General features: G+C 37.6%; 4 protein-coding genes and 1 pseudogene across 7 annotated transcripts; 1 reads left to right on the top strand and 4 right to left on the bottom strand.

Moving 5' to 3' along the window:
• Nucleotides 1-14095: 14095 nt before the first annotated feature.
• Nucleotides 14096-14722, bottom strand: LOC116859537 (annotated as a pseudogene).
• Nucleotides 14723-15176: 454 nt separating this feature from the next.
• Nucleotides 15177-64354, bottom strand: EFCAB7 (EF-hand calcium binding domain 7). 2 transcript variants are annotated; one of them, XM_032844861.1, is made up of 14 exons: nucleotides 64277-64354; nucleotides 61851-62038; nucleotides 57527-57738; nucleotides 56812-56898; nucleotides 56066-56261; nucleotides 55514-55635; nucleotides 39481-39622; nucleotides 36053-36162; nucleotides 33388-33545; nucleotides 32641-32774; nucleotides 23798-23946; nucleotides 18503-18712; nucleotides 16431-16538; nucleotides 15177-15438 (listed from the first exon to the last, which is right to left on the bottom strand). In XM_032844861.1, the coding sequence occupies exons 2-14, from the start codon at nucleotides 62035-62037 to the stop codon at nucleotides 15364-15366; spliced, it is 1890 nt and encodes a 629-aa protein (XP_032700752.1). In that variant the 5' UTR covers nucleotide 62038; nucleotides 64277-64354; the 3' UTR covers nucleotides 15177-15363. The 2 variants fall into 2 exon arrangements, with proteins under 2 accessions (XP_032700752.1, XP_032700751.1); XM_032844860.1 differs by having other exon boundaries at nucleotides 64282-64346.
• A 298-nt stretch (nucleotides 64355-64652) lies between these two features.
• On the top strand, nucleotides 64653-130014 carry ITGB3BP (integrin subunit beta 3 binding protein). Of its 2 annotated transcripts, XM_032844895.1 has the most exons (9): nucleotides 64655-64789; nucleotides 83337-83379; nucleotides 96636-96771; nucleotides 105604-105673; nucleotides 116747-116825; nucleotides 117214-117307; nucleotides 117814-117873; nucleotides 124584-124634; nucleotides 129031-130014. In XM_032844895.1, the coding sequence occupies exons 1-9, from the start codon at nucleotides 64785-64787 to the stop codon at nucleotides 129036-129038; spliced, it is 546 nt and encodes a 181-aa protein (XP_032700786.1). In that variant the 5' UTR covers nucleotides 64655-64784; the 3' UTR covers nucleotides 129039-130014. The 2 variants fall into 2 exon arrangements, with proteins under 2 accessions (XP_032700787.1, XP_032700786.1); XM_032844896.1 differs by lacking the exon at nucleotides 117814-117873 and having other exon boundaries at nucleotides 64653-64789.
• Nucleotides 130015-132894: 2880 nt separating this feature from the next.
• On the bottom strand, nucleotides 132895-201870 carry ALG6 (ALG6 alpha-1,3-glucosyltransferase). 2 transcript variants are annotated; one of them, XM_032844893.1, is made up of 15 exons: nucleotides 201766-201870; nucleotides 197050-197319; nucleotides 175378-175462; nucleotides 165273-165362; nucleotides 163921-164009; nucleotides 160890-160972; nucleotides 159734-159798; nucleotides 154834-155019; nucleotides 154121-154256; nucleotides 151980-152065; nucleotides 150529-150613; nucleotides 147379-147449; nucleotides 137221-137289; nucleotides 136894-137092; nucleotides 132895-133130 (listed from the first exon to the last, which is right to left on the bottom strand). In XM_032844893.1, exons 2-15 carry the CDS (start codon nucleotides 197129-197131, stop codon nucleotides 132933-132935), a joined length of 1524 nt encoding a protein of 507 aa, XP_032700784.1. In that variant the 5' UTR covers nucleotides 197132-197319; nucleotides 201766-201870; the 3' UTR covers nucleotides 132895-132932. The 2 variants fall into 2 exon arrangements, with proteins under 2 accessions (XP_032700784.1, XP_032700785.1); XM_032844894.1 differs by lacking the exon at nucleotides 165273-165362.
• A 29141-nt stretch (nucleotides 201871-231011) lies between these two features.
• On the bottom strand, nucleotides 231012-232939 carry FOXD3 (forkhead box D3). The gene has a single exon (XM_032844874.1). The coding sequence runs from the start codon at nucleotides 232908-232910 to the stop codon at nucleotides 231465-231467; it is 1446 nt and encodes a 481-aa protein (XP_032700765.1). The 5' UTR covers nucleotides 232911-232939; the 3' UTR covers nucleotides 231012-231464.
• Between the last annotated feature and the right edge of the window lie 2463 nt (nucleotides 232940-235402).

Genomic DNA, 235402 nt, shown 5'->3' with positions numbered 1-235402 from the left:
TCCAAATTAAAACTCTACACCCGTTAAAACAATAACACCCATTTCTCTTTCACCTTGCTCTTGGAAACCACTATTCTACTTTCTGTCTCTGTGAGTTTGACTATTCTATTCCCATATATGTCCTTTTGGTCTGGCTTATTTCACTTAGCATAGTGTCTTCAAGGTTCATCCCTATTGTAGCATTTCAAAAGGGTTTTAAACAGAGGAATATTGCAGTCACAATAACTTTTTTAAGCAATCACTCTGGCTGCCTTGTGAATGAATGAAAGGAAAAAATGAAGTGAAACCGGATGGGTGGAAATGGTAGACTGTACTAGGTCAAAGTCAATGGAGATGGACAGAAGTGAATAAACTCAAGATATCTTCAGAAAATGGAGTCAGCAGCACTTGCTAATAGAGTATATGTATAGGGTGAGTGAAAAGGAGCAGTGTCTCCTGGCAATTTGAGTCTGGGTCTACTATAAGAAATGTGGAGTTGGAGGGTGGTACAGTATGATCATGACTTGTTTGGTATGCATAAAGTTTGAGGTTTCTGCCATGCATCCAAAAGGAGGGACAGAAGTAAGTGTTAGATACAGAGTTCTAGAGTTTAGAAAAGACATGTGGCAGAGTGATATGAATGTATAAGCCATTAGCACATAGATAGCATTTGAAAACTTGAGAATGAATGAGATCATTAGGGAGAAAATACAGAGTACAAAAGAAAAAAAAAAAAAGAAATGAAAGAAGTCTGTCACTGAGGTCTGAGAAACTCCAACATTTAAAGGCCAGTAACTACCATGTGCAAAATTAGGCTTTTCTACCTCTGAAAGAGAATTTCTTTAGGAACATCAAACCAGCAGGAAGATTTAGATTCTTCTATAAGCCATCCAGCTTTCCATAAACCTGAGCTCAAATCTACTAGGTTACATTCAAAGGCAAGGAAGATCTACTTCTTCAGTAAGTTATTAATATGCCATTTGGGAGTCTTCCTACGAGTCCAGAATTTTGTCATGTTTCACCAAGATTAAGGGGGGGGGGGGAAGCAGTTGGCAATTCTGTGAAAAGCTTTAATGATTTCTCTGTTTATATATAGAATACATATAAATGAGAGGTAGGTTAAGTCCTGGCTAGATAAATATACAATGCTTGGTCAATCCCATTTCCGAATTTTACAGTGTTCATTGAAGACAGCTTTACCTTCACCATTTATAAATCATTTGCATTCCAACAACAATTTAAAGAAATGTGTTTATCATAGGATATCAATCTCTGATAAATGCAACAAATAACAAATGGCTTGCATATGCAATTTATAATGAGAAAAGACATGGAATTTGAAATGGAAACATTGGATGGTGACATGGTGATCTAATGCCATTAGGCATTAGCAGTTATTAGTTACATGGCTCATACAGAAATTGATAATTAAAATATATTGAAAAGTGGGACACCTGGGTGGCTCAGTCAGTTAAGCATCTGCCTTTGGCTCAAGTCATGATCCCAAGGTCCTGGGATTGAGCCCTCCTTCAGGTTCCCTGCTCCACGGGAGACTGCTTCTCCCTCTGCTCTGCCTGCTGCTCCCCCTGCTTGTGCTCTCTCTCTCAAATAAAATCTTTAAAGAAAAATTTAAAAATTAAAAATATGCTGAAAAGTAATTCATTAACATGTAGACAAATGCTTAGAAAGCACGTACATTGTTAAAAACAAAACAAAACAAAACACAATGCTGTATTTGTGTACACTCAACTTCCTGTCTGGTGGTGCCAAGCGATGGTTGAAGAATCTGTACTGAGGAATCTTTATTTTATTTATTTTTTTTTTTGGTGGGGGGGACAGACAGAGATCACAAGTAGGCAGACAGGCAGGCAGGAGGGTGGGGGAAGCAGGCTCCCCACCAAGCAGAGAGCCCAATGCAGGGCTCGATCTCAGGACCTTGAGGATCATGACCTGGAGGATCAAGACCTGAGCCGAAGGCAGAGGCTTTAACCCACTGAGCAACCCAGGTGCCCCAGCACTGAGGAATCTGTATTGGGATAGTCTCTAGTTTAGGCCAAGAATGGTGGCCCAGATCTCTCTCCTCTTTTTTTTTCTTTAATTTTAGGATTTTATTTATTTGTCAGAGAGAGAGAAAGAGAGCACACACAGGGGGGTTATCAGGCAGAGGAAGAAGCAGGCTCCTCGCTGAGCAAGGAGCCTAATGTGGGACTCGATCCCAGGACCCCAGGTTCACGACCTGAGCTAAAGCCAGACGCTTAACCACCCAGGCATCCCCCAAATCTCTCTTCTACCCAAGACTTCTACTAGGCCTGAAAGGTGGTCTCGCAATTAAAAGAGCTCTGACAGAATGGGTAAATTTTAGATAATCTCTTATACGAATTTTCAATTATTTGTAGCTGGCAAGTAATTGATGATTCCATATGAATCCATACAAATTAATGCTGAGCAACACTGCAAATGTTATGTTAGTTCATTTGTTAAACCCAAATCACAGATTCTTCCTGGCTGCAGATGTTTTCATTATGTTAAATTTTGATTTATTTGTAACTTGCTGAAACGAAAACAATACGAAACCATTTAATGTCTTCTTTTTGTATCCAGAAGTTATTCAGGTGCTTAAAACTTTTATTTGAATAAAAGTTCATGGATATCTGAAGTCTCTGATTCTGAATTAAGTTTGTTCCTGTGCCAAAATAATAATAGTTTCTGAACTCATGTTTCAGTGTCAAATGGTTATTAATGAAGCTCTATGTGAAAAAGATTGATATATAATAAATTGGGCTTTTCCCTTAGAATTCATTTTTGGAATCTACTATAAAGGATATTGGTCTGAATTAATTTATATTACTATTTTATATGCAAATATTAATATTTCAAATGGCAAAAAGATAAGATTTTTAAAAATACAGATTATGAAGGACATTTTTTAAGAGATAATGAATGTCTTCTGTTACCCCATTTCACCATTGTTCTTGACTAAGGAATCAAGATGGTGTGGGAGGTTCAAAAATGGCTGCCTAAGAGCAATCCACATCCTAACCCCTGCAACCTATGAATCATATGGCAAGAAAAGGACTTTGCAGATAAAATTAAGGATCGTGAGATGGGGAGATTATCCCAGATTATTCAAATGAGTTCTAAATGCAAAAGTGCAAAGGAACATAAGTGTTCTTCAGATGGGGAGATTATCCCAGATTATTCAAATGAGTTCTAAATGCAAAAGTGCAAAGGAACATAAGTGTTCTTCTAAGAGGGAAGCCAAGGGAGATTTTATTACAGAAGAGAAGACAGTATGACCAGTGAAGTAGCGACTGGGGTGATGCAGCCACAAACTATGAAATGCCAGCAGCCATCAAAAGGAAGAAGCAGGAAATATAGTTTCTTCTAGAACCTCTAACGAGAGCACAGCCCTCATGACACCTTGGTGTTAACTCAGTGATACTTATTTTGGACTTACCAGAACTGTAGGAAAATTCATGTTGTTTTAAGCATGGTAAATTTTTGGCAATTCGTTACAGCAGCCATAGGAAACTAATACAAATGCTTTAATTTTCTGGAGGAGTATGAGTCAGGAAGCTCAAACTCATCTCCTGATTCCCTAAAGTGTGACATCAGAAGGTCAGTAAGAGAATAAGAAAAAGAAGACTATATTCTAAGTGTCTACCAGTGAATAAAAAATAGAGGAAAGTATATCAGATACAACATAAGTAAAACAGGGAATCAAGAAATCATGGAGGTAATTATTTCCAAATTATTTTGTTCAAATTATATGAATAAGTTAAAAAAAATTTTTTTTTCTTGAATTGGCTAGAAAAGTTTCATTCACTGTGTAGGATTGGATGTAACAGACTGAGTGTTCTGTATACCACCTTGAGGTTTTGAATACTCCCTATCAAAACTAGCTTTAATGGGTGTTAGCAATTTTTCATAATGAGTGAATTTTTGTTTCTTTCCTTTGACATTACTGACTCTTGTAGCTCCTGTTATATATTTTTCTTAATTCTGAAGATATCTTTGAAATAATTTATATTCATTGCCCTCACTCTCCTTTTATCCATCTATCCCTCCATTCAAATAATCTATAAAATACTAAACACATAGTGCAAAGTACTTAGGTTCAGATTAGTCATCTCAGATAAGATCCTGTAATGAAGGAGTTAAAAATAGAATAGTGCAGGGGCACCTGGGTGGCTCAGTGGGTTAAGCCTCTGCCTTCAGCTCAAGTCATGATCTCAGGGTCCTGGGATCAAGCCGGTAGTTTCAGGCTCTCTGCTCAGCAGGGAGCCTGCTTCCCCCCTCTCTCTCTGCCTGCCTCTCTGCCTACTTGTGATCTCTCTCTGTCAACTAAATAAATAAAATCTTAAAAAAAAAAAAATAGAACAGTGCAGACACATGTAAGAAACAAAGTATGAGACACAAAAAGGTATTGATTTTTAAAGCTAGTATTAGAATTAAAAAATCTAATCAATAATCGAAACTTCTACCTTAACAAACTAGGAAAAGAACAAATAAGCCCAAGGCAAATAAAAAGAATAAAATAATAAAGATAAGAGCAGAAATCAATGAAATTGAAAACAAAAATAAAGAAAAAGAAATGAAACTAAAAGTTGGTTCTTGGAAAAGATCGATAAAATTGATAAACTTCTAGCGAGACTGACAAAGAAAAAAAGATACATCTTATTACTATCAGGAATGACAGAAGAAATATCACTACAGACCCCATAAACAATAAAACTCTCTACACATAAATTTGACAACTTGGATTAAATGGACCAATTCCTCAAAACCCACACACTATCAAACCCTCCCCCACCAGATGAAATAGATAAAGTGAATGGCCCCATAACTGTTAAAAAAATTGAATTAATACTTCAAAACCCCCCAAATTCTCCACACTCAGATGTATATTTAAATATTTAAAGAAGAAATAACACCCAATTCCATACAGTCTCTTTAGAAAATAAAAGGAAGAAACATGCTTGACTCATTTATGAAGTCAGTATTGCCCTGATACACAAACCAGACAAAGACATTATAAATCAAGAAAACTAGAGAGGAAAAAGAAGAAGAAGAAGGAGGAGGAGGAGGAGGAGGGGGAGGGGGAGGAGGAGAAGGAGAAGAAAAAGAAAACTAGAGAGGGGTGCCTGGGTGGTTCAGTTAGTTAAGCAGCTGGCTTTTGGTTTTGGCTCAGGTCATGATCTCAGGGTCCTGGGATTGAGCCCCTTGCTCAGTAGGGAGTCTGCTGCAGTATTTTCTTCTCTCTCTCCCTCTGTCCTTCTCCCCGCTCTCACATGCACTCTCTCTCTCCCCCTCAGGAAAAAAAACTGGAGACCAATATTCCTCATATACATAATCACAAAAATGCCCAACAATGTACTAGCCAGTTGAATTCACAATATATACTGTAAAAATAGCATATCACAACCAAGGGGGCTTTATCCTGGGAATTAAAGGCTGGTTCAATATTTGAAAATCAATCAGTGTAATCCATCATATTAATAGTCTAAAGAAGAAAAATAATATAATGACAAAGAAAAATATTCAACATTTCTGCATCCATTCCTGATTTTTAAAAAATTTCAGCAATTCAGGAAAAGAAGGCAACTTTCCCTACTTAATAAAGGGCATTTTGGGGGTGGGGGTGGGGCAGACAGAGATCACAAATAGGCAGAAAGGGGGAAGCAGACTCCCTGCTGAACAGAAAGCCTGATGCATAGCTCGATCCCAGGACCCTGAGATCATGACCTGAGCCGAAGGCAGAGCCTTAACCCACTGAGCCACCCAGGGGCCCTAAAGCGCACCTACAAAAACATCTTCAACTAACTTCATATTAATGGTGAAGGACTGAATGCTTTCCTTCCTAAGATTGGGAGCGAGGTAGGGAGATCCACCTTCATCATTCTGACTCCACATCATTACAGAAGTCTTAGTACAGAAGCCAGTACAATAAGGCAAGAAAAAAGAAAAGATATATACATTGGAAAGAAAGAAATGAAACTGTCATTATTTGCAGATGACATGTTTTTCTTTTTTTTTTTTTAAGATTTTATTTATTTATTTGATAGAGAGAGATCACAAGTAGGCAGGGAGGCAGGCAGAGAGGGGGAAGCAGGCTCCCTGCTGAGCAGAGAGCCTGATATGGGACTCAATCCCAGGACCCTGAGATCATGACCTGAGCCGAAGGCAGAGGCTTAACCCACTGAGCCACCCAGGTGCCCCAACATGTTTTTCTATGAAAATCTCAAGGGATCTACAAAGAAAAAACTCCTAGCACTAATAAATGAGTTTAGCAAGTCTCAGGATACAAGAGTAACATGCAAAATTTGATTATGTTTTTTGTATAGGAGCAATTTATAACTGGAAATTGAAATTTAAAAAATAATACCATTTGCAATAGCTCATAAAAATAAAATATTTAGATACAAATCTTATAAAGGATGTACAAGATTTGCAAGCTGAAAACTGTAAGATGATTTTTAAAGAAATAAAGGAAAACCTAAATAAGTGGAGAAATATACCATGTTCGTGGATTGGGAGCAACACAAGAAACATGTCAATTCCCCAAAATGATCAGTACATTTAACACAATAGCAACCAAATCCCAGCAAGAGTTTTTTATAGACAACTAGTTTTAAAATTCATTTGGAAAGGGAAAGAAACTAGAACAGCTAAGATAATTTTGAAAAAGAACAATAAAATTGAAGGAATCACATTACCTGATTACAGACTTATTATATATAAACTATACAATGAAGACAGCATAGTATTGGTGAAAAGAAAGACACATAGATCAATAAGATAAAATAGAGTCCAGAATATAGCCACACAAGTATACAAGTCTATACAATCAGTTGATTTTCAGCAAATACACAAGAGCAATTTAAAGGAGAAAGAATAATCTTTTTAGGAACTGGTGCTGGGACCACTGACATCCATATGAAAAAAAAATGAACCTCACCCCAAACCTCAAAACTCATACAAAGATTAACTCAGAATAGATCATAGATCTGACTGTAGAAAGTGAAATTATAAAACTTATAAAAGAAAATAGAAATTTTTTGGTGACATGGGATTAGGTAACAATTTCTTAGACTTGACACCAAACACATGACCCAATAAAGAAAAAATTGATAAACCGGACTTCATCAAAATTAAAAACTTTGCTCTCCATATGATAGTTAAGACAATGAAAAGATAAGCTACAGACTCAGAGAAAATATTTACAATTCACATCTCCAACAAAAGGCATATCCAGAATTTATTAAAAAAAAAAAATCTTCAAATCTCAAAAGTAAGAAAATAACTCAATTTCAATGGGTAAAATAGGGCACCTGGTGGCTCAGTTGGTTAAGCGACTGCTTTCGGCTCAGGTCATGATCCTGGAGTCCCAGAATCGAATCCCACATCAGGCTCCCTGCTCAGCAAGGAGTCTGCTTCTCCCTCTGACCTTTCCTCCTCTCATGCTCTCTCTCTGTCTCTCTGTCAAATAAATAAATAAAATCTTTTTGAGAAAATTTAAAAAAATGGGTAAAAGACTTGGAGAGATGTCTCACTGAGGAGGATATATACAGATGGTAAATAAGCATTTGAAAAGTTGCTCAGCATCACTAGCCATTAGGGAAACGCAAACTAAAACCACTGTAAGATACCACTGCACATTTATTAGAATGGTTAAAATAAAAAATACTGACAATATCAAGTGTTAAGGAGGATGAAGAGAAACTGAAACTCTCATACATTGCTGATGGAAATGCAAAATGGTACAGCCACTCTGGAAAACACTTCGGCACTGTGATAGTTTCTTAAAAAGTCAAATACACACGTACCGTATGATCCAGCAATATCACTTCTGCCTATCTATCCTAGAAAAATGAGAACTTATGTTCACACAAAAAATCTGTAATTGTGCATGAATGTTTATAGCAGCTCAATTAATATTGCCAAAAACTGGACACAGCCTAGCAAATGAATCAATAAACAAATTGTGGTACATCCATATAAAAAAATACTACTCAGGGTTGCCTGGCTGGCTCAGTCAGTAGAGCATGCAACTCTTGATCTCAGGGTTGTATGTATCTTGACCAGCTCTTTCTCTTACAAGTCTTATAATCTGTCTTAACTAGGCTGTGCCCATATTAGGAAGAAGTAGATAATATTTAAGTTTCTTAGATTCCTTAATTTGTCTTTATTTTTCTTATTGACAGAATGATGCTTGTGGAGGCAATTCAGCCAAAGACTCAGAGAACCTCATCTGTAATAAATGTCCAGGCCTTAGCTTTTATAAGGAGAGCCATAAAGAAAGTGAGGCTCTACTTCAGTGGTTCTCAAAGTGTGGTTCATGGAATCCCATAGCCTAAACCTGTTTAGGGGTTCCAAAAAGGCAAATTTTTTTTTTTTAGAATTTATTAATTTAGGGCACCTGGGTGGCTCAGTCGTTAAGTGTCTGCCTTCGGCTCAGGTCATGATCCCAGAATCCTGGGACTGAGGCCCACTTTGGGCTCACTGCTGGGTGGAAAGCCTTCTTCTCCCTCTCCCACTCCCCCTGGTGGTGTTCCCCCTGTGTGTGTGTGTGTGTGTGTGTGTGTGTGTGTGTGTGTGTGTGTCTCCGTCAAATAAATAAATAAATAAATCTTTTTTAAAAATTTATTTATTTGAAAGAGAAAGCACAAGCACGGGTGGGGAGGGGGCCCGCGGGAGGGTGTGGAGGGGAGGTTGAAGAAAAAGCAGACTACCCACTGAGCAGGGAGCCCAAAATGGAGCTCAATCCCAGGACCCTGGGATCATGACCTGAACTGAAGGCAGATGCTTAACTGCCTGAGCCACCCAGATGCCCCAGCAAACTATTTTTTTTTAATGCAAGATTTTTTTTTTTCCTTTTTACTGATAGTGCAAAAGCAATGGTGGGTAAGTCACCTTAGCATGAATCAAGATAGAGGCAACATACTGCATTGTAAAGATTGTATTCTTCACTGGCACACACTACTTAACTTAAAAACAAATGCCAGTTTCACTTTAATTCTCAACCCTTGGCAACATATTATATTATATATTGGCAACATATATATGGCAACATATTATATTAATATACTGTGTGATGAAGAGAAAGAACATAAAAAGCACTTCTACACATTCCTAAGTACAGCTGGTGTTTCAAGGGAAGGTCTTTATTTGAATTGAAAGTTGAATGAACGACCTTATCATTTATACCATTTTTACTTGAATAAAGCAAGACAAAATAAAACAAAAAAGGCTCACAGGGAAAAAAAGTATTAGATTTAAAATAGAAGCTCAAGAAGTAGAATAATTTCTTCTGGATTGGAGAAAGGATTAAAGGCTTCATGAAGGATGAGGCATTTAAAAATATATGTTAAACGTACAGAATGTTAGTACTTGTCACAATCTATCTTCTCTGACAAAGCAGGGCTCTATACATTTTTGGCACTCAACAAATATGTGATTGACTTATTGCGTATGATATTAATAGTCAGGGACACAATACAGGAAATTCTAGGAAAAGTGAAAGACGTGAGAAAATGCCTGATACTTCTTTCTATCCTTTTCGAAATCCCACTTATCCCTTCAAGTTCATTTAAAGTTCTAGCTCATTCCTATTCTTTCAGCCCACACTAGTTTTTCCAACTTCCCCAAACTTGTTCTATCAAACTTAGTCTAATGCCTTAGTGTAGTACTTCTCTAGATTTTAAAACTCATGCTTCATTTCCTTTAATAGTTATTAAAATGTGCTTTATATTATTTAAATTTTAAAATACATTGTACTGTATGACTAAAAACAAAGCACTATTTAGCTTCAAACTACCCTTCTTTCATTCCTTCAATCTTCTGGGAGTCTTATTCCCATCAAAAAAATTGCACAAGCCTTCCCCTCCTTTTTTGTTCCCATGCCTTCACCTGTATTTTATGCTTAATGATCAGTGCTTACTAATTTAAGACTTAATATTATTCCTTAATAGGCAAATATGTAACATTTTCTCAGCTTTTCCTTTTCTGAGGTCAGAGATCATGTCTACTACTTCTTTATTATAACTAATGCAATATGTAATAGAAACTTGCTAATTGGATATCCCCGCATACCATTTACCAGCCTAGTCATCTAAATTTTTATTCCCTTGTAAGAAAACAATTCAAAAGATAAATCCAACTTTTTGCAACAGATATTTAGAAAAAGGCACAGAGAAATTTACTTTTTAGCAATGCTGCATACTCATGTCTGAAATTCTTAGAAAGCTTACAGCACTGGAATTCTATAACCAGCAGTACTGTATTAACCTTAGCCTCATTCACATGACTGAACTTAAGCTGGCAATGAATTTAAGTTGGTTGATCTTGTGTTAAATTGTAAAGGAAAGAATAAAATTAAGAATATGTATAAAATGTTGGATATTTATCAATTATGTCTAAAACAGGGGCACCTGGGTGGCTCAGTGGGCTAAAGCCTCTGCCTTCGGTTCAGGTCATGATTCCAGGGTCCTGGGATCAAGCCGTGCAATCAGGCTCTCTGCTCGGCAGGGAGCCTGCTTCCTCCTCTCTCTCTCTCTCTGCCTGCCTCTTTGCCTACTTGTGATCTCTGTCAAATAAATGAATAAAATCTTTAAAAAAAATTGTGTCTAAAAGAAACTGAAAAATATATATTTTTTTAATTTTGGGAGAATGGAACCATACCTCTAACCTCTTTATAATATGCAGGTCTTCTTTTTAACATTAATATCTCTCTCTTTTTTTTTCTTTTGAGACTTATTTATTTTTAGAGGGTGAGTACACACGAACGCAGGGTTGGGGGTAAGAAGGGGCAGAGGGAGAGAGAAAAGAGAGGATCTTAAGTAGATGCTCCACAAGGCACAGAGACCCATGCAGGTCTTGATCTTACCTCCCAAGATCATGACCTGAGCCAAAAAATCAAGTCAGATGCCTAACTGGCTGAGCCGCCTAGGTGCCCCTTAATATATAACTTTAGAACTGTTAATATTTTTTAAAAATAAGAGAACTTATTTCTTATTATTCATGTTATATAAAACAAGTACAGATTTTTTTTTTTTTAAGTAGTCTCCATGCCCAAGGTGGGGCTTCAACTCATTACTCTGAGGTCAAGAGTCACATGCTCTAAGGACTGAGCCAGCCAGGTGCCCCAAGAATCCATTTTTTAAAGTACAAATTAACTTTGGTCAAATATCACAAATATAAGCCACTGTGAATAAGTGGCATAAGAACTGAGAATCCTATTCTTCATCTTCCTTAGACAAAACTAGCCATAGTTAACAAGTACAGATACTTTTAAGCAGCCAAAATCCTTTACCTCTTCAACTTTAAGCAACCATTCCCAGTCCTGCCCCTCAAACTATCTCTCACATTAATTTCATCTGCTTTCCCTAATTTATTTCCACGATTTGCAATCTTTCTCCTCCAATCATTATGGTTTTTTGGTTTATTTGTTTTTGTTTTACTCAAGCTAAGCTGAGTAGCAAACATAGGTTTTATACTTCTAGGTAAAGCTAGCAGGGCCATCTTAATATGTCCTTATACTTGTAACTTCACAAAGAAGTGAGTCAGTATCTTTTTAAGAGCAGAAGACTTAGTATCTACCTCACAAGTTAGAAATAATTTTCATATATTCTCTAATAGGGTGGGTGCATATGTCTCTTATAGATAGATCCTTAATATACAATATATTTCACCAAAGCAGTCTTGGAAGTCATAAAGGACTTAACCCAGTGCTGAGAAATATTATCAGTCGGTCTCTCTCTTTCATTTTCTCTCTCTCCCTCTAATGAATATTATGAATAATAAGTAATATGCTCACCCTCTGGTGGCCAAAATCAGAAACATATTTTCATTTTCCTGGATTATATCCAAAATATGATTAGTGTGGTGTATTAAATTTCTGTATCATATTCAACCTACACCAAAAATAGATCTAAAAGAAGGCTTCTGGTTTAAAAAAACAAAAAAAAAAAACAAAAAAAAAAAACCAGACCTACTAGAGTGTCTAATGAAAAATCAACAAAACTATTAAATGTAGTTGTCTTAATCTGTTAGTTAATGACATGAAAAACAAAATCTGGGTAAGTAGAAATTAATAGTAATGAGCCAATTTTTCTTACGTGTCTATTTGTTTTTTAAATATTTTATTTATTTATTTGACACAGGGAGATTACAAGTAGGCAGAGAGGCAGGCAGAGAGAGAGAGGGAAGCAGGCTCCCTGCTGAGCAGAGAGCCCGATGCGGGCCCTATCCCAGGACCCCGAGATCATGACCTGAGCCAAAGGCAGAGGCCCAACCCACTGAGCCACCCAGGCGCTGCTTAGGTGTCTATTTTTAATATGTCCTAATAATTAGGAAAAGTTCATACTGCAGGTAAGTTTAGTTTAATTTTTCGCCCACTTTATTCTACTGTCCAGCAAATATTTATTGCATATCTATTGTGATTCTATGCTATATACTGGAATTATAACTGTCCTTGCTTTCAGCCTTTTACCTTTACAGGTAAAACTAAACAGTTTTTCCCATACAGTATGACGAGTGCTACAACAAAGAATAAACATGAACTTTTGGGGCCACCAAAGTAGTCGTTGTAGGGCCTTAATCAGGGAAGGATCCTTAGAAAAAATGACATATTCACTGAGACCTGAAGGAAGAAGAGGGAATAGGGAGACAGTTACTATTCTTTTTTTTTTTTTTTAAAGATTTTGTTTATTTATTTGACAGAGATATAAAGCACAAGTAAGCAGAGTGGCAGGCAGAGGGAGAGAAGCAGGCTCTCTGCTGAGCAGGGAGCCCGAAGCAGGGCTTGATCCCAGGGTCCTGGAATCATGACCTGAGCCGAAGGCAGCTGCTTAACCAACTGAGCCACCCAGGCACTCCGATAATTACTATTCTATAGGCAGAAAGAAACATTGCATCCAAATGGCCTGAAGAGAGAGACAATGTGGAAACTGGAAGAAGCTACAGAAGTGTGGGTGAAAAGAAATGTCAGAGGTGAGAAGAAAATCTGAAGAATATCAGAGAGAAGACTTTAAAATATACACTATAGGGTGTCTGGGTTCCTCAGTAGGTTAAGCATCTGACTCTTGATTTCGGGACAGGGCATGATCTCAGGCTGCTGTCGATGACACAGATGGAACCAAGATGGGACCCATAGCCACCTTTTATCAAAGGTATTGAGAGTAGCAGAATCTGCCACCTCAAAACGTGCTCCTTTAACATGTGGATTGTTTTCAGCTGAAGGCAGTTAAGACCCACCAACTTGGGAAAAGCTTATTACCTCTCACTTAACTTCCTAAAAGAATTTAGATAGATGGCCTGTAACAGACAGCTATTACTAGAGATAGGGTTTTTTTTTGTTTTTGTTTTTTTTTTTTTTTTAAATCAGAAAGACTTATCTCCATGGCATGGCAAACATTTGTTTAGCTAACATTCACTCTTCTCATCTTCCTGTAAATTGTCTTCTTCCCCTTTGAAGCCCCGGACTCCTATCCTCTCTCCTCTGCTCAGGATGGTATACAAGCCTCAACTGGCTGACTGCCTGTGAGTCTCATGTCTTTCTTGGTCTCCCATATGTACATAATGAAATTTCTTTTTCTCCTGTTAATGTCTAATGTCTATTTGACTCTTAGACCAGCCAATGACTCTAGAAAGTGAGGCTAGATACTTGGTTCCTAGACCTGTTTTGAAAGCAGAGGCAGAACTATAGTTATATTAGTTGCATTAACTTAGCTCCACATTCTATTTTGTTCCCTACTTATGTTTTATGCATCTCTTAACTTCATACATGATCAATCGCTACTACTCCCTATTTACCCACTGACTGTAGAAACCTAATGGGGAACATTTGTCTTGAAATTATCTGATGTACTAGATCATACCAGGTTCCAAACGGCCCCTCATTGTCTGGAAGAACGCATACCTTCAGCTTTTTTCAAGGCCTCTCTCTTCATGGTTCAAGAAACTCTTCACCCTCCTCTCATGTATTCACCTCCTTTCCCAAACATATACAAACTGTCCTTAGGCTCAAAAGGGCAAGGCAGCTTTGGGAACGATCTCCTGCCTTCTTCTTGTGCTGCTTTTCTGATAATAAAGCTCCCTTTGCTTAAAAACCGGGCTCTCAGACATACTGTGTATCAGGTGCTCGGACAAGCTTGAGTTCAGTAACAAAAGAAAGAAGGGAAAAATTTTCCTCAGTGATAACTTGAACGCCTTTAGCTAACCACTTCTTTGAGTAGTTCAGGGATACAACATCATTTTGCATGAGGAAAGCTGAAATTCCATACAGGTACCACAAGATACTATGCATGCTCTAATCCAGTAAAATGTCTATTGCCACAAGAATGAACTGAAACACATGTAACACAATGTGCTTTCCCATCTCCTGGATGGCTAAGGCCCCAGGTTCTGTGAATTAATGCTATTATATTACATTCTGATCTGTCTCATCTTATAGATCATTTTTGGCAAGAAAGGACAGATGATACCAGAGCAGACTGTATCGTTGAAGAAACTGCATATACATTTTCTTTAGAGCACCAGCATTATATTTGCATGGCCTCTGACATCTAAGAGGGTTATGAGATTATGGTTCGGGTTAAAGATCCTCTCATCAGGGAAAACATCCCTGAATTTGTGATTTGCTGCAGTTTAAGCTTTCTCATTTGTTCAAATGTCAAATCACTCACCAACCACTACCATCAGTTGTCATGTCTACTGTGCTATGGTACATTAAGACAAGAATCCCCTCAGAAGTAAATTCAACACCCCACCCCAGACCTGTTGCTCCAATCATACTGCCTGCCAAATGGCTGCCAGTATGGACGATGGTGGAATAGCTTCCAGGGCTTGAATACCTACAGGGCCAGAAGGGACTGGAGGAAGAAGCATCAGTTCAAAGCTTAACTGTAATTTTATTTATTTTTTTAAAGATTTTATTTATTTTACAGAGAGAGAAATCACAAGTAGGCAGAGAGGCAGGCAGAGAGAAGGGGGAAGCAGGCTCCCCACCAAGCAGAGAGCCCAATGCAGGGTTCGATCCCAGGACCCCGAGATCATGACATGAGCCTAAGGCAGAGGCTCAACCCACTGAGCCACCTGGGTGCCCCTACTGGTAATTTTATTTTGATTTACTATTGGTAGATGAAATATGCCCAGATTTCTCATTAAATTAATAAGAAAGTCACATATTAAAAACATTATTATTTCTATTTTATATCTATACTTTAATCATAAAGTATATAACATGGGTATAAAATATAAACACATACAAATTAAATAGATTGTTTATGTACATCAGTTAAATTGATTAGCATTTAGTTTAACAACAAATAACAGACTAAACCTGGAAGAATTCTTAGCTTGACAGCCTCAAGTAGAAAACAATATTTAAGATACAAGGGAATATACACAATGATATATCCATTCTTGTCGTTCATTCAGAGGCATTACATGTTGACAAACCTGCATATAAAAACAGAAAACTTTTACTATCCTTTTACATATTGTTATTTTTGGCTACTTTTTAAACAGGGTAACATTTCTAGGCCCTATGCAAAAAATATCCCTGTGCGGATAAAATTCTATACCATTTGTCCTTAGTGGATACCTACAATCTATGATTTGATGTCTAACACAATAATCCAGCATAAGTTCTACTCAAATATAGTAGTTGATATTTGGTGTATATAAATGTGAGGTAGGAGTAGTAGAAAAGGGAGTAGTGGAAAGGGAAGTGTCATTTTTTCGCTAAACCTAGAGCATTTTCTTAAAATTCTCTTTGGGATTCTGTAGACTCTCTCCTCTTTATTCAGTTCTAGAACGTTTTAGGATTTCATGGACAGAATGAAGAAAGGGTAAGAACAGAAGGCTTTTCTTTTATCCCTTCACTAGACAGTTTCAGAGTCCCTGCCTTTGAACCCCTAGCTAAATTAGAAACCCACAGCTCTGCTAACACTAGAAACTACAGCTGTTCCTGGCTCTTGACTTAGATAAGTTATCTAAAACTTAAGAGGCCTTTTCTCTCTCAGGTTACTTTGGAAAATCTTAATAATGTAGATAAAAATATTTTGGATTAGCAAAATTCCCATTTATTATAAACATTACTTTGTCTTTCTATATGATGTTGCAGAGTGTTTTCATGTACACCATTTTATTTTTATCCTTACATTAACCTTGTGAACTACCTAACACTAGTAATATTACATTAATTTTACATTTAAAGAGACAGGAACAGAGTGGGTAAGTGAATCTCTCATAATCACTGGACCAAATAGTGAGAACTGAACTAGAACAAAAATCTCCTAATATAGGATGATAATAATATGAATATCATATTTAGAATAATTTTCTACTTTATTTCATACTTCCACTTATTCATAGTATTATTAGTAAAAATGTTTTTTCAAACAATAAAACAAAAAGCTTTAATTAGAAATTAGAAAACAATACATTACCATTGTAGATTTTGATGCCACTTCTACTGCAAATATGTTGAGTCCTCTGTTATTTACGCAGTTTTTACTTAGCTCATTGTTGATGTGAATAATCACTTTATTATCTGACTATAAAAAAAATTTCATAAGTTGTCAGTCCTTTCTTTAATAAATACAAACAAATAAAATGATTATTATAAACATTTTGTAAGTCTTGTGATAGAGGTATTCACAGGGTCTACAGAAACATAGAAAATACCATAGAAACACAGAAACATTAGATCAGACTGGGTTAGCAAGGAAGACCTTAAGGAAGAAGCAATACTTGAGATAATAGATCATAGATATTAGATAGCCTCTGAAGCTGGTGAATGAAAGAAATGTAGGCACCAAAGTATTCCCCTGCTAAGAAAGCTACAAGCACTCCCTACTGACTACAAGGGGGCAGTATAACATTATACTACCTGGATTCATTTCTCAGCTCTACTACTCAGCATGTGACCTTCTGCAAGTTATTTAACGTCCCCACGCTTCAGTTTCTTTGTGTGTAAAATGTGGTTAGTACTTACCTCATTGGGTTGTTGTGAGAAGTAAATGCGTTAATAAATGTAAAGTGACTGACAAATGGGAAACTCTAAAATATTATTATTACATCATTTTGGTGCAGGGAAGTTTAATCTTCCTTGAGGGAAGGGAAGAAGATGGAGGGTTGAGAAATGATAGCTAACTACAGAACACAGAAACTGTGGTTAAGATAGTGACTCCCATCCACCCTCTAGTTTTAATAAAACATAGAGCAGAAGGGAAGGCATGCTGGATCTTAGGAATCACCCTCCAAAGCTTTATGATCCACTTGAAGACTGGAATCTCCTAGCTGGGGACCCTAACTGTTTTTATGAAGTCCAAGTCCTCTACCTCATTTCCAAGATAATATATATAATCTGTACCCATACCACCTGTTATTTATCTTTGTAGTACTCCTCCAAATAAAGTTCTCTGTTTCTACATAGAAGATATTCCCACTATTTCCTCTACTCTCCATATTAACCCTCTTACATATTACTCTGTACACTGTTTCTCTGCTTCTAATGGCTGTCTCTGCATAGCTAATCCTAGTTTGTCTCCAATCGCATACCACTGTCCCCCTCCCCTCATCACAAGTCTTTCCCTATCTTCTATAGTCCAAATTAACATCAAGCACAAGAGATGGAAATACAGTAAAACTACTGCACAAGTAAGCAGTACTAGACAATTTAATTATTCTCTGATCTATTTTGAGAGTATTAATTTTGTCTTCCCAACTAGGCCAAAACTCCTTGAAAGCAGAGACCATTTTACAACTGATAGTGGTCTCTATTGTGACTAGAAGAGTTAGTTACATAGTATATATTCACATTGACTCAATACTTAGCCAAACTTTAAGCACTTTAAGAAATTCATGGTAAGCATAAAAATAATGTTAAGTATCACCAGGAACTAAAAGAAATAGCCAATAGTCCTAAAAATCCAGCCATCTTGAGTAAGATTTTATGAAAATTTATGTTTCTGGAAAGCTGAGTATCTCTAAGCATTTATATTCTCTTGGCCTGCAATATCAGTAGTAGCAGGATGGTAGCTAGAGTTAGCAATAATTGGCTTGATAAAAATAGGTCCTGGGCAGTGGAATATATTAGATAAAATGATGATAGTCTATAGAATTTCTAATATTTCAAAGTGTGGAAGAAGTAGGTCTAAATTTTTTCTTTACTTTGTCTTATTTCTTTAAAACCCAATGTCTGTTATTTGAAATAGTTATGTATGTGTGAAGATTTTTAATAACAAACTAAATAAAATACTTTGTAGCCATATTATGCTCTATCTTCAGAGATCTCCAGATATTTAGTTTTCATAATACAATTATCTCAAACTTTAAAAATGTGTAAAAATTATCATGCTCAGTTTGAATTAGAAGCCTGAAAAGAAGAATTGCCCATTATAAGTATTATTAATATAATATGATATTAATTATTGTGCAAGAATAGAGTAAGAACGAAGATGGAACATGTTAGTAAACAATGCAGTTAGTTACGAGGAGAACACCTCATAAATAATACCTTGTTTTCAATAACTGATGTTATCCAGGTGTCACGCTTATAAGTATGTACAATTATATTTTCATAGCCATCCATTACCCTGGCATCGCCTTTATTAAGGACAGATTTACAAATGGCCTTCTCAAGTTGCCCACTGCATGCCTCCATATGGACAGCTTTAATTCTTGGCTTGCATTTGTCTGCATAGATATTGATGATAAATGGGCATGCCTGATAGGAAAGAAAAAGCGAAACTTGTTTTAGCTTTCTGATAAAATTAAAAATAATCTGTTATTAATATGTTTACCATGTGGTTTAAGAAGACATACTGTACCTTCTAGTTTGTCCTTCTCATATACCTTTAAAAGATTTTAGTAGTATGAATTCAATAATAAAAAAGCATAAATTATTTTTTGTTAGCATATAAACTGACAATGTTCACAAAAAAGGAAAGAAAACTATAATCTCAAGCAAATCAGTAATCTTCCTATCAGCCACAGCACCATCCCTCCATTTGGTTTAAAATTAAATATATAGCATATTAGTTATTTAATTTCCTATTCTAACTTTAAGACTACAGAAAGAAATCCTCAACGGACTGTAAAAAAAAAAAAATCTATTTACAATTGAAACTTAAATCATGGATATAGAGCACCAAAAAGAATGTAGAAAACAAATTCACAGTTCAAAGTTAGTGTAAAAGCACCTTTAAAATCTGAGATCTAAATGACATTCTGTATTTGGAAATGGATCTTTCTAATGTCTACCTTTTAGTCTTTACCAGAGCCAACATGATGATGCACACAGGAGCCTTTGTCTCTCTATCCAACCAAGTCTTCCTGCCTTGCTATACTTTTGCTACTCTGATCATCCAGATCCTAGAACAAATAAAGCTCTTTCCCATGTCAGAGACTTTGTGTATAGTATTCTATCTGCTTGGAAGGTTCTTTCACATCTTTTTACATGTGTACCATGTTCTCCTCCTTCAGGTTAAGGCTTAAGGGTCACGTCTACAGAGAGAGTTGCTTGGATCTCCCAGTCTCCTTCCTGCCTATACTATTCTTCTCTAGTTTGGTCTATGGCTTGTTTCTTTCAAAGTGTTTTTTAAATGATTTTATTTATTTTCCATTTAATTAATCATTCTCCTTTGTGGAACGTAAATTCCATAAAGGCAGGAATTCTGACTATTCTATTCACCATTTATCCTCAGTGCCTCTTTGTTACAGACTCACCACATGGTAGGCATCCAATAAATATTTGTTGAATAAATAGTGAATTTATACATATTGATGGTCACCTTTTTATTTGGGGGACAAAATATAAAAGCCTGAAATTAGGAAAACATGATCAGAAATTTTTATTTTTAAAGAAGTTTTTGATGATTCTAACCTTTGGCAATAATAAAGTCATTTTTATAAGAGAGACAGTAGAGTGAAACATCACTGGACTAGAAAACAGAAGATCTAGGTTTGTAATTGGATTTTGCCATTTGCTAGCTATGTAGTCACTTAACTTTTATGAAGTTTAGTTTCTTTAAAGGAAAAGTGGGAATAATTAATATATATTCTGCCAAGAGTTGTTGGAAATATCTAAGAGGTAATATGTGTGAAAATATCTTACAATGTAGAATTCTAAAAAAAGAAAAGATTTGTGATAGTTACAAGAATATATAAATATATAAATCCTTTGTCTTTATATTTATTTTATTTTAATTCCAGTATAGTTAACATAAAGTGTTATGTTTCCGGTATACAATACAGTGATTCAACAATTCCACACATCACCCAGCGCTCATCTCAAGTGCCCTCCTTAATCACCATTACCTATTTTCACACATCCCTCCCACCTACCTACCCTTACATGAATCCTTTAAATCAAATATTACCACATATATACATCCCTATCACTAACAGAAACTATCCAACATATTTATACCAATTTGTTGATTATGAGTTGTTATTTTCTCCTTCTTATGTTACTGTTTGCTGGTGTAACATTCTCAGTCCAACAACTCTATAACCCTTATTGAATGAGGACAATGTTTTCACTGTTATTCTGTTAATCAAAAGTATCCATGCCAAGAACAGATTTTTTGGATGCCCCCGTACCAAATCCTGACTTGTTTGTGGATGAGTCTTATATTAAAGAAAGAAACAAAAAACAAAACCAGGCTTCACATACAGTAGTCTCTCATAAAATCTGTTTCCTTACCATGAAATATATTCAAATGACTAAACTGTGGCTTTTTCTCAGACATAAGATAGTAAAATATATAAACTAATAGCTAGTACGCTTTTAGAATAACTAACTTTTCAAAAATGCTGTAGAAAAAAGGAGGATTTTCCCCCTCTGATCAAGTACCCCTTAAAAATGAAGAAGGAGGGAGTGCCTGGGTGGCTCAGAAGGTTAAGGGTCTGCCTTCGGATCAGATCATGATCCCAGGGTCCTGGGATCAAGTCCTGCATTGGGTTTCCAGCTCTGCTTCTCCCTCTCCCACTTGTCTTGCTATGTCTCTCTCTGTCAAATAAACAAATAAAATCTTTAAAAAATTTTTTTAAAAAATGAAGAAAGGGAAAGAAAAAAACAAAAATAAAATAAAAATGAACAAGGGGTGCCTCACTGGCCCAGTCAGTACAGCATGCAACTCTTGATCTCAGGGTCATCAGTTCAAGTCCCACATTGGGTATAGAGCTTACTTAAAAAAAAAAAAAAGAAGAAGAAGAACAAATACATTATTTGATACCTAAAATAATGGCCATAAAGGAGGAGACTCAAAGTAAAAGAAATTCCATAAAAGCTAATATAGTATATTATAGATACTATACAAGTAGTTTAAAAGTACTATAGAAACACTTTAGAAATATTAAAGTCTTTACATAAAACAACAAAATAGAACAAATCCATGGAGAAGTTTAAGGATTCCATCACAGACATGCAAAACCTGGACTGCTAAATTCTGAAACACTGTGTATGATTGTGTTCTAAAAAAAAAATGAGGGTAAGATCTGGCAAAACCAGAATGGCCACCTAGTTACTAGATAAAATCCTCCATGAAACAACTCATTCCAATAGGGATAAACTGGCTATAATATTAATCATTGGGGAAAAACTTTCCTAAGATAATGAAGGATGTGGTTAGTCCATGCTTTATCGGTAGGTAAATTGACCTGGAAAAATTGTGGTATATGAACTGAGACTGTGCTCCAGAAGACTCTCTAAGTATTTCCAAATTGATTTTATACAGTTGAATCTTTCTCTATGATTTATGAATATGTACTATTAATAACAGTACAGTTATTTTCAGGATGGGTCAAAATATTTCACTGTTGAAAAGCCACAACCAGGGCACCTGGCTGTTTGGCAGAACTCTTGATCTTGGGGTTATGTTTGAGCAGCATGTTGGGTGTAGAGATTACTTAAAACCTTTACTGGGACGCCTGCGTGTCTCAGTCCGTTAAGCGGCTGCCTTCAGCTCAGGTCATGATCCTGGGACCCTGAGATGGAGTCCCACATTGGGCTTCCTGCTTCTCCCTCTCCCTTAGCCCATACCTCTGCTCTTCTCTCTCTCAAATAAATATATAAAACATTTTTTAAAAACTTTATTTATTTTAATTTAAAAGTTTTTAAAAAGATTTTATTTATTTATTTTTTATTTGAGAGAGAGCGCTGCACAAGTGGGGCGAGGGGCAGAGGGAGAGGAAGAAACAGACTAAGCAGGGAGCTGGATGCGGGACTTGATCCCAGCACCCTAAGAACATGACCTGAGCTTCAGCTTAAGTCAGACGCTTAACCGACTGAGCCACCTAGCTGCCCCCAAAATAAAACCTTTAAAAAACAAAACAGGGGTGCCTGGTTGGCTCAGTCAGTTAAGCCAGTTAGTTAAGCCACTCGGTTAAGTCAGTTAAGTCCAATTCTTGGTTTCAGCTCAGGTGGTGATCTCATGGGTGTGGGATGGATCCCTGTGTTGGGCTCTGGGCTCATCAAGGAGTCTGCTGAAGATCTCTCTCCCTCTCCTGCTCCTTCCTGTGCACGTTTTCTCTTCCTCTCTCAAATAAATAAATAAATCTTAAAAAAACTTCTTTTAATCTCAGAAATCCTTCTTGCCTATGGCTTCAAAGGTTAATGACATCAGTAAATGCTATAGAATATCTTATATTGCTTTTCACTAATTTCTCTTATTAACTGAAGACATGTATAGTAGATACAATATTATTCATAGATTAGATGCTGATTTTGCACCATAGGCAGAATGTGGGATTCACTAAACATTAGGTAAGTAGGATGTAAAAAGTAATTATAACTACTCACCTCTTATTTTTAAAAATGGCAAAAAAGTTATAGAAAACTTTTCAGTAAAGAGGTTTATGAGGGATGTTGAATGATGTCAAGGCTAGGACTTAAACCAAAGTCTCCACACACACAAAATTTAAAGCTTGTTGATGTTAGTGTTACCCTCCTGAGCTGATTTATTTAGAGAAAGGACAGATACTATTTTTAAGAATATGAATGACAAACGTACTGTTATCTGATGCATGGCCCGAAACTCATAATTTATTTATTTTACACCTGACTCAAAAATATAGAAGTTAAGAAGTCCTCATTTTTATTATTTCTCTGGTTTACTGCAAATCTTAATAATGATAGCAAGTACATACGCAATGCTATATATAAGCCAAGTACCATCCCAAGTGTTTTACAGATATTAACCCAAGAATCAGAATTCCAATTCTCATATAGACACATTCTCCTTATTTGCAGGCTTTATTCTGTTAGGACAAAGAGTTCCCTATAGACATGAAACTTTAGCAACTAAAACAGCCATTGTCAATTAAAAAATATAATTTTTTTTTAAAGATTTTATTTATTTATTTGACAGACAGAGATCACAAGTAGGCAGAGAGGCAGGCAGAAAGAGAGAGAAGGGGAAGCAGGCTCCCCGCTGAGCAGAGAGCCCGATACGGGGCTCGATCCCAGGACCCTGGGATCATGACCTGAGCCGAAGGCAGAGGCTTTAATCCACTGAGCTACCCAGGCGCCCCAAGAAATATAATTTTTTAATTACCAATTTTTTTTCTGCATATCATAGCTCAAACTCTTTTGTTACTGAATTATTTCAATGCTGGAAGTAACTAAATTTCAGGTAAGAACAGGAAATTTCATAAACTAGCAGAAACACACTGCTGCACTCACAATTCATTCACATATTGAAATTCAAGGATTTGAGTGCCCAATTGAAAAGTCATGTGTCAGGAAAATGTTCATGGTGTAAAATATTATGGACCTTAAACCCACTGCAAAACTTTCAGATTGCTTTACCTCTGTCAATTCCAGAGCTTTATTGTAGCCCATTGAATGCAGAGTTACCCAAAGGTCACGAGGATCTCCTTCTCGATCATTGGCTTCCATAAGATTCAGATCCATAAAGCCCTGTCTTGTTAGTTCATTCTTCTTTGTATCAAAATTGTCTGTTAAAACAACCAAAAGTTTCTCTGTTACATAATGTTTTAAAGATTGATTTAGTTATTTCAGAGAAAGAGCAAGCGAGCAGGGGAAGGGACAAAGGGAGAGCAAGAGAGAGAAGCAGACACCCTGAGAAGCACAGACCCCAGTGAAGGGCTCTATCCCACAACCCTGAGATCATGCCCTGAGCCAAAATCCAGAGTCGGATGCTCAACTGACTGAGCCACCCAAGTGCCCTTCTTACATAATTTTTAAAAGTCATACAGCTAATAAATGGCCTATGTGTATTATTACTCATAATTATTTATTTTAAAGGATGCCTTCCTTATGACTCCATGAACAATATAAAAATGGAATGAAAATAAGTCAATCAGAGAAAGACAACAATCATATGATCTCTCTGATATGAGGAAGTGGAGATGTAACGTGGGGGTTTGGGGGGTAGGAAAAGAATAAATGAAACAAGATGGGATCGGGAGGGAGACAAACCATAAGAGACTCTTAATGTCACAAAACAAACTGAGGGGAGGCCGGGGGGAAGGGAGAAGGGAGAGGGTGGTGGGGTTATGGACATTGGGGAGGATAATGTGCTATGGTGAGTGTTGTGAAGTATGTAAACCTGGTGATTCACAGACATATACCTCTGGGGCTAATAATACATTATATGTTTATAAAAAAATTAAAAAAGTAAAAAAAAAATGGAATGAAAATGGCTCAAAACATGCTAGTGATAGCAAACAGGATCCAACAGCACATTAAAAAGATTATCTACCATGACCAGGTGGGATTCATCCCTGGGTTACAAGGATGGTTCAACATTTGCAAATCAATCAATGTGATAGAACAAATCAATAAGAGAAGAGAGAAGAACCACATGGTCCTCTCAATTGATGCAGAAAAAGCATTTGACAAAGTCCAGCATCCGTTCCTGATTAAAACACTTCAAAGTATAGGGATAGAGGGCACATTCCTGAACTTCATAAAATCTATCTATGGAAAAGACCCACAGCAAATATCATCCTCAATGGGAAAAAGCTCACAGCCTTCCTGTTGAGATCAGGAACAAGACAAGGATGCCCACTCTCAGCACTCTTGTTCAACATAGTATTAGAAGTCCTAGCAACGACAATCAGACAACAAAGAGAAATAAAAGGTATCCAAACTGGCAATGAAGAAGTCAAACCCTCTCTTCGCAGATGACATGATTCTTTATATGGAAAACCCAAAAGACTCCACCCCCAAACCACTAGAACTCATATAGCAATTCAGTAACGTGGCAGGATACAAAATCAATGTACAGAAATCAGTGGCCTTCTTATACACTAACAATGAAAATACAGAAAGGGAAATTAGAGAATCAATTCCATTTACTATAGCACCAAGAACCATAAGATACCTGGGAATAAACCTAACCAAAGAGGTAAGGGATCTGTACTCGAGGAACTATAGAACATTCATGAAAGAAATTGAAGAAGACACAAAAAGATGGAAGACCATTCCATGCTCTTGGATCAGAAGAATAAACATTGTTAAAATGTCTATACTGCCTAGAGCAATCTATACTTTTAATGCCATTTCGATCAAAATTCCACCAGTATTTTTCAAAGAGCTGGAGCAAATAATCCTAAAATTTGTATGGAATCAGAAGAGACCCCAAATTGCTAAGGAAATGTTGAAAAACAAAAATAAAACTGGCGGCATCATGTTACCTGCTTTACTACAAAGCTTTACTACAAGCTGTGATCACTAAGACAGCATGGTACTGGCATAAAAACAGACACATAGACCAGTGGAACAGAGTAGAGAGCCCAGATATGGACCCTCAACTCTATGGTCAAATAATCTTCGACAAAGCAGGAAAACATATATAGTGGAAAAAAGACAGTATTTTCAATAAATGGTGCTGGGAAAATTGGACAGCTATATGTAGAAGAATGAATCTTGACCATTCTCTTACACCGTACACAAAGATAAACTCGAAATGGATAAAAGACCTCAACGTGAGACCAGAATCCATCAGAATCCTAGAGGAGAACATAGGCAGTAACCTCTTCGATATCAGCCACAGCAACTTCTTTCAAGATATGTCTCCAAAGGCAAAGGAAACAAAAGCGAAAATGAACTTTTGGGACTTCATCAAAATCAAAAGCTTCTGCACAGCAAAGGAAACAGTCAAAAAACAAAGAGGCAACCCACGGAATGGGAGAAGATATTTGCAAATGACAGTACAGACAAAAGGTTGATATCCAGGATCTATAAAGAACTTCTCAAACTCAACACACACAAAACAGATAATCATATCAAAAAATGGGCAGAAGATATGAATGGACACTTCTCCAATGAAGACATACAAATGGCTATCAGACACATGAAAAAATGTTCATCATCACTAGCCATTAGGGAGATTCAAATTAAAACCGCATTGAGATACCACCGTACACCAGTTAAAATGGCCAAAATTAGTAAGACAGGAAACAACGTGTGTTGGAGAGGATGTGGAGAAAGGGGAACCCTCCTACACTGTTGGTGGGAATGCAAGTTGGTGCAGCCTCTTTGGAGAACAGTGTGGAGATTCCTCAAAAAATTAAAAATAGAGCTTCCCCATGACCCTGCAATTGCACTACTGGGTATTTACCCCAAAGATACAGATGTAGTGAAAAGAAGGGCCATCTGTACCCCAATGTTTATAGCAGCAATGGCCACGGTCGCCAATCTGTGGAAAGAACCAAGATGCCCTTCAACAGACGAATGGATAAAGAAGATATGGTCCATATACACTATGGAGTATTATGCCTCCATCAGAAAGGATGAATACCCAACTTTTGTAGCAACATGGACAGGACTGGAAAAGATTATGCTGAGTCAAGCAGAGAGAGTCAAGCAGAGAGAGTCAATTATCATATGGTTTCACTTATTTGTAGAGCATAACAAATAACATGGAGGACATGGGGAGATGGAGAGAAGGGAGTTGAGGGAAATTGGAAGGGGAGGTGAACCATGAGAGACTATGGACTCTGAAAAACAACCTGAGGGTTTTGAAGGGGCGGGGGGTGGGAGGTTGGGGGAACCAGGTGGTGGATATTAAGGAGGGCACGTATTGCATGGAGCACTGGGTGTGGTGCAAAAACAATGAATACTGTTACCCTGAAAAGAAATTAAAAAAAAAAAAAAAAACCACATGCTAGTGAATTTTCATTTCAGTTTCCCACAACTCAGCACAAAGCACCATCATAGTTCATGATTTGGTTTTCAAATCATGAGGAAATTGTCATTTTTCTGGGTAAGTTCCAACCTGCTTGCTTATCTAGAGTATATACTGATACATATTTTTAAAAATTAAAATGCTTCATATATGTTTGCCACCTAAACACAGGAGAACCTGGATGAATATGATGTAATACCCCCTAAACTACTGGTGTGTCAAAAAGGGAGATGTGGATGGTGCCAGGTTTAAGGAGACTGCTATATGCCTAACTACTCTAATTTTAACCAAATTGCCCCTTGGTCCTTAAAAAACTGTTAGATAATGGGAAACACTTTCGGTTCTATGAATGTCCCAGACAAATAAATCTACGTATATCCATTTTAACATTATTTGTAAGTAAAACTAAATTCACCTAGAAATATCTACACATGTATAATTCCTGAATTTGTCTATTATATGGATAACAAACAACTACTCACCATGGATTATATTCTGTTAACTGCCCTACAATAAGAAAGATTTTATTTTCCAGCTTCCAACTGTAATATACCCAAGGAAAATAGGTACTCCTTATTTATCTCTTTTGTATGCATTATTGTGAAAAAAAGCAGCAGAAATGTAACAATTTAAAACTGATTAGTAGTTTAATAGTAGTATAATTGATTAATAGTATTAATAGATTAATAATTTATAGAATTTGGAAAGTGACAAAGGACTTTTGCAAGAAAAAAAGTAAATGTAGATTAAATTAGGTCATAGAAATAGTAGCGATCGGGGCACCTGGGTGGCTCAGTGGGTTAAAGCCTCTGCCTTCACCTCTGGTAGTCATGATCCCAGGGTCCTGGGATCGAGCCCCTCATCGGGGTCTCTGCTCAGCAGGAAGCCTGCTTCCTCCTCTCTCTCTGTCTGCCTCTCTGCCTACTTGTGATCTCTGTCAAATAAATAAATAAAATCTTTTAAAAAAATGGTAGCCATCAAACTGGGGGCTGGAGCTACAATATAATAAAGCAAGATGAAAAAAATAATTGATATCAATATAACAAAATTATTACTTTCAAGAAAAATATATCTAGATACTATACTATAGAGACTATCAATAAGTAATCTACTTTTAAAACTCAAAATTCTCAATCCTCCATTACTTCTTTATAAATTCATTAATACCCAATTATAAGATTTTCTTTAAAGCTATAGTATTCAAGACAGTGTGATAGTGGGAAAAGATTAGGCACATAGATCAGTGGAACAAAACAGAGAAACCAGAAAAAGACCCATACAAATATAGTGAACTCATATTTGACAAAGGAGCAAAGTCAATTTAAAGGAAAAAAGGATAGTTTTATCAATAAATGGTGCTAAAACAACTGGATATCCACAAGTAAAAAAATAAATGTAGACAAAGACCTTACATCTGTCACAAAAATCAACTAAAATGGGTCACAGACCCAAAACACAAATCTATAAAACTTCTGGAAGATAACAGGAGAAAATTTGGGTGACTTGTGTTTGGCTATGTGTTTTTAGATACGACACCAAAAGTGCACAATCCAAAAGCATAACATATGAAAGGAAAAAACACCTCAATCAAAAAATGGGCAAAAGATCTGAAAGACATCTCACCAAACAAGATATAGATGGTAAATAAGCATATGAGAAGATCATGTGTCATTAAGGAATTGCAAATTAAAGCAACAAGATTTAATTGCAAATTAAAGCAACACACCTATATTCTAGGCTAAAATCCAAAAAACTAACACCACCAAATGCAGATGCTCATTCATTCCTGGTGGGAATACAAAATGGGACAGCCACTTCGGAAGACAATTTGGCAGTTCTTTCAAAATTAAACATAGTTTTATTGTACCAGCAATCACTGAATTGAAATGAATTGAAACAAGTTGAAAACATGCACAAAAATATGCACATAAGTATTTTTGTTATTAAAGATTTCACTTATTTATTTGACAGATAGAGAGCACAAGCAGGGGGAGCAGCAGAGGGAGAAGCAGGCTCCCTGCTGAGCTGGGAGTCCAATGAAGGCTCCGTCCTAGGACCCTGGGATCATGACCTGAGCCGAAGGCAGATGCTTAACCAGCTGACTGAGCCACCCAGGCACCCCTGCCCATGAATATTAATAGCAGCTACATTCACAATTACCAAAAATTCAAAATAACCAACATGTCTTTTAATAGGTGAATGAATAAACAATCTATAGTACCTTCATACAATAGAATTATTATTTAGTGCTAAGTGCTGAGCTGACAAGTCAAAAAAAGAAATCTAAATACATCCGCTAAGTGAAAGAAGCCAGTCTGTAAAGGCTACATATTGCATGATACTCCAACAAGGCACTCTGGAAGAGGCAAAACTGTAGAGACAGTAAAAAGATCAGTGGTTTTGCCAGGGGTTTGAGGGGATGAATAGATACATGAGTAGCTAGAACACAAGGGATTTTTAAGGCAATGAAATTACTCTGTATGATACTATAAATGGCAGGTACATGACATTATATATTTGCCAAAATCCAGAGAACTGTAGAGTACAATATAACCCTAATATAAGCTATGGATTTTAGTTAGTAAAAATGCATTAGTGTTGGTTCATCAATTCTAACAATTGTATCAAAGTAATGCAAGATGTTAAAAGTAGGGGAAATTCGTAGAGGGTGGAAAAAGAATATATGGGAGATCTAGTGAATCCTTACTATAAACCTAAAACTACTCTAAAAATAAAGTCTATTAAAAATAATAAAAATAAAAGTACTTTTAAATTTTAAAAAGTTTATTATCTTACAGATAAATAACACATTTTCATATTATCAAGGAGGATAGATAAAATTAATATTATGTAAGACTAGAAAAACAAACATTTTTGGAACTTAAAAAGCCTAATTCTTTTCAGTATTATTAACATTGGTGAAGGAGAATCCCCTCTAAATCATTTTTTAAGTCAACCAGACTTGGGAACTTTTTTTGTAGCAGGGTATTTAAGGTTCTGGTATTTAATTGCCTGGATGAGAAAATCAGCTGTGAAATTTTCTTGCTGTTTGATCAGATGACTTAGTGTCTTTGATTCTGTTTTCCTTATTTGTAAAATAAGAAATAATAGGATATACCTCAGAGAGTTGATGTATAGAAGTATTTCCAACTGGGGGCACCTGGGTGGCTCAGTTGGTAAAGCATCTGACTCTTGATTTTGGCTCAGGTCATGATCTCACCTCAGATCATGATATCACGGTTGTCAGGTTGAGCCCTGCAATGGGCTCTGTGCTGGGTGTGGAGCCTGCTTAAGATTCTCTCTCCTTCTCCCTCTGCCCCTCCCCCCACTTCTCTTAAAAAAAAAAAAAAGAAAAAGAAGTATTTCCAACTGGTATATGATAAATTTTCAAAAAATGTTAACTATCAATTCTACCAATTAAATTAAATTATTATTAAATATTTTATTTATTTATTTGACAGACAAAGATCACAAGTAGGCAGAGAGGCAGGCAGAGAGAGAGGAGGAAGCAGGCTCCCTGCTGAGCAGAGCGCCTAATGCGGAGCTCGATCCCAGGACTGTGGGATCATGACCTGAGCTGAAGGCAGAGGCTTTAACCTACTGAGCCACCCAGGTACCCTATCATTATTATTATTTTTTAAGGAGGCTTCGAGCAGGGCCTGAACTCATGACCCTAAGACAAAGACTTGAGCTGAGATCAAGAGTCAGATGCTTAACTGACTGAGCCAGCTAGGCTCCCCCAATTATGAAACTAAAATTTTATTCATCAAAATCTTTACCCTAAGAAAATTCTAATTATGATTCACTCTTATTGAATGTGCTCTAGTGCCAACAATAATCAAAAGATTGTATCGTTAAAGTTGCAAGATGATTATACCTTCCTAAAAATATTCTGTGTATTATCAATCTTGTTATTCAAAGTTTAATAGTATAAACCAACATGCATTTCTTGTTCCTGATTATATCACATAAACTTCCAGTTAAAAAGATACATTTATGCGGGGTGCCTGAGTGGCTCAGATGGTTAAGCATCTGCCTTCAGCTCAGGTCCTGAACTCAGCATCCTGGGATCAAGCCCTGCAGCTGGGTTCCCTGCTCAGTGGAGCCTGATTCTTCCTCTTCCTCTGCCATTCCCTCTGCTTGTGCTCTCTGACTCTATCTCTCTGTCAAATAAAGTGTTCAAAAAAAAAAAAAAAGATTTTTGAAAATCTTTCTATTAATAATATTTCTACTTTATTTGCTGTTTAGATTGACAGATTTATAAGACTCCCACCTGGCTCACTGACTTTGCCAACCTTAAACCATTTTAAGAACCAAAAGAGTAGGACACATTACTACGCCAGTGACACCAATATGTGAGTTAATCTGTCTTCTGACTGCAATCTGGTTTTCTTATTCAGTGATCTATAGCTGGCTACGGCTTTTTGGTTTTCCCCTTTGATCTTTCAGTCCTTGGCTTAAATACGTAAGTCCTCCCCTCTTCCCAGACTTCTCCTAAGGGATAACAGAATTGTCTCATCCTCAGTATTTTTCTTTGCCTACCTTGGTATTTTTGGTGTCCATACCTCCAAGGATGTACTTTCTCCCCGCTGTTCAGTGGGGAGACTGCTTCTCCCTCTCCTCTCTGCTCATGTTCTCTCTCTTGCTATCTTGTCTCTCTCTCTCTCAAATAAATAAATAAAATCTTAAAAAAAAAAAAAAAGAAGAACTTTCTGGAAACTGCTTAATTTTTAGTAAAACTCTAGCCTGTTAATTCTTTGATGCTCTGTCCTGGGCACAATTCAGGGCTCTCAACCACTTCAGTCCCATTATTATCAAGAGCTGGGACAAAATTTTTTTCCATTCTAAGCTCCAAAGAGCATAGGCTAAAAATGAAATTATATTTAAGTAATTGATATTTTAACTTAAATACTATACCAACTATCAATCTAAGGAAAATAAATGTTTATGTTTTTATGGTCTATAAACAATGTTACTACTTAAAAAAAAAGAGATTTTACTTATTTTACTTATTTGAGAGAGAGGGAGAGCATGAGCATGAGTATGGGGATCCCCTCTGAGCAGGGAGCCCAACGTGGGGCTCTATCCCAGGACCCTGGGATCATGACCTGAGCCAAAAGTAGAAGCTTAACTGACTAAGCCACCCAGGTACCCCCTCAATGCTATTACTTTTTAACTGTCCTAATTGCCCTAATAATATTCTATGGAGAAGTTTAACATTTTACTTCTTAAGAATGAAAAGACATTACATATTTTTATGTATCCACTAAGAAAAAGAAAAGTGCAGGGTACCAGGGTGGCTCAGTCAGTTAAGTGGCTGACTTAATTTCGGCTCAGGTCATGATCCCAGGGTCACAGGATCAAGCCCCACATTGGGTTTGGTGCTCAGAACAAAGTCTGTTTGTCCCTCTCCCTCCTCTTACTTGTGTACTCTCTCTCTCTCACATGAATAAATAAAATCTTAAAAAAAAAAAAAAGGAAAAAGACAAGTGCTTACCACGGCAGACAGCCCAAGCATCTTCATCACATTTCTCACCACTTGTTCTCAATTCAAAAAAATTATATTCTTCAAGGCTTAGAAGACCATTTCCATCCAAATCAATTACTTCAAATATATCTAATAAAGTTGACCTAAAATTACAAAAATAGGAAATTATTTGTCTTCAAGACAACTAGACTAAAATGAAGTAATATCAAGGCATTAAACAATTTTTTAAAACTAAATGTACCCAGATATATTTCTTACTAAGTCTACTTGAGATAAACAAGCTTCTAAAACAACCATAGTATCTCAACACATAGGAGGACCTTAATGAATAGTAATCCCCTCCTTCTCTTCTCCTTTCTCCAATCTACTCTCTTCTTCCTCTTCTACACAATGTTATTATATATATCTAGTGTATGAGAGAGCCACCTAAATATTTGGATTTCATATTTGGCAGTTATCTAAGTTAACAGTGTAACTAGAAGGATCTATTTCCAAGGCAGTGCCTACCTAGTCAGGTAGAAATCTGTAGATGTGTGACTAAAGTTGACTTGCTAAATGCGTGGAACACAGAAATGAAAGGCAATCCCAGATCTGTGAATGGAAAATCATTTTCAAATGCCTAGTGAATGAGTTGAGTTATTGAATTCGAATCTAGGGGTAGGGGTGGTGGCTGGCCAAAGGAAAGGATGGAAGACAGGCTATTGATCTATAACCTGTTTAGATGTTATAGTTCTAGCCTTAATAAACAAAACTTACCTAAATTCTTTTGTAAGAGATAATTCCCCTGTTTCATCTCTATATACAAGTTGAGCCTCTTCAGTTATTGGTTTTATTTCTTTCTTCAGCCTACAGCCAGTTGTGGAAGGAATTAACCAATAAATTCCAGGTCCTAGTTCACCAGTCCACCCAAACACCTTTTCTCAAAAGAATTAAAAAACAACAACCACCATGAATCTTACTGACTTTTGATCTTTCTTCTGAAAGAGAAGTGTAAGAAGTTAATTTATCAATATTCACCAACTCTGTTATGCTTCTGTTAATCTTTTACAGGCTTCAAAATCTTTTTATTGGGGAGCCTGGGTGGTTAGTCGTTAAATGTCTGCCTCCAGCTCAGGTTATGATCGAGCCCCACATCAGGCTCCCTGCTGGGTGGGAAGCCTGCTTCTCCCTCTCCCACTCCCTCTGCTTCTGTTCCCTCTCTCACTGTGTCTCTTTCTTTCAAATAAATAAATAAAATCTTAAAAAAACTTTTTGTTAATGGTAGCCCTGGCACAAGACCATTAGATGTAGTTCATAATATATTTTAAAAACAAATGCCTAACAGTATAGTAGTAAGAAGTTACATAACTTCTCAATCTTCCTCAGTAATCTTCAAAAATGTTTGTGATGCAAATACCTTCAACAGAAAGCAGAGATCTTAGAATAATTTTTCAGTCACAAATCCCTAGTTTGATTCAAAACAAAATATTCGAAACAAAAATATGTGATTTGTAAATTAGATTTCAATAACTGAAATTAAATATATTTCAAGAGTTCACTATTTGTATGAACTAGCCACATTTGTAAGAGTGTAATTATGTAGACAGAAGCACTGGAATTCTACTATCATTTATGTAATATGGACTATACAACAAGATGGTAGAATCCCAGATAAACCTACCTTACACAAAATTCTTTTCCATCACAGTATATTTATGAGTGCCAGGACATTTGTATGGGAAACATTTTATTCTTCTGTTTCATAAAAGAAAGTATAATGGCATCTCTCTATGGACCTTCTAGGTGTGTTCTGGAACCAAACGGCTACTTATAAAACCTAGGGGTTATCTCTGTCAAATATATTAAATCTAAGCATTTTCTCATGGTGTATAATAGCAAGCAAAAATTTGCCCTTCAGCACAGAATCGCCTTAGGGAATTCTACCCAGTATTGTATCCAAAAACTTCCAAAATGCAGATGTATTTTAGATCATCCTGGGGACTCATACACAAAATAAAGTTGCTTATCTGAATTCTGGGTTCAGCCCTATTTCTGCCCTCACAAGTCAGAAGAACCATAATCATTCTAAAGTAACACCATTCTATCTCGATACAAGAGTAATCCAATAAAGCTAGGGTCAGGGTCATTTTGAAGCCTAAAGATTGACCAAATCCCTCCTTGGGAAACCATAATCTTATAAACTGGTCAGATGTAGGCTGATATCCAGGAGTGAGAAGCAGTTCCTGCTGTTTCCTAATACATGTTATCCTGAGAATTTCCCTATCTCCACATATAACCTTGAGCTGCCACTGTGGATGGCAAATGGAAAGTCTTTCAAGGGCACAAAACTTTGCTTAAAGAAAATTGTGAAACTAAAACTAAAGCTAAAAATCTTTTGTAAATATGACACATTACAGAAAAACAGAAGCCGATATAGTAAAAAGGTAAATAGAAACTCATTCAAAGTTTATTACAGGCTTGCTATGTACTAACATTTTTATACATGCAATATCATAAGAAAGTAATTTTATCCAAAACAAAATGGGAAAAGCTACTGTCTTAGACAATGCTTTATCTTGAACTTTACTTCGTAGTCAGTTCTGAAGAAGAGTTTCGTCAAAACATTAGCTTCTGTCATTTTATTTGTTTCTTGCCTGTAACTATTCTTGCCTGTTAGGAAGCCTACAATAAAGACTTTTATACAACATTCCATCAGGGAAATGTTTGTCTGCCGCTGGACCTATATAAAGATTAAATATGATACTGCAGTAAGCCCTTGAATAGTATTATTCCTGTTGTTGTGTAGCCGATGTATTTTGTAGTCCTCATAAAATAAATAGCCACATTTATGTATCTGCTTCACATATTTGGCCTCTGAGTAAATATATAATTAGGAAAGATCAGAACAACCCCACAGGCAACATATAAAACCATTTAAAAGCATTCCTTCGGATCAATCTATTTTTGAACCCTATAATGTAAGTCAAGCCTGAGGATAGGAATCTTGAAGTTTTTCTTTTTTGCAGTAGGATTATAAGAAAGACAAACATCTAAAGCAACTTTTCCAAAGTCTTGAATTGCTTGTATTTAGGGAAAAAATCCACTGGCATCAATCGTTTTCATTGCATATAAAAAAAAATGTTCACATGTGAGTCATCTGGGCATTTAGAGAAGAAGAAAGTGAAGTAAAATGTCATACAACTTATAAGTTATGAAGCTAAGACCACTAATCAATCCTCAGCTCTTAATCTCAGCAAACAAGAAAAAATTCAACAAAATTAATGAGACATATATAATATGCATAGTGCTTAAGTACTGTATATACCCTAACTGGAGGGGAAGATACAAAAATTAAAAACAAATATAGAAAAACTACTATTTTCCCCAAACTTGAGATCATATTATATTTTCAAATTAAACATTAGGAAATAAACATGTATACTTCTCTATTTCGTAGTTCAGTAAAACACATGAGTTGTAGATTTGCTTGACTCTCATTTTCCTTAAGAATATATAAGGCAGTATCAACTGATAACCAAGGGGATGGTTTTCCTAGAAACAAAAAACCCAAACATCTTAAAATAAGCAATTACTACTTACTCTTTCCTATGTAAACAGAAGCTGGTGGTTTCTTTCCCCTTTGGATTTTTTTTTAAAGAAATACATAACCTGTTTTTATATAGAAACACATAACCCATTTTTATATAGAAACATCACAGCATCTATAACAATATACAGTGACCTTGCTAGAAATATTGTCTATACTTACTCTCTAAAAATCAGAACTTTTCTTAAATTTACCAGAAAGCTGAGGTTGCAAGGCCTGAAATCCAAGAAAAAACAAACCCTTCCCAAGAGAGATGAGATTCAAGCACTAGCTTACCTATGGAAAGGCACTGGGGGAAAAGATGTAAGACCCCACCTATGTGGTGGCAAGTCCATAATTTACATCTCCAACTGGAACCTTTTCTTTGAACTTTAGACCCATATAATCAACTGCCTATCTGGCACTTGAACTTCTATGTCTAAAACTGACCTTCTCCAACCCCTTAAAAAAAAGCAACTGTCCATCTATATTCTGTCTCAGTCTCAGGAAATAGTAATTCATCCTTCCAGTTGCCATACTTCCAATCAAGCCAAAAATCTTGAAATCATCTCTTTTTTCTTCTCTTGCATATGATAGCCAATCTTCAGGAAATCCTGTGGTTTAACCTTCAAAATATATCCAGGATATCCACTTCTTATCACTTCTACATTTCTGATTCAAAGCATCAGCAGTACCTTCCTAGAAGTCTGCAATAACATCATAGCTGGACACCTTACATGCACTTGGGTACATTTCAATCTATTTCCAATATAGCAACCTGACTGCTTTTGTTAAAATATGTCAGATTACGTACTGTCTCTACTCAAAATCCTCTCATGGAGTTGAGAGCTGGATTAATGTTGCTCCCACCCTAACAATAAGAAACAGTACATGAATCATAATTTCTTATTCCTTGAACTCTGATGAGTTCAAGGAAAAATCACAATTTTTCCTTGAACTCATCAGAGCTGAGGTCCCAGCGTAACCAAGTAGTATGAAATCCAAGAAAAGTCACACCCTTCCAGGAAGACAGGAGATGCAAGCACTGGCCTATCTGTGGTGCAGCATGGCAGACTAGATGTCAGGCGCCATGTAAGTGGAAAAAGAAAAGAAAGAGCAGAAGAGATATTTGAAGAAATAAAAGTGGAAAATTTTTCTAAAAATAATGAAAGACAGTAAGTAAAAAATGCAAGCATAATAAATACAAACACACTCCACAATAACAGCATCAGTGAGAAAAACAAAAGTACCTAGACACATATTCAAACAGTTGTAAATTAAAGATAAAGAAAAAATCGTGAGGGCAGCCACGGGGAAAATCCTCCTAAGGTTCCTCATTTCTCTCAGAAGCCCAAGTCTTTATCATAGCAAAAGCAAACCAACAAACAAAATCATTTCTACCCCATTTTGTCCTGGTTCCTCCCTGTCTTCATCTCCTGCTTTATTCCTTCATTCTCCTAGCTCATTCTAGCCATTCTAGTGACCTTGCTATTCTTTTAACACCAGTCACACTCTCACCTCAGAGCATCTGACAGAGTATTCCCTCTATGTGGAACTACCACTCTTCACTCATCCCTTCCACCAGCCTTATATCCAGAAAGCTTACTCCCTTGCCTTCTGTGGAAGACAGCAGAAATGGCTGCCCTCTCTATATTCACAGTACATTACAGTGCAACTTTGCAGCTCCTCCAAGAGAAATGTCTAGTTCTCTATGTTATAAATCTGGACTTGCTTGTAACCTGCTGTGAAAACAAAATGTAGCAAAAGTCTCAGGAAGCCCTAAGTGCTTCTGCTTTTTCTTTGAGTTCCCAGTTACATGAAGAGAACAAGTCCAGGCTAACTCACTAGAAGGTAAGAGATTAAATGGGACAGAGTCGAGTTGTCCCAGCTGAGACCGCACAAAGAGACCAGCCAAGACCAGTAAAGCCAGCAATGACCTAACCTGCAGCTGATCACAGATGCATGAGTGAGTCCTACAGAGAAAAACAAAGCACAGCTCAAAACAAAATAACTATTTAGCAAACCTGCTTACTAGTGAATAACTATTTAATTGTTTTAAGCCACTGAGTTTTGGGGTAATTTGTTATATAGCAGTTGATAATTGTTACACCTCTTTCAAAGTCTTTGCTCAAAGGCCAACTTCTTAATGAAGTATACACTAATCACTCCATTTCAATGGCAACTCATATTCCCTCAGGTTTCACAATGCCTTATGCCTCTCTATTTTTCCCATAGGACTTGTCACTTTCTAATATGCCCTATCATTTACTATTTATTATGTTTATTATTTATTATTAGTTCCCCCACTAGAATGTAAGTTCATAAGAGCAAGAATTTTTGTCTTTTTTGTACTCTGTTGTTGTACATGTACTCTCATGTATCCTAAACACCTAAAATGATATTTGATATATAAGGCCCTCAATTGATAACTGATAAATTATTGAATAAAGGAGCTCCTTCATAAGAATATGGAGAATTAACATCTGCATTGAATATGCAGGCCTATCTTGATACTTTTATCTAAAAAGGTGATTATTGTAATTGTCACTTAAAAGCATCAACCACCAAATGTTTTAAGTATCTCATAAGATATACAGTAAAAACTTTTATAATCTCTACCTTAGGAAGAAAAAAGAACAGAGTGGGGAAGATTCATCTAGTTATAAAGTAAACATTTTCTTATTATGTAAACATAATAAAAGAAAAATAAAAATTGATACTTAGAATAATCAACATTAAAAGGATATCTAGGGAAAGTACCCTTATAGACATTTTCACTAATTAAAAATACAATAACCATTTCAGACACTAGGAGATTAACTTGTACCTAGCATTTATATACAAAAAAACAATATTACCATGAATGCAAAGATTATTAATAAAGGTTGTTTGCAGTTCATATTGGCACAAATTATGTTCCTATAAAACTTCTCTTAAACATATTAATTCTATAAAATTCTATATTCCATTCTATAAATGGAAAAGCTAAAAATTAATTAGTAAATAAAGTTAATTCTATGTCATAAGGAAATCAGTGTACACTTTGTTCTGCTTTTAAATGAATTAAAATATAACATGCTTTAAACATAACAAAAAACAACTTAAATACTTTGCAAAATATGATAACACAGTCCAAATATAAACTAATTCTTTCTTGAAGTATATATAATTATATTTCTTAGGTAGATTATTTTCTTTACTAAGGCTACCAAATATCTACATAAACATTTTCAAAGAGGGTATAAATTGAGATTTTAAAAATACATGAAAAACTTAAAACTTGCCTTCAACTTGACTCAGGTTTAATGGTTTAATTGTTAGATAAACCATGGATCTCTGAGCTATTTGCATCCTATATTGATGACTAATGATTTCACCATCTTCTTCTAAGAAAAAGCAACCTTTTGATTGTACACATTGCCACTCCTGAAATGAAGGAAAAAAATTCTTTTCAAATACTTAGTAAATGTTTCTAGCATGCAGAATAATAAAGAAAAACTGAGGAGGATATAAAAGAAATGTCAAATATAGCACTGATCTCCAAGAATCTGCGATATCATTAAGAGGTAAAACAAACAAACAGAAAACCAATCTAACATAATCCAATTATAATTGACAATAGTACACGGTTAGAACAAGAAAATAATCACATGTGCAAAATAATAACTCTAGTTCCTAAAATAATGCCTGGCACATTGTAGGTATTCAATAGTGCCTGACTGATGGGGGGCGGTGCTTGGGCATCGATGTAAATGGTGAGGGCAATCTATGAACCATATCTTGAAGGATTAGCAGAGTTTATGAAAAGCTAGGAAAAGACATCACGGAAAAAAGAAGTAAGAAAGATGAAGTTCATGAGAGTGAGGGAAGTACTGAAACAGCGTAATAAATAAAAATGGTGCAACAGGGGCACCTAGGTGGCTCAGCTGGTTGAGTGTCCCTACAGGTCTTGGTTTTGGCTCAGGTCATGATCTCATGGGTTACGGGATCAAGGACCCTCCCCACTTCCCATAATGAGTCCGGCTCTGCGCTCCACAGGGTATCTGCTTGAGGATTCTTTCCCTCTGCCCCTCCCACCACTCATGTGCTCTCTCACTCGCTCTCTCTCTCAAATAAATAAATAAATCTTTTAAAAAATGCTGCCATGATAATTAGGGCAGGATTGGTGCTTGGAACATGGTAAAAATGATTAAGGACCACTAAAACTGATGTTGAAAGGAAAAGTGATGACTTTGTATTTAAAAGTTAAAGTATATGACAACCAAAATTACCTGTACAAGTCCAGGTAACCAAAACAATACTGAATAAGTTTTACAGGTATAACAAAATGCTCATAAATATCAATTTTGAGAAAATGTTCTTTGTGATCATTTCTGCTATTCTGGTTAGCCAAATCCCTTCTGGTTGAAATCAAAAGCTCCAGGAGCTCTCAACTAGAATTAAATAAAACTCGAAGATGACGCCATATGCAAAAAGTAAAAAATTCTCCATTGAAGATATGAGAAATTGTGTCATTGCCATAAATGTGTACAAAAATACCCTTCAATTTATCATTATAGGCTTGTCTACCTATAATGTAAAACATATTTACAAGGTTTTGAAATGACTTTATAAAAAAGGATTTGAAAATTATCTGGAAGGATATTTAAATAATAAGCCCAAGACTTTAATCATATTAAGAAAGCTACTGAAACCATATGCATTAGCTATATACAATATATAAAAAACACTAGTAATTGATTATAGAATTACCTACTATGGCACTAAAAAGGGGAGAACAAAGATAAATTACATTGAGCTGAAGGCAGACGCTTAAAGACTGAGCCACCCAAGTACCCCACACCCACTTTTTTTTTAAATGAATTTTTAAATTTTTTAATAAACATATAATGTATTTTTATCCCCAGGGATACGGGTCTGTGAATCGCCAGGTTTACACATTTCACAGCACTCACCATAGCATATACCCTCCCCAATGTCCATAACCACACCACCCTCTCCCGACCCCACTCCCCCCAGCAACCCTCAGTTTGTTTTGTGAGGTTAAGAGTCTCTTATGGTTTGTCTCCCTCCTGATCCCATCTTGTTTCATTTATTCTTACCCCCCAAACCCCCCACGTTGCATCTCCGCTTCCTCCTATCAGGGAGATCACATGATAGTTGTCTTTTTCTGATTGACATATTTTGCTAAGCATAATACCCTCTAGTTCCATCCACGTCATCGCAAATGGCAAGATTTCATTTCTTTTGATGGCTGCATAGTATTCCATTGATACCACATCTTCTTTATCCATTCATCTGTTGATGGACATCAAGGTTCTTTCCAGTTTGGCTATTGTGGACATTGCTGCTATAAACATTCGGGAGCACGTGTCCCTTCGGATCATTATGTTTGTATCTTTAGGGTAAATACCCAGTAGTGCAACTGCTGGGTTATAGGGTAGCTCTATTTTCAGCTTTTTGAAGAATCTCCATGCTATTTTCCAGAGTGGTTGCACCAGCTTGCATTCCCACCAACAGTGTAGGAGGGTTCCCCTTTCTCCGCATCCTCGCCAGCATCTGTCATTTCCTGACTTGTTAATTTGAGCCATTCTGACTGGTGTGAGGTGGTATCTCATTGTGGTTTTGATTTGTACCTCCCTGATGCCGAGTGACGTGGAGCATTTTTTCATGTGTCTGTTGGCCATCTGGATGTCTTCTTTGCAGAAATGTCTGTTCATGTCTTCTGCCCATTTCTTGATTGGATTATTTGTTTTTTGGGTGTTGAGTTGGATAAGTTCTCTATAGATTTTGGATACTAGCCCTTTATCTGATATGTCATTTGTGAATATCTTCTCCCATTCTCTCAGTTGTCTTTTGGTTTTGTTGACTATATTATTTCTTGTGCAAAAGCTTTTGATCTTGATGAAGTCCAAATAGATCATTTTTGCCCTTGCTTCCCTTGCCTTTGGCAATGTTTCTAGGAAGAAGTTGCTGTGGCTGAGGTCAAAGAGGTTGCTGCCTGTGTTTTTCTCAAGAATTTTGATGGATTCCTGTATCACATTGAGGTCTTTCATCCATTTTGAGTCTATTTTTGTGTGTGGTGTAAGGAAATGGTCCAGTTTCATTTTTCTGCATGTGGCTGTCCAATTTTCCCAACAGCATTTGTTGAAGAGACTGTCTTTTTTCCATTGGACATTACTTCCTGCTTTGTCGAAGATTAGTTGACCATAGAGTTGAGGGTCTATTTCTGGGCTCTCTAGTCTATGTGTCTGTTTTTGTGCCAGTACCATACTGTCTCGATGATGACAGCTTTGTAATAGAGCTTGAAGTCTGGAATTGTGATGCCACCAACTTTGGCTTTCTTTTTCAATATTCCTTTGGCTATTCAAGGTCTTTTCTGGTTCTATATAAATTTTAGGATTATTTGTTCCATTTCTTTGAAAAAAATGGATGGGATTTTGATAGGGATTGCATTAAATGTGTAGATTGGTTTAGGTAGTATAGACATTTTCACAATATTTGTTCTTCCAATCCATGAGCATGGAACATTTTTCCATTTCTTTGTGTCTTCCTCAATTTCTTTCATGAGTACTTTATAGTTTTCTGAGTATAGATTCTTTGCCTCTTTGGTTAGGTTTATTCCTAGGTATCTTATGGTTTGGGGTGCAATTGTAAATGGGATTGACTCCTTAATTTCTCTTTCTTCTGTCTTGCTGTTGCTGTATAGAAATGCAACTGATTTCTGTGCATTGATTTTATATCCTGACACTTTACTGAATTCCTGTACAAGTTCTAGCAGTTTTGGAGCCCACACCCACTTTTTTAAAGGCCAAATAATCCTAACATGTATTTATATATCATTTTTCTATTATATAAATGATAATTATTTCCATAATTTATATTTTCATATTTTATGTTATTAATATGTATATTCATAGCACCAAAATACATATAAAATTGGAAGTTTAGAAATAGGGGGAAAATCTGCATAATTCTATCATCCTAGTTTGATTCTATGTAATCCTTCCTAAGATTGGCCTTACATAAAAACTTACTTTTTATATTCTAATTAACATTATTTTATTGTTATTATTATTATTATTTAATATTAATCCAAAATATTTACTACTGAAAAATAAGAACAAAGTTAGAGAACTTACATGTCCCAATTTAAAAATTCACTTCAAAGCTACATAATCAAAGCAGTGTGATAGTGGCATAAAGACAAATATATAGACCAATGGAATACATAGATAGCCCAGAAATAAACTCTTACATGCATGATCAGTAGTTTTCAACAAAGATTCTAAGACCAGAGGCACCTGGGTAGCTCAGTTGGTTAAGCCCCCGACTCTTGGTTTTGGCTCAGGTCATGGTCAGGCTCCACGCTTTGCTCTTAGTCTGCTTGTCCCACTCCCTTACCCTTTACCTCTCCCTCACTTGCCTGCTTGCTCTGCCTCGAAAATAAAATCTTTCTCTTTAAGATTTTGTTTATTTTTTTTGTCAGAAAGAGAGAGAGAGAGCACAAGTAGACAGAGTGGCAGGCAGAAGTAGAGAGAGAGAAGCAAGCTCCCCGCTGAGCAAGAAGCCCCACACGGGACTTGATCCTAGGACTCTGGGATCATGGCCTGAGCCGAAGGCAGTGGCTTAACCAACTGAGCCACCTAGGCGTCCCAAATAAATAAAATCTTAAGGAAAAAAAAAAAAAAAGATGTTCAGACCATTCAATGGGAGTAAGGACAATCTGGCCAACAAATGAAGCTGGGAAACCTGGATATCCAAGTGCAAAATAATTAATTTTGAATTCCTTACACCATTAACAAAAATTAACACAAAATGGATCAAAGACCTAAATATAAGTACTAAAACTATAAAATTCTAAGAAGAAAACAGTAGAAAAGCTTCATGGCATTGGATTTGGCAACTCTTGGATATGACACCAAAACAATGTGCTGTGACTATAGAAAGGGCAGACATTTTTGCTGCACAGAAGGCAAGGGAGTAAGCTTTGTGGATGTAGGGCTGGTGGAAGGGATGGGTGAAGAATGCTATATTACTTTTTTTTTAATGGATTTTTTTTTTCCAATTTAAATCATATGGGATTTTTAAAAATTTTATTTTATTTTTTTAGTGTTCCAAGAGCTTACTTAGTACTATAATCTGTGATAATTATCCACTTATGTAAACTGGGATCATGTGACCAATCTTTTTATGAGCTAAAGGAATGGTGGGTAGCAAAGCATTCCACATAGAGGGAATACTCTATCAGAAGCTCTGAGGTAAGAGTGTGCCTGGTGTTAGAAGAACAGCAATGTGACTAGAATGGCTAGTATGAACTAGGAGAATGAAGGAAATGAAGTAGGAGATGAAGACAGGGAGGAACCAGGACAAAATTGGGTAGAGCAAGGGTTCCTGGGGTGCTGATAATATTCTATTTTTTAACTTACATAGTGGTTACATTGATTCCCTTAAGTCCATATTTAATTTCAATATGAAAATTGAGTACCTACACTTAAAATCTATTCATATTTCAGTATAGAAATGTGCCATCTATAAGGCACTAATTTTTAAACAAAAGATATATTATGTGTATTAAAAACAGAGCTTGAAGAAAATGTATCAACACAGTGAAAAAGCAGCCCACAGAATGAGAGAAAATATCTGCAATCACACACCTGAAAATGGATTAATATCCAGAATATATTAAAAACTCTTATAACACAACAACAAAACCCCAAAAAACTTGATTAAAAAATGGTCCTAAGACTTGAATACACATTTCTCTGAAGAAGATAACAGATGGCTAATAAGCACATGAAAAGATGCTCAACATATCATTAGGGAAATGCAAATCAGAACCACAATGAGCTACCACTTCATACCAAATAGGATAGCTATTAAAAAAAAAAAAAGAAAGAAAGAAAAGAAAGAAACCCAAACCAGAAAATAAGAAGTGCTGATAAAGATGTGGAGAAATTGGAAATCTTGTTCGTTGCTGGTAGGAATGTAAAATATGAAGCCATTGTGGAAAAGACTGTCAGTTCCCCCAAAAATTAAACATGAAATTACTACATGACCCAGCAATTCCATTTGTGGATGTGTATCAAACAGATTATTTGTACAACCGTCTTCATAGCAGCATTATTCACAAGAGCTGAATGGTGAAGAGAATCCAAATGTCTACTGATGAATGAATGGATAAACAAAATGTGGAATACACATACAATGGAATATTTTTGTGCCTTAAAAGGGAAGAAAATTCTAACATATGCTGCACATGGATAAACCATGAAGACATTATGCTATGTGAAGTAAGCCAGACACAAAGGGACAAATATTGTATGATTCTAATTATATGAGGTATCCAGATTAGTTAAATTCAGAGACAGAAAGTAGAACAGTATTTGCCAAGAGTGGAAAGAGGAGGAAATGGGGAGTTATTGTTTTATAGGTAAAGAGATTCAGCTGGGGATGATGAAAAAGTTCTAGATATGGATAGTAGTGACGGTTGCATAACAATGTGAATGTACTTACTGCACAGAATCATACATTTAAAAATGGTTAAAATGGTAAATTTTATGTTTTTTTTTTTAAAGATTTTATTTATTTATTTGACAGACAGAGATCACAAGTACGCAGAGAGCAGGCAGAGAGAGAGAGAGGGGGAAGCAGGCTCCCTGCTGAGCAGAGAGCCCGATGTGGGGCTCGATCTCAGGACCCTGGGATCATGACCTGAGCCAAAGGCAGAGGCTTTAACCCACTGAGCCACCCAGGCGCCCGGTAAATTTTATGTTATGTATATTTTGCCATAATGAGAAAAAACATTTTGCTAAGTAATAGTTTTTTTAAATTTGACTGGTTCTATAATTAATCCATTGAATTGGAGTATCATTACTTATTTCTAAAATGTTGGATATCGAGGTCATTTCTAATTTCTCATCAGTATAAATAATAATAAAATGAAGGCTATTTGTCTAAATGCTTTTCCTTTCATGAATAATATCCTTCAAAAGAACTCCTAGGCCAAAAGTATGCACACTTTTAAGGCTAATGACATGTGTTACTATATTGCTTTGTAAAACAGTGATCCAATTTTACAATACCACCAACAATGTATAGTGTAATAATTCTGCCACTACCATAACTTGGTCAGTAGTGTTATCATTAAAAACCAACTGGATGGTGGGGGGCACCTGGGTATCTCAGTCAGTTAGCATTTGACTCCTGTTTTGGGCTTAGGTCATGATCTCAGGGGTCCTGGGATGGAGCATGGCATCGGGCTGCATGCTCAGTGGGGAGTCTGCAGGAGATTCTCTCTCCTTCTCCTTCTATACCTCTCTCAGGTCATGCTGTATCTCAAAATAATAAATAAATAAATAAATAATCTTGAAAAAAAAACAACAACAACTGGGTGATGGTGGGGAATGATTTCTTAAGCAAGGTGTGGGTCCATAAAATATTCATTATAGTATTCCACATATTTTTGTATACGGTATTATATCAATTTTGTGTCAATTTATATTTATGCAATAAAATGATATAATAAAGTGGTATTGTACCAACTTTTGCATTAATTTGAATTTCTCTGATTACTAGCAAGATTGGACTTTTCCTGATGTGCTTATTATTTTTGTCTCCTTTTGTATCAGCTGCCTATTCACCCTCTATTTTCATAGGTCTATTACAGACTTGATATTTTTGTTACATATTTTAATAAATTATTTTGACTGTTTAGATGTTGACTGCCCTTTGTAAGCTTTGATGTATGTATTTTCTCTTTCATTTTATTTTAATTTTGGTTACTTTTCAACTTATGTAAGTTTTCCATTTTTATACTCATCTTTTCTTTGGAGATTTCTTCTTTTTTTTTTTTAAGATTTTATTTATTTATTTGACAGAGAGAGATCACAAGTAGAGAGGCAGGCAGAGAGAGAGGGGGAAGCAGGTTCCCTGCTGAGCAGAGAGAACCCGATGCGGGGCTCGATCCCAGGACCCTGAGACCATGACCTGAGCCGAAGGCAGAGGCTTTAACCCACTGAGCCACCCAGGCGCCCCTGGAGATTTCTTCTTAAACTGAATTTTAAGAAATTACCATTACTGCTGAACTGTTACTCAAGCTTCCAATCAGTCAATAATCACAAGCACTGCTACACCTTTGGGGTATAAAAGATATGTGTATTTTTAATTCTGAAAAATTAAAATGTGACCTTAAATTATTGGAATTCATCTTTGTAAGTATATTGCCCATGACAGAAATGAGTCATTATATATGATATTTCAACAACATCCCTATGAGGTAGTAAGGGGTAGATATAAATTAGTCATTTTAATAAACAGAGAAATCAAGGTACCCAGAGGTTATACAGAATCTGAATTTTACAAGGAGTTTGTAGAAATATTAGGTCTACAGCCTAAGAATTTTGGATCAATGCTTCTACCATTAGATCATATTTCCAAAACAAAATATACTCTGGGTACTAAATTCAAAATTTTTTATAACTCAATGAGGCTCAAACAGGGGCTTGAGCCAAAAGTTCAAGTTCAACTATTAATGGTGATAAGAGTATATACAGATTTTCATTTAGCCTCCCTGTAAATCCCTTGGATGGGAATATATCAAGGACTAACAACAGATGCTGACATTACTTCAAAGCCAATTGGGCAAGGTATAATTAACATGACCCTGGAAGATGACAATTGTTACATAGAAGAAAGGAAAGATATACTCACACAGTATTTAGAAAATTACCATTTGAGACAGTTTGAATTAAGATTCTGACATCAAATAGAAAACATGTTTTCCTTTCAAATCAATTTTGACTATAGCATTATCAAATGGAATTTCATCTAAAATATTTTACGAATATGTTTATAGTCACCCATATGGAATGGTAAGGGATACTAGTTTAGAATTATAAAATATTTAAGGTAGAAGTATAAAAAGCAATCCAGTCCAGACTTCTCTTTGATTGAGGAAAGTCTGAAAAAATAAAGAAATGTATTTGTCACAATTCTCCTTGATTGCAGAACCAGAGATGGACTTAGGTAGGTCTCCTTGCTCTCTCTCCAAACTACCAGCTATATTCAAAATTCTGCTCTTTTCCTCATTTAAATATCTGCCATGATTTTTTCAAAATCTGGTATTTAAAGAAAGTTCATGTTGAAAAGAAAAAGCTCTTGTTACAAAATTACTAATAAAGTATGAGAAAGCATTATTATTTGGAATTACCCATATATTACAGTGTTAAGATAAAATTAGGGGCACCTGGGTGGCTCAGTTGGTTAAGCATCTGCCTTTGGCTCAGGTCATGATCCCCAGGGTCCTGGCATCAAGCCCTGCATGGGGCTCCCTAATCATCGGAGAGTCTGCTTTTCCCTTTACTCCTCCCTCTCCCCCTGCTCATGCTCTCCCTCTCTATCTCTCTCTCCCTTTCTCGCTCTCTCCCTCAAATAAATAAATAAATAAAATACTTTTTTAAAAAGGATAAACAATTATTTGGGTTCCTTATTGAAAAATGCAGATTTTGGGCACCTGGGTGGCTCAGTAGTTAAGCATCTGCCTTCGACTCAGGTCATGATCCCAGGGTCCTGGGATGGAGTCCCGTCAGGCTCCCTGCTCAGTGGGGAGCCTGCTTCTCCCTCTACCCTACCCCCTGCTCATAATCTCTCTCTCTCTCTCAAATATATCAATAAAATCTTAAAAAGAAATGCAGATTTTAGTGGCTGGAAAATTTATATTTAATCACGGGTGTTGCAGCCTCCTCCTCCATAGTTCATAAAGTATTTAAACAAACTAAAAATAGAGATGTACCTCAGAGATATTGCTGGTTTGGTTCCAGGCCACCACAATAAATGAGTATCACAATAAAGCAAGTCAAACAAATTTTTTGGTTTCCCAGTGCATAGAAAAGTTAGTTATGTTTACACTATACTATCGTTTATTAAGTGTGCAATTTTAGACATAATTAGCATTATGTCTAAAAAACAATGTACACACCTTAATTATAAGATACTTTATTGCTAAGAAATACTAACCATCATTTAAACTTTCAGCAAGTCATAATCACGGATCACAGATAACTATAACAAATATAATAATAATGAAAAGTTTAAAATACTAGAATTACGAAAATGTGACATAGAGACACAGTGAGCAAATGCTGTTGAAAAAATGGCACCAATAGACTTGCTTGATATAGGGTTGCCACAAACCTTCAATTAAAAAAAAATGCAGGGGTAGCCTGACTGGCTCAGAGGAGTGTGTAACTCTAAATCTTCGGGTCGTGAATTTGAGTCCCATGTTCGATATAAAGATTACTTAAATGAATGAATAAAAACTTAAAAAGAATGTACTATCTGTGAGGCACAATAAAGTGAATCACAATAAAATGAGGTATGCCCATATTGCACTTTGCCTGGTAAGCTGGTAGTGACCATAGCATGTGACATTTGAGAAACTCAAAGATGGAAGAATTTTTCCATGTGCTTATTGTACTTCCTGGGGGCAGTGCCAAGGGCCGATAGGAGATGCCTTTAGCTGGGGAGTGAGTTAAGCATTATCATTGGAGGTCTTTCCTAAATTCCAGTTTTAGAAAAAGTATAGGAAAGGAATTTATAGGTTTCCTTGGAAAGATAGCCAACCTAGATACTACAATACATGGTTAATAAGGCTGGAAAATGATGGAACAATAGCTATTACAAATAGACAAATGCCACATTATTTATATCAAACAAACTTCAATGTAACAGTCAGATTATTTTTAATACTAAATAATGACATTAGTAAGGAGAATTTGTAGCTCTCCTGCTTAAAAGGAAGCATTCAAATTCAAATTCTTAAGATCTGCCAGAGTTATTTTTTAAAAAGTGCTTATTTAACCTAAATTTCTTTTTTAGACTTCCAGGGGCACCTGAGTGGCTCAGTGGGTTAAGCCTCTGCCTTTGGCTCAGGTCATGATCTCAGGGTCCTGGGATCAAGCCCCGCATCGGGCTCTCTGCTTGGCAGGGAGCCTGCTTCCCCCTCTCTCTCTGCCTGCCTCTCTGCCTACTTGTGATCTCTGCCTGTCAAACAAATAAATAAAATCTTAAAAAATAAACAAACAAAAAAACCAAATAGACTTCCAATCACACAAAGCTTTTCCTCTAGAACCTAGACGAAAATGTTATGAATTAAAAGAAAAAAGTGGGACGCCTGGGTGGCTCAGTTGGTTGGACGACTGCTTTCAGCTCAGGTCATGATCTCGGAGTCCCCGGATCGAGTCCCACATCGGGCTCCCAGCTCCACGGGGAGTCTGCTTCTCCCTCTGACCTTCTCCTAGCTCATGCTCTCTCTCACTGCCTCTCTTTCAAATAAATAAATAAAATCTTAAAAAAAAAAAAAAAGAAAAAAGAAAAAAGTATGGATAAAGTGGCTGGCTCATTCAAATAAATCAATTTGAGAGGATTACAGATTAAGTTGACAGTTTGAGTATTATAAGAAAAATGGAAGGAGGCTGAGTTTTTAGAAAAAGTTTTAGAATAACAGTGTAAGAAATTCTGGTGATAGAGTTTTTAACAGAAATAAAATAGTAGAAATAAATAGCAGAAATAAAATAGTAGCTTGTAATTCTTACACAGGGCATAAGGTGGTGCTATATTCTATCAATTCAGGTAAATTCAAATAAAAGGAAAAAGAACTGAATTTATTTGTCATATACAAATTTTACTTATTTTCATTCACAATGTATAAGGAAATGCTGAAAAGAAGCACAAATTAAAAATGGTTAACTTGAAAATTCTACTTATCAAAAGACTTAAATGTATCAGTAAAGTGATATTTTTCTTGGAACACTATAGAGAATATAATTTGTTTTGACATATAATTCTATATTATTATTAAAATTTTAGGTGAGGTAGAATTATTAAGCAGTAGATCTAGCATAGACTTAGATTGCTATCTAACTGACAAGCTGAATCAATCATCATTTTGAAAATATGAGGAATTTAATTATTTGGAGCCTTCATAAAAATTTAGACAACCACCTCTACTTTAAAATGTTTGTATTTGAATTGTTATATAGACATATATAAAACAAATGTTATATAACATATCATACCCAATATATGCATATGTTATATAACATATGGGTTTTATACAATACACATATTTAAAACACATTCTAGGAGTCTGGATGTAGGAAGTATTGCATCTCTAGAGTTTACAACTCATGGTTTGGGCTTTCTCTAATTCTAGTCAAGTCTGGCAATCAAAGCTATTCCTTTCTCAAAGAAAAATTCCTAACATTCCTTGCATATTACAAAACCTAAGTGAGCAGGATTCAGGATTAAATACAAAATAGTGATAAAGTACCTACACGTGATCTATTGAAAGGGTCTTATTTTGCTCCTGTAATTCATGTCCTTTACCAATTGTATGAATTTGTAGTTTATCGTATGATTCATGGAAACCCCATTTCAACAATTTTCTAACTTCTGAAAAGACCTTCCTCTGTCCCAATTCCATATTCCTCCACTACACATGAAACTGATGTACCCAGTGCACCGGGGTGTCTCAGTGATTGTGTCTGCCTTTGCCTGGGGTCATGATCCCAGGGTCTTGGGACTGAGCCCTGCATCGGGCTCCCTGCTCCATGGGAAGCCTGCTTCTCCCTCTCCCACTCCCCCTGCTTATGTTCCCTCTATCAATGTGTCTCTCTCTGTCAAATAAATAAATAAAATCTTTTTTAAAAAGAAAGAAATTAAGGTACCCAAACTTGTTTAAATAGATTTTAAGTATTTGAAGACAAAATTAATTTAACAGTTTTTCTAATAACTTAATCTATCGATCTTAATTAAAATAAATCACACTTATGCTAAGCAAAATAAGTCAATCCGAGAAAGACAATTATAGGATTTCACTCGTGTTGAATTTAAGAAACAAAACAGAGAAGCATAGGGGAAGGAAGGGAAAAATAAAACAAGATGAAATCAGAGAGGGAGACAAAGCTTAACAGACTCTTAATCATAGGAAACAAACTAAGGATTGCTGGGGCACAGGCAGGGGCAGGGGGAGGGGTAAGTGGATGACAGACATTAAGGAGGGCATGGGATGTAATGAGAACTAGGTGTTATGTAAGACTGATGAATCACTGAACTCTACCTCTGAAGCTAATAATACACTATATGTTAGCTGAATTTAAATTAAAAAATAAATTTTAAAAAATTTTAACTAAAAAAATAAATCACACAGTAACTATATTTATCATGAGTACTTCTCAGAAAATACTTATAAAATTCAAGAAATTTACTTTAAAATTTCAAAGTAAAATGCAAACAACTGAATCCTGCTAAATAGTAGAATCTTTAAAATTCACAGATTAAAAGAAAGTCATTTCAGCTCATCTAAGAAATATCAGATAGTAAACAATAGTGGGAAGTATCAACAACAGAAATAGGATATAAAAAGTCAGGTAAGGGGCATGTGGGTAGCTCAGTCGGTTAAGCGTCTGCTTTAGGCTCAGGGAGTGATCCCAGGATCCTGGGATCGAGCCCCACATTGGGTTCCCTGCTTAGTGGGGAGCCTGCTTTCCCTCTCCCATTACTCCTGCCTGTGCTCTCTGTCAAATAAACACATAAAATCTTAAAAAAAAAAAAATTAAAAGCTGGGTAAATAATATGAAGACTATGAAGTATTTCCAAAACACATTAAATCTTACATGAAAGCCACAGAATTTAGAACTTGACAGTATGCCATTTTCTTCTTCTTCTTTTTTTTTTTTTTTAAGATTTTATTTATTTATTTGAGAGAGAGAGCACAAATCAGGGCCAGAGACAGAGGGAGCGGGAGAAGCAGAATCCCCGATGAGTAGGGAGCCTGACTCAGCACTTGATCCCAGCACCCTGAGATCATGACTTGAGCTAAAGACAGACGCTTAACCGACTGAGACACCTAGGTGCCCCTGCCATCTGCTTTTAATCATTAATTTTTCTAGTATCTTTTATTTAATTCCTCCTTGTCATCAGCACCATTCTCTTCTCTTGATGTCTTAGATGCAAAATATAAGTTGTCTTTTGTTACACAATCACTATGGCCTATAGACTAACTATGGTGTTATCTGTTAGATCTGTTCCTTCCTTATTTTTTTCAGGTACTAACCTAGGCCTACTTGTTGTCACTCTATATCTGGATATCTCTCTCAGCCTTTCAGATAGTCTCCCTAAATTGAGGTTTCCATACATAACTTACAACAGTAACATAAGTTCTTTTTCTTTCTTTCTTTTTTTAAAGATTTAATTTACTTATTTGAGAGAGAGAGAGTGAGTGGGAAAGAGTGCTCAATGAGCAGGGACAGAGGGAAAGGGAGAAGCAGACTCTCCTCCTAAGCAGAGACCCTGACCTTGGGCTTGATCCCAGGACCCCAGATCATGACCTGAGTCAAAGGCAGACGGTTAACCTACTGAGCCACCCAGGTGCTCCAGCACCTTGAGTTCTTAAACTATACTTTTATCATGTCATTACCATATAAATACCTACAGTCATATCTTAGTTCTATAATATTAGTAACAGTATTATCTAAGTGATTACTATGTTCCTGGCACCATGCTAAATGCTTAATACATGTGAGATTATTTAAATCTTTCAAAAATACACTAAATATAATTATTCTCAATTTATAGATAAGGAAACTGAGACTCAGAAGAGCTGCTGACTAACTTAACAAGTGACAAAGCTAAAATTCAAGCATAGGCCTGTCTCTATTCAAAGCCCTTAATCAGTATCTAAACCAGTGCTTGGCCCAGAGTTATCACTCAATAAATATTTGTTAAATAAATGAGTGAATAAATGAAATACTATGCTGTACTACCATGGTATAATATTAATAGTAAGTAAATTTTAAATTTTTTAATATAATACCCATATTTTACACTAAGCAAAATAGCTGGTATATATTACCTTCTTAAGGAATATTTTTTGAGTTGAGCTACATTAAGAAATTATTAGTTAAAACAAAAAGAAATTATATTGGTAAGAGCCCCATTAACAGGAGCATGACACTGAGAAAAAGTCTTATTATGGTTTTAATATAATCCATATTAATATTTCTCCATATTGGTTAAAATTATTTATAGTTTTGAATTAGGTAAACCACAATCACTTAACTAAGTTAATTTTATGAGCATTTAATTTAGTTAAAAATACAGGAAGCTTCCATTGGTGGAAAATAATATTGCTGGAGCACTAAATATTGTGTGTGAACATGTTGGACATGCACACCAAATTGCTTAGGGTGTAGAGATTCCTAAACAGTCTGGACAAAATTCCTTGGAGATAATGTTTTAAAATTTTAATATAGAACAAATGTCACTCTCTAGCAATTTAAAGATATAAGGGACTTCAGAGTTCAATAACAAATACAGAGTTGTTATTTGAAACAAAAATGTAGCCCTTGAGAACAATCAGTTCAGTTTTCTAACAGCAGTTATAGTATGTGGTCATAACCATTTTTCCCCCTTTTACAGAGGTCTCTAGGTACACATTTTTAATGTATCCTAGCAGTTTCCAGTTAATGTTTTATATTTCTGTAGCTATTATTTTCTGTTGAAAGAAAACTAGTAAAGGTTGAGTCTAAAAAGGGAAAACAAAGAAAGAAGATCAATATTAACACTCGACAAATATTGACTTAGCACAGTGACTTTGTTGTCTTTCTCTCACAGGAATTGATATTGAATGAATGATTTATTTATAAGAAATATCTATGGAAAATATTTGTTAAGCAAAATTTAAAAATTGCTTGGCAAAGTAGATATATATAGTTTTATAAATATATATATAGCTATATATATGTAAGTTATATATATATAGCTTAATATACTTTGCTTGGCAAAGTATATATAACTAATCAATTCTTCAAAAACTTGAAAAGTCATCTCTTTCAAACTAAATACCTTTTAATAATATTCTTATTCATAATTTTTACTTTAAAATTACTAAAACTGGCCTATAGGTAGAAATGCTGTAATCCACAGAAAAATCTCAGAAAATTACTTCACAAACTTTACTAGTTCTTTGTAGACATCAAATAGTTATATATATACTTAATGTCAATTTTTTTTTTCAGAAAAATTCTTACCTATTAATTTAAGATACTATACCTTTGGGGCACCTGGGTGGCTTAGTTGGCTGGGTGACTTCGGCTCAGGTCATGAGCTCAGTGTCCTGGGATCCAACCCCACGTCATAGGGTTCCCTGCTCAGCAGGCAGTCTGTTGTCCCTCTGCCCCTGTCCCCCACTCATGCTCTCTCTCAAATAAATAAATAAAATCTTAAAAAGTAAATAAATAATATAAAATATAATACCTTTATTGAGTTTGGCTCAGTTAACTTTGAATTTCGGTTACTATTAACACCCATGATAATTGTGAAGGAAACAGATGTTTTGAACTTTCTAGTTGTTGCCATTAAAGAACTCCTGGTATCACCTGTAACAAGTAATAGTCTCACATCATGAAAAGTTATCAATACTAAGTCTATTTCTAAATACAGTGTAGTATAAAAGGCATGTCTATTAATTTCTTTCTCTTTGCTCTTCCTATTGAAATAAAGTCAGACGTTTCATATTTATCTGTCTTTAATGGTCCCTAATATATAGGCTACTAATAAGATTCTATATTTCAGTATGTCACTCTTTACCCTGAAATTTCAGTTTTAACAAAATATAATAAGCATAGCCAAGCTAAGTTCTACAATAAAATTTTTACTTCAATAGATTTTTACAGCTGAGTCTAGAAACAGTACCTAACAAAAGTTGGCTTCTCATTTGTTTTATCACTAATAAGCTTAGAAGAAAAATTTATCTGAATATGACTCTTCATTCTTGACCAAGAAATCCTTAGTGTCAAAAGTAAATACCTTTATTTGAGAATGTTTCCTGATCAGTTTTTCTTATGATTCTGGGCGATGGTTTTGGTACTGGTGATGGGTCCCTTTCAGGAGATCCTTCAGTGTGGCTTCCAAACTGCTGACGCTTCAGTTTACTGTCAACCTCCAGTTTTTCTACAGTAGTTTTGAGACATTGCTCAATGGTTGTCATGTATAATTTACAAAACTATAGGAAATAAAAAAGTAGTCCAGTGGGTAAGACATTCAATCATACATTTGGGAGGAGGCAAATGCACATTAGTAGGCAAGAGATAGACTGATAGATGGTATTTATTTCCTATTGAACTAGGTTAGTCATTTTATTTTCCTGAAATCAGACTGACCACCCCCAAGTGACCTAGTGAAATGCAGCCATGATTCAATGAGGAGGTCATACTCTGAGTGAAAATAAAATGTTACACAAAGAGAGGTGATTTATTATTTTTTTATAAGACATGTGTAGACTTGAGTTTGTTCTAAATAATTTCTATGATTCTTCTACCCCAGAAAAGGTATATTCCTGAGGATAGTCTCTATGTTTTATGAGTACATGCATGTATTTTACCTTGATTATTTCTAATATAGTCATCAGAAGACAATACTCTTCAGATTAAATTTCAATTGTAATTTGTACACAACATATTAAGTATGTCATTGCCAATATTAAAAAGATATGCTCCTTTAAAAATTCTTCTCCTACACAGTATACAAATTTACATTAACATGATCTCATGTACCTTGATATAATCGAATTTGCCATCAGCATTTACATCTGCCAAACTTATTATGGCATTTACTTCTTCATGAGTCATCTTCTCACCTCTCTGAAAAAACAAGATTTATTTTATAGAAACATGACAATCACTTTATTATGAGAGGGAAAGAGCAGAGTGGAAATTCATTTTAATTTTTTCTATAAGTCAGTTTGACTATATGGTTTCATTATAAATCTCAGAATGAGTATTATGTTGAGCAAGAATGAAACAATAAAATAAAATTTCACAATTTTACTCAATTTTGTAGAAGTATGCACTTCAGTTTACTAAATTTCAACAATATATATCATCAAACCAGTAATAATATTATCACTGAATTTAGAGTAATGATGGTTTCTCACGGTATACCAAGAATCAGAATGGATTCCCAATCCCATTTATACTTTGTTCTTTTTTACTTATCACATCTATTCCCAAATTACAAAACATTCTGGGCAGCAAATAATTGCAAAGGAACACAAGGGATTGCAACATGGGTTCAATTTTATACTTTATGTTTTATTTACAGAGCACCTTTCATCCAGAAGGATCCTTAAGTACTTTATAAACAACATATATGTGATTCATTTCACCTGCCAATGAAATAATTATTTTTAATGTGGCCTTGGTAGCCAAAGCTACATTCCAAATAGTTTTGCCAGCAATGCATATTACAAAACTATTTCACAAATCTTACCTTTGTTAGAAGTTTATAAAGGTCAGTGTGTAAAATAGAGCCATTGTCATTTACATCTAATTGCTTAAATGATTTTAGTAGTTCTGCTTTTGAAGTAGGTTTCTCCTTCCTTAAAATTATGCAAAAATCATCAAAATTCAGTTTGGCAGTTTGAGGAGTCCAATACTTATTAATGGTCTTTTGGGATGGATTTCTTCCTGCATGCTGTAGAGCTGTCCAAAAAACCAAGTGTTATTTGTTATAGTAACATTTGGGATTGGTATCTGAATGTATTTTTCTTTCCATCATTATATTATATTATAATATTATACAAAAGTACATACATACCTTGGGGGTTCATAATCTAGTGATTATCAATGTATGCCTGACTTTCAAAAATGAAAAAATATATATGTTACCAGCTACAGATTCTTGATCTATTAATACCAGAATTAAATATTTTTCTGTTCTGACAGTTGGTTCTCAACCTATATGGTTTAACTGATAACATGATTTACTTTGTAAAAGTGCCTGGAAAAAAAAGATTACAAACAATCATCCATTTAATTGTTTTGAGGACCTAAGAATAACCACAAAAAGCATTAATTATTACTTTTCTGGCCCAACAAATACTTTTTTTTTTTTAAGATTTTATTTATTTATTTGACAGAGAGAGAGATCACAAGTAGGCAGAGAGGCAGGCAGAGAGAGAGGGGGAAGCAGGCTCCCCACTGAGCAGAGAGCCCGATGCGGGGCTCGATCCCAGGACCCTGAGATCATGACCTGAGCCGAAGGCAGAGGCTTAACCCACTGAGCCACCCAGGCGCCCCCCAACAAATACTTTAATGAAATAAGGAAATCATTAATTTGAGAAAATTATTGTTAATAAGGCATATCTAAAATGTTCATCATTGCTAGATATTAGGGTTTCAAAAATATTAATCACGTCACAGATGTCAAAAAATGCACAAAATTTAGCTATTTGCAGTTATAGCCTTGCTAAAACTCAAGAATCTCAACATACTTTGAGAAAAGTCTATTACGGCGATGCAATGATTGAATTACTCTTTTCTTAACCAGAATCTTTAAAAATACTCCTATAACCAGTTATTCATGAGATGTTATTGTTTTAAAAGGCATGCCCTTATATCAATGTGAGGTAACAAATCACAATGTGAGAAAGGCTTTGTATTTGTGTATGTCATACACACTGAAATATAATGGTTCTAAACAATTATATTTTGTACAGTTTAAAAGAAGTAAACTGGTAATTTGTACATAAACAAATCTCTACATATTAAGACTTAATACTATCTAAAATGAACCAGTGATAAGATTCCTAAGCACTATGGATGGAATTAATAAAATTAAAGGTATAACTGTCCTGAATTTTGCTACCAACTTCTACTAGAAAGCCTTATATTGGGGATTTCTAACTATCTTAGGTGAGATTTCACAAGATCTGGGCACTGTCAATCAGCACTAAAAAATGATCATAAGGACTAATATATATATAATAATTTTTAAAAATACCATCAAGGAAATAGAAATTAGAGCAGAGTGATAAATACGGATAATTGTGAGTCCATTATATTGAACATTCACTGTGTAGAAGCATAATACAGGGTGGTTTTTTTTTTTTTTTTCAGAGATTCAAACTTTTTGGTTGCTAAAGTTTCTAATCTAAATAGGAAGTCCACACCTGAAGTGTAAAATTGCTACCTGTGGTCATGATTTAAGGTTAATAACATATTAGAAGTCCACAGACTAAGAGAAATGTTCCCATCCTCCAGCTTATGACAGTGCAGCATACCTAGATAACTAAAACTTTGGCAGAGAAAAGGAAACAAGACAATCACCTAAAGGCAACAGAATTTGCACCTAGGAAGGCTTTGTGGGAATTTGTAGCAGTGGAGACAATGTAATTTTTTTTAATTTCCAAAGGCTTATTTTGGATGTAGACAAAAGCCCTGATTACATGCTGCCCTAGGAATGAACAAAAGATAAGTATTTGCCTAGCATATAAATGAACAATTCCATAATTCATCTATTAAGAGAATCAGGGAAAAGGTACACGTGTTTTAGGATTCCATCCCCAGCCAACCTCCACCCTTTAAAAGGTAAGAATACAAGTAGGACCTAAATGAAGTTGTGATTTGAGGTCAAAAGTCCATGTGAAAGAAAATGCTGGGGTGTCTGGCCAGCTTGGTGAGTGGAGCATACAACTCTTGATCTGGGGTCATGAGTTCAAGCCTCCAAGTGAGGGGTGGAGAGAAAGAAAGAAAGAAAGAGGGAGAGAGAGGAAGGAAGGAAGGAAGGAAGAGGAAAGGAAAGGAAAGGAAAAAGAAAGAGGGGTGCCTGGGTGGTTCAGTCAATTAAGCGTCTGATTCTTGGTTTCAGCTCAGGTCATGATGTCATGGGTTGTGGAATGGAGCCCCTTGTTGGCTCTGCACTCAGTGGGGAATAGGCTCAAAGATTCTTTCCTTCTGGCCCTCCCCCTACTTGTGCTCTCTGTCTGTCTTGCTCTCTCTTTAAAATAAATAATCTTTAAAAAAAAAAAAAGAAAGAAAATGCTATTTTTTGTACAGCTTTGAGACAATGGGTATGTAACTTTCCCACAAGTGGCAGGTCAGCATACATTTGATGCTGTCTTTAATAAGAAAATGGCTTTTGGGGGCACCTGGATGGCTCAGTCAGTTAAGCTCCAAGTCTTGATTTTGGCTCAGGTCACGATCTCAGGGTTGTGAGATCAAGCCCCACATCGGGTTCTTCAGTAGGCATGGAGCCTGCTTAAGATTCTCTCTCCCTCTGTCCCTCCCCCTCTGTAAAAAAAACAAAACAAAAACGGGTTTTTAATGTACTACTAATTACAAAACAACTTTCTCAGAATAAAATTAATTATGCCTAAACATGTACTCAGTAAGCAGACATTCTCATATCTAAGAAATAGGTATAACTCAGTAATTACTAATGTAACTAAATTTCTAATTTTGGAATTAGTTGGAGTCCATTATTATGTCTAATAACAATAAAAACATGTAACTGTAAATGTTTAAAGGTTTACATGAAAATACTGATCTTTTGCCAGGGTTTACTTTAAGGTTTAACATGAATCCATAATACCTATATTATTTATAAGTTGGGAGAAAAAGGAAATCTAAAACTTTGAAAATGGTACTGTCCTGTCCAACCTTGAAATGGAATGTCAAAGCACATGTTATAGGCATAAATGGCAGAAAGAAATAGATGAAAGATATAGTAGTAAGAAAGATATCACTGATTTACCCTACTTTTTAAAAATCTAGATTATCTGAACTCAATCATTATGATACAAAGAGAATTTCACCATAAAACCGAAAGTGTATATAAACTGAAGAAACACTGAATTATCCAGATAATTCTCTAAAACTGATAGCACCTTAGTAATACTCATATACTCACCTAGTAATATATATTCTATATTACTCATATAGTAACATAGATTCACAAACTAAATGCCATAATAATGAAAGACAGGTTAAACTTTTAAACAGGAGATTCATGACTTCACACTACTTTCATAAGAATAAAGAAAAACTAAAATTGTAGTTTATAATAAAAATGTAAATTTAATCTTTTCAATTTTCATATTTCAAATATGGATTTCCTCAATTAGAGATCTTACTGCGTACAAACCTAAGACATTATTGCAAAATTATGTCAGAATTTTTCTTTAAGGAAACCCCAACTTCTAAAGTTGGCAAAATAACTCAGTTTCTATATTCATGAAGTTATTAGCTGTGATGAAACTGACATGAGTATTCAGTTTGTGAATATATAATCACAATCTATGTCATTGTGATTATATATTCACATATATATAGATTAATATCTATATATATGTGAATATATGTGAATATATAATCACTTATAATCATTCAACCTGTTTTTATATATTCTTTACATTTTCCCAGTGTAGCTCAAATTCAGGCTAGTGATTCAGATGCCACAAGCTTTAAATTCTATTATTATAGACTCTTAAAAATCTTATATAAATCTTATATATATAGAATCTTATATAAATCTTAAAGTACCAAATAAGAATTTTTAAAAAAATATTTTAAGCAAGTAATTGATGGACTCTTTAAAAATACTAATCTAGTTTGTATGAACATTGAATGTTTTATTTTGAAGCTACTAGAATATATAAATATATAAAATGGTATAATAGCATAATGTAGTTCCGTTCCTCAAGCTTCCCTAAGAAACTGGGATGATCCAACAAAGTAATTCTTACTCCTGTCTTTCTGATCTATTAACTTTCAACAAATAAGGAAAAATATGTAAATTTTAAAGAAAAATTTACCCAAGTAAAGTTGTTCTTTCGAAATAATGTTTTCTAAGCTGCTTTTAAAAACAGTTAAGTAGGCAGCTCTACAATTCATATAAAATAGCTCTTCTTCGGTTAGTGGAAATTTCTTTGTTCGAGGACTCTCTGAAAGCGCTGACTTCTGACTGGAGAAAGCTGCATCTCTTCCTGGACTGGTGGCCATTCTATTAGAAAATAATTTTATATTTTAGTCAATGTTAATCCCCTAAAATGCAAATGTCACCTTGCCTTTCAAATGGGGGAGAAGAGGAATCAATGCATTAAAGTTTTTGTATGTGGGGGGGAAAAGACAACTATACTATGCATCTGGTTGTATTATTATATGCTAAATTAGAATAAGCTTTTGGCAGTACATACATATATATATAAATATACATGTATATTTAGAAATAAACTATATATGAGATGCAACATATATATATGTGTGTGTGTGTGTATATATATATATATATGAGAAGCCAAAAGTATAAAGCCAAAGCAAAGCTGTAATATAAAAAACAAAATAAGTATTGTCAAATAAATAAAATCTCTAAAAAAAAAAAACAAAATAAGTATCATAGAGCAAAGGAAAAGCACACAACAATACTCTTAGAGGACAGTAAGTTGGGGCACCAGGGTGGCTCGGTTGGCTAGTGGTCTCCTGCTGCTCAGGTCATGATCCCAGGGCCCTGGGATAGAGTCCCACATCAGCCTCCCTGCTCAGTGGGGGAGTCGGCTTCTCCCTCTGACCTTCCCCCAACTTGTGCTCACTCTATCTCTCATGCTCTCTCTCTCTCTCTCTCAAATAAATAAAATCTTAAAAAAAAGGACAGTAAGTTAAGTTTTCGTAAGGTTGTCAAGAGGATTAAATACGATAATACGTGTGAAGAATACAGAACAGTGCCTTGCACATAATAAGTGCTAAATAAACTCTGAAAGAGTGAAACTCCACAATAATGAGACTTTGGATGTAATGTGATCAGCAGTTGGCATCTATCCCCTCAGCAGGAACAAAAGGTCACTTCACCAACAACTCAGTAACGCAGGCCAACCTTTTGAATGATTGAATTTTTTGGATCCCATTTACAGCATTATTGTGAGATTTTACTGCATTCCTTACTAATAATGTTGTGGGGTTATATAGCACTTCGGCTCATAAGCCTTAAAGAATTATCATACATCCTAATTTATCCTTATTACAGCAGTCAGGTACTTTTTGTCCCTTTTACAGATAAGGAAATTGAGGGACAGAGATGTCACCCAGCTAGCAGTAACAAGAGGCAGTACATTTTGATAACAGTTTCTTCTTTATTAATGTGAATGAAGGCTTCTTGTACAACAGTTACTCTGAGGCACTAAATTGTGCTGGTGGTCTAACCGCTTCCAACATCATTTTACCCAGCTTTGACTTCTAAAAATACATTCCAACCTAATAAATTGAATATTTCAAGTTCAACAATAAGACGACACAGGTAGGGTCCCCTTCAGGACTCATTGGATTCTTACTCAGGAGGCCTAAATCACTTGCACCTTCTTGAATTATATAGGTCTTTTACACTTGGGAAAGAAAGATAATAATCGCTTATCATGGATGAAGTACCCTATTTATAATACACAGACTGCCTGCCTGACACTTTCATATTACACCAGATTTAGAAGGACCCCATAGGGATGCGGTGTCACAGTCTGGTTACTGCAAATTGATACCACGATAATTAAGCATCAGTTTTAAACACATATGCGTGCACGCATCTCCTCACGAATGTGGGGGGGGGCGTGCGGAAACTGTTCTGATAAGAAAAGAAGAATGAACGTTCATTTCGCAGCAAGCCATTTTAAAATTTAAGGTTTGTTTTTTTTTTTTTTAATTTTTTCGGGGGGTCGTCCTCGAATACGCTTTCCAAATAAGGTGACTCCCTCACGTGGAAATCCCACAGCAGAAATGTTCCACAATTCTATTCTTTCCCTTGTTGTGACGAGAGACTAAACGGAAGCTTCAACACATCTATCACCGCACCCCTCCGGCTTGGAAACCGCCTTCACTGAAAACTCCAGCCCGAGACCAAGACAGGGGCCTAGGCAGCCCAGCGCAGCAAATGGCTCCGTAAATAACCCGCCACACGATAGCAAGAAAAATAAACTTGTTTTTAACAAGCGCCTAAGGCCTCTCTAAAGGGCCAAGTGAAAACAGAGCCGCCCAGTCCCCGGCCCTGCACGGTGGAATCCGTTCACAGCCGACCTCGGGCAAGCTCTCTCTGTTTTGGGGTTTCTCTAGGACACGGCTGCGGTTTTATATACACTTGAGGTGCACACGGACCCAGCGTTGGTGTGACAGAGAAGTAAAAGAAGCAGGTGAGAGAAAAGGAAGCCGGACAGCGAGGCAGGGCTCGGCGCAGAGACAGAGACAGCGAGCCGTTTGCTACCTAATTGCAGCTCGCACGCGAGGAGGCGCCGCCAATTCTCTCCGCGGATTCCTGATCCTCTCACCGCTGCCCCACGGACCTGGGCCTTTCTTTTAATTACCATGGCAACTGCGCCTCTCCCCCCCCACCGGAAATAAGATTCAGAGCACCTCCCCAAACAGTCCGGGTAGAAATCTAGGGAGGTGAATCAAGAGAGGACAGAGACGGCTGTGCCGCTCGTCTGTCGGGGTCTGGAATGACCAGAGCGGAGAGAGGATCTTGTGGTGCACTGGCAGGGTGCATGAGGTCCTAGGTCCTTAATAAGACTCTCCTCCCCTTTCCCCCATACACTCGGATCCCTTGGAAGGGGGAGGGTGTTTCCAGCGGGCCACCTTGCGTGTGACACCGCGTCTGGCGCCCGCAGGCCCGCGCTTTTCAGACTCCGGCGTTTCCCTCCGACGGGTCTCTGCTTTAGGAAGAAGGGGCTCGGTTCCTTTTAACTCGCGGTGGTGCTTTCCTGAATGTCGAAATGCCGTAGGTATCCGCCCTCCCCACCCCACTGCTGTTTCTTGGGTCCCTTTGTGAACAAGAAGAGTAGATACTATGTTGTCCTTAAAAATAAAAAGCCTGTTCTTTTACTAGCAAAAATGGGTGTACTGGGGAATAACAAAGCATTTCAATTCGCTGCGTGCAAGCTATGGCTAAACCATAGGTGAAGTCCAGCAAAGGCGAGGAGTTATTGTACGGAGAAGAAGGAAGAAGTTGGGAGGGGTCATTTTGACCCAAAGTACGTGGGAGGGCAGTCAATTCAGGTTCAAGTTGACGGTTTCTCCTTGCCCGAGTTGCAGGGGTGGTCTGTATTTTGTAGGAGGTGCAGTGTGCGTCTTTCCATATTGCGACTTGTAATTAAGGGTTCTTCCCTGTGGACACTCTTCTATTGGGGTGTGTAATTGACAGTTCTTGCTATAATTGACGTTCAGTGGTATGAGATCCCCCTGTAGCCTCCCCTTCTATCCTCCCTACTCCACTTTAACGAGGCTTTCCCTTTATTATTTTTCACATTTCCTCCCTTTGGTCAAGATCTTTCTCCAAAAGCATTGCTGATTAAGAGTCAGGTTCTTCTTAATTCAGTGACCTCTTGTCCCTTAGTGCCAGGAAGTATCTCTCCTGGGTGTTATATCCCACTTTGGAGGGAAATTGTACAAATTGGAAACCTATTAAGGTCAAATTTGAGTAACCAGGGGTAGCAGGGAGAACTCTCAAGGCATTTTCCCCTCTATGGTCTATAGTATCAAGACTGTAAGCTTTGGAAATCCTCTTACTGAGTACATGGTTTTTACAAAGATTTGACAGGCAGCAAGTACACAATGGAAAGTAACATACCAATTACAAATTGTGTGATGATTCTAAATCAGGATCCTAGATCTGAAAGTAGCCAACTTAAAATATTGGCACTTATTCCAACTTAGGGAAGAAAATTACCCCTGCTGAAGCAAACCCATGTCATGTATGCATGCCTCCTTTTTAAGCAGTCATGAAAGCAGAATGATTACTGCAAGAGCACACTGAAAGAATCATCGTGTGCATTTGAGAAGATACAGTGTAGGTATAAACTGTTGGGTCTGTAATCAAAGGAACAAGACTGATACAAAGCGAAAGTCAAGCAAAGCTTTATTTCCACGCCACGCATCGAGAATCAAACTGACCAGTCAGGGCCGTCTCTTACAAAGAGGTGACCCCTCCCAGCCTCACAGACTAACTTTTATAGAGGTGGTTGAGCCTGGCTATACACAGGTGGCCAATGAGATTGCAATACACAGAGAAAACTGCACAGTCATGCTAGGTCACACACAGGTGGCCAGTTGAATTTCAATTTACCCTAGTAGATATGTGCATGCCCCACTGATTGGATGTCTCCTCCTGGCCTGACCCGCCCTTGTATCTGGGCTTTGCAAGTAAGTTCCTCTGGGAGGGGCAGGGTCAATCTAAGTTCCCTGCGTAAACACAAAATGGCTCCCTCTGGCTAAGTAGGCCCTTACATAAACATGAAGCAATAGCTGGTGAACTTTTTGCAAAACAGTAAAACTTCAAAGACCTTTTTAAAAAGTATTGTTATCTCAAAAGCACTGTTGGAACCAAATGTGTTGTTAATAATACGGTAAAGTTGAAAATTCAGAAACCATGACTTTTGGATAAGAATCCAGAGTTAGCTAATATTCCAGATGAAAAAGAGAGACTTCTGTGAATCCTGAACCTTCTAACAGGCCTGGTCCAGACATCTTGGGAAATCTGTGTTATCAGGTATTGTTGGCCTCAATTCCAGGAAATCTTTGTGATCAGATGGTGTGCAGATCCAGTCAGGATTTGATGCTTTCTTTGAATGTGTCACGTGAATCCAAGAGTCCATTCCTTGAGGTTTGGCACAAAAGGGTTGGCTGACAGTCCCTGATAGGGGGCTTTCCAACTAGGTTGAAGAGAGTCTTTCCTGAGGCATTTCTTTGTTTTTGTTTTGTTTTTGTTTTTTTCAATAGCTGAAATCTCCCAAGTCGCAAGAGGAGGTGCTTAAAGTTTTTGTCTCCTGAGAGTGCACTGGGAAAGATTGCTCTAACAAGGTATAGTTAGTTTTGATAGAAGCAATTAGGCCTTTATAATATTGAAATATAATCTCCTTTTATCAACTGTGGGTCAAAGGAATCAGGAGCCAAGTGCATTGGATGTCCTGTGACTGAGTTCCCAAGGGAGTGGGTCTGATACTTAGAAAGAACAAAGGCAATGCTTTAGGCCAAGATATTTGTGGAGTTGAGTCTTAATAGTGCCATTAGTGTGTTCAACTAACCCTGAGGATTGATGATGGTATGCACAATAAAAGTGTTGTAAAACTATCCAAAGAGCACAGACTTGTTAAAGCACCTAACCAATAAAATGGGTTCCCTAATCACTGAAGCTCAAGAGAGGTTCCCCACATGGGGATAATTTTTTTCTAATAGAATTTTGGCCACAGAAGAGGCAATGGCCAGTCTACAAAGGAAAACTTTAGTCCAGTGAGGAAACATACAAACCACAACCAAAGCATATTTAATCCATTAGATGGGAAAGCTTTATGAAATCCATTTGTGAAAACTGAATGGTCTTTGGGGTAATTTAAAGTGTTGGAGAGCTGTGCAGGCAGGTTCCCTGCATTGTGTTCTGGGCAGGTGGGACAAGTGAAGTGGGCACTTTTTGTGACCTCATTAATACTTCCTCACCAATATTGGTTCATGAACACTATCACTTTGTTAGTAGACCAATGGTTTAATGCATGTACAGGGATAAATAGTGGGAATTTTAGGATTTCTGGTAGGGGCAGATTGTTAATTGGTCCAAGTCGGTTTTTTTTTTTTTTTTTTTAATCAAATGAACAATTATTAGGTTTCTAGTATTTTTTCCTGTTCTGGGGCCAATTGTTGGACGTCTCTGGTCAGTTTTTCAAAATTATCATTTGAGGGAATATCCCTTTGGAACATGACAGAGGTTTGGCCATTGGTTTCCTTGACAGCAGCATTTTTGGCAGAAGTATCAGCAAGATGGTTTCCTTTGGCATCCAGGGAGTCGCTTAGGAGTCATTTAGAATGCTCAGAACCTTAACCAGAGCAGGCAGCAAAAGTATGGCATCTAATAAATTGTAGACATAGGAACCATTTTTAATTTTATCCGCATTGGAGGTAAGGAAACCTCAGTGTTTCCATAACATATCAAAGTCTTGAACTACCCTAAAGGCATACTGGCTATTGGTATAAATGTTTGTGGTTCTCCTGTTGGCTAAGGTATAAGCTTGAGTAAGGGTGCATAACTCAGACTGTTGGGCCAAAGTAGCCAGAGGTAAAGGTGCTACCTCAATGACTTCAAAGGAGTTGCAGTAACATAGCCGGCACAATACTTAACCATTTTCAGCCTTTAAATGAGAACCATCAGCAAACCATGTAAAATCTGTATTGATTAGAGGAGTTTTCTGTAAATTGTTACAGGGAGTCAGAAGGTAATCTGTCAGCAATCAGCAGTCATGAGGGGTCATGTCAGTGTAGGAGAGGAGAATAGCCAGATTAAAGTCACTACAGTAAGAAAGAATTATATGAGGAACAGTTACAGGATTTCACAGATGAAATGACTAAAAAGGGGCGCGTAGGTGGCTCAGTTGTTAAGTGCTTGCCTTCAGCTCAAGTCATGATCCCAGGGTCCTGGGATTGAGCCCTGCTCAGCAGGAAGCCTGCTTCTCCCTCTCCCAATCTCTCTGCTTGTGTTCCCTCTCTCACTGTCTCTCTGTCAAATCAATAAATAAAATCTTTAAAAAAAAAAAAAGAAATGACTAAAAAGTGTTGAGTATAATGAGAATTAAGAAGGGCTTCTTGTGCATGGAGCACAAAGATGAGATTCCCTGGCTTTATCCAAAAAGGCAGAGGCAACGTTGATATCCTTGTGCTACAGGGTCTAGTTGTTATCTATAATACCCTATGAGTTAATGAAGGTCTCCCCGTTTTGGGGTGAGTACTCTAAGGGTATTCCCTTCCCTCTCATATGCAAAGAGGAAAAAAAGGGAAGTTGATAATTAGGACATCTGAAGGCAGGGGGCTTTATTTAAGGCTTTTCTTTAAAAGTCCCAAAAAGCTTATCTTCCAAAGTCCCAAAAGCTTGTCTTCCCAATCTTTCCAAATAATAGAGTCAGTTTGTTGTTTTTTGGTAAAGCATATAGAGTCTGAGTCATAAGAGAAGTTTGAAATCAATTTCAATGGCAGCCAACTGGTCCAAGAAAATATTGTAATTAGTGCTTTGGTTTTGGTTTTGGGGAAGTTCAGGATGCCATAAATCCTGGATCTAAATGTAGTCCTTATTTCAAGGTCACGTGTCGTTAAGTATCAAACCAGGGTTTGACCAAACTGTAGTTTTTCTTTGGAGACTTCATGTCCATGTCCTTTTAAGACCAAAAGTTTTAACAGATAAATGCTGTCGTCCTGTGAGGAGGTTTGAGCAGAGAAGCAGTCATCTGTGTATTATAACAAAGCAGAACCTACAGAAAACTTTATGTCATTCCGTTTTTTTTTTTTTTTTTAAGATTTTATTTATTTATTTGACAGACAGAGATCACAAGTAGGCAGAGAGGCAGGCAGAGAGAGAGAGGTGGAAGCAGGCTCTCCGCTGAGCAGAGAGCCCGATGCGGGGCTCGATCCCAGGACCCTGGGATCATGACCTGAGCCGAAGGCAGAGGCTTTAACCCACTGAGCCACCCAGGCGCCCCTTGTCATTCAGTTTTAAGGTTTGTGAAAAGTAAGGACTCTGTAACCATGGAACATTACTATCCAGGTGTATTATCATTCTTACCAAGTGAAAGCAAAAGTATCGTTATCAACTAGAATACTAAAAAAATACACTGCGAAGATCAGTTATAGTAAAAAGTTTGCTTTTAGTGGGAATAGATATCAGTAGTATGTGGGGGTTAGGAATGTAGGGTGCTGAGGGATAACAGCGTTACTTATTGCGCAGAGGTCTTAGACCTCTATCCTTGGACATTGAGTTTTCTCACAGGAAAATAGGGGAATTACAGGGACCAGTGCAAGAGATAATAAGGCACTGAGTCTTGTAATCTTATATTATGGACTTGATGCCTTGAAAAACTCTTTATAAGATATTGATTAGTTCTAGGGAGAGGTTTTGAGATCTGTTTGAATCTTGATGGGAGGTGCACTGTAGATTCTACCAACACCAGTTGAAGACTTTGTCCATAAAAAGGATGGTAGCTGGTCCAAGAGGGACAACTGATTATTGTCCCCAGACTCAGCTATAGTGCCATCAGAGGGATCAAATAAAAGATTCAAGGGTCATTTAATTTGTTTGGTTGGCTATTTTGGTTACTACTATCAAATTTTAGACTTCAATTCCCTCTTTGGAAGAAAGAAATTCCATCATAATATTTTTCTAAGAAGTCTCAGCCCAATAAATGAATAGGGGCAGAGGAACTAAGGAGAAAGGGTCTGTAGCTCTAAATCACCTAAACAGAAGGGAATAGGTTAAGAGGCAAGAACTTGTTAAGGTTTATTCAGCACCCCTCCCCTTTGAACTGCTTTAGTATCTTGAGGCAGGGGCTGTTTTATAGCAGTGGGGTTAAGCATTGAGAGTATAGTTCCAGTGTCAGTAAGGATGGAGAGATTCATTCCCAATCTGGAGAGTGGTTTCTCCAAACTGATTAAGAGAGAGGATTGGAAAGAGCCCCTATTAGTTCCTTGGAGCTCCATAGGGAATTAGAAGAACATTGGAAAGTCTGGCTTAAAGGGCTGAAGGCACCTTCAACACTTAAGTTTGTTAACAATCTTTTTTCCAGTGTCCTGGCCCTTTGCAATAATAGTAGAAACTAGTGGGGAGAAAGGTTGTTTTGTTTAAGGGCTTTCATTTATTAGAGTTGAGAATTGAAAATTTTAGATGTCTTTGTTTTAAAGTACTCATCTAGCGTGTGGGTGAGCTGGTTTGTCAGGTTAACTCAATATGGAGGGGCCATGATTTCCCATTCTATCCTCATCCCTTTGAAAGGGAAAGATTCTAGTTTAGTCCATTAATAAACATAGAGGTAAATGCTACATGGATAGATTCAGCATCTAAAGGGTGACGTTATTTAAACTTAATAACCTAGTTTCTCAGATTTCTGTTAGTTAGTCTTCACGCTTTTGTGGGGACCAGGCCAAACACTGGATGAAACTAGCACAGTGGGGACGTCCTAGAAGGGATCTGGAGAAACAGACACCAGTCTTTGGCAAGATGCTAGAACAATTGCTGGAAATCTCCACCAAGCAATTATAGTAGCTCTTCCTAAGCTTGCTAATTGGAACAAAATTCAGGCTTGCACACAAAAGCCTAACAAACACGTACATAACTATTATACTCAACACCAAACTGTCTTCTAAGAAAATTCTGGTCTTCTAGATGTTGAATTTTTCAACAAACCCACTGATGTCCTCAGTCACTTTAAGAAACTTTATGGCTTGTAATTTGGCCTTAGTTAGAGAGTATAAGAAATGTGAAGTTTATTAGGATCCTCAGAAGACTTAACTTTAAAGGGTTAGATTTTTATAGGTTCAGGAAAGTAGGGAGTGGGGGAAAGATTTGAAGGAAAAGGGAAGTTTGGTGAAAGGATTAACATGGGGGACAATAGGGGAGGTGGTGATGGTGCGGAGAAAAATGGCACCAGAGATAGAGCCTGAGCACAGAACATCTGCCACATGTCCTGAGACAAAGAAGATGGGAAAGGCCAAAAAGAGGCTTCAGATGCCTATCCTTCCTTCCTTCCTTCCTTCCTTCCTTCCTTCCTTCCTTCCTTCCTTCCTTCCTTCCTTCCTTTCTTTTCTCTTTCCTTCAGTTAGTCTAGAAACTATATTTTGCACAGAGGCAATTTTAGTTTCCCAATAACTTTTGGAAGCTTCAAAATAGTAATCAAAATAGGCATCCCATTCAGTTTTGACAGTTTTAGAGCTGTAGCTATCCAATTCAGTTTTGAGAAAAGTTAAGTTTGGAGAGAGAGAAAGTTTCCCATAATGGCCATTGAAGTTCTAAATTACTTTTGGTAAGTCATTTCATTTAAGGAAGGACCACAGTTTTTAAACGTAAAACCACCTGGGGTCACAGAGGGGGTGGGAAGAGGTGGGGTACCCTTAAATCATTTTGATGACAGGGATTCCATTTCTTAAAAGATTTTCTTTTTAGAGCAAAAAAGAAAAATTCCTAGACAGCACAGTTTCAGCAGGAACAGCCTGGTTCCAAAATAGTAACTTTAAGTGAAGTAAAGACTCCAATGAAAAAGTAGAGAATATCAGACTAGATTTAAAATCTATACATAGATTTTACATACATATACATTTTAGGCTATATGTTTATATATAATTTTATAGTTTATATACAACATATATGTAATATATGTATATTTAACATATATATATTCCAACTCATTTAATCCTCATAACACTGATACTACCTAACCTGATAACAAAATATGGTAAAAGAATTATTAAAATATTACTGACCAATATATTTCATGAACATGGAATAAAAAATCCTTAGCAAAAGATTAGCAAATCTTGGGGCGCCTGGGTAGCTCAGTCAGTTAGGCATCTGCCTTTTGCTCAGATCATGATCCCAGCATCCTGGGATTGAGCCCCTTGTCCGTCTCCCTGCTGAGCCTGGATTCTGCTTCTCCCTCCACCATCCTTACATTCTCACGTACGTGCTCTTTCTTTCCCTCTCAAATAAAAAAAATTTTTAAGATTTTTTATTTATTTGACAGAGAGAGAGAAAGAGAGAGAGGAGATCACAAGTAGGCAGAGAGGCAGGTAGAGAGAGAAAGGGGGAAGCAGACTCCCCGCTGAGCAGAGAGCCTGATGTGGGCCTCAGTCCCAGGTCCCCGGGATCATGACCTGAACCAAAGGCAGAGGCTTAACTCACTCAGACACCCAGGCGCAAATAAATAAAAACCTTAAAAAAAAAAATTAGTAAATCTAATTCGACATATAAAGGGGACAATATATTATGTCCAATTGGGACTTACCCCAATTGGACATATTGTTCATAACAAATTCACAACAAATTGTTTTGTTATTTTAAAATCAATTAACATTTTCAAAAAAAGAATAAAGGAGATCGTATTAATAGTTGTACAAAGAGCACACTCATTCATGCTAAAATAAAAACACACTAGAAGTAGAAAATTCTAATTCTAAATTCTAATTCTAATTCTAAAAACACTAAGAAGTAGAAAATTCCTCTGAAAAGCATACACATAACATACCCAGCATTAAACACTTACTCTAAGATTAGGAATAAGGCAAGATGTGCCTTCCCACCACTTCTATATAACAAAGCACTAAAAAGAAAGGAAGTGTAAATGTTGGAAAGGAAAAAGTAAAATTGATGAATTGCTGGTGATACTGTCATGAACATGGAAAATACTAAGGAATTTGTAAAATAGTTATTAGAACTATTTAACAAATATACACGTCATATAGTCAATATACAAAAATCAATTCTATTTCTACATTTTAGCAAGAAACACCTGGAAATGAAGCTTAAATGTTTCCATATACAATCACATGTTTTTAAAGATTTTATTTATTTATTTGACAGAGAGAAATCACAAGTAGACAGAGAGGCAGGCAGAGAGAGAGAGAGGGAAGCAGGCTCCCTGCTGAGCAGGGAGCCTGATGTGGGACTCGACCCCAGGACCCTGAGATCATGACCTGAGCTGAAGGCAGTGGCTTAACCCACTGAGCCACCCAGGTGCCCCATACAATCACATTTTAAAACTACTTAAAAGAAGTTTAACTAGAAGACACTTAAGATTTCAACATTGAAGATTAGAACATGTTGCTTAGAGAAAAAATCTAAGTAGGGGCATGTTTATGGACTCTAAGTCTCGATAATGTTAAATTACTAGTTCTCCCCAGTTGATCTTTAGATTCAATGCATTTCCTGTCAGTCCCAGCAAACATTTTATAGATATAGAAAAACTGATTTCAAAATTTTTATGAAAAGGCAAAGGACTTATGAGTAAATAATCTTGAAAAGAATGAATTTGGAGTACATATGCTAACTAGACTTAACTATAGTGGTTCTGAATTCAATGTGGTTTGGGCATAAGGACAAATAGATAAAACAGAAGAGAATCCGAAGTCCAGAAATAGACCCACGGAGGTGCCAAAGCAATTCAGTGGAGAAAGAAAAGTCCAGATGGTTCTGGGACACCATACAGAAATATTAGTGAAATACCCTCAACTTCTATCTTATACCATATACAAAAACTGATTTGAAATATAGCATACTCCTATATGTAAAGGTAAAGTTTCTGAAGGAAGTATATGAGACTATTGTTACAACATGGGGTAGGTAAAATTTCAGGCAAGATACAAAATTAGTAACCTAAGAGAAAAAATGATAGATTAAGACTTCATCTAAATTTTGAACTTACGGTCATCAAAGGACATAATTAAGAAAATGAATTGTCGAAAGCTGGAGGTATTACAATTTCAGATTTCAAGTTATACTACAAGTCTGTCGTAATCAAAACAGTATGGTACTGACACAAAAATAGACACATAGATCAGTGGAACAGAAAGCCCAGAAACAAACCCATGATTATATGGTCAATAAATCTTCAACAAAGGAGGAAAGAATATGCAATAGGAAATAGTCTCTTCAACAAATGGTGTTGAGAAAGCTGGACAGCTACGTGCAAAAGAATGAAACTAGACCACTTACACCATACATGAAAATAAACTCAAAAGGGACTAAGGACCTAAATGTGAAACCTGAAACCATAAAAATCCTAGAAGAGAGCACCGGCAATAATTTCTTTGCAGCTGGCTGTAGCAACATTTTTTTAAGACCTATCTCCTACAACAAGGGAAACAAAAGCAAAAATAAACTATCGGGACTACATCAAAATTAAAAGCTTCTGCACAACAAACAGTCAACAAAACTAAAAGACACCCTAATGAATGGGAGAGGATGTTTGCAAATGATATATCCGACATATATAAAAATTTATACAATGCAACACCAAAACCCCTCAAAAAATCCAATTAAAAAATGGACAGAAGACATAAACAGACATTTTTTCAAAGAAAACATGCAGATGACCAACAGACACATGAAAAGGTGCTCAGTATCACTCATCAAGGAAATGAAATAAAAACTATACTGAGATACCATCTCACACCTATCAGTATGGCTAAAATAAAAAAACGCAAACAAGTGTTGACAAGGACGGGGAGAAAAAGGAACCCTTGTGCATTGTTGGTGGGAATGCAAACTGGTGCAGCCACTCTCTAAACAGTATGTAGGTTCCTCAAAAAATTAAAAATAGAATACCCTGTGATCATCGTTATCGCACTACTAGGCATTTACCCAAAGAATACAAAAGCACTAATTCAAAAGGATATATGCTCCCCTGTGTTTGTTTATTGCAGCATTATTTACAATAGCCAAATAACCATATATATATGTGTGTGTGTGTATGTGTGTGTGTGTGTGTGTGTGTGTGTATATATATATATATATATATATATATACATATATATGGAATATTAGTAAGCCGGAAAAAGAATGAAATCTTGCCATTTGCAACAACGTGGTTGGAGCCAGAGAGAATAATGCTAAGAGAAATAAGTCAGTCAGAGAAAGACAAATATCATATGATTTCACTCATATGTGAAATTAAGAAACAAAGGGTTAGAAAGGGAGAGAGCCAAACCAAAAAACAGACTCTTAACTGTAGAGATCAAACAGATGGTTACCAGAGGACAGATGGGTGGAAATAGGTGAAAGGGATTAGAAGTATGCTCATCTCTGGCACCTCAGTGGCTCAGTGGGTTAAGCCTCTGCCTTCGGCGCACGTTCTGATCTCAGGGTCCTGGGATCAAATACTGTTGATTTACTCAACAGTAAAACAGTAACTTAGGTAAACAGTAAAACTCATTGAAATAATAGTTCAAAAATTTGAACCGATACTTAATAAAAAAAAGTTATATAAATGGCAAGCAAGCATTTTGTTAGTCATCAGGGAAATACAGATTAAAACTATATTAAAATACTGCTTAACACTTGATAGAATGACTTTAATTACATTTTACAGTTAACAATTATGCAAGTACTGAATCTTAGTAAATAGATTTGCTTTGGACAGGGGTCTGGATTAGCACTTCTGAAACTGGTTTCTGTGTATTCTAGGCTTGAGCAAATGATTAGTGTTTTGCATGTAATAGGAGCTAGGTTTTCATTGTTGGATAGAGGAATTTAAAATATGTTGGCTTGGCACTGGAAGTATCAATATGAAATCACAGATTTTTAAACTATGCCTATATACAGAGAGAAAGATGTGTATTTTCTGTTCTAGCTCTGTGTATCTTTATATGTACATTTAAAAAATCTGTGATTTTTTTCCCCTGGCTACTGATACATAATACAATAGTCTTTTGTGGTGCTAGGCAGTGACACTGAGCCACAGCTCTCAATCAGCCCCACCCAGTTTCTAGGGTGAAAAACTGATAAACTTAAAGCCATTCTATACCCATATAACCATTCTGTTTTTTACTTTTGGTATAGAATTCAGTAAATTACATGAGATGTTCAGTACTTTATTGTAAAATAGGCTTTGTGTTAGATGATTGTTCCCAACTATAGGCTAATATATGTGTTGTGAGCATGTTGTGAGATAGGCTAGTCTAGGCTATGAAATTTTGTAGGTTTGTGTATTAATTACACTTTCAACTTGAGATATTTTCAACTTAGATGGGTTTATCAGGGCATAACCCACAGTAAGTCAAGAAAGAACTAGAGCAAGAGAGAAAAAGAGAATGATAAATAGGACAAAATGTAAACAAGTGATAAGTCTAGGTAAAAGATAAGAACTCTTACTCCTAAAAGTTTTTTTTTTTTAAGTTTAAAATTAAGTAAAAATTAAGTTACCTCCAAAACTCATCAAATTGTTTAAAACAACGACAACAACGCCAATGGGTGGATTAAACAGTAAATTAGATATAATTAAAGAAAGAATTAGACAACTGGAAGATAGATCTGAAGGAATTGCCCATACACAGTACAGAGACAAAAAAATGCTAAGAAATAAGAGTTTAGAGATATGGAAAATGGAACTAGAAAGTCTAAAATTACTTCTAGATGAAGTTTAGAAAGGAAAAAAAATGAAGGAAAGTCAATCTTTGAATATAGTTTAGATTTTTCCAGAACTATTAAGACAGAAATCTGTATGAGACTATATTAGAGATAAGACTGTTAATATTGACATCTTTTGGGAACCTGCATTGAAACTACCTTACAGAATTGGAGGATCATAAAAAGTTAAAGGAATTAAATATATTCCTCAATTTGAGACTGAAGTTTTAAGTTAAAAATAAATACAATTAATTGACTAAATCATTAATTTATATAACACTTTTCTTCCCATCACTGTGTTAGGCTTTGGGCATTCAAATATGAACAGATACTGTATTTGCTGGGAGTCTTAATTTTTGTGGGAAAGATAGTTTAACAAGGATATTTAACTTTATCACTTAACAGAGGAGGTGCTAATGATATAAATATCTTAGTCCAGGGAGGAAAGACAAGCATATAAATATACTATTTCAATGTGGTAAGTTTTGTGAGGGGGCATACACAAGTGCTATATAGTGCTACAGAGTAGAAAGATCCTTGGGGAGCCTGGGTGGCTCAGTGGGTTAAGGCCTCTGCCTTCAGCTCAGGTCATGATCCCAGGGTTCTGGGATCGAGCCCCACACCAGGCTCTCTGCTCAGTAGGGAGCCTGCTTCCTCCTCTCTTTCTGTCTCTCCACTACTTGTGATCTCTGTCAAATAAATAAATAAAAATCTTTAAATTAAAAAGAAAGAAAGAAAGAAAGATCCTTAATGCAATGTGGACTGTGTCAGAGAAAACTTAGAGATTGTGCTAGATTCTCAAGAGGAGGGTAGACATTAGTGTAAATTTGTTATTTTTTATGCTATAAAATATAATACATACCAAAAATATGTAAAATATCACCCATTTCCCATATTTAATTCTGATAAAACTATTTGGCCCCTTTTGATAAGTTTTAAAAGGATTTAACTTATGTCCTTTATATATATGTATGTGAGATGATACACACATATATGTATATGTCAGTTTCTCACAGGAGGAAATAATGAATATTAATGTTCATTTTTGAGAATACTCATTTAAGAATGAAATTATCTTATGACATTTCTCATTTTATTTTGCCCAGTGACCATGTCTCCTGTATTTATTTATCTTATGGAGTCAGTATTCCCAAATATATCCCTTTACTTCTATAAGAATTGTTTAGCTAATTCTCTGTTAACCTTTTAATAAGGAAGCTTTTGACACAAAAAACATCTGTTACCCAATAACTGCTTAAGGTTTTGGCCAATTTTATCATGAAGAATAACAGGATGCATTATTTATTTAGGTGCTTTCACATGATGGCCATATTTCTACATGTAACAAAGTAGTATTTCTCTCTACTCACCCATATGCGATAGTAAATTATTATATGACCACTTGAATGTTGAACACAAAAGAGCACTTGAGAGTACACAAAAGGCTTGAATGAAAGGAAGAATATAAAAGGGATATAGAAGATTCTTCTCCCTTCTCATTCTCATGCATAGGATGGAAAATAAATCATTTCAGATATCTCAATTTACACCAAAGGAGTCACATGGGATGTGAATTTGGTCATTGCCTTTCATCAAAGGATTTCTAAGCATCTCACAAGTATACTCACTCCTTTAAATACTCTTGAAATATTGTCATCACCATTATAGTGAGAAGTAAATGGAAGCACTGACATTGTAAGTGGTATTTTTATCTTCCATTCAGAAATTACCTACTAGTTTACAGGCCAGTATTATCAACTTTATGAAGCTTAGTGAAATTCTGTAATTTGCCAAAGCTTAGGGGAGGAATTCGGCTTAGCATCAAGGCCCTTTGACTCTTACTTGCTTTACCAAGTTTATTTGTCTCCTCACACTCTTACCCTCAGCTCCGCCATTCAAAATTACATTTAATCCAGTGGTTTTGTTTGTATTTATTTATTTATTTATTTATAGATTTTGTTTATTTATTTGACTGAGAGAGATACAGTGAGAGAGGGAACCCAAGCAGGGAGAGTGGGAGAGGGAGAAGCAGGCTCCCTGGTGAGCAGGGATCCTGATGCAGGGCTCAATCCCAGGACACTAGGATCATGACCTGAGCCAAAAGCAGACCCTTAACTGACTGAGCCACCCAGGCACCCCTGATCCAGTGTTTTTAAAGAAAAGCTCAAAGGGACACTTGGGTGGCTCAGTCAGTTGGGTGTCCAACTCTTGATTTCTGCTCAGGTCATGATGTTGGGGTCGTGAGATCAAGCCCCACATTGGGCTCCACCTTGAGCATGGAGACTGCTTGAGATTCTCTCCCCTCTCTGCCCACTTGCACACTCTCAAAAAAAAAAAAAAAGAGAGAAGCTCAGAGCATTCATTTTGTGTTTTTTGAGGTATCATTCCTCATTCTTAATTATAAATCAAATGAAAGTTCATTTTTTCTGGAGTAATTTCTTTTATATTGTCACCAGTGTTAGTATTTTCTGTGTTTATGAATTTGTATAATAAAACTCATGTACTTGTTCTGTTCTTGTTGAATCAGAGAATCCTATTCAGGATACTACCACGTGATAATTTAAATAAAATAGGGGAGGATAGTCTCAGTAATATGACTAATCCTACAAACATAGTTACTTTCGATTCTTCTTGATATGAAATTGTATGTCAAATATATTTATCTTTCCTAAATTCTCAAGAGCAAAATGTTGGTAGCAACCAGAATTTTCATCCCAATGAATCTAAACTTAGTACAACTGAAAATGAAGCACGGTAGTTAAATTATGGACATAGGAGTAAATTTGGGTGAAGTTGGAAGTAGGAAGTAATCTGCAGAGGTAATAAGATTATTAGTAGGAGGGAGGAAATTAGAATATAGTAGATAAGTGCCCATTTAAAAAAATATATATTTTTTAAAAGATTTTATTATTAGAACAAGAGATTGAGAGAATGAGTGGGGGCAGGGACAGAAGGAGAAGCAGAAGTAGGGAGCCTGACAAAGAACTTGATCCCAGAACCCTGGGATCATGACCTGAGCCAAAGGCAGAGGCTTAACCAACTGAGCCACTCAGGCACCCCCAAAGTTTATAGGTTAATCATTAAGTGTACAGTTCTATGACATTAAGTATATTCACCCTGTGCAACTATCACCATCATCTATCTCCAAAACTTTTTTCGTCTCGCAAAACTGAAATTTTATACCCATCAAACACTAACCCCCTGTTCACCCTTCCTCTCAGCCCTTGGCAACCACTATTTTCTGTGTTTATGAATTTGACTACTTTAAGTAGCTCATTTGAGTGAATCATACAGTATTTGCCCCTTTGATATTGGCTTATTTCACTTAGCACGTTATCTTCAAGGTTCATCTGTGTTGTAGCATGTATCAGAATGTTTTTCCTTTTTAAGGCTGAATAATATACCATTGTATATCTATACTACATTTTGTTTACTCATTTAGCTGTCAATGGGCACTTGCATTGTTTTCACATTTTGGCTACTGGAAATGACACCGCTATGAACATGGGTGTACAACTACCTGTTTAGGTCTGCTTTCAGTTCTTTTGGATATATACCCAGAAGAGGAATTGCTGAATTATATAGCAGTTCTACACCTAATTTTTTGAGGAACTGCCAAACTGTTTTTCATAGCAGCTGTACCATTTTACAGTCCCACCAGCAGTAGGTGAACATTCCAGTTTTCCATATCCTAGCCAACATTTTCTGTTCTTTTTTCTCTGTTTTTGTTTTTGTTTTTGTTTTTAATATTAGACATCCTAATGGCTGTGAAATGGTATCTCTTTGTGGTTCAGATGTGCCTTTTCCTAATATTAAGGATGTTGAACTTTTTTTATATTTTACTGGCCACCAGTATATCTTCTTTGGAGAAATGTCTATTTGAGTCCTTTTTGGCCTATCCTATTTTTTAAAATCAAAGTAGTAACCCCTAAAACTACTTATAACTTTACAGAACGACCAGAGATACACCACTTTTAATTGCCAACAGGCACTGGTAACAAGTGAGTAAATACCTTAGAAAAATATTTACCTCATATATTTAATCAAGTTTTGTCTGTTCTTTCTTTATAGTGTATGTTTCAACCATCTCGTCCTCTCTGTTCTTTATTAACATCATCCTCTTCCATGTAACATAATTTCATGCTTATAGTTGTTAATGGATAAAAGAGTAGATTAAAAAAAGAGTAAAAGCATACAGTATGTGCTTAATTCAATAACACACTTTGACAATGGGCCTAGTTCTAATAGATCATCATAAAATCCTCTAGTAGGTTTGCTGTTCAACTCCTCCCCAATTCGACAAAGATTTGTTGTGCACAGGACCTGAGATCTGAGTTTCTGCCCTTAAAGCTGTGGGACAGTGGGCACATCACACCAACTCTTCCTATTGGATGAACTAAGTGATTTCTTAGATTTCTCCTAGTCTCATCTATTAAATCTTCTCATGATTCTTGTAAATATTACCAGGTTTTAGTTTACATGCCTAAATTATCTGAAAACTGTATCACCGACAATAAATCATGTTTTTCAGATTCTCACTAAACTGTTAAAGTGGAAAATAACAGTCCAAGTCTGCTCAGTTTCTTGTTTACTTATATATTTCCTTGGGCTTCTTAGATCAAACCTGGGAAGTAAACCAGAAATCTCTTAAATCCAAACATCGAGTTACTTTCTCTAAGAATTAGTCATCAATAAGTAATATTTTGAACAATTAATATCAGGGTGGGGTTTATTTCCTTCTAATAGGTAGTATTACATCTTAGCATTTAAAAACAGAATTTAAAAACTCTGTGCTGTGTACTTTTAATTTTTGATTTCTACTTTCGAAATTTTGTAAAATACCCAAATATCTCATATACTTGAATAGAGTACTATGTATTCCAAAACTAAATATATACACTTTTTTTTGGATCATGTGCCAGTTTTATTTGTTCATACCTGTATTCTCTTCTTGCTTCATTGAGAATTCACATTAAATTTATTTCAAGTGGACGTCTAAAAGATACAAGTTATTTTTCAAAGTTATTTAATCAATCTCAAGAAATAATGTTATGTGATAAGCTAACGTAGATATAATAGCAAAATTAAGTGAGCCCTTTTTTTTTAACATTTTTTTTAAGATTTTATTTGTTTATTTGACAGAAATTACAAGCAGGCAGAGAGGCAGGCAGAGAGAGAGTAGGAAGAAGGCTCCCCGCTGAGCAGAGAGCCTGACGTGGGGCCGAATCCCATGACCCGAGCCGAAGGCAGAGGCTTTAACCCACTGATTCACCCAGGTGCCCAAGTGAGCCCTTTTTTGATAGATTAAATTACGTATTTAATATTTATTACTCCGTAATATTTGTAGATTGTCCATCTCTTCTATTTTTTCTTGTTCTTGTCACTTGTTTGAAAGTCAGTATTCAGGGGAAAAAAGTAAATATTTATGAACAGTCATTTTCTAATATGTATACAATTTTTAAAATTTTCTATAATATAAACTTTACAATACAATCCTCTATTTTTTTCTTTTTTCTTTTCTCTCTCTCTCTTTTTTTGCTTTATGCTCAAATTCTCTAGTATTTTAAATAATGTAATTTCTTTTTCTCAGGGATCAAGAAAGTACTTTTGATGCTGCATTTATTACTGGGAAAACTAGTTTTAATTTATATTGACCTTTTTTCTCCTTTGAGCATTTAGCCTGCATTCAATAAAATGTTGATGACTGCTCTTTAGAAGACAGCTGTACGAAATAAAGTATTATAAATATTCAGCTTTCCTTTCTAAGCATTGTCACCAACAGCTGGGCATCCAGTTTAGCAGAACAGATTTTGCACAGAGAGAGCCTGGCATGTTCCTGAATCAGTTTAGTGAGGGAAACAAAAAATAGTTTCTTATGGATTGGGGACTTATAAAGACATAGAGCATCTGTTCCTCAGTTAAGTCATAGTCTGGTAGCACTGAATCATGTTTAAAGCTAGAATAACGCGCAAAACTTTTCACCTTGTTCATACCTTTATTTTAATACCTAGCACATTATTTCTGCAAATAATATACTTTCAACATCTCCATTAAGTTGTATAAATTATTTTGTCTTTATGCTTAATTTTTCAATAGTGTTATTTTAAAACACAAATACATTCATTTTTACTAAGATTATTTCATAATATGACTTTAATGCTTGAATTGTACAATAGTGAATGTATATGAAACCGTATATAAAAATCCATTTGAATAATTATTCCATTTTGAAATATGCTATTAAAGAATCCAGTTTCATCGTCATAAAAATTGCTTTCTTCATATGGTATTCTGCTTTCATTGGCAAAAGTAACTCAGAATCTTTGTTTATATTTATTACTCTCAAATATTTGGCTACTTAAAGCATATAAACCTAAGATTTCTTTAAATATTTTGTTGGCAGTGTTAAGAGATCACTGAAATTGGATCATCTGTTAGAAGCAAATGTAAGTATTTACCTGTGAATTTGTAATTGCATAAGAAGAATGTATTTTTAATTTATGGGAAATTTAATTTACGGGAAATTTACCTTAATAAATAGAAAAATTTTCAAAAAACACTGTGACATTATTGTGATTGGCACACCATTTTCTATATAAAATATTATTTATAAATCTAATATATGGAAATTCCTGGCCAGATTAAGGTTTTCACTTAAGAGGCAAATTATTTAGAAACCTTAATAAAATAATTCAGTAGAAATGAATTTACTATTTGTGGAAAAAATATTCTACCACTTAAATGCACAAGAAACAATATGGAACAATGGCAGTGCTTTAATCTGTATTCTATAATCTGCTAAATTGAAATAAAAACATTAACAGCACTTTTATATCAAAAATGTAATTACCTCCCTGAGCTATTCTGGCATAATTAAACAATAAAATACTAACAGTGTAATAAATTTCACCATGGTTGTCACAATAAAAATAAAAATGTACTGTTGCTATTACTTTTTGTAAATCTAGTCATAGTACATTCCCAGTGCTAACATATCATGACATATGTTGGTTTATTATCTTTTCATACCAATTGTGGAGCTAGATACAAATACTAATATTGAGCTACTTAATCTTAAATGCAAGTAAATTGATGAGAAAGTAAATTAAAACAAATAGCTAGTCGATAAATGGCGCTCCTTCAAAATCCCTTATGAGAATGCCATTTCAAGAAATGGATGTTATATGGAATTTCTCTTTGGACAACTCACTGATATTTAACAATTTACCATTTTTAAAACTTCCAAGATGCTTTTTAAAAAAAATTTAAACAAAAGTGGGAAAATAATGCAATGCCACTAAAAAAATCATTAGCAGTGTAATTAGCAATTTAGAGTACCATTATCCAACTTGTTCTACACAGAATGCAGCTGTGACTGTAATTCTGCATCTGTTTCTTTGGTCAAAATGGTATTTTGGTAGATGAGTAGTCCAGCTTAAAATGAAATATTGTTCTTTCCTGCCCTCAAACTGTTCTTTGGGAGATGGTAAAATTATTTGAATAGCAGAGACTGGCCATTTAGGAATTCATCCTCTTCTTGAAGTACAATTGTCATCATGGCAGGCTTTCAATACATTTTTACTTAGGATTAGGATATGTCAAGGTAGCCAGTGCCACAGCTAATATCCTGTAATAGAAAAATACATTGTTATGTTTGGCTCAATTCTGTACCTTTAAACCAAGGAGACTTAGCTTGACTTAGCTTGGTATCACATGGCCATTCCCTGCTAATTGCAGGTTCCTAGCATCTAGCCTGGGCCTTTCTTCAACATTTCTCTTCTATATTCTGACCTATTTCTGGTAATTTCTGCCTTTGTATTCTTGCCTCATCGTTTGTTGGCGCTCTATATTCATGTCTTAGAGCTGGGAGCTTTTGTTCTGGTGCTTAGTCTAGGATTCTCTCCTTCACTACACTTATGCTTCCATCTACTCCAGTAACAGCTTAGCCCATGCAAAGGAAAATCAGACATTCAAGATATACCTATAATTCCAAGAGTACCTAATTGCTGTAAAATTAGTAGTAATTCTAAGGTCATTTTGCCTTACCAGTATGATACTGAAGGAAGAAGACTGATATCCACAGAAAGGAGATGGCCCTTATATACCAGTTGGTTAAAGTGGAACCTATTCATTCTCATCTGCTGCTCTTTCCTCTCAGAGATGTTCTAAACTCCCAAATCCTGGTGTTCCCAAAGCATCTACAGACCTTCTTAGAGATAAATGCTCCATGATGTTAGGGAAAGTCTGCAAAAGTCATTTTCTTTAGGAGTCTTCTAATGGAGAAAACAGCTATGATATTGTGACCTTCCTTTAATATCTGGAATATATACTACAAGTACCATCATTTGCTGAACCTCCTACATTGTTGGGGGGGGGGTGGAGAGGAGTTAAAGAATGTTCCAGTTTTTCATCACCTACAATATTTTAGCTGCTCAAGTCATTGTCATCCAAATACTGCTTCTAGAAGAATTTTTAGAAATGAAGATGAATTATTTGTTACAAACTGCTGCCAGTGGCAATTCAGATGAATTTATAGGGATAGCTAGCTACCTAATCATGTACATAATCTTGTTCAGGCCACCTCAGAGAAGGAATGGAAGAAGCAGATGCTACAGGTAGGAAGGGAAGGACCATTCTTCCTACCAAGGCCAACTCAGTAGGCTTGCTGCTAGAAGGAATAGCAGTGCAAATTGGGGAAGGTGGGGGAGGTTGCTAATTTAGGCATGGATGCCCAGGCTAGATTACTCCCTTACTATTGGTAGGACACTTCTGACTATTCGTAGGGCCTAAACTTGGCTTATCTCTCTGGGACAAGACTTCTGCCACCTCCTAAAATTAGAAAGAACTTTGAGTTTCAGGACATTGGGAAATTTTATAGCTCTCATTCTGCAGTCCTACTTACTGATTTGGTTCAAATCTGCTTTCCTCTCTCCTTCCCTCCCTTTCCTTCCCTTCCTTCCTCTTTTATTACAGAAATTTTCAAATAAAATAGAATAATACAATGAACTTCTGTGTTCAACGATTATTAACATTTTGTTAATTTTGCGTCATATGTATATATGTATATGTACATATATGTGTGTATCTGTGTTTTTTTTTTCCTGGCATGTTTTACAGGACCCAGACATGTCATTTCATCAGAAAATTCTTCAGTATGTATTTCTAACAATAATGACTTTTTTTCATAACCACAGTGCCATTATCATCCTTATAAAATTAATACTAATTCCATAATAATATCTTCTACACAGTCCATATTCACATTTCTATGGTTGTTTCAAAATATCCTTTTATAGTTGGCTTATTAAAATCAGGATTAAAACAAGGCTTATACATTATAATATTTTTATATATATATCCTAAGTCTTTTTTTTTTTTTTTTTGACAGGCAGAGAGGCAGGCAGAGAGAGAGAGAGGAGGAAGCAGGCTCCCTGCGGAGCAGAGAGCCCAATGTGGGACTCGATCCCAGGACCCTGAGATCATGACCTGAGTCGAAGGCAGAGGCTTAACCCACTGAGCCACCCAGGCGCACTATCCTAAGTTTTTTTAAATCTAGTTAAGTTTCACCCTTTTTTTGTAATTTATTTTTTAAGAAAACTGAGGTATTTGTTTTGTAAGCGTATTTCATATTCAGGAGTTAATTGATTTGTTTCTTGTGGCGTCCTTCAAATGATTTCTCTGTTCTTCAGATTTGCTATGAAACTGGTAAAGTTAGAGGCTTGATTAGATTCTCATTCAAATTTTTGATAAGCATACCTCATAGATAGTGTGTATAGTTCCTATCTCATCCCCTCAAGAGCACAAAATGATCTGATTTTTGGTTCGGGTATTAATCACCTTGATTCACCCATAATAAAATTCCCATTAATCTTTCTTCAGTGTTTTTTTTTCATTGATGATTATTTCCTAGATCCTTTTTTTCACTATAGTTACAAAATAGTGTTTTTTTTTAACTTTTTATTATTAAGAATTTCAAACAGAGACAAAGGTAATGTACTACCTGTTAATTACCAAGCTTTGATAATTCTTAACACAAGCCTACTTATTTCACTTACACTCCCTTATATACTTTAGTACCCCATACTAGACTATTTTGAAACAAACCTGAAATATCATCCATAAATACTTCAATGATTATTTTTAAAAGAGAAAACTTTTTTAAAAAAGATTTTTTTTATTTATTTGACAGAGACACAGCAAGAGAGGAAACACAAGCAGGAGGAGTGAGAGAGGGAGAAGCAGGCTTCCATCAGAGCAGGGATCCCGACATGGGGCTCGATCCCAGGACCCTGGGATCATGCTCTGAGCCGAAGGCAGACACTTAATGACTGAGCCACCCACGCACCCCAAAGAGAAAGACTTTTTAAAAAACTATAATAGTATTATCATATTTCTTGGAATTGATAATTCCTTCACCATCAAATGGACAGTCTTTGTTCATATCTTCTAATTATCTCATGTACTTTCTAATAGTTCTCTTTTTTTAATTTCAGGAATTTTTATTGATATATAATTCATATAACATTCATCATTTTAAAGTATACACCAGTAGTTTATAGTATACTCACTATGTTGAACAACCATCACCACTATCTGATTCCAGAACATTTTTATCACCCCCTCTCGCCAAAAATCCTGTATCTCTTAGCGTTTTCCTTTTTTTTTTTTTTTAAGGCTTTATTTATTTATTTGACAGAGAGAGACAGGGCGAGAGAGGGAACATGAACAGTAGGAGTGGGAGTAGGAGAGGGAGAAGCAGACTTCCCACTGAGCAGGCAGCCGGATGTGGGGCTCAATCCCAGGGACCTGGGATCACAACTGGAACCAAAGGCAGAATGACTGAACTACCGGGCACCCCTCTCTTAGCAGTTAAGTGGTGCTAACTTCCTCCTCTTCTCATCCCCTGGCAACTAATTTACTTGCTGTCTCTATGGATTTGCTCATCCTGGACATTTCATGTAAATGGAGTCATACAATATTGTGGCCTTCTGTGACTGACTGCTTTCATAACATTTTCACGTTTCATCATGTTGTTGTATGTAACAGTACTTCACTCCTTTTTATAGCTGAATCATATTTCAGTTTTCTTTAGATATTTAGGGGTGGAATTGCTGACTTACATGAGAATTCCATCCTTCTTGAAAAACTGTCAAACTCTTTTCTACAGCAGCTGCACCATTTTACATTCCCACTACCAATCAATGAGGAGGGTTCCAGTTTCTCCAGATCCTCCTTGCTATTATCTGATTCTTTGATTCTAGCCATCCTAGTAGGTATGAAGCAATATCTCATTGCAGTTTTAAGCATTTTTTAATGATATTGAGCATTTTATTACATGTTTATTGGCCATCTATATATTTTCTTTGGAGAAATATCTACTCAAATTAGTTACCCTTTTTAAAATAGGATTTTGTGCTTTTACTTTTGTGTATTCTGAATACCGTCACCTAATCACGGATTCTCTGGGTTGTCTTTTTACTTTCTTGGTAGCATCCCTTCAGTGCACAAAAGTTTTAAATTTTGATGAAGTCCAGTTTACTTCTTTGGTTGCATATACTTCTGGTGTCATATCTAAGAAACTGTTACCTAATTGAGTTAATTTGGCACATGATGTGAGAGTAGGGGCATGTATATTCAGTTGTCCTAGCAGTATTTGTTGAAAAGATATTCTTTCTGCCATTGAATGGTGTTGATACCCTTGTTGAAAATCAATGAGCTATAAATGTAAGGATTTATTTCTGGACTCTCAAGTTACTCCATTCATCCCTGACTGTCTTTATGTCACTACCACACTTTCTTAATTAAGTTTTCAAAATAAAGTTATAATTACTGTAAATTTGAAATCAGAAAACGTGAACAATAAATTTTTGTTGTTCCTTTTCAAAATTGCTTCTATTTTGCATCTGTTGCAATTTCATAGGAATTTTAAGATCACCTTTTCCATTTCTGAAAAACAGCCATTTGGAATTTTGACAGGGATTACAGATCAATTTTGGGAATTTGCCATCTTAACATTAATAATTCACCCAACAACAGCAGAACATACACTTTCTCATGTATTCTCTCAAAACAGCATCCCTATCCAGGCCACTTTCAAAAGCTTTAGATTGTGGAAGTAGAGTTGCAGATAAAGTGTTCAAGTTCTAGGGAGATTTTCCATGAAAGCCATTGTTTGAATAGCAGTGTTGGGAGTTCCTTTGCCTCACTCCTTCCCCTCACCAAGAGGGAAAAGGAGGTGATGCTGTGGATCCTGGCCCAAGAAATTTGCCGGATCAGCTGCCTATACTGACCCTATCTATCCTGCTTTTTCTACTATTTTCTTCGTGTTCCTTGAACTTTTCTGATCGCAAATCACTTACCCGCCATGGCTACATTCTGTGCCTCTGGGAGGAGGGCAGGTAGATGAATCTCATCCTTCTCCTGAAAGTAAGCTGGCTTTCTCTGTGAAGTTGGGGCCTGCTGGGCTTTCAGTAATATGAGGCCATCATCTGGCCGATGCTCTGATAGAAGTGGCACTTCTTGGACTGGAGCAGTATGCATCCCTTGGCTTGATGGCTTAGACATCCAGTTGTAGCACCAGTCTCATTTGCATCTTTGCTTCTGCATGTTCTCTTTCGGCCACCTCTCACTTCCCAATACTGAATACCTCACCAGGTCTGGGGACACAGAGAGATTCTAGGCCCTTGGAAGACATCTTAAAGGTGAACTCCACTGCCTTGCCCTCCTTCCTTCAAGCTCTGGAAGCCCTCCATGTCACATAGGCATTAATATTCTAGTGATATGCTAGATTGAGTGAGGAAACTAAAATTCAGAGTAAGTGGTATACCCACAATAGCACAGCTAAGACACAGCTGAACTATTATATGAGCCCAGGCTGCCTTCCATATAACATAGCTGCTTTTCCTTTAGTGTACCTAAAGTGTTTTTCCTTTAGTCGTTTATGAATCTTCATTCTATTTGGCAAAATCTAATTTCTAAAACTTTGGTTCATATTATCTTTATGGTTGACTAAATTTATTAAAATTTTTTTAAAGATTTATTTACTTACTTGGTGGGGGCAAATGAAGAGGGAGAGAGAATCCCAGGAAGATTCTCCACTGAGCAAGGAGCCCAGCGTGGGTCTTGATCCCATGACTCTGGGATTATAACCTGAGCTGAAATCAAGAGTTAGACACCTAACCAACTGAGCCATCCAGGTGCCCCTGAAATGTTTTGAAATATTGGATTGATTCAGTAAGAACAAAGTTTTTAAAAATATTCATATGGAAAAAAATAATCTCCATCTTTATCTCACTTGATACACAAAAGTTAATTCAAGAAGTATCATAAGCGTAAAGTAAAAGTTAAAAGCATCAGGCTTCTAGAAAGAAATACAAGAAGTTATCATTGAGACCTAAATTCAACAAAAGTTCATACAACAGAAAAAGTACTAACTACAGAAGATAAAGTTAATAAGGTAGACTTTTATCAAAACTAAAAATTTTTCCTCTTCAAAAGCCATCATTAGAAAATGAATAGCCAGAGTGCCTGGGTGGCTCAGTTGTTAAGCGTCTGCCTTCAGCTCAGGTCATGATCCCAGGATCCTGGGATTGAGCCCTGCATCAGGCTCCCTGCTCAGCGGGAAGCCTGCTTCTCCCTCTTCCACTCCCCCTGCTTGTGTTCCCTCTCTTGTTGTGTCTCTCTCTGTCAAATAAATAAATAAAATTTAAAAAAAAAGAAAGAAAAAGAAAATGGATAGTCAAACCAGGGATTAAGAAGAAAATATTTGTCATACATCTATCTGGCAAAAGACTTGTATCTATAATATATAAATTAACAATAAAAAGTACAATAAAAATGTACAAAAACTTGAACCAACATGTCACAAAAAATTTAAATGAATAGGAAAAAGTGTTATGAATATGAAAAAGCATATGAAAAAGTGTTCAACATCATTCATCATTGGAAATACAAATGAAACCCACAAATGGATACCACTCCCGCCCACTGGAAGAGCTAAATAACAAAACAGAATGGCTTTTAAAAAACAACAACACTAGAGGAACTTGACTGCCTCGAGTTGTAGAACTTGCAACTCTTGATCTCAAGGTCCTGAGATCGAGGCCTATGTTGGGAGTAGAGATTGCTTAAAAAAAAAAAAGGGGGGGGGCACCTGGGTGGCTCATTTGGTTAAGCATCTGCCTTTGACTCAGGTCATGGTTTTGGATTGAGCCCCACTTCGGGCTCCCCATTCAGTGGCGAGTCTGCTGCTTTTCTTTCTCTCTCTGCCCCTCCCACCAACTCATGTTCTTCCTCTCAAATAAATAAATAAATAAATAAATAAAAATCTTTTAAACAAACAAACATGAGAATGACTAAAACAGTGCTAAAGACTGATAAGGATGTCGAGCAGCTGGAACTCTCTTTTACTGATGGGAATTTAAAATGACACATGCTTTGGAGAACTCCAGCTTTTATTTAGTTTTTTTTTTTTTTAATTTTTTAAAATATTTTATTTATTTATTTGACAGAGATCACAAGCAGGCAGAGAGGCAGTCAGAGAGAGAGGAAGAAGCAGGCTCCCCGTGGAGCAGAGAGCCCGATGTGGGGCTCGATCCCAGGACCCCGGGATCATGACCTGAGCCGAAGGCAGAGGCTTTAACCCACTGAGCCACCCAGGTGCCCAAGATTTTTTTTTTTAAAGACTTACTTATTCTAGAGAGAGAAAGCATGCATGTGAGTGGGGGGAAAGGGGAGAGAGAGAATCTCAAGCTGACTTCCAGTTGAGTACATGGAGCCCTACCTGGGCTGGATCTCGTGACCCATGAGATCATGACCTGAGCTGAAATTACCAGGCTTAACTGACTGAGCCACCCAGGGACCCCGACATATACAAGAATGTTTTTAGCAACTTAATTCATAATAGCCCAAACTGGAAATAATCCAAATGTCTCCTAATCAGAAAGTGGAAAAACAAATTCTGATATATTTATACAAAGGAGCACTATTCAGCAATAAAAAGGAACACACTACTACCACATGCAATAATGTAGACAATCTCAAAAACAAACCCAAACCAAAAGTTACATTCTTAATTTATATGAAGTCCAAGAATAGGTAGAGGTATCAATGATTATAGGAATTAGAAAGCAGTTGCCTATGGACTAGAAAGTGGAAACTGAGTAGAAGGGTGTACAAGAAAACCTGAAATGGTTGAAATGTTCTATATCTTGTGTGGTAGTTGCATCAGAGTATACAGTTGTCAGATCTCCTCAAGCTGACCATTTTAATGTATGTAAATTATACTTTAATAAACAGACAAAAATATATTTGAGATGGAATTTACTTTATATTCTGAGAAACATGAGGATATATGAAGGAATGATGGGAAACAGCCATGAAAATATTTCATTAAAATCTCAGGAGTTACATACAGGACAGTTGCAGAATAGTGTTATCTTTAATATTCATATTTTAGGTGCACCTGTGTGGCACAGTCAGTTAGGTGTCCAGCTCTTGGTTTCAGCTCAGATCATGCTCTCAGGGTTGTGGGATTGAGGCTTGCATTGGGCTCTGTGCTCAGTGTGCCGTCTACTTAAAAATTCTCTCTCTCTCTCTCTGCCTTTCCTCCCCCTGCCAAAATATAAATAAATACATCTTTTAAAAAATATTTTAATATTTTTAAATTGTGGAACAATAATGAATATAAATAGAAACACCAGCGTATCAACTTTGTAAGCCAATGTTTCTTTATTTTTCTATTAAAATTTTTTTATCAAAGTAAAATTTATGTATTATAAAATCCACAGATCTTGATTGTACAATCCAATGAGTTTTAACAAGTGTATACCCCTGTGTATCAAACACCTAATCAAGAAATAGAACATTTCGGGGCGCCTGGGTGGCTCAGTGGGTTAAAGCCTCTGTCTTCGGCTCAGGTTGTGATCTCAGGGTCCCGGGATTGAGCCCCGCGTTGGGCTCTCTGCTAGGCAGGGAGCCTGCTTCCTCCTCTCTCTACCTGCATCTCTGCCTACTTGTGATCTCTGTCTGTCAAATAAATACATAAAAATCTTAAAAAAAAAAAATAGAACATTTCTATCACCATAGATCTAATATTTGGTTATATTCTTTCTCTACCATCTCTGTAAGATCATTGAGATTAGTGCAAAATGCTTTTGCATCCATAACTATTATAACAAATAACAATGAAACCCAACATTATTAGAACCATTAATAATGATAATCATGAAAAAAAAAAAAGAAAAGAATGATAATCATGGTAGCTGATAAGAAGTTAGTTGATCTCTAGGACTGTTCTGAGAACCCTAGGCCCAAACTATGAAAGGTACCCAAGACAGCTAATATTTAGAGTATTAAAATATAAACTCCATAATAGTATTAATAATTTATAATAATGTCTTAGGTAAGACATTCCAATGACCTAATTAACCAGTGTAAGGTTATGAAAAATTATCTCCCTTTAGATGCCCTAATTTTCTTTTGTTTCTGGTTATCCAAATATCTATAGTACCTGTGTTTTAAATATTTCACTGATAGCATAGGATAGTACTTCATAATAATAATAGCACATCCTTTCCATCATATTTCATCCCAAAAGAACCCTTAGTACTTTCTAGACTGTTTATAATAGGTAAAAATCAATGCAATGGAGGCACCTTTTTGGTAGAATATGCTTTAGACGAAGTGACAAAGCAAGCTACAGTTTGTGAAAGATATTGAAGGAGAATGTCTTCTATAGTTGAAATTATGAAGCGAACATTCTTTTCTTTTTTTATACAGAAAAATCAATGCCCAAATTTTAGTTTTGCTAATATACAAGGTTTGACCACTTTACAAAAAGTATGGTGGTATTTGGGCTGATCATAGCATCTTTTTTAATAGTGGCATTAACTATCTCTAAGGAGTCACTGAATATTATAAGCAGTTATAAATTATTATTATAGAATTATAACTTATTGATTTCTGTTTTCCTAATTTTATTTGCATCCTTAATTCCTTTCCTTCTCTAGCCAAATCTAGTCTGCTCACTTTTTCTTCCTCTGTTTTCTAAAGCATCTGGTAGCTAGCACTCCTCATTGCAGAGTGAAAAGAATGCTAGACTTCTCAATTTGTAGCTGTCTTCCCTGAAATCCCAATCTTAACTGTTCCTGGTATATGTTAGATGGGTTCTGGGATCACTTTTAAGCATCTTCAGGGTTTTAAAGTTAGAGGACCTTGACAAAACTTTGAGGGGAAAAAAAATCTTAGAGAAGTAAGATTATGCCTTTGTGTATATCAGTAGTCAGGTATATAAAAATATGTTAATTACTGAAGAACAATTTAGTGGGATAGTAAGGGATAGAATTTCATTTTTCCCTCTTTGTATAGTAATTGTAGACAGACATTTTTCCTCTTAACTAACACAAATGGCCTAAAAAAGAAGGCAGCAGAGAAGTCTCGGGATTTTTCCCCTCCTCTCCCCCAACTCCCCTGCCCAAGAAGTTTCAGTATTTTAAGATAAGGGGGAAACACACACACACACACACACACACAGACTTATTTTATGAAAGCTAGAAAATGGTTTTCAAGGAGAAATGTATGATCTATAGTTGTAATGTTTAGATATTTGGCAATTGGAAAAAATAATTTTTTGGTAAAATAGGAAAACAGATTGACATAAATGTACATTAGTGTAGTGACTTCCATTTCTTGTACATACACAGTGAAATAGTTCTGGGAAAGGTAGGGTAGGATTGGATAAATGTCATAGTTTATGACTGAATACATATAAGCAGGTAAAAACTCAAGATGAAGAGGTAATAATAACCATCTGATAAAGAGACTTAAAAACCTTTTCACCCTACAATAAAGATTGCTTTAGAGTTATAACTTGATATTATAGTTTGATTTTTAAAAAAGATATTGGTTACATTTGTGGCTACCGTGGATACATAAAATAAAGAATGGAAAGCCTTCTGGTTCCCCAATATGGAAAAGTATTTATCATTTAAAACCTTAACTGTAAAAAAAAAAAAAAGATTCTATAGATTCTGGAACTAATACCAAGATTATTGAAAAAGGTGACACAGTCACTATTCTGCCAAGGTGTCTTAGAAATAAAGAATCGTTGACAATGGAGAATTATATAACTATTTCAAGTCAGCTACCAAAATAAGTTTAATTCTACAATGTTAGTAACATCATAACCTTCAGACCTTTTTTAATCCCCTAAATCCAGTCTATGCCATCTGTAGCACTTCTGGATTTCAGGTTTTTCATACCTTTCATTTCTGCTTATCTAAGCCTCATCCTTCCTCCTCACAAGAATCCTTCTGTAAAATTACCGCAGCCCACTTTGATTTTCCTTTCCTCTCAATTCTTGTAGCACCTATACTACTGTTAGGTAGTTAAGACCTCTACTACTGTTTAGACCCTTCTCTGCTGTTCATGAGGCCAGAATAATTTTTTCTCTTTCTTTGTACACATTAGTTAGCAAGCACTGGGTGATTAGTAAGCATTACAGAAAAGAGTTTAAAAGGAATTCAGAAGAACAAGCAATTAATAGTGTGATAATGGTTGTTTGAAGGAAGTGGATCATAAATGGGGACCTAAACCGAAGAACGATTTCATCCTGGGGAAGATAAGAAAGGGCATTCCAGCCTAGGATCACAGAATGTGATTAAGTGACTGGGATACGGGTGTCATTTCATATTGGAAGAATGAACTAATGAACAAATGAATGAATTCAGAGTGGCTTGGCCAAAGTTATTGGACTATTCCTTTTACATCATTCATTCATTACATATTTTTGAGTTCTAGACCACAAAGATGAAGAAATATTTATTTTTAGGAATTCAGATTTTAATGGGGCAGACAGAAATGTAAAAAATTATTAAAATAATTCGTAATCTTATCGGAGACGATAGTCTCCAATGAGAGGTATGCACAAGGTGTGTAAGGAACAGAGGAGAGGATAGAAGGATATCCTATAGGACAGGCCGAATTCTCAAGGGCCTTAAATGTTAATACTCAATTGTTTGAACATTATTTTGCTTATTTTTTTTAAAGATTTTACTTATTTATTTGACAGAGATCACAAGTAGGCAGAGAGGCAGGCAGAGAGAGAGGGGGAAGCAGGCTCCCTGCTGAGCAGAGAGCCCAGTGCAGGGCTGGATCCCAGGACCCTGAGATCATGACCTGAGTTGAAGGCAGAGCCTTAACCCACTGAGCCACCCAGGTGCCCCAACATTATTTTGCTTATTCTTAAGACAAGTCACTATGTCAGAGCAACTTTGTGAAGGTTTAAGAAAGCACTTACCCCTCCTAGGATTTCCTTGTGGGTTTTACTACCAGTACTTCTGAGAGTTTCCCTGGCCCAGCCCCATAATTATACCTCAGGTTCAGCAGACCGCGCAAGTCAGGATATAACTGGAATAGTCAGTCATCTCTAAACTGTTTGGAAATACCATCTCAGAAGGTAGTAAACCTTTAATATTAAATTTTCACAAATACCTAATTGAGATGCCCTAATCAGTGTGGAGACCTGAAATATCTACAAAACTTTAAGAATAGTGTTCATTTTGGAAATGATAATTGAGTGTATTTAAATTCCGAAAAGAAAGAGCAAGGAAAATAATGCTGGTTTGAATTTTACAAGTTTTAAAAGGCATTCTCAAAGAACTAAACATAAGTATTTTTGTCTCAAATTAATATTTATTTTCAGTCATTCGATTCTTCAAAAATCACAAGGAAGAAAAGTATTACCACTTACTCTCCAACAACTGGAACTTGTCAAATGAGCCCATTTGCTTCTCCTGCAAGCTTTAAAGAACAGGAGCACAAAAATGAACCATCAAATGGTTAGTTGAACATTCTTTTCCATTTATTGTAATATTTTTCTAGTTACTGGTTAAACCAGAATTTTTATTTAATAATATATGGATCTTGTTGCAACTGTTTTTTTCTTAAGGAATTCAACATAAAGAAGTCTAGTATATATAGGTATGACTTTGGACAGAAATGTAAACTTTCTAGGCACTTATCTTAAAATGCTACTGCAGACTTTGTTCCCTTACTATCCCATCCATTAAATAGAAATTATGGTCTGACTGCCTTCAGCTACTATCAATTATAGTGGTTACAGATATACCCCTTAACAAGCTATCCATCATGTGCATAAATTAAAGGGCATATAATTCAGGTACTGCTGCACTATAGTTTAAGAGAGATACTTATAAATGTTATTTTTATTCATGTTGTCTATTTAGTTTTTTTTTTTTTTTTTTTTTTTTTTTAAGATTTTATTTATTTATTTGTCAGAGACAGAGGGAGAGAGAGCGAGCGAGCACAGGCAGACAGAGAGGCAGGCAGAGGCAGAGGGAGAAGCAGGCTCCCTGCCGAGCAAGGAGCCCGATGTGGGACTCGATCCCAGGACGCCGGGATCATGACCTGAGCCGAAGGCAGCCGCTTAACCAACTGAGCCACCCAGGCGTCCCTGTCTATTTAGTTTTATCCACATTTCATTTATCTTTATATAGCTTGCTTTTATTTATTATATTTCATTCCCTTCTTTTCCTTTACTATCTTAAATGCATTTGCAAAAAAGTTTGTAGGGTTTTCCACTAGAGAATAACCTAATTTTAATATGAAATTGTTTATTTTAAAATATTTAGTTTAATTTCGACCATGCATATTTCTGTTCTCTTGTAGTTTATTGCTAAAATATTTATTTCAAAGATATATGATTCTAGATTTCATAGATTTAATTTTTAATATTATAAAAGGTCATGAATCAGTGACATGTCAGATTTCTATAATATAAAATTCTAAGTAGGCTCAAATTTAATAAAATATATTTTAGATGTGCTGTGATTAGCCTAATTCATATTTTATTGTTTAACATTTATTGAGTGCTAAGAATATACTAGAAGCTACACAGAAACAAAGAAATCTCATTTTACCTAATTTGTTGTAATGAAACCCATAATGAGATCTTAAACTTTTGATTGACTTTTATTTTACTTAAATCAAGTGCTTTTTATCTTAAAGCTATTACTATTAGGTTTGCTTTCACAAAAATGTATGAAGATGTATACATTTTCTTCAAGCTCTATCTGTTTTTAATACACTTAATATATCTTTTGTTTAAAATTAAAAATTAGTGCCTAAGAGATGGCACATCTCTATACTGAAATATGAATAGATTTTAAGTGTACGTATTCAATTTCCATATTGAAATTAAATATGGACTTAAGGGAACATTCCTTTTGCCCATAAAAAGATTGGCCACATGATCCCGATTGACATTTAAGTGGATAATTATCACAGATTATAGTACTAAGTAAGCTCTTTTTTAAAAAGTCTTATAGCAAGTGTTCCTGGGGTGCTGGTAATATTCTATTTTTTAACTTAAATAGTGGTTACACTGATTCATTAAACTGTACATATATATATGTTTCATATACTCTTCGAGATATATATATCTATATATATATCAAAAGTCTCAACATAGAATTCTCTAGGATCTTATATCACATTATGTCATTTGTAATCATTACATTGCTTGTCCTAATATGTTATACATGTTTTAGAAATAAGAAATCCTGAGTCATAAAGTAAAAGTTCCATTTAAGTTCCATGAGATCGTAATTTAAGTTATGATCTCATAACTTCTATTAACAATTCTCAGTTTTTAAATATTGTACAAAACATAAGATGCCACTTAAATAAGTACTTTTATTTAAATAGCATTTTCAAGGGCATTTTAAGTGCAATTCACTTCCCATCACACTTGGGATATAATTCAAAACCTAATCATAACTTCTAAGGCCATACATCATCAAATTCCTGACCACCTCGTCTATCTCCTTTTCTGTTACCCTTCCCATGTTTACACTACTTTAACCACTCTTAGTTTCTTGCTATTCATCAATCATGTTAAACCCCTTCCTGCCACAAGGTCATTGCACTTACAGGTCTCTCAGCCTGTATTCCTTCTGGAATACTCTTCCTCTAGGTATTCATATGTATTTTTTATGTACATTTGAACTATATATTATGTGAACAGATGTTTATTATTACATTTAAATACATTTATACTTATAAAAAAAGAAAATTCTGTTCCTAGTTCTTCCCTCTACTTAGACTTCTTTTGGCCCCATGTGGGCCAAAAACAGGGTGAGTGAGTTTATACTTTTGAGAGATATGTATTTAATTTAAAAAGTGAGTTTATTAAAAAAAGTGATTTATAAAAAAGTGAGTTTACACTTTTGAGAGATAAATATTTATTTACTTACCATCATATATATTTTTCATTGTTATGTATGTTCATATGTGTGTGTTATCATTATTTTGCGGCCCTCCCCTGCCCCTTAGCAAATTTCTCCAAACTATTATGCTTTTCAATAAAGATGAAGGATGCATCAGACTTATTATTTAATAATTAGAGTAGAAGGATAAACAACAAATTTGCATAGTCAAAGAGAATATTTGTGAATTAGATAATAGATCTGTAGAAATCAGCCAGACTGTAGCAATGTGATAACACAAAGATAAAGAAATGGAGAACATGATATAATGGTAAAGAGAAATTATGAATAGACTAAGAAGCTCCAATATATGTCAGATAGGAGTTCCACAAGGAGAAAATAAGGAGAATGGGCTGAAGCAGTATTCTAAGATAAAAGGACTATCAATTTTTCATAATTTCAATTTCACAGTTAAGGCAAGATGGGAATTTCCAGACTGGAATAGCATACTTAGTCTGAGCAGGATGAATAAAAACAAACCCACACATAGTCATATGGTAAAATTGCAGATTGTCAAAGACAAAGAGAAAAGGCCACCGGAGGAAAGACATATAACCCCCAAGGAAATGACAGACTGATTGTAGACTTTTCATCTATATCAACAGACTCCAGCAGGAAGTGGGATAATACCAACTAAAAATCACAGCTGAATATTTTTATTTAGGAATGAAGATGAAATAAAGATTTATTTTTCAGACAAAGTCTGAGAGAATTTATCGTTCAGAGAGACTCCCTGAAGGGACTACTAAAAAATGTACTTGTAGAAGTAAACTGAGCCTCAGGTAAAGGAATGGAATGCAAAGAGCAATGGTAAGAAAATAAATTAGCAAACATGTTGGCAAATTTAATTATAAATCCAAATACAAAAATGTGACTACAAATTCTGCTGGCTATAGAAAAAAAGACAAACAATTTAAGATGGGGTTAAAAACAAATAATAGACTGTAATAGCATGGAACACTGATGAGGGAGCAAAATAAGCTAAAGTGTTTTAAGATTCTTATAATTTTTAGGGAGCAGAAGAATATCTGTTAACAGACTTTATAATTGTGCATGCATGTGTGTGTATGTGTGTTTTATTTACTTGCCTGTAAAAATGGGGAAAATAATAGTTTCTACCTCAGGATTGTTGTGACAATTAAATAAAGTAATATACAAAAAGCACTCAGAACATGGCCTGGCATGTAGTAAGTTTTCAATACATACTCTGTTTTTATTAATATCATTATTGTTTAGGCTTAAAGACGTAGGATGATTAAATGTAAAGGGACAGAAAAAAACAAAGCAAATATTAACTTTAAAAAATTAATAGCTGTTATAAGAATATTAATGTAGACAAAAATAGACTTGAAGACAAAAAAAGCTTTATTGAAGATATATGAATCTATTCATAGTGAGAGAAAGGAAGAGTCACTACTAGAAAAAGTTTCCTGAAACTATGTGCATCTAAAACAAAAACAAAACATAATGAAATAGGACAGGAGTACAAGGAGAGACTCACAAATCCCTAATTATAGTAAATTTTAAAGTACCTCCTTCAGAAACTGATGAAATAAATAAAACTTAGGAAGGGTATAAACAGTTTGAACATAGCTAGCAAGTGTGATCTAATGAGCTGTGGTCAAACAAGTGTAATACCCAACACATGATAAAGCATGACCTAAAACTTTTACAAAAATATAACCAGTCTGGAGTCGCAAAATACTAAAATTGCTGTCACATTCTCTGACCAAAATTTTGTGTAGTTAGGAATCAATAATAAAAAGGCAGTCCTCTATAAAAATTTTAGCCCATGTGTTTGGAAACCTAGAACATTCTAAATAATTCATTGTTCAGAAAAATCATAATGGAATATATAAAATATTTAGAATTGAATGATGATGACAATAAAAACTTAGAGGAAAACTTTAATCTAAATACTGCATTATACTAAAACAGTCCTTAGTGGAAATTTTATACTTATAAATGCATATATTTAGGAAGGAAGAATGATTGAAACTAATAAACCAAGCATTTAACTCAGAAGGATGGAAAAAGAATAGAATGAACCCCAAGAAATACAAGAAAGGAAATAGTAAAAGATAAAAAGTATTAAATACAAATAAAGTGTTAAATAGAAAACAAGGCAGTGATAAAGAAAAGCAACAAAATCAAAAGCAGTTTCTTTGAAAAGACTAATCAAATGGTAGACCTCTGGCAAGACTGATTTCTTTTTAAGTGGGAAAAGGAACAATATGTATTCCAAAGGAGCTGATAAATTACTATCAGCTTAAATATATGATGAGCAGTTTGAGATATATGAGCCAAATGCTTCTTAATGTGGTCCACAGTCTAATTTGGATGAAAGATTTTAAAACTTACCATTCTGCTTCTCAAATATTAATGTTTTAGTAGCTAAAAAGCAATTCTAATTTTCTCATTGATACCTTTCTGTTCAATAATATAGGTAATATTTTAAGAATATTACATTTCTTCCATGAGACTCAATAAAGGTATTTTGAATTTTAAAAAAGGAACCATTAACATTGTTATTTTTCATAAATTGATCCTCTAAAGCAGCTCTTTGCTCTCCACTCTTGTTTAATAGTAATAATTTGGTTAATTAAAAGAATAACATGCTTTCGGGGTGCCTGAGTGGCTCAGTAGGTTGGGTGTTGGACTTGGATCCTAACTCTGCCACTTACTAGTTTTAGAGCCTTGGATAAGATATGTGGCTATTCTGTGCCTCTGTTTCCTCACCTGTAAAATGGGAATGAGTGACCAATGCAGAGTTTTGCAGATTAGTTTATACATGTAACATTTAAAACAGTGCCTGGTCCTAAAAATACTATTTAAGTGTTAGCTGTTACCATTAACATCATTGATTGTATTTCTAAACATGATCTGTTGAAAATTATCTTAGAGAAGGGGCTTCCTGAGCCTTACCGGAAAGTCCAAATACAATTTTGATTTGTTTGTTAAAGGGTAGTTTTGGTTTTTTTTTTTTAAGATTTTATTTATTTGACAGACAGAGATCACAAGTGGGTAGACAGGCAGGCAGAGCAGGGGTGGGGTGGGGTGGGGTGGGGTGGGGTGGGGTGGGGTGGGGTGGGGGGGCGGGAAGCAGGCTCCCTGCTGAGCAGAGAGCCTGATGCAGGGCTCCATGCAGGGACCCTGAGACCATGACCTGAGCCAAAGGCAGAGGCTTACTGAGCCACCCAGGAGCCCCCAAATACAATTTTGAATGTAGCCCAGATTCAGCGATGGTACATATTTCACCAGTGTTTTATGAAACTGTCTTTAAAGGAAATCACATTCACAAGTATTTGTTATATATAACCTAGCAAGAAAAAGTACGTATAGAATCTGCAGCTGTTTACTGTATGTTAATTGCTAATAGAATGAAATGAAATAAAGAAAGCAATTATTAGTAACTGGAATACTCTTTCTTTTTTCTTCTTTTTTTAGGGGGGTGGAGGGGCAGAGGGAGAAGAAGTGAGAGAATCCCAAGTCACAGAGCCCAGTGCAGGGCTGGATCTCACAACCCTGAATTCATGACCTGAACCAAAATCAGGAGTCAGATGCTATAACCGACTGGGCCACCAAGGAACCCCAGTAACTGGAATACTCTTAATAATATATTGGAGTCCAAATAGTCTCTGCTAACTGATCCAAGTGTTATTCTTAGAGATATTAAAACTCCTCCTATTTAGCAATTGGAAAAGTATATTAGAAATGTAAGTCCTTCTATAAGAAGATTGAGATTAATGCTATTGATTATATTTTATAGAATAAGATATCTAATCCCCTTACCATAATAAAAATGTTTCAGCAGACATTGAACACCTGGTGAAAATTCAAATAAAGTATTCTTTTACTATTTCTCACCTAACTTTATTGACTGATGGTGCTAAAATGTGAAAATTAATTACAAGTTAAAGGAACAAAGTAATTTTAATATTTAATAGTGGACCTTTATTGAATGCAGACAGCATAGCACAAAATTCAGGAAATTAGTATTAACCTTTAGGCAAAGATTTTCTGAAAATAAGGTTTAATATGTATCATGGGATTTCATATCCAGCTTGATTTTTTTTTAAGAAAGATGGATTTTAACAGATTTTTTTCCTCAAGAGTTCTCTAAAGTCATAAATAAAATATCGTTACTGTTTTTCCCTTTAATGCTTTCTTAAATAAACTCTTACTATTTGGAATTTAAGGATAGAGACAAGTCAAATAATGAAAAGTTAAAACGAGAGAGATAACCAGTACTTTAGGAAGATCTCTAAATCATAACTTTTTCTCTTTTTAGAATTAAAGACTATTTTGAGTTAATTTAGTTATGATACAGTTTTGGGTTTTTTTGTTTTTGTTTTTTGTTTTTTTTTTTTTTTGAGAGAATCCATAAGATCTAAAGTAACAATGAGGGAAGTTATTGTTCACCAGTTTCTGAACCAACTTACTCAGTGAAATTATAAATATCAGAGAATAGAAAATATACATTAAATAAGCTCCTCCCCTAGTAATAGGAGCAAGTAAGAATAATGGAATAAAAATTAAATGAAGGAAAAGGGTGCCTGGGTGGCTCAGTGGGTTAAGCCTCTGCCTTCGGCTCAAGTCATGGTCTCAGGGTCCTGGGATCGAGGCCTGCATCAGGCTTTCTGCTCAGTAGGGAGCCTGCTTCCCAGTCTCTCTCTCTGCCTACTTGTGATTTCTCTCTCTGTCAAATAAATAAATAATAAATAAATAATATTATAATATAAATATATTAATAAAAGTAATTATAATAAATAATAAATAAAATTAAAAATTCTTTAGTGTAATTGTTTAAAGAAACAAACAACAAAACAGCTTCTGTTAAAAAAAATAAATAAATAAGTGAAGGAAAAAGTGTAAACCAGCATTGGGAAGTCTGTTCCAGACAGTACGTTAATATGTTAATGAATTACGTTTGAAAATTTAAAGAAATTGCCTTCGTGTTATTTCATCTAGAAGTATTGGACCCTCCTGCAGTAGTACATGGAGCTATACTTTCCAATTCATGTAGACATAGAGCATTTGGATTGTGGCTCATCTGCACTGAGATGTGCTATAAGCATAAAATATACACCATGTATCAAAGACAGTGTGAAAAAGAGAATATGAATGATCTCACTAATAATTTTATATTTTATATATAAAATATATAAAAATAAAGAAATGTCAAAATTGTAGTATTTTGAGTATGTTGGGTTAAATGAAATAATAAAATTTATTTCACCTGTTTTTCCTTTGTGAAGAATAAGGACATTGAGTTAAGTAATAGTTCCTGTGCCAGTTATTGAACAAATGGAACAACATAATAATACATAGTGTAAGGAGGTTGTCACCAACTATACATTTAAAAAATGATTTCTTTGGACTTCTTTTCATTAGTAGTAAAAAGTTTCGATTATTCATTCATTTGCTTGCTTATTCACTCGATAAACATTTATTAAAGGCCAGTGTATGTAAGATATTAAGAATTTTTTTGCTAATATGTCCTCAAATACTTGTTATACATCAAATATGTTTGAAGTGTATGTTATACTGTACCATGAAGTACAGTAGAACCAACAACTAAATGGAGAACTCATAAAACAATTATCTACTTGACCACTAATGAGTGCAAACATCATATTCTACTAGGCTGTAAAATCAAATTTACCTTTCAACCCCACACACAGGATCTTTCCAAGAATTTAGTAAATCATTATGCATTTTTTCAATATGTTTTTAAAATCAGGCACATTTATCAAATTTATTTTACTGTGACATCGCTAGAAACTTACTGTTTTGTAGATATAAATATCACCAACCGGGGCGCCTGGGTGGCTCAGTGGGTTAAGCCTCTGCCTTTGGCTCAGGTCATGATCCCAGGGTCCTGGGATCAAGCCGTGCATTGAGCTCTCTGCTTAGCAGGGAGCCTGCTTCTCCCTCTCTCTCTGCCTGCCTCTCTGCCTACTTGTGATCTCTCTGTCAAATAAACAAATAAAATCTTTAAAAAACAAAAATCACCAACCCACTGTTAACTTTGAGGCAAAAAATGGGAGTGAAATAATACAAACTGGAAACTTTAAGATGATATTGTTTATTAAAATATTTGACGAAAGTATCCTTTATAAAGATTGGGTTTTTTCTACATAAAGTCATCATGAATAAAATACTGGGTTACTGGGAAATTTTAAAAAATAGCTATTGAAAAATTATTCATAATAGTGATTTTTCTTTTCTATAGCAAATTCTAGGATACTTTTTCTTTACTTCTCTTTCATTAGTCTACCTTTTTATTCTCTATCTAAAGTTTGGTGATCTAAATTCTATTTAAAATTTGACAATTTCCCCCTTAACTTTAAGTTCTTCTTTTTACTCTATGTATGTATATAGGAAAGAGGAAAAAATTGAATCACCTCAGTTTAACCAAAAGGAAGGAATCTACAACAAAGGACAATGATGAGTAAGTTTATTGTTTTTGAAATAATAAATACATGTCTTGAAAGAAAAGAGTCATATTTCTTAAAGTAATAATTTAAGAGAAATAACTTATTTGCAAAAATTAAAAAGTTTATACCTGAGTCGATATATTCTTTTTTAAAGAAGTAAAATATTTTGTAATGCATTCTGAAGGGTTCATGTGATCATGATATGTGATAACTTTTTAAAAATATTTCTTCATTTGAGAGAAAGAGAGAGTGCAAGTGGGGTGAGTGGGGTGGGAGAGGGAAAGAGAGAATCTCAAGCAAACTCCTCACTGAGTGCAGAGCCCATGCAGGGCTCAATTTCAGGACCGTGAAATCATGACCTAAGAGAAAACCAAAAGTTGGACACTCAACTGACTGAGCCACTCAGGTGCCCCTATGAGATCTTAATTTTAATACTCATTGAGCACAGCTTGCCAGTCCATGAATAAGAGACCAGCTTAAGATAAATCTGGGGAAAAACGACCTTTTCAGATTTTATATGGATGGAAAAGTAATCCCTCATCTGGGAACATAGTGCCTAACAAATAGCTGGTTCAAGAGCTAGGAACACAGTGAATGAAGCCAGCACAGTAAGCGATCCAGAGGAACCCAGCATGCTTATATCCCAGCACCCAGCTATTTTCATACTGGCCAGCCAATGCTGCCTTGAATGAAGATAGTATTTACAAAATCTACTTCTCCTATATATTCTAGGAAGAATAGTTATATCTATCCACCGAGGCTGGAAAATTGAATTAACCAGAAGAGGGGGTTAAATTTTCAAAGTAGTTCTTATGTTCAGCTCATTGACCCTTTCAGCTATGTTGTCTTTGTGCCACGCAATATGATGGGTGGCTAAAAACAAAGAAATTGGGAGCTTATGGCTTTATGTTGTAAGTTAATATACCTTGCCAAACTTAGAAATAGGTTATAAGTTATGTTTCAAAATTTTTTTACTCATTTAAGTGGAATTCAGAATGCATTTTCCATATAAATAGTGTTGTAACTAGTGGTTATGACCCCAGAAGTCTATTTTTTTTCATAATGTAGCTGAACTATAGTATTAATCAGTACTAGTCTAGAGTAAAATATACAAAAATTGAATGCCATTTAGAGTACGACAAGGACAAAGAGAAGTGTTTCACAAAGAAATTTCTTTGTTTGGCATCTCCTACATCTATCATCATACCTCCTTTATTTGCTTTTACTAGATGCTTTTCCTAGCCACGCTCCCCCAGCTCCAAATATTTTCATTTTCCCTGTCCCACAAGTATTTTTGTTGTAAATTACTACAACTTCCTTCCCCTAGCAAAGTTCCCATTTCCTCGGTGAAACCAATTGCAACCAGATATTAAGAGGAAAGCATTCTTTGGGTTCCCAGGTGGCTCAGTTGGTTAAACATCCAACTCCTGGTTTCAGCTTAGCTCATGATCTTGGGGTCATGAGACTGAGTCCTGCATTGAGCTCCGTTCAGCATGGAGGCTCCTTCAGATTTGCTTCTCCTCCCACTGATGCTCTCCCTAAAAAAAAAAAAAATAAAAAATCTTTCCCAAAAAAGGGAAAGAATTCTCTTTTTGTTTAACTTATTTAATGTATTTTTTAATTGGCTATGTATACACACAGAAAAAGAAATTTTACAAAAGGATATACAGTGAGAGCAAGTGGCAAGTAACAATTTTTGAAACGTATGATTTTATATTTGAAAGCAGATACCTGGGTGTTATGTAAACTGATGAATCACTGAACTCTGTCTCTGAAACTAATAATATACTATATGTTAATTAATTGAATTTAAGTTTTAAAAATTAAACAAAATGAAAGCAGATACCTGCTAAACCAAATGAATTTCTGATATAATTATATGAAGTATAACAAACTTGGGAATAAAAGTAGGCAGTGAAGGAGGAAAATTTTTTGGACAGCAGAATACCACATAAACAAGCAAAACTTACCCTCGCTTTCCGCCCAATCAGCTCCCCTTACGCTGTTCTAACTTTTTATACTTTTATCCCTTCCTTATTCTTCTGAACCTATCGATTTGTTGACGGTGCCAGATTTTTAACCATAGGTCTTGTAGCAGTGAGCTTTCAAGTAGCAAGGGAACAAGAACCCTTGTTATGGTTCACTTAGGAATTTGCCTGTATTTATTTAATTTCTCTTAATATTTATTTCTAAAGATCCCTATTACTTATGTGTATCATTCCATGACTCGATAGTAGAATTAGTGAACTTAAGGACAAGCCAGGATATTTTATAAAAGATAAAAATAGGCTTGCTGATTTTTTGTTTTGCACTCATTATATAATGAGTCAATCCCAGTCAATAAAGCCATTTTACTAGCTTTAATAATGGGTTCTTCATTTGTTCCATTTGTTTGGATTTCTTTTATTATCTTGTAAACCCATTCTAAAGCCTTGGTTTTTGAAAACCTGAAATTAAATTGAACATTTCACATCTGTACATCAGTTTGAAATGATATAACATTTTATTTTTTTATTTATTTTTAGATTTTATTTATTTATGGTAGAGTGAGAGAGGGAACACAAGCACAGGGGAGCTGGAGAGGGAGAAGCAGGCTTCCTGCCAAGCAGGGAGACCCATATGGAGCTTGATCTCAGGACTCTGGGAACATGACCTGAGCCAAAGGCAGACACCTAATAACTGAGCCACCCAGGCACCCCAATATAGCATTTTATATTTTGTTTTGGAAATTGTGTAAGTTAGGGTTGTCCAGAGAAACAGAACCAAGTGCAGAGACATATATATGTAATAACATAATAATAATATAGTATTAATAAAATATAACAGTTAATGATAATAAAATGGCATTGATGTAATTGTTATTAATAATTAAAATGTATTGGGGTGCCTTGGTGGCTCAGTTGGTTAAGCATTCAACTCTTGATTTCAGCTCAGGTTATAATCTCACAGTTGTGGGATCAAGCCCATTTGCTCAGCAGGGAGTCTGCTGGGGATTCTCTCTCTCCCTCTACCTTTGCCCTTCCCCCCACTTGCACGTGCACACATGTTCTCTCTCTCTAAAATAAGTAATCTTTTTTTTTTTAATTTTTATTTTTTATAAACATATATTTTTATCCCCAGGGGCACAGGTCTGTGAATCGCCAGGTTTACACACTTCACAGCACTCACCTTAGCACATACCCTCCCTAATGTCCATAACCCCACAAAATAAGTAATCTTTAAAAAAATGATTTAAAAATACTGATGATGAGTTTATATATATACATATATATATACACATACGTATATGTATATGTACGTATGTGTATATATATGTATATATATATATATATATTTGCATATATAGAGATAGATTGATTGTGAAGAATTGGCTCATGCAATTAGAGAGGCTAAGTCCTACCATCTACCATCCACAAGCTTGAGACCCAAGAAAGCCAGTGGTGTAATTCAAGTTCAAGTCCAGAGGCCTGACAACCAGGGAAACTGATGGTGTAAATCCTAGTTTAAGAGCAGAAGAGCAATGTCCCAATTCAAACAGGCAAGTAGGGTGAGTTACCTGGGTGGCTCAGTGCCTTTAGGGTCCAACTCTTCATTTCAGTTCAGGTCACGTTCTCAGGGTCATGAGATAGAGCCTCATGCTGGCCATGGAGCCTGCTTGAGATTCACTCTTTCCCTCTCCCCCTACCCCTCCCCTCCATGCTTGCTCTCTTGCTCTCTCTCTAAAAAATAAAAGAAATTAAAAAAATAAAAAAATTTAAAAAAATAAACAGGCTGGGAACCAATCCTCCCTTCCTCTGCTTTTTGTTCTATTGAGCCCTTCAAAGAATTAAATGATGCGCACCTACTATGTGAACCCTACAAAGTCAAATAGTACGGAAGTGGTTATACAGTGGTGATTTTCTAACTCCATCATTCCTTCTATTAGTCAGCCTTTTAAAAATTCATGGGTTTATAGTGATAAAGGGTTTTTCCTAGCTTTTCCCTTTCCACGTTTGCAGCCTTTCTCAGAGACAGTAGATCTTTGGCTCCTAATAGCAGCAATATATTTTCATATTTGCTTAATCTTACATGAACACAAAATAGTTTCAGAATTCCTGCATTCATAGTGCTATTAAAAACCAGCTTGCAAGCATTCAAGATTTGTTTGCAGTCTTCTTTGTCTTTAATTTGATAGTATATAGTTCATATATACATATATATATATGTTCAGAACTATGTGGATTAGTTCTCTTTTAATATTGTTTTCTGTTTTAATTCCAGTGTAGTTAACAGCGCTATATTAGTTTCAGGTGTAAAATATAGTGATTCAACAATTCAAAACATTACTCAGTATTCAGCATGATAATTGTACACTTTAATCCTCATCACCCATTTCACCCATTCCCCCCACACACACACACACGGCTCCCCTCTGGTAACCATCAGTTTGTTCTCGTCATTAAGAATCTGTTTCTTAGGGCGCCTGGGTGGCTCAGTGGGTTAAGCCTCTGACTTCAGCTCAGGTCATGATCTCAGGATCCTGGGATCGAGTCCCACATTGAGCTCTCTGCTCGGCAGAGAGCCTGCTTCCTCCTCTCTCTCTCTCTCTCTCTCTGCCTGCCTCTCTGCCTACTTGTGATCTCTCTCTGTCAAATAAATAAATAAAATTGTTAAAAAAAAAAATCCCCTGTTTCTTGGGGAATGCTTGGGTGGCTCAGTCAGTTAAGCAGTCTGCCTTTGGCTCAGGTCAAAATTTTTAAAAATCTTTAAAACATTTTAAAAAAAGAATGCTTATTGGTTTGTCTTCTTTGCTCATTTATTTCTTAAATTCCAGGTATGAGTGAAATCATACAGTATGTCTTTCTCTGACTTCTATTGCTTAGCATTATACTCCCTACCTAACTCCATTCATGTTGTTGCAAATGGCAAGATTTCATTCTTTTTTATGGCTGAATAATATTCTTGTATGTGTGTGTATCACATCTTCTTTACTCAGTTCATCAATTGATGGACACTTGGGCTGCTTCCATAATTTGGCTATTGTAAATAGTGCTGCAGTAATCATAGAGGTGCTTGTATCCCTTTGAATTAGTGTTTTTGTATTTGGGGGGTAAATACCCAGTGGTGTGATTGTTGGATAGTAGGGTAGTTCTATTTTTAACTTTCTGAGGGACCTCCATGCCGTTTTCTGCAATGGCTGCCCCAGTTTGTATTCCCATCAACAGTGTAAAAATGGTTCCATTTTCTCCACATTACTTGGATTAGTTCTTTGAAGAATTAGTTATTCACCTGAAGTAGGTAGGTTCTCTTGTTTCTATTTGTATTCAATTTTAATCTTTTTTTTCTCTCATCCTTTTTGATTTAATTTTTTTTAAGATTTTATTTATTTGACAGAGAGAGACACAGCGAGAGAGGGAATATGAGCAGGGAAAGTAGGAGAGGGAGAAGCAGGCTTCCTGCTGAGCAGGGAGTCTGATGCGGGGCTTGATCCGAGGACCCTGCGATCATGACCTGAGCCGAAGGCAGACACTTAAGGACTGAGCCATCCAGGAGCCCCTGATTTAATTTTTTTAACGATGTAAAACATTAACATGGTTCCAAAAGCCAAAACTTTGCAAAAAAGTATATTCAGAGAAGTGTCACTCGCTGCCCCATTCTTTCTATCTACTCCCTGTAGGTAACAAAATTCATTAATTTCTGGTTTACCTTTCTTATGTTTATTTTTATAAAATTAGGTTGTTTCATTTCTTTTTTCTGATTTCCCTTTTTATATGAAGATGGCGTGTAATATATACTCTTTTACACTTTTTGTTTTTCAATTACGTATTTGTCCTAAAATGACACCCTGTTAATCAATTTGGCAAGTTTTAAATATAAGAATTCTTCCAGCAGGAAAATATAGTTCCTCATTCTAGGCTTAAAATTTTTTCCCCAGAAAACAAGCAGTTAGTGACATGTCAATAAAACTCATTTATAAACAAACACCTACACATTAATATTTTATGTGAAGTTCCATATCCTTTATATTCTGAAAGGAAAATATATTATATAATTCACTGCCATTAGCTTTTCTTCCTCTTGGCAGTTTCCTGCTGGCTACTGTGACTGCTATGAAAATGCAGTAATAGTGACTATCCTTCTGCAGGGTTTACTTCCATTAAACTTTTAATTTTCTTTTTCTTTTTTTTTTTTTTTAAAGATTTTATTTATTTATTTGCCAGAGAGAGAGAGGGAGAGAGAGCGAGCACAGGTGACAGAATGGCAGGCAGAGGCAGAGGGAGAAGCAGGCTCCCTGCAGAGCAAGGAGCCCGATGCGGGACTCGATCCCAGGACGCTGGGATCATGACCTGAGCCGAAGGCAGCTGCTTAACCCACTGAGCCACCCAGGCGTCCCTAAACTTTTAATTTTCAAATTGTAGATTCACTTGCCATTGTGAGAAGTAAAATAGATCATGTGTAACCGTTTCCCACTTTACTGACATGATAACATCTTGCAAAACTGTGGGACAGTATCACAACCAGAAAATTGACATTGCCACAGTCCACTGGTTTTTATTCAGATTTCTGAAGTTTTACATGCACTCGTTGGTGTGTGTTGTGTGTATTCTTAGTCCTGTGTAACTTTATCACGTGTGTAGATTCACCACCACCAAGATACAGGACATTCCCATCACCACAAAAGTCCCTCCTGTTGTATAAAGGTTATTTTTAGCCATTGGCTTATTCTCTTGTAGATAAAAAGTAATTTATTTTAGATTTTTTAAAAATGTCTACACTAATCCAAATAAAATCTTTCTAATTGTAAAGAATTATGCTAGAGAAGCGCCTGGGTGGCTCAGTGGGTCAAGCCTCTGCCTTTGGCTCAGGTTGTGATCTCGGGGTTCTGGGATCAAGCCCCACACTGGGCTCTCTGCTCAGCAGGGAACCTGCTTCCCCCTCCCCCTCTGTCTTCCTCTCTGCCTATCTCTCTCTCTCTGTCAATAAATAAATAAAATCTTTTAAAAATAAAATAAAGAATTATGCCAGAACTGGGCTTTTTATTTGTTTGTTATGAATGCAGTTAATTGTGACTGGTAGCCGCTGCCCAGAATTCTAAGTCTGGGGGAACAAAAGAATTCTAAGTCTGAGTTAGTGTTTATTATATTTTAAGCATTCAGTAATGCAACAAGAATCGGATTTATGGATCATTTTCTTCTTAAATCTTCTTAAATCACCCTTAAGAAGTCTCTAAGGGTGAGTTAGTTGAACATGGTTATCAAAAACTTAAAATGAAAATAAAGTCATGCCTGTATTCTGTAGGTACATAAAGACTAAAAGAGAGACCAATATTGACAAGAGACTTACCTTTCAACTGTTCAAAATTTTTACATGGAAGAATGAAAACCTTCCCCCAAAGATCGGTAACAAGATGGGCATGCCCATTTTCACCACTAGTACTCAACAGTTTACAGGAAATTCTAATCAGAGCAATTAGAAGGAGGGAGGGAAGGGAAGAAGAAAGAAAACAAAAGAAAAACAAAACTATCTCTATTTGCAGACAACATGGTGCTATATATAGAAAATTCCAAAGAATGCACAATGACTGTGTTCTTTATTGTGTAACTCTGAATAATTAATTTGTTTCAGTTTCCATATCTGTAAAATGGTATAGATAATGTGTATCACAGAGCGTTATTTTAAAGATTAAGATAGAGCTTGTAAAGTAGCAAGTACCATGCGTTGACTTTGGAAAGAGTTCAGAAAAAAACTTAGCAATGTATTTCATCGTCACAATCCAGCTATTATCATTCAAAATAATCAGTTTAGATAAAAAATTAGGTAAGTAGAGGTTCTGTGACCAATTTACCTTTTTCTCTATAAGACATAATATTAAGAGGACAAAGAAAACCCTGAGGATTTTATCCCTGTAATGTACATATAACTTTCAGGTTTCTTGAGATTATATACAAATACATCTCTTATAGGTAGTGACTTTGATGTAAATTATTAGAAATGGAATTAACTAAGAGTTTATTGTAGCCTTTGAGAGAATATAATACCAACAGAGTAGTAAGGCAAAAATCTGAATATAAAAGTTTAATTTCAGTATGAAGGAACAGAGATTATGTTTAGACCATTATTTTGAGCAATGGTTTGTGGGGAATAAAAGAATGTTCATTAAATTAAGTAAAAGCACTAAGCAGTATCAGGGGTCCAGCAAATCATATACTTGTAATATTGACCATCAATACTGCTGTAAGATTTCTGTAGCACTCATAGTTTAGCTAGAGAGTGAAGAATCCAAATAGGTAGGAAATCCAGGATTACAGATTAGAAGGACATGTGTGTGGCAGAAGGTTAAGGGGCTTTTGTTCTTTTTGTAACTATCCCCAACTTTTTAAAAATGTAATTGACAGGGGCGCCTGGGTGGCTCAGTGGGTTGGGGCCTCTGCCTTCGGCTCAGGTCATGATCCCAGCGTCCTGGGATCGAGCCCCACATCGGGCTGTCTGCTCAGCAGGGAGCCTGCTTCCTCCTCTCTTCCTGCCTCTCTGCCTACTTATGATCCCTGTCTGTCAAATAAATAAAATCGAAAAAAAAAAAATGTAGTTGACAAATTTGTATATATTTAAAGTGTATAATGTGATGATTTGAAATATATGTGTGTGTATATATCCATTCCATGAAACTTGTTGCTATCAAGATGGGAGGAGTTGATTTCCTCCAGAAAGAAGTAAAAGAAGGAGAGGAAAGGAGATTAAAATAAAAATGGGCTGGCTGGCTCAGTCAGTGGAGCATTTGACTCTTGATCTCAGGATCCTGAGTTTGAGGCCCATGTTAGGCAAAGAGTTTACTTAAAAATTAAATTAAAATAAAATTTTAAAAAATGAAATAAAAATGGAAAGAATGATGGATTATCTACTAGTCTACTGGTCATGCAGTGAAGACAAGTTTCCCTGAGAAAGCAGCTCAAGCATGTGAAGAATATTCTGTAAACAGTTTCCCGAGTTATTTGATACTCAGGCCATACGGCTCTCCAACGTTGTCAAAAACAGTTTGCCTAGCTGAGCCCCTCAATAACTATTTTGACTTGAGAAACAAAATTATTAACAGGTCCTTTGGGGATGCACATGCACAACTCCTGGGGGCACCATTCCCATCTTAATCTATCTTAACAGGCCCCTTGGAGTCATTCAGGTGGCAGCCCTGCAGGACCTACTCTTCCCACATAATTCCATAAGGGTCAACAAGGTATATCATCAGTTCTTTAAAGTGTGGCGGGTAAGATGGTGTAGAGAGACTGTCACTTCAGTCCTCCCAGGAAAAGAGTGCAAGATGAAGAGCCGTTAGCATTGCTTCTCAGGGTGAAAGAGCTCATTTGCCCAGCATTGCCCCTGTGAGGCAGTGAGTAACGTTGATATAACGTTAGGGGAAGTTAGAGGTTCCCAGCCCTGGGTGGGAATCATTTAAACCCACTTGCTCCTTGAGACTTTGGGAGCTCAATGGAAGTAGCTGGAATTCCTTTATGACACTATCTTTTAAACTGAGGTTCAGGTACTAAGCAAGTAAGGCCTCTGACAGGTGATTCTTCATTGAAATACATGATAATAAGGGAAAACTTTTAAAGAAAAAAGATCACCTGCAATTCCATTTTCCTCACCTAAGTTTTAGGTTTTGCGTAAATGCTGTTTCTCCATTCCTTGCTTGCATACCTCATATATTTTACTTGGATGAAACATACTGTACATATTCATTGTGTATGAAAATTTAACATATCATGTTAGTCTTATTTTTAATAGTACAGAAATGTTAATGGATAACACTGATGTGGTTTTGAAAGCATTTAAATAAAATTTCTGGCTTCTTTTCATAAAATCAATAGTACAGATCGGTGGTCTCTGAAACAGTAGTCACTAGCCAGCCACACATGAGCATCTGAAATGTGACTAGTCCGAAATGAGATGTGCTGCCAGTGTAAAGTACACACCGGATTTTGAAAAAAAGCATAAAACAGCTCATGAATAATTTTTATTGATGATACTTGAAATGATAATACTTTGGATATATTAATTAAAATATATTATTAAAATAAATTTCACTTGTTTCTTTTTACTTCTTTCAGTGTGGCTACTGGAAAATTTTAAATTACATATGTGGCTAACATTTTATACCAGACTGCACTGATATAGATTATGAAATTGGAACAGACACTAAAACTAGAACAATAAAGGGATGGTTAAATCATCTTTGGTATATTTACTAGGTACAGTATTACACGGCCTTGAAAATTACAAACCTATGGGTGATGCGGCCAAAAAATATATATGTAATATTATATTTAGGAAAGTATGATATAAAGTTATAGAAATTGTTTCAAAAAAACCCTTAAGAATTTTTCCTGTATGCTAATATGCTAACTAGCGATATGTTCAGGGGGTAAGATTACAAATGAAGTTTTCTTTGTTTTCAAATTTAAAAGAATACCTTTACAATCTTTATCACACTGAAATTTATTTATTTGTTTATTTTTTTAAAGATTTTATTTATTTATTTGACACAGAGAGACAGATCACAAGTAGGCAAAGAGGCAGTCAGAGAGACAGGGGGAACCAGGCTCCCCACTGAACAGAGAGCCTGATGTGGGGCTCAGTCCCAGGACCCCGAGATCATGACCTGAGCCGAAGGCAGAGGCTTAACCCACTGAGCCACCCAGGCATCCCCACACTGAAATTTATTAAGCCATAAATCTTATTTTTTATATAAAAAAAAAATCACTGGGTAACAGTGACTCATAGACTTAGAGCAAGATAAATAAGGAGAGTGGTAAAATTAGGGTTCTCAGAGTGGTACTGTGGAGAAAAGAGCAAGCCAATTAACTCCATTTCACATCCTCTCCCCCTGTTCAGTGGGAATGAAAGAAAGCAAAAACGCCAACGGCAGGATGACTGATAATATATGTTGTGTTTATAAAGAGATGAAAGAATGAAGGAGGAACATTTACATCTTTTACCACCTTGTAAAGAAAAGGATTAGAAAACTGAATCTAAGATCTTTTAAAAAGAATTAAAGGTGTGAAAATGACTTACTGTGTTTAAATGCTTGATCTTGGTAATTTTTTTTTCATTCATAGATTCATGGTGTTGCTAGCTAAAGTTGAGAAATTATCAGAAGAAATCATGGAAATAATGCAAAACTTAAGCAGTCTACAGGTTAGCTTTTTTTTTTTTTTTTCCTTTGGGGCATATAATTTTTCTGTTATGTCTTTATGTCTGTTACCCCACTTGAAAAAGGAAAATAGGAAAGAAGCCCCAGCTTGGAGAATTCAATCCAGAAAAGAGTTCGCAGGGAATATGTCTAATTTCCTTTTCATGGGAATTTTTCTTATAGGAACATGAATTAACCATAATATTTTAGTAATATGCGACTTTTTCGCATTTTAAAGCTTGCAGTACTTGACCTGCCAGAAAAAATTAAATTTCCCACCACAGAGTTTAAGCTTTTCAGATGAAAGAAACCATAAACTGTATTTTCACTAGACTTGTCAGTAATATTATGTTTGTAGAGAACTTAACTCATTTAAGATGTCTTTTTTTTTAGGCTTTGGAGGGCAGTAGAGAGCTTGAAAATCTCCTTGGTGTCTCACATGCATCATGTTTCTTACAAAGAGAAATGCAGAAAACGAAAGAACTAAGTAAGAAAAATTCATGAATTTTCAATGGTATCTCTCCATTCCTTATTTGTAAATATAAATATATATGCTAATGTTTTCAGTATTAGAGATAAACCTAATTTCCCCAAATTTAAATCTGATAGACTTTTTTATATATGGCATTACTGAACATGTAATGGAAATATTATTTAGAGAATAAGAAGCCATATATATATCTTTTGCCAGGATATGTTACTTTAGGGATTCTTGTTGAATATGAAGAAAAAGAATATGCCTTGCAAACTGATAACCAGACTTTTAAAAAATCTGGTGCTTATTCTTTAAATATAGGATATAATAAGGTATTGCATTTTGTACTTGATACCTATATATATTACTTCAAATTATTTTTTTCTTGTGAAGTTATCCCAGGATGAGAAGTTATTCATATGCCATGCTAATTCTTAACATGAGTTTTTTTGTTGTTGTTGGGTTTTTGTTTTGTTTTGTTTTGTTTTTTGGTTTTGGGGTTTTTGTTTGTTTTTTAGTGATAAAAGTAACAGAACAAAAACTGTTTGAAAAGAAGAGTTCAGGACTTCCCAACAAAGGTAAAGAATTGTGTTTTCATTTATATAAAAAAATCCTTTCATCTCATTTCATCATCGAAAACCGGTCATCATGAGTCCTTTTTTAGTGTGATCTTTTTAAAAGATCATAAATCTCATTTGCAAACCTTATTCTGAATTTGACAGACTATGTCTGATAAGATAACTTCCCTGATGATTAAACTTTTAAAATAACTTTTGAAATACAATTTTCAGTGTAAGATTTAAATTTTGCCCTTTTATTAAAAGTTCTTGAGAATATAGACAAATAGGGAGAACAAAGCATTAATATTTAGCAACTTTTAATAGTGAATTAGGATCACACAGAGCATAAAAAGTTACTTTGTAACCAGTGTTCTGAAAACTTTCAGATCATTAATGATGTTTGATCTACTGTGAACTCATATGCCTCTGAGCATTTCGCAGTATGGGAAACTAAATTAGCAGGTTTTCGCATAACACATGCACATCCATACCTCAGTAAGCAAAATGATCATGGACTATAAACTATTAAAACCTTTAGACCAACTTAAGAGAGATCATTTTAGTATTACTGACATGAATGCCATTTTGCAATCTCTGCAAGTGGAGGTTGGCCTTTAAACAGGTAGCCATGTTTTAGTCCACCATATTTGAGTTACCAATGACTACCATTTATAGTAATGGACCAGTAATTACTATGTACTAGGATCAGCGAGCAGATCTTTGTAGCAACTCTGCAAGATATCCTTGTCATTATAGATAAGGAACAAAGATAAAAAATGTTAAGTAACTTGCCCAAAGATACTACTACTTAAGTGTCAGAGTGGAGATTGCAACTAAAGACCAGTCTAACCTCAAGTAGTGTGGTTTTTCTCATTGCTTCATGTTCCCTCTTCCTACAACAAATGAAATCTTCTAGTCATCCCAGTGTTTAGATTCAAACATATGAGGCATAACTGAAACCACTTCAGCCAGTGTAGTATATTAGACTGTATTTAGGATCTTTTACAAGCCAGTGATGAATTTGCACTGGAAAGTGCTGGGATTCCCTGTTACTTCCGAAGGCCACCTGGGTAATGCAGGGCACTAGCTAGCCCTGTCGAGATTCCTCCAAGGCTCATGTGGGAAGAGAGCTGAGCAGGTTTCCTGAGCCATTCAGTAGAGCAGCTAACTTTCACTATGATCCCAAGAATTTAAGACTATGAAGTTAGCTTTTAGGAAAGGCTTAAGATCTCTTCTATACTGTGAAACTGGCTTATAATGTGTAGCTGGGTTTCAGCCTCTTTTAACTTGACAAGTTTTAGAGGATCATAAGGGGAAATTAAAATGTTTACTATTTCCAAAACAGAGGAAATCTTTCTTCTATATATTATGTGCCGATGGTGTGAATTTTTTTCAGTCTGTAATTTCCTAGAATTGACTAGAATGGGGCTTTACAGAGTTGGCTTTCACTAAATTTTGAGAAATAAGGAAAGGAAAATTGTAGAATAAATAAGTGAATTGTCACTTTAATAATGAGAAAAAGTTTTCCAAAAGTATTGTTGCCTTCCCTAAATATTTATTAAGATGTTGAAGTTATATTCCGTGTGTTAAAAATTGTCTCCCTTCAGTTACCTAGTATATACCAATCCTTTGTGTGTTTATGCATGACCAGCCTCAAAACTATTTTCTAGTATTTTAGGCATTGGAACTGACTTGCCCATTACGAAGTTTTCCCTAAGGACTGTTTGTTCATGCATAGAGGAGACTACTATGACTAAATCACGTTTTAAAATGTCTAATTAGCACTGATTATTTGTTGTGGTTTAAATGAAAACTGAGGGGCGCCTGGGTGGCTCACTTGGTTGGGCGGCTGCCTTTGGCTCAGGTCATGGTTCCATAGTCTTGGGATCAAGCCCCACATCCTGCTCCCTGCTCAGCAGAGAGCCTGCTTCTTTCTCTCCCTCTGACTGCCACTGTGCTTACTTGTGCTATCTCTCTGCCAAATAAATAAATAAAATCTTTGAAAAAAAAATTTTAAATGAAAACTGAGTTTAGATAAATAAAATGTATAATAGCTATAAAAATATATAGTAGAATATATGTCATCTTCCATTTCTGTATCTTGGCAAGAGCTGCATTAGCTTTTATATTTCCCGAGGTGTTCAGATCTTCATTCGCTTTTCAACTAATTTTTTTTTTAAAGATTTTATTTATTTATTTGACAGAGATCACAAGTAGGCAGAGAGGCAAGCAGAGAGAGAGGGGGAAGCAAGCTCCCTGCCCAGCAGAGAGCCTGATGTGGGGCTCGATTCCAGGACCCTGGGATTATGACCTGAGCTGAAGGCAGAGGCTTTAACCCACTGAGCCACCCAGGCGCCCCTTTTCAACTAATTTTTTTAAAGTGCTGTTGCCTGAAAAATCTTCTGAAGCTTACTTCCTTTACAATTTGAGTTTGAGTGTTTTTACTGAGTGTTTTCCCCTCTTCTCTCTCTGGTTCATAATATATATATATTTTTATTTTGGTGATTTTGCTTTGTTTTTGATTAAAGATGATGTATATCAACACATTTATACACATATAATTATTTTTGCTGAGTTCATAACTTTCAACCTTTTTTATTTATACATTCATTTTACAAGGACTTTGCTAGTATTTTTGACATCTCAAACTAATTTGCCTTGTATGTTCCTTATTTGGGGATCCAACCTTCAACTTTTTATAGAAATTTCTCCTTTACTTCTTTCTTTTACTATGCTATTATCCAGAATTGGTTAAAATTTAAAATGTTTGGGGAATCTTTTTAATATTAGAAATTATATAATATAAAAATAACTCCCATAATATGTATGAGATTTGTTTTATTAGGTACTTAATGAAAATAACAAATTACTTGTTTCATGATCAAAACAATGTCCTTCAGATTCTCATAAAATTTTCCTAGAATAGTTAAAGTAGACAGTATCAGGAAAATTCCAACATTTATGCTGTTGCTGCCTCTTCTTGTCGGTCCTCTAGTTCTATTTATTTTTCCATGTCACTGCTAGCTTGTTTTAGCATCAGTTGTAGTCTTTATTACCAGCAGAGCAGTAGAACTGTGAAAATAACACGCTAGTGTTTTAAATAAATAGACATCTGACACACATTCTTAAGTTTTTATGTAACATTCAGGGGAAATTAAAACGTATACAGTAACTTGAAAAGGTACACTGAGATTTACATAGTTTTAAAAAGAACTGGACATCGCAAATCAGGGAATGCTTTGATAGAGTATATGAATAAAAGATGCTCTCCCCTGCTAAGTACAAATTTCTTAAACAAAGGAAGGCTTTCTCTCTTTTTTTCAGTTACTTAGGAAGTAAGCCTAACTTCACTTTCCTTAATAATATTGCCTTTATGACTCTTAGAAAAATAATGAGATGAAAGGTCCTTTTTCTGTTAGATTTAGATGTGAATTTTCATAATTATTCTTAATTTGTTATGCTGAAGATTTAAAACATGACCATTCAATGGGTTGATACAGATGGAATGTCACATTATCATCACATGGTAAGGCATGAAATTTATTTACTTTACATAATCAACCTCTACTTAAAACAACTTGATACAAATATTCCTAAGTCAATAGATGGCATTATATAGTACTTAGTATTTTCGTTTTTTTCTGGAAATATTAAAAAATACCATCATTGTTTGCCTATGACCAGTACTTCCAGTAAACAAAATGTTTTTGAAAAGAATGTAAGCAAATTGTAGAACAGTTGCCAAGATATGCAATCTAGACACTTAGCTTTAGTCCAAAACATATTTTATCTGTTTTGAGAATAATTGTGTAGGTTGCACTATGCATATTTGAAATGAAATGTAACCATCTGAACTTTACATTGTTCAAAAAAGTTGATTGTCTCAGCTGTTTGTAATACAAAATATTTCAGAATTTCTAGCTGGGGCCTTCAAAAGAAAAGCACAAACTATAACATTTCTGTTTTCTTTAGCTACCTTACTGTCTTACATTGTAAAATACATCTGGGTCATAGGATTTTAAGTTTTCAGATTCTTGGACTACAGGACAAATTTTAAACTCTTTTTGTTCTAAGACTATAAAATAGTTTGATATTGCCTTTTCATTCTAACCACCCATGGAAGTATTTTTTAACTTAAAAATATGTTGTTCTTTCCCCCACTCAATCTTGAAAAAGTATTTATCATATCGACCAAATAATTTTACTCCCTAGAAAACTACTACCCTTTTTGTTTTTTATATCTTAACAGTAAACAGTATCATTTTTTAAATACTTCAGTTTTAAAAGCACTGAAGTTTGAAGTCAAGACATGAGTTTTAGAAGAAACAACAAAAATTCCTTCCTGTGCCTTAATGTTCTTGGTTTTTCTGGAGATTAAAAAAAAAAAAAAGGAGATACTAGTTTTGGTGACCGAGATCTACATTAATGTACAACTATAGTCCTTACTCTTTCTCAGAATTCACGTACCATGTATGTTGTACGTGGTTCATACCTTTCCTATTAATAATATTAATGCCCTTGTCTTACACTATTCATCACTGTTTTGGGGATATATTTTGACTGCTTACTTGAGATTTGTCTAGGATTTAAGAAAAAATAAACTGATCTATTACTTTTCAAAGCCTTTTAAATAATTTCTTCTGCAATTTGAATTTTTGTATACCTCTTTAGAAGTATGATCATTTTTATCTTTTAAATAATCAGTTTAAAAAAATTAAACCATAGATTTGAACTCACTTAATAGCAATTATGTGTTTAAGAGGTGTAAATAACTTGCTATCAGACATTACGAATATCCAGGTGCTCTGTATGTGCTGATGACAACAAAATTGAAACGAAAGACTGTAATAATTCTGACTGGTTTTCTCTGCAGAAGATATTGATTATTTGTGTGTGGTGAGAGATTTGGAAAATTCAATTAAAGGAGTTGTGCAAAGGTTTCATAAATTTTCCTTCTACAGCATGTACACAGACATTGTTGCGTATTAAATCAATGCAGCACTTCACAATATATTTTCTTTGAAACATAAAAATAAATAACATTTAAACAGTTCTGCTTACTACAGAAACAAATTTTATTTTCTGTGAAGCATTTAGTCATGTGCTATCACTGACTCATACACATTTGCCAGCTGTAACAAATTTTGTAGACATTTTCTCCAGAGACATATCTCACATACTATGAATTTTTAAATGAGCAAATGGTGAAGAAGGGATGTCAGCAATATAAAAATTGATCAGTTAAAAGATAAAAGCATAAGTAAAGAGATTTGTATGGTAGTCTTAATAGGTTTTATTAAATAAAAATACTATAAAAAGACAGTAATGAACAGACTGAAGACTAACCATTCTTGAGGTGGAGAAAAATTATTCTGGCACATTTAGTAGAAATTGGTTTTATGTCACCTGACAGGTGAACATTTTTTTTCCCCATTTTAACTCTTAGAGTAGTCAGAAATGCTCCTCAGAAAAGAGTTAGATAAATTTTCTAAGTTGTTTATGTATTAAACACATATATAAAATAATATAGCAGGTATTTATGGTGTCATATAGCTAATTATATAGTTAAAAGCAGGACTTCTGTAAAAAGTATTAGGTGATTTTTCCTCCAGCTCAGACCTCATACAGGAGGAAAGGCCTTTGAATGCATATGTTCCCACCATGTGACTTCAGCCCTCTGGAATCTCTCTCTTTGTGAACTCCAGGCCTCTACTGCTTCTCTCTCTACATTGATTGCTCTTTCTTCCATCTCTGTCTAGTAAATTCCTGCTCATTCTTTAAGGTCAGCCTCAGATGTCACATCCTCTGTGTAACTTTCCCCAGCTTGCCTAGGTAAAGCTAAATTGCTTCTTCTGGACTTACATCACTTGTCTAAATGTTTATAAATGTATTATGCTGTAGTATTGTAGTGTATTGTAATTGTCCAGTTAGAGGGCTCCTGGGCTCCTCCTTGGCAAACAAACAAAGCTTGTATCTCTGTATTATAGCCCCAGAGCCTAGTATATAACCTGATAGAAGGCCCACAATGCGTGTTCAATGAATGAGTAAAAATAAATGCCATTCTAAGAATTTTCTGAAGGAATTTAAATATTTTCAAATACTTATAAATCATGATCTCTTTTGAGGCACCTGGGTGGCTCAGTGGTTTAGGCCACTGCCTTCAGCTCAGGTCATGATCTCAGGGTCCTGGGATCGAGCCCCACATCAGGCTCTCTGCTCGGCCGGGAGCGTGCTCCCCCAACCCGCCCTGCCTGCCTCTCTGCCTACTTGTGATCTCTCTCTGTCAAATAAATAAATAAAAAATTTTTAAAAAATTATGATCTCCTTACATGCCTCATCCATTTAATATTTACTGAATGCCTATGATGAGCCAGGCCCTTTTCTAGCACTGGGGATACAGTAATTAACAAGGCAAACATAGATAGTCCTGCCCTCGGGATTGTAGAATCTGTCACAAAAGACAAATAATTTTAACAAAGCATAAGCATACATTATAATAATAAGTCTTTTTGGCACTTTTTATCCTAAATTCTTAAATGTACATTCTGAAAGAGAACTGGGCAAATTGGTAAGATGTTGAAATGAGAATTTATAACCCCAAAGCTATTTGTAATGTAAAATAAAGGTCTAAGTTCTTTAATTTCATTTGATTCAGCATTTATTCTGCATCATATACTGTGACAACTTACTTTGAACTGTTTTCTGAAAAAAATATTTTTTTCTTATAGGATTGTATCATCTTGACAGCTATGAATTCCTTAAGGGCATTTTAAACAAAGGTAGGCTTTCACCATTCTAATTAAGGTTAGCCTTGTTAAATTTCACTGTTTTGTTCAGATGGAAACATTTTATTTATATTATCAAATTTGATACTGTCTATGAAGAAAATAAGGACATGAGCTTTGGAGGTGTTTTTGAAATTATATTTAATCTATTTTTATAAATAATAGGACAATCTGACAAGATGTGTGAATGAGAGGCTGATTAAAAAGAACTGTAGAGCTCATCAGCCTAGCTTTAAAAGTGAAAAAGCACATATATTTAGGTGAGTGTATAGAGGGCTCTTAATTTAGCACCTTTAGTATAAATAACGAATTAGGTACTGACAGGTGAGTTATAGTTTCTGTAGGACACATGTAACTGAATGAGATACAACAAGTCTATGAACTTGGAAATTTGCTGAATTCAGTAAATAATTATATATTAATTAGTTGTATCTTTCCTTCAAAACAGTTCCCTATAGATTCAGCAATATAAGTAAAAATGATAAATTTATAACATATTAGCTAGAAGCAGTATGAGTCATAATGTGATATTAGTGTCTAATGTGCCTGTAACTGAAGGTTTGCATTAAGAACTAGCCTATCCCAGACTTAGTGGCAGCGATATTCCAATTAAGATTCTTAGACGCTAACCACATGTTGCCTGCTATCTCTTAGAAACAAATTAAGGCAAAATAAATTCTATACTGAAAATACATTTCTTTGGAAATGGTATTTCAAATGATTAGTATTAGCTTCCTAACTAACAGTTTTCAAAATATTTGCGAAGCATCTTATGTACAAAATTGTGTCACTTTTCATTCATTATAATGTTTAATCTGTTGTACACAACAAATAATAGTTTATAATAATAACTGACACTTACTAAGCACTGCCAGCATGCCAGGTACTACTACAGGCACTTTATACAGATTACACTCAACCTTTTCAACAATGTATGTGATATACAGTTATTGTCTTTATTTTATAGGTGAGGAAACTGAGGCACAAAGAGGTTAATAACCTTGTCCTAGAATTACCTCAGAAACAGAGCCAGGAGGCTAACCTGAGTAGGCTGGTATCAGAGCCTTTGCTTTGCCCACTCACAATAGTAAACTATGATTGTCAGGCTTCACTGCAAGTCAAAGGTTTTAGTTCCTATGAAATAGTAAGGATCTAATATATATACATATGCAGATGTACTCGTCATAGGGTTAAACATTTTGTGGAAAATTTCTGGTCCATGGCAGTCCACAGACAACTATTAGATGGCTATCATAAATACATAGTTACTGTTATACATCTGGCTAATAACATACACATTTAGTATATGATGGTCTCATTTGTGAACTTTGGAGAACGTAGAGTACTGAGAATAGCTTTGTGTTTCTGGATTCTAATAAAAATTAGAATGTTAGGGGTGTTATTCTGAGTCTTTAATATGAGTAGTGCTTACAAAAAACTTGCAGGAATGAAGGTTGACCCACCACTCCGCTTCCCTTTTTGTGGAAAGCAGTAGAGAGAAATAACAATGAAATGAAATTGGACTAAACCTTTGAGGCATTTCTCTGGGTTCATTTGACTGTGTTTTCTTATTTTGGGCACTTTCTTCATGATCTCACCCATTCCTTGACTTTAGTTCTTATCTTAGTGGAACTTATAGTTTCCAAATCGATTTTGACCTTCTTCCTGAGCTATAAACCCACAATCTCAGCTGCCATATATTGTCCCCCAAGAACACTGATTTCATTTCATCATTTCCCCCCCAAATTCTAACTCATTCTACTTTTGTAGGGATTACATTCATCCAGTGATAAGGCTTACAACCTCAAAATTCTGTCCCTTTTTTGTGCCCCCATGTGCACCTGCTGCCAGGTCAGCTCCCTTCTAAAAATGTTGACCTCTCCCTTCCATGCCCCTGCACTCGTTTATTCCTCCATGACCTCTCATCCAGATTATCCTCCCCACTGTAAGCTGCCTCTGCCCCTCGGTCCCTTATCCCTACAGCCTGTCCTGCTATTGGACAAATTATGTTTCAGAAGATATCACTCTACCATATTCACAGTAAAATCCAAATTTATACTTTATCCTCCCCATTGTAACCTGCCTCTCTGCCCCTCGGTCCCTTATCCCTACAGCCTGTCCTGCTACTGAACAAATTATGCTTAAGAAGATATCACTCTATCATATTCACAGTAAAATCCAAATTTATACTAACATTCAGAACTCTTCCTAATGTGACCACAGCTTACCTTGTCCTTGGTCCTTAGTCTCTCCGGATTATGTACCATTCTCCAGACACATTCCTCAGAGAGAAACTTTCTCATTCCCTTATCTTTGTTCTTGTCTTTCCTCTGCTTAACATGTTTTCCCCCATCATTGTAAAAAATTTATCCATCTTTCAAAACCTGCTTATGACTCACCTTGCATTAGACTTCTTCAGATCCTTCTGTTCCATGTTCTCTCATTGTTCCTTTTTTGTGCATTTGTCATAGCTGTCCAATTGGTATGACTAAGGGAGGGTATTAAACTCTGATTTTGTCCTATGTTCTAAAAACCTCTGACAAGCCCAGTACTCCTAATACCATTGTGGCCAACTTCCCCATCTATGTCAGTTCCTGTCCTCTTTCACACCTAAGTGATTATTCCTCCTGACCTTTATTATTCAGGGGGGAGAAATACCCCAGATTCACTCCCAGAGCCTTTAACAAGCAAAGCCATTATAAAATAATGTTAGAATAAGAGAGAGTGTGAGTAAGAGAGGTGGCAACCTGTAGGCCACACACAGGACAAAGACCAGCAAAGGACTGGAGGGAGCATGGTAGGCTAATATTAACAGGGGATACTGCAGGAGATACTGGGGTAATATATCTAGAAACAACTGGGTAAATAATTTGGTTAACAAAAGTATGAGGCTTAGTATAAACATAGCACTTGTATTATGCCAACCTTTTAAACCTAGTGATCAAGCTAAACATCTAAGATTTATATTCTATACATGAAATGATAATAAGGCAAGCTATGATAAGCAATACAAGTTCAGACCCCTCTTCTTTCTAGGATTCTGGGCAATAGCAAGCACAATAAAGGATGAGTCCATTTAGGATTAAAGTGTCAACTTGATTAGTGGAGAAATTGGTAACTTCCAACATGGCAGGCCCTCTGGCAGAAGCTTAGGGTAACTAATACGGAGTGGGCTTCAGGCAGAAGTGGAACCTTCTTTCTCCCACACTAAGTCTAAATCTTGAACCCTGTGAATCTCAATCTTGAACCCGAGGAGAAAGCTGGATCTTTGAAATAAACTCCATGTCCACATGACATTGATCACAGTATTTGTTTTTGGTGGATCCTGAATTTGGCGTTAGAATCTTTCTCAACACACTTCTAGCAGCCCTGATCAACTGATGAAACTCCTTTGCATGGTCTGGCATTATAACAGAGGAGAGGATTTGGATTACACGTCCAGCACCAGCTCTGTTATCTACTTAGCTCTGTGGCCTTAACAAGGCACTTGGCTCCCCTAAACCTTAATTATAAAATGGGACTGATATTTACTTTGTGGGATTGTACAAAATGAGCTTAACTAGCACCTCCCCCATAGTAACTAATGATTGTCTTACTCTCCTGTATAATATTGTCATTAGGTCTGATAACTGTGTATCAGTAACCTATAGGGATATTAAGTGAACACTAGAGTGCTTAAAATCTTCCACAGGAATTCAGAGCAAACTCAAATTGGCAAGCATTGGTGGTTGTCAAGTTGGCAACCTACCTTCTTCTAGGACAAGAATATATGTGGACTCTCATGAGTAGGGAAATATAGGAGCCTACCATGCATTACTTCTTAATAGCTGCCAGTGTAAGCATGGAAGGGGTATTTCAGGAGTGAAAGGTCCATGTACCCTATGGGAAATATGCCATCATTTGCCAACGGCTGAAGGCTTCCTCTCACAGAGGTCCTAAACCAAACGGCAAGAACTTCTGCCACCACTAGGAGGCCCCAGAGGGACATACTCTGAATAGGAATGCCAGTAAATATGGTCTCTTTTTTTGGGGGGCAGCTGTTGGAGGAAACACCTGCCGAAAGTCCCTGAAGGCTTATAGACAAAAGGCATGTAGATTTTGGTGTTTTCAGCAAGTAGATCATGTAGGAGTTTTAGAAATATCTGAGAAGTATCTCATGATCCATCTTCACATAAAGAGTGTGGTGTCTGAGTAAGCCCTATTGACAATTATTTGTGAAGCTGAATCTTGTTAGAAGACCCAAAAATAAGCAAATGAGAGATTACCAGTATCTAAACGAGGTACCAGATTACCTGGTAAATGGGTGTTTAAATCATTTAAGTAGTGTATGAGATGCATGTTAATGTGGAATCTAATTCTTGATTTAATAATCATCTTTTATATCCTACAGGCATTTAAAAGAAATGCACTTACTATGAACACCAACTTCTGCATCTGCCTGATCATATTTAAAGGAACAGAAGAAATGTTTGTAATTAATCTGCCCAGTAAATACCAGATCATAGCACTAGGCAGGTGCCGGTCTAGATAAAATTTCTTGCAGCTAATTTAAACTTTCTACACACACCAGTAGATAATCTCAATGTAAATAATACATTTCTTCTTGACCCTTTAATGTAAGCCAACATGTAGAAGAGGATATTAACTTCTTTTCTCTATCACATATACTTCTGTATACTTTTAGCATTTGTGGATAGGGTTTTTGGATTTTTTTTTTTTTTTAGTTGATTGTGGGTAGATTTTTAAAGCATTTATGAAAATGGCACTTTAATAAAACTATGTTTTAAAACTCAGATTAAATTTAATGGCAAATGGAATTCGGTATCATTTTTCCATGGAAGGCCCCAAATGAGTATTAGATTCTTTTTAAACTTTTAAATTTTTTCTAAAAGTTTATTGTGTATCCACTATCTCAGGGGTGTGTTTTTATCCTCTAAGTTATTTCTGTGCTTATACCGAAGAACTATTTTCCAAGTTTTAAAATTTTCACACCTCCTTTTATAAAATTGTGGAATGTATTTTTCAGTACAAGTTGTTCTTAAACTGAACTGCAGACTCTACTGAATTTAAAGAAAAGATCTTTTTTATGGGGCATGTAATCACCTCCAAATTATTTTGAAGCATTAATTTCAATTTCTGTTTTTCTGTGGTGTTATTTTGTATCATCCTCATACTATCACAAAATAAAGGGGAAGTAGGAATCACAGGATGTGTTATAAATTGATAACTTTTTTTTAAGACCTCTGTATTTTTCTTTGACCATTTCTACGGGGAAAAAAATGCTACTCCCTTGGTACTTGCCCTAAGTCTTGACAAAATTTGTACATTATTTTATCATGTAAATAAAAATACTATATGAAAATCTGAAACAAAATTTAACTTAAGTTTGAAAATAACTGATCTTCCATTTAGAGAAACTTCAGATTTACCTCTTAAAATGAAAATGAGTTTTTAAAAACTATTAAATGACATGGATAGTAAATAATAACCCAAGTAACTATTAAATCTAATTTCCTTCAGTAATGATTTTTTGGTACTATTTAAATAAGATTTTAAAGATAATCAGTCTGCTAAATATTAAGAACACTTTATGATACAGTCCTTCTAATAGGACATTACCTAAGTACACCAGAAAGGATAATTCCTTTGTGTTCTAGCATTGCAAAGCCAAAAGCATATAAAGAAACATATTAGTCAGGAAATAAAGGGTTAAAAAGTAGATTGGTTGCATATGTAATACAAGTTATGTAGGTATGTGCTTAATGCTATTAAGTCAGTTACTGTATGTTTGACCTCGATACACTAAGCTTTTGCCTTTCAGAACAGCTGGGTCTGCTAAGAATCATTTCCCAGTTCTCTTCATTGTAGATCAGATGACTCTCGCTTTATCACCCTTGGAGGCCACATGAAGGACAAAGCAGAAAGATCCACAGACAAAACTAATGTTTATATGGGGGGAAGGGGGGTGCGTCATGGAGGAAGGCGGGGGGATACACTTGGCCCTGATCTTCCAATGAACATAACAGAAGAGAGACCAATTGAGACTTGAAACCCCTGTGTTACTCCAACCATTATTTAGTTACATCCTATCCATCTTTTACTCCTTCTATTGAACAGAGAGGCTTCTTTGGCTGCCTTGACTTTTGTAAATGTTTCACTCACTTAGTTGTGGTTTATCATTTGGACAGAATGCTACATCTGGGATTTTTCTCCCCTCCTTAACGCCTCATGGGAAAATGGCTTCTGTATGCTTCATATTTGATACATGAACATACACCCTGTTCTCTTCATTTTAAGAAGCAAGCCTAAGTTTATTGGTAACAGAGAAAACTGCATTTTTCAGACACAGCCCTTCCCTCTAAAATGAACTTGAACATAACTTAGAAGGGTTCATTTCCTAACAGGTATATTGGTGAAGTAACTGAGAAATCTTCAGCATGTTTGCATTACTTACATATATTAAAACATCCCAATAACCCTGAGTATAGCTGAGAGAAGTACTTTGGAATTGCCTATTTCTGTGATCATAATTCATCAATGGACATTTTTGGTATTCTGGAACCTAATCCTTCAAAGTTCAAAGTGGACTCTTAAATTGGTTTCTAATGGATATAAGAGATACTTGACTTATAATTGCTGCACGTCTCCATAAAAGCTACACAGTTACTCGATATGATTAAATTATGTAAATTATTAATTATCTAAATTACCTAAAATGTGTATTTAGAGGATTTACCTGTAAGATACCTTGAATATGGGTACATTCTATTTTATTAATATTTATATAATATACTTTTATTTTCAAATAATGTTTCTCTGCTCCAGTTATTTAGAAGTTAGGACTTTCTCATCACTGATTTAAATCAACATCCTTTGTTAAACCCATGTATGCTATTACAAAAATAAAAACTAAAAAAATAGGAGTACACCAGCCAGCCAAGATGCTGACATTTGGGCACAGTGATTACAGATGGTGACCATGGACAGCGATATTCCTGCTGATTCGGCAGTGATTCAAGGCTGCTTTTCTGTGCTGACCTGCCCTTTGAGTCCTTATGCACATTTGCTTTGAGAAAGAAATACTTCCTGATTTTTGCTTTGTCTAAACCTACTTCCTTTATCAGACGTAGAAGCATATACCTTCTTGCAGCCTGTCTGTGTCTAGAACCAGATTTTCTTTGTGTCTCTGTGTTCAGTGTTTTAAAATATATCACCACTTAGTCAAGGTACTTTAATGAATGGCTTACGAAAGAAATATATTCATTTAAAAAAAAGGTTGATGTGAAAATAATTGTTTTATTCTTACTACAGAAACTGAAGAAAACACATCTTTTTTCCCCTGCCCTCCCAAAAGAACAATCTTTACATAAAAAACTATAACATAGATAGGATATGTTATTTTTACCAATTGAATATGATAGCAAAGATGAGCTTCTCCTAATATAGAATGATATGTTATTAACAGAGCCAAGTTAACATGAAACATGATATGAATCAATGCTTATGGAAGTGGTAATCTTGAACCACTCAAAAAAGATCAAAAGGATGAAATCCTGTATAAAACCATTTAACTTGAACAGAATGATCCTGGAAGTTTAGAACTAGTGATCATGAGTAATTAAAAAAAAATCACTCAAACCACTTAAATTCAGTAAAATTCACCGTTTAATTACATTCAAGTAGATCAGCATTTCTGAAATAAGAATATGATCTAATCTCTCTGCCTTGTTATAAAGAAATCAAATTTACACATGTAATAAGGCATGTTCAAACTTTAAGCCTATAAATTTCTCACAGTAATTAAAAAGATCATCACAAATTTAATCCCTGAGATATAATTTCTAAAGAATGAAATACACATTACTTGCATTCTAAAATGTAAGGAAAACTAAATTTAAATACCAAAATTAGTGATTTCCTTTAAAAAGAAGGGCTGGATTCTTCCAGTAAGCTCACTGGGTTTGCAGATTTCTTTTTAAGACAACAAACTGTAGAGGTACATTCCCTGAGTAAACACTGGGATTAAGGGCCTTTTATTTTCCCACTTGGATAACTGAACATTAATAAAACTACAATGTCTTGACCACTACACAGTTAGAAAATAAAAGCCTCCGCTGGGCTTGGGTCCCCATATACATTTACTTTGTATATAGACAACAATGACTTTTCGCCATTTTTCCCCTATAATTTTCGTGATTCTCAAAATGATAATTTCATTTATATGTAGCAAAAAAGTTCAAAAAAAAACTTTCAGCACTGTTAATATTTTCACGTTTATTTGTGGAAATAAAGCTAGTTGGTTTTCTTCTGATTTCTTCCATTTTTGGAATCCCACATGATTATAATGTTAAAATATACCAAGAAGAACAGGAAATTCAAGCAGGATAAAAAACAAACCAATACAGAAAATAAGTCCGGTAATTTCTGAGGAGGTTCCAGTGTGACAGTTATCAGTGTCAGAAGTACCATAGTGATGACTGAGATAAGAAACTATAAGAAGGGAAAAAAACATTATTGAGTAATATAAAAGACAGAATTTAAATGCACTGGTAACATTTACTTATAGCTGTAAGTGAACAGAACTGAAGGTGAGGGGTGGGGGTCCAATCTCTTCTACTGGTGGATCTCAACCTAGGCCACATGTTAGAACCATCTGGGGGATAGGTATAAAAACCTCAATGCCAGACCACACTTCAGACGAATTAAATCAGAGTTTCTGGGGTAGGTCCTAGGATTTAAAAGCTTACCAAGTGATTCCTATGTATAGCCAAAGCCTCAGGATACCTTTCATACTTAATACCACCCACGTACTAACAAAAGTTACCTGGAATAGACAATATTGCTAGTCAGGGTTAAATTTAGGGTATGCTCCAGGACCTTGAGTCCCTATAGGATATAAAGTTCTAAGCTAATCTAAGAACCTGTCTATAAAAAAGCCTTCCATGGCAAATAGAAAATTATATTTCATATTCATGGAACACTTTCGATGGACTAATGCTGCAGTAAGTCAGGGTGGAGCATATGAAAGAAAATGTAATCTTGCCTCAAAGAGTTTTCAGTTTAATTGGAAAAATGGAGGAACTAATTAAATAAAATCACAAGGTCATATTTTATTAAATGCCAAAATGAGTAGTAAAGATACTTCATTGATTGTAATTATGTAGCAGTTCAGTTTTCTTTAGTGTACTGTACAACAGAACTTTCTGCAATGATGGGAAAGTTCTATACCTGTGTACATCAAGAGAGTAACTGCTAACCACACATGTGGTCACTGAGCAGGCAAAATATGCTTATCGTGACTGAGCTGAATTTTTTATTTTATTTAATTTTACTAAGTTTAAATTTTTAATGTGTCTAGTGGCTACTGTATTAGACAGGTTTTTTTTTAAAGATTATTTATTATCTGAGCGAGAGAGTGTGCATACAAAGAGGGGAGAAGGGGAGAGGAAAAGAGGAAAGAGAACCTCAAGCAGACTCCCTGCTGAGCACAGAGCCCCAAGCAGGGCTTGATCCCAGGATCCTGAGATCATTACCTGAGCCAAAATCAAGAATCATGCCTAATCAACAGAGGCACCCAGGCATTCCTACCATATTGGACAGTTTAGCTCTAGACTGTGAGCTCCTTTAAGACAAGGACCAGACAGATTTTATTCATTTTATCTTAGCATAGCACATAAGTACACAGAAGCTGCTTAAGTAAATGGAGAAAGCAAGCAGTGAGAAATCATAGTGACTCTCATGAAGGAGACGGGACATAAATGGAACCCTAAAAAATGTTTTAATGTCTATATTATAACAGGATTTAAAGATCCGAATAGAGTAATATAGTACTTATTCCAGATGGAAGCCTGGGAAGGATAATACCCAAAAAGCTCATAAATAGGTATAAATGGTATAAATATCCTCCAAAGGGAAGATCCCTGTCAACCTTAGTGAAAAGTGAAAACTTCTGAAGTGAAATAATCAAATTTAAAGTTTCAAACTTAAGGGACATCTTCATGGCTCAGTCAATTAAGCATCCAACTCTTGGTTTTGGCTCAGGTCATGATCTCAGGGTTGTGAGATAGAGCCTCGCATCAGGCTTTCCATTCAGCGCAGAGTTTGCTTGAGATTCTTTACCCCTCATTCTCCCCCAGCCCTGCTCCTCCCCCTTCCCACCTTAAATAAAGAAAATCTTAAAAAAAAAAAAGTTTCAAACAAGAAATATGGGACTGGTTGAAATGTCATGACACCATGATCCTGAATCAGCGTTGAGGGGCATGTTGAAATTCCTCCTGCTTTATTACTTTTTATTTTATTTTAAATATTTTATTTATTCATTTGAGAGAGGGAGAACACGAGCAGGGTGAGGGGCAGAAAGGGAAGCAGACTCCCTGTTTATCAGGGAGCCCAATGTGGGGCTTGACCCCAGGATCATGACCTGAGCGGAAGGCAGATACTTAACCAACTGAGCCGCCCAGGCACCGTAAAATTCCTCCTGCTTTAAACAAACTCCAGCTATTACCCCATTTGTCTACTTCTGTTTACAGCAAAGTTTCCCAGAGGAGTTTATTTAACTTACTGTATCCAATTCCCTTCCCATTCTTTACTGAATCCACACCAATTAAGATTTTTACCTCAGCTGCTCCAATCAAACTGCCCTGGCCAAAGATCCATAATGATCTCCACTGTACTAAATCCAATGGTTATTTCTTATTGCCTTATTTGATTTCTCAACAGCTTCTGAGGTAGCATATGCCTCTAATCTCCTTGAAACACTTCCTTCACTTGAATTCCATATCAGACTCTTCTGGGTTCTTCCCACCTCAATAGTTAATCCTTCTCAGACAACTTTGCTGGTTACTTCTCATGTCCCCTACCTCTGTGCACTGTAATATCCCAAGGCTCAGTACTTAGTCGTCTAATATACTCACACCTTTGGTGAGCTCATCTGTGACAGGACTAATTATTATCTCAATGCCAAAGACTCAAATTACTGGTCTCCAGCCTGGACCTCTCTCCCCTAAACTCCAGACTCATTCAAATGGATATGTAATAAGCACCTAAAACTACAAGTACAAGCTACCCTTGATAAGATTAACAGCTGACCTCTTATCAGAAAACACTGAGGCCACAAGGCAGTGGGATGGATAACATTCAAATTGCTGAAAGAAAAAGATAAGAATTCCTTTTCTAGCAAAAATACCCTTCAGGGTGCCTGGGAGGCTCAGTTGGCTTAGCAACTCAGGTCATGATCCCAGAGTTTTGGGACTGAGTCCCACGATCAGGCTCCCTGTTCAGCGGGAATCCTGCTTCTCCCTCTGATGCTCTACTGACTGAGCTACCCAGGCATCCTGACTACATTTTCTATGATTCCAAGTTATGGTCTGAATTATGTCCCCACAAAATTCATATGTTGTAGCCCTACCCCCCCAATGTGAATGCATTTGGAGACAAACTTTAGGAAGGTTATATTAATGTTAAATTGAGGTTGTAAGAGTGGGGTCCTAATTTGATAGGACTAGTGTTCTTTTAAGGAGAAGAGGCACCACAGGACTCTACACGCCCACACAAAGAAGAGGCCATATGAGGCCACAGCAAAGTTGCCTATAACCCAGAATTAGAGGCCTCACCAGAAACTGTGATGAGGCACCTTGCTTTTGGATTTCTAGCCTCCAGAACTATAAGAAAATACATTTCTGTTACTTAAGCCACCCAGTCTGTGGTATTTTGCTATGGCAAAGCAAACTAATACATAACATTTATATGAAATGTCCAGATCGGTAAATACATAGGTATAGAAAGTATATTAATGGCTGTCCAAGGCTAGAGTTTAGGGTGGAATGGGAAATGGCTGCTAATGGAAAGAGGGTTCCTTTTTGGGGTGATGGAAATAATCTAAAATTAGATTGTGGTCATGGTTGTACAACTCTGTACATACTTAAAAGCACCAAATTGCACACTTTAAATGGGTGGATTTTATGGGTGAATTTATGTGTATTAGATCTCAAAAAAGCTATAAAAGAGAAAGATATTACTTTTTTTTTTTTTTTTAAACAGTGGCATGCTGCGTACCATTCCTTAAAAATGAAACAACTCACGGCCAGCTATTGATTTCAGCTCAGGTCATGATCTCAAGGTTGTGAGACTGAGCCCCATGTTGGACTCCTCACTGGGCATGGCACCTGCCTAAGATGCTCTCGCTCCTTCTCTCTCTGCCCCTCTGCACACAGCACTCTCTCTAAACAAACAAAAAACAAACTGAACAACTTACCAAATATTGTATAATTCTGGGAAGAAATGTAAAACATGGAAGGTATTTCCTAACAGAAATGGAAAAGGATTTCAATTGCAGTTCTTCTTCAGAAGTCTTTTCAAATATTGAAAAAGAAGTTGCACACGCTATAAAAAATGCCATCGTTGTCACAACTGAAGGGATTAGGAGTTCATCCTTCAACAGAAGAGGTAGCATACTGTAAGGGAAAACAGAAAAAAACATCAAAAGAGAACTGCTAATTCAAAACATAGTCACTTTGTAAAAAATTTTTAAATGAGTTTATGAGAACTATATTGAAAATATATAAATATTGGTTTGACTCACCTAAATGTTGACACAAGTAAGAACCAAGTAGACATAAAAGGAATTTCACTTAAAACTAAGCAGACTGGTCTAAAATGATAAAGAAAAAATATCTTAATCTTAGGAAACAGAATTTCAATTCTTGTGAAAAATATAAATACATTATATCTGTCTGATCTTTGGGGTAGCTAAACAAACAAATAAAAAACAGCCAGTAAGGTCTCCATATAGATCACTGGTTCATTTTTTTGGTATCAGTCCAAACTCAGTGAGTCTAAACACAAACAAGGTATCAACGCCTCCCAATAACTGAAAAACTGCTTCTTCCAATATTCCATTAATGGAACTTTTTTTCCTTGTCATACAAACAGCAGCTTATAGAAAGGATCAGATAAGCAAATTCAAACATTCAGAGAAAGAGAGCTTTTTCATGTTGCGTCCTACTTGAGAAATAAATTAATTCCCAGTAGAGTGGTTTCAAAGTTCTTTTTTTATGACCCTCCATGTTACATATTACTAATCTAAGTTAAAAACTAAAGTTATAACCGACAGGATCGTCCTCTGCCATGGAATTGAGAACAATGGAGAAAGAAGAATTATAAGAGGAAACAAGTTGATTATGGTAGAAGATAAGAGGAAAAAACAAGTAGGAAGCAGTCAAACAAAAAGAGCAATAATATAGGAAGAAGAGGCATAATACCAATAAATGGAACTACAGGCTTTATGACAAAGCTTAGGGTCATAGGTCCCAATTCTGTGACCTCCTTACTTGCACCACTGACTCATTACCTTCTGGATTCTACTGTGGCAATGCTCGAGAAGAAGGGGACCTGGATGACCTTGAACAAATGATTAATTTAACCATCTTTCTTAGGTGTAAATGGAAATAGGAGTAATAATACCTTATATTGTTACATAATTGAAAGAACTTTTTTACAAGTATTATCTAACTTTTTAATAAAATAACTTTTACTAATGATGGCAGTTGTTGAATACTTGTTGCTATTATTATTGTTTTTATCATTATTATTTTGGGTCTCCTTATTTTATTTTTTAAAGATGTATTTATTTATCTGAGAGACACAGTGAGAGAAGGAACACAAGCAGGGAGAGTGGGAGAGGGAGAAGCAGGCCTCCTGCCAAGCAGGGAGACTGATGCACGGCTTGATCCCAGGACCCTGGGATCATGACCCAAGCCGAAGGCAGATGCATGATGACTGAGCCAGCCAGGTACCCCTTCGGTATCCTTATTTTAAAAGGTTTGAGCATTCTCCTCCTTTCTTAGAAGGATGACTTTTCCCCATATCAACCAGCATATGAAATGTAAGGCCTGAGATTACAAACTGATTGAAAACTACCACACTAAAAGAAAATACTAGAGGATTTTCAATTTCACTACCTGATGCCTTTTAAATCAGAACGTATTCGTTTAAAACATGCACATAGTAGCTGCTCAATAAATATTATTTTCTCTTTCTGGGTCTTAACTTTCCCATTTATTCATTCAGTATTCATTTTTTTTAGGATTTTATTTATTTGTTTGAGAGAGAGAGTGTGTAAGAGAGCATGAGAGGGGAGAAGGTCAGAGGGAGAAGCAGACTCCCCACAGAGCCAGGAGACTGATTCGGAACTCAATCCTGGGACTCTGGAATCACGACCTGAGCCGGAATCAAGACCTGAGTCAAAGGCAGTCACCCGACCAACTGAACCACCCAGGTGCCCCATTCAGTATTCATTTACCAGATACAAGTATTTACTAAAAACTTATGTACAACAACTGCTCTGAAAGGAATACAAAGAGGAATATAACTCAGCCCTTGACCTCAAGGTACTTAGTATTTATATTTAAGCAGCAAAATCCCCTGCATCCTAACCTCTTCTCTGAATCTTTTCCTTCACCACCTTGTTGAAAACAAACCCTTGCTCCCTTCGCCTGAGGAAAGTGCTGCCTCAGCCCTCTCAACCTCACCTGTTTTGTTGTAGTTTCCAAAGCCTTCAAACAACTTGACCCGGAGCGAGAGAACTTTTTTGGTCTCTATCACTTCTTCCACATCAGTTCTCCCCCTCTGTACCCTAACAATCTCCATGTCCTCAGGCTTTATCCCTGTTAGTCCTCATCTTTGTCATCATCCAACCACAAGAGTCACTTCCCTCATTACTCAGTCATTTCAACTTCTTACTCTCTACAAACCTATTCATCCTCATTCCTGGCAATTTTTACATAGATGATTTTCCAATACCCTGACATCTCATTTGCTGGAACTCCTCTCTTCAAATGATCTCATCTTTATTATCCTCACTAGACAAAACCACAAACCTAGAAAGACCTAACTCTCCTCCTGTACTTATTCCAAAAATACTGAGCAACTGCTCTTCAGGAAAACGTTTACCCACATTAACTGTTTCACTTTAAAGAATTATTTATTTTAAGAGAGAGAGCCGAGAGGACAGGCAGAGAGAGAGAGAGAGATAGAGAAAATCTCAAGCAGATTCCCTGCTCAAATGCGGAGGAGCCAGAGGCAAGGCTCATCTCACAACCCTGAGATCAAGACCTGAACCAAAACAGAGTCAGATGCTTAACCGACTGAGCCATCTAGGTGCCCGTTTTCACTTTAGATACGTGATCGTGATATTCGAGTGTCTAACAGCTACTGTGTATTTCTCTAGTCTGTTCACATGTGTCTCTTAAGAAAAATAATCCACACCTTCCCATAATCTCATAATCCCAACAGCTCCAACCTGCTCTTGCCTAATGACCTTGCCTTCCACTTCATTAAGAAAATTGAAATAAAAGAACTTTTACAGATCCCACCATCACATCACATCTCTTCTCAGCATCAGTACCAATATACCCTGTTGCCTCTTTTTATTAAAATGAACTATGCCTGCATCTGTCCAAAGCCAGTCCTTCCATTTATGCTCTGGGTCCGATCCCATCTCCCTTTCCAAGGGGTATCGCTTCAACAACCCTTAACTCCCTCCTGTACCATCAGTGTTCCCTCTCTACAGACCATTCCCACACCATTATTTCTCCTATCCTAACACCTTAAGCAACAAGCCTCACTTGACTCTAATTTCTCTACCAATTATTGCTTTTATTTTTTCTCTCCTTCTCAGCAAAACTTACCTAAAGAACTGTTTACCTGTCTCACACCATATATAAAAATGAACTCAGGGGCACCTGGGTGGCTCAGTGGGTTAAAGCCTCTGCCTTCGGCTCAGGTCATGATCCCAGGGTCCTGGGATCAAGCCCCGCATCGGACTCTCTGGTCAGCAGGGAATCTGCTTTCCCCACTCTCTCTGCCTGCCTCTCTGCCTGCCTCTCTGCCTACTTGTGCTCTTTCTCTATCAAATAAATAAAATCTTAAAAAAAAAAAAAAAGAACTCAAAAGGAATCAAAGACTTAAATATAAGAGCTAAATCCATAAACATCTTAGAAATAACACGAGAGTAAGTCTTTATTACCTGGGATTTGGCAATGGTTTGTTGGACATGACACCAAAAGCCCAAGCAACAAAAAGAAATAATAGATAAATTGAACTTCATCAAAATTAAAAACTTGACAGTTTTTAAAACCTTAAAAAATGCTCAACATTATTAGGGAAATGCAAATCAGAACCACAATGAAATACCATTTCATACCCCATAGAATGGGGCAGGGGTTGGGGGAAGGAAAATAACAAATGCTAGCAAGGATGCAGAAAAACTGGAAACATCATATATTACATTACTGGTGGGAATGCAAAATGGTATAACTGCTGTGGAAAACAGTTTGATGGTTCCTCAATCAGTTCAATACAGAATTACTATTTAACCCAGAAATCCCACTCCTGGATGTAGACTCAGGCGTACTGAAAACAGGGGTGCGTGGGTGGCTCAGCCAGTTGGGTGTCTGCCTTTGGCTCAGGTCATGATCCCAGGATCCTGGGATCTAGCCCCACTTCGGGCTCCTTGCTCAGCAGAGAGCCTGCTTCTTCCTCTCCCTCTGCCTGCTGCTCTGCCTGCTCGTGCTCTGTCAAATAAATGAATAAAATCTTAAAATTAAAAAAAAAAGGGGGGGTACCGAAAACAAATACTCAAACAAAAACTTATGCAGGGATGTTCATACTGGCGCTATTCACAGTAACCAAAAGGTGAAAACCCAAATGAACAAAATGTATAGCCACACAATGCAATAATTTTCAGGCATAAAAATGAAGTATTGGGGCTCCTGGGTGGCTCAGTGGGTTAAGCCTCTGCCTTTGGCTCAGGTCATGATCTCAGGGTCCTGGGATTGAGCCCTCAATCGGGCTCTCTGCTTGGGGGGAGCCGCTCCCACCCCTTCTGCCTACCTCTCTGCCTACTTGTGATCTCTGTCAAATAAATAATTTTTTTTTTAAAATGAAGTACTGATACTTGCTACAACATAGATGAACTTTGGAAATATTATATTACATGAAAGAGGTCAAACATAAAAAGCCAAATTTTATGATTCCAATTATATGAAGTACCCCAAATAGGCAAATCCAGAGACAAAAAGTAATTTAGTGGTTATAAGAATTGAGGGATGGGAAGAGAATGGGGATTGACTGCTTAAAGGGTACAAGATTTCCTTCTGGGGTCATAAAAATGTTCTGGAAGTAGATAGTGGTGATGGTTGCACAGCACTGTGACCACTGGTATATTTTGCCACAAATAAATTTTAAAAAATAATCTATAGCTATCTCCACTTTCTCTCTCATTATTTCTTTTTTTTTTTTTTTTAGATTTTTATTTATTTACTTGACAGACAGAGACCACAAGTAGACAGAGAGAGAGGAGAAAGCAGGCTCCCCACTGAGTAGAGAGCCCGATGTGGGGCTCAATCCCAAGACCCTGAGATCATGACCTGAGCTGAAGGCAGAGGCTTTAACCCACTGAGCCACCCAGGTGCCCCTCTCTCTCATTATTTCTTAAACCCATCTTAATCAGGCTTTTCCCTGCATCACTCCATCAACATTAGCCTTGTCAAAGTCACCAATGACTTCCATTTTGCTGAGGCAAATAGTCTGTTCTCAGCCCTCATCTTGAGTGATCATCTCGTGTTTTTTCCCCTCAGCTTTATTGATATAATTGACATATAACATTGTGTAAGTTTAGGATGTACACCACAATAATTTGATAAAGGCATATATTACAAAATGATGATTGCAATGTTAGTTAACACATCCATCAATTCAGTTACCTCTTGCGTGTGTGTGCAATGAGAACTTTTAAGATGTATTCTCTTAGCAACTTCCAAGTATATAATACCTGTTAAATATTACTATGTACAGCCACCATGCCACACATTAGATCTCCAGAACTTATTCATCTTAAAACATTCATTTTGACCACCTTCGCCCATTTTTCCTTCCTTCTCCCCTGCCCCGGCAACCACCAATCTACTCTTTCTATGAATCAGTTTCTGAGTTTTGATGACTTAGATTCCTTATTTATGTGAGATCACACAATATTTATCTTTCTCTGTCTGACTTATTTCCCTTAGCATAATGCCCTCAAGGTTCATCTATGTTGTAGTAAATGGCAGGATTTCCTTCTTCCTTATGACCTAGTAACAGCTCAAAGTGTGTGCGAGAGTGTGTGCCATGAGTGCATATATAGTATACATTTTCTTTATCCATTCATTCGCTGATGGATATTTAGGTGGTTTCCATGTCTTGGCTACTGCAAATAATGCTACAGTGAACATGGGGATGCAGACACCTCTTCAGGATCATGATTTCATTTCCTTCAAACATCTGTGGGATGGCTGATCACATGGTAGTTCTATTTTAATTTTGGGGGGAACTTCTATAGTGTTTTCCATAGTGGCTATACCAACTTATATTCCCAATAAGAGTGTACAAGGGTTCTCATTTCTCCACATCCTTACCAGTACTTGCTATCACTTGTCTTTTTTATAAGAGCCATTTGATAAGAGCCATTCTGACTGGTATAAAGTGTTTCTCATTGTGCTTCCGATTTGCATTTTCCTGATGATTAGTGATGTTGAGCACCCTTTCAAATACATGTTGTATAGCTTCTTGGGGAAAATGTCTATTTAAGGTCCTTTGCCCATTTTCAAATTGTTTTTTACTATTGAGTTGTATGAATTCCTTATATATTTTGGAGATTAACTCCTTATCAGGTATATGGTTTGCAAATATTTTCTCCCATTCCATAAGTTGCCTTTTCTTTTGTTTTTTTTTTTTTTTAAGATTATTTATTTATTTATTTGACAGACAGAGATTACAAATAGGTAGAGAGGCAGGAGAGAGAGAGAGGAGGAAGCAGGCTCCCCGCTGAGCAGAAAGCCCAATGAGGGGCTTGATCCCAGGACCCTGGGATCCTGACCTGAGCTGAAGGCAGAGGCTTTAACTCACTGAGCCACCCAGGCACCCCCATAAGTTGCCTTTTCATCTTGTTAATCATTTCTTTTGGTATATTGAAGTTTTTTAGGATGTCAGCCCACTTACTTATTTTTCCTTTTCTTCCTTGTGGTTTTGGTATCATATCTAAAAAATCATTGCTAAGACCAATGGCAAGGAGCTTTGTTCCTATGTTTTCTTCTAGAAGTTTTATCGTTTCAGGTCTTACATTTACATCTTTAATCCATTTCAAGTTAATTTTTGTGACTGGGGTAATATGATAGGTGACTCATGTCCTTAAAATACCTTCTTCACTCAGGACACCAACTCTTGTGGTTTTTCATCCTACCTTTTAGCCATTCCTATTTGCCTCTTCTCCTAAGACCTCTTAACACTGTGTGGTCCAGGACTCAGTCTCTGGTACTCTTCTCTGTATATACTCACTCCCTTGGTGATATCACCCAGTCTTATGACTTTGTCCTCTTTACTGACAAACTACTAAATTTGTATCCCCAGCTCAACCCCCCTCTAGAACTGCACTCATATGTCCAACCCAGACATACATCTAAATGCTGACTCAGCATCTCTGCTTGGACGTCCAAAGACCTGTCCAACACTGAACTTGCAACCCTCTCACCAGGTCCACATCTAGCCTAATCCTGTTTCACTGTCAATCTTCCCCATTTCAGTTGATTGCTATTCTATCTTTCCAGCTGCAAGCCAAAAACCATGGACACACATTTGATTTTTCTTTTTCTATCACATGCTACATACAAATCACTAGGAAGCCTTCTGGTTCCTTTTATACATCCACAACGACCACTTCCTGCTTCTTTTATTATTGTCATGTTCGCAGTCACCACCATCTCTCAACTGAATTACAGTAACAGCCTTCTAAATGGTCTCCATGTTTTCTTGCTCCGTACAATCTATTCTTAACATGCAGCCAGGATGATCCTTTGATTTTTTTTAACAATTTTATTGAGATAAAATTAATATACAAAGAGGGGCGTGTGGGTGGCTCAGTTGTTAAGCATCTGCCTTCTGCTCAGGTCATGATACCAGGCTCCTGGGATTGAGCCCCATACCAGGCTCCCTGCTCAACAGGAAGCCTGTTCTCCCTCTCCACTCCCCCTGCTTGTATTCCCTCTCTCACTATCTGTCAAATAAATTTTTAAAAATTAATATACAAAGAATTGCACATATTAATGTATATAGTTTGATAAGCAGAGTGATCTTTTTAAAACATCAAGGGGCACCTGGGTGGCTCAGTTGGTTGGGCATTTGCCATCAGCTCAGGTCATGAACCCAGGATCCTGGGATCAAGCCTGCTTCTCCCTCTCCCTCTGCCTGCTGCTCCCCCTCCTTGTGCACACTCGCTCTCTGTCATATAAATAATTTTTTTAAATCTTAAAAAAAATAAAACATCAAGTCAGATCATGATTCCCCAACACCCCTCCCAAGCCAAATTTCCTAATGTGACCTATAAGGTCCTATAAAATTTACACCTCTGTTACCTCTTTAACTTAATCTTTTATTAACCTGCACTTTGACTACTCCACTCTGGCCACACTGGTCATTCTGTTGTTCACTAAACATCCAGGCTTATTCCCATCTTAAGGCTTCACACAGGCTGTTCCATCTAGAATGTTATTTCCTAAATACCCCAGCTAATTTCCTCAGCATCTCCAGTCCACTCCAGTATCTCCTCACAAGGCCTAACTTGACATCTGTATTAAAATTACAACCTGAGGCATCTGGGTGGCTCAGTGGGTTAAAGCCTCTGCTTTCGGCTCAGGTCATGATCCCAGGGTCCTGGGATGGAGCCCAGTATCGGGCTCTCTGCTCAGCGGGGAGCCTGCTTCCTCCTCTCTCTCTGCCTGCTTTTCTGCCTACTTGTGATCTCTGTCAAATAAATAAATAAATAAAATCTTTAAAAAAAAAAAATTACAACCTGTACTTGCTTCTGTACCCTCACCTCCAACACTCCCAACTTCCCTTATCCTGCTTTATTTCTTCCTCAGGGCCTTTATTACCTTCTAAAACACTATTTAATTTCTTTTTATTTTTAATTTAATTTATTTTTATTTTTATTTAATTATTAGTGACTATCTTTAAGAATGAAAGCTAAGAATGTAGGGATTTTTATCTGCTTTGTTCATGGATATATACCAAGGGCACAGAACAGTACCTGGCAAACATAGGCACTCGATTAATATTTATTGAATGAAATATCTATTTAATGATAGATTAGCTAGGAACGACCAAGAAAAACTTTTAATGCTGACTTTAAAATATTTTATCAAAATTATATTAAGCCACGCACTATTATATATAACCTAAGTATAGCTGTAGAGTAGGAGCTCCCAGAAATTCAGGGCCCAAGAGCTAATTTGAATCGTCAGGTTACAGATCACTGAATGGACTGCCTTAGTATGGGGTAGAAAATCTGGGGAAAATACATGTGTTTGAAAGCAAACTTTTCCATAGTTTCATCCCCTTGCACTAGGAATGTGTGGATGGCCAACCAAGCCTCACATAATAGTGAAAGAAACTAACTCAGGTTTAGACTTTGGGGGATGAAACTAAGCTGTCCTCCTGGTCTGCAACAATGTGAGACTATTTAGTTCCAAGCAAAGAAGCTTTCCACATAGGCAGCCCAGCTTACTATAAAGCTCTGCTTTGAGTTTTTAGTTCAAAGTTCCACCTAATAAACGCAATTTATTGCAGAATAAATTTGTCATTGGTTATTCTTTACAGGGATCTTCCATAGGAATGTAGCAAACACAGGATAAGGGGTGGGATTGATCTAGGGCAGGATTCAAGTACTCCAAGGTGTTCTGGACAAATACTATTTTAATATTGGAAAAATATACCCCCACTGTCACCCAATTTCTATGATAACCAGGAAGAATTTTAATGCTCTTAAAACAAAGTAGTCTGACTGGGGATTGCCAATAGGGTCTAAACAAAGGTTTTGGTTTTTGTTTTAATATTTTATTTATTTATTTGACAGAGATCACAAGTAGACAGAGAGGCAGGTAGGCATAGAGAGAGGGGGAAGCAGGCTCCCTGCTGAGCAGAGAGCCCGATGTGGGGCTCGATCCCAGGACCTTGAGATCATGATCTGAGCTGAAGGCAGAGGCTTAACCAACTGAACCACCCAGGTGCCCCTTCATTTTTTTTTTTTTTTAAGATTTTATTTATTTATTTGACAGGTAGAGATCACAAGTAGGCAGAGAGGCAGGCAGAGAGAGAGAGGAGGAAGCAGGCTCCCCACGGAGCAGAGAGCCATTGGGCTCAATCCCAGGACTCAATCCCAGGACCCTGGGATCATGACCTGAGCCGAAGGCAGAGGCTCTAACCCACTGAGCCACCCAGGCGCCCCCTAAACAAAGGTTTTGATAAAAGAAATAGCAAGGGGTCAACATATGAAAGTCCCGAAAGAGGTGAATGAAGACAACAAAGCTAAATAGATATGGAAATGAATGAAATGAAAAAGGCAAAGATGACAGGCTCCAACCTGAGGAAAATCTCTAGCATATAAATAACATATAGGAAGAAACAGAAATAATTATGCCAGTAATAATTCTATGAAACTTTTTCAGTTTAAAATATTATATTTTAAAAGAAGTAAAATTGTAAGAAATCATTATGGAAAAATATAATTTTATGAATAATTTTATGCAACTACATAGTAACATTTGTGTGGTTTTGTTTTGCACTTAGGTGATTATATGTAGCTAATAAATTTATGTATATATAATAAACGCATAGTAATAAATAAATAAAACACAACATTTTTACTTACAATGATACCAAGAGAATGGACTTTTCATGTACTTGGAAAGAAAATAAAAAGAATGACAGTGCACAGCTAACCTTTAAGAAAAAGGGGGGAGAATGAGATATAACAACTTATAAACTATAACAGTTTAATTATGAATCTAAATAAAAATCATCTGAAGTAAAATTTTAAAGCCTAATGTAGTTTCTATCTAGAAGGAAAATATCTATACAACATTAATGCATATTTTATTCAAATACAGAAAGACATTGCTTGAAAAAATAATGATTATAAAGCTATACTTAACCATCTAAAACAATTTCACTCAGACTCAATTATTAATAAACAAAACTACTAAATACTTCAGACACACAATCAGACCTTCATCCCCCCCCTTGGAATCTCTGACAATTAAAAGGAACTGAAGGACAAGAAGTTCAAAAACACCTCACGAAACAAATGTGGGTATTAAGAAGGGCACATATTGCATGGAGCACTGGGTGTGGTGCATGAACAATAAATTTGGGAACACTGAAAAAAGAATTTTTTTTTAAATAATGAAAAAGTAAAAACAAATCTATTTTAGTACATTTTTTAAATGTACAATTCAATAAAATATATTAAATGTTTTATGAAGTCATCATTTGCTATTTGGGGTTTAAAATTAAAATTACTTAGGTCTATTATCAGAAGTTTATGATCTGCATACTGAACATCTATCTACACACATGCAATCCAGAGCAAATCCTATCTACACCACTTTCTAATTACAATATCCACCCACTTCTCTCCATTCCCCCATGCTAATAGTGGGAAAGGAGTGGTCTAAGCCACACTCATCTTTCTCCTGGACTACTGCAATAACCTCCTAATTGGTAACACTCTTGCTTCCTTACAGTCCATTATGTACTCAGCCACCATATCAGATCATGTAAATTTCCCTGTTTAAAATCCTCAAATAGCTTCTCATTAACACTGAGAATAAAATCCAAACTCCTATCTTGGTCCTGCCTTCCTCTTCCAGTCTATTTCTTACTATCTCCCTCACGCACTTCACACCAGCCACTTCATACCTGTCCCTTTTTGTGCTGAGCATGCCAAACATGTTCCTGCTTTAAGAAAAAACTTCATTTTATCAAGTCAGAGCACAGATCTTCTTAGTGAATGGTTCCTTCTGGCTAGTCATTCAGCTCAAGGCCTAAATGTCACTTCCATAGACAGGCCTTCCCCTGTTCAAGCTAAAGTATTGCCCCACCAGCACTCCTTTCATATAACACTATTTTCTTCATAGCTCCATCACTTCCAGATATTTTCTCATGAACAAATCTATTCTGTTTACTGTCCTTCTCCTACCATTGGCATGAAAGGCCCCAATTAAGAGAACCGGGATATGAGCTGTCATTCACTTACACACCAGTACTTGGAAAAGGACCTGGCACATTAGAGGGCACTCAAAATATGCTACTTGAGTAGATTAAATATGATCACCCTGCTGCTATACATACATTAGTATCATACCATCAATTACCTCAATTATAGGCTTATATTGAGAAATAATTCAATCTTTATTGAAAGGAAAACACTTTGAAATAATTATTTTTTATATATATATACATATATATATGTATATATATAATGGGAAATGTTTTCAAAGTTCTCAGGAACATTCAGTAAGAATTCAAAACATCAACATTAATAAGAAAAATCATTATTATAAATCATATTTAGTTTTTTGAAGATAATGGTTTATATACTAAAACAGCAAACAGAATAAATTAGGAGATTAAGAGAAAAAAAAGTTTTTTCTGGATTATAATCCTAAAAGTAATTACCTCTAACACTGCTACAGTTACTCAAACTCTGAAATTCCACTCGATTATCTTTGAAAGAATACCTTTATTTAGCATGTTATTTCCTAGAAAAATAACATAATCATATGTAAGCTTATAAATATTTCAAGTTAGGGCTATTAACAACCTCAGAGCATTATTATTATTCATTCTATTCTAAAAGTCCTATAGAATAGTAACAGATGATGTAGAATGCTCAGAGTTCATTCTCAGAATGAAACAAGAAATTGTCAATAAAAAGGTAATAAAAAAGAAAAGAGGAACATGAAACTATTGTTTTGTACTGTGGTACCCATATGCACTTCTGAAGTATTTTACTGTTATGCTCTGTTCTGGCTTGTTTTTGAAATGCAATAAAGTAAGTGCCCATCTCAAAAGTGAAATCCTAATTTCTAAAATGTTGTCCCCTTATGAAGCCCATTAAGAGTTTTAATAAACTAAATTTTCTTGAATATCATTTTAGAGACCAAGGCATAAAGGAACCAAATTTTAAGTACCACAGAAATACAACCAGGGAGGAATTTGTGAGCCTACTCAGAGAAACCCAAAGTTGTAGGAAATATAACCAATTCATCTTCAAACTAACACAAGTCATCTTCCTCAAACAGGGATCTGTCCCCTATCCTCAAAAAGCTTTTTTGGCTCTTTTGGCACACAAATCAAACTCTTAACTTTTTTAAGCCAGCATTCAAGGTCTTACCCAATTTGAGCCTTTTCAACTCTTATCTCCCACTATATCCTTTCCTAACCTCAAAACACACACACACACACACACACGTCACACAAATTTCACTGTATGCCATTCCCAGCATTCCCTATCCTTTCCACCACTGTATCCAAGCTCTTCCTCCTGCCTTGAATTCTCTTCTGCTACATAACCTCCTATTCCAAATCTTGCCCAGCTTTCAAAATTTGGTTCCAATTCCACTTACTCTAAGAAGCTGTCTAAAATTTGCCCCAAAGTAATATTTCCCTTTTCCATACTATCACAGCATTTAATGTGTAACTAAAAGAACTTACTACCTTCTACTTAATAGCATAATTATTTAAACATATGTCTATTCCCACTCTTTTCTTCTCTGTGTTCCCTAATACAAAGCAGAAATTAAAGAGTTGTTGAATTAAACCAAAAGATTCTGATTATTCAGCCTAATATAAAACACAGCACCAAAGTATGTCTGACACTCAATAAATGTTGACCAAATAAATGAATACCTTATTTCCCAGTCCAGTAAACCCCATTCAGAGGAAGAAAATAATTACCTGTATTTTTAAAAGATCAGTTGCAGCAAGAATTAAGTATTTAAAATAATGAGAAACTTACCAGAGTAAATCTGAATCCTCTGGGAGAGGGCTGAAGTGTTAATTTTATACATGCAGGAAGCAGGCTCAATAATGTAAAACAAAAGCTAAAAAAAAGAATAAAAATAAAACATTTGTTTTCTCTATAGAGCTATGTAATTAAAGCAAGGAAATATTGTTTAATATAAGGATCACGTTACTTACCTTGTTTATTTCAAATTAAAGGTTTTCTTATTTATTAAATGTAAACTTAATGCCAAATATTATTTAAATAAAATCCATTCATTGAAATATTTATACACTTTTATATGTAATTATATAATACAGAAAAAATATTATAATGGTTATATTACTTATAGAAAAGATACACAAAGATAGATAGCTAACACTAGCAAACACTCAAAATAAGAAAACACTACCAGGCATAAAAAGACAGTATATATTTGTAACACAAACATTTAAAAAATTTACTCACAAAAGAACCTCTCACAAAAGTTAATTGATTTTCAGCCCATGGTAAATCAGAGAGAACAAGTTAGAAAGGGAGTGGGTAGCTGCTAGAGCTACTCCTAGTGATGGCCGATGGGCAGGGAGGAAAAGGAACTCAATGAGCAGAGCCATGTGGAGCCATTTGGTACCACGGCAAACAGCTTTTGCAAGCCCTAAGGACAAATTATAACACAATAACTGATCTTCCCCCTGTTGGTGGCTTTGTGGTGTGTCAACTTGGCTTGGCTGAATAAGCTTTTAGATACAGTGGGCTACAAGGGATATTCTTAGAACTGGAGGACAGAGGGAGGCAGCACCATTATGTAGCATGCACACACACACACCTTCTCCCAGTTATTCAAACACTAATCTTGGAGCTGCTGAGGCGACTTTGGGCAGATGTAATGAAAGTTTCTCTTCAGTTGATTTTAACTTAATCAAAAGGGGGATTCTTGGATGGCCTGACTTAATCAATTAGAAGGCTTTTAAAAGAGAGCTTAGGTCTGCCCTAAATTGAGATTCCAAACAGCAACTGGGTTTGAATTGCTCTTCCTCCCCCTTAGATACTCTTTCCTAAATGCCTGCCTTGTGGACTTCCAGTTTGTTCAGTCAGATCTCCTGACGGTATATGCCAATTCCTTGTAATAAATTCACACGCACACACACACCCTCCTACTCATTCTTCTTCTCTGGTTGAACCCTGATTGATACACCACTGAAAATTACGGCTCTTCAAGATAATGTTTAATCATGTTTAGTAGACTTTGTTTAAGGAGGAGGGAAATAGGTAACAATCCAGGAAGATTATCACTTCACATACTTCAAATAATAATTTTGGTATATAAAGGGATAGGTAGTGTTATGTGGAAAATTCACTAATGAAGAACACCTCATTCCCTAATGACACCAGATAAATGAGATATTACCATAATACTTTTAGAGAAGAGCTTCTACAACACCATACTCGAACTTTATATCTCTTACCTGATTATGATCTGGATGTGACGTGGCAAAATATCCTTGATCTTCAGAAAGATACTGAAGCTGCACCAAATATTGGCCACTTTATCCTTAAAAGAGATTTGTGAATTTTACATTCTGATATAATAGAAATATTAAACTCTATCAAAGTACAGCCCATGATTTCTAAATAAACTTTTGAGACATAAAGCTTTTGTTCACAACTGTTTTATAGCTGAGTTGCTTAAACTCTCCAAGAACACACGCACACACACACACACACACACACACACAAGCATTTTTCGTTTTTTGCAATGAGAGTTGACCTAAATCACAAGCGAACCGTAATCCAGACATTCCCAAGAAATATTTATTATTTTTCAAAGAACAGCACACTATCCCTAAATACTTAAGTTACTCATCTTTGGACATTTTTCTAGGAAATCTTTTTTCCTAATTTGTAGAACACACATTTTTTGGACCCATTTTATCACATACCTAAAATTGTCTCAAGTATAACCTACTAACAACTCACAATGACAAGAGTTAATTGCTAATAAATCAAGGCATTTAAATACATTAGCAGTTGTGGTAGGATTGCTTTCAAAATTAAATTTGTAACTACAGCTCTCTGCTTGTGAAACCCACCCTCTACACAGCTGCTTAACTCACAGCTGTGTAAGAATAACATCAAGAAAGTAACTATCACTGACAACTGCACCATCCTACTTCCCCCTGTCGATCAAAGAAAATGCTCTTCAGATTTTGAGGGTAGCAAGGGAATGGAGATGGCCAGCAACACTATCAAACATGTATGATACACATCTCTATAATTATTGTGATAAATACTATTTTTGAAATGGAAGGCAAGGCAGAGAACCAAGAAGATTAGATGGAGAATTAACTTTTCTTTATATAGGTTTTAAGGTTAGAGGAAGTATTAAGAAGAACACAGTTTTCAAAATTCACACCACAGCTGGGCCATGTACAAGCTCTGTGAATCTCTGACCTCAGTTTTCTGATCTACAAAATGATACAATAGCTACTTCAGTCAGACCTATTATGAGAATCAAATAAAATCACATGTGAAGTATGTGGCACCTAGTAAGAGTGATGACAAGAATAGTGATGATTTGTGATTATCACTATCAGGACCAGCAGCATCCCCATCAACATTTAAGTCACATATGCCTGTTCCAATCACACACCAAACTCTTTCTTGGTCTCTTTCAAAATGCTTGTACCATCCTACTATAGATCCGGTGAAAGATAATCTATAGCAATTTATATATTTAAAAATTAGAAAGATATATAGGCTTTTCTAATTCTTTTTAAAAGAAATGTTTATCAAAAGCAAATTATCTATAATATGTTGTCTCTGTCTAACTTTATTAAAAGGCCTTTTTGTTTCAGAAAAATGGTTTGTTTAATTTAATTACTAAATCTAAATCATCAAATTATCCACGTAATAAAAGTTTAACAAGAGTGATTAAGCTAGCATTAAATGAAATGAAAGAGTCTCATTAAAAAATTACTATGGATGAAGGTTATATAAGGAAATTATGAGATCTTGCTGAAGCAAACATGATTTAGTTTAATAAATAATTTCCTAAGACTAAAAGGAGAATATAAACCAAAAAAATTACAGAGCTGTTAACTTTGTAGCTGCAACTTCTCATGCTCTTTCACTGTGGATTTTATTTCATTAGAAAAATATATAACTGAAGGGTGCCTGGGTAGCTCAATCATTAAGTGTCTGCCTTCGGCTCAGGTTATAATGCCAGGGTCCTGGGATCAAGCCCCACATTGGGCTCCCTGCTCTGCGGGGAACCTGTTCTCCCTCTCCCGCTCCCCCTGCTTGTGTTCCCTCTCTCGCTGTGTCTCTCTCTGTCAAAAAAATAAATAAAATCTTTTTTTTTTTTTAAAGAAAAATATATAACTAAATTATGGATTTCATGATGGCATAAATATTATCTATTCATTAATGTACTAGAAAACGCCAGCTGAGCTAGAGGTTATATACTGGATTAAATAACTGGCAAGGAATGATTGCAAGGGGAGTAGCTGAAGTTACTACTCCTTGTGTGTCTTCTATATGAAATCCCCAGAGGTCACAGCAAAATAGTGTTAATAGAAAGGAGTAAGAAGAAAGTACTTAAACATACCTCAAATAATCCACGATCAACTGGGAAGAGTCTTCTTAGAACTTGCAGCGTTTGCTCCCTTTCTGTAAAGAATGGCAGCCAGCAGAGAATGAAGGAAGCCACAACTGTACAAGACAGCTTAATTAACAAAACAAACCTAGAACAAAAACAAAGGTACCCAGTAAGACAGGGAGAGATTAATAATACTGAGAAATCAGTCTCAGTCTCACTGAGATAATAAATATAAATGTATAGTCATGACAAATCTATGCTACTAACATTAACATGGGAGTCTACTCAAATCAGAGTTAAGAAATTCACAATTAATAAGATGTATAGCTTTCCAACAAAAAGACTATCACCGTCTTAATTAACATTTAACTTACACGCTTTTCCAATGCAGTCATGAAGAAAAACGTCAAATTGGGATGTATTTCTATTAAGTATAAAATGTAATATGCTCTAAATGGATGAAATCCTATAGCAATGCTCTAACAAACCAATCCACATTACCTCTGGTAAATGTACATTGATCAAAATATTCCTCTTGTTAGGAAGATTTAAAATAAAATTAGAGAACAGGACTTAATCTCTCTTCCAACTCACTCCACAGTCAACACATTATTAAGAAATCACCCAAAGGCAAAAATGAAAGACCACTTTCTTCCTGGTAAGTATGCCAAATAGATTCTCTCAAGTACTTTTTAAAATTCTGTTGTTTAAAAGCCACTCACCCCTCTCCTTTCAGGCCTTTTTTAAGACACTTGCCAAGCAAAAAGCAAAAAAATGGCAAGGAGTGGTAAAGTTCCATCTGTTTATAATTTATAGCTAAGCAAAATGCCAGTGAGCCTAGCAGGTCCCAGTCACAAGACACTCCAAGAACACCCCACAAAGCAAAGCCAAGACTCACAGAATTATATATGTTCCTATGTCAAGGAAATTAACTAAATAATTAAAAGAGATAGATCTTATATTTTATAGAGTATATTTCATATGTGATTTAAAAATAATATATAATGAAGGCTATTTCTAAACAGAAATTGGAAGTATTGAGGTGATAAACTAATATGAAATTGTATATAATGGCCTCAAATACATCAAATTAACTGCTAAACAAACAGAGCAACTGATTTGCTTAGATTTAAAAGATCACTAAACAGTTAACACATAGCTTTGTTTCTGTTAGACTATCTCAGAATATTACTATAATAACATACCAAAATCTAGAGAATAAAACAATGCTCCAAAGTAAAACACACAGACACACACACACACAGACTTACTGATTGCCCCATACTTTCTTCTATAATATGCATCAATATTATAAATTAATATATGACTGATAACCTTATTATAGTAAAACAACATCACAGTTAGACTTTGCAGTTCAAAATGGTTGAGCTGATCTCTCACATTTACCTCCACTCCTTCCTGAGACCCCCCTAACGTGACAGGGAATTTTATTTCTTTATTTTTAATTTTTTAAAAGATTTTATTTATTTGACAGAGGGAGACAGCAGGAGAGAGCACAAGCAGAGGGAATGGCAGGCAGAGGCAGAGGGAGAAGCAGGCGCCCCACAGAGCGGGGAACCCAATGTGGGGCTCGATCCCAAAAGCAGACATGTAACCAACTGAGCAACCCAGGCACCCAGATGGGGATTTTTTTTTTTTTTTAGATTTTATTTATTAATAAAATAATTAATAAAATTTATTTGACAGAGAGAGATAGACGGAGAGGCAGGCAGAGAGAGAGAGAGGGAAGCAGGCTCCCTGATGAGCAGAGAGCCCGATGCAGGACTTGATCCCAGGACCCTGAAATCATGACCTGAGCCGAAGGCAGCAGCTTAACCCACTGAGCCACCCAGGCGCCCCCAGATGGGGAATTTTTAAAAGTAAATATTCACAGCTGTAAAGAGAATAGGAAGATGAACTACAACAGATGAAGATTTCAACACATTTTCAGAAGACAGAGGACAGAGAAGCATAAATAAAATAGGACAGAAGAAGCCAGAGCTTAGAAAATGCAGAGGAAGGCTGAATAAGCAAGGAGCCAATCCACTCTGCAAGCCCCTAGAGAACTCAAGAAACACCAAGTAGGTTAGAGTGCTTGAGTAACATGTTGAAAACAGGAGGATTAAATGAAAATGCCTACATGGAGGCATTTTCCTTACTCCTACCCCACCTTACTCCTATGCAGAGGTTATCCAGGAACCAAATATCTACCCCCCAGGCAACAGAAGAAGGAATATTTCTCCAAAAAACATGGAATTAACTATCCAGGACAGCTAGTGTAGAAGTGAACACCACAGTGTAAAACCTCCGCATTCTGACACTTATGGAGCCTAAATGTTCTGGCCAGCTCCCTGCCCACTTACCCTACAGGGGGCCAAATACACAGAGAACTCACACGCAACTTTTTCTTCTGCCTTATTCTTAAATAAGAATAGATACATTAGGATCAAACAGACATTTTAGAAAAACCTGTAACAAGAAAAAAACCCAAAATGAAAAGGGGAAAAAACTGACCTTAGAAGAATGGAAATAATTCAGGGAATAGTAGAAAAAGAGTAAATTTAAATTTAAGATAGGATTAATTAAAAAATGAGATTTAATAAAGTATTAGAGATAAAGTCATGATAATCTAAACCATAAAACAAAAGATAAAGAGATGCCCAAGACGGAGGTGAAGGGGTGCCTGGATGGCTCCAACAGTTGAGAGGCAGATGCTTGATTCTGACTCAGGTGGTGATCTCAGGGTTGTGAGATCAAGCCCCACAAAGAGCTCCACGCTCAGTGGGGGATCTGCTTAGGATTCTCTGGTTTCTCTAGATTCTCCCTCTGCCTCTCCCCCGACTCACATGCACACACTAATAAATGGGTAAATCTTATTTTAAATCTTAAAAAAAAAAAAAAAAGACAGAGGTGAAAACTCTAACATCTGTCTAATAAGCTCAAGAAAGAGTAAAGTGAGAAAATCATTGAAGAAAATACAGAATTTCCCAGAACTGAAGAACATGAGTCTTCAAAAAGAATGACTCACAGAGTATCCAAAACAACTGTTGCAAACCCCATGCCTAAACAAATCACTGTTAAATTTCAGAGCCCAAAAGGTAAAAAAAATAGTAACAGCAGCAGCAGTAACAACAGATAATAATAGCAATAAATAACTCATATAGAGCTTAGTATCTCTCAGGTACTATTTTCTTTATATATAATATTTCACTTAATTGTCAAAACAAGCATACAGGGGTGCCTGGGTGGCTTATTTGGTTAAGTGTCTGCCTTCGGCTCAGGTTATGATCCCAGGGTCCTGGAATCAAGCCCCAAATCGGGCTCCCTCCTCTGTGGGGAGTCTGCTTCTCCCTCTCATCTGCCCCTTCCCCTGCTTGTGGTCGCTCTCTCAAATAAATAAAGTCTTAAAAAAAAAAAAAAAAGGCATACAAAGTGGGGCACCTGGCTGGTTCAGTCAAAAGAGCATTGATTCTTGATCTCAGGGCTGTGAGTTCAAGCCCCACATTGGGCACAGAGATTACTTAAATAAATCAATAAGTAAACATTTTTAAAAAGGTTACAAAGTAAGGGTAATTATTATCCCCATGTAACAAATGAAGAAAGTACACAGTGGTTAAAAAATGTGTCCCCACAAAATGACATAATCCCAAAAGCTTCAAGACTTTGATTTTTTTTTTTTTTTAAGATTTTCATTTATTTATTTGACAGACAAAGATCACAAGTAGGCAGCGAGGCAGAGAGAGAGGAGGAAGCAGGCTCCCCGCTGAGCAGAGGGCCCGATGCGGGGCTCGATCCCAGGACCCTGGGATCATGACCTGAGCCAAAGGCAGAGGCTTAACCCACTGAGCCACCCAGGTGCCCCAAGACTTTGATTTTAACCACAGAGGAAATCCACTACAAATTTACCAGAATGGTTAAAGTGAAAATGACTGACAGTTGGTGAAGATGAGCACCTGGAAATCCTACCTTGTTTCTAATGGCAGTGTGACTGGTATAACATGCTTAAAAATAATTTGGGAATATCTGAAATTAAACAAGTGCACACCTGGGGCACCTGGGTGACTCAGTCAGTTAAATGTCTGGTTTTAGATTTCAGCTCAGGTCATGATCTCAGGGTTGTGAGTTCAACCCTGTGTTGGGCTCCAAAAGAAAAAAAATTTAAAAAAAAATGTAATGGGTAGAGACATTCACGAGAATGTTCATAGCAGCATACTCATCATAGCCAAATCCTGGAAACAATCCAAATGGCTCTCAATAATAGAATTATGTGTATTCATTCAATGGAATATAGAGCAAAAATACCAACACAAAGGAATACCTAATGTGCTGTCTCTCTTATATAAAGTCCAGAAAAGGAAGAAAACAAACTATAAGATTAGCAGTTAGTATGTGGCTATCTTTGGAAAAGGAAGAGAAAAGTACTTGGGAGTTGCACAAGTGTAGATTTATACAAGCAATGTTTTGTTGTTGTTGTTGTTGTTTTAAAACAGGTAATAGTATGTTGATGCACTGAGCCACACAATTACATTTTGTGTGCTCTTCTATATGACTGTTATATTTCAAAGTAAATATAATTTTAAAAATCTTGTAAACTTTTTTCTTTATATCAGTGTCCCTGATATTACCAGAGTACCAGATGGCCATGATCCCAAAATGCAAAACAAACAAAAAAGTCAACTTGGAAAGTGGACAGAATAAAAACTGATTTAAATCTTTTCTAAGTCCTTTGACAAATACACATATTAAATTTGTTATAACTAAAACAGATTGGCTTCAAAAGGCTATTAATCAATCATGTTGCTGTGGATTATGTCTTTTTTTTTTTCCTTTGGGGACAGATGGGGACAGACAGTAACAGTTAACACATGAGAAGACAAACTGGAGAGCCATGTCCAGATTTTATCAACTTTCCTCTAAGATTTCCTTTAAGAATGTTCCTTCAAAAAGTTACACACAGGGGTGCCTGGGTGGCTCAGTGGGTTAAGCCTCTACCTTCAGCTCAGGTCATGATCTCAGAGGCCTGGGATCGAGCCCCACATCAGGCTCCCTGCTCAGGGAGCCTGCTTCCCCCTCTCTCTCTGCCTGCCTCTCTGCCTACTTGTGCTCTCTCTCTGTCAAATAAATAAATAAAATCTTAAAAAAAAAAAAAAAGTTAACACACATAAAATCCACATAGATTATAATTATTCAATTTTAGTTCCCCAAAGCTTGCAGTTACCACCATCTGTAAGAGAAACATCTTGGTTTCAAACTGGAAACTGATTGTTTTCCTTTTATCAGTGTCAGATGACATTTACAAAAGAGAGAAGATAGTGATACCTCTTCAGAATTAGGAGAGCATAACCATACTTGGCACTCTTTTTCCAACTTTTTAGAAGAGCTAATCCATGACCCACATTTTGTTCCCAAGCTAAAGGATGTAAAACAGCAATTCTACTTCTAATAAATCTGTACTTTACCCTTAAAGTAAAAGCCTGGTGAAAAGATTCTTTTATATTGTTGTGAAAAATAGTTCATATAAGCAGGTGCCCTAGCAAATAAGACATTTACATAACATTATACACACTAAGCCCAGATTTCAAAATACACAGCTGACTTCATTTCTAAATTAGTAAAGGATACTGAAAATGTCCATAGTCGATAAGAATAAGGCCTGGATACAGCAATATGCATAATACATTAGCAATCTGTAAAGAAAAATATTGTGAAAAAGCAAAGTAGTGTTACTCAAATCAAACAGGGTAAAACTGCTGTTTGATTTAACAGAGCAAATTTCCCCTCTCACCTTCTATTTATCAAAATATTCCTTTTTACAAAACAATTCTCTAAATACTAAAGTTTTCATGGAGTTGACAGAATACTTCAGTAAAAAGGAAATAAAAAGTCACTAAAAGGTATTTGTCAGAGAAAGCACTTTTAGATATACAGATCAAAGAAGTTAATCTAATGACTGACTGGTATAAAATGACCCAAAGGAATATCAGTTAAATGGGAATAAGAGAATATACAATGACTTATCAAAATGCCTTCCCATTTAGTCATTCTCATAAACCAATTCAAAATTCATTTACCAGTAAAGCCATAATAAATTCAGCATGCTGTGTAATTCAGCAGTACATAACTTCTTAAATTCAATGCATCTTGGGGCGCCTGGGTGGCTCAGTGGGTTAAGCCTCTGCCTTCGGCCCAGGTCATGATCTCAAGGTCCTGGGATCGAGCCCCACATTGGGCTCTCTGCTCAGCAGGGAGCCTGCTTCCCCTCTCTCTCTCTCTCTCTCTCTCTGCCTGCCTCTCTGCCTACTTGTGATCTCTCTCTCTGTGTCAAATAAATAATAAAAATCTTAAAAAAAAAAAAATTCAATGCATCTTATTACTAGAGTAGAACATTAAAATTAGGGACGCCTGGGTGGCTCAGTTGGTTAAGCGGCTGCCTTCGGCTCAGGTCATGATCCCAGCACCCTGGGATCGAGTCCCACATCCGGCTCCTTGCTCGGCGGGGAACCTGCTTCTCCCTCTGCCTCTGCCTGCCTCTCAGCCTACTTGTGGTCTCTCTCTCTCTCTGACAAAAAAAAATTAAAAAAAAAAAAAAAAAAAAAAGAACATTAAAATTATTAGTCTAAGGCAAGTTGATGTTTTCTAAATGAAAATTAATTGACAAAATAATCACTGCCCTACAATAGCCTATTGCCCAAAGCATGGCTTCTATATGCTCTATACTTTAATAGTTAAGTCAATAAAATATTTCAGAGATGATACTTCAGGTTGCTTTAAAACTTACCTTTTTCTTGGTTGAGATTTCTTTTAAACAACAACAGTATAAAATCACTGCAGGTATATAAATCAGCAAATCAGCAATTAACACTGAAAAAACAAGTAAATCATTTTAAACATGAGTCTGTTAGGATTTACAATAACCTATTAAGTGCTGTCCTCCCCACTCCAACCTCGAGTGGGAATTCTGTTAACAGAGGCTCTCTCACGCACTCTGGACAAGGCCTTTACATCTAGCCCTTTCCATCCAGTCCCTTCACCTATGCCTAATTTCAATTGCTATGGTGCTACAATTATGATTAAGAGTCTCTTAATTTTCTCTAACAAATTCACACATTAAATCAATTAGATGTATCCAAAATTGATTCCCTCTCTGCTCTGAGACTTAAAAATTAAATATACTCAAAGAAAAGGAAAACAGCATTTTTCGCCAGGATCTGTATATCCCAAATTATCTGGTATGAAATGTGGCAAATCACGTATGAATTCTTTTTAAATGTTAATATTTATAAAAACTTCATAAATTTGCTAATTAATGCATATAAAGAGCTTGACAGACCCAGGCAAGGAGGAAACTGAAAAAAAGTTTAAAATAAAAAAATACAATTTATAATTTGGAATGTTCAGTCCTTTTAGAACAAAGATTATCAAATACATTAAGTTCTTCAACAGTACACCATAGCTATCCAAAGAGCCTATTTTGGGGCGCCTGGGTGGCTCAATGGGTTAAAGCCTCTGCCTTCGGCTCAGGTCATGATCTCAGGGTCCTGGGATCAAGCCCCACATCGGGCTCTCTGCTCAGCAGGGAGCCTGCTTCCTCCTCTCTCTCTCTGCCTGCCTCTCTGCCTACCTGCAATCTCTGTCAAATAAATAAAATCTTTAAAAAAAAAAAAAAAGAGCCTATTTTTTTTCTTGTTCCACACTAACTATAGTGTCCAGAATAAGGTAAATGACAGTAAACTGTTAGTTTTAGATGCACGCAATCTTTTTTTAGCTCTAGATGCCACATTTAAGATGACAATGACAAAATGTTTTGAATATATTCAAAGGAGTATAACCGGAGGCCTCAAGCCATAATCACATTTGACAAGCTGGTCAATCTAAAAAATAGTTAATGTATCTAAGAATATTTAACCTGGAGAAGAGGTGACTTCAAATGTCTATAGGGATCAGACTTCTTCTACGTAGCCCAAGGAAACAGAACCTAAAGTGATGGGTGGAGGTATAAGGTAAGAAGGAAATGTTTAGGGGTGCATAGGTGGCTTGGTCAGTTGGGCGACTGACTCTTGGTTTCCAGCTGGGTCGTGGTCTCAGGGTCATGAGATCAAGCCCTATGTTGGGCTCCATGCTGGGCATGGAGTCTGCATGGGATTCTTTCTCCCTCTCTTTTTGCCCCTCCCGCTCATGCACACTCTCTTTCAAAATAAATAAATCTTTAAAAAAGAAAAAAAAAATGAAAGAAATGTTTAATGACTAGGGCTCTCTGAAAATAGAACAGACTGTTTCTAAAGGTTGTGAGTTCCCTGCAGATACAGGTATTGGTTCAGAAGTTAAATAATCTTCCAGTGAGTATGCAGTTCAGAAAGGATTAACACACTGAGAAGGAAAGGAGATTGGTAAGGCAGAGGGAATGACAGGAAGATGATCTCTTGGGTCTGGGGATTCCATGACTGGATGAATGATAATGAGAACAAACTCTGAGTAAATTTAGACTAATTAAGGAAAAGGTGGAGAGGAGCATTAAAATCGAAGTCATGCAAAGCTTTTTAAAAAATCGGGGGCAGGGGCAGACCTGGGTGGCTCATTTGGTTGAGCATCTACCTTTGGCTCAAGTCATGATCCTGGGGTCTAGAGACTGAGCCACGCATTGGACTCCCTGCTGAGTGGGGAGTCTGCTTTTCCCTCTGCCCCTTACCCCACTCTCCTGCTCTCTCTCACTCTCTCAAATAAATAAATAAAATCTTAAAAAAAAGAAGAGAGTCCAACTCTTGATTTCAGCTCAGGTCATGATCTCAGGGTCCTGAGATGGAGCCCTGCATCAGGCTCCACGATCAGCAGGGAGTTGGCTTGAGATTCTCTCTCCCTCTCCCTATGCTTCTTCCCCTGCTCACACTTTCTCTCTCTGAAATAAATAAATAAATCTTTAAAAAAACTAAGAAATCAGGGGTGCCTGGGTGGCTCAGTGGGTTAAGCCGCTGCCTTCGGCTCAGGTCATGATCTCAGGGTCCTGGGATCGAGCCCTGTGTTGGGCTCTCTGCTAGGCGGGGAGCCTGCCTCCTCCTCTCTCTCTTCCTGCCTCTCTGCCTGCTTGTGGTCTCTCTCTGTCAAACAAATAAATAAAATCTTAAAAAAAAAAAAAAATTAAGAAATCAGGGGGGACCGGGCTGGCTCAGTCAGAGGAGCACACAATTCTTGATCTCAGGATGGTGAGTTTGAGCCCCACATTAGGCATAGAGATTACTTAAATAAGTAAACTTGAAACAAAAAAGTTTTTAAAGAAATCTAATCATTTTACTTTCAAAATCTTAGAACACCACACAATAGATGTTCAATAAACATTTGTTGAATGGATTATTTAATTTAGCAAAAATGCACAGCAATACAATGTATGGGTTACAACCAGAAGGTTAACTTTAAGAAAAAGGTGAAAGGGATGTGGAATTAAGATATTAAAGCAGCAGCTAAACAACTAAAAGTTCAATATATGGCTATCTGATCTCAGGTAAACTATTAGCATCACTCAACTGTGCCTCCACCTCCTCAGATTAAAGTAAGGATAATAATAGTATTTACCTCATTTGGGTGTTGAAAGAATTGAGATAATAGGAAGGGAAAGTACACAGAAAGAATCCTTTCTATTCTTTTATCTTTAGCTTACATAAACATTTGGTCATGTATTATAAATATATATGTATACATATAGTCATACAATATTAAAAGTCAGTAAGAGCAGTAACAGGACTTTTTATCAGTTTGCCCAAAATTTTTTTAAAAATCAAAATTTGATTTAGAAAATCAACACCTTGTTGCTCTTTTACCTGTGGTGCGCATAAAAAGCTTATGTGCCTGACTTTCATATCCACGTGATGAATGGAGAGCAATCCAGTCTGGATTAATGAACTTGGCGCTGAAAATCAAAGTATATATATATATATACAGTATTACTTGTCATTTTTAGCAATAACGACACTGAGGACATATTAATTTATCTCAAGAAGTGGCCATTGCTCTTATAAAGCGAGAGAGTCAAGGCTTAAGCTTTATTTTTTTTATTTCATCATGTGAAACTGACTGAAGCTATAAGACAGGGTCTACCTCACTCACCTTCCAACAAAACCATGTAACATGTCATGAAAAGCCTTACCTTCACAATTCTTTCAGTGTGAAAACAATCTGATGTGTCACATTTCATTTCATTCATTTATTTATTTATTTACTTGATTTATCCTTTGGTTACTACTAAAGGATCACATTTATAATCTCAGTTATAACAGCTGGAAATAATAGCTACTAATTACAAATCCTTGCATAAAACTGAACATACTGCTAAAGATAACTTTTCAACCATATTACATTACTCTGAACACCGCAAAGTATAACTGATAATCATGAACTTTAGAACTTATTTTTAAGCCAGGAAGCTAATTTTTACAAAATATAAATAGTCTATTCCAGAAAAAAAGCTTTGCTATACACAACTAACCATATTAGATATATTTGTCAGTGTCCATGTGTAATTGGTAGAATCTTATCTTCAAAACAAAGATAGATTTTTACATTTCTTTCTAGCCTGTCCTCCAAAGAAATTATGGAAATGTTCAAACTTTGACGGTTAACTTACTTACAACCCAACTGCAAAGATATAGGGCTTTATTTATTTATTTTAAAGATTTTATTTATCTATTTGACAGAAGGAATGAGAGAGTACAACCAGGGAAAGAAGCAGGCAGAGGGAGGGATCCCAATGCAGGACTCGATCCCAGGACCCTAGCATCATAACCTGAGCTAAAGGCAGACACCCAACTGAATGAGCCACGCAGGCACCCCAGGTATAATGCTTTATAAACCACAATGCAAAAGTAGCTATGAACAATCTGTTCTCTATTCAGCCAAGCCAGATTACACTGTTCCTTTCTAAACCTGCTAAGGGCATAAATATGTAATTAAAGAAAAAAACTGGGGCACCTGAGTGGCTCAGTTGGTTAGGCTACCAACTCCTAATTTCGGCTCACCTTATGATTTCAGGGTCATGGGGTTGAGTCCCATATCAGGCTCCAGCTAAGACTGGAGCCTGCATAGGAATCTCTCTCCCTCTTCCTCTGTCCCTCCCCTCACTTGCACACCCTCTCTCTCTCTCTCAAAAATAAAAAAAAAAGTAAGAAAGACTTACACATATGCACATAAAAGACTATGATAGGCCGTAAGAGGTGGATAATCCAATCCCCAATACTGTAAATTGTTATCACTACTGTTAAAATACCTGGGGAAAAAAAAAAGCAATATTCCATTAATCAATATTCAAGAAATGGACTTAAAATTTAACATCTAATATCATTAAAATGAAAAAATATGTTAAGCAAGGTCAAAAGAGTTCATCTAAACTTTTGTCTACCCCCTTCACTTACAATTTTTTGTAATCACAATTAAATTGTGATTTTGAAATCACAATTAAAAGTTTTTGAGTAGAGCAAGTAAATAATTTATTGTCTATACCAAGACACTCTTGAGTAAAAGAGGAAGTTATTAATAATTAAGCCATAACAAGAAATGTAAACCAAGATTGTTCCAAAGAAACCAGAACTTAATGTCTATTAATAGAGTAGATCGATGATTAACATGTATACAACAAAGAATATGTGCAAAAAAAGATAAGTCACTTCTGATAATCTAACAAATTAGAGAAACAATATAAAAATCACAATTTAAGAAAGTAAAAATATCAGTAACAAAGAACACACACAGATTTGATTTATGGAAAGAAAAAGTCCTAATGGAACAGGTAGGGTGTTTTTTTTGTTTTTTTTTGTTTTGTTTTTTTTTTTTTAGGATTTTTAGGTAATCTCTATACCCAACATGGGGTTCAAACTCACAACCCCAAGATCAAGAGTCACATCCTCTAACCCACTGAGAGAGCTAGGCACCCCAGAATAGGCAGACTTTCAATAAGACTTTCAAAACCATTTAACCAACTTATGAGAGCTTACTATATGCAAGATTCTGTAAACTGGGAAGACAACTGGGTCTAACATCTATAAATTAAGACTCCTGCAGTTGGCCAGAATGGGAAGGCATGATATACAACAACTATGACTGAAGAAATGAAAACCAAGCTTACAGAAACATATTCCTTAATTATATCCTTTTTAACTAAGATGCTTCTTCTATCCAACTTACTTTCTCATTCCTAAGAATAATTTACAGTAATGGAGACCAAACTATATAACCCACAAATAATTAGTGTTCATAACCTGTTTCAAATGGGTCACAATTTTTTGGTGTCACAATCTCTATTTGGGACTAAATTTTTTTCTTTTAAATTAACATTCAATCTCATTAAATAAACTATTGTTCATCTTCAGAAGGTCTCCTTTGCTTAGTCATATAAACTGTAGGTTTATATGGAAGGAACGGGGGGGTAATAGAATGATCAAGGCATGCTATACAGCCAAGAAATTGGTCTATTACAGTAAGTACCATCTGGTGGCAATTGTCCACTCCAGGAACAACATCCATGTGAACCACCCTACACCCTCTATCTGGCTGGAATGTGAAGCCAGGAGACAGTGAATCCAGAATCCCCAGGTTAGTTGGAGCCCCTTTTGATAGCCTGAATCTGGGAAACTGGGCCAGGCCAAGAGCCAAGACCAGAGGACTCAATTCTCTGGTGCCCTCTGAAGACAGGCACCAATTGTGTTATTTCCAAATTCACCTTATTACCAGGCACACGGGCATAAAGTTTTATTGCATCAACCTTACAGAGCTGTTGAAGGACTGGGTTAAATACATAAAGCTGTTAAATCATTTCCTGACACACAGCAAATACACAACAGTAGTTCTAATTGCCTATTAGCCACAAAATTACTAGAATGGATCTAGCAGTGGAAAACCACTTTGACCAATATAATTTCATTTGGTTTTCTGTTTCTTATAAGACAAAAGCTATTTTGGGGCGCCTGGGTGGCTCAGTGGGGTAAGCCTCTGCCTTCGGCTCAAGTCATGATCTCAGGGTCCTTGGATCAAGCCCCGCCTCGGTCTCTCTGCTCAGCAGGGAGTCTGCTTCCCCCACCCACTCTCTGCCTTCCTCTCTGCCTACTTGTGATCTCTTTCTCTGTCAAATAAATAAATAAAATCTTAAAAAAAATAAATTAAAAAATAAAAAAAAGACAAAAGGTATTTTTTGTTTACTTTAACCTTTAGCTACTCTGGAGATAAGTAAAAGAGGCACTGAGAACAGATATATACTAACAGTAAAGTCACTAGTTGAATTGGGAAGAAAGAATGACAGGGCTAACAACCCTCATGGAAAAAGTAGCTTTAAAATGTTTCACATAGGGGGGCGCCTGGGTGGCTCAGTGGGTTAAAGCCTCTGCCTTCGGCTCAGGTGATGATCTCAGGGTCCTGGGATCAAGCCCTGCATCGGGCTCTCTGCTCAGCGGGGAGCCTGCTTCCCTCTCTCTCTCTGCCTGTCTCTCTGCCTACTTGTGATCTCTTCTCTCTGTCAAATAAATAAAATCTTTAAAAAAAAAAAAAAAAAAATGTTTCACATAGGATGCCTGGGTGGCCCAGTCAGTTAAGTGTCTGCCTTTGGCTCAGACCATGATCCGGGGGTCCTGGCATGCAGCCCCATGTCAGGCTCCCTGCTCAGCAGGGAGTGTAGTTCTTCCCCTCCCTCTACCCTTCTCCCTGCTCTCTCTCTCTCTTGTATTCCTCTCTCTCTCAAATAAATAAATAAAATATTTTAAAAATAAATAAAATGTTTCAAGTAAAGCTGCAAAATCTACCAGTAGAAACAAAGCAACTAGTTAATTCTCCTGCTTTATGTATTTTGAATATATCTGACAAATTGTATAAATGCTATCAATATGCTGAAATGTATTTTCCCATCATATTCCCATATAATCTCAGCAGATGTTTTGTCAAAAAAATCTAGCTGCCGTATGAATTATGAAATTACACTCAAGAGTGTTATCATTAACTTCAAGATATAATTTTTTCTAATATACAACCCACAGTCATGAGTATTTTTGCTTTAAAAAAAATATATTTTAGGGCGCCTGGGTGGCTCAGTGGGTTAAGCCTCTGCTTTCGGCTCAGGTCATGGTCTCAGGGTCCTGGGATCGAGCCCCACACTGGGCTCTCTGCTCAGCAGAGAACCTGCTTCCCCTCCTCTCTCTCTCTGCCTACCTCTCTGCCTACTTGTGATCTCTCTCTGTCAAATCTTATTAAAAAAATATTTTAAAGTGATATAGTTTCAAACACAGAAGAGTTTTAACAAGAGTTCAAAGAACTTCTGTACAACAAAATGTAAATTTTTTAAAAGAAAAAAAGACAAGAAAAGTTTACATATACATACACAAACACATGAAAAATTACTAAAACATAGAATACTGTTATAGAGACAGACGTTAAGGTCATCACCATGAACCCCATCTCCTGTTGTTCATACCCCTGAGCACGTACATTCACTGCCCCTTGAGCATGGGCACGACCTATGACTTGCTTGTAACCAAGAGAATATGGCAAAGGTGACAGAAGTCACTCTTGAATTTATGTTTTACAGGTACGTACGATTCCATCTTGTTAGCAAGTGTGCTAGGGAGACTCCTTCCACTGACTTTGAAGAGGCAAGCTGTCATGTTTTAGTAAGTGACCATACTGGAGAAGCCACATGGCAAAAAACGGCAGGTAAACTCAGGAGCTGAGAGTAGCTTCTAACAAGAAAATGAAGCCCCAAGTCTTATAGATGCAAGAAAATTCATTCTGCCAACAGCCAGGGGTACCTTGTAAATGGTTGCTTCCGCAATTGAACCTCTAAGAAGACTAGAGCCCCAGCTAACAACGGGATCGCATGCAGCCTTCTGAGGCCCTGAGCAGACTATCCAGCTAAGCCATGCCTAGACTTTTGACCTAAAAAATATCTGGGTAATAAAAAATACGTGTTTAGGGACTCCTGGGTAGCTCAGTCACTTAAGTGTCTGCCTTTGGCTCAGGTCATGATCCAAGGGTTCTGGAATCGAGTCCCCTAACGAGCTCCTTGCTCAGCAGGGAGGCTGCTTCTCCCTCCGCCCCTCCCCCTGCTTGCGCGCACGCTCGCTCGCTCTCTGTCTGCTAAATAAACAAATAAAATCTCCCAAAAAAGAAGAAATAGATGTTTAAGTAATTACCATTTGTGTTCATTTGTTAACACAGCACAGAAAATACACAGTAGTCTTCCCTTATCCACAGTTCACTCTGTGATTTCAGTTACCAGTGGTCAACAGCAGTCTGCAAGCAGGTTGTCCTGATGTATCCTCAGGAGTCAGTAGCTTAATACTGTATCACAACGCCTATGTCATTCACCTCACTTCATCTCATCACACAGACATTTTATCATCTCACATCATCACAAGAAGAAAAGTGAGTACAAACCAATAAGGTATTTTGAGAGAGAGAAACACATTCATGTAACTTCTATTATACTACATTGTTATAAATATTCTATTTTAGTACTAGTTATTGTTATTTATCTTTTACTCCGCTTATTTGTCAATTAAATGTTATCATTGGTATGAACATATAGGAAAAAACATAGCCTATAGGGTTTGGTGTTATCCATAGTTTCAGGAATCCCCTGGGAGTATTGGAGCTTATGCCCCATGGGTAATGGGGGACTATTTTAACTTTGTTTAAAAATCACACGAATTGGGGCGCCTGGGTGGCTCAGTGGGTTAAGCCACTGCCTTCGGCTCAGGTCATGATCTCAGGGTCCTGGGATCGAGTCCTGCATCGGGCTCTCTGCTCAGCGGGGAGCCTGCTTCCCTCTCTTTCTCTCTCTCTCTGCCTGCCTCTCTGTCTACTTGTGATCTCTCTCTGTCAAGTCAATAAATAAAATCTTTAAAAAAAAAAAAAATCACACGAATTATCATAAAAAAGATCAGCAACCCAACAAAAACATGGAAAAAAGATATGAATATACAAATTTGAAAAGAAACATGTTGGTCGGGAAATATATTAAAAGATGTTCGATGTCACAAGAACTCAAGGAAATGGAAATTTTAAAAGTCTGGTATTATTAAGTGTTGATAAATGTATGTGGAAAGATATTCTGGTATTGGTATCCATTAAAACTACTTCAGAGATTCCACTACTAAGAATGTACCTAGAAAAAACATGTACACAGGGACAATATATTTTATTTAATCATTCCCCTACGAAGAAATAATTTAGAGTATTTCAGGTTTCTCATAGCTATTAACAATGCTGAAATAAACAGCCATGCCTCCAGTTCTCTTGATTTATAAAACTCTGATTTCATTCAGAAAGCAACAAGCTCAGGGCAGGTGGACTCATCCTCTAACCCTAGGTATAAACCATGCCTGCATTGAGCCAACCATTTCTTTTTAAGTAATGATTGCTTTAAATGTGGGAAAGATTTTGCTCCTTGACAACAAGAAAGGTAGAAGAAAGGTATTCCTATTATTCTTGCCTTGAACATGGTTGTGTAAAGTTACAATGCTTGTAGCCTGAGCAGTCATCTACTGACCATGGAGTGAGTATACTCAGGATGAAAAGCCAACATGCCAAGAAGAAAGAATGGCAGAGAGAAAGGAATGGAAAAGAATGAGTCCTGGATTGTTATTACTGAGCCACTTAACCAGCATTCCAATGACCTACTTCTTAAGATAACTGAATTAGTTTATTGTTTAAACTACTATTACTCAAGTTTCCTATTACTTGATGCCAAAAGTGCTCCTGATTTTACACATAAGGAATTTTCATTATAAAATATATCATAAGATTAAAGAAATAAGTTCTATTTTCCTTCTTACAATAATACACAATGAATAAATAATAGAAGTTTTCTTTTAATTTAGAATTATCAAAACTAAATTAACACGAGCAATCCTGATACCATATTTTAAACAACTATGTCACTTGGAGAGAGTTTTGACTAATTATACTACAGCTTACTCTCTAGGTAAAAAGAGAAAGACTTCACTCTTCAAAAACTTAAGTAAAATAAATCAAGAAATCACACCATTCAAACATGAATCTGAAACAGATCAGTTTCTCTTAGAATTGCCAGGTGTACATTTTTGGCTTTTCTAGTCTATCTACTCATAAATTTCTGACATTTATTATACTAAATCGTATTTCTTAGATTTCTTATGAACTTTGTGAAGTATTCCACGATCGACTAATGATAAATCATAATTCTTTATACCATGTGTCTCCGTTTCTGAGCCTACCATTCAGGATTCTCATGCTACACACTGCTTAATAAAGATTTCAACACTATAAAATTTACCACCACGATTACCTCAGACATTTCATAATATTTAAGACTCACAGATTATAGTTATGACTAAATCACATAATTACATCTGAGGTATACATTTCTGATTTTTAACAAAGAAAAAGAATGAAAATGTATACATATTGTCAACTCTTGATTATCTGGGCCAAAGTAGGAGACATCTGGTATAAAAAACTGAAAAATGAGATACATATATCAGAATAACCCACCCTCCATATTGAATTGAGATTATATTCTCACTCTTAGAATCAATGTTTTCTCCACTAACATCAAGCCAAATGCTGCAATTTATCACTTTCTCTAATTTTTCAATACTAAATATCACAGTTACTTTTGTATCAAAATCTTTGTTGAGAAGTACTTACCAGAGAATAGCCAAAAATACAATTATCTTTTCCATGTAACTTTTACAAAGGAACAAAAAAGAATTACAAAACTCAAAAGCAATGAGCTGGTTTCCCTCAGCAAATATTACCTTATTCTATCAATCAAACAAGAGAAAAACACAATTAAAAATGTACTAATAGGGGCGTCTGGGTGGCTCAGTGGGTTAGGCCTCTGCCTTGAGCTCGGGTCATGATCTCAGGGTCCTGGGATCGAGCCCCACATCGGGCTCTCTGCTCAGCGGGGAGCCTGCTTCCCCCTCTCTCTCTGCCTCTCTGCCTACTTGTGGTCTCTGTCTGTCAAATAAATAAATAAATAAATAAAATCTTTAAAAAAAAAAAAAAGAAATAGCCAACATTTCAAAAAAAGAATGTACTAATAATTGGAACAGTAATACTGATTGGTTAAATCACTATATGAATAGCCTTCTTAGCGCAGTGGATAATGCGTCAGTCTCATAAATCACCGCATGAGGATATGAAAGATGCTCAAAATAGTACAATAAAGAATAGTGCCAAATATTTATCTGGTCGCTATTTTAAGTGTTCTCTGACTACAGTTCAGCCTACCAACCTATTAATAGGGAGTTTAACATAAAGTTCGTGCATGAAACTCTCTCATAAATGAAATATAAATAAGCAGTAACCAAGAACAAAGAAGCCTAAACTGTTTATGGAACCACAAAAGATCCCAAATAGTCAAAGCAATCTTGAGAAAGGACAAGGGTGGAGGTATCACACTCCCTGATTTCAAGCTATCAAAGCTATAACAATCAAAACAGTATGGTATTAGCATGAAGCAGACACAAAGATCAACGGAACAGAATAGAAACCCCAGAAATAAACCTATGGATGTATGGTCAATTAATCTATGACAAAGGATGTAAGAATATACAATGAGGAAATGACAATTTCTTCAATAAATGGTGTTGGGAAAACTGGACAGCTACATGCAAAAGAATGAAACTGGACCACTATCCTACACCATACACAAAAATTCAAAATGTGTTAAAACCTTGAATGTAAGACCTGACACCTCAAAACCACCAGAAGAAAACATAAGCAGTAAGTTCTTTGACATGGATCTTAGTATTGTATTTTTGGACCAGTCCCCTAAGGCAAGGACAACAAAAGCTAAAATAAACAAACAGGATTGCATCAAACTAAAAGCTTTTGCACAATGAAGGAAATCAACAACAAAACAAAAGGCAACCAACTGAACAGGAGAAGCTATTTGTAAATCATATATCCAATAAGTGATTAATATCCAAAATATATAAAAAACTTATATAACATATATCAAAAAACAAACAACCCAATTAAAAAATGGGCAGAGGACATAAACAGCCACTTTTCCGAAGAAAACACACAGATGACCAACAGGCACATGAAAAGATGCTCAACATCACTAGTAATCAGAAAGATGCAAATCAAAACACAATGAGATATCATCTCATCACACTGCTCATATTGGCTAACATCAAAAAGATAAGAAACAAGTTTTGGTAAGGACATGGAGAAAGGGGAATCCATCAACTGCTGGGAATATAACTTGGTGCAGCCAGTCTGGAAAATAGCATTAAGGTTCCTCAAAAAGTTGAAAATAGAACTAGCATAAAATCCTAGTTCTAGGTATTTATCCAAACAAAAAGGAAACACCAATTTGAAGAGATATATGCATCCCTAAGTTCATTATAGTATTATTTACAATAGCCAAGCTATTGAACCAACCTAAGTATCCATTGCTAGAAAAATGGATAAAGATGTGGTATGCAAGTAATTTTTGAACAACACAGAAGTTAGGGGCCTCGATCCAACACAGTTGAAAATCTATGTATAACTTCTGACACCCCAAAACTTAATTACTAATAGCCTGTTGACTGGAAGCCCTACCAATAACATAAACAGTTGATTAACACATACTTTGCATATTTTATGTATTAGATATTATATTCTTCCAATAAAGTAAGTTAGAGAAAAGAAAATGCTATTAAAATCATAAGGAAGGGAAAACAGATTGATAGTACTGTACTATATTTATTTTAAAAATCCACATATAAGTAGACCTCTGTAGTTCATTCAAACCTGTGTTGTTTAAGGGTCAACTAAATGGGGTACCTGGCTGGCTCAGTCGGTAGAGCATCCAACTCCTGGTCTGAGGGTTCTGAGTTCAAGCTCCATGTTGGGTGTAAAGATCACTTAAATAAATAAAACTTTAAAAAAGGGGGGTCAACTGAATATATACAATGGAATATTACTCAGCCACAAAAAACACAAATTCTTGCCATTTGCAAAAACATGGAGGGTATTATGCTGAGTGAAATAAGTCAGAGAAAGACAAAAACTGTGTTATTTCACTTAGTATGGAATCTAGATAACACATGAACAAAACAAAACAAAAACAGATTCATATAAACAGGAAACAAACTGTTGGTTATCAGAGTGGGAAGGGGTTGTGGGGTGGACAAAATAGGTGAAGGGGATTAAGAGGTACAAACTACTTATAAAATAAGTAAATCAAAAAAATAAAATAAGTAAATCATGGGGATATATCTAGGGAACACGGAATATAGTCAATAATATTCTAGTAGGTTTGTACGGTGACAGATGGTGACTAGACTTATCATGGGAATCATTTCATAAAGTATAAAAATATTAAACCACTATGATATACATGCAAAACTAACAGGATTTTTTATGTCAATTATATTTCAATTTAATAATAATAATAAATGTATTTTAACTTTGGGGAAAAAAAGGTATTATATAATTTCCTCACATAAAATTCCATGAAATGGTTCTTTCGGATTCTAATGACTCAAATAATTTATCAACATACAGAAAAAAAAAAGCAGTGACTAAAGCAATCAACAGAACAATGCAAACAGTTTATACAGCCAGTCTCTAATAAAATAATCTATTAAGCATCCAATAAGTCAATATATGTCATCAATTGTTACCAGAATATGTTCAATAAAAATGACACAGGCACAAATTTCTGTAAAGATATAACCACATCTAATACATTTCCTGAAAGCTCGTTTTGTTGCAGACACTGGTCTAAGTGCTTTACATGTATCATTTTTTTCAATCCTTGCAATAATCCAGTGAAATATGTACTCTATCATTTCCACTCTAAAGTGATAAAACCATGGCAGAGAAAGTTAAATAATTTCACCAAAAGTCACACAGCTAGTAAATAGTAGAGACAGGATCTGAACTCAGGTGGTTCAACTTGAGCACCAACATTCGTTACCACTAAGCTACTGCTGGTTCATATCTCATTCAATTCCTAATAAAGAAACTGCAAAACCACCAGAAAAAATACTGTTAGCCCAGGATGGTTCTTCAGTTTATGTCCAAAGGAGCCTCTAAGGCATAAAGTGTTCTGCTCTCAAAGTTCTTAGCATATTCCAGCTGCTGAGTACATAGGTAACCTTCAGGAGAATAAAATTTCAAAGATGAGCCTATAATATGCAAGGTAATCCAAGAAAATGAGGATGCTGAAGATGAGTAACATATTTTCCTTTTAAATTTTCTTAAATAATCTGCATTAACTATGATAAACAATAAAATCAAGTTAAAATGGTCCATACCATTGTTTGACCGGTAAATTAAAAGTAATTTCTTGCCAATGTCTCTGAGCTTCATAATCACCAAACATAGGGGGTTTTCCAGCACCTAGATGAAAGGTAAAAAGAGCCAGACAACAATATACTTTAATGTATCAATGATATTTATTTCCTTACAAAAATTTTCTAAATCATAGAAAGGCAGTATAGGTTAAAGCAATATAGGTTAAAAAAACGAACACAGACATTACCAAAACAGCAGAGATAAGGTAGGAATCCTAGCACTGCTAGTACAATGAGTGACTGTGTGACCTTGGACGAATTACTTAACCTCCCTAAGCCTTGGCACTTTGAAACAGGATCTACCTACGTGCCCCTGGATGGGTCAGTTGGTTAAGTGTCTGCCTTCAACTCAAGTCACGATCCCAGGGTCCTGGAACTGGGCCCTGCTTTGGGCTCCTTGCTCAGCAGGGAGCCTGCTTTTCCCCTGCCTGCTGGCCCCCCCGCTTGTGCTTGTTCTGGCCCTCTCTCTGTAAAATAAATAAAATCTTTTTAAAAATAAATAAATAAAAGCTATTATTAACATTAATTAGTTAATTGTACTAACTATAAAATATCCAAGTTTATTTTTACTTCATGAGAAAGACTATCAATTATACTGTCCGGTAAGTATCAAGTACAATAATAATAATGAGTATCTGTGTTTTACAAAGGGCTTTTGCAAACTAAATATAAATAACTGAAGGTCAAGTATAGAACCAAAGCCAGACTACCTGTTACAAAGAAATCTGTTAGGGGGCACGTGGGATGCTCAGTGGGTTAAGCCTCTGCCTTCGGCTCAGGTCATGATCTCAGGGTCCTGGGATCAAGCCCCACATCGGGCTCTCTGCTCAGCAGAGAGCCTGCTTTCCCCACTCTCTCTGCCTGCCTCTTTGCCTATTTATGATCTCTCTCTCTCTCAAATAAATAAAATTTAAAAAGAAAAACAAAACAAAACAGAGATCGGTTAGGTCAGGCTTTGCTGTCAAATGACTGATATAAAGAATATTGGTTTACAGCTTTTTTTTTTATTTCAAAATTGCTAATTCAGGGTAATAAATCTTTAATAACTAATAATTGATAGCCCCTACTATGTGCCAGATATAGCAATGAAATAAGTATTATTATTATCCCCACTCTACAGCTGAGTAAACAGGCAGTTTACCTACGCATCAAGTAGCAGGGTCTGGAGTTGAACCCAAGCAAACTGGCTCCATAATGCATGCTTTTAACTCCTACTTTATATTGCTCACAAGTTGGTTAAGTAGCTTATTAACCTTAAGTCATGTTAAATGATATAAAGGTAATTCCATTTAGTAAATAGCAAACATCTACTATTTAAATAGCAGGTAACTACAAAATTTTGAGAAGCCCAGACACATACAGTTTTTAAATCAGCAACTGAAAATCACACTCAAATGTACTCAATAATCTATTAGTTATTAATTAATGCCACCTTGGAGAATGATATATTACCTCTGACTCAAATCCAACCCAGATTTTCTCCAGCTTTGGAACACTACATTAAATAGGGGCTTTTGCATGTAATGACTATATTATACCAATATTCTTTAATGACTAGCATCTTCACCCAAGGAGATATCCCCACTGTTGAGATGATCATGGGAAAAGCAGATTAACATCTCCAAAACATATAGAGTGACTATCACAAGCAATTACCCACAGTACACAGACACAAGTATATACACATATATACATATACACACCTCAAAATCTCAAAAAATACCCTATCTTTTCCACTTTTGTGTCTCGAATACAATGGCAAACTGCCAGACTCTCAGTGAATGATGCTGAAGCAAGAATACTGATACAATCAGAGTGATACAGCAAGGATTTGAAGATGAAACGATTTGAAATTTTGAGTCTGATTTTCCACTTAAACATATGTGCAACATTAAGCAATTTGTGATGGCAGACCAAATTATGCTGACTATTCTAATACAATGCCCATTTAGTGGTTCTTGCCCAAAACATCTTTAAGTTATTGTCAGAGACTTTAAAACTCCAAGCCTCTGTTCATGCTGCTTACTCCCTATTCATATATCCCTTTCATCAACTCATATCCAATCTTTAAGAATCACCTGAATTCCAAATTCTCCATGAAACCTTCCTTATAAATTAAAAGCACATGGTTTGTTGATTTTTTAAATTAATTTTAATTAATTTTTTAAATTAATTTAATTTTTTAATTTTAATTTTAAATTTTTTTAATTTTTTTAATTTAATTTTTTTAATTTGAGGGAGAGGGACAAAGAGAGAGGGAGAAGCAGGCTTCCCTCTGAACATAAAGTTCAGCACGGGGCTTGATCCCAGGACACTGTGATTATGATCGGAGCCAAAATCAGATGCTTAATTAACTGAGTCACCCAGACACCTCCTGATTATTTACTTCTAATAATACTTATATTTTTAGTATCACACATTTTGTCACGTGACTATACTATCTCCTAATTGCTACCCAAGTAAGAATTTTAGTTTCCATGAACAAGAGAACATGGTTTTCCAGAGTTCAAAGGAAACATATTACTATGTACATACTTTCATTAAAAACTTAATTAACTGAACAGGAGAGGGAGAATAACCTGTATTTTTTTAAAAGGAAAAATATATCCCTAATAAACTGCAATTTTACACTACAGGACTGTGTGTTTCTTTTTTAAGGAATACAATCATTGTCTATGGCTTCTTTTGTGGAAGGAGGAGTTGATTTCTATTTTTTGTTTGTTTAGTTTTTATTTGGTTGTTTAGTTCCACTGGGATAATAAAAGTCAGAGAGGATCTTAGGTAATTTTCTACAGCTGAAAAAGATCCAACTATCTAGATTTTTTTAAATTGCTCTAGATGTGTGGTCAATGTAGAAGGATTTATTACCATTCTCTAACAAATAGAAGAATGGATAATGACTCTCTTTAGGGTTGAGAAACAAGTTTCTATCCATAGTCTGACCTACTTCAATAAATCCAGCTGACACTGGCTATGAAATTAGTACTTAAGTTTTTAAAACTGCTAAAGTGCCCTTAAAGCAACCCAGAAGGACAACCCAACTGTACCTATGGGAGCTTCACCTGGGAAGGACAAAAAGGATTTGTTCCACAGTGATTAATTCTACAAATTCATTTACATAAAATTCAGAATTACATAAAGAAAACACACTAATGTATATTTACGGAGTTTCAACTTTGTCTTGATCTCAGGGAAATGGGCTTAAACAGCACTTAGATGTTCATTTTATCAACCATTGAACTATTCAGAATTATGCTATCATTTAAAAAATAAGTACTTTCTTCGATAACAATACATCCTGTCTTTACATTTAAATTTTAAACATTCTAAGAAAAGAAAATTTGGCTAAAATTTTCCACAACAAATCCCCCTTCTATCTGTTCTTGGTGAGTAAGAAGAAACATTATAAACAGCAATGGATAACTTGAGAGACACTAACCAATAAACATTTCTTTCTTCTTTTTTTTTTTTTTAAGATTTACTTATTTATTTGAGATAAAGAGAGACAGACGGAGAGCACATGAGTGAGGGAAGGGGTAGAGGGAGAAGGAGAGAATCTTCAAGCAGACTCCCCACTGAGTATGGAGCCTGATCCCATGACCCTGAGATCATGACCTGAGCCAAAACCAAGAGTCGAATGCCTAACCAACTGAGCCATTCAGGTACCCCAAAACTGATTAATTAAACAGAATACAGTCATATTAACAATGATTGATATGTTGGAAAAAAAAAAACAACAGATTCTCTGTGGGCTTATCCCTCCTAAACAGCCAATACAACTTTGGGAAAAAGAATACTAGAATAAAATAACTTTCCTTGGTTCAAGTGTTGCTATTTGCTCAAAAACACTGGTAACACTTTGGATCAACTATAAAGGAACTGTGAATCTCTACAAGATATAAGAAACGATCAATACTAAAATCAGAATTTGTTTCCGCCCTGGGGCTCCTGGCTGGCTCAGTTGGTGAAGCATGTGACTCTTGATCTCAGGGCCATGAGTTCAAGCTCCATGATGGGTGTAGAGATTACTAAAACATAAATAATCCCCCCCCAAAAGAATTTATTTCCTCCCCAAAGCTTATTTAAAAGTAACAATCAAGGGCACCTGGGTGGCTCAGTGGGTTAAGCCTCTGTCTTCAGCTCGGGTCATGGTCTCTGGGTCCTATGATTGAGTCCTGCATCAGGCTCTCTGCTCGGTGGGAAGCGTACTTCCCCTCCCCTCTCTCTCTGCCTGCCTCTCTGCCTACTTGTGATCTCTGTCAAATAAATAAATAAAATCTTTTTACATAAATAAATAAAATTGAAAAATCAAAAAAATAAATAAAAGTAACAAGCAGGGGTGCCTGCATTGCTCAGTCAGTTAAGTGTCTGCCTTTGGGTCTAGTCATGATCCCAGGGTCCTGGGATCAAGGCCCAGGTCCCCAAGTCACGCTCCCTGCTCAGAAAGGAGTTTGCTTCTCCCTTTCTCTGCTCCTGCTAGCAAGCCCACACTCTCTCTCTCCCTCCACCTCTCAAATAAATAAAATCTCTTTTTAATTAAATAAATAAAAGTAACAAGCAATATTTATTCAATATTTTTAGGTCTATAAAAATCAATTACATAAGCAGCACTTAAGGGGTATAATGTAAATATTGTAAGGCATATACATTTTATTTATTTATTTATTTATTTATTTTTAAGATTTTGTTTATTTACTTATTTGACAGACAGAGATTACAAGTAGGCAGAGAGGCAGGCAGAGAGGAGGAAACAGGCTCCCTGCTGAGCAGAGTCTCCCCCACCCCTGTGGGGCTCAATCCCAGGACTCTGGGATCACGACCTGAGCGGAAGGCTGAGGCTTTAACCCACTAAGCCACCCAGGCGCCCCAGGCATATACATTTTAGAAAAATTTAAATTACAATACACATAAGTAGTTTGCCTAAACAATATATGCATTTCCAAAGAATAATAGATTAACATGAAGCAAGCTAACCTGAGCTTCCTCACTTGAGCGCTTCTTAATTACAACCTTAAAACAAGATAAATGAAAAGCAAACTAAAATAAGCATGTTAAAAAGAAATTATAATAAAAAAAGTATTTTTTTTAAAGATTTTATTTATTTGACAGACAGAGATCACAAGTAGGCAGAGAGGTAGGCACACAGAGAGAGAGGGAAGCAGGCTCCCCGCTGAGCAGAGTCCCATGTGGGGCTCAATCCCAGGACCCTGGGATCATGACCTGAGCCGAAGGCAGTGGCTTAACCCACTGGGCCACCCAGGCACCCCCCAAAAAAGTACTTTAATTAAGAGAAAAAAATCTCAGCACAATCACAGATCTAATACTCAATTCTTTAATTCTCCCAGCATCCTACGATATAGAAGGTTTTTAGACGAGTGCTAAAGATGTTGTATTTTTTATGATGGGGTTAAGAACTCTAACAGAATCACAGTTTTTCTTAGTGCTTAGCACTTTATTCTTCTCATCTGAAAAATGACAAAAACATATAATAACCACCTGTAAAAGATGTATACGAATATTCTACTACTATACAGTAAGAATACTTTTCCTATAATCCAAAAGTAATCTTGTTACATTGACTTTCTTATGGGACATTCAAAGTGAAGTTTAAAATAAGCAGGAGTCCTATTCCCAGATAAAGTAAGTAACTAAATAAACTCAGACTTTAGGAGAGAAATGTTAGAATATATAATGTAAACCACAAGGATAGAAAAGTATTATATATGCTTGTCCTCTATTCAGTTCCCATTAAGCATTTGGTTACACATGCTAGTAATACTGAAGTAGTGTGATTTCTTAAATTCTATTATTCTACTCTATACCTTTAGTTCTTTTCTACTTCACCTCAACATGAAAAGTTCAAAGAAAATAATATATCTGTCAAAATTAGAACTAAAGGAAAATTGTAAAAACATAATGATCAGGAATAAAATAGTGCTGAAGGAAGAAAAGGAAAGGACCATTCAATAGATCAGTTATAGGCTGAAAGCAAAGGTAACGTAAATTACGTATTTTAACTTTTTTTTTTTTAAGATTTTATTTATTTGTTTGAGAGACAGAGATCACAAGTAGGCAGAGAGGCAGGCAGAGAGAGAGGAGGAAGCAGGCTCCCTGCTGAGCAGAGAGCCCGATGTGGGGCTCGATCCCAGGACCCTGGGATCATGACCTGAGCCGAAGGCAGAGGCTTTAACCCACTGAGCCACCCAGGCGCCCCTTAACTTTTTTTTTTTTTAACATTTTATTTATTCTACAGAGAAGGAGAGCACAAGTAGGCAGAGCAGCAGGTAGAGAGGGAGAAGCATGTTCCCCACTGAACAGGGAGCCCGATATGGGGCTCGAGCCCAGCACCCTGGGATCATGACATGAGTCAAAGGCAGACACTTAACTGACTGAGCCACCCAGTTAAAAGTTAACTTTAAAAAAAAAAAAAATATTGTATTTATTTATTTGAGAGAGAGAAAGAGAGCACGCACAAGTAGGGGGGGAGGGGCTGAGAGAGAGGGAGCAGCAGACTCCCCACCAAGCAGGGAGCTGGATGTGGGGCTGGACCCCAGAACCCTGGGATCATGACATGAGCAGAAGGCAGAGGCTTAATCCACTGAGCCACCCAGGCACCCCTAAAAGTTAACTTTTAACAGGTCTTTTCTTCCTGACCTCCTTACCCCATTCCTGTTACCAAACTAACTCCTTCCCTCAATTCACAAACTTCTAAGAGTCGCTATGCCCTCTTAACTCCTCTAAATGGGAATTATCCCATTTAGTCCTCAATTCATTACAGTCTGATAATTAAAAGGCTCACAATGGCCTCCTTAGAAATCTTTTGTCTATTCTTAATTTTCACCGTACTTAGCAGTCTAGAACTTGCCACTATAGGCCAGTCGTTATTTCTTAAATTTCTCTAATTTCCTGGCTCTAATCCTCCCTCCTCATGGTTTCTTCTCAGGCTCCTTTAATCATTTCCCTTCTCTGTAAAGTGACCAGTGGTTCAATCTGTTTTCTTCTTGCAGTATAAATGCCCCCAACCCTGTGGCTTTAACCATTACCTGTATCACCATTTTATAAAGTTCAGAGTAACCTGTGGAGCTTTTAAAAAAATAGATGAGGCCAGTTTTCAGCAACATGGCAGACTTAAAAGGCCAGAAAATCACCTCTAATGGGGGAGGGGGAGACGGGTAATGGCTAAATTAGCATCAAAACAAGAAAATTCCTTAGGAGCCAAAAATAACAAAAGAAGTTTAAGATCCAGACAAATAAGCATTTGTCCTGATGTTACCCAATGACTTTTTGTGATAGCCTGGCTATCGAAGTTCTATACAATGAATAAAGAGGTATAGCCTAGAATTTGAACAGATAAAAACTTCAGTGTCGGAGAACCACTTACTAAGATACAAAGTAACAATGCCTTTGGGGAAATGGTGAAGGCAATATTTTATCTCTGCCTTGGCTCCAGGTAGTACAGGAAAAAAAAAAAAAAAAAAAAAGTCTCCTGAAAATTCCTAACATTATCCTGCATTCACCCAGTGTAGGGCCTGAATTCACAACAAGAATTACAGCCAAAGAAACCTTAAGATGAGAATTTAGTTTGACTTTTAATAGTGCCCAAAGTGCCCAGCAAGAGGCAACCTAAATCCTCTGTGGAGAAATACACAGTAAACTTGGTCCTCAAAAATTTCTCACAGGTAAAAGTTCCAAGTAACTTGAGCGCTCGCAATTTAAAAAAAAAATCACTAAACCCTGAAACAAAATAACATGAGCTAGAGTCCATAGAACCAACAAACCAGGAAATCAAACTGCAGGTATTAGTATTCTCTGAAAGGGAATATAAAATAAGTATGGCTAGTATGTTTAAAGATATAAAAGACGACACTGAGAATATGTTGAAGGAATAAGAGACAATCAGAAATGAAGATGATTTGAAAGGAAACAAATAGAAGTTTAGGAAATAAAAAAAAAATACAGTAACTAAAATTGTAAAAATTCAATGGCCAGTTTAAAAAAACAAATTAAGGATGCCTGGGTGGCTCAGTCGGTTTAGCTGCTGCCTTCGGCTCAGGTCATGATCCCAGTATCCTGGATCGAGTCCCACATCAGGCTCCTTGCTCAGCAGGGAGCCAGCTTCTCTCTTGGCCTCTGCCTGCCACTCTGTCTGCTTGTGCGCGCGCGCGCTCTCTCTCTCTCTCTCTCTCTGACAAATAAATAAATAAATAAATAAAATATTTTAAAAATAAAAAACAAATTAAACACAACTATAAAGAAAAGTAACAAAAAGGAAGATAGATCTGGTGATTATTTTTTTAAAAGCAGTATGAAGAAACTGAGATGCGAAAATATATGAGATTATGAGAAACAGAAGATAGGATGAAAGGAACCAACTTACATCTAATAAGAGTTACACAAGGAAAGCAGAAATGAGGGAGATACAAGACTTGAAGAGAGAACTGAAAATATAAACTCAATGAGATGAAGAGATTGTTGTCTATTCTATTTTCTGCTTTATCACCTGCCTTTGGCATAAGTACCCTACACATATGTGGTGAATTAATAAAAGACCAAAGATCTAACATATATCTAACCAGAGTTTTACAAAGAGGAAACAGAATGAGAGGAGACTAGCTGAACAGTGTCAAGAATAGACAGAAGGTTACCATTCATTAGAGTCAGAAATCCCAGGAAATCCTGAGGATAAATTTTTTAATACTCACACTTTGATACATCACAGTAATACTGCAGCAAGAGAGAAAAGACAAATTACCTACAAAGAAATAACAACTGAAAAGATAGCTGATAGTCTGAACATAGCAACAGAAACTAAAAGACAATGAAATGAGATTTTCAAAATACTAAGAGCAAATAATTATCAACACAGAATTCCAAACCCAGTAAAATGTTAGGACCTAGAGCAAAATAAAGGCATTTTCAGATAAAAACTAAGCCACCAAAAGCCTCTCACTAAAAAAACTCCTGGAGGTGCCAGTTTGGCTCAGTCAGTAGAGCATATAACTCGTGATCTCAGGGTCCAAGTCCCACAATGGGAACTGAGCCTACTTAAAATAACTGTTTTCTAATTGAAGGGAAAAAAAAAAATTAAAAAACCTCCCAAAGATTTGGGGCACTTGAGTGGCTTAGTCAGTTGAGTGTCCAACTCTCGATCTTGGTTAGGTCTTAATCTCATGGTTATGAGTTCAAGCCCCACATTGTGCTCAGTGCTGGGTGTGGAGCCTACTTAAAAAAACGGAAACAGAAACAAAAAATTATGCCATGCAAAATAAATCAATCAAGAGAAAAACAGTATCATATGATCTCACTGATATGTGGATTTAAGAAACAAGGCAGAGGATCATAGGAGAAGAGAGGTAAAAATGAAGAAAGATGAAACCCGAGAGGGAGACAAACCATAAGGGACTCTTAGTGTTAGGAAGCAAACTGAAGGTTGCTGGAGGGAAGAGGGTGTGGATATGAGTGATGGACATTGGGGAGGGTATGTTGTAATGAGCACTGGGTGTTATGTAAGACTGATGAATCACAAACCTGTACCCCCGGAAACAAATAATACATTATATGTTAATTAGCTGAATTTAGGGGCACCTGAGTGGCTCAGTCGGTTGGGCGTCTGCCTTTGGCTTAGGTCATGATACCAGAGTCCTGGGATTGAGCCCCACACTGGGCTCCCTGCTTGGCAGGGAGTCTGCTTCTCCCTCTGCCTGCTGCTCCCCATGCTTGTGTTCTCTCTCTCTCTCACTCTCATTCTATCTCAAATAAATAAATAAAATCTTAAAAAAAGAAAAAGGTTATTACTCCTCCCACCAAAAAATGGAAAAAAGAATTAGCCGAATTTAAATTTTAAAAAATAATCCAATTAAAAAACAAAACAAAAAACAAGACAAAACAAAACAAAACAAACTCCCAAAAATGTACTTCAGGAAGAAAAACAATTATCTCAAAAGAAGATGCAATATGTAAAAAGGAAGGTTAAGCACAGAAAATGATAAACATGAGGGTAAACCTAAATAAATACTAATTTTATAAAAGTTATTAATTTCTAAAATCTTAGGCAATAATAACATTTTAATAGCAGGGGGAAATTTTAACTAGAGTTTAAGCATTTCATGGCCCCTGCATTGTTCAGAAAGAAAATATAAATATTAATTTTAGAGTTTATTAAGTTAAATAGGTATATGAAAATCTCCACACCACACTCTGAAAAAATAAAATAAAGCATAACTTTTAAAAACCATCATGAGGGGCACCTGGGTGGCTCAGTGGGTTGAGCCTCTGCCTTCGGCTAGGGTCATGATCCCAGGGTCCTGGGATCGAGCCCCACATTGGGCTCTCTGCTCGGCGGGGAGCCTGCTTCCCTACCTCTCTCTCTGCCTGCCTCTCTGCCTGCTTGTGATCTCTCTCTGTCAAATAAATAAATAAGAATCTTTAAAAAAAAATAAAAAATAAAAACCATCACGAGAAAGTGGAATTAGGGTGAGGAACTAGTTAGTCAGGTCCAAGTCACAGGGATTGAAAGACAGAGTAAAAGGATAGAAAAAGATATATTAAGCAAAAATTAACCTAAAGAAAACTAGTGAAGTTTATTAATTTCAGAGGAAATGGACTTTAAGATAATAGCATTACTGTAAATAAACAGGGACACAACAGTAATGTCATGAAATTCAAGTCCCAGGGAAAAAAATTCTACATCACCTAATAATATAGATACAAAATATACAAACAAAAATTGACAAAATCACAAAGAGAAATTGCAGTTCTCTCAACTGATAGTTTAATTGGGCAAAAATCAGTAAGGATATTAAAAATTAACATCAAAATAATAATATGGAGTTAATGGATACATGCAGAATATTAAACTGGAGGACATGTATTTTTCAAGCACACACAGAACATTCACAAAAACTGATCACATAGTATGTCAAGTCTCAATACATTTCAAAGAATATGTACCAGAGGGGTGCCTGGGTGGCTCAGTGGGTTAAGCCTCTGCCTTCAGCTCAGGTCATGATCTCAGTGTCCTGGGATCGAGTCCTGCATCAGGTTCTCTGCTCAGCAGGGAGCCTGCTGCGCGCCCACCCCCCGCCCCCGCCTCTGCCTACTTGTGATCTCTCTCTCTGTCAAATAAATAAATAGTCTTAAAAAAAAAAAAAGTACCAGAGAGTAAGATTCTCTTTCTTTTTATTTATTTATTTTTTTAAGATTTTGTTTATTTATTTGACAGACAGAGATCACAAGTAGGCAGAGAGGCAGGCAGAGAGAGACGGGGAGGCAGGCTCCCCACCAAGCAGAGAGCCCAAAGCGGGGCTTGATCCCAGGACCCTGGGATCATGACCCGAGCCGAAGGCAGAGGCTTTAACCCACTGAGCCATCCAGGAGCCCTGTAAGATTCTCTTTCTACAATGCAATTTTAAAAATATCAAAAAACCATTTTTAAAGCCTAAATAATTGAAAAATTTTAAATATGCTTCTAAATAATTCACGAGTCAAAGAATAATCACAATAGAACACAGAGGGATGCCCAGATGGCTCAGCTGGTTATGCATCTGCCTTCATCTCAGGTCATGATCCCAGGGTCCTGGGATCAAGCCCTGCATGTGATCTGTCTCCCCCTGCTTGTGATCTGCCTCTCTCTCATGAATAAAATCTTTAAAAGGAATAAAATAAAATCTTAAAAAAAAAAACAAAAACACATAGAAAATATTACTTGTGGGGCACCTGGTGACTCAGTCAGTTAACCACCTGCCTTCAGCTTAGGTCATGATCTCAGGGTCTTGGGACAGAGCACCACATTGGGCTCCCTGCTCAGCAGGGTGCCTGCTTCTCTCTCTCTCCCTCTGCTAACCCCCCACTCCCTTTGTGCTCTTAGTCACACTGTCTCTCTCTCAAACAAATAAAATCTTAAAAATACATATTATTTTTAAGGTGCCACTTGAAAGGAATTTTATAATTTAAATGCATGTATTTGAAAAGAAGAGAGACTGAAACTTCATGAGCTAAAGCATCTGACTTAGCAGCTAACACAAGAGCACACCCAAACATAATATTGAGTATCAGCAAAGCTCAAATTAAATCTTTGAAAAAACTAACAAAATTTTAAAACTTCTAATACTGATTTTAAGTAATGAAGCATAAACTATATAAAAAATGGGGAAAAAAAACCATAACCAGAAATACAACAGATGTAAAAGGTGAGAAAACATTATGAATAGTTTTAAGACAATTTATTATACCACTCAGGTGAAATGGACAAATTCCTAAAACAATATAAACTATAAAATAGTTCAAGAAGAAAGAGAAAGTTCAAATGATCCCATAGCCTTTAAAGAAAATAATCATTATTTTTCCACAAGAGAATTTCCACAAAGAGAATTCTAGGCCCAAATAGCTTTCCTACCAAGGCCCAAATAGCTTTCCTACCAAGTTCCTTATAGCTTTTAAGGAACACACAATTCCAATCTTACACACTATTCCATTCAGAAAAGAGGGGTATACTCCCTAATTCACTTTGAGGATAGCATAACCTTGACAACAAAAGGCATTTTAAGGAAGTAAAACTGTACGCCTATCTCATTTGTGCGCATGGATGCTAAAATTGCAAGTAAAATATTAACAAGCCAAACCTAGCAATATAGTTAAAGAAAAAAAAAAAGATATCACAAATAGGGTTGTTCCTGGAATGCAAGGTTGGTTCAATGCTATAAAAAATAAAAACAAACTCAAGAGGTGCCTGGGCAGCTCAGTGGATTAAGCGACTTCCTCTTGATTTCAGCTCAGATCTTCATCTCAGGGTTGTGAGTTCAAGCCCCATGTTGGTCCCCTCCCTGGGCACAGAGCCTACTTAAACAAACAAATAAACAAAAAAACCACCTCACCAGTGAATTAAAAACATTAGTTAAAATTAGGAACAATACAAAGATGCCCAAACCACTACTTCAAATCACTATTCAACACTATAATAAGGTCTTAGCAACAAAAAGACAAGGATAGTGATAGGAAGAAATAAAACTGTTATTCATTATTCATGGAACTTTTTTTTTTTTTTTTAAAGATTTTATTTATTTATTTATTTGTCAGAGAGAGAGAGAGAGAGTGAGCACAGGCAGACAGAATGGCAGGCAGAGGCAGAGGGAGAAGCAGGCTCCCCGCCAAGCAAGGAGCCCGATGTGGGACTCGATCCCAGGACGCTGGGACCATGACCCGAGCCGAAGGCAGCTGCTTAACCAACTGAGCCACCCAGGCGTCCCTGGAACTTTTTTTTTTAAATGAAGAAAATCCACAAGATCCTTCAGATTCTTAGAATTATAAGAGTTTAGAAAGGTTGCCAAATATAAAAAGTCAACTTCATTTTCATACGTTAGCAACGTGATTTTTTTTTTTTTAAGTAATCTCTACAGCCAACATGGGACTCCAAGAATCACATGCTCCCCTGACTGAGCCAGCCCGGCACCCCTCAGCAAAAAGCACTTCGAAAAATAATTTTTTAGGGGCACCTGGATGGCTCAGTAAGTTGAGCATCTGATTACTGATTTTGGATCAGGTAGGATCAGGGTCATGAGACTGAACCCTGCATCAGGCTCTACACTCAGTTGGGAATCTGCTTGAGATTCTTTTTCTTCCTCTCTCTCTGCCCCTCCCACACCCCCCACACCATTGCTCTAAAATAAATAAAATCTTTAAAAAAAAAAAAAAGAAAGAAAAACAATTTTTAAAAGATACCATCTATAACAATGAGGGGAAAAGGGGAAAATATGTAAGACAGCTAGGAATACATCTAATAAAGGATATATAAGACTTTCATGTAGAAAAGAAGACTTAAACAGGGGCACCTGAGTGGCACAGTCAGTTAAAGCAACTAACTCTTCATTTAGGCTCAGGTCATGATCTCACTCTCGCACTCTCTCTCAAATAATTGAAAAAAAAAAAAAAAAGAAGAAGAAGAAGAAGACTTAAATATTAAGGGAGAAAAAAACCCTATGATCTTAGTGGATTAAAAGTCCCAGTGTGGGGGGCACCTGGGTGGTTCAGTTGGTTAAGCATCTGCCTTCAGATCAGGTCATGATCCTGGGTCCTGGGACAGAGGCTTGAATCAGGCACCTCGCTCAGCAGGGAGTTTGCTTCTCCCTCTCCCTTTGCCCCTCCCCACTGCTCATGGTTTCACTTGGTTTCTCCTCTCTCTCTCTAATGAATAAATTTGAAAAATCTTAAAAAAAAAAAGTCCCAGTGTAATAATGATTGCCAATTCCCACCCAATGTAATTCCACTAAAAATGCCAATAGGATTGGGGCGCTGGGTGGCTCAGTGGGTTAAGCCTCTGCCTTTGGCTCGGGTCATGATCTCAGGGTCCTGGGATCGAGCCCCACATCGGGCTCTCTGCTCAGCGGGGAGCCTGCTTCCCTCTCTCTCTCTGCCTGCCTCTCTGCCTACTTGTGATCTCTGTCAAATAAATAAATAAAATCTTAAAAAAAAATGCCAATAGGGTTTTTCATTGGACTTTGACAATCTGATTTTTATTAAAGGCAGAGTCAATTAAGCATCTGCCTTCCACTCAGGTCATGATTCCACGGTCCTGGGATCAAGCCCCAAATCAGACTCCTGCTCAGCAGGGAGTCTGCTTCTCCCTCCCCACCCCACTCATGCTCTCTCGAATGTATGCTCTGTCTGAAATAAATAAAAATCTTTTAATAAATAAATAAATTAAAGTCATATATGTGTATATTAGCTTTCTATTGCTACATAACAATTATTACAAATTTAGTAACTTAAAACATCTCACAATTCTGTAGGTCAAAAGTCTGAATGGGTTTAACTTGAATCTTTGCTCAGGGTCTCACAAGGCCAAAATAAGAAGTCAACCAATCTGAACTCTCATCTGGAGGCCCAGGGAAGAATCTACTTCTAAGCTCGTTCAGATGACTGGCACAATCCAATGCTTTGCTGCTACTGACGGTCAGCTGGGGGCTATTCTCCATCTGCAGCCAGAGGCCACTTGCATTCCTCCAGACATGGCCCTTCCAACTGCGAACCAGCAACCCTTACGATATGAATCTCTCTGGAGTCCCTTTCTGCTGCCAGCTGAAGAAAGTTCTCTGTTTCTAAAGGCACTGAGCAACCCTGGATAATCCAACGCAATCTCCCTATTTTAAAGTCAACTGTGTCACAGAACCTAACAATCACTCTTGAGTGAGTTATCATTTTCACAGTCCTGGGGAATAGGGCCAGACATCTTTGGGGGGCCATTTTAGAAATTCTGCCTACTGTAATATGAATGAGCAAAGCCCAAAACAGCTAACTCCCGAAGTAGAAATTATCAGGTGGGAGGATGTGCCTTACAATATATCAAGCCTTATTACAAAATTATAGTAAGATACAGCAGTAGTGGACCAAGTGATCCGAAGGAACAATCAGAAATAGAACCGTGCATATATGAAAACCTGAGGCAGAGCTGATAATGCACATTAGTGGGGGGAAATACACTATTAGATAAATGGGTTGAAAGAACTGATTACCTATGTGAAAAAGAATTAAAATAAATGCCTATCTCACATGTTATATATAAAATTCAATTTTAAGAAGGACTTAAGTGGGATGCCTGGGTGGCTCAGTCAGTTAAGCCGCTGCCTTCGGCTCAGGTCATGATCCCAGGGTCCTGGCACGGAGTCCCGCATCAGGCTCCTAGCTCGGCAGGGAGCCTGCTTCTCTCTCTGCCTCTGCCTGCTACTCTGCCTACTTGTGCGTGCTCTCTCTCTCTGACAAATAAATAAAATATCTTAAAAAAAGAAGAAGAAGAAGAAGAAGAAGAAGAAGAAGGACTTAAGTAGGAGAGACAAATCTTAAAACTTTTAGAAAATCTTGTGGGCACCTGGGTGGCTCAGTGGGCTAAAGTCTCTGCCTTCGGCTCAGATCATGATCCCAAGGTCCTGGAATCGAGCCCCACATCGGGCTCTCTGTTCAGCAGGGAGCCTGGTTCCTCCTCTCTCTCTGCCTGCCTCTCTGCCTACTTGTGATCTCTGTCTATCAAATAAATAAATAAAATCTTAAAAAAAAAAAAAAAACTTTTAGAAAATCTTAGGAAAATACCTTTGTAACTTGGAGTAGGGAAGAATGTCTTAAAGATACAAAAAACACAAATCATTAATAAAGATTAATAAATCTCACTATTTTATCCTGTTCATCAAGACACTTTAAGATGTGAGGCTCCTGGCTGGCTCAGTGGAAAAGCATGCAACTCTTCATCTCAGGGTCTCAAGTTCAAGCCCCACATAGGGTACAGAGATTACATACATACATACATACATACAACTTTAAAAAAAGACACCTTAAGGTGTGAAAAGATAACCTATAAACTGGGAGAAGATATTTATGATTGTACAAAGGTTAGCTTCCAGAATATAGACTACTTGAGAAAAAAACCCAAAATACAGAATGTAAAAGAAAAAAATCAAACAGAAATATGGGGCACCTGGGTGGCTCAGTGGGTTAAAGACTCTGCCTTCGGCTCAAGTCATGATCCCAGGGTCCTGGGATCGAGCCCCACATTGGGCTCTCTGCTCAGCAGGCAGCCTGCTTTCTCCTCTCTCTCTCTGCCTACTTGTGATCTCTGTCAAATAAATAAATAAAATCTTAAAAAAAAAAAAAAAAAAGAAAAGAAAAGAAAAAGAAATATAGAAAGGACACAGCAAATATCCTAGAAAGGAAAATATAAATAGCCAGTAAAGATACAAATATGCTTAAGCTTTTAGTAATGAAGGAAATTCAAATTAAAACACAACAAAATATCATTTCACACACTCCAGAGTGGCAAAAGTTTCAACACTACCAAACATTGTGAAGTATGGAACTGCTTCAATACTAAAAAAGCTAGAATGGATGACAGAGATAAAATTTACTCTAGAAATTGGCACTAATGTTTTCTGGTTCATTTCTTGCACTTTCTTTGTAAGATCTCAGATTGAATGTGAGCTTAGAGAGAAACTGAATGAAACAGGACCTGCCTACTTTGGTTCTAGCAAAGAAAAAAGGATTCCTACAGTTGGCCCAGCCTTGTTGATCACAGAGCTGCACTGAAGTATGAAGCCAGGGCCTAAACTATTGTTCTCTGTGACCAGCCGAAGATGGATTTATGCATTCTTGCACCCCCCAGCCAAATTCCATGTCTCCAAATTCACCCTTCTTTATATAACTAAAATGCACCCAAACCTTAACGGATTCAAAATGGAATTCATTCATTACCTTCCCCACCGAATCTGCTCTGTTTTCAAGTCTCAGTATCTCTGAACTGGAAACCAGACTGTCAAACTCTTCCCCTTCTTATTTATCCCTACAATTCGTCATTACATTTTGTTGATTTTTACTCAATGGCTCTCAAATTTAGTCACTTCGACAAGCCTCATCATCCCTTGCCTAGACCACTACAACCAGCTTTATGCAGCAACACTCCAAGTAAGTGTTAAAAATGGAAGTAAGGCCATGGCACATATATGCTGCCGGTGTGGTCTTGCTACCATCAGCCTCTCCTTGTTCTACTCCAAACTCCATGCTGCCTCCATAGTTGTCTTCTTAAGCAACATACCTGATCATGTAAATCCCTACTTAAAAACCTCCACTGCCCAATAGATAAAACCCTCACATGTTACTTTGGCTTACAGTCCGGCCCCGTTTATTCCTACATCACCCACCTACTGCTCCATCTTAACCATGCACCCTGTATTCCGGTCACACTTACATCCTCAACATACCACAAAGAACTCTTGGCCTTTGTTCATGCTATTTCCTGTCATTGGAATACTATCTGCCTAGTAAATCCTCCCCACACTTCTTTTCAGAACAAACGTGTTATCGTTAATGTGATACTCTAACCTTTCTTGTCTGAATTACAAGTCTTTAGTGTCCCCAGTCTACTTCGTTCATATCACACTATATTTTGATGTAGTACATATTTACAAGTCTGTCCTACCCACCTGACTCTGAATATCTCTAGAGAAGTAAAAGGGTGATTCAAGAATCCAATTACAATGTGGGGATGGGAAATTTCCCTCACATCCAACAAGCAATGGTCTAACACCAACTCCATATCCTACAATTCAACTCATTCTGCCTCTATCTGCTCAGAGATACCATTAGATTCCACAGGTTATGGGTGCAGTACTACAAGACTGCCCCCTCCCTCTAAGTCACAAGCCCAGATTCTGATCAGCTGGAGGTTCCAACAACCCCCTCCAACTCTGAATGCCAACAGCAAGTCTAGGTTGTTAACTGCACTTCTGACCGACTGGCTATAGATTAGATGTTCCCACAAGCTCCTCCTTGGTCCAATTAATTTGCTACAGCAGCTCTCAGAACTGAGAGAACACTTACTTAATAGATTACCAGTTTATTTAAAAAGGCTATAACTCAGAACAGCCAGATGGAAGAGATGCATAGGGCAAAGATGTGGGGAAAGGATGTTGAGCTTCCAATCCATCTGAATCTCCATGTGTTCACCAACCTGATCATACTTTTGGGTTTTTATGAAGGCTTTATTACAAAAGCATGATTGATTAAATTATTAGTCACTGGTGACTGATTCAACCTCTGGCCTCTCTCCCCTCCCCGGAAATCAGAGGGTAGGACTGAAAGTTCCAACCCTCTAATAATGCAATCTGGTTTTCTGGGCAACCAGACCCCATCCTTAGGTGGGTCCAAAAGCTAGCATTACCTTAACAAAAGACAACTTTATCACTTTCACTTAGAAAATCCCAAGGGTTTTTAGAGGCTCTGTGCCAGAAGGAGGACAAAGACCAAATACATTATTTCTTATAAATCACAATATCACAGGAAGATACGAATTATTATTCTTGGCCATCCTGAAAGCCAGTTTGAAAAACCTGATCACCAGTAAGATATTTTTGCTGCACAACACACATTCAATAAACATTCTGGGGTTAAATGATCTGATTTAAGGATAAAACAAGAAAATAGTTGTGAACCATTACTATGCTGATTATATTCCTACACTACTAGAAAAGAAAACACACTGGGCATCTGGTTGGCTCAGTCAGTTAAGCCTTCAGATCAGGTCATGATCCCAGGATCCTGGGATCCAGCCCTGAATGGGGCTCCCCGATCAGTAGAGAGCCTGCTTCTCTCTCTCCTTCTATTGTTCCCCACTCCACTCATTCTCTCTTGTTCTCTCTCAGTTCCTCTCAAGTAAGTGAATATAATCTTTAAAAAGAAAAATAGGTGGGGCGCCTGGGTGGCTCAGTGTGTTAAAGTCTCTGCCTTCACCTCAGGTAGTCATGATCCCAGGGTCCTGGAATCAAGTCCCACATTGGGTTCTCTGCTCAGCAGGGAGCCTGCTTCCCCCTCTTTCTCTCTGCCTGCCTCTCTGCCTACTTGTGATCTCTGTCAAATAAATAAATAAAATCTTAAAAAAAATAACAAAAGAAAAAGAAAAATAGGGCACCTGGGTGGCTCAGTAAGTTTAAGTGTCTGTCTTCAGCTCAGGTCTTGATCTCAAGAGTCCTGGGATACAGTATACATGTGCAGGGAGCCAGCTTCTCCCTCTCCTCCCCACTTGTGCTTTCTCCCTATCTCTGTCTCTCCCTCTATCAAATAAATAAAGTCTTGGGGTGCCTGGGTGGCTCGTTGGTTAAGCATCTGCCTTCGGCTCAGGTCATGGTCCTGGGGTCTTGGGATCAAGCCCCACATTGGGCTCCTTGCTCAGCAGAAGTCTGCTTCTCTCTCTCCCCATGCTCCCTGCCCTCCCAACCCTGCTTGTGCTCCCTCTCTTTCACTCTCTTTCTCTCAGATAAATAAAATCTTTTTAAAAATAAATGCTTTAAAAAAAAAAAAAAAGAAAATAGGGGCGCCTGGGTGGCTCAGTGGGTTAAAGCCTCTGCCTTTGGCTCAGGTCACGATTCCAGGGTCCTGGGATCAAGCCCCGCATCGGGCTCTCTGCTCAGCAGGGAGCCTGCTTCCTCCCATCTCTCAGCCTGCCTCTCTGACTACTTGTAATCTCTATCAAATAAATAAATAAAATCTTTGAAAAAAAAAGAAAAAGAAAATAGGGGCACCTGGGTGGCTCTGTCTTCGGCTCAGGTTATGATCTCGGGGTCCTGGGATCGAGCCCCATGTTGGGCTCTCTGCTCAGTGGGGAACCTGCTTCCCCCCTCTCTCTCTGCCTGCCTCTCTGCCTACTTGTGATCTCTCTGTTAAATAAAGAAAAAAAAAAAAGAAAGTATGTTTCATACATATTATCTCAAGAAATTCCCACAACCCTGTTAAAATACATATTAATATTACCACTTTGTAGAGATGGTACCTTTGTAAAAGGTTGGTGGAGATTAAGTAACTACTCCAAGATCTGGCAGCTAACAAGCAAAAAAACTATAATTTGAACCCAAGTCTACTGCTGTATCCAAGTGATTTTACTTCCTCACTATTCCTCAAATTCATTTATCCATCTTTTAGCTGGCTTAGTTTGACTTCTCTCTCAGAAGCCACAGACTAGTGTCCTAAAAGCACTCCTTTTGGAATAAAATACAACTATATTTGAATTTGAGTCAGTTATCAGTAGTCTCACTTTCCATTTGTAAATTATAGACAATATCTTTCTTCAGTAATCATGGTAAGTAAAAGAAAATGCTCAGTGTCTAGCATATGACAAATACTTAAAATAGTACTCATACTTATATTATTATGATTGTGTCATTTGTCTCTTTACCAATAACCTGCTTCCTACAATCCTTTCATTACAATCAAAGTTATTTTTCTAAAACACAAGTTATTTGCCAAGCAAATTATATAGCTAAATCTTGAGCTGCTCCCTCCCCTTCCTTCTTTTTATGCAACTCCAATACTGACTACTTAAAACCATGTTCTCATTCTACCATGTTTTTGTACATGTTCCCCATTTCATTTGCCTAGCAAATTCCAACTCATCCTTCAAACCCTGAACTCAAACATCAACTTCTCTGGAAAGTTTTCTCTATTGCAACCTCATTATTCATTTCTCTGTATTACCTTTGTACTTAACAAATACTTCTAGTCATAATAATCACATTGTCCTGTGACCACTTACCTACTAAAATGTGGACCCTTTCAGTACTGGACATTCATGTAGTTTAGCACCTAGCACAGTGCCTGGGATATGAGCAGTGCTAAATAAATGCTCACAGGGTGAAATCCAATCCTATCCCCTATCCAGGACCTATACCATCAATTCTCCCTCCCTTTCTCTCACATGGTTCCCAGTCTTATGTCTCCACTGGTCTCTTCCCTTCAGTCTAGGAACATGGTTTCTCTACCCTAAACAAACAAAAGCCTCTTTTGATTCCACTCCCACCTTTAAGTACTACCTCAGTTCTTTCTTCGATGCCTAAGACGTAATCATTTCTCAACTTGTCATTTTCCCCATTAGAATACATTTTTGTTTTCTCATGTCATAAATTCTATGCCTCTATTAAGCTCTTACACTGTTATTTTTACTAGAATTCAATGTTTAAGTGTATTTTCTTGACCATACCAATAAAGCCTCAAATTCTTCTCTGTCCCAGGCAGGTGTCTATAAACTATTACAAAAAAGGAGGAGGAGGAGGGAGGAAACTATTCAAAGGAATATCTGTCCATCTTCTACAGCAAAGACGTGTAAGTTACCTGAGTAAGAATTAAGGGAAACTGTCCACCGTACTGTTAGTCCTAGTAGGACCACAACTGCCATCAAGTTCCATTTCTCCATATTTTTTCTACAAATCTAAGGAGGGAAAAAATAGGACCAGTGCCAGAATACTTTTAACAGGTAGTCAGTCACTTCTTTTCTTTATCGGAGAAATGTTATCAATTCTTTGGGATTAGGAGTTTGAGAGAACTTTAAGTGATGCTTCGTTTCCAGTTAAATACGGACTTTTCTGTCTGTGAAGAAGTAGCCTGGAGGAAAAAAAAAAGAAAGACCAAGAGTTAGCTGAGCACAATAAAACAATGAACCCATTAAACTAAGTAGGAAGATGGGGAATTATGTGTGTTGATAAGAAGGAAAAGTGGGTAGTTTTAAGTTCTTTATTCACTAGACCTCTAGTTAGGAAATATACCTTAAAAGGTAGCTCTCCCTGTTAAATGAGACTCAATATATCGAAAGATGTGGTAAGGTTCTTTCTTACAAAGGAACAGTCCTGAATGAAGAAAAAGAACAGATAAATAATAGATAGTTGAAGAGTCAATGCCATCTAAAGCATGTTTGCCTACATTTAAAAATAAAACTACAAAAGTTAACAAAGAGATAATTTATCTTTGGTACAGAGAGAAAGAGGAATTTTACCTTTCTATTAATTTGAGAAAGTCCACTAGGGTAATTTATGTAGTTTGACTTTTATTTCTTTTCTTCCAAAATATACTTTCACTAACCACACCATCTTTCCATCTTAGAGAATGAACCTTTATTAGAATCAAATAATAACCCCGATTCTTTTTTTTTTTTTTTTAAGAATTTACTTATTTATTTGACACAGGGTAGCAGCAGGCAGAGAGGGAAGGAGAAGCAGGTTCCCCACTGAGCAGGGAGCCCCACTCAGGACTCAATCCCAGGACCCTGGTATCATGACCTGAGCTGAAAGCAGGCACTTAACCAACTGAACCACCCAGGTGCCCCAATGTCTCCAATTCTTGAGAGAATGCAGTAAGATGTAATTAACCATCTATGTGTTTCTTTTTTCTTTCAGTTTTTCCCTTGGGTTGGATGCATTACAAGGAAAAAGCTTTGGGAAATAATGGGCCACTTTAACCACAGGATATGCTTTAGATGTAATCAGAAAAATACAGTAAGTCAACTGAAAAAACTAGGTGAAAATTGGCACATTCCACCTACTGGGCAAAAAAAAATTTTTAAGGGGCGCCTGGGTGGCTCAGTGGGTTGAGCCTCTGCCTTCAGCTCAGGTCGCGATCTCAGGGTCCTGGGATCAAGCCCCGCATCCGGCTCTCTGCCTGGTGGAGAGCCTGCTTCCTCCTCTCTCTCTGCCTGCCTCTCTGCCTACTTGTGATTTCTCTCTGTCAAATAAATAAATAAAATCTTTTAAAAAATTTTTTTTAAGAATGTAATTAAACATATTAATTTTATTTTTATCTTTTATTAAGTTTTTTTTTTTAAGATTTTATTTATTTATTTAACAGAGAGAGAATGAGAGGGCACAAGATGTGGAAGTGGCAGAGAGAGAGCAAGAAGCAGGCTCCCGGGTGCCTGGGTGGTTCAGTGGGTTAAGCCACTGCCTTCGGCTCAGGTCATGATCTCAGGGTCCTGGGATCGAGTCCCACATCGGGCTCTCTGCTCAGCAGGGAGCCTGCTTTCCCTTCCTCTCTCTCTGCCTGCCTTTCTGCCTACTTGTGATCTCTCTCTGTCAAATAAATAAATAAAATCTTTAAAAAAAAAAAAAAAAAAAGAAGAAGAAGAAGAAGAAGCAGGCTCCCCTCTGAACAGGGAACTTGATGTGGGCCTCTATTCCCAGGACTCTGGGATCATGACCAGAGGTGCAGGCAGGCGCTTAGCTGACTGAGCCACCCAGGCACTTAACCAACTGAGCCACCAGGCACCCCAAGTTTTTTAATTCCAGTACAGTTAACATACAGTGTTATATCAGTGTCAGGTATATAATATAATGACAAAAATTATTTTCTTACTTAAATATAGTGAGGGTCAGGGCGCCTGGGTGGCTCAGCTGGTTAAGTGGCTGCCTTTGGCTTAGGTCCATGGTCCGGGGGTCCTGGAATCTAGACCCTCATCAGACTCCCGGGGAGCTTCTCCCTCTCCCTCTGCCTCTCTCTGTCTCTCATGAATAAATGAATAACATTTTTAAAAAGCAAAACAAATAAATATAGCAAGAATCAACTCTAGAACTAATGAAGTCTAGCATCCCAATTAGGTAGTATGACTCAAAGCAGTAAATAAGTCTATGTAAATATATTAGTCACATTTAGATTGTATAAATTCCACTTCCTCCCTCATACCACATCCATTTTTGATCATCTTACTATTCACTAGAACTTTCATCACAGAGGCAAGGTAAGAGGAAAAATTAAAATTCAATCACTGTGGCACACCTGGGTGGCTCAGTAGGTTAGGCCTCTGCCTTGGGCTCAGGTCATGATCCAGGGGTCCTGGGATCAAACCCCACATCAGGCTTCCTGCTGGGTGTGGAGTATGCTTCTTCCTCTCCCTCTGCTCTCTCCCCACACCCCCAAAAAAAGAAGGAAAAAAAAAAGCTATACACTAGGGGCTTTTGGCTAACTCAGCTGGTGGAGTTTGTGACTCTTGATCTCAGGGTTGTGAGTTCAAGCCCCAAGTTGGGTATATAGATTACTTAAAGTAAAACTTAGAAAACAAACAAACATAAAAACAGGAAAACTTCAGTGGCTCAGTGGGTTAAACATCTGCCTTTGGCTTAGGTCATGATCCCAGTGTCCTGGGACTGAGTCCCACCTCAGGCTCCTTGCTCGATGCGGGGGCTGCTTCTCCTTCTGCCTGCAACTCCCTGCGCTGTGCACTCAATCTCTCTCAGACAAATAAGTAAAATCTTTAAAAAAAAAAAAAGGTTCGACACCAAAGAATACATATTATCTGGTTCCATTTATGAAAGGTTCATAAATGGACAAGACTAATCTATGATTAGGTTATCTTTGGGGAGAAAAGAAAGGATGGTGATTGGGAGAGGTCTCCAGGGAGGTCTTCTGAGAAGAAGCTGAGAACTTTGTGTTTTGTTGTTGCTGTTGTTTTTGAGCATTTTTTAAAAATTTTATTTATTTATTTGACAGGCAGAGATCACAAGTAGGCAGAGAGGCAGGCAGAGAGAGAGAGGAAGCAGGCTCCCTGAGAGAGAGAGAGAGAGAGAGAGAGGAAGCAGGCTCCCTGCTGAGCAGAGGGCCCAATACAGGACTCGATTCCAGGACCCTGGGATCATGACCTGAGCAGAAGGCAGAGGCTTAAACTACTGAGCCACTCAGGTGCCCCTGTTGCTGTTGTTTTTTAAAAGAGGGATGGAGGGTGGGAGGGTCGGAGGAAGAGGGAGAGTGAGAACCTTAAACAGGCTCCAGGCCTAGAAACAAGTCCCACGCTAGGTCTGAACTCAGGATCCTGAGATCATGACCTGATCAAGAATCCCTCGCTTAACCAATGTGGGTGCCCCACATGTTGTTTTTTGATTTGAGTGGTGGTTAAAAGATGTGTTTACATGGGGCACCAGGGTGGCTCAGTGGGTTCAAGCCTCTGCCTTCAGCTCAGGTCATGATCCCAGGGTCCTGGGATTGAGCCCCACATCAGGCTCTGTGCTCAGCGGGGAGCCTGGTCCCCCCCCCCCTCACTCTGCCTGCCTCTCTGCCTACTTGTGGTCTCTGTCAAGTAAATAAACAAAATCTCTTTTAAAAAAAGGCTCTAAAAAAAAAAAAAAAGACGTGTTTACAATAAATTAGCAAGTTACAACTTATGATTGCTGTATTTTCTTGGACATGTTATATTCTAATAAAAAAGCATAAAAGGAAATTACATTTTTTAAAAAAGATTACATTTACTTAACAACTACAATATAAGTTCCGTGCGAGCAAGGATCCTCCTGTCTTAGGCCCTGGCTCTGTTCCCTGCACCTAGAACAAAGTTGCAGGAAGCAGGTACTCATAAAATATCTTTTGAATAGAGAGATTCCTCTGTACAAAGAGGAGAGGTACCTAATTTTACTGAGTCCTTTGTGGCCAAAGTTATTATGAGACTTATCGCGTCTCTTCTTGAACACTAACAAAGGTGCTTTATTACTTTTTCCATCTGCAAAGCAAAGTGCAGTAACTTTCTAACCCATCCACACAACACGACGTCTTCACGCAGGTGGCAGATAGGTTTTCAGTCCTACTGTGCCCTAAGATTAGTACATTTCGATCAAAACCAAAACAAAACAAACAAAACCTCATTGGTTCCCTTCCACTGCCCAATTTGTTCTTTTTAGTCTGAAAGGTCCTTCCCCCAAGGTGGACACAACACCCAGGGAGTGCAGCTATTCCGGAGGAGCACGTCTGGCAAAAGGGACCATCCTAACGTTTCTCCTCCCTTTCTCCAGCGGGCCAGACCCTCAAGACCGCAGGAACAAGAGCGTCAAGGGAACCAAGCCCGCTGCCAAGTCAAGGGGTCCACCACCATCAGCCCGTCCCGTCACTCGACCCCCCTCCACGCAAGCCAGCAGGGTGACCTGGGGAGGCCTTGCCAGCCGCCCCTCTGAGAGAAGCCGGACCTGGAGCCGCGCTGCTACCTGCGCGCGGAATCGCTGCGCGTCGCGAGTCCCCCTTCCGCACCCTCTCCCTACCCTAGCCGGGAGACCCAGATGCCCCAAGATCCCGGCCTCTTACCCCACCGCCCGCGGAACGTTGGGATTCGCGCCTGCAGCTATCCCAAGAAGGCGCCTGCGCGCTCGCCCCCGCGGCGGAGCGCTTCTCTCCGCCTTCCGCCTCCGCTTGAGCGCGCTCCGAGCGCGGGAGCGAGCCCGTCGAACGTAAGGGGAGAGGCCGGGAAAAGGCGCGGAGAGGCGGTGGCCGGCTTAGGAGGCGGAGCAGCGGGGGCTGGAACCCGAGAGGCCTCGCACCCCGGGTTAGGCTTGGGGCAGGTGGAAAGCCCCTTGCTCTTCTTTCCCGGGATGATGGCCAAGTCCTGAGCGGCTGCTTAGTCCACGGATTCCTGTCAGGGGCGCGTCCTGGCTCCCTTCGCAGAGTGGAGAGCCCTTGGCTAATCCTCACCACCGGGCAGTGGGTCTTCCTCTGCGACTGTGCTCTCAAGGAGCCAGAAAGCCAACCTGCTTCACAGTCTTTAAGCCACATGCCTACGGAGAATGTACTAAGACTGGTAAGTCACTTCATGTAAGAAACATTAAACGTCCAACCATTTTTGAGAGCCTGTGGGTTATACAAAAGAACAGCCCTGCCCTCAAGTAGCCACTACACCTTTCCCATCAAGCAGCTTGGATCACTTATTCCCAAACTTGCCCAAAACAACTACCTTACCTCCTTTGTTCAGAGAACGCAAACGTTACTCTCTGCTGAATCCTACCTTTCTCTATATGCCAACACCTCTGATTTATAATCCATAATTACGGGAAAATATTTGACTATGGCTGTATACTAAGTGGATCTACACAACTTTCTGGATCTACTTTTCTTCATCTGTGAAATGAGTGATAAGTCTATGTAAACTTCCACATCTAAAACTTTATATTTAAAAGACTGTCAAGGGACGCCTGGGTGGCTCAGGTCATGATCCAGGGTTCTGAGATGGAACCCCACTGAGGCTCCCTGATCAATGGGGAGCCTGATTCTCCCTCTCCAATTTGCTCGTGCTCTTTCTTTGCTATCTTTCTTTCAAATGAATAAAATCTTTTAAAAAGAAAAGAAAAATAAGACTGTCAGTACTAGAAATATGTAGAAATATGGCCAAGTCCCTGCCCTCAAGAGATTTCTCTTTGGAAAGACATTTTTATGCATAAAAGGATATAAAGCAATAGAAGGGAGCACATGCTAAATGTCAGATTATTGGATTATGCGTTAAGTACTGTAGGAGTTCAGAGGAGTTCCAAACTGTAAATTTAAAACTATCAGGAAGGGGAGCACCTGGGTGGCTCAGTGGGTTAAAGCCATTGCCTTCTGCTCAGGTCATGATCTCAGGGTCCTGGGACCAGAGCCCCGCATTGGGCTCTCTGCTCAGCAGGGAGCCTGCTTCCCCCTCTCTCTGCCTGCCTCTCTGCCTGCCTCTCTGTGTACTTGTGATCTCTCTCTCTCTCTGTCAAATAAATAAATGAAATCTTAAAAAAAAAATAAAAACAACTACCAGGAGGGGCGTCTGGATGGCTCAGTGGGTTAAAGCCTCTGCCTTCGGCTCAGGTCGAGATCTCAGGGTCCTGGGATCCAGCACCAAATCGGGCTCTCTGCTCAGCGGGGAGCATGCTTCCCTTCCTCTCTCTGCTAGCCTCTCTGCCTACTTGTGATCTGTCCATCAAATAAATAAATAAAATCCTTAAAAATAATAATAAATAAATAACACTATCAGGAAATGCCTTCCCTGAAGCAGTCAGCAGAGCTCTGAAGGAAAGCCTGGAATATGGGAGTAGGACTCCAGGCAAAGGAAATAGTTCAAGTCAAAGTTGCGGCAGCTGAAAAGTACAGAACATTTCCTCCAGTTCAGATGATGGCTAATGAAGCTGGAAAGGAATAATTGTGGAGAACCTTGAATGTGGTGGTTGTGGTGTTTGGAATTTATTCAATGATCAGTAAGGAGCCAATAAATGATTTTAGCAGGGATTCCAGTGTACAGCACAGTGTTAGAGAAAATTTAAAGTGGTGATAGTGGTTAAGATGAATCAGAAGAGGTAGAAACCACTGTAGTAGTCATGCATGATTAGACAAAGGCCTGGACTGAGATGGTAATAGTGGAACTGGAAAAGAAGAAATCAATGCAACAGCAAGAATAGACAGGTCCTTGCAACAGTAGATATGTAGAAGTAAAAACTAAGGAGAGGGTAAAATCAAGGAAGGCTCCCAAGGTTTCAAGCCTGAGTTACTAAAACATCTGAAAGATCTAGGGAATCCTAAGGAGAAGCAGGCTTGGAGGGAAAGGCGATGCACTGTATTGAATTTGAGGTGACAGCAAGACAACAAATTAATAATCTTCAGATCCCAGTTATGAATCAGACCCTAGAAAAACAATTGGGGTTGAAGATAGAGATATGAAAGTCTTTCATTTGGTTGAAGAATGAGGGAGACAGTACAATGGGAGAATAGACAACGATATTTCAGTAAACCATTATTTAAGGTCAAATAGGACCTTTTAAGGTCAAAAGGAAAAAGACAAGCTAATGAAAGATATTACATGGTTACAAGCATAGGGGAAAATCCAGGACATTGCAAGATACAAATAAGCATTTTATGGACAAGAACCATGTTTTTTTGAATCTTATTGGCTTGTAATACATCAATTGTAAGAAACACCATTATTTTATGTACTACTAAGTAAAAAGGTTCCCATTTAAACTAGTTATGACTGTAAAACATTTAATTTCAGAGGTATTAATATGTGAGAAATATACATCTTCAGTTGGTAAAAGCCTCTCTCCTTTCTGCCTAGCTTCTGGCAGAATTATGAAGAACACAGTTGGTACTTTAAAAGTTCATTGAATAAATAGTAGAAGGGACCTCACAGACTCTAATTCGTAGTTGAACTGCCCTATCAGTCCATCTACATCCTACTCCTGCTCTTTCCCTCTAGTAAATACTATCATCTCTGAAAGCTTAATACCTATACGTAACAGATGCTGAGTAAATGCATTTTGAATGAGGTCATTAGGGTAAACCCTAGTCCAACCCGTCTTGTGTCCTAAGAAAAGGAAATTTGGTCACAGATGTGCCCATTCACAGAGAGACCATATGAAGACACAGGGAGAAGATGACCATCTACAGCCAAGGAAAGAGGTCTCAGAAGAAACCAACACCGCTGACACCTTGATCTTGGACTTTTGACCTCCAGAAGTATGAGAAAATAAATTTTTGTTGTCATCCAATCTGTTGTATTTAGTATAGCAGCCGTAATAAACTAATTCCTACCTTATGAAAGGTACTCTAAGTATTCAATACACTAGGCCAACTTCCTTACATAAATCATACCTTAATGGTAGTTTCTAGCTCCTTCCCTAGATTACTTTCACCCACTAAGAAAACAAGCCCTTTTCTGTCTCAAACCCAGGGCTTCCCTGAGTCTGGACATAGCTGTTCTTTAAAATAGAATCATTTTACCAGTCTGTACATCTTCCTAATTTGGTCCTTGTATGTCATTTTCCTTTATTCTGCAATCTCCAAGTTTCAATACACCCTGGCCCTCTCCAAGGAGTAAGTCCACCTAAGTAGATTAGAATTAGAGTTAACCCCCACATTTCCAAGTTTGATTACAGCCATTAGCAAAATAGTAGCCTCTTCTATCTACTAAAAATCTTTCATATCCAATTCATTTGATCCAGACAATAACTCAGAGAATGGTAGAATAGGCATTATCCCTTTCTGATACACAAGAAAACTTGAGAGCCTCAGTTCCCCAAGTATGCTCCATTGAACTCTCATTCACTAAGTATTGTTTAAAAAAAAAAAGTCTGAAGACAGTCTCTTGATGCAGAAATAAATAAGTTTGAAAACAGTGGGTTATACTAATGTAAAAAGGATTTCTCACTCCAGGTCTTTTCAGAGCCTTTTATGTGTTATATACATCATTCTCCAAGAGAATATGGAATTTTCAGACTTATTTGGACCATGGTATCCTATCCCCACACTCACCCCACCTCCCACTTCCCATCTTACAGAGTGGTCAGTGAAACTCATACTTGGAAATGCTGGTTTGAGACATTATGTAATTTCTGTAAGAGATATAGCAAATCAATGTCAGAACTATGATTAAACATGGATCTTACTCTGATTCATTTTCAGATCTATATAAAAGAAGTTCAGAAGCATAGAGATGGCATACAAAAAATGCCAAAACATTGACATAAAGACTATCCTTAGTATGACTATGAACCTTGAAAGTTAATTAAAAAGAAAACTAAATCGAAAAAGAAATCCTTAAAAATCAAAAAATGAAACAAAAAAACTGTAATGTGTATCCAGGTGGTAGCTCAACTACGCAGAAAGTAACTCTTCCAAGTGACTTTAAAACACAGTAATCTGGGGTGCCTGGGTGGCTTAGTGGGTTAAGCCATTGCCTTTGGCTCAGGTCATGATCTCAGGGTCCTGGGATTGAGTCCCGCATCAGGCTCTCTGCTGAGCAGAGAGCCTGCTTCCCTCTCTCTCTCTCTGCCTGCCTCTCTGCCTACTTGTGATCTCTCTCTGTCAAATAAATAAATAAAATCTTTTAAAAAAAAATTTAAAAAAAAATTAAAATTAAAAAAAAAAACACGGTAATTTGACAGTAAATCCCTACTGCAGTATACCCTAAGGAAAAAGATCTCTTAAAAAAAATAAAATAAGGGGGTGCCTGGGTGTCTCAGTGGGTTAAAGCCTCTGTCTTCGGCTCAGATCATGATCCCAAGGTCCTGGAATCGAGCCCCACATCGGGCTCTGTTCGGCAGGGAGCCTGCTTCCTCCTCTCTCTCTGCCTGCCTCTCTGCTTACTTGTAATCTCTGTCTGTCAAATAAATAAATAAAATCTTTAAAAAATACATACAAAAATCTGGAACACTTTGTTATACTATCAGGGAAACTATCAAAAACTATGCCAAGTGTCAAAAACTAGCCAATGTCAAAAAGTCTCAGGAGCTAACTTGAAGAGATTCCCACTTGTTATAGGTGGGACAACATTGAGCATCAGTAAACATAATAGCCAATGGATCGATACACATCAAATCTGAATTGTCTGTGGAATTGTTCCATTCTCCATGAGTTCATAATGATTAAAAAAAAAATCATCAGTGGACAAAGCTGGTATACCACTTACTATTTTGAAAACTGGTAGATAAAGAATCAGTTATTCTGCCTTTGTTATACAGATTATTCCTCTGGGTAGCCAAATAGTTTTTATACATATTCAAACACACACACAAGAAGTCACCCTTGTTTCAAATCACCAAACAGCCTTATGGATGAGACTAATTGCTTTTGGGACTTCAGAAACTTACCTCTCATTTGAATGGAACCAAGTGGACTCAACCTTAACTGCATTATTGTCTACTGTGAATATAGTGATTTAAATTTCTTTATTGCTTAAATGAAGCTAATTGAATTAATTTATAATTACTTATGGATATACTCATTTATTCAACAAATATTTATTGAATAAATAGCCTGCCTTTAGGGAGTTTATTACCCCCAGGGGGTAATAAATCATTGTTATTTTTACTGTCAAGTTCAGATGGCACTTGGAATTATTCTCCTACAAATATAAATTTTTCAACTGTATATACATAATCATACATATAAAATTATTTTGTTGATAAGGACCTAAAAGAAATAATACATGCTTCTGCCACATAGTTTAAACACTGTTATTGTAACAGAATCTAGGGACAATTCTAAAAAGTTCATATTTCTATATCTTTTATTTTTTTTATTTGACAGAGAAATAGAGAGCACAAGTAGGCAGAGAGGCAGGCAGAGGCAGAGAGAGAAGGCTCTCTGCTGAGCATGGAGCCAGATGCCGGGTTCCATCCCAGGACCCTAGAATCATGACCTGAGCCAAAGGCAGCCGCTTAACCAACTGAGCCATCCAGGTGCCCCATATTTCTCTATCTTTATATCGAGGTATAAATAAAACAGAAGAAATAGAAATCTATAAAGATCTAACAGATATAATTTGGTATGGAAGTCTAAGTTCTTTAGAATCATAAGATTTTAAAACTCTGTTTTTATAAGTTATTAAAATGGAGGATGGTCCTTATATCTTTTCAGATAAAGAGTTCTTTAATGTGACAATGTAATGTATTCATTGGTTCATGGTCCCCAACCCTCCAAGGAGTGTTGCAAATCTAGATTTCTCTCAGCCCAGGATTCTGAATTTAAATTTAAATATATGACATAGCATATTTTGGAGAATTATAAACATCTATAATTTCCAATAATGAGTAACACTGTTGGGTCAGTGTTTAACTAGATTTGTAAAGCCACTGTGATAACACAAATGCTACTTTATTACTTTATCTTCAGTGCCTTTCACAATTGAGTGGATTGTCACACTCTATTATGTGGCACACAGATCCATTGGCTAGAGCTATCACAGTACTTATCTAAAACGGTTTTTGAAAATGAAAATTTGGGCTAAATATAAAGAAGGCAACCTGCCAGTAAGAACTATTCAAACCAAAAAGTCTCCCCGAGGGAAATGGTAAGAACTCCATTTTAAAATCATATAAATCAAGATGGTAGGAGGTTCCAACTTATAAATTTTACAGTAAATACATCAAGATTTAAAGTCAGATTTTTAAATAAATTTTTATTTATAGTAAAGGATGAAAGTCCATACCAGAGAAACAGAGTAAGTACAAAATAAAGCCTTTGTTTCCTACTCGATTTTTTTGTGTTGGCTCACCAATTTTTTTAAAAGATTGCCAAACTAAAAAAGAGCACTGAGGAGAGGGTAAGACACAAAATATGTAAGGTGTGATTTTTTTTTTTTTTATCACCGTTTTGTTTTACAGTGGGTTTGGGGTTTGGTTTTAATGAGAAGGGAGATGGCAGTTGCTGTCAATAGCAGCACTCTGCCCGTGGGAACATGGATTAAAAAATCTAAATGAGATACCACATGTGCCCAATAATAGTAGCTACTACATATCACCTGAATGATTCTCATAAAACAAAGGAAGAACCTAGGTGCTTTGATGGTGTGAAGGAAAATAATCCTTCCTGGATATGCAGTGAAGACAGGTTTGGAAAAAACTCTATAAAAAGTTATTTTCTATAATTGATGGAGTTAGCTTTCTGGAATAAGACTACTGTTGAATCCACAGTAGTCGGTTAAGCAGGAAAAATAACCTCTAAGTGCCTTTTCTCCTCCAGGATTACTTTTGGGATCTGGAGAAGGGGGCTAGGAGGAGGAAAACATCTTCCTTAAGTTATGGCACCCAAATTTGCAACCCAAGAATATATGGTAAGAAAAAATAAAAAACAACCAAAAAAGTTTTTTTCTAAAACCCCTTACCCCAAACTATATTGTAGTATCGTTGTGTTTACATTTCAAATACTGGAGCTCTTATTCTTTATAATTGTTCTTGGGAAAGATTGAAACTAATGCATTACCCTAGGTATACCTTTGGGCTGATTGGGCGGGTGGGGCCAGAGAGTACTAGATCCTATTCAAATAAATGAGAGGGGCTAGAGAAGAAAAGTGTAATCAGTCATTCTCCAAAATAGACCCCAGTGAAATGCAATTACAATTTATCACATACCCGCATTTTCCTCTCCAAAGAATTCTGTGGAACATCCTAATTTAAAAGAAATGCGCCAAAGCTTGTTATCTAGTTACATTAAGCCCAAATTTGACTCCTTAGTTATCTGCTGAAAGCTTTCTGTCTGTGTATACTTCTCTTTCCCAAATGGATTTTCCCTAAAGGCATCAAGGGGGTGGGAAACTTTTATCTAGAGTTTCCTTTTCTAATTTTTGCCTCTTTTTAAAAATATTCAGTTCCTTTAAGCCATTCCACAGTGAAACTTAATTGCATTCTGGGTTGCTTTTTTTTCTGGTCCTTCCTTGGTGTTACTGATTTGATTGAAACCCCCAAGTAGAAATTGTATTGGGTCTTGAGATCTAAGACATCCAGATCAAATTTTGGAAAACTTTTGTCTTAATAATGTTCTCTACTTTCTCAGCAGGGTTATCTTACAATGAATTAATAAAGTTTTGGTAGTTGTTTAAATAGATTAAATGTCACACTTTAAATAGAAAGAGAAGGCTCTACCTAACTGACCTATTTTTCATCTGTGATTTAGAAAAAGGCAAGATTAGCATGGATATTGCATTTTCAAGGACCTCGCCACTATTAAATAGACTGTTAAGTGCATTTTATGGCTGAAGAGTCTGTTCCCAGTTCAGTCTACAAGACGTGCTAAGTTCATCTCTACCTGCTACATTGAACACTCACTGACTAAAATACTTTCTGTGGAGGTAATACCTATGCTCTGTATCTTTTAAGTACATAACTCTAAATATTTTAGGACTAATAAAATGTAACTCAATAAATGTCCCAAGAATAGGTATTGTCCCTCAAGAAAAGTACAATGTTCATATTTATCCAGTGATATATATCCTGTGCTCCTGCTTATGATTAGCACCTGCTTATCATAAGGTGACCAGACTTTGAAAAATAACAGGCACTCATAAAATGGGACTGAAAATCTTGTTCATCTGCTCAGCGGGAGCCTGCTTCTCCTGCCTGCCTCTGCCTACTTGTGCTCTCTCGGTCAAATAAATTAAAAAAAATCTTAAAAAAAAAATAAAAATAAATAATAATAAATTTCCCCAACTTGAACTTTCTGTGAGGAAATCCTGTTAATTACTCTAAATACAGAAGACTCTTTCAGGGGCACCTGGGTGGCCCAGTCGGTTAAGCTTCTGCCTTCTGCTCTTGTCATGATCCCAGGGTGCTGCGATTGAATCCCACATTGGACTCCCTGCTCAGCAGGGAGTCTGCTTCTCCCACTCGCTTTTTCGATCTCTCTCCCAAATAAATACATAAAATCTTTTTTAAAAAAGCGCCTCTTATTTCTTCTTCCTTTCCACTATAAATAATGATAAAGCTTTACCTACACTGCCCAGTTGGCATGATTGTTATTGTTCTTTAAGAGAGTTGGGGCAGAGCAGAGGGAGAGAGAGAATCTTAACCAGGCCCCATGCTCAGAAGCACAGAGCCCAACTTGGGACTTGATCTCATGACCCCAAGATTGTGACCTGCTCCAAAATCAAGAGTCAGTTGCTTAATCGACTAAGCCACACAGGTGCCCATAGATGTTAAGCTTCTTAAGAGGAGAGGGACTGACTTGATTTTGGCTCAGTTGGGGACTCTGCTTGAGATTCTCTCTTTCCCTCTGTCCCTACCCCTACTCCCACTCACACACTCTCTCTCTCTCTAAAAAAGATAAAATCTTAAAAGAGAGAGAGTGAATGCCTATTCTTTTCTATATTCTTCATAGACGCTTAACCATCCAGGTGCCCCTGAAAGAGTCTTCTGTATTTAGAGTAATTAACAGGATTTCCTCACAGAAAGTTCAAGTTGGGGAAATTTATTATTATTATTATTATTTTTTAAGATTTTTTAAATTTATTTGACGGAGAGAGCAGAGAGCCCAATGCGGGGCTTGATCCCAGGACCCTGAGATCATGACCTGACCCGAAGGCAGAGGCTTCAACCCACTGAGCCACTCAAGCGCCCTTTTTTTTTTTTTAAAGATTTATTCATTTGCTATAGAGAGAGAGGGAGAGAGCGCACAAATGGAGCAGCAGGCAGAGGGAGAATCAGGCTCCCTGCTGAGTGAGGAGCCCAATGTGGGACTTGATCCCAGGACCCTGAGATCAAGACCTGAGCTGAAGACAGATGCTCAACTGACTGGACCACCCAGATGTCCCAACTTCTAACATTCTTTACTACAAGAGCAATAGGGCTACAAAGTTGTAATATTGTCTTGAACAAAGGTCACTAATAAGCTTTTCTGGCCAAAGGAAATCTTACTGTGGAATTAAGAGCAGGAGACTGGAAGTCAGAAGATCTGGTTCTTTCCTGATGCTACTACTGAGTTACCTTAACCAAAACACTTTACCTTTCTGACCTCAGTGTCCTTCCTATAAAATTAGAGGGCTTTATATAAGATAATCTCCAAGGTTTCACCCAATTCTTTAAAAGGTTTTTTAAGAAAAATTTTTAAGAAATATAGGCCCCTAATGAGGGTCTCAAACCTACAACCCTAAGATCAAGAGTCACATGCTTTTCCGACTGAGCCAGCCAGACACCCAGACCCAACTCTTAAAATCCTATGAATTTATTACAATTGGCATTATTTTATTTAAGTAACCTTCTATTTGAAAAAAGTAATGTGTGAATGTGGTAGGTTAAAAATGGCCACAAAGTCTTTGAAACTCCTTGAAGTAAGAGGTGGAGTCTATTTCCTCAGTCCATGAATCCGGGCTAGTCTTGTGACTTCCTTTGACTAACAAAATGTAGCAGAAGTGTTGTGTGAGTATCTCTGGGACTCTGAGTTTCAAGAAGCCTTGTAGCTTCAGCTCCTCTCTGAACAAAGGCATTGTATTAAGAAGCTGAGGCTGCGGCGCCTGGGTGGCTCGGTGTGTTGAGCATCTGCCTTAAGCTCAGGTCATGATCTCAGGGTCCTGGAATGGAACCCCGCATCGGTCTCTCTGCTCAGTGGGGAGCCTGCTTCCCCCTCTCTCTCTGACTGCCTCTCTGCCTACTTGTGATCTCTGTCCATAAAATAAATAAATAAAATCTTAAAAAAAAAAAAAGAGGCTGAGGCTAACCTAGTGGAGACAGATGTCTCTGATGACAGCCAGCAGTGAGTTTATCTTAAATCATACAGCTCTTGTCCAGTCACCAAAATACCTCAACCACATGACCAAGAGAAGACCAGGAGAACTGCCTGGCTGAGCCCAGCCCTAGCTACTGTCCTAAGAATCTTAAACAAATTAGATAGTTGTTTAGTCACTAAGTTTTGAGATGATTTGTTGTATAGCAACAGATTACTGGCATCATACATCTGGTAAAAAAAAATTTTTTTTTTAGGGGCGCCTGGGTGCCTCAATGGGTTAAGCCTCTGCCTTTGGCTCAGGTCATGATCTCAGGGTCCTGGGATCAAGCCCCACATCCAGCCCCACATCGGGCTCTCTGCTCAGTGGGGAGCCTGCTTCCCCTCTCTCTCTGTCTGCCTCTCTCCCTACCTGTGATCTCTGTCTGTCAAATAAATAAATAAAATCTTAAAAAAATTTTTTTTTAATTTTTTTTTTAGAACAAGCAAAAAATGTGTCTTCCTTCTTTCCAAAATCTTCGGTCCTCATTCACAGAGACAACAGGCATTACAATGGGAACATATTGAAGCCACTGCTCTGTGTCTTGCTTGATTCTCTTAATATAATATGTAATTTACTCTACATCAGCCATATACATGGCTTTAGAGCATCCTATTATACGAATATACCATATTTTTTTTAAGTAGGCCCCTTCAAACAGAGATTTAGATGGTTTATGCTTTTTTTTGTTATTTACAAAGACTGAAGCAATGATCATCTTTGCCTGTATTTATCTATGCATACATAGTGTATCTTCAGTGAGGATCAAGGATGGTGCTCCCACTTGGATATGTGGAGAGCCCACTCCAACAAACTTCTGTCCAACAGCCAGAACTAGCAGGGGAACCCTATGTTCCAGCCAATGGCAATGAGGGGGATCCCCACTGAAGGCAGCTTAGTTTTTGTTTAGCTTTTGTCTCCCTGCCAAAGTGACTCTGTGTTGTTTTCAGTGCTGTGTGTTCCTCCTGGTACACTAAAGCAGGCTTATGAACTTTTACCAGAAGCTGTAATTGTCATATCCCTTGCCCGGACATCCATCCTATACCAAGGAATCTACCCAAGCTTTTTTGACTATGATCACCAATCTCACGATGGCCTCTCACTGAGAGAAGCCTGCCCCCTGGTAAGAGAGATATCAAACAGGTAATTGCTGATAAAAAAATAATGCTTAGTTTTCTTGATTTCACTTGTTACCTTCCCTATTCCAGGTCTCACCTTCTTCTGTGCTCCCTAGAGCCCTTCTTAGGGCTATAATTTTTCAGCTTTAACTTCCTATAGTCTTGAAACAGGCCTGACCTCCACAAATGCCTGACAGGAGGAACTGGCTTATAGAGAACGCAAACCTCCTATGGCTCTGGTTCAAGGCATTTACCAGCATTCCCCATCAAAGACTCTTAAATCTCTCCATTCTCAATTTCCAAAAGTACCTGAACCCCTAGTTATGAGAGGCCCAGTTTCTGAGGCATCGTATCATTATACCTCAGGCTGTTGAAGATGAATGATAACCCAGCACATAGGACCGAGACTTTCTCAGGGCCCTTTCTCCCAGATGACAGGAACCTTCAGTCACATACTCCCAGGTCCTACACATCAGCATAACCTCTTGTGCTTTCATTAATAATGAATTGAACCCTTGGGGTGCCTGTGTGGCTCAGTGGGTTAAGCCTCTGTCTTCAGCTCAGGTCATGATCTCAGGGTCCTGGGATCGAACCCCACATCGGGCTCTCTGCTCAGCAGGGAGCCTGCTTCCCCCCTCTCTCTCTGCCTGCCTCTCTGCCTACTTGTGATCTCTGCCTGTCAAATGAATAAATTAAAAAAAAAATCTTTAATAATGAATTGAACCCATCTACAAAACAAATGAGACTGGAGAGTGAGTTACCTTCCTACCCTCCCTTATGGCTAGAAGTAGCCATTGTGTCCAAGTTCTAGTCAATGATGTATACAGGGAAGTCAGCTGGTAGGGTGCTTGTGAAAGTTTTTTCTTTCCTGACAAAAGGGATAGATGTAGCATGCTCTGCCCTTTCAAGCCCTACTTTTTCTCCCTGCATTAAATATGTAAGTAATCCCTGGAGCTCTGACAGCCATCTTGCAACCATGGGTGATGTATTAATTTTCTATTGCCAAATTACCACAAACTTAATGGCTTAAAAAATATTCATTATATTACAGTTCTTGAAGGTCAGTACTTCTCCAGCTTTTAAAACCTGCCTTCATCCTTGAATCATGACTCCTTCCTCCATTTTCAAAACCAGCAGCACAACTTCAAATCCCTGTTTCTCTGACCTCTGCTTCCATCAACACATTTCTTTCTAACTCTCCCGCCTCCCTCTTATAGGGACCCCATGATTACATTAGTCTCACCTGAATAAGCCAGGGTAATCTTCCCATCTCAAGATTCTAAGCTAAATCTACAATGTCCCTTTTATAAGAGAAGTTAATATATTCATAGGTTCTAAGTATTCAGATATGAATATCTTTGGGGGGTGCCTTTATTCTTTCTACCAAAACTAATATGCATAATGACCAAAAGTTGAGGATGGTAAAACAGAAAGATGGGAAAAGCCCAGATTCTTTTTTTTTTTAATTAAAAAAAAATTTTTTTTTGAAGATTTTATTTATTTGACAGAGAGAGAGAAATCACAAGTAGAGGCAGGCAGGCAGAGAGAAGCAAGCAGAAAGAGAGAGAGAAGGAAGCAGGCTCCATGCTGAGCAGAGAGCCCAATACGGGGGTCCATCCCAGGACCCCGGGATCATGACCTGAGCTGAAGGACGGAGGCTTTAACCCGCCTAGCACCCAGGTGCCCCCAGATGAACACATTCTAACTGGTACACTGTGAAAGATTTAACATGTTGGATTAAACAAGATTGTGTTTGGGAAAGTGTTTTGTATGCTTTGGTCATATTGAAGTCCTTGAAAGCACCATGCTGTTTTGCCTTTGAGCCATTGTTCTTCCTTCTTGTACTGTTTTTCCTGTCTACCTTCTCTCACATGTACCAACACTTACACCACCCCCATTCATGTGGCTAACTCATACTCATTATTTTGCTCTCTCCTTACATATCCCTGTCTGCCCAGAAGTCCTCCACCGACCTACCTCTCTGCTCACTAAAGAGCCAGTCAGGCAGTCCCAAACACCATTGGTGTTTCCATGGCAGCCTGATCCTTTCCGATCATACTGTTCCTTTCCTGCCACAAAAATCTTAGTCACCCGGGGCACTTGAGTGGCTCAGTAGGTTAAGCATCTGCCTTCACCTCAGGTCATGATCCTAGGATCCTGGGATTGAGCCCCATATCAGGCTCCCTGCTCAGCAGAGGCCGCTTTTCCCTCTCCTCCTTGTTTGTGCTCTCTCTCTTGCTATCTCTCTGTCTCTTTCTCTCAAATAAATATATAAATAGTTAAAAAAAAAAAAAAAAGACTTGACCCAAATCACTCAGTTGATGAGGGGCAGGGTTGCGCCAATGGAGCATGTCTTCCTTCTACTTCATCATTCTGCTCAGTCATTAGGCAATTTTGTGTAGGGCAGGATGGGGTAAGACAACTGGGGTGATAGTGCCCATTCTTTGGCAAATAATTGCAACTTTAAGGGTTTCCCTCAGTCTTCAGTACTCATTAATTAACAATCTGTCTTACCCAGCTTGGATTGCTATAACAAAATACCACAGGCTGGGTAACTTAAACAACATAAATTTGTTTTTTTCACAACCCTGGAGGCTAAAAGTCCCAGATCAGGGTCTGTCGGGGTAAGTTCCTCATGAGAACTTACTTCTAGATTTGTAGATGGCTACCTTCTGTGTTCTCAAATGACCTTTCCTCGTGAGAGTGTGTGTGTGTGGGGGGGGGGCTCGGTTGGGGGGGTTGGGGGAGACACAGACAGAGTCTCTGTTGTCTCTTCCTCTTCTTACAGGGTCATTGGTCCTATTTGCTTAGTACCCCACTCCTATCACTTTGGATAGGACTTCAACATACAAATTTTGGGCCGGACACAATTCAGTCCGCAGAACAGTCCTATTAAAAGTTAGGAGAAGAAACAATGTGTCATCTCAGAAAACATTCTAACCTACCTCCCCAACTCTTTGTGAAGCCTTAATTATGAAAATAATGAACTATAGGGGTGTCTGGGTGGCTCAGTCCATTAAGCATCTGCCTTCAGCTCTGGTCATAGTCCCTGTGTCTTGCGATTGAGCCCCGCATCAGGCTCCTTGCTCAATGGGGAGCCTGCTTCCGCCTGTCCCTCTGCCGCCCACTCGTGCTCTCTCTCTCTCACTCTCTATCTCAAACAAATAAATAAAATCTTCAAGAAAAAAAGAAAATAGTGAGTTATGGATAAACTCGAGTTTTCATTAATAGGCAAAAGACCTTGCAAATTGCCTAATAATTCTTGAGTGCCTACTATTTGTGCCAGGCACATTATAAGCACCTTACATGTATTAACTAATTTCATCCTCACCCCACCTTATTAGGTAGATACTGTTTTAAAGATTTATTTATGTATTATTTATTTGTCAGAGAGAGAGAAAGAGAAGGCGGGAGAGCATGAATAGGGGGAGTGGCAGGCAGAGGGAGAAGCAGACTCCCTGCCAAGCACGGAGCCCGAGGTGGGACTCCATCCTAGCACCCTGGGATCATGACCTGAGCTGAAGGCAGATGCTTCACTATCTGAGCCACCCAGGCATCCCCATTTTTTAAAAAAATATTTATTTATTTAAGGTAGATACTATTTTAATTCCCATTTTGTAGATGAAGAAATGGAACCTGTCCGATATCACACAGCTAGTAAGGGGCAAGGATTCAAACCGAGTCTGGCTCCACAGCCTGTGCTCTTAACCACAGCTCCATATTACTTGTACTTATTGTAGTTATTTCTAATTTCCTGTGGCAAATAAACAGGTTTATATAAAACAATTTGAAAATAATATATATTTTATACAGCTTAGTTATATAAACTGCTTAGAGTAATTTTAAATTGAAATGCAAAAATAGAAGCAATTGGGACTGCCTGACTGGCTCATTTGGAAGATCATGCAACTCTTGATCTTGGGATCATGAGTTCAAGCCCCATTTTGGGTATAGAGATTACTTAAATGAATAAGTAAATAAAAACTTATAAAAAATGGTAGCAATTGAACATTACAGCCAACTCAAGTCAATAACATGGAAAAAGCATCCCCCGTAAAACTTTGGGGAGTTCCAGCTATCTACTTATGTCATATATAATAAGAACACTGAAATACTGCCAAACTTTGCCTCTATTAGTAGAATACGCAATTAAAGTCCTTAATTTATCCTAACAACACAATTTAGTTTGTAAATACAACGTATAATTGGAAGCAGAATAACCTCTCTGCCAAACTAGGATTACCAACTGTCCCAGTTTGCCTAGGACTATCCTTCTCTTCCAGTCCAGAAAATGTATATCTCCTCTGAAACCAGAAACAACTGTACTCATCCAAAGATGTTTTTTGTTTCTTTGTTTTGTTATGTCTTTGGGTTTTGGTGCTCAAAAACCAAAAATTTAACTTATTTTGTTTCTTATAGTTTCCCTTTCCTGAGGTAGTAGATGATGGTCTAGTTTGGACTGGAGAGAGGGATGGGATTTAAAAAAAAAAAGACCAAAATACATATTTCTTCTTATAAATCATAAATACCAAACTAAAGGACGTTATGCTAGATGAAATAAGCCAGACATAGAAAGACAAATACTGTATGATGCTGTTTAAATGTGGAACCTAAAAAACTCAAACTAATAATACCAGCAGAGAGTAAAATGGTCGCCAAGACTAGAAGAGGGTGGGAGGGAATGGAGGAATGCTGATAAAGGATACAAACTTTCCGTTATAAGATGAATACATGCTGGGGATCTAACTTAAAGCAGGGTGATTATAGTTAAATCTGCATTATATACTTCAAACTTGCTAAGACAGTAATTCTTAAGTGTTCTCACCACACACTCACACACACACACACACACACACACACACACACACAAGATTGCATCGCAAGAGTCCAAAAAATATTCGTTCGAAGCATAATTGTCCTCTGCTGTCCAATTCCCAAATCCGTCCAGAGGGATATTTACCCCAACTCAAGGAATTAGTCTGGCTTGGGGCAGGTCCCCAAATACCATCATTGGCTTCTCCCTCGTTGTTTCTCCTTTGTTCTCCCCAGGACTAGGACATTTTACACAATTTGGCCAGGTGCGACTCTTTATCTCTTGTTCCAAAATGAATTAATAATGACATAAACTTTTTCCTTGGGTACATAGGTTTTTGACAGGAAAGGAGCTCAGTTTCTTTCAAAAGGTTTCTTTCCCACAGCATTATTTTTGCCAAGTACTTCAAAATGTTCATTTTAAAGCTCAACAACTGGTATGCCTGGGTGCCTCAGTCAGTTAAGTGTCTGCCTTCAACTCAGGTCATGATCTTGGGATCCTGGGTTCGAGTCCCACATCTGGCTCCTTACTCAGTGGGGAGCCTGCTTTTGCCTCTGCCTGCCTTTCCCACTGCTTGTGTGCTCTTTCTCTCTCTCTGATAAATAATTAAATAAAATCTTCAAAAAAATCAAAATAAAACTCAAGAACTAAGCAGAGGAGTACCTGGCTGGCATAATGAGTAGAGCACCAGACTCTTGATCTTGGGATTGTGAGTTTGAACCTCCTGTTTGGTGCAGAGATTACTTAAAAACAAAATCTTTAGGGGCACCTGGGTGGCTCAGTGGATTAAGTTCTGACTCTTCTTTTTTTTTTTTTTTTTGGACAGAGCGACACAGTGAGAGAAAGAACACAAGCAGGGTGAGTGGGAGAGGGAGAAGCAGGCTTCCCACTGAGCAGGGACCCCCCCCCCCATGCTGGGCTTGATCCCAGTACCTTGGGATCATGACCTGAGCCGAACACTTAACGACTAAGCCACCCAGGCACCCCAAGTGTCTGACTCTTGATCTCTGCTCAAGTCTGGATCTCATGATGGTGAGTTCAAGCCCCACCCTAGGGCTCTGTGCTGGGCATAGAGCCTACTTAAAAAAATAAAATAAAAACATAAAATAAAATAAAATCTTTTAAAAAACTAATCAGAGATTTTTCTCTATGAATTTCTGCTATAACAAATAGTAATAGCAAATATACACTACATTTTATAATAATGGTACTACCTCATGAGGTTTTGGTGAGGATTAAATAATTTGTTAATATGTACAAATTTCTTAACATAAGTTAGTACTCTACAAGTGTCTGCAGGTCACCCACTATTGCAAGCACTTTACATGCATTTTCACAACTTCATAAGGTAGGTATTACTCTTACTTCTTTTACAAATGAGGTCACTAAGTAACAGTAAAGTTACGTGGGTCACATGGCTAGTAAGTGGCAAAACTGGATTTCAAGCCCAAGCTGGATTTCAAGTTCCAAAGCCCTTCTTCACTCAGCCCCACACACACACACACACACACACACACACTTCTCAGACAGGAAAGAGAAGAGTTGCAGGAATTCCAAGGAAAGAAGCAAAGGTTAGCATTTCAAAATATTGTTGCAACACCCTATTTTGAAATGCACCAGAAAAGTAAGGTGGGGGGATGGATGGATGAAAGGATGAATGGCTGGAAATTCTGTGATAGAGGAAGCGTATTAAAATGTTAATGGGGGGGACGCCTGGGTGGCTCAGTTGGTTGGACGACTGCCTTCGGCTCAGGTCATGATCCTGGAGTCCCGGGATCGAGTCCCGCATCGGGCTCCCAGCTCCGCGGGGAGTCTGCTTCTCTCTCTGACCTTCTCCTCGCTCATGCTCTCTCTCACTGTCTCTCTATCAAATAAATAAATAAAATCTTTAAAAAAAAAAAAATGTTAATGGGGTACCTGGCTAGCTCAGGCGGTGGAGCATGCAACTCTTGATCCCAGGATTGTGAGTTTGAGCCCCATGTTGGGTGTAGAGATAACTCAAAAAATATAATCTTTAAAAAAAATTTTTTAAATGTTAATGGTAGGATGGTGAGTATACAGGGGCTTGTAAAATTCTTTCAACTCATTTGATTCCCAGAACAACCCTGGTAAGGCAGATATTATGATGGAAATTGCGTTTTGTGCAGGAGTTACATTATAAAGTAACATGTCAAGTAAAAAATCAAATATAAGAAAAATTAGTCACAAAATCCCTTCAAGTCGCCCTTAACTGTATACAAGCATCCCATCTTCCATTGATCTAATAGCTTTTTCTCCATTGTTTGAAGAGGTTGATGTCTTCTGGTTGAACTCCAGATGTAATAACTAGCTTGTATTTAGGGACTATACTGTACAAAAATATAAAGAAAGTATATTTAGACACTGAGATCCCATCCCATTTTCTGTAGCAAGATGCTCACATTATAAAATACTAAAGGGAGGGGCACCTGGGTGGCTCAGTGGGTTAAAGCCTCTGCCTTCAGCTCAGGTCATGATCCCAGAGTCCTGGGATCGAGCCCCGCATCGGGCCCCGCATCGGGCTCTCTGCACAGCACTGCATCGGGCTCTCTGCACAACAGGGAGCCTGCTCCCCCCTGCCTCTCTGCCTACTTGTGATCGCTCTCTGTCAAATAAATAAATAAAATCTTTAAAAAAAAATACTAAAGGGAGGGGCACCTGGGTGGCTCAGTCAGTTGAGTGTCTGCCTCTAGCTCAGGTCATGATCCCTGGAGGCTGCTTCTCCCTTTCCCTCAGCCTGCCACTCCCCCGACTGTGCTCTTTCTCTCTCTGTCAAATAAATAAATAACATCTTTCAATAAAATTTTTAAAAGGGCGCCTGGGTGGCTCAAATGGTTAAGGATCTGCCTTCGGCTCAGGTTGTGATCTCTGGGTCCCGGGATCGAGTCCCACGTCTAGCTCCTACCTCAGCAGGGAGTCTGCTTCTCCATCTCCCCATGCTTGTGCTCTCTCTGCCTCTCTCTCTCTCTCTCAAATGAATAAATACAAATCTTTAAAAAATTTTTAAGAAATACATAAAGGAAATGAGACTAACTGGAAACAGCAACTTCACACCATTCTTACACATTTCTCTGTGTCCCATAACCCCTGGAAAGAATTAAAGGCAGCTTTGCATTTCAGTGGATTTTCATTCTCTCTTTCTCTCTCTTTCTCATACTTTTTGTGTTGATTTGTTTAATTTGAGTAAGCTAAATAGACGTATGTATCAAATAATTATCATAATTTGAGGTTTCAAGTGACTTAGTCTAAATCACCAGGCAGCAAACCCCAATCAATCTGATTTCTATCACATTTTCCTTTAATTATATGACATCACATCCTCCCATTAACCAGATAGGATAACTGAGGTGATGTTTGCAAGCTCAAAATTAGTTGTTTGCCTGATCAGATCCAATCTAGGCAGATAGTGACTTCTCCTAGTGAAATTTTACTGCAGATCTAGAAAAATGTTAAAATTAGTCCACCTAGACCAGAGCTCAGCAAAGACATAAGGCACATGTCCTTGTTCTTGTGAAAGTGCTATCATATCTTTAATGACTATTGTCAAGACCTCTCATCCACAAGACTGAAAAATACCCTGAAAGTGAAAAAGTGATTTACCAAGTGGCACTACAGAGTAAATTGTTTCACATTTGTTAAGTTGTGAGAACACAAAAATGATACGTCGCTCAAACAGATGGAAGGGACAGTGGTATCAGCAACTTCATTTTTAAATATGAAGTGTGACAACTTTTGGTATATGACATCAAAGAAAAAAAATAAAGGTAGCCTCATGAAAATATGACTGCTATAAAATCAGCAAAACTGTAAAGTAGAAATAGCCACCATTTTTGAGCACTCCAAACATTATCATAGTAAATCTTCAAATTATGAACCCCATTTTATAGATAAGGAAACTGAGATTCAGACAAACTAAGTAACTTTGATGAAAATCATATTTAGGAAATGACAGAGCCAGGACTTGACCCTAGGACTATTAGATCCACAGTTCATGTCCTTTCCAGAATATCATTCTGGACCTCAAATAATAAACCCTCCTTAGCAAGGGAATGAATTTTGAAAATACAGTATAGCTATCTCTTACACAGTACATTTTTAGCTCTCAAAATTTAATAAAGTTTTTCCTCACACTTCATCTCATCTATATAAGAATATTTAAAATCAATAAAATGTAACCCATTATGTATGTATATTGAATATACTGTACTAGAATGATGGTTCCTCAAGTGGAGGGTGGATTCATTCTCAGTGTCCTGTGGAGGAGGGCTTCAATTTATTCATGGGGCCCCATGGATGGTGGTGGTAGAGAGGGATGATTCAGGCTCCTACCCTATACTACACTATATACTATCAATATCAATAAAGGACTCATTAAACTGCTGGAGGTAGGAATGGCAGATGTCTTGGGGAAAAAAGTATCTTAGGGGCACCTGGGTGGCTCAGTTGCTTAAGCCACTGCCTTTGGCTCAGGTCATGATCCCAGGGTTCTGGGATGGAGTCCTGCATCGGGCTTCTTGCTCAGCAGGGAGCCTGGTTCTCTCTCTAGCTCTGCCTGCCACTCAGCCTGCTTGTACTCTCTCTCTGACAAATAAATAAATAAAATCTTAAAAAAAAAAAAAGATATCTTAAGCCAAGGTAAAAGTGAAATTAAGGGGGCACTTGTGTGGCTCAGTCGGTTAAGTATCTGCCTTTGGCTCAGATCATGATCCCAGGGTCCTGGGTTTGAGCCCCACGTCAAGCTCTCTGCTCTGCGAGGAGCTTGTTTGTCCCTCTCCCTCTGCCCCTACTTGTGTTCCCTCTCTCACAGTCTCTCTCTCTCTGTCAAATAAATTAAATCTTTAAAATAAAGATTTTTTTTAAGTGAAATTAAGATTTAAAAAAAATCTCTAAGTTTTTAAACAGAACCCAAAAAATATCTGTTGGCTAAAAATCTGAAATGATAGTTATAATACCATAACTCCTCTCTATCTCTCAGCTAAGTTTTCAGTAACAGTCTTTACATGGGCAAATACAAAGTCCACCAGATACTTCCAAGTTCAATGTCAGGACTAGGACTAGGAATTAGTCTTGTCTTTTAATCCAATCTATTAATACTTGCACTTGATTCCCTCTAGCAACAAGAGCAACTTTATCATAAAGTCATAATTCCTGATGTATGTGGAAAGGTGATGCTGTTGAAGTACCATCAATAAAGCAGATGTTTCTCAGTGGTTGTGATTAATTTGTGCTGATCCTGATACCACCTTGCTCTTGTAACCAACATTTACATTTGCAAGATGGTAGAATTTGAGAGATGGCTTACTGGTATAATCTGTAACAATGGCAGAGGAAGAAGCTAACTGGGCTATATAAAGACTAAATCAATAGGACCACACAAACTATATATAAATTTGCAAAACAAAACTGCATTAAGGGCATAAAACTAAAGGGCATATTCTCATGATCCTAGTGGAAGGGCAATAGCCAAATAATCTGGGATTTTCCTTCCTTCTTCTTTATATTAAATAGTAGAATCCACATAAATATTTTTCAGAAGAGAAACCTAGTTTCATATGGTGAAGATTGAGTTGAATGACAGGTAAGAGATAACTATTATGCCATGGTTATTGCAAGGAAAGAAAAATTAAATGATTTAACTTTAAAATTTTTTTTTTCTGGTTAAAATAAAGAACATGAAATTCTAAAACCATCCCAAAGGACTTTTACTGCCAGTATTGTCTGAACCCAATTCTAGGAGAGGTGGTAACTAGAGATCTCCAAATGGGTCTCAGAACAAGGCTCCTGGACAGACCTGAAACACATACACTGAACACAGAACCCTGATGCTTTCTCAAAGCTTTAACTTTTAAACAGCAGTTTTAATGTAAAATGTAATGTAATGTCATGCTGTTACTACTTCACAGTTTTGCTGATGTTTTAAAAGCCAAACCACATTGAATATTGTTTCTAGATTTAAAAAAAAATATCCAACACATGACAATATAATCATCTTACGGAATGCCTTGGGTGGCTCAGTAGGTTAAGCGTCTGCCTTTGGCTCAGGTCATGACATCAGGGTCCTGGCATCAGGCTTCTTCCTCAGAAGGGAGCCTGTTTCTCCCTCTCCCTCTGCCTGATGCTCCCCCTCCTTGTGCTCACTTTCTCTCTGACAAAAAAAAAACAAAAAAAAAATATATATATATATATATATATATATATGATTATCTTATATGGTCATCTTTATTATTAAAATCTAAGCAAATGACTCTCAAATCCTCTATATTTTACTAAAGAAATAAACAAGTTCTATGAAAGAAAGTGTAGCAAATAAAGATGCCCCTAAGAGCAATGAATGTTTGGTGAGGTTTGATTCCTCTTCCACTGGAAAAATTGAAGCAGAGGTTCATTAGGTTGGCGGTACAACTGTCTGATGCTCTTTCGGGTAGAAGGCTGAGAAAACATTCCAGAAAATCAAATTATATTATGAACCTGACATCTCTTACAACCTTTAGACCTCTAATAAATGTTTTTAAAATTCCTTCATTTAAAATACTTAACATGGTGTTTACAAAAGCATTATCATAAAGAAGGGGAATAAAGAAAAAAAAATGGGAAGAAAATAATCGCCCAAACTCTTGAAAAAGATCTGATTTGATCAATTAACAGCCTTCCTCATCCTCATGCCCATGGTCCTCGTTTGTCATATGCTTAGACAAATCATTTCAGTTGTCCCTTTTGCGCTAGGCAATGTTAGTAAGAAACTCACAGGGCATTATTGACAACGGTTCATTAGTTGGCACAGTGGGCTCCAACGAGGTGCAACTAACCTGGCTGCTTCCCAGAGGCGCTGCCTCCCAGGTGGAGCTTGAGAGCAAAGAGACCATTCAGGGTTTGGGGTTGTTCAGGCGCTGACCACAAAGCTGTCTGCGATACCAGGTGCACGCCGCTTGCAAAAAAGGGTAACTGCAAAATATGTTGTTGATCTTTGGGAGAAAACTGAGTCTCTCTTACCATGCATGTGTCGAGAGGAGAGAATGGAAGGGATGGAGTGAGGAAAAGAAGCAAAACCCTTCTTCAAAAAAGGCGTGCACTGCAGCCTCTCTTGCAGATCCGGGGAAGGAGAATCCCAAATGCCAACTCCGCTGAAGAGGTAGCGGGCAGGGGCCGGGAGACCTTGCGGCGCCTTGGCGGCCGGGCGAACAGGCCTGGGTTGGCGATACTTGGGACTCTCCACCACCCAGGCCGGGTCTCCGCAGTCCTCACTACCCATCCTCCTTTTAAGGCTCGCCAGGGCTGTGGCCTTGACTAGAACATAGTAAACTTCCTCTTGGTTTCCCAGAGATCCCAGGCTGGGGCTTCCAGGCCGCCCAGGTCCACACGGCGGGGACTTGTTTCGCGTAGCGAGCTTCCCTAAGTGCCTGCAAGTGGGGCGCCGCGGGAGAGGGCCGGGAGGAGAGTCCCCACCGCGTCCTCCGCTGCCCCCACTCCTACAGCGGGTACCTTTTACAGATGGGTTTTCTACCTAATTAATTCAAATTCTCTTCCTTTCCCCCTTCAGACAGGGGGAGCTGGAGTCCCGCAGGCCGAGCCCTCGTGCCTTGCGCAAAGGTGGACCCAGAGTGGGAGGGATGGGGAGGTACCCACGGGGACCGACTGCGGACATCGGAGCGCTGTGGATGGGCCGCTGACCTGCAGGGTAAGGGGAGGTGTGGGCCCGGAGTATCCGCCTTCCTTCTTCCCCTCCCAAATCACGCGGCAAAAAGGAAAACTAGCCCTCGGTCTCCGCAGAACCGCCCAGTGCTGGGCTAGCCGCGCTCGCGCGGGTTGGGGCTCAGGGGACTTCAGCTCATCGGAAACGCCCCAGGGTCTAGGTCATCGGTCTTCCCGGAGCTGAGTCCCGCTGCGCCCTGCGCTTCTTTGAGTTTGTCTTTTTTCTTTTCTTTACTCTTCCCAGCCTTGGTTGCCCCGTGATTTGCTTTTTCCTTTCCTCAAATGAACATCCTTCCTAGCTGGAGAACACTTTTTAGTCCTCTGAGCATTTCCATAGCTTACACTTGGGCTGCTGAGTTACCTTGGGGCAGTCACAGAACCTTCTGGGGCTGTGTGAAAAGAGGTGAGGGTGTTCTGGAGGACTGTTTTTCTGAAAATACCTCTGAAATTCAGCCCCCCGGGAGAGGGGGGACTCAGACAAGGGAATGGAAGTGTTCCCTCCTCCTCCCCAGCTTGGCACTGATGGGAAGAAGCTGTATGCCTAAACACAACGTCATCTGGAAAAGAAGAACTAGGGTATGGGTTTTATGTTAAAATAGGGAAGGGGATTAATGTAATTCTTATTCTGAGAAATTCTGTTATAAGACACCCCCTTGGGAAATAAAAAAAATAAGATGACAATGCTTTCTTATGACCTCATGGGTGATTTTGCAACATTTCTTTTCAAATCTTGTTCTGCACACCCACCCTCCTTGGCTGGTCTTGCTCCTGAGGAACAGAAAATGGCCGCCTGTACATTCCTAAGAGGGCAAGGGGTGGGGGTGGTGATGGTTAAGAGAGAAGTTGGCTCTAGGTGCAACTGCCAACTGTTGGAAGGACGCAAAGGGAGGGTAGTCTTTTCTGTGAGTTTAGGCTCTGGCTACCTTTAATTCACCCCGGAGTCCATGTCTTGTGCTAATGGGCATCTGTCAGTGAAGAGCTCCTGTTTCCCTACTTGCATCAGCTGGTGGAAGCAAAGGGGCAAACAGCAAAGTGGACCACTCAGCCAGAAAGAAACATGCCAGGCCTCTGGAGCTGGCCTGAGGGTCAGGCCCAAGTTATGGTGGAAGGACTCAAAACCAGGAGGAGACTCCATTTTCTAAAAGTCCATTCTGATTAGCCTCTTTTGCTCTATCCTTCCAGGCAGCAAGGGACTGGAATAGGTTCTGTGACTCCTTTTAGAAAAACCCACTTTTTACACCTAAAATCGAGTTTTTCAAAACCAAACCAAATACTGTTGATGTTTGGAAGAGAGTTGTTCCTCTGTCCAGAAGCCATTAAAAACAAGTAAACTCCTTACATTCCCTTAGCTCCTTAGCGTTTATAAAACATTTTTCACTGACACCAACTCAGCTAATCCTGCAAGCCCAAGCATCAGGTGGACTCCTCATTCTCATTGTAGCAGTAAAGAAATAGAGACTCAAAGACACCAAGCAGCTTGTCCAAGGTCACAGTCACGAAATGCCTATCCCTGATTGAAACCCTTTCTACAAGGCTTCTCTCATCCATTTCTTCCCATTATCCGCTCCCATGAAATAGGCCCCCCACCCCCTCATGACTGGGCCTGGGCACCCTGAGAATGTTCTTCCAACATCCCCCCACACCCCCAAAGGGGAGAACATTGACTGACTCAGGCTGCAGTGTGCCACCATCACAGACAAAAGTAGAGTCCAATGGACACATGGCTTTGGAACTGCCTTTCAGATCACATTCTCTTCTGGACAGTTCTTCAAGGAACCCACATTAAAACACACCCCCCACCCATCAATCTTTCATGTTTCCCTCACTGCCAAGACTCTCCCTATAAACCATGTAAAATAAATAACTTCAAATATAATTCTTAATAGCAACCAAGTCCATGTTTCCTCATCACTAAATTTTATTGCTTCCCAATCTTTAAGACAAATTTCCCATGGGACTCTGGCCCTTTCAGAAGACAGGCCGAGGAAGCGGCTTTTCCAAGATTCTACCTGGATGCCCCAGGCCCTGATGATGAGCAAGGGTGTCAGGGTGTTCAGAGGCTTTGAGACAAGGAGTGGCCTCAGAGGGCTGGAGCTGGACGCTAGGAGACAAACCCGGTAAGTTTTCCATCTGCTCGTCGCCCCCTACAGGCCACATCCGCCATCGCAGGGAGCGCCCATCATAGTCCGTGCAAGTATCTTGGTCTAGTCTAGGTTCGCGTTTCCCTGGACCTGCAGACTCACCCATTCCCAGAGGAACTGCGTGCGGGGACTCCACTCAGGCACTCAGTCCTGGGGAAGTTCTAAGGACTACAGGCCTCGGAACTGGATTCGCTTTCTAGAAATGAGTGCTGGAGGAGGTGGAAACCAGTTTAAATTCGTGTGTATCCGAAAGCTAAAATTCTCCCCCATAAAAACCATCCCTCTTCCTTTTTTTTTTTAATTACAAATAAATCTGCCTAAGTGGAATAAAAAGCAGATATCAGTCGTGTTGCCTTTAAATCTCAATGTAAAGGGGGATTTCCGTGTCTTTCGCCGCTGGTGCCCGCGTTCACATCAAATGTGAGTTTCAAGCACACCCCCCCCATACCAAATGCTTGCGTTCATTATACATAGTTGTATTTTCCCCGTCTGCTCTAAACCTTCGTGGCTTAACAAGCTTAAACCAAAAAGAGCTTTTCAAAGGGGTACAGCCAGATCTATCTCCAAGACATCTGCCAGCACTTTAAAACAGCCGCCGTCCCGTTTGGGGTCTGGCTCTGGGAGTCTCCTATCCTCCAAGGAATAAAGGAAGGGGACCATCTCCAGGCTCTAGTTCAAGGTTGAGAAGTGACTAGAAGGAAAGTTGCTGGCGGATCACTCCTCTACTCCCTGCAGCCTAATGCAGCGCTTGGAAAAAGCCCCGCGGATCTCAAGCGGCGGCTTGTGGCCGAGTGTCAGGCTGCGGGCTCAGGCTCGGCCGGTATTGCTGCTATGCGTGGAAATATGAGCGAGTAATTTTATAAGTAACAAAGGATCAGGGATGGAATGAGGCCTCTGTTATCCAATGTCATTTAGAAGCCTTGGATCAGCAGCTTCTTGAGGCTAAAAGTGAATTCAAGAAGCCCTGCCTTTCCCTTTTCCCAGGGGTGTCAGCTAAAATTAGAAATAACCTCTATGTGTTTGCACAAATCATGTACCATTTGCTGTTTGTGTAAAAACCGATTAGCCAGACACAACTGTGAAACAACTTGTTACTTTTATAGCTGCAACACACAAACAAATTTAGATCCGTTTAGTTTTCCTTTTAAAAGGAGATTAGAAGGGACTCGCCCGGAGACTGTGTGGTCCATAATCTCTTCTCGGTGAAGGTTACTGTTGCGCCTCTCCGCAGAGGTTGATTATCAGGTTCCTGTTTATCAAGTTAAACTATCTCACCCCCGGCAGCTTGTTTTATTTTAGGACCCTGATCCAGGAGTAATGTTTACTCAGGACACAGTAATGTTTACTGTTTACCAGGAAAACAGATTCGGTATTTTCGAGGACGTGTCTTTCAAAGCGACTCCCTAGCCCATGCCGACAGCAAAGGAATAAAGCTCGGATCCGAAGCCGGATGGCATCTCCACGACCAAGAGCCGAGGTGGACGCCACAGACAGGGACTGGCCGTGTTTTGCAAGCAGGACGCGCATAGGGCCGAGCTGGCAGCATTGCTACCGGTTCCGGTATAAAAAAGCGATTTCGCATAAGTAATTGTAACAGCTAAATTAATTACAAAATAATTAGAATTGATGCCGTTTGAGGATATGTTGGTGGTGAATGGGAAACGGCCTTCCGCGTCTAGACGTTTTATTTCTACTTTAATACTTTAAAGGTTGCAACAGCTGAAATGCACATTAAAAATAATCTACGGGGACATCTCCCCATTCCTGCCCTATGATCTCTCATTTCCCACTAATCTAGACTGTGGTTTGCTTTTTAAAGATTTGAAAAGAGGGGAATAAAGGTAAAGGGGAGGGGTGATGTGCACCTGTTTTTAAAAGGGTGTTAAGGTTCCTATTCCTTGGCCTTCCAAAACACTGTGGGTTGAGGAGAGAGGAGGCATTTGTAGGAATCCTTCAGGAATTAAAATTATGTTGTGGATTTATTATCACCATAAGAAAAGAAATATCTTACTTGAAAATATTCTGAAAGAATAAGAATTATGTGTTATTGATCAGATTAATATAGATAATACATTTTCACTGCAAAAATAAAACTGCCATAACATACATTTAAAAATTAACTGTGTTTATTTACCATTTCCACTTAAGGAATGAAAAGAAATAATTTAAAAAATGTAAGATTTAAGTGCTAAAATGGAGGATGTTTGTAATTTACATTATTTTGAAAGGATAATTGAAATGACCACGAACTCTCATTATGGAAGACAAAATTCTGGTATTAAAAAAATATATTAAAAGATTGTGTGGTTGTTTAGACTTAAGTTGTTTTTTTTAAATGGAAGCTTATTTTATCTATAGAAATATCTGGTCAGACTTAATGGATTGGTATGAATGAGATCATCACCCACATCCCAATTTTGTGTGAAAACTAAAAGAAAAATATTAATGCGATTTAAATTAGGCATATTCTTTCCTTTCTTCAATTAAATTTTTCTTACATTGCAATCATGCATAGCTAAGTTTAAAAGGGTCATTATTTGAAACTCCTTGAATTTCTGGTAAAGATAAAATACAAATACAATTTTAAAATATTGTCGTTTACCTCAGACATCTAAATAAAACACTAGGGTGAACATTTTAAAAATTTATTTACAAAGTTGTGTACAACACGATGGAATAACATTTAGAATACCATATATATTCATTCATATATAAACAGACTTCTATAATAGAATGACACTTTTCGCCTTTTGAAAATTTTTATATTTAAAATCTCCCAACGTCTCTATACACTTTTTTCTCACATAAAACTGCGGAGAGTGAACCTTCAAAAAAAATGAAAGTTCAGAGCTCTAAATCTACTGAATTTGTTTTTTCTTAAAAAAATAAGAACCCCAAAAGGAAAGTCAATAATTTTTATACAAATATGTACAAAGATTTCCCTCCCATCCCTACGGTACTGAGAGCAGGAGCCGTCGGGGTACATTTTTGGAAAATTCGGTTTTCGGTTTTACCTGTACCGCAAGCTATTCCCGGCGGGCGTGCGGTGAGAGTTTGCTCCGCCAGCCTAGGTGTGCGCGAGGGGGTGGAGGCAGCCGAAGGTCGGTGTTGAGGGGTCGGGGGGGAGGAAATGGAGGAGAAGCAGAGTCCGGGATTGGGCAGGGGGGCCGGGCCCGGGGCGGGGCGCGCAAACTAGAAGGGCAGCCGCCACCCGGCCCTCGGTCCCGGCCACCGGCGCGTCCCTATTGAGCGGGCCACTTTGCTTGCGCTGCAGCCGCGGCAGCAGCGGCGGCCGAGGCTGCGGGCTGCAGGAACTGTCCAGAGAGCGGCACGCTCAGGATGGGCGCGATGGTGGCCGTCGTCCGGCTCAGCGACAGCGGCTGATGCGTGGCCATGAGCGCCGCGGACTGCACGGTGCCCGGCGGCCGTAGAAAGGACTGCGCCGCGCTGCCGCCCCCACCGCCCCCGGTGCCCCCAGTTACCCCCGCGCCCCCAGCGCCCGCTGCCGAGCCCCCGGGCGCCGCGGGGCCCCCGCCGATGATGTTTTCGATGCTGAACGACGGCCGCGCGCTCGGCTCGGACTTGATCAGCGACGCCGTGGTGCCCGCAGCGCCCGCCGTGCCCGCGGCGGCCGCGGCGGCGCCCAGGCTGTTGAGCTGCAGCTGCAGGCCCGGGCCGAGCTGTGAGCCGAAGGCGGCCGCTTTGCGGCCCAGCTCGCCCGAGGGCAGCAGCGGCACCGCGGGCGGCAACACCGGTGCCACCGGCGGCAACGCATAGGGGTACTGGAGCGCCGCCGCCGCCGCCGCCGCGGCCGCGGCAGCCGGGTGAGAGTAGGCGCCCGCCGCGGCCGCGGGGTGCAGGCCGTAGGGGCGGCCGTAGGGCCCCGCGGCGCCTGCCGCCGCCGCTAGGCTGTAAGCGCCGAAGCTCTGCATCATGAGCGCCGTCTGCTCGCGCAGGTGCTCCTGCTGGTGGCGCTTGAAGCGTTTCCGGCGCCGCAGGAAGCTGCCGTTGTCGAACATGTCCTCGGACTGCGGGTCCAGGGTCCAGTAGTTGCCCTTGCCTGGGTTGCCCGGCTCGCGGGGAATCTTGACGAAGCAGTCGTTGAGCGAGAGGTTGTGGCGGATACTGTTCTGCCAGGCGGGGAACTTCTCCCGGTAGTAGGGAAAGCGGTTGCTAATGAACTCGCAGATGCCGCTCAGGGTCAGCTTCTTCTGCGGACTCTGCAGGATAGCCATAGTGATGAGCGCGATGTACGAGTAGGGAGGCTTCACCAGACTGTTCTTGGGCTTACTGGGGGCTAGGCCTCCCGTTGCACCGCTGCCGGAGCCCGGCCCGCCGCCGCTCCCGCCGCCCTCCTCGCCGCCAACGCCGCCCTTGCAGCCGTCAGGTTCGGAAGCGCCCGCCTCGCCCCCCGGCCCAGCCCCGGCTCCAGTTGCCTCTTTGGGCAATGCCAGAGGCTGTTGGTGCGGCGGCTGAGGCTGCCCATGGTGGGGTGCCGCGGGCGTCACCTCGTCCGCCTCGTCCAGGCGCAGCTCCGGCGGCCCCACGGGGCTCTCGCAGCCCGCGTCGCTGTCCTTCTCCTCCAGCCCGTCGTCGCCCTCGCCCACCACATCGATGTCCACGTCCTCGGCCGTCAGCACCGTCTGGCCGGACATGTCGCTGGCGCTGCCGCCGCCGGAGAGGGTCATCCCTCCTCGGGGTTGGTGGCGGCGGCGTGGAAGGATCGGCGGACGATGGCAGCCGTTAGGGGCTACCGCCGAGCTCCGGGGAAGGGGGTTTGAGTGCTCCCGAAAGATGGGAGACTGGGAAAGGGGAGGGGGGCGTAGATGGTTCGGGGCCCTCCCGGCTTGGCTCACACTCGGCAGCCCGGCATCGCGCGGCGCGGGCACTGCCGTCTGCCCCCCGCGGCCGCGCTCCTCAAACTCTTGCTGTCCCTGGCGCTCGGCACTAGGCGCTCGATGCCGCTCCGGGCCACGGCGGCTTCTCCACGCCGCGCCCCCTCACTTCGGCCGCGTTCCTCGGCCTCTGGCCCGGGCGTGGAGAGCAAGAGCTGTGCAGACGGGCGCGGGACGCCGGGCGCTGAGCAGCTCCGGAGGGCGCAGGAAGGGGCAACGGGGGGAAGGGGGGGTGTCAGGGACGCCAGGCCCCCGTAGTCGAAAGTCCCGTTTTAAGGACTGGCCTGATAGATTACTTTCTACTTAAAGATCCAGCGGGAGGCGGGGCCACGTGACCGCGCGTGACGTCAGGGCCGCCGCGGAGCCGGCCAAACTCAAGTTGGTTCTGGGAATTGTCAACAAAGGGACGAGGGACGCGCCACTCAGCGCCGTACGGTGCGCCAGCATCCCGCGGGCTCCGAGGGCGTCCTGGCCCGCCCCGGGACCCCAGTCTAGGCTGGAACCCCGCGCGGGGTCGAGGGAGCCTCTGGGTGTGAGTGCTGGAGGGTGGGTGTGAGCGAGTGAGGGCGTGGGCCTGGGAGCGTCCTCGGGACCCGGCAGTTCTCGCTGCTCTGCCCTCCCTGCTCCCTCTCCCTTCCCCCTTCTCCCTTTTGCCAACACTCCTTAGGCTGGGACTGGGCAACGCCGAACGAGATTCCCGTCCCCCCCGCCCTTTTTTAAAGAAAAACTTAGTAGTCTCTGTTCAGTTTTTTTGGATTTGATTCTTTTTACCTCTTGGGTTAAGGGCTGCGTACCCGGCTCCGTTTTGCTAATTAGACTTCAAACCCCCTCCTGCTTCACTGCTCACTAGGCGGAGACACCTACTGAGGGGACAAGTATCCTTTCCCCCCAAAGCCAAACCACCCGACCTGCCTTTGCTTTCCCCGCTGGATGTGGGCGTGTTATATATATATTGCACCCTCCCCCCGCACCCCGCGCGGCCACAACAGCATCAGCTGGGGTTCCCGAAGGTCAGAAAATAGTTATTGATTAATCTATTAGAATAGTTGCCGAGAGAAATAAAAACGACGTAAAATAACTGTGAACCTATAAATAAAGAGGCTGTAACTAGCTGTTGGGAGTTGTTAAACGACTTAACATGTGAAAAAGTCGGAAATGAGGCGCTGGGGAAGGAGCCGGGACTCTGCGGCCTGGGTAAGTCGAGTGGAGCCGAGTGGAGGCTTCCGGGCCTCTATGTTAGACGCTGCGCTCGGGCTGGGACGGCAGAATGACGCCGGGAGCTCGGATGTGACTTCCCCGGCCGTGGGGCCCAGCCTCTTGGGAGCGAGGGGAGGCCTCGGGTCTGCGGGAGGGCTAGGCTCTCAGTTGCTGCTAACTAACGTGGATTCTCTCCTCTTAAGGCTTAGGTAAATCCTCCAAGATTTAACTTCCGCGCAAACCAGTAGCAGAGCGGGTGGAGGAGGCGAGGATGCGGCTAGTACACACCGAGTTTCCTTGGCGAGGAAAACCATTGGTGGTAGGAAAGGCTGTGGGGATTTAACTGGAATTGGGGGTGGGGGGTTGCAAACCGACCACGGGTGCGTGGCATTACCCGTGCGCTCGGGCCTCGCACCTCGGAACAGTGCACCTGACCGGGTGAGTCTGCGATGGGCCACGTCTCTTAAGTTTTAGGCCGCCTGAAAGCTAGCTGCAAGCGCCTGCCGTGTGTGGCTGGGCTCCTTGAACCCAAGCCCTGCCTGTCCGCTGAGTCCTGGGAGGAGAAGGCTGAGAGGTGAGAGAGGAAATAGTTGGTGAAATATTTACAGAAGGCGCAAGGAATCCGATTTAATTCTTGGTGGACAGTGGTGCTTCTGATTCCCTCAGTCTGTGTGTCTCTCACCTACGATGCCCTCAATCCTTGGCCTAGGGGAAAAAAAAATCCGTAAACTTACTTCATTATAGGCAGTGAGACACACAGATTGACTTTAATCTCCATTAGATAATATTCTGGATATAATACTAGTCCATTGGATCTCCGTTTCGCAGAACGTTCTGGTTTGTGCCGGGGATGGGGTTGGGGGGGGGGGGCGGTGGCAGTTACTCCATCCTGAGACAACAGCGAAACTCCACAAAGTTTTTTTTGTATCAAAACCATTCCCCGTTGTACCGACTCTAAAATGCATCTCTGAGTTGATTTCCGCAGCTGCACCTTTTTTGTGGCCCCGCAGGTCCGAACCGTTTGCAGTGCCATCTAGACGGCCCTCGGACGCGAGCGGCGCGAACTGGCAGCCCACCACTGCACCCGG

The sequence above is a fragment of the Lontra canadensis genome, unplaced genomic scaffold (genome assembly GCF_010015895.1).
Source record: "Lontra canadensis isolate GAN:19392208 unplaced genomic scaffold, GSC_riverotter_1.0 scaffold158, whole genome shotgun sequence".
Classification (NCBI taxonomy): domain Eukaryota; kingdom Metazoa; phylum Chordata; class Mammalia; order Carnivora; family Mustelidae; genus Lontra; species Lontra canadensis.
The sequence above is the reverse complement of the archived record's forward strand: the minus strand, read 5'-3'. Positions and strand labels throughout refer to the sequence as shown.

Bases quoted from the DNA above. Each gene is read 5' to 3' on its own strand.
- EFCAB7 (XM_032844861.1), bottom strand. From the start codon at position 62,037: ATGGCCACCAGTCCAGGAAGAGATGCAGCTTTCTCCAGTCAGAAGTCA. The intron at 56,899-57,526 runs GTAAGATTTGTG...TTGTTTTTTCAG, and splicing joins TTTATAAACTTCTAACAAAG to AGAGGTGAGAAGATGACTCA. The intron at 39,623-55,513 runs GTATTATATTTT...CCTTCATTTCAG, and splicing joins CTGAGCCAAACTCAATAAAG to GAGTGGCAATGTGTACAATC.
- ITGB3BP (XM_032844895.1), top strand. The intron at 96,772-105,603 runs GTTAGTTGAACA...GTATGTATATAG, and splicing joins CAAAAATGAACCATCAAATG to GAAAGAGGAAAAAATTGAAT. The intron at 105,674-116,746 runs GTAAGTTTATTG...TTTCATTCATAG, and splicing joins ACAACAAAGGACAATGATGA to ATTCATGGTGTTGCTAGCTA.
- ALG6 (XM_032844893.1), bottom strand. From the start codon at position 197,131: ATGGAGAAATGGAACTTGATGGCAGTTGTGGTCCTACTAGGACTAACA. The intron at 164,010-165,272 runs GTAAGTCTTTCT...TTTGATTTTCAG, and splicing joins AGTCTTTTATGTGCATATGT to CGCCAAGTTCATTAATCCAG. The intron at 133,131-136,893 runs GTAAGTTGTTCA...CCCTTCTTATAG, and splicing joins CCAGAATTATACAATATTTG to TTTCTTATCTCAGTCATCAC.
- FOXD3 (XM_032844874.1), bottom strand. From the start codon at position 232,910: ATGACCCTCTCCGGCGGCGGCAGCGCCAGCGACATGTCCGGCCAGACG.